General features: G+C 40.4%; 3 protein-coding genes across 5 annotated transcripts in view; all 3 read left to right on the top strand.

Moving 5' to 3' along the window:
- Positions 1-12,742: 12,742 nt before the first annotated feature.
- Positions 12,743-15,996, top strand: RPS16 (ribosomal protein S16). Its single transcript, XM_075209346.1, has 6 exons — positions 12,743-12,819; positions 12,918-12,969; positions 13,947-14,048; positions 14,628-14,724; positions 15,270-15,317; positions 15,806-15,996. The coding sequence occupies exons 1-6, from the start codon at positions 12,809-12,811 to the stop codon at positions 15,949-15,951; spliced, it is 456 nt and encodes a 151-aa protein (XP_075065447.1). The 5' UTR covers positions 12,743-12,808; the 3' UTR covers positions 15,952-15,996.
- Positions 15,997-18,022: 2,026 nt separating this feature from the next.
- Positions 18,023-230,570, top strand: OTOGL (otogelin like). Its single transcript, XM_075205981.1, has 55 exons — positions 18,023-18,244; positions 55,032-55,095; positions 56,206-56,304; positions 58,427-58,581; positions 62,438-62,559; positions 65,623-65,828; positions 71,594-71,718; positions 71,945-72,051; positions 72,681-72,787; positions 81,223-81,348; positions 83,107-83,215; positions 83,306-83,352; positions 85,561-85,706; positions 87,391-87,514; positions 90,613-90,790; positions 91,614-91,738; positions 94,580-94,789; positions 95,730-95,895; positions 96,368-96,442; positions 96,613-96,665; positions 105,291-105,453; positions 105,572-105,679; positions 106,515-106,653; positions 129,985-130,119; positions 130,216-130,362; positions 131,141-131,260; positions 132,494-132,610; positions 134,376-134,532; positions 136,791-136,817; positions 138,705-138,872; positions 142,399-142,677; positions 149,020-149,137; positions 152,099-152,178; positions 161,122-163,361; positions 163,828-164,005; positions 164,420-164,562; positions 165,032-165,055; positions 166,228-166,320; positions 167,264-167,453; positions 170,039-170,253; positions 174,908-175,049; positions 176,752-176,937; positions 185,881-186,093; positions 188,540-188,641; positions 191,689-191,796; positions 193,806-193,907; positions 194,012-194,116; positions 194,864-194,904; positions 196,533-196,596; positions 197,250-197,428; positions 198,470-198,574; positions 199,266-199,385; positions 216,834-216,879; positions 227,283-227,362; positions 229,853-230,570. Exons 1-55 carry the CDS (start codon positions 18,023-18,025, stop codon positions 230,051-230,053), a joined length of 9,201 nt encoding a protein of 3,066 aa, XP_075062082.1. The 3' UTR covers positions 230,054-230,570.
- A 1,342-nt stretch (positions 230,571-231,912) lies between these two features.
- PTPRQ (protein tyrosine phosphatase receptor type Q) overlaps positions 231,913-288,358 on the top strand; it is a 357,175-nt gene continuing 300,729 nt past the window's right edge. For 2 of the 3 annotated variants that reach the window (XM_075209348.1, XM_075209349.1), the window contains exons 1-14: positions 231,913-232,047; positions 237,961-238,030; positions 238,879-239,016; positions 240,687-240,816; positions 268,686-268,940; positions 270,032-270,249; positions 271,186-271,369; positions 275,356-275,640; positions 277,441-277,725; positions 279,412-279,681; positions 280,345-280,608; positions 281,332-281,462; positions 282,709-282,838; positions 287,924-288,074. In XM_075209348.1, the coding sequence (XP_075065449.1) occupies positions 237,983-238,030; positions 238,879-239,016; positions 240,687-240,816; positions 268,686-268,940; positions 270,032-270,249; positions 271,186-271,369; positions 275,356-275,640; positions 277,441-277,725; positions 279,412-279,681; positions 280,345-280,608; positions 281,332-281,462; positions 282,709-282,838; positions 287,924-288,074 (2,489 nt within the window). In that variant the 5' untranslated portion in view covers positions 231,913-232,047; positions 237,961-237,982. The remainder of the gene's footprint in view (positions 232,048-237,960; positions 238,031-238,878; positions 239,017-240,686; positions 240,817-268,685; positions 268,941-270,031; positions 270,250-271,185; positions 271,370-275,355; positions 275,641-277,440; positions 277,726-279,411; positions 279,682-280,344; positions 280,609-281,331; positions 281,463-282,708; positions 282,839-287,923; positions 288,075-288,358) is intronic. The other variant, XM_075209350.1, reaches the window with a different exon arrangement.

A 288,358-nucleotide genomic window follows, 5' to 3' on the forward strand; every position in this document is an offset into this window, starting at 1 on the left:
CCCTCCCAATATCTCCCTCTTGGTTAACAACATAACTCTGTCTCCTATCACCCAAGCCCACTGCCTTGGAGTCACCCTTGACTCTGCCCTCAGCCTTACCCCTCATGTCCAGTCACTCACCAAATCCTGCCAATTCCTTCTCCATAACATCATGAAAATCTGTTCCTTCCTCTCTCAGGAAGCAACCAAAATCCCGGTCCATTCACTCATCATTTCTTGTCTTGACTATTGCAACCTCCTTATCACTGGCATTCCTGTCTTTCACTTTTCTGACCTTCAATCCATACAAAATGCTGCGGCAAAGCTCATCTTCCTCCACTTCTCCCCATTACATCTCTGTCCTTGTTTCAAGCTACATATCAACCTGGCCACTTCGCTCTGCCTCTGACCTCCGCCTCAATTAACCCTTTCATTACCTCCTCCCATACTCCCCTCCAAGACTCCTGCCATTCTTTGAAACTCCCTACCACGCCTCACTTGACTCTCCCCCAACTTTCAGTCCTTCAAACACTCCCTCAAAACTCACCTTTTCAAGCTCACCTATCCTACCTACTCCTGACCATCTTATCCATCACTTCCCCTTTTTACCTGCCATTCCCATTTTCACCCAGTTGCTCCTTCTGTCTCTCACCACCCCTCCACCTAGAATGTAAGCTCCCGAGGGCAAAGGCCTCTCTACCTATTGTCCCATGTCTGTCTACTGTCTGATTTCCTTGTACATCCTGTTCTGTCGTTTGCTGCACTTTCTGTGAATGCCCATAGCATTACTCACACTCCTCTGTGCTACTTATGTGTATTACCTCATCTATTTGTTACTTACTTCTGTAACCACCGCTACGGAATCTGTGGTGCCTTAAAAACAATAACATAATAATAATAATAAATTATTTATTTTTATAACACAGACATCATCAGCACATATCTTGCACCAGGGGTTGAGCGAGCACCTACAACAGATACGCATCCCGACAGGCAGATCTGGGCTATTTTCCCACCTGAATGTTCCGCAATTATATTAACATGCCCTTATTGTACTTCCTTTATGCTTGCCCACTCCTTCCCTCCCCTGTTTAAGATGCTGCTGAGTCTGCATAAGACGCAAGAGTACACTTTTTATGTGCATGCACAGTACGGAAATGTATATGTTACACACAAAAACAAAAAAGTACATCCAGCTCAACATTATAACAATCTGCATAGATCTTGTTGGATCTGCCATTTATCCTTATACTAGTCTGTAGCCTTTTGCCTTCTGTCAGCCAGACTCTGTTTTACTCTTTTCTCAGTATTGGTGTGTCTCAGTATAGTGTACAGTCCATTTACAAAGCCCTACTTAGGGTTGGAAGTATGTTAGTTTGTAGGGCATAAATATAGGCATTTCCATTCTTTGCATGTGTACCAAAATGCTTCCATAATTACATTTGAGAGTATCTTAGACTTACAGATCCGTATGCTTTGGGAGGCGGAGAGGAACGTGAGGTATTAGTTGCTACATTACTATAAGGCGTGTACGACATAATGGCAGTTAGTGATGGCTACACTATAGATCAATTCTGTGTTTTACCTCACACATATTCATATTCTCACAAATATAAAACAGTTAAAAGTTTGCGAATGCATTGGGAAATATGCTTAGTGTCCGGATTCACTAGAATGAGTGGGATCCTTCTGTTTTGCCTGGGATTGATGGTACTTCACCCAGAAGCGCGGAATCTAACAGAGTGGAAGGTTTTCACCAGAAGTTCCCGCAAGGGAATTTGGGCCTGACAGCTTCCACCCTGCAGGTCGAGGCCCTCTAAGGGAGTTTCCAGTGAGTGATGATAGAGAACTTAGTATAGAGAAGAATGTAGGCACTAGATAGCCACAAATGAGTAGGATTACTGAGTGATGCTCAGTGATAGTCCACAGAGAGATAGTAGGTGATCTGAAGGAAGCACACTTGGAGAGATGATAGCGATGATCTGCAGTAGTTATCACTAACGAGTGGAGCAGGTAATAGGTGAGTTGCAGCAATACACTTGGAGAGATGACAGCAATGAACTGCAGGAGTTGCCACTAACGAGTGGAGCAGGTAATAGGTGATTGCAGCAGCAGAGTGCATGAGCTGCTTCCAGGCCAAGAGTCTGGCGACAAGAACCAGCACTGGGAGGTGCTGGGAGGAGCCTTATAAATGAGAGGTAACCAATGGATGAGTGGGACAGGTGAACATAGGTGAGATGATTACCTGCGCATGTGCAGAGCTGATTGCTGGCCTCACAGCCAGGTAAGAAGCAGGGAATGAGGAATGAATGATATTCAGGTTACCGGGTGGCAACCATGGGTGAGCGGCGTGTGACACATTGTGAAAATACCTATAAGATTTATACTAGATGGTACATGGTTCCGGCGAGATTACACTCTATTTACCCCCTTACCTCCGACCTTTGTTGGTGTAACTGTGGTTCAGTGGGAACCTTCTTCCACATTTGGTGGGACTGCCCTATAGTATCTAAATGTTGGGATGTTGTCTTGCTCCTGGTTAGGCATGTTACTTCAATTGATGTGCTTAAAGACCCAATATCTGTGCTCCTGTGTCAACCTATCAAAGGAATCTCCAAACCATCTGATAAACTGATTTGCCATATATATATATATATATATATATATGTATATATATATATATATATATATATAAAACGCAGCTAAGCTTCAGATAGCTAGTGATTGGAAGAAAGCTTTGCAGTCATCTAGGGAAGCTGTTATTAATAGAACCTGGCACACTGTCTCCATGGAGTATGTGACAAGTCTTCTTCACGATACAGTTCCCACTTTCATAAAGTGTGGGGCCCTTGGCCCTTATAATAATAGCAATATGCCTGCCCTCTCTAAGCCCTCTATGTTCATTCTCCTTTCGTCGGTACCTTTTGCCTTTTATATTTTGAGCTTTTTGTCTCCCCACCTTTAGGACTCACCACTTCCCCTACTATCTCTTCCCCTCACCCCCTGCCTACCTGTTTCTTCCTCATTTTATCTAAATATTTTGGATCTATGTGCAGGAATGCACTTCCATATTGAGGATCCCCCCTCACTCCCTTTCCTTTAATTTCCTTTCCCTATCATAACACAAAAAACCCAGCTGTCTTTTCTAATCTTCATATATCCCCAACCTTACATGGTGTCTCTACTGTGCTGGCATGATCTTCAGTGATATTTATGTTCGCTAGGTCTTTAGCTCTTAGCTATTATTTGGATTATGTTACACTGTGAAGGAGGCATTTATTCTTTTGTAGCTTCTGTTATAAATATTTATATGTACGAAATGACCTGTATTGTTATTATCTGCTGTTATAAATAAAAAGTAAAAAAAAAAAAAAGTTATTAATGAAAAATAAAGAGCACCCCAATTGATTTAATATCTCCAAGGAGGAAAAGAAACAGTTCCAAACTGATAAAAGCCCTGTAGAGGGGTAGTTACAGAGGGTTAGTAATAGTAGGAAGTCAAAGGCCCACATTATGCAAGAGAGGAATGTAGGGCTTCGGAGGAGATTCCCACTTTTAGTCGTACCCCAGAAGTGGCACCCGTGGGAAACAAGAGAGAGCAAGGAGAGCTGCAGCTCTGGTATGAGAGTGAACAAGAAGGTTTTAATGATGGTACAACCTTTAGCTGAAAAGCTGCTGGAGAAGTATGCCTGGGGAAGAGAGAGGCATGGATGATTTCCATCCATAGACCTTGGATGGGTGCGAGTGTGTGGTAGCTCTGCCACAAAAAAAACATTTGTATGACAACAGGGAGGTAAGAGAGCCCCTGGATATAGTCCCAAGGAGTGTCAGCACTCAAGTAGAGATACCATGTGCCCCTAAACAGTAGAGAATGCCACGTGTAGCAGTACAGTTGGACCCTGTGTTATGATCTGCCTTGTTTCTTTGTGTGCATTTTTGTTATGATCTGCCCTGTTTCTTTGTGTGCATTTTACCCTGTGTTATGATTTGCCTTGTTACCCTGTGTGCACATTACCATGCAGTATCTGTGATTCTCCAGAGGAGCTGCTGTCCGGCCATTCCTCTATCTGAGGTTAACTAGCACTGCTATTAATTATCCTCACCTGTCTGTGGCCTATATATGCCTGCTTATTCCTGAATCCTTTGCTGGTCATTGATGTTCCTAGCCTGCTCATGTGTCTGTTCCTGGATTACCTGCATGTTTCTGGCTGCTACTACAAACTGGTTTCAGTTAAGTCATCTGCTGCATTTCTTTATTATTTACTGCTTGTTTGCCAAGATCTGGAAATCCATTGTTCCATTCAGCCTGAACTGTTACTGTTTATTTTGCCTTACCTGGATTATACTTTTCTGCAATAAACAGTTTAAAATGTTTATATCACGTGTCTGGCTCCATGGCTGTAATTAAGGAAGTGGTTGTGAACAGAACCCTAACAGAATGACCAGCCAAAAAGCAAACCTGGAGCTCTCATTGCAATTGATTTCATTTGTTTTCTCCCTGCAAACATGTCTGCTCTACAAATGGCTGAACAGCCTCTGCTTCAGTGTCTGCAAACTGACATAATTTTGTTACGCTCTCAGCTGGCTCAATTTTCTGCTATACTTTTGGACCCACTCAGGAGACTATCAGAATCTGTTTCTCTGAAATCCAATACTGTTGATTTGCTTCAGCCAACTCTGTCTACTGCTGAAACTGTGCTGCCAGCACCTCTTAATAGTACTATGACAAATCTGCATTTAACTAACAACTACAGTGTAACAAATGCCCGGTTCACAGGGGGTCCACGCCCCCATCTGACCGAAGCGACGGCGCAGAATAACCAACAAACTGTGTCTCTACTGTGCAAGTAATATACACTTTTTACAAGCCTGTCCTCTCCGCAGACCACGACAACCTACCAAACCATCTTCTGTTACTTCTCCACATTCTGGATTTGTTTACACTTCACCTATTCTGCTCCCTGGAATGAGACCCAATCTGCCAACCCCAGTTACCAGCTCTGAGGCGCCAGCTCCAGCCGCCTGTCCTGGGGCGTCAGCTCCAGCCGCCTGTCCCGAGGTGCCAGCCTCTGCCTCCTGTCCCGAGGTGCCAGCCTCTGCCTCCTGTCCCGAGGTCACTTCATCTGCCTCCAGCTCTGAGGTCACATCATCTGCCTCCAGCTCTGAGGTCACATCATCTGCCTCCAGCTTTGAGCCTGCTGCCACTGTGTCCGGTCCCGAGTCTCCTGCTGTAGCCGTTGCACCCGAGTCTCCTGCCACTGTGCTGCCCGGTCCTGAGTCTCCTGCCACTGTGCTACCCGGTTCAGAGTCTTCAGCCGCTGCCTCCAGTGCCGAGTCTTCAGCCGCTGCCTCCAGTGCCGAGTCTTCAGCCGCTGCCTCCAGTGCCGAGTCTTCAGCCGCTGCCTCCAGTGCCGAGTCTTCAGCCGCTGCCTCCAGTGCCGAGTCTTCAGCCGCTGCCTCCAGTGCCGAGTCACAAGCTGCTGTCGTTGTTCCTGAGCTACAGTCTGCTCCAGAGGGGGCGCTGCCCTTACAGTCTGCTCCAGAGGGGGCGCTGCCCTTACAGTCTGCTCCAGAGGGGGCGCTGCCCTTACAGTCTGCTCCAGAGGGGGCGCTGCCCTTACAGTCTGCTCCAGAGGGGGCGCTGCCCTTACAGTCTGCTCCAGAGGGGGCCCTGTCCCTCCAGTCTGCTCCAGAGGGGGCCCTGTCCCTCCAGTCTGCTCCAGAGAGGGCCCTGTCCCTCCAGTCTGCTCCAGAGAGGGCCCTGTCCCTCCAGTCTGCTCCAGAGAGGGCCCGGCCCCTCCAGTCTGCTCCAGAGAGGGCCCGGTCCCATGCGGGCTCCTCACAGTGCTGTCTGCTCTGCGGCTCCTCACAGTGCTGTCTGCTCTGCGGCTCCCCATAGTGCTGTCCAGTCCGAGTTGTGTGCTCAGTTTGGGCAATCCATCCAATGTGCCCAGCTTGCCGTCGCAGTCGGGGACTCCTGCTCTGACGTCCCAGTCGGGGACTTATGCTCTGCCATCCCAGTGAGGGATTCTCCAGAGACTGCTGCTCAAGTTGAAGACTCCCCAGAGTTTCCTAGTGAGCCAGAATGCCCAGATGCCTCTTCCAAATCATCCGATCCTCCTCCAGTCTTCTTTGATGGGGACATCAAACTGTTTTTGTTGGTTCTTCAGCTGTCCATGAAACAGTTTCAAGACTCTCCAGATTACTTTGCCAACCAATTTAACCAGGTGGGTTCTATAATCATGAGTTTTAGAGGGGAGCCACAGACCTGGGCCTTCTCCCTTCTAAATTCCGATAACCCCATTATCCATAACACCATGGACTTTGTTAACGCTGTGTGCAAGAAGTACTCTCCATCAACATTTGAGTTTCCTGGTCATAGTTCTTCTGTTTCCATTCCAGCCTGTGTTTCTGCACCTAAGCTTATTCACAAGTCATCGATGTCCGTTGCTTCCATTGGTCAGCCTATATCTTCAAAAAATAAAAAGAACAATCACAAACAACAAACCTTGGTTACCGGTTTCATGGGCATTTCACCATCTTCTCATAAAATTAACAGTCCTGTTCCGACTCTAGGCTGGGACCCAGACTCTGAAAGCGAATTTTTGGAGGATACTAGAGTGTTAGTGGACGAACTTGCCAATTCTTCTGCTTCTGAAGAATTGGGTCTTCTCTGTACTCCATTAGAGAAGAGCCCAATTGTGTCTCCAGGGAGATCTTATAAAAAGAAAAAGAAGAGGAGAAAAACCTGAAAGGAGCATGCATGGAGCGTCTGGAATCCGCTCCTTAAAGGGGGGGCTATGTTATGATCTGCCTTGTTTCTTTGTGTGCATTTTTGTTATGATCTGCCCTGTTTCTTTGTGTGCATTTTACCCTGTGTTGTGATTCTCCAGAGGAGCTGCTGTCCGGCCATTCCTCTATCTGGGGTTAACTAGCACTGCTATTAATTATCCTCACCTGTCTGTGGCCTATATATGCCTGCTTATTCCTGAATCCTTTGCTGGTCATTGATGTTCCTAGCCTGCTCATGTGTCTGTTCCTGGATTGCCTGCATGTTTCTGGCTGATACTACAAACTGGTTTCAGTTAAGTCATCTGCTGCATTTCTTTATTATTTACTGCTTGTTTGCCAAGATCTGGAAATCCATTGTTCCATTCAGCCTGAACTGTTACTGTTTATTTTGCCTTACCTGGATTATACTTTTCTGCAATAAACAGTTTAAAACGTTTATATCACGTGTCTGGCTCCATGGCTGTAATTAAGGAAGTGTTTTTGAACAGAACCCTAACACCCTGCAGTCAGGGGAATACTGGGAATTTGTGTGCGACTACATTAAGGTGATGCAGAAATCCTTGACAACTGGGAAGTTTAACTAGAAATTAATCTGGAAGAAGTCCCTTGGCAGATGTTCCCAGCTACCCTGAGAGATGATAGGAGGTCCTCGGATAGTGGGAAAGTACCCTGTACAGCAGTAGTGGAAGTCTCCTTGAAAAGTACCCCATACATTAAGGTGGGGGGAGGGAGGGGGGTCATTGTGTGGCAGCAGTATGGCTGAAAGTTTGAAAAGAGGGTCCCTGAGGTAACGGATGGTTTAAGAAACTCTGTACCATATCTACCATTTGCAAGCAGACATGATTAGCTCCAATGGATGATGTGAAATACCTGTCCCTTGACCATCGCGAGTGTGAATTGCCATAGTTTTTTTTATTGCTACAACTGTGAGTTGGAGAAGTTGAAGTGGTCATACAACCTTAACCTGCAACCGTTATGCTCTTACGTGCTATAGGAGAGCCTGGTGCCCAATTTTTCATTTGCACTGCACCACAATACTGCCCAAGAGTCTGCTCATATGTTATTGTGTTAAACACCGTGTAATTGGGAAGGGGGGGGGGGGCTCTGTTATTGATTGCCTGTACTCACCAGCTAGCCAGGACAGAAAGTAATGGCTGAAATTGCAGCCAGGAAGACCCTTTACATTGATTAATTACTAATATTACTTAATGGCAGGCTGGCCATCCTGAAACATGTAGTGCACCAGGGGCAACATGCTTTCATGTCTTCTTACCCGTAAAAAAACGCTCAGGAGTGTGCAAAGGACTATAGTGCTTTCAGCACTGGGGTGGATACCCCTTGGAAAGGAGTGGGGTGGGAGAGCCACATCTCCCTAGGGAATGCAGTCCAGTATTGAATACTTTGGGTTTTGTTGCCATTATAGCAGGGGCACCAAATGCTGCAAAAGCCTTGTGCTGGTAATAGTGAAATAAATCGGGTCAACCCACACTGTTTGGGCCACCATTTTATGCTACTTCTTGCCTAGGGGGTAGCACTACAGTTGTTTTATCTATTTTGGGGGGCCCACCTTTTTTGCTTTTTGTTTTGGACTTTGTCTGTAAAAGTGTAGTGATGTATGACAATATTGTGAATGGATCCCATATGATGATAATGGCTTTGAGCCCATAAAGTGTGTGGAAAGGAAATGATTACCTTGTGTCACGGCAATAGGGTTTCTGGGATCCTTCTCGGGACCCTTGGGGCTAGCTGTGGCAGGGATGTAGTGGAAACTGGGAGGCCGGATGAGTGTCTTGCTCATAGGAGGAGAAGTGCTGGACTGGACTGCGTACTGGTGGTCTGGAACCTGGTCGTGGGAACAGGGAGGACCTGACCCCACCACCAAAAACTCAATACCGCCAAGAACTCACAGGAATATAGTACCACAACTGGGACTGGGAAGAGTCAGAACTCAGGCAGAGACTATACAGGGGGTGGCAACCTCCTGAACAGAAAAGCCTGAAGCTGGCCTTAGACAACTCAGATCCTCAGGTAGGCCTCAAACTGTAAGTCGGTACCACGAGACACAGAGATTACTCCAGAAAGTGGATGACTCAGAACAACAACCTACTACCCCAGAAAGCCAGTATGAGAGGCAGGAATAGATTGATGAGAGGAGGATCCACATAGAAGGTAACAGCTGGAAACTGTCCATGAGCAGATAGAATGAAGGTGAATCCACATGAGGAATAAATAGCCAAAGTCTTTATTTCAGCAAACAGAGTGATGCTGAATTCCCCCAAAAAAGGTTTATTGGTTAGTAGTCCATATAACAGCAAACAGGATGAACCTTAACTCACTCAGAGTGTAAATTGTTGAAGTCCATGTATTAGCAACAGGATGAGGCTGAATTCACTCAGAGGGTAAATGGTTGAAATCTGTATACAGCAGGCAGAATGAAGCAGCAAACAGGCTGAAGCTAAATTCACACAAAGGATTGATGGTTGAGCTCTGTATACAGCAGACAGGATGAGGCAGCAAAAAAACCAACAACTGTGGTATTCTAGAACTAGGAAAGTGTTGCATTGGCAATTTGCTTGGTGTAGGAGGAGACTCTTATAGTCTGCGAGGGAAGCTAATTGGTAAATGAGATCAGGTGTTCAGACTCAGCAGGATATTTAGCAAATGTCTCACCCAAGATGACAGCCTCCAGTACTGCAGACAGAAGTCACACTTGTCCCATGATAGAATGCTGCCTTCGACCAAAAAGAAGATGTATGGTGATATGGTACCACCGAGTGGTGTAAACAGGACTAAGAAGGTTGATTGTCAATGAACACTTATTAGGCCCATCATGTCAGAAACCTGTGGAGCGGCTAATGTTGCCTAGGTCTAGGGTAAATTACATACCAGATTTTTCGCACTATAAGGCGCACCGGATTATAATGTGCAGTCTCAATTACGGGGTCTTTTTCTGTACTTAACCCATACATAACTTCTATACCGTATTATAAGGGGCATGCTAAAACATACAGTCTACAAAAAAAAAGGTAACAGAAGCAAAACAGTGAGTTTAGTTGAACTTTTTCTAACAATACACTCACATTATTTTTTATTCAATCTTCTCCCACAAATCCATCAAAGTCCTCATCTTCTGTGTCTGAATTGAACAGCTGGGCAATTTCTCCATCGAACATGCCGGGTTCCCTCTCATCATTGTCGGAGTCAGTCTCGTTGTCAGGTGGCTGTTCAGCAATGATGCCGGCTTTTGCGAAAGCTTGGACAACAATTAAAGCAGATACCTTAGCCCAGGCATCCACAATCCATTCACATATGGTGGCGTAACTCGCCCGGCGCTGCCTCCCAGTCTTAGTAAAAGGTGTGTTCGCCGTCTGTCATCCATCGCTCCCACGCCGCTCGCAACTTCACTTTGAACGCTCTGTTTACACCAATGTCCAGAGGTTGGAGTTCTTTTGTTAATCCTCCCGGAATGATGGCAAGCTCCGAATTCATTTGCTTCACTTGGTTTTTCACAGTAGCGGTGAGATGGGCGCACATGGAGTCGCAGATCAACAGGGACGGTGATGCATGGAAAAAACCATCCGGTCTCTTTACATACACCTCTCTCAGCCACTCTCTCATTTTCTCCTTGTCCATCCAGCCCTTTTGATTGGCCTTAACGATGACTCCGGCTGGAAACTTTTCTTTTGGCAGCGTCTTCCTCTTAAAAATGACCATAGGTGGTAGTTGCTGTCCATTACCGTGGCAACCAAGAACAACAGTGAAAGCCGACTGCTCATGCCCCGTGGTGCGTATCAATACAGTGCTGGTCCCCTTTTTCTCCACAGTATGGTTCACGGGGATGTCAAAAGTGAGGGGGACCTCGTCCATGTTGGTGATGTGGTTGGGCTGGATCTTTTTGTCGGTAATCTTGTTACTGCAGTAGGTGCGGAAGATGGCCAGCTTTTCTTTGTAATCCGCTGGCAGTTGCTGCGCCACGGTTGTCCTTGCGCGGATGGAGAGATGACACCTTTTCATAAAACGAAAGCACCAAGACGGACCTCCTTGAAAGTGTTCGATCTCCATGTCTTGTGCTTTCGTTGTTGCCTTCAGTTGAATGGTGATTGTAGAGACGCTTCTCCCGGCTGTTCTTTGTTCAATAATCCATTGCTCAAGTTGGTCTTCTAACTGTGGCCACCTCGCTTTGTTCCCGCGGAAACTCTGTTTCGTCTTCTTAACTTGGCCCAGTTCATTTTCTTGCTTCCTCCACTTCCTAACCATAGATTAATTTATGTTGAATTCTTTCGCAGCTGCTCTATTCCCATTTACAACCGCGTAACTGATGACCTGTAGTTTGAATTGTGCCTCGTAGGCATGTCTCTTCACTGGTGCCATTTTCGGGGGCCCTTAGACAAAACAGCGTACGTAGTGTACGTAATACGTCCCTGTGTCAGCCGGAAATGGTCCGACAGTCAATCAAGTCGCACAACAACATTTTAACAGATTTGGGAACTCGGTGCCTACATAAGGCGCACCGGATTATTAGGCGCACAGCCGATTTGTGAGAAAATTTAAGGTTCTTAGGTGCGCCTTATGGTGTGGAAAATACGGTATGTGAAATTAAGACTTTCTGATAACTACACTTTAATGCTGGCCCCCAAACCTCACAAAATATCCCAAATTTGTACCTTAAGATACTTACATTCTTCAACGGTCTCCTCCTCCCGGCCTCCTCCTAAATTAGCTTTCTGACAAAGTATCAGGTAATGCACAGTTACGCAACACATTGGAACATACAGGAAACAACCTCTTTCATCTGCCAGCAACAAGCTTCACATGCTGCAGACTGCCACGCCCTGTCTTATTTCACTGTCCTGGACATTGTTACTTGGTAATTATATCTTTGTTTTCTCTTATTTACCTGCTATACTTCCACTATTAACTTGACTTATTTTATTGTACTGCTCTACCATAGCATTGCTTTGCCATATTGTTGCCTTGCTGTTGTTTTAACACTTATTGCATTGATGATTACATTGCCATTGGCAATCCTCCCTGGTCATAATCCAGACTTCTATACTAGCTAACCACAGACACATCATGTCCCTACAAATTCTAGGCCATGGCACCATCCTGGATGACGCCCAAATAGGCTTCTGCACAATCTGTACCCTCCAGGATTCTGTACCACCTAGGCCAGTGTTGGCTAACCTATGATACTCCAGGTGTTGTCCCAGCATACCCTTCCAGCAATAAGCTGCTATATATTGGCAAAGCATGCTGGGACTTGTAGTTTCACAACACCTGGAGTGTCACAGGATAGCCAACACTGACCTAGGCCTCTGCACCATAATGGCATTTAGGCATATCTACATCCAGACATCAATACCCATTCTTATTTGTATGTACTTATGTAATTTTATTGTATGTTCCAACCCATATATGGCTCATCAGAAGCCTTGTGGTGCCTTATAAATAAAAGATAATTACAAACAGTATATACAAAATCTAAGTACACAGTTGTATTTATAACAATATATGATTTACATTAAAAAAACAAAACACATATTTGACAATGTTATATTGAATATGTTATATTGGATATTATAACTCAGTTACCTGGTTACTTTTTGTAGGTAAATTAAAAGATTTACACAGTGAAAACGTTACAAAAATCTGAATTTTTGACTAAAAAAACCATGTATTCCAACATATCAAACAAAATTAAAATAATATAAATTTGACTGGTAAACTAAGAAACCTACTCCTGCAAAATGTAATAACCTGACTTAGACATAGTTTAACAAATTACTAAAACATATATAGTTAATTACTATCAAAAGCTATCAAGAGTAATAATGGTTTATAACATCACATACATTTGATTCTACAGCTAATTCGTCACATTTTATTCTATACCACAACCAAGATGTCCTAAGCGGGCACATGCCAGCAGCTCATTCATTACGTGCACGTACATGAAACGTCAGAGCACGTACGGCACGCTAGCCCCTGATGTGTGAGCGTGGAGAACCCGCACTTCCTTTTTTCGCTGTTACCAATGACGGAGAGGTAAGAATGTCGGGCTCTTGGGCCCAAACCCGTAGAATATCCCCTCTGGGCCGTGCCCGCACCCCGGTAACCTGCTTCTCCTAACTCTCTCCCCACAGAACTATGCCAGCCAAGGGGCCTCTGCAGTCCGTGCAGGTTTTTGGGCGCAAGGTGAGTGTTAGCGGCCTCCGTGTGTGGGCACCTCGTGTCCGGGTCTGCAGTGCAGCGTGAGAGCCAGCAGCCCCAGCTCTGCAGTGTTCAGCTGCTTGAGGCCGTCTGCCTGCTCCATAGTGCCGGCGTATGTTGTCCTGGGACGTTCTCCGTTATGGGTGGGAGCGGCCTGGTCCGTGCCGGGCACATCCTCACACAGACACCCATCTGCACATGTGTCCTGCACCCATCTATTAACGCGGACCTAAATATAATTCAGTTTAAGCCTCTTGTAAACTCTTCCTACATTACAGGGGAGCATCTAGCCTGGTATTCTGCCACGTCTCCAATATATTTGTTACAAACTATTGATCCAATAGTCTATTAATTTGGTCACAAATGCCCCTTGTCCTCCACGTTTAAGGTTTCTGTAGTGTCAGAATACAATAACGTGGTCAATCTCCATCACTTGCTCATCTACTTTGTGCTTCATTTTTCAATGAATTTGATCTGTACAATGTTCACAGCAGATACTGGCTGAGTGTCATTGTCAAACATGCTTCTGTAAGAAACGTATTTCATTCATCCTACTTTGGTTTATGGAATGTTTGCCTTACAATTCATGGTTTTTCCTTACTGACTTATTTAAAATATTTTGACAAAACATTGTAACTGTGGAACACTGCTTTATTTTCTTGAGGCCTTTCTCCTATGCTTACACTTGTGATACTTTCAGTGCAGTGGTGCACACATGTCCTGTCACACTGATTGGAATTTAGTGTCTTATTTTGTGTAAATTCTATGTTGCTGAGCCAATAATATGTAGTGGGGCTTGTCCAATATAATTGTTTTTGTTGTTGCTTGATGAATTGCCACACTGCCCATCTCTCCTTTTAACCACATCTTGAATTCTTGTATATTATATGAAAATTGGGCTATTGTGCTTATGTGATGATGCTGCTTCACTTGTTGTTTTACTCTCTGGATCTTCCTTTCAGAAAACAGCGACTGCTGTTGCCCACTGCAAAAGAGGCAATGGGCTCATTAAAGTTAATGGAAGACCACTGGAGATCATCGAACCTGCAACTCTTCAGTACAAAGTAAGATTCTTGTCTGTTACATGAAAGCTTGTGTTACACAATTGTTTAGCTAGTTCTTCAATTATGTTTACCTTGGGCAAATTATTGTTTGAGTTAACTTCTCACACTAGTAAAAATATTGGCAATGTCCTAGCCTTTTAAACTAAATGGTAAGGCTACGTTGGTTCACTAACAAACCCCATATTCTTTGTCATAACTTGTACAGCGGGTGTTAAAAACTGTCTTGTATATGCTTTCCCCCTGTACCTGGCACGATTATGCAAAAAAAAACCTTTTTGATGAAACCTATTAAATGACAAATATCTATTGTAAAAAAAAAAAAATGTAGATTTCCTATTGATTTTGTAAATGGGTTCTCTACAGTCCACCCCCCACTTTGGGGGTCTTTCACCACCTCTAATTCTTGCAGAATAGTTACAGATTGAAGACCGTTCCCATGGGTTTTGCCCTATATTGAAATTGCCTACTTGAGGTGTTTTGTGAAAATACAAGCAAAATGTGTGTGTGATGCACCTTGACATGTTCAGTTATCCTGTTTGAATGCTGTGGTTACTAAAACTTTTATATTCATTCCATTAGCTACTTGAGCCTGTTCTTCTCTTGGGTAAGGAACGATTTGCTGGTGTTGACATCAGAGTTCGTGTGAAGGGTGGTGGACATGTTGCACAAGTCTATGGTAAGAATGACGTTAGTTTACGTAAAACAGAAAACTTCATATATTTGTTCATGAAGGCCACACAAATACAATGGCTTACAATTCTGTCAAAAAATGACAAGTAATCACGGACATGCTAAAAAATAAAATCTTAAAGCTACGTTCCTGCCTAGGGAGGGAGCTATGCTTTATACCTCTGTCATCTCCCTTGGGGCAGCTTTCTGTAAGGGTTTTTTTTCCTGGGCTCCATGGTCAGTTTCAACACTTGCTGAAAATTGAGAATGTGACCTTTTTTGGAAGGGATGTGAGTGGGAGGACTAGTGTGAAAGCCATAGAAGGGACTTGCCGTCTATTGTGTTTCTCATTGTCTGCCACTCAATATATGGCGTTCAGTTTGATAGAATTGTAGTAGAATATGTATTTTATATTTTACTTTCTATAAGGCATTTTCAGAGCAGCTGTAAAGCTGAATTTAATTTGTTGCTGTGTAATAATGTATGAGCTTCTACTGCACTTTTAACAGCAAGCTTCTTGTAAAACTAACTTTTCTCTTAATTTCTTTACAGCCATCCGCCAGGCTATTTCCAAGTCTCTTGTGGCTTACTACCAAAAGTGTAAGTGCTATTTTATTTTGTAGATTTTGCCTGTGCTTCAACTGTTCTACATGAGTACTATTGTTTTATCGTATCTTGGTTACCAATATGCTGTTACATGTATAGGATGACTTTTTGAGTTGGCAGCAGTAACAGTATGGTAAATAAGTAAATGGTATTTGATAGTTTTGCATTGAAAGTGTAGGTATGGTTTATCAGCTAACTTTGACTACTGGGTGGGAGAATTTTTGTGTGGTGCATGGATTGCAATTGGGGAAGCTGATCCATTGTATAATATGAAGCCTTCACTTGCCTGTTAATTGTTAGACAGGGCATTTTAGTCTGCCTATTTGTTTTCCTAGTTACAAGTGGGCAACTTACATGTTGTAAATGTGGAATCTGTAGACCATATCATGTGTACATACAGGCTTCATGGAATTCTATAAAGTGCAACACTGTACTAATGAAAAATAACAATGTTCTAAAAACAGTGCTGCTTTTTATTGTAGATGTTGATGAAGCCTCCAAGAAGGAAATTAAAGACATTCTTATTCAGTACGACAGGACCCTCCTGGTTGCAGATCCTCGTCGTTGCGAGTCCAAGAAGTTTGGTGGACCTGGAGCACGTGCTCGCTACCAGAAGTCTTACCGTTAATCTGTTTATTTACGTCTTTCTGCAATAAACATCTGAAAAAAATTATCTTGCTCATTATTTAAAACTACATATAGCATGGAACAATATTCTCTATAGTGAAGACTAAAGCTGGGTACACACTACAAAAACTAGACCAATTTGTTGTCTCTAACGATTGTATAAACGACTGAAGTCCCGACCAGCCTGCTGATTCAGGTGTACACACTATACCCAATTACCTTCAGATCTCTGCTCTTCTGTCATAACCATCATCTACAAGTGACAGCTGCCCTGGGTGTCGGTGGGTAAATGCTCAAAAAACTTTGTAAGATTCAGATGGCAAGATGTTAATTTCAACACTGCTACATTAGATAAGTGTTTTAGCTGACTGCAGGTCAGACACCAGCTCCGTACTCATAGCTAATACTGATAATCATGCCGGCACCTGTGACTTATGACCAGACTCTGTGTCAAGAGTATAATTTATGTGCTGCAGTTACGTCTCCTAATGCTCTATACACTTTGTGCTCAGATCTCCTGCTCTGAATACGCTGCTGCCCTAGCAGTTAATGTAGTAATTCTGACAGTTCTCACTACCTCCCGGAGCCCGGTTAACCCATTCATTGCTGGCCTAAGTTACCTAAAATTACCTTTGAGGGAGTGAAGATCTTCCAGCAGGAAGGGTTCAGCTGAACAGAACGGCATGTGATGGACACAGTGACAGGCTGCATACATGTTAGGATAGATAAGCGGTGGAAAGGCTGCACAAACACGGTGACAGGCTGCTATCTCTCTCTGGGCAGACAGTGATTGGAACGACAAAAATCAAACAGTACGACCGACCAGATGAAGCGATGATCGGCAGTTTGGAATGACTGCATCATCGGGTAAGTATACACACGCTCAGATATCTGGCCAATCAGTCATATTGTTTGATTGGCCTGATAATCTGCTGAAAACAGTGTAGGGTGTACCCAGCTTTAGATGTACAACTTTATAAATGCAGTCATTTATCTTAATGAAAATCAGTTTGGAGTGCGTTAATACTATTGGTCTATTTTATATTTTATGGGGGGGGGGGGGGGGATGCATTTGACCAGTTTTATTACACATTGTATTGTATTTTAATTTAATTGTATTGTATTTTAAGGTTACCAAATTAAGCCATCTGTCTAAACAAAACATGAGTGGAGTATAAACTTCTCTGAACTCGGTGCATCTCAGATATGTGAACAGAGGTTTGGTGACTAACGTAGAAAATAACTGGTTAATAAGGGATTAATGCACTCCTGAGTATTACTGTAGTTTGCAGATGTGAAAGATTTGAAATTGGTTCATAACCTGTGAAAGAGGTATGTGAAATTCATAGCAATTTTGCAAAAAGGCATGTAGTTGAAGAAATATACCACAATATATTCAGCTAATTCTGTTTGCTTGGATACCTCACATTACCCTGTCTGAACATTTACAGCTAAAGAGCCTTTTTGCTCATTTTATTTACTAGGTATGGTTAAAAGATCTGGTAACATCCATCCAAATGTCTGTTTTTAGTAGACTACATTTCCTGGCCTGGAGATTGTGGTAGTGTAATTTCTTAAACATGGATATTTTTTATTATCTTTTACCATATAAAGTAGCAATGGACAATTGAGTTTTGGTGTACATGTAATGCCAATTGTTTTATCCAGTACTGTGAAGAACTGCATATTTTGACATCAATCCCTGCACCAATAGAGCTTGCATTCTAGGATCCCTATTCCACACGTTTTTTTTGTTGTCAGAAGCCACTTAGCCAACCACTGTTTTTAGATTGTGGTAGGAAACACATGTAAACACTGGGAGAATGTCCTAAGGACAGATGAGACCAAATTAGAGCATTTTGGTAGAAAGTGCAAACAATAAAGAACATCTTCCCTACAGTGAAACATGGAGATTTAGTGATGTTTTTGGTTGCAGTGCTGGACCTGGATAGGTGTCATGGCACCTTGAAATTTGGATTTTACATGGCTAATTTGAAGCTCAATGTTGAAGCCAGTGCCAGAATGCTGGGTTTTCCAGCAAGACAGTGACCACATACTTAAAGTATCTAGGAATGACACAAGAAAAGATGCTAGATTGTTCTGAAGTGGCCATCAATGAGTCCAGTTATAAATTCCATGGAACACTTGTGGAGAGATCTGAAAACAGCAGGAGAAGTCAGCCTTCAAATTTGGGTGAACTGGAGCAGACTGCACAAGGCGAGTGGGCCAGTGGAGAGGTGTGCAGAAAAGAAAGCTCATCCATGACTAAAGGAAACTTGATTGCAATTACTCTGGTAAAAAGGCTGTGCTACTAAATTTTAAGGGGGAGATTCAATTCTGCATGAGATGTCATTGGACTGTACACGGAGATGAAGCTCGCCAGTGTTCTGGCTGGAATCTGCTTATTTTCACACTGGAGGGGCAAGGGAAAAATAAGCAGGCTAGCTTTGTGTGCAGAGTGATGTCTGCGCTACATTTCTGGCAATTGAATCGCCCTGTAAGTCTAGACTGTCAATTTTGTCAATGCAACTTATTTTCTTTTTCTGATTTAAAACGATGTACTGTAGTAAATTCAGAATTAAAAATAAATGTTCTGTAGAACAGTGAGTTATTGTGAGCAAATACTGTTACACCTCAGCCATATTTACAGATTCCTTTTATTGTCACAATGAATTCTAAAGTCCCCTATACAGATAATGTCAGAGGCGAGACTAAAAAAGTTCTTAGATATGTATGTATTCCTCTGGTTCTGTGCTCCATACTAACATGGGTTACTCTGGCTGTAGTTATAAGCTTGAATATGCAAGGTCAAGGAAATGTCAGTTTGTAATTCACCTATTTTAATCACAATTAAACATCACAAAATCTCAATGAAAAAAAAAGTCACTTGCTGAATGACCTTTGTTAAATGTCATTGTAGAAGCACATTGTGCTTTTTGAGATGTTGGCTTAAATGCAATGATTCATCACGTCTGATACTCTATAGCATAGAGATAAAACAATGCAGTGAAGCGCAGGCATTTAACAGTTTCTGTCTAAAGCAAAGTATTGATGGCTTATGAAACTGTCCATTGTAGACTTTATTTTTTTTGTTCCAAAAAAAAATCATTGAGGTATAAACCCCACATTTTATAAAATTCCTGTAAAGAGTGACTACAAAGATGCATCAGAATTGACGGACTACATTGAGACTATGGATACAACACGGCATTATTGTTTATTAAAACGAAATACACATACCTTTTTATACTTTCATAAGATGTATAAAGTCATGTTTACCTAACTTGAAACATTGCAGCTATAGATTGGCTTCCTGGATATTTAAGTGCTTAAAGTGGAGCACAAACAACTCAGTGGTACTACACGCTTTGATTTGCCCTGATGCCCTTAGGTTACTGCTAGAGCAAGATGGTGGCATTTGAAGGAGCAGAGGTTTTCACCAGCTGGTGGTAGCAGTTGGATCGAGAGAAGACATCCCTTGCTAATGATGGAGCGTACACACCAGTGCACCTTGTTTATGGAGCACCACAAACATTAGATTTTATTTTGTGGAGCATAAAGGGTTAGAAGGGAACCATTATCTTGTTGTGCAGAAGGACCTCAAATTTTCTGGTCTCATCCTATACTCTGTCAGTGGAGTAATGCATTTCTAGGAACACTGCCCAGTATAAAAAAATCTTTCAACAAATGTTTCATATGTAAATGAACCAGACCCCATATCACCAAACTCTTATGACTGACTTAAGCTGTAATTTAGGCATACTTGCCTACTGTCCCAGAATTTCCGGGAGGCTCCCGAATTCGGGCAGTCCTCCCGGAAGAGTAGGCAAACCTCCTGGATCCTATAAAATTCTGAAATTCACGGCATTGAATAGCAGGGGGCAGGGCTTAATCACGTCATTAAGCCAGTCCCTCCCTCCCCCCTGATATTTAATACCTTGAATTTCTGTATTTTTAGTGAGGGCGGGGCTATAGTGATGCAATGACATCGTCATGCCCCCTCCTACCCTCTGCCACATGATCTGTACTCCCGGATCTCCTAAAGTACAGATTAAAAAGGTAGGCAAGTATGTATTAGGGCTAAATTGAGCAGGATTTATTGGGAAAAACTGACACTTGAAAGTGGAGGTTGGAGCTTGGTGTGATGTTTAGACATTTGTATTGTAGGTTTACACCACTTGATGTTTTTCTGTCTACCTGTAAAATTAGGTGCACTTTGCATTTGCAGAGGCATCGCCCAACCTAGCAGTAAGTGTGCCCTGGATGATTTGACAGCCCTGGTGTAAAACCAAGGAATTTTGCTATGTGCCTTGCTTGCCTTCAAAGCAGTTTCCTGAATGAGGTCTACTATGTCTATATAATGTTAATATAGTTAATGTTAATATTTGCAGAGCAATTCTAGTATATGGACTGATACCTTAAAAATTAATATCCTACAATCTGGGTTGGTCTTTTCTCCCTTTGAACTATTGGTAGAGACATATCTCAGAATGTTGACAATCCAAAAATTGTTCTTCTGGGGATCACCTCAGTCAGAAGATGAATCAATATTTAAGTTCTATTCATCAGAGAGACATTATTAGTGATCCTGGATGACAGGGTGATTCTAAGACTTTATCCTACATTTTGGCTAAAGTAATATTAAGTTTCCATATATCACAGGATATTGTTGAAGAACTGATTAATTGCTTCAATTTGAAGAGAGTCTACAAAAGATTGGAGGAAAAACAATAGGTTTCCTGGAGCCTTTCACATAGGCATAAAGTGTTTATTTTGCAAAGATGCACATATAAGTTTTATGTGCATTTGTAAATACAATGTAATATAACATGGGTGTTTAAGACCATTGTGGACACTTGTTATGAGCGTTTTGTCGCTATCCAATAACGATTGTTGAATCTCAATTTGTGTTTCCAACGCACAAAGATTTATTCTCAAAAAGTAGCAGAATATATTCAAGGGAAATAATAATAAGTACAACCGTTACTTATCGCAGGCGCTCTGGATCCAGTGAACAGTCATTCAGTCCTGAAGTCTGTGGTCTAGGTGACTTAACTCTGGATGAGGAGCTGCTGCTTATATGCAAACAGAGATACAGTAAAACAATGCAAAAGGTGTGGCTTGCTTCTATTGGTCCAGGCATCAGGAGGGTCCAGGGGGTTGCAGATCATAGGCTAGTTTAAGCTCAGGAATCCAAAGGAGGGGGTCATCTCTCCAGGGGATGAGCTCTGATCTTCCCGCCAAGATTACTCATCATGATAGTCCATAATTCCTTAACATTAATAACTTGGGTATGCACTCTGCGATTCCTTCGCAGAGTGAACCGGACAGTTGCAAATGCAAAGAGGATTAGTATGATACCACACATGACTAGATTCCTTCAACGTGTACCATATGTTTTACTGATATGCCTATAACTTATAATATTACATATAAATACTACTATATTTCGACATAAATGACTATGTGTTGCAACTACTATTAATGTGTACTATTTTACAAGTGTGCGTGTTTGTGCGAATGTATGTAAAAGACGTTGCCACGTGTTGCAGCTGCGTACGCCCTTCCACGCCGTAGCGTGCCCTTTCACGCCGTAGCGTACCGTACGCATCTTTTCAAACAAAGACAACTAAGTTTGCTCAATTTAATTGAAATTACTTTATCCAATATGCTGACTTCGACAGCTCCACCCTTTGATAGTATAATAAACTATCACCTAATTACAGTTTCAAGTTCAGGGTTATACAACACTTCTTCACATACCATGATCTCGGTGTCTTGCACCACCCTTTCAGTCTCTTTCTCAGTGTTACTCCCAGAAGACTTTTCCACACTTCAACACAGTAGAAACACATTTGACACACAAACCAATTGCTAAGATAACACCCAGTATAAGGAGAAGGAGCTTACCTACACTCGCAACCATTTCCTGTACCCACTTCCCCAGAACAGAGAGCCATTTCACAGGGTTCAACCATGAGAACCAACCTGCCACCTTTTCCCCGACCTCATATAACGAAGAATTATGGTTCCTTTGAAATTCCCATTTCAGTTGCAGAATTTCATCCATCTTCCGTCTATAACTTCTTTAGGGTCATCCGTATTATTGGTGATGTACGTGCAACATTTTACACTGAACTGGGTGGCCAGTGTCACACAGTACCCACCAGTAATAGAGGTGAAATAATTTAGTACCAGTCTATGTTGCACCAACTCCTTCTTGTACGCTTGTAGCTCCCTTCCAGTATACCTGAAAGTGTCATCATACATCTCGGTGATATTATCTATTAATTTAGCTAGGTCTTGGATATATTTAAAGTTTAATGTTCCCCGAGCAGTCCTGGTGAGATCTAGAGCAACCATAACTTGAAACCCAGCGGTTTCACTAATCAATTTTGTAGCTATGGGCTCCTCACCAGGAATCATGTTTCTCTTGCCACGGTGTTCATACTGTGTGTGTATGTATGGTGGTGATGTAGTCTTGTGAATACCAACCATTTCTTCATGAGTAATAGTCATGATTTCAGGAACCAGTTTAGCTAAGAAACACAAGTCCTTGGAACTCGGAGTCACCCAGGAATAAGCTTTCCTCCCACAAACAAACTACACATCATCAGGGAGAACATAAGGAACAGTATGTCCATTAATTATATCACACAGAGTTTCGATAAAACTACCCATGCCCAGTGTCTCCATTTGCTCAAGACACGTGTCAGCATGGATGACATTTTTACAAATATCTATAGAGACTTTTCCAATGAATACTTTCTTATGTTTGGTTACATGCCCTAATTTGTGACTTCCGTCAACATTCCTGCTTATTGGTGGCCTCAGTCTCCCTCCAAAATGAGCGTGGCGAGCCATTGTCTGATCTGATAGGTCAGCTTCCCAATTCTCCAGACGCTTTGCATGAGAGATATTTAGACACAGCAAAGATCTGTCTACAGAGTATTGTCGAAGCGTTAGACTAGGGGACCTAGTGTTATTGTACCTCCCCTCTATGGGCCTCCCACCCCTCAATTTGAGTACTTCGGAGATGTTTAATGGGAATGGCACTAGTCCTATGTTATGCTGCCCCTGCGGCACGTGAGAGCACACCCAGCACTCGGTTTGGTTTAGCACCTTACCCACCAGGGAGTGATAATCCTCCAAAGGATGCCCACCCACATTCAGATTACTGGTGGACTGACATCGCTGGATGCACCTCTCTTCAACTAGGGAGTCACAGAACTTGCAGATACAATACTCATCAGACAATAGCCCCTCACACTGTCTCCGAGTTCCCGATCTAGCAGACCTTTTTATAACCCCTGGAAAAAGCTTAATAATGGACTGCTCTGGGTATTCTAATAACTTTTCCTCGATTTCCATTCCATCCGTATCACTGCCAGAACCTTCCTCTGTCCTCCATCCTCCTTCACAAAAATAGAATGTCCTAGAAAAAGTAAAAACAAGGAAAATCCTGGAACAAAAGAAAAACAAAAACCGCCACTCCATAGCTGGAAAGATAGTTCTGATGCAACGTCTCTGGCTCAGGTGTCTTGACTGCGGGCCTTAGGTCTCCCGCAACAGATTTACAAGTGACAGATCTGTGTCGTCGATCTCAGTTTTATCTCGCACTTTCTCCGGGTTATTGACTCTCCTGCAGTGGGTGGAATGGACCTAAGTGTCTCTCTCTGCAACCTTCAGTGATGTGGTACTGGTCAGCAGCACTTGGTACGGGCCTTCCCAACGGTCTGTTAAACAACCTGAACGTAAGAAATTGCGGATCATAACATAGTCCCCAGGTTCAACATCATGACAATTTCATTTCTGGCTTACCAGGTGACAGCATTTTGAGTTTTTGTTGTTGTTGTTTCAGCTGTCTGCTCATTTTTATAAGATATTGCACAGTCACTTCATTATTACACTTTAAGTCGTCTTGCGGACTCACGATCAAATGAGGTTGTCGTCCGAACAGTATCTCAAAGGGGAACAGATTAAGAGGAGGTCTAGGAGTAGTTTGAATGCTATGGAGGACTAGTGGCAAAGCTTCAGGCCATGCCAACCCCGTTTCAACCATTATTTTACCAATCTTGTTCTTTATAGTACCATTTACTTTTTCCACCTTACCACTGGCTTGTGGTCGGTAAGGGGTGTGAAGTCTGCTACTGAATCCCATGAGCTTACACATATTCTGGAAGATATCACCTGTAAAGTGGGTACCCCTATCACTTTCAATGATTCTAGGGATACCGAACCTACACACAAAATCTTGTACAATTTTCTTTGCAGTGAACACAGCAGTATTAGTGGCTGACGGATATGCTTCTACCCAACCGGAAAACACATCAATACACACTAACACATACTTTAGATTCCTGCACGGTGGTAATTGGATATAGTCAATTTGTATTACCTGAAAAGGTCCGTCTGTAGGAGGGATGTGGGATGGCTCAGTTGGAATAGTTTTCCCGACATTTTTCTTCTAATAAGTAAGACATGACATTGCTTTCTTACCAGCCTGAGAGGAAAATCCAGGAGCACACCAGTATGCTCTCACCAGTTTGCACATACCTTCTTTACCCAGGTGAGTCAGGCCATGTGCTGCTTCAGCCACGCTTGGATAGTATGTTCGGGGAGCTACAGGCTTACCTTGTCCATCCCTCCAAAGTCCTGAGGACTCTTGACCACATCCCTTTGCCTTCCAGACCGCCTTTTCCTGCAGGGAACACAAATCTTGCATTTCAATTAATTTCTGCATGTCTAATGTCTGAAAAACCATCATAGTCTCGGTCGATACAGTCATAGGTTGCCCTGCTGCCCATTTAGCAGCTTCGTCTGCCATGTTGTTGCCCAATGACACTGGGTCTTCTTCAAAGGTATGGGCTTTGCACTTTATAACGGCTACCATTCTGGGTAATTGTATCACTGTCAGAAGTCCTTTTATGTGTTGTGAGTGTGACACTGGCTTACCTGCTGTTGTCGTAAAGTTTCTAAGACGCCAGAGGGCCCCAAAATCGTGCACTACCCCGAAGCCGTACCTAGAGTCAGTATATATATTGGCTGATTTACCCTCTGCCAACTCACACGCTCTACTTAGTGCTACTAGTTCCGCCACTTGGGCTGAGTGAGGTGGTCCAAGGGGCTCAGCTTCTACCACATCCTGATCGTCTACCACAGCGTAACCAGTACATAGCTCTCCCGTCTCTGTCTGTCTATGACAACTCCCGTCTGTATAAAACGTAAAATCTACATTTTCTAAGGGGGTGTCACGTATGTCATCTCCCTGATCACCCCTGACTCTCCAACAAAATCTGTTGATTTTATTACAACTGGTAGCATCAGTAAAGTCAATTACCAGCCTTACCAACGTAATTCTTCCCCGTTACTCCCAAGTCACAATCACGGCTTTCCTTGCCGTGTGGTGCAATCGCAACGTTTAAAGCTAATCCGTAAGTGATGCGATTATCCATGGGACACGTCGCGAAAACTCATTCAGTTTCCGCCCCTGGTATACCTGCCTTGTATACCGTACACCAGTTGGGCACCTGCCTTGTCAGACAGCAACTGACACTCTATTCAACAATAGATCAAACCTTAATGTATTTAAAGTCACCAAATCACACGACATACACCTTTTCTGCGCAGAAAATCAAAGTTCCCAACAATAGTAATAATGTCCCAGAGGTTTTAACAAGTAATTATACTATGCATGTATAACAACTATCAAAACGATTGTTTAACCACGTGGCAAATCTACCGGAAGTTTGCATACGCAAAGCAGGAAGTACACATACGCTAAGCAATGTAATACAGTTAAAACGCACAATGACAGTAAAAAGAAACAGATTCTCTTTTGTCCCTAGGTTCAGTTAGCGTACCTTAGATAATGCAAAACGGACATTCGGTTTCACAACACAGAGTAAAATTCAGGTTTTGAACACATTGCGTTCTTACCCGTATATGGCGCGTCTCCACCCTTTGTTGAGGAACTGAAATCCGTTGGTCTTGCGTATTGTCCGGCAACAAAACCTCCGCTGCAAGCCCCTAAATTGTTATGAGCGTTTTGTCGCTATCTAATAATGATTGTAGAATCTCGATTTGTGTTTCCAATGCACAAAGATTTATTCTCAAAAAGTAGCAGAATATATTCAAGCGAAATAATAATAAGTACAGCCGTAACTTATCGCAGGCGCTCTGGATCCTGTGAACAGTCATTCAGTCCTGAAGTCTGTGGTTTAGGTGACTGAACTCTGGATGAGGAGCTGCTGCTTATATGCAAACAGAGATACAGTAAAACAATACAAAAGGTGTGGCTTGCTTCTATTGGTCCAGGCATCAGGAGGGTCCAGGAGGTTGCAGATCATAGGCTAGTTTAAGCTCAGGAATCCAAAGGAGGGGGTCATCTCTCCAGGGGATGAGCTCTGATCTTCCCGCCAAGATTACTCATCATGATAGTCCATAATTCCTTAACATTAATAACTTGCGTATGCACTCTGCGATTCCTTCAAACAAAGACAACTAAGTTTGCTCGATTTTAATTGAAATGACTTTATCCAATATGCTGACTTTGACACACTATATACTAAACATTATAAATTAGGCTCATTAACTAATCAAGAGGTATTGTTCATACTTGCCTGCTCTCCCATAATTTCTGGGAGGCTCATGAATTTAGGGGAATCCTCCCAGAACAGTAGGCATCCTCCTGGAACATTGTGGGGGTGGGATTTAATGATGCTAATTTGTTAATGTGACCATTTCCTAGCAAGGGGTGGGGCCACAGTGATGCACTAGTGTCACCATGGTCCCTAATACACCTGTCACAAGTATGGTATATGGTATTGTTTAGGTGCAACATCCTTTAAACAGGTATCATTCCTAGTGGTGTCAGGTAGATGGTGTGGAATTGTTCTTACAGATAATTAAATTTCCATTAATTCTTCATGACATCACATTTATAGTCCTCCATAATTAAAGAATATTTTGAGAAGATATCTATTATCAGAGTAGTTATTTGAATCTCTACCCTCTGTCTTATGTCTGCACCTTCTCTATCAACTTTGTATGTTCTTGTTCTGTTTTTACGTATTGTTTTTTTTCTGTATGATTTTTTTATACCAACTATACGGCAGTGCACAGTTTTGAGGCACCTTTTTAATATATGATGATGATGATGATTAATTGACTAATGTAACAGGTATGTTGAGAGGCTTTTTAATCTCTTCTGCCCTAAAAGGTAGATGTGGGCAATCTCCTGGTGGTGCTATTATGGAAGATTATGCAAAATATGCAATATCCCCCCCCTCCCCCCACAGACATTCTTATCTAGATGCACAGATCCACCTATAAAAATAGTCAGAAGCCCTGCCAGAGAAACCTAGTTTCCCCTCTCACAACCCTCTCCAAGTACGGCTCACTCAGACATCTGTTTGTCACTGTGGAGCGCTGTGTGTGCTGTGTCTATGTCCTGTCGTTAGAGAGCTGTACTGGTGTCGCACAGGAAAAAGGTGCATGACAAAGCAATATACGAGGGTTTAGGAGAAAAATGTTAAAAATAGTCAAAGCAATACAACAAGCATTCTAAAGTGAAGTGCAATTGAGAACCGGGTATATAGGATATAGGAGGAGAGTACTGAGCACTGTAGTGATAAGACCGCAAAAAGCTGTATAACTGAAATGAGTAATCAGGATGACACGTGAGTCAGAAGCCCTGCTGGAGAAACCTAGTTTTCCCTTTCACAAGCCGCTCCACTGTTTGTGCGTTTTGCACAATAAAGACCATGGCAGAGAGTTAACTATTGGTGCTGCAGGATTCCTTTCATGCCGGCCTATTTATTGAAAAGAGGCGATGGTTTTCTATCTTCGCTTATCGCGGCAATAGAAAAACTATCGTCATACTTTGTTAATAAAATATTGCTGGGGCAGCTGAGGATCACTCAGTAATACTGGCCCAGGATCGGTAAGGTTTAACATATCACTTTTGCAGGACAGTCTCCAGGAATATGTGAATGCGTGATCTGGCTAGCTTTCGCTGGCGAGACCCTGTTAATCTTTTCTCCAGGTGGGTGTCACACTGCTATTTTCAGCAAAAACTGTTTTTCACCAGACTTTTTCTGTTTAATAAATAGGCCTAGTAGGCTTGCACTGCAATATAATAGCTGCTACATACTAAGTAATGTATGCATCTGCTATTTTATCGCTGGAAGACTCCATGAGTGGAGTTCTCCAGCTTTGATACCTCACTCACTTTAGAATGGGAAAGGGGCAGTGAGTGAATTCTATCAGCCCTGTACAGCCATGGAACTAGGGAACATTTTAGGAGATGGGGATTTACATAAAAAGATCTTCATTTTGTGTTCACTCAACCTTTAAATAAAGACTACGCCAAAAAAAAATCCATTATGATTTTTAGTTCCTAGCAGAATTCAGTATTTATTATATACATATAGAACATCTTTGGTCATGGAGCTCTAATGGCAATGGATGAATGATGGAGATCAAACAATAATTATGGTCAGTCTTAGTTTTATCTGACTTTATGAAAACTTACAAATATTGTCTTGAAAAGGCCACATACTTATGATAGTTTTACTTAATATAATGAGAATATTTACAAAAATATCTTTATTTAAAGTTTTATTTCATTTCCATTAAAAGAATACGTTTACGCACCTGGCATATAAAGTTACATTTTATTTGGGTGGTCAAAATGCATTTGTTCAAGAATTTATAAAAGAGACAGGGCAACATTGTCAAAATCTCACAAGTTAGAAGCTGATCTGGGGTGCTTAAGATTTTTGGGAGGTTTAAAGGATAAGAGGCTTAACTGGATGCATTGCTTCCAAGAAAATAGAGTATGCCAGAACGTGTGCTCTACCTAAATCAATACGAGTTGTGTCTTAACTTTAACTACAGGCTAACATCTCTGGGGCTTTCTCTCTCTCAAGATGTAAATGCAGCCATTGTATATGTATAGAGAGTGCTTGTATTTCACTCACTTTTCTTTTCTAACATCCAAGTTTAATATTACATTTTAATTTATTCTTCATTAAAAGAAGAAACAATCATCTATTATTACAGAAAATAAATAAGTCTTCTTTTCTTCTATGCCAAATTGCTGTGGAGAAAAGTAATTACTGTTTATGTTGAATGTCATTGTGCCACTGTGTGTGTGAGTGTCAATAGGCAAAAGAGAAACATTTTAGAAACCAATGGGCTGATTATTGGCATCACAATTACCTAGAGCTTCATCAAGTTCATGGAAAGTTAGATTTTTGCTCTTATTATTTTAACATATACAAAGACACATCAGATCAGCAGAAAATGTCACTTTTGTTGTAGAATTAATTCATTGTAGACCAAACATGGTACACATGACCATAACACTGGTGTTCACCGGGTATCCTCTCTCGCATTCTCAGAACAATGCCAGACAGATTTCGTTGTCACCTAACATAAATGTCCAAATCCAATATGGAAGAAAATTTATAACAGCATAGTGTGTCTGTCTTTAATGTTGCTTTATTGCTGAATAAAATAATCCAAATTGTTGCCTGTTCAGACCAGGCATTATCCATTTCTTTCAATACTTAAATTACTAAAGAAGTCAGTGGGGATTGAACTGTGTCATTTAAGTCAATGGTAAGTGCCAATCGAAATGATTTCAATTGAGATAGTTGTTCAGCTCTAACATTTAAAATATTATTTGTTGATATATTTTTGGCCCAATGTTTGTTTTTTTGTGGGTTTGTGCAAAATTAGTCACAACATTTTTTATTTTCACTTTTTTATATATCCTGTTGAAATCTGATTTTATGTTGTTTTTTAATTATTCATTTCACTTTTAGTGTTGACTGGTCTTTAGTTTTATAAATAGTTATACAAAAGGACGTATTCAGCTAAATAAATCAAAAGTGATCACTTATAAATATGCCACTATATTTGCACAAACAAAATAAAATCCATTTCCCACTGCTTTAACTGAATAACAGGCAAATGCCAACCAAAACCGAAAAAAACCAGACATGGTTTCATGCATTTTAATAGTGATAGACACACTAGTAAAATCAAGAAAAAAAGTGCTTAGGAGACCTAAATAGTAGGGCTATGTTATGTCCTGACTTTCCAAGCACAGTCCTGTTTTTTCATTTGAAATAAATTCACAATGCCTTTTTTTTCCAACCACTAAAGCCCTTGCTGAACCCAAATTAAAAGTATAAGTGGGAATAGATTCCAATAACTTTTACTTTACTTGGCTGCCAATAGGACAAAACCTCAGGTCTTAATAAAGAGTCAGTTTTTCATTTAATAATTGTTGGGTCCAATTCAATGATTTCACATAATGCTAACCCAGAAATTTCCCGCACATTTAACATCCTGTGCTCCCCAAAAAGGCATACTTGGTATGTGCCCTCACACAGTACACATGCCATATCTCAATACATATAATGCTAATACATATTGTGTCGCTCACTTATTTACCAGTTATGTGCCCAAACTATTATACCAGCCTGTGCCAAACATGTATTACTGTACCACCCTGCTCACCCACACATAATATAGTAGCCTGTGTTTGCACACAATATTCTATCCCTGTGACTCCACACATAATGCATGAGCCATGTGTAAACTATTGTGCCAGCCTGGGCCCATAACACAGTACTTCTCCCAGTCTTCCAACCCCCACCACCTCTTCACTACCTTCAACTCCTTCCTCTGCCCTCCCCCTCCTCTCTCACTGTCACTGACTTTGCCTCCATTTTTACTTCAAATGTTGACTCTATCAGAGATGAAATCTCGTCCTGTCACCTCTCTCCTGCCTCCCCTCACCATAACCTGCCCTCTCCCTCAAGGCACCTTCCCCTGTGCTCCTTCGACTACACCCCATGAGATTTGAAGTCCATGCTCTTCTATTGTCTGCCCCCTGAACTTGGCCCCTGGATCTTATCCCCTCTCACCTCCTTCGCTTTCTCTCCCCCTAAAATCTTTTCCCACCTTGCCCACCTCTTTAACTTATCCCTTTCCACTGGCATCTTCTCCTCATCCTTCAAATATGCTCTTGTCTCACTCATTCCAAAAAACAAACAATAAAATCAATCTTGACCCTATCTCTTTCTCCTCCCCTTTGCCTCCAAAATGCTTGAGCAGCTGGTCTACAACCACCTCACCAGCTGCCTCTCTGACAACTCCCTACTCGATCATCTCCAATCTGGCTTCCAATCCGCTTGAACCATTTTGAGGCTACCTTCACACCTTTGGGTTTTGTGGCACTTCGTCCAAGTATGGAATAAACAGATTACCTGAATGTGTGGACCCAAAATATGTATAATGCTTACTTCCCTTAGCATTATGCATATACTTTTTTTTACAATAAATTAATTGAGATTAGAGCCAGGGCTTCATGTAGGGGTTGGAAAGTTTACTCTAACATTTATCACAACCCAACTCTAATCCTCCATCCAAAACAACTCTCTAATTTTTATTTTTTTTATTTTTTACAAAAAGGCGCTAATCCTTAGCATGACTAGTGACAAGTGAAGTGTCCTCTGCTGTTCTATACCATATCTATACCGCTTCTCTTGGACATCTAATAAGTTCCTTTGGATTTCAGTATCATCTCTATGCGGATGATACCCAAATTTATCTATCCTCTCCTGATCTATCAACATCTGTGTTGTCCTGTGTAACTGACTGTCTTTCTGCCATTTCATCTTGGATGTCCTCTCGCCAACTCAAGCTTAATCTGTCTAAAACAGAATTAATAATATTACCATCCACCAACAAGAGCATACCTGACATTTCTATCTCTGTTAATAACATGACCATAAATCCCACCCCACAAGCTCGCTGCCTAGGTGTAATCCTTGACTCACACCTATCCTTTGTTCACCACATTGACTCTATATCTAAATCATGATACATACATCTAAAAAACTTTTCCAGAATTCGCACACATCTCACACAAGACACTGCAAAAACCTTAATTCATGCACTTATCATTTCCTGCATTGACTATTGCAATTCCCTCCTTACTGGTCTTCCCAAAGTCAGACTTGAACCCCTACAATCTATTTTGCACGCAGCGGCAAGATTGATTTTCCTTGCCAATCATTATTCCTCTGCTGCATCACTCTGTATGTCTTTACACTGGTTGCCTGTTTTCTACCGAATCCAATATAAAATACTTTATTAACCTACAAGGCCATCAAAAAAGCTGCATCAACATACATCTTCACTCTTGTCTCAAAATATCTCCCAACTCGGTTACTCCGTTCTGCACAAGATCTGCGTCTCTCATCCACCCTCATTACATCCTCCCATTCCCGGTTACAGGACTTTTTTCGGGCTGCACCCACTCTATGGAATTCTCTCCCTCGCACAATAAGACTATCCTCAGGTCTACAAACTTTCAAGCGTTCTCTGAAAACCCACCTCTTCAGACAAGCTTATAATATTCCTCAACCACCCTGTTAACTTCACTACATTACCCTATTACCACCCGTTACACAATTTCACACAAGACAACTACCCCCTGACCAACATTGTTGTGTGACAGGATCATTTAGCTTATGAGTCCCTTTTACCTTTGCAGCCTGGCTGGACCGAATTGCAAAATGTAGACTTAACCTCATGTATCGAACTCCCATTTTCCCATAGATTGAATGCTTGTGAGTATGGACTTCTCACCTCTTTGTCTGTTTTACCCAGTTTGTTTATTAGTTTACTGTGTTTGTCCCCAATTGTAAAGCGCTACGGAATATGGTGGCGCTATATAAATAAATGATGATGTTGATGATGATGAAGTGTTCACACTAATCCTAGCAACTTTATTAAACATAAAATGTGATTTTATTTGAAAATAATAGGCAGCTTCTCACTGGATTTCACTGTTCGGTGTGTGCTTAGTTGTTGGGAAATGGCTTTGGGTGCATGTGTAAGAAGGCGTTACACTAACAGGCATGGTTTTCATAGAGTATGTCTATTTTGTGCATTGATACTCCACAACACTTTAAATCAGATCCTTTGTGCAAACACATATTTGGTTTGGATTCCCCAGAGTGATGTTCCACAAATGCATACAACTCGGGCATGCCTTAGGGGCACATATGCAATAACAGGGATGCCATCTTCTTGGCACTGAGTCCAAATGTGGGTGTGTCCAAAAGTATAAAATTCTTGGTACACTGAAGTTCATACAGAGGACTTGTGTCCCTGTTCCCTTGTTTGTCCCCAGGTTATGTATGTTCAGATTGGCCATAATAAGACCAATGGATCTATCAGTTCAACAATACATAATAAACTAACTATCATTAGCCAAGGTTAGCATAGTGAGGTCATGGATGGCCTAGAAGGTCCCAGTTTCTACAAATGGCTGCCTGGTTTATTAACCAACGCCAGCCATTTGGTTAAAATGGAACATGAGTGGTTTGTATAATCCAGCAGGAATTGTGCCAGATGTTATAAGCATATATAGCCATAATGGGAGAAACCTTGGTATGATGGAGACTCTCCTTGAATCTCCTGGGCGCCCAGTACAGTGCAATTGTATTGCACTGTACTGACTTGTAATATAATATAACTTTGTCTTTGCAGAAATGACCATTCTGTAAATACCATAAACAGTTGAACTTCTGTGTTTTACATAATTATCGCTGAGTATTAAACATCGTCTCCACTTTATCCCATGCTGGATTGTGTTATCCCGAAACTTACATTTATATTGTGCTTGCACTAAAGCCATTTAATGCAAGGCATTTTAGAATTTGGATACCTAACATAGGTACTAGATTATTTAAATTTTGTTGTTTTTTTGCATTTTTTAATTGCTGCATGTCCCTATATTGTACATATTTTGCTTCATCTTAACAATGAATGATTGCAAAAGTCAATAAAAACCTGATCTAAAAGGAAATCATAAGATTTTATTTTATGTACTTCAGTTACTGCCTTTTAGCTGAATACCTCAGCTTTATGAAATCTAGTTGCTGTAGCCTACAACAATCAGACTTTCTAAAAACTATATAAAGAAAATAATTTAAAAGTCCATATGCACAGCGCTAAATTGTACCCAAAAAGTCTCTAGGAGAATCTGTTCAACATACAATAAAATAACATATGTATAAAAATGTCCAAGTAACACAATAACCATCTATCTTTGATTCATCATATGGAATCCCTTCATTGCTGGATATGCGATATGTGTACATATTGCATATTCAGCAATGAAGGGATTCCATATGATGAATCAAAGATAGATGGTTATTGTGCTACTTGGACATTTTTATACATATGTTATTTTATTGTATGTTGAACAGATTTTCCTAGAGACTTTTTGGGTACAATTTAGCGCTGTGCATCTGGACTTTTAAATTGTTTATCTATACTGGAATAGGTTTGTGTACCCTATTTATCCTAGATATCACGGCAGCTTTTTTGATCATTGAGCGCTGACAGTTTTTTTGCTTTGTATTTTATATAAAGAAAATGTCAGACTGTGATTTAATGACATGAATTCCCCATAGTCAACAATCTAGAATTAATGGAGAAGTGTCAGTAAAGCTTTAAACATTATAAATTAATATTTAGAGATAGAGAGAAGGGTGAAATGTATGTACTAATTGACCAAATGGCTCCCCATTTCAAGAGCAACCATTAAAAACAACACACTGTTGTAAAATGTACATCAGAAATGAAAAATTAGGAAAAAGCTAAATTTCGTAAACAATTCATTCAGTATATCTTCCGTTATTTTTTATGATGCATGTGTAAACTATACATGGAAAATGTATTTAACCAATTTACCACATGACTAAATATATAATTCACTAAATAGCAAAACTATATTATAATATAACAAATAATAATCTATTGACAAGTTAGATATAATTATTGAGCCTTAATATTTAATATTAATTTTATATCTTGTTGAAAAATAAGTTATACCCATTTTGGTGCACAAAGCCACAATAGACATATATATATACACGAAAATTTAGATAAAAATAACATAGTAAATTGTTTTTCTTGCAAAAATGTCCACAAATGTAGCTATGATTGTTCTTTGAAACTCCTTCCAGTGAAAGGATTATGGGGCAGTGGGATGAAAAACATACAAAGCCATCTTAATATGACGCCTTATCTTATGTCATCGCTCACATTTGTTAGAAAAGGATAATTCAGCCTCTAGCAGAGGACAACGTGCCAGTCTGCGCGAGCATGTGCACCTGATACAGACAAGGAGTTATCATGCATCACTAATGAGGAAATCTCAGCCAAAGAAGTTGCTAGCAAATTTTCTAAAGCCCCGAGAGCCACTGAAGATTAGACAGCTATGTTTTGTCCTCTCAGCCTTGAAATGGTAATAACTTGCATCCAATGAACAATCTAAAAAGCCTCCAAAGAAACTTATTTCTAAGATGCCATAATAGTAAAGGTCAGTTATTTGGATACGGTTCTGGATACAAAGTTACACTGAGATGAACATTGTGGGAAATCTCCAATTGATGAAACCTAGGAACATTTTCTTCTTGTATGCATTCCTGTTCTGTGTTGTAGGTAAGTCCAGGCTTGCAAAGCTACTGCTTTGTATGTATCTGTTATGATTTTCATCTCTAATTAATATTATGTTATAGCACAAAAATTAAATGTATGAACTAATAATGCATATTGTGTTTATACTTTTATATAACTATGTGTGTATGGCGTAGTTTAAAATAAAAAAGTTCATGATATTAAGACCACATATGATAAGAAACTGCACTAATGTGGCCAAATGTCTTTTCATATGACTCCTCTCTAGACTTCCAGTGATGCTTCGGAATGATGCTGATGTTGGATTTTTGTGTGTCTTCTAATGTTCTGATTTTGATAGAGTTATAACATAAACATCGTAAATACAGTATAAACATTGTGAATACAGCAATGGTGAAGTAACTTTAAATGTACAGACTAATCAGGGTATAAAATGATTTGTGATCATACTGACTATAACAATGTAGGTTTCACTTTGCTATTTTACTTTGCAGGTTTCCTGTCTTCATCTTCTGGTATAAAACCGAGAACATCCATGTGAGTTTAGATTTCTGGCTATCAGAGCAGATTGTAATGTTGCTGTATTGGTGTTTTTCTAGTTATTGTCATGCCCGTGGCATTACTGTTAACTGTGCGAGTGACCAGCAAGAGCCATATAGTGTAACTGTTCATTACTGTCTTGTGTATTATTATTTATTTATTTTTTTTATTTTTTTAAAAAAAGGTTTTCTAAAGTAATGACTGTAAGGCACATTTTTTGGTTTAATAAAAATATTTGTTTAATAAATCACAGCTACAAGCACCTCTTCCATAGAAAGCAGATATCAATCTATGAACTTGAAATAATTCAGATATAAGGTCTCCAGTATATTTCATACTATATATATATGAGTACAGTTATTTTGCCTCATATATACCTTGTGCTTTATTGCCTTAAAATAAATTTACCCAATTTAAATGGCACCAACCCAAACAAAATCTAGAACCAAAATGCTACAATACTAGTGATAATGCTAGTGCTCTATTTATGTATATTATAGGTTTTGTTCTGTTTTTAACTGTGTTAAATTAATTTACATATTCCTGTTCAAATGTGCAGTTTTGTACAATAGAAATATATATATATTGCAAACACAGTTATATAGTAATAATATTTAAACAACTTACTATTGTGCAGTTACTCTTACATCTCTGTGAAAGTAAATTAAAATAGCATTCTTATTACATGTTTACATGATAAAATATGATGTTACAGAATAGTGGTTTCTGGTGGAATTCAGGGATATAATTTTCTGTGTATTTAAACATAAGATGTTGGAAAAAATAAACTGTTACACTGAGGCATACGGTAGCAAATTCTACCTTAAAAAAAAAAAAAGCCTAACTTTGTGCAAAGCAAAAAATGCAGGGTGCTTTCCAAAGGCAAGCAGTTCATTCTCAGGCGCACGGATCTGTGAAGCTCTAGTCAATTGTGTAAGATGAGATCACGCACATACAAGTTACCTTTTAAATGTTAACCCAAGAAAGGCCTCTTTGATAGGTGATGGAAATCAGAAAAAAAAACCTTTCCCCCAGGAATAGCTTATTCAGGTTGCTCTTGGACCTTTGAAAATACAAGATACTTTTTGTTTTCTTCCAGAAACGGGTTTAATGCAATTCGCCAGAAAAGAGATCTCTTAACAGCAGAGGTAGGTTATACCTTTCGAGAGAAAAACTTGCCTCTGAAATGAGTCTTACTCTGACAATGGAGTCTTTGTCACATGAGAGAAAATGGTAAAAGCGCTGGTAGGATCAATCCCTCTTGTGATACCTACTTTCCTGTGATTCTTTAGCTTCTGTCTGTCTCACTTATCAGGCTTGCCTGAACTCATCTTATTCTCTCACAGGCCCTGCACCATCAGATAGAGGCAGATATTGCTATTTACTTTAAATTACTGTTAAACCTTCTCTCCACAGATCCGACATTGCAGTAAAATGATAGATAGACAGAACATGACACTTGGCTTATTCTCTAATATTTTTTTTCACATTTATCATCCATATATCACATATTATATAGAATAAGTTACTATTGCATGTTAAATACCATATTGCAGGCTTGGCTAACCTGTGGCACTCCAGGTGTTGTGAAACTACAAGTCCCAGCATTCCCTTCCAGCAATAAGCTGCTATATATTGACAAAGCATGCTGGGACTTGTAGTTTCACAACACCTGGAGTGCTATGGGTTAGCCAAGACTGCAGTATTGCTTCTTAAAACTTTAATTGGTGAATCAGGCATTATGTTTACTGATATATTTTTAATTAAGTTAAAGTGTGTTAAGTGTTTTATAATCATGCAAAATATAATAGTTTTTTTTAAACTATGCAGGGGCAAGGGTAGGATATTGGAAGGGGGAATTCTGTGTATTTCTGCCAAGACTATATACAATATACATAGTAAACATTATTTATACAGTCTGCTCTAGAAAAGCCTAGCTGTAATAAGGAGTCAGTGCAAGTACATGTTCAGTGTTAGAGATGCCAGTTTTCATATTTTGCTTAATAAAACTGGTCTAGACATGATATTTTGGGCACCTGTAATCATCGCCTGTGCACTTATTCCAAAATACAAACTCCATGAATTATTATTGTAAAAATAGCATGCAGCACCTTGAATCCATTCACTTTTATGTGTTATCCGCACTAAATAAATTAGTTTAAGTAAACTTCAAATGTGTCTAAATTGGAGCAGTGTGGCACCCTGGGAGTGATGACCGTTAATATAATTAAGTTAGGAGAGGTGATTATGAGCTGTGTTTTGCAGGAGAAAAGTAATGCAAAATAAAATAACTTTGCAAAATGTTCTAAATAATAAGATGACTAAGAGAGGATTAAGCAGAGAGACAAATACAAGATACATAAGCATATGCAGCATAGCCTATTAATATTCTACTTAGCTTCTGTCATTAGTTACCCTATTATCAGTCTTGCTGATAATTTGGAAAATGCAATTGGAAAAATATTTTAAAAATTGCTCAAATTTAAGAAACTCTGATATGAAAAAGTAACATTCAAACATGTATGGAAAAATGTTTACTTACAAAGCTAACTTAATATATTTTAAATTTGACTATTTTTTAAATGGGAAGGAATTATTTTACCTTCCTGTGTACTGTAATGGTGCTATTTTCATACTTGGAGAACTTTCATTGTGCTAGTACCAAATTTGAAAATCCAGCATAAGCATGTGTAAATGGAAATATACAGTATGTAGGTATTTTGTCCATAATTTCATGCTGGAAACAGAAAACTCCCTTCCTATAACTATTTCATTTCAAGACCATTCTACAGAACTTAATTAAAAGAAAATATAAATTATAGTACTTAAGAGGAATACAACACCTATAGTTATTGACAAACAGTTTCTTTTTTAAGTATGTACCTCCTATGTCAGTTCATTTCTAGTGGGCATATATACACTACTGTGCAATAGAAACACTGGGGTTTCCTTGACCAATTGGGAAATGTAATTATTGTAAACTACCCTCAAGTTGCAATGAATAAGTGACATTTAAAATGCATCTATCTTAAGCACAGATATCTAATCAGAGAGAATTCTGGAGAGGCTTTAGATTTTTTTTCCATTGATTAGGCTGGCCAGTAGGGTTAATACAGTTTTATTTCATTCTGTTTCATTTAATTGGTGTAAATTTCCGTATGTTCTTTACAAAGTTTTAACTTTGATCCAGTGTTTGTGATTCTGTTATATAGTATGGTTTGAATAGAATTATCTTTAAGTCTAATAATATTTATTTGTTTGACAGTGAAATAAATATTCCTTAGATAGAACTATTTTTTTTCTTCTTTGCAAAGAATTTTCACAGTTGGAAAAATAATAGTCACGTAATGGTGTGTAGTGTTCTTGTGCTTTGGATTTGGTGTAGTTTTTCGCTTGAATGGGACATACAGTATCCGAGAGATGCCAGTCTCTTCTGCTTTGACTTGTAAATAGATATTCAGCATTCTGCCTCAAAAGTATTTTTATGTTAAAAGAAATATTTTCGATAATTTCTAGTTAAAAAATTAGCATTGCTAAATCTGCCGAATGACAGCCAATCATCATTTAGCAGCAAACTACAATCGCCTATACCACTGTGGAGGCAACATTTATCTTTCTTTGTTTCATTTATACTTATATACTTTATTGCAGTCTGCAGTGTTTAATATACATGTGGCAAAACTAAAACAGGATGCTCATAGATGACACCTGCAAAACAGCTTTTATATTCAGAGAAGTTTGTGTTCCTTTACTTATATACCACTGCTTTATTATTTATTAATGAATTATAGGATAAAATGCGAAAAAATATGCTAGCCTACCCTTATGTTACCCTGCCAGACCAAATTTTGCTGACTCTTGTGGCTAACAAATAAACAACTGACTTAAAATAATGTCCTATTCTATTATTTAGGAACTGGAAACTTTTGAAAGTATAGTTAGAAAGATAAACAGCCATGAACAGTACCAATTACACATTGGCACAATTGCACATAGTATCTCTGTAAAATGGACAATCCCAGTGGGTCACCTAATAGCATCTTTAAGTTGTGTAACTTTCTGGGGCACTTTATAGTAGTTTTTTTCATTTACCTTAATCCTCTGACTGCGGAGCTAAAATGTCCTATAAAATACAGTCCATGCTATAACAGTTACAATTCTTTATGCTTAAGTGGAACTGAGGAGTGAAGGGACAGGCAAGCAATGCAGAGCAGAGGACATGTTCACGTAGCTGCGACAATTAAATATGGATGCTTGCAGGTGCTGAAGGACTGACGCAAATGTTATGATAACTATCAGCAGTACTATGTAATCTCTTCCTATTGGCTGATCAGCTTGACCTCTTCAGCTGATTGCACTGACAATGTTAGCGTTCAGTTTATTTTATTTTAAATGGCAACTGTCTATTTGCATTACTTAATTGACATTAAAGAACAGAAGATCCTCCTTTAATTTTTAAAGGATAATCAAAAAATGTGGTGTTGTAGTAATTATTTTTTATTTTGGTAAATGCGACTTTCGATTTTATTAATAAGATATTATTTTCTTTTCTGTATCTGACAGCACTACTCTATTTGTACACAAAATAATAAAGTATTATAGATCTTTTTACAACATTATTTTGTGTATAAATATGCTTAAGCCAATTCTGAGTGCTACCACATATACGCCTAATGCTTGTGTAGCCTACACTTCCGTCAGGCGTACCTTCACACTGATGTGAATAATACTCTTTTACAGTTGTTCACATTGCAAGATGCCTCCAACTTTACATAATGACCCAAGTACATTTATTCTTGTGTGCATCCTATCCTATATACACCAAAGACACATATGCATCGCCTCTAAATTAGCCTTTGTGTTTTAATAGAAAACTTTACGTTGTTTATTTATTATTACTGTTTTGTTTTACAACACAATGTGGAATTAGCCTGTGGACTAATTGTTATTATATGGTATTTCTCTGAATGTAAGAGTATTGTTAGAAGGACTATTTTCGTGTTATGGAGTTTGTAATAAAAATCAAATAAACAAATCTGTGGGTTGTGTCGGAACTACCATTGGTGCGGCAGGTGCCATGCACTGGGGCCCATGGAGATAATGGGGCCCACTGCATGGCAGATGCAGAGGGGCGGAACTAGCAAGCTGTGGGCCCAAGTTCCCTCCTCCCCGCTTCCATGCATCAGGGCCCACAGCTCGCTAGTTCTGCCTCTATCTGTGGGTTACCACATATGTTATGGTTAATTACATTTCATTAAAACCCAGCAATCAATTAGTAGATGCCACATCCGCTGCTCTTCTTCCTAGATGGTGTAAAACCACCAATGACTCCAAACAGAAATCTGCAATAGCATAGGGATAAGCACAGGCAGGATGCACACCTCAGTATTATACAAAGGGCTCACATCTCAGCTGCTTCATTGTCCTCCAAGGTGAAAAAAGTAAATAACGCAATGTTTCAGTTACAACACTCTTTGTTAGATGCTCTTCAGCACCATTCTTGAGCTGCAAAACAGAATTGGGAATCAGGGCATCTTTATCAACTTTGTGGTGCCACTAGATTCTGCCTGATCTGGGGTCTGCTGCAGTGTAAGCCACTAAGTGACACAAACTGTGTGGCCAACAGAATAGCTAAACAAAAAGAACATATGGGGCATTTTGAGCACCTTTTGGGGGGGAGGGATGACGCCAATAGAATAACTGCAATAAAGCGTTGATTTAAATGCACCGTTCAAAGATTCTGCTTGCTTAGGGGTAAACTACTGTGTATGGGCCTGATGTAGAGTTGGACGCCAATTACATTTACAGCAATTTACATCGGATTCTTAGTCGCACGTATCTTTAGATACATGGGACTCGTAATACTATGCAAGTTGCACACACCTGGTAAGATACACCTCTTTGTTTGCCTTATGGGCCACTGCGCTTAGTACTTAAGTGTATCAGTTGCAGCGGCCCGGGAAGGCAGATAAATCAATTAATAAATGTAAACAAAAAAACGGCATGTCCCCCTCCACCCACTGTTTTCACACAAGAGCTAATAGACTCTACATATACTCTTTGCATAGTGCTTGTAAAGTGTGATGTTACTTCAATTATTGCATGCAAAGCTCTCCATTTTCATTAGAGTCCTCTGTGCATGTAATCATCTGCACTGACAAGGCAAGGCTGCATGTATGTAGTTGTCTCAGGGCATGGTGCAAGTACATTTGAATTAGTGGTATTGTACCATCTCCACTTTTCACCTGTGCGCCGCATTGACGTTTTGCACCACATTTCTAAATGGTTATTATCCCCAATTCGAATCTTTGTGAAGTGCAGATGGTAGACTATATGCGTCCATTAGGTAAGGTAGAATCAGCGAACTCACGCTGAAAACAAGAGCTCAAGTACCGTAATAATGGTACTCAAGTGTGCATCTATGCAGGTTTTCTGCCGAGTTACAGGAACTGGTATCCCCCTAACCTTGCTAACCTCGCATGTAATTAAATCAGGGCCTTTGTCTTCTTGTTACATTATTTATTTATATTTATCCCAGGGGGTAAGAGTTTCAAGCAAGAAAAAGACCTATTGATTTATTAAAGGGCTTTCGACCCCTTAGTGTATGTAAAATCTCCAATGAGGAATCCCTGACAAGCACTGTCTCAAACCCCATTAGCACATGCACTAATAGGGTTTTAAGAATGATAAATAAGACCCATAACATAACAAAAGTTTACTATTTAGGCACAAATATGTGACATTGGGCATGGTTGTTCCTCTGTTCATCCACATCACTTCTGATCAGCAGCCACTAGCACTGTTTCTGCCTACAGCTTCAACTCTAACAGAAGGAAAGGCGTTAACAGGAGAGAAGTGAAAGAGGGGGTGTGTGGTTAGGAGGGCCACATGGCAATAGCGAGTTGCGGATGTTGATGGTAGAAAAGGAGGGGGGACAGATTGGGTGGGGGAACAGAGAGACATACACACATACTGGCTGTCTGTCCTCTGGCTGGCTGGTCAGCTTGGAAGCAGGACAGAGTGAGTGTTCTCCCCCTTCAACACCACATTGTGCCCCCTTCTTCTTCACCAGTAGTAACTATAAATTACTATTGCCCCTTAATAAATGATATATTTATATTGCCCCCTTAATCAATAAACAATGATTGCCCCCATAAATAATACATCTCTGATGCATCCTTTTATATTATGAATAGCCAGATAGCATAAACAGCATGCGGTTTGAGTTATTTCAATTATCAGAAGCAGGTTTAAAATGTGTTGTTTTGCAAATTGCACTTTCAAAATTCACACAGTTTGTATATTTGCCATGTAAAAAAAATCGGGATGGTGGTATTAAAACATGCAGTTTGCGTGCGGTTTGGGCTTTAGTAAATCTCTTTAGTAAAGCTACCAAATTATGTTTGGTTGTGCAAAAACTGCACTAGTCCATTTACTCCCCGATCTCTGCTAGCTCAGAGCTGGGGTATGGTTCATTTGCAGAGTGAGAATAGTCTTACACCATTGAAAATTCTCCCCTTCCTTTCCTTTATATGAAATCAAATCAAATGAAATATCAAATAAAATAACCATTGTCTGCAAATTAAATTTAATTTCTGCACTTCTCTGCAAAACCACTGCGCCTCTTCCATACTTCATTGGGAACACCTTTACTCTGCCCAATTTCTCCCATCTTCATGTGTAAACTGCTAATCCTTCACAAAAATGGACATTTTGTTCTGAAAACCTATGCACCCTGGTGGAAAATTTGATGCAATTGTGCAAATTGATGAGCACAGGCTGCAAAGCTGTATTCTTGCTGTGGATTCACTCTTTTGCCCTTTGTAAATGATCTCTACTAAGTTTGATTAAGAGTTATTTCACAAAAACTGTGCTTATTATTGTTAGTGCTTATATACGAACACAGTTTTGACATTTCCACAAGAATGCCAGTGTGGGTACTTACTTCTAATGTTAAAAAAGGATTATTGATTATGTAATTAATGTGCAAAAAAAGTGCCCCCAACTGCTATTTTATAGGAATTGTCCCTCATATAGATCCAAATTCCCTCTAACTCCCTGCCTTCTAAATCATCCATCTTAGATCCATCTGTATAGATAAACTTCTGCATTGTTTAGCGAAAGTGGCTGTTTGACTCCTAGATGTTTGATACCATTTTATTTTGTTACATTAGTTTAAAAAAAATCTACATTTGTATAAATATTTCTGTTGTCTTTGAGTCTTCTTTGAATTAAAGATGGCATGATGGGCGTGTGGCTTGATATGACATCATGATGGTGCACTTCCTGTTAGCACCAGGTCCAAGCTGACTGGTTACAGTATTTCAGGGCACTTACCTTATTTCCTTTGCTATGGGAGGTCTTGAAGGAAGAACTCCCAGTGTACCCTGAGCAGAAATGGGACCGGGTGAAATTGGACAGTATTTTGAGAAGTGGCCTGAAATGCAGATCCACCATCTGCTTAGATGCCTGATGCTATGAGAGTACTCACATATAGCTCCGACTTTTATGGCTCAGAGAGACTCAGATACTACAGTCTCAAAGTCTGACAGTTTTCAGACACATCTGGGTCTCCTATAATGCAGATAATAATAGCACTTTCACATTTACCCATGATGACTAGACCAACACATATTTGTAGGTCTCCTTCCTAATAAAGCAGCCTGTCTGACACAGGGGAATCCTGTGACTATCAAAGAATGCCTTAGATCTCTGCCTCACAGAACAGAATTTGAAGCGTTTGTCCCCAGAGTAGGAACTGCACAATGCAAAACATATTGAAGAAGTGAAACAAAATGTAAAATTTGTAGGGGAAACATTAACTTAAATTAAGCAGTTCAACTTCACAGTGGCCCAGAGCAGCCTCTCCAAGGCTTACAAAACACAGTGGGGAAGTAAAAACTTATCTTCCTTACCTTACAACTCCAAATAAATGATTTAGAAAATGGAAACAGCCATAATAATGTCTGTATCAGACTATTCCCAGATGCAACAGACCAAGCAGAACTGAAGCCTACAGTAAAGGAAATCTTTAACACCATACTGGGATTACCTGTAATAACATGAATAGAACTGAATGGGGTCACAGTGCACTTAGTCTCAAAAGCACAGATCCTTCCAGACCTTGAGATGTGATATACTGTATCCATTACTATATCTACAAAGAGGAAGTTATGATGAAAGCTTGCGACAAATGTCTATTACGTTTTGGTGGAGCCATTTCCATTTTAATGAAAAAGGATGCCAGTCAGATATCCCATAATTGTTTTCTCTTTTGAATCTCCTCATCACATTAATGTTGCATATTAAATTTCTATGTCTTTGTTGTCACCTATAATCATCCCTCAATGCCTGAAATGACAAAGACCAACCAGATGGGTTCCACTTCTATTACTACCCCCTTTACATGGCTAAGCACTAGCTCCTTTGGCTCCTAAGACATTGGAAGTTCCGAAGTTTGTTCATATTAGAGATGGGCGGGCTCGGTTCCCAGAGAACCGAACCCGTCCGAACTTCACCTATCCGAGTACCGAGCCGATCAGGCGCCAATTAGGAATCGAAATGGAGGCAAAACGTCATTGTGACGTCGTCGGATCTCGGTTCTCGCGATATTTGAAATCCATAAATACCCACCTCCACAGCAAACCATCACCATTTGACAGAGGGAGAGAGAAGGGTTAGGTCGCAGGCAACATTAGAGCAGGGAGAGAGCAATTATTCTAGCAATTGTTATAGCAGGAAGAGAGGATGATAGAGGAAGCATTTTTGTACACATTACCAACTATTTGGGGTGTCCTATTCCCTCCTCCAGAAACTATTTTCTGGCTGCAGAAATAGAAATATACCAGCAGTATAAAGTGCTTTGGGGTGTCCCATATTCCCCAGTGTGAAACAACAATTTTTCTGGTGCTGAAAGTATTAGCTAGCAGCACTACCTATTTAATATTTTGCACTACAAGTGCTTTGGGGTATCCCATATTCCCCAGTGTGAAACAACAATTTTTCTGTTGCTGAAAGAATTATCTAGCAGCACTATCTATTTAATATTTTGCACTACAAGTGCTTTGGGCTCATTTAAATGGATTCAAAGCAGTCCACTCATGAGCAGGATCAGCAAGCAGGTGCTGGCACCAGTCCTGATGGTAGTCTTCCCTGTACATCATCTGGTAAAGCCTATGTAAAAGTACATAGTCTTTTTAAATCAGGGAAAAAAAACACACCCCAATTTTTTTTTTACAGTGTTAAAGCGAAAAAGAACTGTAACTGAGGAAAAGTTACCTGCCGATAATTTTTTTTTTGCCAACATGCCATTCTACACACGCAGTGGCAAAGAAAGAATGAGGCCTTCGCCTTTCTCTGTTAGTGCCAGATCAAAAAATGTTACTGAGCCTTCTTCTTGTACGGTCACTCGTAGCAAGACCAAGTAATTTGGAGTCCAAAAGTGGTGCACAACTACGCGTGAAAGCCGAGCTGCAAGAAAACAGTAAGGCATTAGAGGAAAATATATGCTCAGAATCAGAAATGACACCAATCCCTGTGGAGAGTCCATCCACCAGTGGTATGTGTAATCGTGAGCATTATAAAAGTGTACCCATAAAGAAGGGCCCTTTCAGCTTATCTGCTGATGTGTGCCTGAACAGCCCGAGTGTAGCCGGTGATACACCAATTGAGGATGCCACTTTGTAATTGGAAGAGGATGAGGGGGAGATTTGTGTAGGCGACGAGGGCGCTAATGAGGATGTTGATGAGGATGAGGTTGTTTGTGTAAGTCCTGCACCAGTAGCAGCAGTTCTGGCACGTGACAAGAAAAAGGCCATTGTCATGCCTGGACATAAAACAAAAAAATCCTCTTCTTATGTGTGGAATTATTTCTACCCAAATTCTGACAACAGTTGTATAGCCATTTGTAGTGTATGTCAAGCCACAGTTAGTCAAGGGAGGGACCTTAACCATCTTGGAACCTCATCCATTTTACGCCATTTGACGAGAGTTCATGGCAAGGTGTCGGGAAAAGCTGAAAGTTCTTCCCAAAAAATTACAAGCACTCCATCATCAGCTAGGACCCTTCTGTCACCTACATCCCGACGGCTGAAATCTACACCCACAATACCACCCTCATTAATATCCTCAGTAGCGATCAGAGTTAGCCCTGCATCCCACTTAGTAAGGCTGGATGACTCCTGCACTATAATTGATTCCTCTGAAGAATGTTTAAGCGTTAGTCCCACTGCTGCTGCTGCTGTTGCTGCTGCTGGGGTGCATCTTCCTCCCATAAGAAGGCCAAGATAAAGAGCAGTCCTACATTACAGCAATTAACTGTGAAACAATCATTTGCTAGGGGAAGCAAATATGACAGTAGTCACCCAGTCGCCAAGCGAATCACAGACGCCATGGCTACTATGTTAGTGTTAGATCTGCGTCCAATATCCACAATAAATACAGCTGGTTTTTCACAGTTAATTGAGGTTTTGTGTCCGCGTTACAAAATTCCATCGCAACACTAGATTTCCTTTAAAGCTATTCCGCAACTATACCAAAAAGTGTGTAAAAATGTAGTGATTGCGCTGAAAAATGCCATTCTGCCCACTGCACACTTAACCACAGATATGTGGACAAGTGGAAGTGGGCAAACCTAAGACTATATGACTGTGACAGCCCACTGGGTTGGTCATTCGCCTTTACCAGCAGGAACAGCAGCAGCATGTATACCACTACGTAACATTTGTCACAGGCAGGCCACTCTTTGTATCCCCGGCTTCACTAACAGGCATACAGCTGATAATTTGTTACGAAAACTAAGAGATGTAATTGATACATGGCTTATACCATTTGGACTCTCCCCAGGATATGTAATTTCTGATAACACGAACAATATTGTGCGAGCATTACAGCTGGGTGAATTCCATCACAATCCCTGTTTTGCTCACAAACTAAGCTTGGTGGTGCAGAGCTTTCTAGGAAATAACCGTGAGGTGCAGGAGATGCTTTCGGTGGCCCGTAAAATTTCGGGGCATTTCAGGCATTCTGCCACAGCATGTAGGAGATTGCAGCAGCTCCAAGAACAGTTTAACTTGCCCTGCCACCAACTTAAGCAAGAGGTGTTAACTAGGTGGAATTCCACCCTGTACATGCTTCAGAGGATGGAGGAACAGCGCAAAGCCATCCAAGCGTATTGCACAAGTCATGACATTGGGAAAGGAGGGGGGATGTATTTCACTCTTGCACAGTGGGGAATCCTTTCTGTGCTGTGCAAGGTGCTGAAACCATTTGAAGTTGTGACGTGTGAAGTGAGTGCAGACTCTGCTAGCTTGAGCCAAGTAATTCCCTTAATTCGACTATTGCAAAAGCAGCTTGAGAAACTGAAGGAGGAGATGAAAGAAAGCAATTCCGCAAAGTATGTTGGCCTTGTAGATCAAGTACTTAATTCGTTTCGCAATGATCCTAGAGTAATTAAAATCTTGAACTCGGATCACTACGGTTTGGCCACTGTGCTTGATCCAAGGTTTAAGACCTACATTGAGTCTTTGCTTCAAAATGAATGAGATATGAACTTTTGCAAGGAGCTATTGGTCAGCAAGTTGTCCGCTGAACTGGACCTTGGCTTGATGACGTGTCCTCCTTCAGTTTCTCAAGCAGCTGCTGCTCGTAAAAATTAAACTTTCAAAAGCAAAACATGGATGATGCAGGGGACAGACCACTACAGTTTAACATTTGGGCTAGTTTGAAAGATTTTTCAAAAAAATGTGTGACCTTGCCCATAACTCCATCCAATCCGAGTATTAACATGCAAAGGATGGTGGAGGATTATTTTCAAGAGGTAATTGATATGGAAATGTCAGACAGTCCCTTTCCTTACTGGGAAGAAAAGCAAGCCATTTGGAAACCCATGTACAAAATTGCTTTGCAATACCTAAGCTGCCCAGCCTCCAGTGTGTACTCTGAAAGAGTATTCAGCACAGCCGGAAACCTTGTCAGTGATCGACGTAGGAGGTTACTTCCGAAAAATGTGGAAAAGATGATGTTCATCAAAATTAACTACATCTTCTACGAGTAAGGCCTTTACCATCAAAGACATCCAAGGACTGACAGTTCTCTAATGGCGGATTCAAGCGGAGATGAATTGATAGTCTGTGATGATGATGTACACACTGAGGGTGAGGATGATGCTGAAGATGATGACGACAACATCTTTTTAAAACTTTCTATATAAGTGTAGGGTGTAGTCTACCCCCAAACAGGAAAGGGACTTGGGGCATTTCTATATCACGTACAGTCTTGAAAGGCTGCTGTTTTGTCAATTTCACTATAAGGGTAGGGTGTCATACACAGACAAACACCAATTGTACAGTCTATACTGGCTGAATTTTTTTCTATTTTGCTACAAGTGGACAGGGGATCTGATACAGACAGAAACCAAACTGCCTTTGTCCATTTCTATTTATATTGTACAGTCTATACCGGCTAATTTTTTTCTATTTAACTACAAGTGGAGGGTGTAATATACACCCAAAGACGATGGCTACATTGCCAATAGTCAAAGATGGAGAGGAAGACAACTAGACTTGTCTGTATAATTTGCAGGCAAGTGTTAGAATTAAGGACGGCCTACCAGGGATTAAACTGTATTTTTCTTAATTTACACTACTAGAGCCAAACAGAAAAGATGCTTTGGGCATTTCTATTGACTCACTTATTAAAGAAACAGGTGGAGCACTAAATTAGGTTATTTTAGACTAAATAAATGGTATTTTTTACAAAAATTTCAAAACAAAACCAAACAAAACCAAAACACGCAAGGGAGGTTTTGCCAAACCCAAAACCAAAACCAAAACACGGGGGTCAGTGACCATCTCTAGTTCATATTATCTATTTAGTCTATGCTAGAACTATACTCAAAAACATATGTCATGAGGTAAATAGTGTCTGATGACCTCCCGTGGAGAGTCAGATTCTCCATTAGCATAATGATCATCATTATCAGCTATTTATATAGCCCCACTAATTCCACAGCACTGTACAGAGAGCACACTGACTTCAGTCCCTGCCTCATTGGAGCTTACAGTAAATTTTGATATCAGCCAATTAACCTACTAGTATGTTTTTGGAGTGTGGGAGGAAACCTATGCAAACACAGGGAGAACATACAAACTCCACACAGATAAAGCCATGGTCGGGAATCAAAAGGCAGAAGTGCTAACCACTAAGCCACCTTGCTGCCCAACAATATCATTGACCCTGGTTGCCCTCTGTTTAATTGTAGATGTGGTGCTTTGATTACAGAGGACAGATATTGGGGTCCTCACATCTTTTCCCCATGTCATGTAATACTAAATCAATATGTATCTTTCCTTTTTATAAATATAATTATATAGACTTTGTGCCTGTTTGTGGATAGACTGCCTTCTGAAAGAAGATGTACTCTTATTCCCTGTTCTCAATGCCTACCATTAGTAATTTACATCTCTGGCTGATGGATGTTTCTTACCCTTTCTTTGATGATAAGGAATAAGAGGCTCATCTTGGGCCTAGACAGAGGAAGATAAACAGTTAACAAGTTTACAACATACTGTGCCATTATCTACCTTTAGCCTATATTGAAATGTTCATCTATAATTCACTGCCTACCTGCCTGAAAGCTTCATTAGTGCATGCAACTTCTCTGCTTCAGGAGCAGCTTTTACCCTTTTTAAGATGCCTACTAGAGAGAACTGGAGAGCCTAGATGGCAAAGGACGTAAGACTGACACACCTGGGTGTCAGTGAGCAGTTCTCTGATATCTGTCTTCATCTGACTTTTTGGTTATTTCAAGGTGATGTTGATAAGGGTCTATTGCCATTCCTCTGAAAGTAACTGTGATTATCAGTCAATTGTATGAACAAGATATGCAGGGTCCTTCTGTATGCTGACAGTTCAACACACTAAGGGGCAGGCTGGGCTGGGCTGGGGACATCTGCCCCCCTGGCCACTCCCATAGTGCACTACCTTGGGCTGGGTCACTGGGCCACCTGCATTTTGTCCCATTAAAATAGGCTGCTAAATTGAGTCTTGCCCCCCAGGCTAAAATTTACCAGCCCTCCCCTGCTAAGGGTGGAATTCAATTGGCCGCCTTACTGCTGAAATTAACACGGCCTCCACACTATTACCGATTGTGACAGGATGAACCACCTATGCCACCCTGTCTGGTGTTGCTGGGAACTGGCTGGGTTTACTTTGCCACCTTTCCTGTTCTTTATCCCAATTGCACCCTCACCATAGTAGGAGGGGCTTACAATGCTGGCACCACTGGACTCCTTAACGGCATCCAGAACTGTGTTCCTTCTGAGTAATTGTTGCTGCTAGTGTACCCCCTTGCTGATGCACCTGGGCTGGTACCCCCAACATCTTCCTATAGATTAGGGTTGCTGTGGATGGATCCCCCCTGGACCATCACACTGGCCAGAGCTGCTGGGTAGTGGTCAGAGTGGTGGTTCTGGAAAGCTTTTCCACTTATTTGTGGCATCCTTATTCACATAGTTCAGACGTTTCCTTTCCCTTTATCCAGGCAGGATACAGGTAACGACCTGTTGTGTTTTTCACTCACATTGAATAGACTTAATTAGCCTTAATGAGGACTTCAGACTCCTCAAACAAATACTCAGACATATACCTCAGAAATAAATGCATTTCCTCTAGCAATGTTACAAACAAAATCGTATATCTTAAGAAAAGTGCACACAATATAATAAAAATCAGTACATTGCAATGATACAAACTGGTGCCCTGCACTATTTCTTTTAAATAAATTTTGCCATAACTTATTTATAATTGATCCAGCCACACCGATATTAAGGTAATAGTGCGCGTAATTACCGTTAATACAGTCATTTCAACGCCGGCTTTTTGCTTGCGGCTCCCTGAACTGCGAGCAGAAAGCTGGGTTAAATTTACCGTATTAACGGTAATACACTTACACGTTTTTATTGTGCAAAGCTTTAAAACGTGTGTGTGTGTAGGGGGGGATACAGGAAGCAGCACCCCAAAAAATAGAAACTGGAAAACAATTTACGTAAAAAAATATTTTTAAATATATAGCTCATAGGTTGGCCATTATAAACCCCCTTCTACCCTTTACTGGAGTTAATTCTGAAATTTGTTCTGTTGATTTGAATTCTATTTGAGCAAAGGAAGATTGGAAGAGACTGGCAGTGCAGAATCCTGATCTTCACAATGCAGAGATATTCTGGAAGTGCCGGTAAATCTGGATGACTCTGATAACCGGAGCCCGGCTTGTGTGCCTGCTGCCTGTAGATATGAGCAGTCAGGGACTGGAGTGCCAGAGTGAGAGAGAGGAAGGAGAGGACAGTCGTGCGTGCATACACAGTGCACTATTGGAACAACATTGTTCCATCATTGAACAAGATTTGTAGTTCACTTTAAAAATCTCGTTCAAGGATATAATTGGCTTTGGAACGATAATTGTTCATCGTTGCAGGGTACATACTACTGTAATATCGGGCCAACCAGTCTTTTAGTGTCTGATTGGCCCGATAATCGTCTGAAAACACAGTAATGTGTATCCAGCCTAACTAATGTCCCTTTACCAGATGACCCAAACTTTTACCGATTTTACCATAATAATTTCAAGATAAGCAAATATAAACATTCTTTATTAATTCTTAGTAAATTGTCTGAGAACCTCAATACCCATCCTGGGTCAATGATATTTTTCTAATGGAAGATCTGACTCTCCACTGGAAGTCGTTGGATAATATTCACCACAACCTAGCTACACTGACTTCAGTACAAAGACTTGCTATCATACATCTCTCTTATGATTAACTTGTAACTGCTCTAATTTAGTCAACTGCTGATGCAACTTCTTGAGTTTTTCTACATGAGCTTATATCTCATGTCTAGTCTTTTGAAAGAAAATTAGAGTAAGTATAATGGATAACTCATGTGATTGCAGGCAATTTCCTGACCTCTGACATATTAATAGAATATGTGAAAAATCTTCTGTATCATGTCAAGGTGGATCTGTTGGTTTGTTTGGTGCCTTGCCCTACTCTATTCTCTTTCACCAGCCTTATAGTCTACCTATCATAACCTCTCCTCTTTTTACCTAATGGAACTTGTTTCCCCTGAACCCCCTTACAACCTTCTCCTTCCTCATTACCTGCTCCCTCATCTTCACCTCTTTGAAGTATTCACTCTCCTACCTTAGAAACAAGCCTTTAAAATCATGTAACCATGTGAAACTCACAATGTTACATTATATACTGTATATATGTTTAATGTTTGCACATTGTCATGTACCTGTTTTGCATACTCTCAATCCTGTTCAGCCCAGACTTTTAAGTGGGCATCTGAGACCACCTACCAGTCTTTTAACAAAACAGGGTCCTTACAGTAGGCTCCTTGACCAGCTTCTATTGCAATCCCTTGTAAATCCTTATATGTGCCTTGGAGTCTCCCATTAGACTCTACATCCAGTCCTGTGAACTCTTAATTGTACTCTTGTCAGTTACCTTGTCCTCTAATTGTATTCAGCTCTCAGAAGACAGACCACTGTTTGTCTCCAACTGTCCTCTTCTTTTCTAATGTACTTTACACTGAGCTACAGAGGGTAGGTAGAATTGGCAATTTCAGTGTCTACGCTGCCTACACAACACATAAGGCTTGTTCCTTGGACACAGGGCCTAATTATCCAGTAGGCTGACTAGGGGCAAGGTATTTGGTGGGCACACCATTTTTGGGGGTGATAAATTGGGACAGTGAGAGGTATAAACTGAAATTCATTTTAAAAAATAAGAGAGTAGTTGTTCTCAAGTAAAAAGAAAACATAAAAAAATGTAGTAAAGTTTTAATCTTGACGTATTCCCATGATAAAGGATGAAGACAATGAGTCATCCTTGGGGGCGGGCGCTTGAGGCTAAGCAAGTAGGAGTGGCAAGGAAGGCGACAGGTGAAGGAGTAACAGCCTCCTCTGTTGCTATGCAGTTCTGATTTTTATTTTAGTAAAACAAAATGACTGACAAAGATTGCGATGACCCCTTTAAAAAGCCAAGTGAAGCTGAGTTTCAAAAATATGGGAACAAAAATATTGGGGTGGGACAGGGTGAGGGAGTGGAAGCAGGATTTTAAATTATGGACAAGAACGTTTTGCCTGGTGTGGAATGAGAGGGGACGTTACTAGTGTTTTAGCCTAGGGCGGTCTGAACCCTCAATCAGACCCCGCTTGGACAAGTGCTGTGAGGGAAGTAGAAACATCAAGCACATGATCCTTTCCTTCTTTATTAATTTTATACAATGAGGGTAAATTATGAGTGTAAAGCATGCGCCTTCTTAATTCAAATACTGTTTACAATCTATTTGTGTGTGAACGTGCCTGATGTTAAGCTATGTGTGTAGATTTTGAATATAATACTGGCTGCATCTGCATGTGTGTAAAATTTTGCATCTTCTGATGGGAGGAGCTGGGTGGAGCTGGGTGTTCTTTGTGGACTGCAAAAGTGACATTACATTTTCTGAAAGGGGCAGATAAAGCACATTTAGGGGGAAAAATTGCTGCTGAGTGAAGGACCTGAATTATGTTAATGGAAAAAAACAAAACAGGCTCAATTTATATGTATAACACATTTTTACAAATGTTATAAAAACATTGACATACAAGTGTCACATGAAATAAAGACAGTCCTGACGGTCCTGGTGGTCTCGTGGTTAATTTAAGACCTAAATGAATCTAAACTGATCAGTATTTTAGAAGAAAACTTCAGAAGTTTAAATAAATAATTGGTAAAAGGATGAAGTTTTAAGTAATGTTTTCACTCTTTTCACCATGTACAGAATCATTTTCTGGTAACAGTCCCCTAAACCAGAATGTGGGCATGCACCTCTGTATGTGCTAGGTGAACAGCTAGCATTTGTGCACACAACGAATGTCAACGCAATGCTTTACACGTTCTTTAAATTATTATCTATAAAAATCAGATTTTGGTGAAATTAGCTGTTTAAATATGTATTTATGATTTCATCTCTCAATTACAGGATAATGGAACACTTTTCTCTGGAGCCCGCAGGCTCCTTACTGAATCTAATGTTCCAAGAGCAGGTAAGTCTAGTAAGTTTCTTTCAAACCAATACATTTTGTCTTGTCACTGATTTATAGTGATTAAATTAATTAAATGTCTGCCTCCACTGTATGTAGGTCACAGGAGTTCTTTAAGATCCTTTGCACAATGGCCCTTCCTGAACATTTACAGTTCTAAAGAGATACCTACAAATATTAATAATACTATATTTTTTGCAAAAAACGTGCTTCTTGCCTTACCCTATGTTTTACCATTGCACAACATTAACTAAACACGAAAAATGAAAACATATATGAAATACAATGTGAAAAAATACCTATCCACAAACTTCCCAATATTGAAACCAATCCCAAAGGAGGGACAACCAGCAACCAGGAGAACCAAGTCATTTAATAATAACCACCAACACAGCAAATTAAATGAAGTGGACTCAGATGAATGTATAAAACTAGTGTTTGGATACAGTAATGCTTCTAGCTAAATATTTTTAGCAAAGATTCAGTTTTTAGCTGAATCCAAAATATGAATTCTGTGCATCCCGAAAGTTAACCCTTAATTTAAATTAAGCAAACTAAATATAGTGCACAATTAATTACCACAAGTAAAAGCTAATGACGTTGGGAGTAGTATGGACTCAAAAATACGACGGCATACAGTGAACACTTAACAGATGAGTTCTACAGTAAAAAGATTTGTTTTGGCAACCAATCAAAAGTCGTCCCTGGATTGGACACAACAGTTATGATGAGATTATAGCAGTAATTTCAATTAAAAGCCATAGAGCTGCACTCTTGAATCTCTCCCGTTAGGGAGAGAGTCGAGCAGCGCTGAAGGTTATTGTCAGAGGTCACAGTTATATATGCGAGATAAGACTGTGCTAACTAGAGCTAATGGTGGGAGTCCAGGGGTAGGGATTTACGTACTATTATTGGGAAGGGAAAGGATTTAGTACAGGGATTATTTAAAGTGGAAAAATGTTTAAGGAAATGTATTTACTCCTACCTGCAGTTGGTAGCTAAACTGATTTACAGGTTTGCTCTTTATAATAAAAACTTCTCAGGTTTGTGAATTGTGTTTAAGCATATCTTGGTTTACTGTATACAATAACATGGATTTTACCCTGTTTGTAGATTCCTGCCCGCAAGATTGCCTTAATGGAGCACTTTGTACAGAAGCTGGTTCATGTGATTGTGAGACTTTTCAGGCACAAGGAAACAGATGCCAATATGGTACAGTAATTATTACATCAAGTATATTCAGCCAGTGATCTCTATTCACTTTACTATTTCTACACAGTTTTCAGTGAATAGTATTGAGATGGGAATTTCTAAAATATGGATACAATATGTAAAACGATCTGTCATCCCCAAATAAAACACATATTAGCATCTTTAAGTCAACAAACAAGAATTTGTCTAGATGTCTGAATTATTTTTGTAGTTTAAATAATACTTTGTAATGACCTTTTCTACAGTTGTATGCGTTCTATGCCTTCTATGTTCTGTTTAGAGGTGCAATTGACTAGGTTCGGAGTATTGCCCTATGTAAAACAAATTGCAATACAGTCAGATATGGGGGAAGTATTTCTCACAGAAGACAGATTTCTACAAACTTTTAATGGGTGTCCAAAACAAAACTATAATATTTCTTAATAGCCATAGAGAAAATTTAAGACGTGAAGGAAACTCGCCAATACTCTAGGTCAGAAACTACAGGCAATTTTGGCAAGTTCGAAAAGCTTACTTTTAGCTCCACAGATCATGTAACCAAGAATTAAAAGGTAGTGAGTATCTGGAGAGATATACTATCAATGTATGGTAAGCGGCACTGAAAGGTAAACCTTTAATAAAGCCGTGATGCTTGAAAGACTCTACTTGCAAGAGCCACATGATATTGAGTCCTGAGAGTCTATTAGACAGATATCTGCAGACCTGACTTTCAATGTGGGAAAATACTCTACTTATGTTTGCACCACCTGGGCTGAATACAATTTCTGAAGCTTAAGGCATAATTAAGCAGTATATAGTGTAACCGGGCCAGAGGAACCAGTGTCATCTCCTGGTTTAGATGGTAGTGAACAGCAGCAGAGATGTCACACAAGTCCAGGGTTCTTTGGTACAACTGGCCTCAGACAGTTTTATTAATCAGAAAAGTAAAGAAAATTTCAAAATAAAGACCATGTCTGTCCGGCACTAACTAAACACACAAGAAGACCCTCTCTCCTGTGAAGGACCTTGTGTCCCACACACATACAAAACATAGAGATAATTGCTCACCATTTGCAGAGTCTCTCAGGAGGCATTCATCCTCCTCCCCAGTTCTGAGAGACTGAATGTCCAGCCTAAATGCTTTTTAAACACCCACAAACAGGTGCAGTTGCAAATCAGCCTACACTTAAGCTGTAGGCCCAGAAGACCAGGAATGGGCCTGATGAATGGAGCCCACCTTCTCTTTCCATTCATGACCACAGGGACCTTTACCAGTTTTTCCTACAGCTGAGAAACACATTTTGGGAAGCTTTTCCCACACACATAAACAATCTCCCTATGGTTTTAAAGTACACAAGGCAGAAAGCCTGGGGCATATATAGTATCTATGTGCTATTCAGCAATTTACCAGATCTTCTGCCACAATAGATATACACATATCATTATTAACACATATGTTTGCATATGTATCTCATATATATATATATATATATATATATATATATATATATATAGTTGCATACATTAGGCCTGTTTTATTTTCGTATGTAAGTCTACCTGCATGGCGTATATTGCATGAAATCTGTCTGCATGCGCTGGAATGAGACTTACGCCAATGAACGCAATTGCATGCAAATGACAATTATGACTGCCTACAATTTGAAGGAATGGATGGGGTGGGAAGGGGCAGACGGACGTAGACAATGTACAGTAATGGTATGTTGATTGTGTGCTCACACAGATGTGAACGATTCAAGTTCTGGGTTTCTCTTAACTACGTGTGTTTTTATCTGTATCATTTGCACCAGCTACAGAGCAGGTATAAGTGCCTCATTGATAGTGATACCTGTCACGGCATCGTCCTTGTATTAAAAACTACACATATGCATGTCACTAGATAGCACTGAACACGTGTTTGCAAGTAAGAAACTATAAAAATGCATTTTATGTATAGTATTTGAATACAGGCGTATGTGCATACAAGCTACGTGTATTTTTTTTAAAAAACAAGTTGCGTTTAGGTTACATCCGAAGATGAATCAGGCCCATTAAGAATATTTGTGCTGCAGAAATCAATGTGATTCTTTACTACTGATATATGTGAAACTTGCAGCAATTTAAAAATGATGTCTTTATTTCGCAGTACCAAATACTGGCAAAGGAAGAGATGGGATCTGCAGAACTTGGGGTCAATACAATTTTGAAACATTTGATGGTATCTATTTTTACTTCCCGGGAAACTGCTCTTATATATTTGCCAGAGATTGCAGTATTCCAGTGCCTAAGTATACTATATGGGTAAGTACACATGACCAAGGTTAAGTAACAGAAGAAAAGTAGATAATATTTTACTCTTATGTAAAGATGGGAAAAATTTCCACAGAATATTCTGTAATTAACTGGATAATTTTTAACATTCCACTGGCATAATTTGATTTCAAGTGTTCCCAGTCCTACACCAACAGTACCATATAGAGGAATGAATTGAACTTATTTGTCCTAGCTGCATTCATAGACTATAAATCATGCAGAATGCCAATGTACAAAAAAATCTCTACTTATATGCTGTGTGTCCTTAAATCTAATCATAGAACCTGCAGAAAAGTTTTGTTGTCACAGGGGTCTATTTATGAAGCAGCAAAGAGCTTAAAATCTGACAAAAGTGCCGGAAAAAGGCTCTTTCACAGCTTTGTCCCATTTAACAAGGGTTGAACACCAGAGAAAGCAGAGATTTCTCCAGCCTTAAGCATCTTTCAGCTGTTTAGCACGGTCCCTGTGAAGACACCAGGTTTTCTGGTCAAATTCTACCCACTTCACTCCAGCTGGCCACCCACGGGTGCCTTCCTATGCCAGAGAAGTCTACCCAGTACCTTCTAGGATTCGTATAGTCACTCAGGAAAGTGCAGTTAGAAAGTAAAGCAATACATTTACTGTAATAAAAACAATCACTAGATTATTATGTACACACAGTAAATAAATGCCAGGCAGGTTCACCACATCATCTGTCCCTTACCCCACTAGTTTAAGGAGTTACAGTCACCTGGCTGTCCAGACTTGACGACCCATGGATCTGCCGATGTATTTCACTGGTAGAGAATGACAACTCTAAAACCAGCCACCCTGCAGGTTCCAGTCCCAGAATGAATATCCTCCCCCCCTGGAGTGGCTCCTTATATCTAGGGTCTAATTTCCACAATGTCTACCTCTCCCTGGGTCTATCCTTCTTAACCATTGGTGAGTGCTGTATCAGGGGGTTGTAGGGGGAGTGGAGATGAGCTGTATTTCCACAGAAGGTCCCGTGCTGCAGTGGTATTCTGTAGAGCTGGGGAACAAAAGAAAGGACTATAAAAAATACTTGCTATAATCCACATTTTGTGAGAAACGAGGGACTGTAATGACACTGTATTCAAATACATATACATTAGTATGGAGTTGATCCCCCTCTTGCAGCGATAACAGCTTCCACTCTTCTTGGATGGCTTTCCACAAGATGTTGGAGTGTTGTGGGAATTTGTGCCCATTCATTCTGTACAGCATTTATGAGGTCAGGCACTGATGTTGGATGAGAAGGCCTGGATGGCAATCTCCATTCCAGTTCATCCCAAAGGTGTTCGATGGGGTTGAGGTCAGAGCTCTGTGCAGGCCAGTCAATTTCTCACACACCAAACTCATCAAACCATTTCTTTGTAGTCCTTGCTTTGTGCACTGGGGCACAAAGTTGGAAGCATAGCAATGTCCAAACTGACTTGGTATGCTAAAGCATTAAGATTGCTCTTCACTGGAGATAAGGGTCCTAGCCCAAACCCTGAAAAACAGCCCCATACCATTATTACTCCTCCACAAACTTCACAGTTGGCTTAATACAGTCAGACAGGTAACGTTTTCCTGGCATCCGCCAAACCAGGATTCGCCCATCCGACTGTCAAACATAGAAGCACGATTTGTCACTCCACAGAATATGTTTCCACTGCTCCATATTCTAGTGTTGGTGGGCTTTACACCACTCCATCCGACATTTGGCATTGGTCTTGGTGATGTGAGGCTTGCATGCAGTTGCTCAGCCATGGAAACCCATTTCATTAAGCTTCCGCTGAACAGTTTTTGTGCTTACATTAATGCCAGTGGAAGTTCAGAACTCTTCAGCTATGGAATCAGCAGAGCGTTAGTGACTTTTATGCACCATGTGCCTTAGCAGTCGTTGACCCCGCTCTATGATTTTACTTGGTCTTCTGCTTTGTGGCTGAGTTGCTGTTGTTCCTAAACGCTTCCACTTTCTAATAATATCACTTACAATTGACAGTGGAATATCCAGCAGGGATGAAATTTCACAAACCGTCTTATTGCAAAGGTGATATCCTATCACAGTACCATGCTTGAAGCCACTGAGCTCTTCAGAATGACCCATTTTGTATCACAAATGTTTGCAAATGGAGACTGCATAGCTAGATACTTTATTTTATACACCTCTGGCAATGGGTCTGATTGAAACACCTCAATTAAGTAATTAACAGGTGTGGCCAAATACTTTTGTCCATATAGTGTGTGTGTGTGTGTGTGTGTGTGTGTGTGTGTATATATATATATATATATATATATATATATATATATATATATGTAGACTCTCCACCCATTCCAAAAATAAAATACGCACACACAAGTGTTGGACTTGCCCACCAGGATACCAGGAAAATCACCTGTGGGCCCTGCCCTTTACAGAGAGAGGCAGAGCACAACCAACAAGCCTTCTCCTCTTCCCATTCTTAATTTAAGCTTTGCTTAGTGTCTAACCCTGTATAGGCCAACCCGGTTTTCCTAGTGCATGGAACCCCACCTTACAGCCTTGGGCACTGTATGCTTGAGGTGGCTGGACCCTGCCCCTGGGACCAGCCACTTTGCAGCTTGTGTGCAGATTGTTTCCGTCTACTGTTCACAACCCTCTCTCCCCTGCTGTGTGTCCCAGCCCTTTTTTCTTCCACTGCTGTGTGTCCCTGCCCCTCTCTTCCCTATTGTGTGTCCCCGCCCCGCTCTGTCCATGCTGTGTATCCCTACCCCTGTTTACATGGCTCTGCTCGAAAAGGAAGAACTATGTGCACCTAACTGTAGTGCAGCATTGCTCATGTATATGATGGGGATAGGAAGAGTTCGTGAGCAGCCAAGCACTATCTAAAATTATAGCCACGCCTCCATGCACGATGGTCACACCCACTAGCGGCGTGGCGTGCAAACCCCTCTCTACAAATCATACTTTTGCTCCTGTCCTGCACAGGCTTTCTACATCCCTTCAACTCAAAGTTGTCCAGAGAGTGCTGATAATATTTTTGTATAATGTGTTGGTCTCATCAAATGTGTATAGACATACCCTAGTTTGGTAAGTGTGTATCTATGACTACCAGTTTAAACTGGATAAAAGGGCAGCTGCCACAAACAAACCATCAAAACAAAGAAGTAAGGAAAATGAATATGAAATAAGTTGGAACCGATAAACCCTGAGCAGAACTACAATAGGCTTGTTCTTCCCTAGCTATGTATGGTGGAAACAGCCCTTGTTTAGGTTCTCTCATATCTATACTCATGTATTAACAGTTTTATATTTAACAGAATATAAAGACAAACTATGTGTAATGCTTTTTAGGCGTTAGAGACATATTTACCTTTTTAGTTATTCTATTGCTTTAGGGTTAAGTAAGAGTTAGAACAGTTCCTCTTTATTGATAATTCCTTGTTATTCGGGTATATACCTATTTAACATTTTAAACACACTAATATAATGTTTATATGTAGACAACATGTTTATTTTAATACTCTAGTATTACAGTATTAACTGCTATCTGGTACAAATGTAAACCCTGATTGTGTTTCAGTTTGTATGTCACTATTGGGATGGCCTGGGATTGGCATTGTAAATGATTACACCAATGGTTGCTGAAAAAAAAGTTTTTTCAGTATACATAAAGCTACTGCATTTAAGATAGTTCATAGGAATCTTACCACTGCCATTTAAAGAGAGACACAAATGCCAGAGTTGCAGAATTTTGTACCAGCATTTTATGTACAGGCTTGTATCATGTACAAGAAAAAACAAACACCTGGCTAGTGAAATAAACAATTGCAAAGCTACAGTAAGAAAAACTATTGATTTATGTGTCATATTTAGGTTCACAACAGTCCTAAGTGTGACGGTTCTGTGTATACTTGTCAACGGTCAATCAGTATGTTTTTCTCAAGCCAAGAGGAGATCACAGTTTCTGGTTATGAAGTGAGGAAAGGAGGTGTAAGGTAAGATGACTTCTCATCAAACACCCGTTTTCCTGCTAACTCGTCAGGGCCACTAACTGAACAACCATACCATTGTTTTATAAAAAAATGTATTTCTAAATCAAAACTTCACTCAGAAATCTTGACTATCTGGAAGAAACAGTCCTACTTCTTACACATTTACCACCTTTTCTAAATGGTTCCCCCCTCAATACCCAATGTAATCAGTATATATATATCTTGCTTTTTTGCACGTTTGTAGTTCCACCCATATATAGGTTATTCTGCAGACAAAGATATCATAGGAAAATGAGGACAAAATCACAATGTTATTAACATTACTTTTATGTGATTTTTTACTTGCCTAGTTATCTTATTAATAAAGACTATTATCAAAGACCAAGGGCTAGATTTACTAAGCTGCGGGTTTGAAAAAGTGGAGATGTTGCCTATAGCAACCAATCAGATTCTAGCTTTCATTTATTTAGCACCTTCTACAAAATCACAGCTAGAATATGATTGGTTGCTATAGGCAACATCCCCACTTTTTCAAACCCGCAGGTTAGTAAATCTAGCCCCAAGACTTTATTATAACTTATGACTGAAAATACCATTAGAAGATAAGCATAAATAATTTATATTTTTGTAATTTTAGCCTGAAGCAGCTTATGTTTGTGTAAATTGAGTTTATTCCTAAAATGATGAATTAAATATAGACTTTTTTGTTTAAGAACATGGTGCAAAGAGCAATGATGTTGGTAGAGTAATGAATATTCATATGCTTTTTTTTAAAAACAAAACAATCCGACAGACAACAGAGACTAGAAACTGACAGTTTGCCAAGATATATGTATCTTTAAAGTAAGAAGCAACTTGTTTGGTAAATAAAAATCCAAACCCTTCTTTAACTTCAACATACCTGGAAAATGTCCTGAATTATCTGCTGTATTAGGCCAACAGTGAAAGTCAGAGTCTTAAGAAAAATGGCTGTTAGCAACTCCGTGACATTCACAGTGACCAAGGTCATAATTTCCAATCTTTGGAATCAGGACAGGGGCATGCCCTCTGGGGTGTACTTAGTGCTTCTGCAGTACTAGGCCACCTACAATTCCCTTACCTCCGCCGAAATCACCTTGAATGTCGCATGCACCAATGGCAGGTGTGTGCTGAGCCTGCACTCACTCACCACTCACTCAAAAATGTGTGACAAAGAGATGAAATCTCTCAGCCAACTCCAGAAATGGGAGAAGTTACCACAATGCAAGCATGCAGTTGTATGCAGACTTTTTTTTAAACTGATTAAGACTCTGAAGACAAAGATCACAGATTCAAGGCAAGATTAAGCACAAAGGGTTATATACACAAATATGGTAAAGATTATCATGTCACTTTTGCTCCAGTCACAAGATAAACTAAATTCATAACCATGATGGCCATGGTGGCTCTATGGAAGATGAAATACTGCGATTGAAGCACGTTACACATTGCAAATTACAGAGATCATTCTATGGACTCAAGCAGCTAGAATATCGACCTCTAAGATGAGAAAGCTTTATTTGAAGGAATGGTTCACATGAACCCAAGCTGATATATAATCATTTTACAAGTGTAAATATGAAAACTGGATATACCTGCTTCTCTTTGTAGATTATGTGACATGCAAGGAATCGTAAAGTTAGTTAAAATTCTCAACACTTTGAAACTAAGGACATGGAAGATACAACCTTAAAATCCAGATTCAGAAAGAGGAAAATGGACGCTTTCTACTTAACGATAGTGTTAGAATCAGTACAATGCTCAACCAGTTTGGGATGACAGAAATTAAAGGTACATCAACACTGATGATTACAGCATATTTTACGATGGAAGGAGAAGATGGCCTTCTACCTAACAACGAGAGGTACAGACAAATATTGGGGGCATTATGGTATGTGACAACTACTACGCATCAAGGAATTGCAGCTGGCAATTCTTTCTAGATGTAGGAGCATGCCTCACTAAAGTAATTGGATTGCAGTTAAGACAGTCATACAATATCTTAAACAGACTTAAGACATGAATCTGGAGACATCCACAATGGATGTCATTAAACGCCTGGATTGGGCTGATGACTTCATGGGTCAAAAGTCAGCAAGTGGTTACTTGTTCTAGTTAGAAATAAAGTTAAATCTCCTGTTCCAGAAGATTATTTGGTTGTGCCATCTTTTCAACTTATAGAGGATCTCAGAGAGCCAACAGTTATATATAAAAATAACCAAATGTCTACCAAGCTTGCAACTAGTGAGAAAATCCATGCTAGAACCAAGCTTACTAATGTCAGACGCCACCATCTACATAAATTAGTAGAACATGATGTGATTATGTTCGACAAGATTGCAGCGAATAAAGCCACTACCAAGAACCAAGCTTGAAGAACTCAAAACCAAGATAGAACTAACATGATAAGTAGTTGTCGAGTGTGGGTGTTAGAATAATGGTTTCTCATATGTCTATTTCAACAACTACTGTAGTTTATGTTTTTGTTAAGTTAATAAAATTAAAAATGACAGAAGACAGGAAACTAGAAACTGATAGTTGACTAAAATGTGTGTTGCTGCAATGTGAGAAACAGCTTGTAAGATTTGCTCTATAATAATTTAGATTATAATTATAATGATTATCTGCTGCTAACAGATCAACTGCATCCCATAGCTGGTAGGTTATCGTAAGCTGCCCACTCCATATTATTACTAAGTGAGTGTGGGTGATACATTCGGTGCACCAAGCAAAATACACTTGATACTGCTGATAGCCTTATTAAATGTTGCTCCATATGTACATAATTGATTTTACATTATGATAATTATCCCAAAGCATTGATGATAATGTTTACAATAGTAATTTAATTTTCTACAAAATGTATCTTCAGCTTTTATTGTATACCTTATTCACATCAAATTTGTTCTGTAGCTGTTTTTTAAGTTTTAATTTGTTTTTAATAAGTACCTACTGTTTTAGTGCACCTAAAATATGTCTTTAGAACAGTAGGAGAACATGCATTGGAGTCATGGAATGATTACAGTATTTCCTTACCACCTCTGCCAGGTTGTTGCTGCCACAAACAGTGGAAAATGTATTTATTGAGAGACTGGCTGACTATATTCTAGTGAAGACAACCTTTGGATTCTCTCTTGCCTGGGATGGTGGTTCTGGAATGTACATCAAGCTGACTGAAGATCATAAAAGTAAACCTTGTGGCCTGTGTGGAAATTTTAATGGCAACTGGTCAGATGATTTGATCGTACAGCACAGTAAGTTGTCCAGATTTGTAATAGAGAGGTGGTAAAGTGTTTGTAATGCCTGTTTTAAATGTTCATACTGTGTATATTATCATTTATCATCATCATTTATTTATATAGTGCCAACAAATTCCGTAGCACTTTACAATTGGGAACAAACACAGTAATAAAACAATAATGGGTAATACAGACAGACAGAGAGGTTAGAAGGCCCTGTCCGCCAGCTTACATTCTATAGGTATTTCAAAGCAAACCAAGGTTGTGCTATGGGCTCTAGATCTTCATCCCTTTGGTGATATATTAGGAAGAGTAAACCTGTGAACTAGGAAGAAAATCAAATGTCTGTCAGGATTTCAAAGACTGCAGTCTTCATGGCTCTATCTATGCTTTGAAAGTTGTTGGACAATTACTCATTTGTTGGACAATTACTGAGCATCAGATATATTTGATATGACATGGCATATTTGGTGAACTCAAATCATAAGGGTGATTTACAAAAGTGCAAAATGCTTTTTTTAGGTATAAATATCGAGGGCATATATAGAAGCATATCCACATTCCTTTTTTGAGAACTGTTCCCAAACAATGGGAACAATGACATGAAAATGAGCATGATGAGAAGAGTAAAAGTCTAGATGTTCCTACTACTACTATTTTATAAACACCCCCTTTATTAAGCTAATTTTTACAGTGCCCTGAACCAGCTCCTCCCACTAGAAATTGCCACATTTTCAACCCTTGTAGACAATGCCATCTTGATGCACAAATAAATGCGCTACTTGTAAATGGCAAAAATAAGTTCATGGCATCACAAAACAGCATATGCACTGTGGGGTGCATTTTACATTGACCTGTTACTGAGGTAACAATAATGTGACTAATGGCTTATATCAAGTTTACCTCATTCACACAATGTATAAAACTATAATAACAAGTTTAAAAATCCATAGTGCATGTGCTGTTTTGTGATGTGAGGTATAAGCCATTAGCCACATTATATCATTCTATTCCTTTATGTCCATGTCTGGATGACAATAACAGACGAGAAGCAATTACAAAATAATTTATTCTTTGAATAAAGCATTTTTTTCAATTGCTTATATTGTATAAAGATTTGTTTTATGTTTTTAGTATTTTAATCTACTTTTTGCTATTTCATTTTATTATTATTTTTAACTAGTGTAGGTCATGCATCCGGTTACAGACTGGCCCTGCAAAGCAGTAAGTTAACTCATACTGCTCTGAGGCAGCTGAGTATCACTAAAAAGACTCTGCAGCATTTAATAATAAATTATGGCAACAGGTGATTGTGCAATAGATAATCAGCCCTGCTGCCATATATTAATATGTGTATGCTCTTCCAGCATATATTTGGGATTATTCTAATTTCTGTCCATAGACTTTAACAAAACAACAGAAATACACACATTTGTAATTTATTTAATTAAAAAGGTTATGCTACTGTTTCCTATCAGCTGACTGCTGATAGTAGTACCTGATACTTGTAGTATATATATCCCCATTATGTTACTATTATTATTTAATAGTATTTTTATTTATGTATGTAGTGTAGAACATGCTGTTGCTGCCTTTTTTTACATGCTTTTTTAGTTTAGTTTATTTGCATCAGATCACATAGAACCCATGTAAAACGGCTACAAATTCAAGTGTAGGCAATGTCCCTCCATACATGGAAGTATGATTAATCATAAGTACAAGAACATTAAAGGACCTCCCTATATTTCTTATCTGTGACCATCTGCATTATTTAATTTTAGATTTAGTGCTCTCCCAGAACATACTACCATAGAAGAAGAAAAAGGTTCTGACATGGACGCAGTCTAAGAGATTCAGAAAATTATAAAAAAATATATCAATGTTTATTCTTATTTGATAAATTATTACAAACTGTGTATTCTTTGAAAAATATAATTCAAATGTCATAGAAAGTGTCAAAGTAATACAAGAATAGTCAATGAAAAAGCAAACGTTCTCAATATCTGGAATCAATGCGTGTTTTAATACTGGTGATCTTATTATGTTAAGACTGTTACTCTGTATATTAATATACTAAGATTTTGTCTCTTATTATCTTAGCACAACTTGATATCCCAGTGGGTAACATTCTATACATCAATATTCCATTTATCACAAACTTACTGGCAACTGCCTGTCTGTGATGCAAACCATTTTGAATATTAAATGGAATTTTACATGTTAATATCTTCACTATTATGATAAGTGTATATCCCTTCATGTATCGCAGCAGATTCTTCTACTTAGTAGAGTACACTTATATTATACATACATTCACAGTGGTATTTACAACATTAATTTCATGCATGTGATTTCTTACAATTTGTTCAGCTGTAAATTATTTTAAGAGAATGTGGAATCTGCTACATATTGACCTTTGTGAAATGGCTTTAGAATGGAGCCTCCGTCTTAATTAGAAATATTTTTCTGTTAATAAATTCCTGTGCATTTGAGTAAATTATTATTATTAATATGCCCATATAATCCCTTCTTAATAATTATGACAACAGTATAATAAACATTATGAGTTACAGTACTCCAATTAAACATCAATAATATCACATCACTCCCTGAACCTACATCCCGGTTAAATATCTAAAATATAGCAGTATATATAATGAAAATAAATTACATTTGAGGGAGATAAAAGGGACATAAGCAATTATAATTATTAAAAGGGGATTATACAGATACATTAATAATAATTCACTCAAACCCATAGGAATTAACAGAAACATATTTCTAACTAAGGCAGAGGCTCAATTATAAAGCCACTTTTCAAAAGTACATAATAATGCAATCTCCAAGGACATATATAGCAGATTCCACATTTTGGCAGACACTTTAATAGCTATGCATTATCAGAATTATTAAAATAAATTACAGCAGAAGAAATTAATGTTGTAAATACCACCTTGAATGTATGTATAATATAAGTGTACTCTACTAAGTAGAGGAATCTGCTAAGATACATGAAGGGATATACACATGTTATAATAGTGAAGATATTAACATGTAATATCCATTTAATATTTAAAATAATTAGTATCACAGACAGGCAGTCGTCAGTTAGTTTGTGATGAGTGAAATTTTGATGTGGAGAATATGTTACTCACTGGGATATCGAGTTTTGCTAATATAATAAAAGAAGAGACAAAATCTTAGTAAATAACTGTTTTATTACAGTATACACAGTAACAGTCATAACATAATAAGATCCCCAGTATTAAAACACGCATCGATTCCAGATATTGAGAACTTCTAATGTTATAGCTTTAGCTTTTTTAATTAAATATCTCTATATTTTTTTGACACTTTCTGCTATATTTGATTTATATTTTGCAAAGAATATATAGTTTGGAATATGATAACAAATAAGAATAAACCTTGATATATTTTGCAATATTTTTGTGGACCTCATAGAGTGCTTCAATGTCAGAACCTTTTTTTCTACTTTGGTTACATTCCCTCCACACACAGGAAATAGATTCCTCATACATATAATTTGTAGGGATTAACTACTGTGAATTTTCTATAAAAAAAAAACCTATTTATAATTTCAGTTGATATAGTATTAAAAAATAATTTAAAAGAATCGTTCAGACAAGTGATTAATAAGCATTTAATAGGAACTTTCCTTTGCAGTGGTCCAGACAGAACATGTTCTTATTATTATACATATATTGCTCTTGAATTTGTTGCCTTTTTATATGTTTTTTTAGAGTATCTGATGCAGATCTGCCAAACTAAAAACAACATAAAAAAAAAAAAAAAAAAGAAATAGCATATTCCACACTACATACATGAATAATTATGCTATTAAATAATAGTAATAATAGTAAGAGCGGCATCACATCACCCGACTTGGGAATTAAAAAGTGTAATATTATATAGTGCTTTATACACAGATCATCAAAGTTTTTCAAATACAATAATTGAGAATATTACAAAATTATTTTTCCAACAGGTTTTAGCTCTAATGATCCATTCATTACAGGTTAATTATCATAACACTGGAGAGTTGACATAGAAAGTGTAATTTTAAAAAGTGCAAAACTGTAGTCCCATAGTGCAAATGCTGTATTGGAATGTCATGCACCTATTTTTGCATCAGTACGCCATTTGTTTACAGGAAGGGCATGTATTTGATAACCAAGATTGCAATGTCTATTGGGTGCAACATTTTTCATGTTCTGACCTGGCAGATTGGGAGAGTTCCTTCCCTGTCTTATATTTAAATTAAGTAAAATATATGGTTGAGCAAACTCTTCTTTTGCTCTGTGCATATTCTCAAAACTTATACTACATACTGGGTTGCATATATTTAATTCTCTAGAAATGTTACATGAATTATACTTAATTTTACAAATACTGCAAAGGTGTGTAATGTGCTGAACTGTGCTAAAGTGTTTTTAATATATGTATAAACTTCTGTAAATAATATCTGTATAAATAGTGAATTCTGTATCTCTTCAGTGTTCATTAGGAATGTGCATATTTTTGCATCTTCTACTGTAAGTTATTACAGATAATAGAATTCACCTGAGATAACTGTGACCTGTATACAGCCTCATGCTTTATATGGGCACAGAACTCCTCAATGACTTCTAATATCCATATAATTTACAGTAGAGAGTGCATTATCTCACATATAAAGAGTCAGCGGAAGTGTCAGTCAATTTTGAAGTGCTGTACATAGGGCCGGTGCAAGGTCTCTAGGCGCCATGGGCAAAGTTTCAGCCTAGCGCCCTCCCCCCCATCCTCCAGCGAGGCTCTGACACAAAATTGCTAAATTTTTCTCCCACATAGCTTGCAAATCAAATATATATAGAGTATGACATGGCAAATAGTCATTTTTATACCATAGAAAAAAAGACTACTTGCCACTTCATGCTCTAAAATAGTCATCTTGCTCATGCATAGTGTGCAAATCAAATATAGAGCATGAGGTGGCAAATAAAAATCAACACCCCCTTCCCAATTGGGCTTTGGGTACCCCTTTTAGAAAATAATAATAATAATAATAATAATAATAATAATAATAATAATACCAAAAAAATTGTAGATACTCACTTTTTTTTCTCCTAAAGGCTGGTTAGCAGATTCAGGGGACCTCTTCAATGGCTGCCCACCGCTCCTCGGTTTCTTCATAACAAACGAGAGGGTTGGAATGGAGCGGTGCATGCTGGAAGGGGTGGGAGGCGTCGGGACATAACTTTATACACACTGTCTGTCAGTGACAGAGACTGTTACTGGACCGAGGCGCCAGCCGGACAATGAGAATGTCACATGATCACTGTCAGTCAGTGATCATGTGAGTGCGTTGGGCGGCTCGGGCGCATTGATTTGGAGAAAGAAGAGGACTATGGCAGCCACTACAAAAGAGCAGCAGGCGCACCTCCGCCGCTGCACTTATGACCCAAACCGCTGACTAATTTAGAAAATCTAGTCAGCGGCGCCCTGCAGGTCCCGGCAACTGCCTAAGGTTGCCTAAAGGGAGCGCCGGGCCTGGCTGTATAATGCCCAGTGGTGTGTGTGGGCTGGTATACAATGGTATTCCATACCGCCATTTCTACTACTGCCTTCATTGTAAAACTATCAAATACCATTCGCTTACATTCTCCATACCGCCACTGCTCAACTTCCACTTCGACCACTGATAATACCTATTATGCCAATGTATGTTATTACATGTCCATGTAAATAGAATTTACATATTGTTTATGTTTCCTATACAGCAGGAGAAACTACAGAAGACATTTCTTTGTTTGCAAACAGTTGGTATGTTCAGATCCCAGATGAACCCATTTGTGTAGCCACAGTCTCCGATTATCCAAATCCTTGTTCTCAGGAGTCCATTCATGAGGTATGTGTCGACTGGAACACATTATGGGGATCTACAAAGATACATATATTTAAAGTATAATGTTCTTCCCTTTACTTAGATTTTCGTCAAAGAAATGTGATACAATAATTGTCAAAGTCTTCTAATTACTATTTACTAGTGCATAGCTAGCTATTCATTCCTCTCAGTACATTGTGATAGTCTCAGCAAGTTACATGTTGATCTTGTACGTGTGATTCTTACACAGGCAATGTTTCTCAAGTGTCAAGTGCTGTTACAGTTTCCTTTTCTAAGCTGCCACGAGACAATTGACCCTTATTCTTACATTGCAAGCTGCATGAATGATCTCTGCAAGTAAGTGTACAATATTTACCAGGTTTAAACTGATTAATCTGTCATCTGTCATACGTTCCCCGATGGTCGTAATCCTACAAACTGTCCCACTTTCAGATTCTATAGTAAAAAATGCATTAGAGAGCTAGTATATAAAACTTCATGTTAAAAACACAGGAGAGCAACCCCTGCAGTTTTCTTCATCACAAAATATGTTTCTATAATGTTGAATTTTGCCAGTTAAAAACTATAATTGTCATACTGATTTAAGCTTAGAAGGTGCAACGTAGCAGTAAATTATTGAAAATATAGTTAATTATTTTTGTTGTGTGGTTACATGCCAAGGAGTCCTATGGTTTCTCAAAGCATAAACTATACTGCAACTTAGTTGCTGTTTCCAATCACAACTGCATATAAAACAATATTGTGCCAGCTAGTAAGTAATGATGAAAAACTTTGCACAATTCACTTAAGCAGCAATAAAGTCATTAACCATCTTCTAATTCGCAGGTCTATAGGAATAAAAACCATTGATTTATTGTTACATAGCAGAGGAAACACTGTTCTTAATATTTAGCTGATTCAGCCATGTCAGTCTTTAGTGTGTATCACCTACAGTGATTGACCTAAATGGAAACATGTTTCCCTAGACAAGATGATGATGAATCTTATTGCCGTGCTGTTATGGAGTATGCAAGAGCGTGTTCTCATTCTGGCTTCCCCATAAGAGACTGGCGAGATGACTTCCCTGCATGCAGTATGTATCATTTATGGATATAGTTACAGTGTTTCTTAGCCTTTGTGTTGATACTTCTTCTGGCATGTATTTCACTTCATTGTTTTTAGGAAACCGTAGTATTAAAACCATAATCCTAAACAAATAGGAGTACATATAAACACAGCAAAGCTTGGCCTAGTCTTTTAAATTACATTAAACTAAACTTAACATCTCCTATTTTGAAAACAAGTTTTACAACTATGCAGGTGATAGTGACAACTCACTGTCTTTCATTGACTTTCTTAGTGATATGGCAGTTAAAACTAATTTGCAAATCCACGAGAACAGCTGTTGTAACAAGCAATGAAATGTAGGTTTGTAGTCCCTCATTGACAATAAAAAACATCACCAAGTATGCAAAACATTTCAGGATAAGTAGTACGCAATCTACTTTTCTTATGTATATACCATCACTACTTTAAGATATCGGTGGGAATTCAATTCCCACCGACAGAATGCTGCGCAAAGTCTATTACTGTTAATACGGTCATTTTAGCACAGATTTCTGCTTGCGGCTCAGGGAGCCACGAGCAAAAAGTCGGCGTTGAAATCACCATATGAACAGTAATTATGTGCACTATTACTGTAATATCGGTAATAGTGCGCAGGACGCGTTACTTTTGACAGTAATGCGGCCAATTGATTTCCTCCTATATTGTCTTGGTTTTACATTTTTAATTTACGTATTCATAAATTTGCCTATCCTCATCACCTGTCACCACGGGCGCCAAGAGGGATAGGGGAGTGGGTACAAATTACTCGGGTTCGGGGCCCTACTAGAGCTCTATAGTTGAAAAAGTACTTTTTATTTTTTGCTCGCGGGTCTCCCCCACCCCACTCGCGCGCACTCTCACGAGTGGGAGGGGCTGTGTGCAGAGCCGGACCGGACACACCGGTCACATGATACAGAGTGTGGGTGGGAAGCTGGAAATCTTCCTGTGCTGTGCAGTGGAGAAAAAGGTAAGTAGATGTGATAAGGAGGAAGCATGTGTGACTAAAGGTGTTGGGCAGAGAGGGGACATGTGTGACTAAAGGTGCTTGGCAGAGAGGGGGAATGTGTGACTAAAGGTGCTGGGCAGAGAGGGGACATGTGTGACCATAGCTGCTGGGCAGAGAGGGGGGCATGTGTGTTTAAAGCTGCTGGGCAGTTATGGGGCATATGTGACTAAAGGTGCTGGGCAGAGAGGGGGCATGTGTGACTAAAGGTGCTGGGCAGAGAGGGGGCATGTGTGACTAAAGGTGCTGGGCAGAGAGGGGGCATGTGTGACTAAAGGTGCTGGGCAGAGAAGGGACATGTGTGACTAAAGTTGCTGGGCAAAGAAGGGACATGTGTGACTAAAGGTGCTGGAGAGTGGGCATGTGTGACTAAAGGTGCTGGGCAGAGGGACATGTGTGACTAAAGGTGCTGGGCACAGAGGGGGCATGTGTGACTAAAGGTGCTGGGCACAGAGGGGACATGTGTGACTAAAGGTGCTGGACACAGAGGGGACATGTGTGACTCAAGGTGCTGGGAGAGAGAGGGCAAGTGTGACTCAAGGTGTTGGGCAGAGAGAGGGCATGTGTGACTAAAGCTGCTGGGCAGAGAGCGCCATGTGTGACTAAAGGTGTTGGTCAGAGAGAGGGCATGTGTGACTAAAGCTGATGGGCAGAGAGGAGGCATGTGTGACTCAAGATGCTGGGCAGAGTGGGGTCATGTGTGACTAAAGGTGCTTGGCAGAAAGGGGGCATGTGTGACTCAAGGTGCTGGGCAGAGAGGGAGCATGTGTGACTAAAATTGCTGGGCAGAGAGGAGAGAGGACATATGTGACTAGAGGTGCTGGGCAGAGAGGAGTCATGTGTGATTAAAGGTGCTTGGCAGAGAGGGGGAATGTGTGACTAACGGTGCTGGACACAGAGGGGGCATGTGTGACTAAAGGTGCTGGACACAGAGGGAACATGTGTGACTCAAGGTGCTGGGCAGAGAGGGTGCATGTGTGACTAAAGTTGCTGGGCAGATAGGGGTATGTGAGGCTAAAGGTGCTGGAGAGGGGGCATGTGTGACTAATGGGGTTGGACAGAAAGCCCCATGTGTGACTAAAGGTGCTTGTGACTGGATCACTTATAAATAACTTATGGTATGAATTTATTTAAAGGAAATAGCGCAGGGCGCTTATTTATATAATTGACAATACACTTATTTTTGATATTGTGCATATTTTGATATAGGAAATCGTTATTTCTGAGACCAGGATAGAAAATTAGTTTTTTCTGTTTTAAGCTTTCTAGGGGAAATGCCGTATTTCTGATGTATATATCTGATACAATAAGCCTTTGTTTTGAAAGCCTTTTGTATATCTTGGTGTAAGGAAATGTCTTGTTTGGGGTTTACAACTTTTCCTGGGGAATTCTTTTCTTTGGAGGAAATGTGTATTCTGCAACTGTTGGAAGAAAGGACTCCTGCTAATCTCATGCTAATTAGACCTTTTGATGTGTGAGGGTCATAGAAAGATATAATTAGACTTGCTGTCCACTGTAAGATGCAGGATATCACAGCAAGGTTTTAAGATATCACAGATAAGCGTAAATATTGTTAGCTTTGCAATGCATGTAAATCCATGTTTGTGTAAACACATTGCATCCTGATTCTAAAAATAGCCTGTGTCCAAATAAGTGTGAAAATCACTGTCTTGTGCACTGAAATGTATCATTCTGATGTTCCATCTGACCTGATCACTGATACTTTTAATCAGTGGAACTGTCCTGGTCAGGGCACCTGAGTGAAATAAAACATCACTCTTTGCTTCAAGACCCTGCTTGACATCTTCTTTATTATTACTGTAATCCTGTGACCTGCAGATTAGACCCTAATCCGTTCTCCGTCTGTTTCTGAGGTTGGACCCAGCTCTCCAGTACCACCGCTCTTCCGCTACCCAGCGGCTTTGGCCAGTGTAATAGGCCAGGGGGGATCCATCCACAGCACCCTGATCCAAAGTAAATGGTCAGGGGTACAAGCCCAAGTGTACCAGCATGGGAGTACACTAGCAGTGACAGTTACCCAGAAGGAATGTGGTTCTGGGCAGCATAAAGGAGCCCAGTGGTGGCAGCAGGCTCCTCCTACTGCGGCAAGAGGGGCATATTCGGAGTAACGAAAGGGGACGGTGGCAAAGTTAGCCCAGCTGGTTCCCAGCAACAAAAGACAGGGTGGCATAGGCGGTCCATCCTGTCACAGTGCTGGAGAGAGGGCATGAGTAACTAAATGTGCTGGGCAGAGAGGGGACATGTGTGACTAATGGAGGTGGGCAGAGGGGGCATGTGTGACTAAAGATGCTGGGCAGAGAGGGGGCAAGTGTAACTAAAGGTGCTGGGCAGCGCGGGTGCATGTGTGACTCAAGGTGCTGGACAGAGAAGGGGCATGTGTGACTAAAAGTGCTAAGCAGAGAGAGAGAGCATGTTTGACTAGAGGTGCTGGGCAGAGAGGGGGCATGTGTGACTAGAGGTGCTGGGCAGAGAGGGTCATGTGTGACTAAAGCTGCTGGGCAGAGACGGGGAATATGTGACTAGAGCTGGGGGGCATGTGTGATTAATGCAAGTGGGCAGAGTGGGGCAAGTGTGATAAAAGCATGTGAGCAGAGGGAGCTTGTGTGAGTAAAGCATGTGGGCAGAGGGGGCTTGTGTGAGTAATGCATTTTTCTGTAGGAGGATGGCCTAGTGCTTTTCACTTGCTAGACACGCCCACAATGATGCACAACCACGTCCCCAATGCTATGGCCACACCACCTTTGACGGCGTATAAGCATAAGTTTACATGCTAATCACCAATAGGGGCCCCCATAAAGTTGCTGTACCGGGGGCCAAAATTCCTCTTGGCGGCCCTGCCTGTCACTACTTCACATTCCTACCTTTAGGACCTTGCCCGCACTGCTCTCCATATTTGCAAATCCCTGCCCCACCCAACCAGACTCACCCCCCAACCTCAAATCTTTCAAATGCTCTTCCTTTAAAACTCACGTTTTTACACTTGCCAACCCTAATCAATCCTAAGAAAATTCTCTTCTCACGCTTCACCTGTCCATTCTACTCCTTTCACTCCATCCCTTTTATCTCCATTTGCTATGCCAGCCCATCCTAAACAGCTCCCTCATTTCGCTCCATCTCTTCCTCTCGCTTCCCTCCACCCCTATCATCTCTGTTTTCTTCCATAATCTGCTTGAATGTTGACTGTCACAAGTTTGGCCCTCACTACCTTTTATCTGCTCATCCTCTTTGAAATGTTTTTCTTTGCTGTAGTTGTGTTTTTTTTTATAGTTGCTTTCTCTATTGTCTCTTGTTACGAGCCGCGGCGGCTGCAAGCACACCGCGACTCGCTCCCTTCTGCTCCTGACATCCCGGCCATCCCTATGACAACCGGAACGTCACTTCCATTGTTCGACCGTTGCTAGGACAGCAGTCGAACGCCGAGCTGTCAGTGTTTCATGGCTCGGTGAACACAGGGCAGCCGGGCGCATGCGCCATTAAGCCTGCGGGCTGTTAACGTTAAATTACATTTATTAGGTCACACCTGGGGGGCTCATTGTACCATCTCCTTGCCTCTCCGTGATTGGCTGTCTTGACTATTTAAGGCAGGGAGGGCTTAGCCTCTCTGCCGGTTATAGCGTGGATCCTGTCTGTTGCTGACCTGATCCTATCCTGTTCCTGTCTTGCCCCAGTGTTCCTGTGGATACTCTGCCCGTTTACTATTGGTCCTCCTGTTGTGACCTTATTGCTCTGTTTCTGGATTCTCCTCTTGTGCTGGTGACCCTGACCCTTTGGCATGTTATTTGACTATTCTGCTTTCTTCTGACCCCTGACCTCGGTTTACGAATGACCATCCATTACCATCTATACAGCCTCCTCCGGCACCTGCTGCTGCGGTGTTGTTAATAGTCTTCAACTACATTAAGTGTAAAGTCCTGGTGGCATCTGAGTACCTGTGAGCACATAAAGCTCTACGGGAAAGGCGGCTGCTATAGGCGAAGACCTCTTTCATCAGTTCTGTAAGTTTATTATCAGACCGGCAGCCTAACCCTTGTATGGATTTTTAATGATTCTATTGTTTCTTCTGTCTCTTACTTATCTGTATTTTGTTCTCCTTATTTTTTGTTGATTGTGATTCGCTTCAGACTACATAAATAAAATAAAAAGCTGATGAAATTCAGCTTTATTTGGTTTAAAAAAATAGCTGCCCAATGTCCCACCCTGTGCTTCCCCACGAAGACCATGTCATTCACCCTTCCCAGCTCACAACACCATAACTGCACTGACTAACAAAAAGTATGCACCATAGTGGATTTGTGCCAAAGATATTTAACTAGGGAAACCAAACACTATGGAATTTATCAGAACAAGCTAATACGAGCAAAATAGGATAAGCCAGTCTTATTTTTTGCTGTAATCAGTACATTTTACACTTCAAGGTGATATATCTTCAAATAGAAAACAGGAACTTTACAGAGTGCTTTACCTTTCTAGTAGGAAGCAAATCATCAACAAGAACTGGACTTTTTGGTCCATATACCCCTTTGTAGCTGGAAGGAAGAAGTATTTTTACTCTGGCCACAGGTGCCTTGCATATCAGCACATTAACTGCAGCTACCTTAAACAAGGTGGCTGGCTCCAAAACTCCATAACACAATTCACAAGTAGCTTCAATCTGTAGAGTTGATTGCTTTCTCATCATCCAGTGCCACAAGTCAAGCTTGTCATGACTGGTGTTCAGATTTGTGTATAAACATTTAATATTAATATCTGTACCTTTGCCTGAGATGAACCCTTCTAATCCTTCACCTCCTTCTTGGACAAGGTTGAAAAATTGCTACTCATCCAAAACTGGCTCCAACTGGGATGTTGCCTCTTACAAATGCCTTAGATGCATCCATTTTATGTGCATATCTCTTCCAGAATTTGCAATCCTTTCAGCATAGACTGGGTCTCTTACCCAATATGGAGACAGAATCCAAAACCTTGTGCCAGGTAGCTGAGAGACAACATGGGCCACCTCAACTGGAGTATGGCATGGTATGAATGCCTGTATGCAGAAGTTTAACTGAGGCGACCATTGGCAGTGCAACATTAAAACCCACTGGAGTATCGGCCAACCCAATTACAAATCAGAAGTTACTAGTGATGGTCTATCACTATAATACTTTCTCTTATGAGGGCAGGTCCAGCAGCAATACTAGGACAAGCACTTGTGAAGATAATGGTATTGAAGAGTTTAGTCAAACATACATAGTCACTTCATAGATGTTTCAACATAATAACATGTAACCTGCTTGGGGCCAAACATGAAGGATCATGTGTACAACAACTAATAGTCACAGCTAGCATAAAGTGGTGTCAGAACAGCGATGGAAATGACCCAGGAAATATGGTACAAGATAGCATGATACCTTGGTATACAGGTCACATTTCATGACCTTTATCAACTAAGGTGTTATGCCACAGGGTGGTCTCCTCCGTTGAGGTCAAAACTGGGTGGAATGACCATCTTGAATGACCAACTTCACCATGATTAACGATGAGTAATGGATACCTTTTGTGTCTTTCTCGGAATTGCACTGCTGCAAAATTTCTTCTTTTTCGCTGGACTACCATAGTGAGTCTGGAAAAAGTATCAAGATACAGATCAGTGTATTTCCCATAATAGAGTATTTTGGGCCTTATATTTCAATATTATGAAAATCAAAGGCTTCTGCAAGGTCAGGTGGAAATCCCCTGTGCCCCTTCTAGCACCAGGTATGAGGAAAAGTGGGCCTCTGGATATATCTCTTTGAGGGGCCGATCAGTAAAGATTTAAGAGTAATACTTTTGTGTGCCCTACAGGACAACCGATAACCATACTTAACTGCAGTGTCTCCTACTCTTTTCTTGATATCCTCCTCTCCATCTTCTAGGCTCTTAACATGCTCAACATTGGTTGGGTACGTTATAGTGACGCTCTAAACACTGACAACACATACCCAGACATAAGGACACCAAAGCTATCATCCCCGACAGACTCTTCATACCGACTGCTTGAAAAAGAGACTTAAAAGAATTCCGATCAATAAAGATCCCAGACGGCTACAATGACGTCACTTTGAAGGGCAACACAATTGTTTGTGCTGTTAAGGGGGTAATGTAAAGGAGCGCCGGATGTAAAATGTACAAGACTTTGTAAAGCACATTGTACAGCTCGCACCTCCTTAAATTACCACCTTAACAGCACGAATAATTGTGTCGCCCTTCAAAGTGACGTCATTGTTATGAATATTCCTTTCTGTTATGCTAAGCGTGTTTATTAGATTATATGTATATGTATATTACTGATTATTTTTAATACATTGATTTAATAAATTATATAATAATTTTATTATTGGCACTCCACTATATATTTTTTATTTTTGTTTTTATCTTGATATCTAATAACAGTCACAGTACCTGTTCAGTAGTAAGAGCTGCAGTTAATAATAATTTTTAAGGAAACACAGATTTTTCACTAGCGCCTGTTTTTTTTTTTTACTTTCTTTTTCTATATCCAGATATTGCCTAATAAAAGGGATTTCAGCATTTCTATGGTGAATTTTGCCTGTTAGTGTTGCTAGCTGTTAATTATTGCGGCTATTAATGTACTTGTTTAAAGCAGGTCTGCCATGGGCAGCGTTTGTATGCCCTGAGACCAGACACACTTTGACAATATAGTACCTAAAGTATCTGCATTTGTTAGGTCATCCAAAAAAGGAAAGTTAAATACAAGGTAAATGGGCTCCACACAGGCAGGTCTATTCAACCCAAGCACATGGCCAGTCCCCTGTGATTAAACATATTTGAACTCATCTACCATCTGTATCTACCATTTAAATGAACATTAATATATGATAAGAATCATATCAATATAACAACTTGAATAAATCTATCCTATTATTATATTGTGCAGACTTTTACTACACATAATTAATTTACATATTCAAATTTCACCTTTAGTTTTTATAGGAGATTATAATCAGGTAATTGTAGGTGGTATCCTGAAGCACATGTAAATTGACTGCTATCTTCATGAAAGATACAAATGAGCTTGCTGGATTTTCTATTGAACTTGATGCTATTGCTATTTACTGCAAAATACTTGGAGTGAAAGGCTGTCACAGTACTTACCTGGGATAGGAGGTGGTTGCCTCTCTGCTAGATTTTCCTTTATATGTGCTCTGCTTTGTTTATGGTACTTAGGGGTCTATTTACTAAGCTGTTTTCCCCAGAGAATGCCCATCGCAGCTTTTCTTTTAATTTATCAAAAGGTTAAAGCAGGAGAAATGCCTTGACCTGTAGACTTCTACGGGGACTGCTATTGTTCTGTTAACTATATTTTAAATATAAGATATTATGCAAACACCATTTATGTTAATGTTAATATATTTCAGCTGAAAGATGTGAAGACAATTTTGTACACAGAGACTGTATCAGCTGCTGCCCACCAACTTGTACTTATGAAAAAGAATGCTTAGGCAGCAATTTGCACTGCCTAGATGGATGTTACTGCCCAGATGGTAAGTACCAATATTGCAATGCAAATTATTGTCACACAAAGCATTGCCACTGACACTATTTAATAAAATACACCAACATTTTCTGAAGTTCTGTAGAATGGGAGAGTAAGTAGCCTAAGACCACTACATCACTATCTACAAATAAAGAGAGATACAAAATCTAGAGAAGTACCTGTTTATGTAAACATGGAGCAACAATGGAGGAAATTGCTAAATAAAAAATATAAGAAACTGTTTGCTAGCTTTAGAGACATAATTATAGCTTCAACAAATTGATTGTCTGTCCTTACATATGTATTATCCCATCTAGAGATTGGTCCCTATTTAACAAAAGCAATTAGCATCTTGTAATATTTACAATATGCATATAAAGTTCTCCAATAATTAATATGTTAAAACTGAATGCATCATTGTAATTATAGACTGTATGTTACTGTCAGCTACATCATCTGTTTTGTAAGACTTAAGATTCTATAGGTTTCCATACGTGTTTTCTGAAGTGTCTTTGTTTGGCTGCCTGACAGTATGCAGGGCCGTCTTAACAGCATTATAGGCCTTCGGGCAAAGCAGTGCACTGGGGCCCTACCAACACAACCATTCAACCACTTATGTACAACTAGTATGTGTACATTGCTTTTGTCAAGGTCATGATATGTAATCGCAACAGCATGTACAGATAACAGCTGATACTGAGGTGATTAGTCCACCTAAACGTTTTAATAAAGAGGGTTTGAAGGTTCTGAATAAATCTCTCGGAATAATATACTGAAAAGTTGGCAAGCGTGCACGTATGTTAAGACGGCCCTAACAGTATGATATGTTTAGGAATAACACACTTGATCATTCTCTCTTTTGTATCTTTAGCTCCTGAAACACTTACATTTGTTAATGTGATTGATAACTAAAATAAAATAAATAAATCAAGTTGCATTTTATGTACTGCAACTGTAATTTATGATTAATGATTTATTGAAGACATCTTAAACAAGTGAAATGAGCCATGCTGTCTTCTCTGATTAAAAATTAATCCTTTTTGCTCATATTAACTGGTCATTTTGACTCCACACAAAGTATTTTATGTATGTGTATCTGTATGTTGCCATCTTCTAGAGCAGTGTTTCTCAACTCCAGTCCTCAGGACCCCCTAGCAGTACATGTTTTCCATATCTCCTTGCTGGAGCCTGGAGCACAGGTGTATTCATTACTGACTGAAACAGTTTAGCAGGTGGTATAATTATTTCACTGGTCACCTGGCAATCCTGCACTGTTAGCAGGGGCGCACGCAGGATTGTCAGGGGGAAGTTTCCCCCCCCCCCCCCGACCCAAAAATACCCCCAAAAAACAAAACAAAAAAAACAACGAGAGAGAGCTGCTGCGCATGCGCCCGTGCATGCGCAGCAGCTCTGTTTCGGCAGCGCTGTCCTATACAGCGTCCGCGGCGGTGCTGTATACAATACAGCACCGCCGTGGACGCTTCTTTGACAGCGCCGCGGCTGCTGTATAGGACAGTGCCGCTATGGTGGGCACTAAGTTAGCGCGGGGGGGGGGGGGTTTCTGGAGACTCAGAAACCCCTCCTGCGTGCGCCACTGGTTAGTGGGTCCTGAGGACTGGAGTTGAGAAACACTGTTCTAGAGGCTATACAGATATTCAAAGCTAGAGTTACCATCACAAAAAGCTACATCATGTTGTATTGACTATAGAGATCCACATTAATATGTTTTCAACACATTATGCTTGTTTGTTCTTCACTTTACTAGGTCTTATCCTGGACAATGGTTCCTGTGTTTCTATAACTAGCTGTCCTTGCATTTACCACGGGACTGCTTACTCTGCGGGTGCTAAGATAGAACAGGAATGCAGCATGTGGTAACTAATGTTAACTAGCATACTTTTATACATACATGTAAATTGAATGGGCTTTTGCTAGGATTTCACACCTTTAATTTTACATTACAGTGTTTGTACTGGCGGTATTTGGAATTGCACAGAACATGAATGCCCAGGTATTTTTTTTATATCAATTGTATTTTTTATTACATTAAAACAAATTATAACAAAGGACAAATAGCCATCTAAAGAGAAACAGCAATAATATCTGAACAAATTGCATAATATAAAAATATTAAATATTACGTTAAATGCCCTTATGTGCAGCACACAGCCAACATAAAGCAATCAGGAGTAAAAACTGCGCTAATCTGGGGTAACGCAGACCATTTTGCCACGTTTTTCTTAATCCTAGCTCAAGCTATTATATCAGTTTTCCATCTACAAACATAACTTTGTTTATTAAACAATAGGAATAGACTGAATACAATGTAAAAGTTAAAGATAAAAAATTAGAAAAAAAATATGGGAAATCATATCTTTCTCAATGTGGAAAAGAGGAGTAGGATATTAATATTTAGGTTTAGGAGTTCTTCAAAATGAAAAAGGAACTTCACACATACTGTAACCACAGTTGAACTGCAATTAAAAGTCAGACTCAGAGGAAATAAGAGATTACTTAACAAGGAAATGAACTTGGAAGATTGACTAGATAATGCAGATTAAAGTCTCCACTTACAAAGTGGAAATCTCTGTCCCTCTTACTGAAATACAATATCAGAGAGATAAGGCTGCCTAGTACTTTGTGAGGCTTTGGTAGGACAAAATACCCCCAAGGCCTAGTGTGGGTACACTAACTGCCCCCTCTGGTTCCAGTGGGGGAAGGGGAAGGATACTCGCCCCCAACCGAGTGCAGGGGGCCCTCTCCGCTCCCTCCAATGCCAGTTGAATGGACTTATGAAACCTGGAATGCCACCTACATGGTTGCCCTTATGCCCCATGGAATTGAAGGATGTTACTCATCCTTTTGTTTAACCAATATGTGGCTTTTGTGGAAATACAAGTCCCAGCATGCCTAGCCTTTGCTTGGCAGGGTAGGCTATAACTTGTAGCTTCACAACTGCTATAGCGCAACTGGTGTCTTAAGCCCAGAAAAAAAAGGAAAAAATTAACAATGACTTATATAAAATAAAGTTTTAAAAAATATTCATCACTGTTTGGTACCCCAAAGTACTAACCTAGCCTCATACTAATTGTAGTCTTGTAGTCTTGATCCCACATAGTCCACTGGATATGTTGAAAACCACAGAAAACAAATAAACAAACAAAATGTAATCATGACCCGCTGTAGTCCATATTAAGAAAACAATTAGCAGAAAAAGACAACTTTTCTCCTTCATTGGCACAGGGAAAGTCTCATAGACTCTCCTATGAACTGTGGGGAACAATTCTGGTTTTTAATGTTGTTTTTTTTACTTTTACCTAGGCTAAAGTCACTTGTGGCTCTCCAGTTGTTGTGGGAGTCATGTTCGCTGAAAAAAATGCCTTACATTACAGTCTTTAATGTCTATTACTATTCATCTTAATGTCTAAAGTGCAAACGCTTATATCTATATTTTTTAAGATTGATGATTTAACTACATTGTTATATTTGGGATCATTTTAATTTCTAGATCATATACTAGGCTTATTGTATTTTATATAGAGGATATTGTGGCCAAAATAGTATATTGTAAAGAGATTACAGGATCTGTAACCACATTAAGGAATAAAGCTGCAGACCTAGTAATTAATACTGTATATTCAGGGCCTGTGCTAGCCTCCATGGCGCCCTAGGCATTTGTACAAAATCGGCGCCCCAGGCCCCCCCAAACAATCGGCGCCCCAGCCCCCCCAACAATCGGCGCCCTCCTTCCTCCTCCCCCCTCACCCCGTCTTTCCTTACCTCACCACCGCCGCCTCTCTGCTCCGTCTCCTCCCCTCCACTCACTGACACTAGTGAGTGGAGGGGAGGAGACGGAGCAGAGAGGCGGCGGTGGTGAGCAATAGCCTCTTCCCCCCTCCCCCATGCATCTGAATGCTGTGCGGCGGCCGTGACAGGTATGGTCAGCGGTCGCGGGACAGTTTTATAGTAATTTTCATTCTGGAGGGCGCCCTCCAGAGCCCGGCGCCCTAGGCAAGTGCCTAACCTTGCCTAATGGGAGCGCCGGGCCTGTGTATATTGCTGTCCTATCATGAGACTGACAGTGCTATACGCAATTACTTAAATACTATATTTAAAATTACATTGAAAAATTAAGTTTTCCGTTTGGTTTTGATCATTATAATGCAATGACTAAATAGTTTTTTTTATTGTTACTACAAAAATACATTTTCTTTTGAAGCTGAGTGTTCTGTAGTTGGTGATTCTCACTTCACAACCTTCGATGGACGTTATTTTACTTTCCTGGGCATGTGCCAATACATTCTGGTGAAAGGAACTGGAAAAGATAAATTTACTATCACGTTACAGAAGTCTTCTTGTGAACAGGTAATAACAACTTGTGTAACACCGCAAGATAAGGATTATGAAATTGTCATATAATTAACTAAATTTATTTCGATGCAAAATGTATTTTGTGAGAATTACTTTTTATTTGTGTTTTTATTTTATGTTTAAGTGTTTGCATTTGTGTCTTTACATCTGAATAATTTTGAAATAATTATGTTTGCTGCAGCAGATGGCATAAGTACATTGTGTCTGTGCATCTCACTTATTGCGTTGTTATGTAGTGATGATACAATTACATGATTATTCTGCCATAGCAAGAGTAATAATAACGATTATAATTTTCTTTTGTTTATAAACGCTCTAGCAGACAACGTAGCTAATTCCACAAATTTTGCTTTAATGTGGTTGTGACATATTACAGACATTTCAAGAACGTGATTAAAATATTATACTTTCACAACAAGACTACAGATTCTTGTATTGTTATAGTTTATGGTGCTTATTATTCTAAATACAACATTATTACACACAGTTAAGGAGGGAATGCTTACAAGAGTGGACATTTTAGTGTTGCAACACACACACACACAGTCATGCTTGTTTTTTCGTTAACAACATTTTTGTGGTTTTATTTAGTGATATATTATACCGAAGATATGACAAATCTTCTGTAGTAACTCATCTCCATTCCTTGGATGCCTCGTGTATGGTTGCACAAGAATCAGCTTTGCTTCCAACACAAACAGGTGTCCTAATAGGACACATCAATCTTCTGATTGGCAATGAACTCTCCAACTTACCACTCTGCTGATGTATTAAGCTTCTCGGTAGACAAGGTGTACACTCTACATTGTCTCAGTTGGCAATGACAGAACATACAAATTTTAGAATACAGGCTAACTGAAGAACTGCATTGAAGCCAACAAGGAGCTCTTTGTGTAGAACTAGACAAATGTCCTGGAATATTAGTTTATACAGCAGATGTTTGGTTGTTTAGATCAGACTAAGGCAAGTATAATTTGTAGATAGATATCGATAGACTTTGTCGCCTCTTGAATACACTCAATATATCATCATCACCATTTATTTTTATAGCACCACTAATTCCGCTGCACTGTACAGAGAACTCACTCAAATCAGTCCCTGCCCCATATATAATGTAAAATTTCCTGTCTAAAGCTAGTGGTGTTTACTAATGTATATCCATAACTGTTGGCCTTAAATTTCGTTCTACAATATTTGCTGCATTCCTGCTTAATGTTCCAGAAGTAATGCAGCACTGGGAAAAAATATATGTATGTATGTATTAGAAAAAAGCATTTGGTCTCATGCTGGTTAGTGGAGCATTCATTATCATGTAAATGTATTCTACAACCGGTCTGCCTAAAATAAAGTGGTGCAAGAAAATGGAATAATCCCTTTGTCAATGTCATGTCTTGTAATCTGATCTAGATCCTAAGTAGAAAGTAAATGGCGAACATACTTTGTACAAACAAGTAACAATAGCAACATTATTTTGTTGTCCATTGTCAAAATGCCATGTTCATTTAAATCATGTCAAGTTACAAAATTAGCATAACACAGTAAAGTGACACTTAAGAGAAAGGAAGCTAAATAGATGTTTTTACCTTAATGAACAAAAACAAACTAAAGCAAAAACATATAACATGTTAATTTAAGATTTTATCGAAATTTGTAAAAATTGTTAATTTGTCTTATTTAGAACTCTGACCATGCGTGTATTCAATCAATTACACTTGTGCTTGATGAGGACATGAATAAACAGGTTACTATTCTGAGGAACGGAGATGTCCAGTTTGGTCCTAACCAAGGTGTTATACTAAATGGTAAGCTTTTATTGGAATAACATGCAAGTGACAAAATATTAAAACTTATATCATAATCATAATAATAATGTTAAACTTATATCATAATCATAATAATAATGTTAAGCCAAAGACTGGATAATCACACATCAGATCTTTTATAAAAAAATCCCTGCTTTTATTGTTGCTAGGATTATTATTATTATTATTATTAATTTTTATTTATAAGGCGCCACAAGGCGTCCGCAGTGCCGTACAGAGACAAACAAATTACAATACAATGGGAGGCAGCACAGTACAGTAAACAGTAAGCACAGCAACTCAGTAAGCTCAATGCACAGCTAGAGAGGGCGGGGAAGGGGGAGGTAGGATCCGCAAATGACGGGGCCCAAGAAGGAGGGCGCGGAAGACAGGGAGACCCCCAGGGGGGAGGAGGGAGCGAGAGTGGACATGGAGTGGAGCCTCGAGGAGGAGGGCTAAGTAGCTGGAGAGCAGAGTTAGAAGTGGTGGAAACAGGAGGTGAGATGGCCCTTCTCAGAGGAGCGTACAATCTAAAGGTGAATGAAATATGGGCTATTATTTTTGCATAAACTTCTGAGGTATTTTCCCACTTATTCACTGAGTAGAAGGAAACGTGGGAGTGTTACATTCAAATTTGCCTTTAGGACTTATCTGAAGGAGAAGTTGGAATGGGGTGAGGGCAGGCATGCATAGTAAGGAGAATAATTATTACCATACAGTGGCTTCCTTTCTTCTTTTCTTGCACCGGAATCCCATCACCTCTGAGTTAGCTGAGGTCAGTTTTGCGCTCTGTTTTTGAATATAGTTGTTTTTATGTAACAATTCATATAATCATATGATACCACTCTACTTCAGAAATGGAGCACGAGGGTTCTATCTTTATTAGTAAATAAAGTCCTTGGTACACTGATGTGCAACTTTCAAAAAGGCCGACCATTATCCCTAATTTCAAGAATTAAAAACAGCCCCAAAGTATCTTCTACACCCCCTCATTCATCTCAAAATGCCTCAACATGCTCCAAAATTCTTCCACAGATCCTCAGATCTCACATGCAACTGAGATGTTGGCACAAGCTGCTCAGACCTCGAAACATGCGACTCAGACCTCCCCACATACCAGTCAGACCTCCGCAAATACCACTCAGGCCTCACCAATTGCCCCCACATGCCACCCAGACCTAAACACCTGACCCCCACATGGCCCTCAGACCTACCCACATGCTCCTTATGCCTCCTCACATGCCACCTAGACCTCCCTACATGCCACCTACATACTGCTGAAAGCTCCCCAAATGCCAATCCCATAACCCTCAGACCTCCCCACATGCCATCCACATACCCCTTAGACCTCCACACATGCTACCCACCCTTTCCCAAATACCATTGAAACTCCACCCAGTAGCATATCTAGTGACCTTTAGTAAAAATACTAATGAAGCCTGCAGAGGAGGAGGGAGCAAGTGGTACAGATTGCACTCCCTCCTCCTTCAAGTGGTCAAGATTGATTCTCTGCTTTACAATAATGCAGAGAATAAGGCAGAGCTGAAATCAGAGCTCAGGCGAGGTCTTACCAGTCCATAGTATATGATATAATGTACTTTATATTACTAAAATGATAGAAGCTAATGAACTTCAGATGAATCTTTTACAATATAGTAGCATAAGGCTGTTAAGTGCTTTTATACAGATTATTGATCGATTTTCTTGGTATGTTAAGTTTAAGTTATATGAAATTCTAGTTTTTCACAAAAATGTTTGAAGTATGTAAAAAATACTAGAAGTGTGAATTTGGTAGTCGTATTTATTCCAATTTGAAGCACCATCTAATATAAGTGTTCTCAATAATGGAATTAAGTTTGTAATATACATCTTCCTGCGCTAATTAATTAGGTAACAATTTAACTCTTTTGTGAGTATGCTCATTTGTTTTCGTACCTAATGTCATTACAATATATAGTGAAAGTTCTATCTCTTATGGAAAAAAAAACATTCTGCAGTTTGCTTAGTAAGATTATTAGTTATTTATTCCCAGTGATCCAAAAAAGAGCAAAAGTGCAAAAATTATTCCGGTCTCTATGGTGCAAAATACCTCCAAAGTCGGGCTGTTAAATCATGTATTCTTGTATTAAAGGCAAAAGGTATCAAGGTAATACACAATACACTCAATACATACATTGTAGTTATTGACTGAAACCATTGCATCCTGTAGTATAGAGGTTGCTAGTAGTTACTGGGGGGTCATTTATTATGGAGGGGCCACAGAAAGCAGTGTCTTCCTGTCTAGTGAAGACATGCACCTATTGTTGTCCTTTTTACATGCATACATGTGGTATGTGCCGATCAGTGTGTTCCATGCAAGCTGCAGTAATGCACCTCTTTCTGCACGCAAATGCAAATGCAAGATTTCTGCTTACGGGATGAGATATTCTAACAATAGCCATGTGGTAGAGAGTGTCATTTTTGTTGCAGGTGTCTGCAGAGCCTATTTTGCCTTTATATTTCAGTTTGAAATCACTACTGATGCGGATGTAATTGGGTCTCAGCCATTAATTAAATAAAAAAATGTACAACTGAGACACTTGAATGAAGGCAACCTCTGTGTCTCCCATCTTATGACACAATTAGGAATAAGTAGTACAAAAGTGATAGAGGTGAGGGATTTTAGACTATTAGGTGATGGATAAAGTTTGCTAAGGTATCTGCACAAACAAATATCAGGCAGTTTATTGACAAATGGGTTTATTTTCACGTTTATTTTCCACTTTGCAAGTGATCCTTATAATAAGGTAATCGCTAGCAATATATCTCCTTCCCAGCACTAGATTAAAGGATTAAGCCATATCTGAAATGGGTAACACAGCATTTAGAAGAAGGTTTTTATTCACAACAAAAAAAAAATGTCAATTACACATTTATCCAATAGTGGTTGCATACATACCAACTTTTTAAATCACTTGTGTATTGTATTCTCATAATCAACACTAGGGGGTACATTGTACTGTGAATTTTGCACACATGTAAGAAACATCTAAAGAATTACTTAGAAATGGATGCACACTGCTTCTCATTTTTAAAACAGATATGTGCCCCTTCCACAGGTGTTATTGAGGTTCGCAATTTGTCCTCAATGTTTGTGCAGCTGAAGACTATGTTTGGAATAAGAATTCAGTTTGCTAAAGGAGGTGACAGGCTTTATATTCAAGCCAGCAGTTCCTGGAAGAGGAGAACATTGGGCCTATGTGGAACATTTAATGGGAACCTAAGAGATGACTTTCTGTGAGACTATTTTACATTTTTTCTGCAGTATAAAAATTTGTTTCTAGTGGAAATGTGATATGATAGTATCTTAAGTCTGTAGTGTTTTCTGATGTGCGTTACATTGTACCACAGCTGAAACTGACCCTACTGTAGGTATTAACATTTGCAGACTTTTATCTACATATATAGTATCCCCCACACACTTTATTGTACCCTAGAACTCTTCAATGCTACTTATGATGCCAACACCATAACATGGGTGGTATTAACCATCGCTGTAAAATGGAGAAGGATGCCAATACTATTAGAGATAAAAAGGTTTTCGAATTGCAAGATGAAACAAATATATCCATATCAGATTTAGAATCAAAGACATTATGGCTTATAGTCAAAAACTTGTTGCAAAATTCTCATTTAAGCAGACAATTGACAGAAATGTTACATTCAGTCATCATTCTGAATGTATAATTTTTTTTGTGCACAGCTGTTTTCATTTGGATTGTTTAGCTTCAGTTTGTTTTACCCTTCTACCAGTTAATCCAGTATATCCAGGAGTCATCGGGCAAAAAGTGGGACATATCTTATCCATATATGTTACTTTTACCAACCCTGAAAGGAGTATGCAGAACAGTGATAAGGGCTGATAATATAAATAAGACCAAACACTACTAAGCCATGAGAAATGTGTTGACATACCTAGACACTTTAGGAATTACACCAGCCCCCTAAGCGCCACGTATCCTATTTGCAATCTATACTGTATAGTGAATTGAACAACCATATGGGGCAATACATCAGTAGCATGTATGTGTGTTTCTAACATACTTCCATATTTCATCAGCTCACCCGCAGGTATGATTGAAGGAACTCCCCAGCTTCACGCCAATGCCTGGAAAATATCCTCAGCCTGCTTAACTCCAGTAAACATCCCTGTGGTGGATCCATGTGACACTAATCTTCAAAATGGTAAGCCCACGTTTTTATATCACCTGGAGAACTGTTCTGCAGTGACGATGTTCAGAGAAAGAGTAGATGAGATGGCAGATATTTGTAAAGGTCCATTCATTACAGAATATAGGACAGTAATGGCAAACGTTGGTATTTGGGCAAGGTTGCTAAAAGGCACAGGTCCATCAACTTCAACCTCTTCAAATTCAAATTCTAATTATGTTGATCCAAAAGATGGTACAGCAAAACCCCTAGTGTGACAGGTGCCAATTTAGGCTCACAGGGGAATAAAATCCTCCCTAACCATATAATGTCTTTTACAATATAGCTACAGATACAATTTCTGGTAATAAATGCATCCAATACATTTTGTAAAATATTTTAGTCAATTTGCCATCACCATCTCATGTGGTAAGGAATTCTAGTGCTTAACCACGCTCATAGTAGAGAACCTCTTCCTGTATGTTAATGGTAATATGCAATGTGATCCTCAACTACCAAAACCGCTTCATGGGGTGTTCCCCTCAAGCAGCCCCCATTCAAAGGAACTTAATGTGTTCCACAGTACTCGGTTGTCTCCAGGTCTTTTGCTCATAGTAGTAATACCTGTTTAATCACAATATTGCCAGTAGTGTGGACAGAACATGGAAGGAGGTAGTGAGCAACTGTGATGGTATCAGAATAGTCCAAAGCAAACTGACATCAGGACAGGCAGGGGTTAAGGCAAGTGCAGATCCGTTTAACATGCCAAGGTCAGGAGCAGGTAAATACAGCAAATTCCAATAATAATCCAGGTCAAAAACAGGCAGAATCAGGTCAGGATACATTTGCACACTAGGTCAAGCAGGAATTATCACCAGCACTGGTGTAAAGCAGGAAGGGATTTATTAAGCCAGAGGAACCAATGAGAGATAAACAGGTGGTTTGCTGCACAAGTGCTGCAACACTTATTGTAAGTAACTAGGCAGCCTAGCTAACTGATGCTGTCTAGCAACTGGCTAGAAGCCAGCAAAAGCGGATGGAGGATGCTGGTTGTTGCTGCCCAACTGGAAGAGGATGCTGGTTGCTGTTACTGGGCAACTGGCCTGGCATGCAGCGTCGACCACCGTATCTCATAACACTATGCTCATGGTGAAGCCAACTTTTTTCCATTCTCAATTGAGCTTTTCCTTTGAATGGCCATTGTCCTCTGTACGGTTCATTAGATACATTTTTGTATTGATGTCAGATATATTTATACATATAATTAGGTAATCTCTACTGTGCTAGTGTTTCTAACCTCTAATTCCTAACATTACATTCGTTAGTGAGTTTGACTGCCTCTGAAATTTTTTGAGTACCCTTATGTCTTCTTACAGTGAGGTGACCCAAATTGTACTCCAGGTGTGATCTAACATATATACAATGGCAATAATATCAACCTCCTTTCCTACTGCTACCTGGCATTATGTGCTACTACTCAGCTTTGTCAATTAGTAGTTATTAGTCCTTTTTCATCCCAGTTTTCCCCAGTTGGGAAGAAGTACAGCTACTATCTTGGCTTAGTTTCATAACCTACATTTATCTACAGTAAATGTCACCTACCATTTCATAGCACATTTTTAAATTTTGTCACAATTTTTTCATTGCAAGTTACTGTTCATTTGTAATAACCCTAAATACAGTGAACATGGCATCACTGTGCCCCATGGCAAAATATGGGTGAGGGCTTGGAAATGCCACTCCTCCATCATGAGTGAGGGCATCTTCTGAATATGCACAGTCCAATGTATGCACAGTCAAACCCCTGCTCTGCTGTTTTAAGATGTTTAGTACTTTACTATGAAGCATTATAATTATCTGCATATTCGACCAGTTAATAGCTTAATAGCTGCCAGGGTGTGTTGGGACTTGTAGTGCCACATACTAAAATACTTTTTTTTAAATTCTTTACTTTTTTACATTTATTACCCCACCACCCACCAGTGCTAGGGAATTCAGCTCCATGCTGCAGGCTGAGTTGAGTCCCACTATTACAAGAGGACCCCACGTGGGTTTCTCTGTTATAGCCTGGTATTGGTTGAAGTTTTTCGGGAGGGGGCACTCACTGTTCGTCCACCTGCATTAGTTGTATCCAAACCTGGCTATGTAGTGATGCTGGACTTTTTATTTATTTCATTTTTACACAAGTTGATGATAGCAATGACTAGTATATGTAGTATTAAAGCTTATACATTATATGCAAATTTTAAAGACTTGGGGCCTGATTCATTAAGGATCTTAAATTAAGACGTTTCTAATTTAAGTCTCCTGGACAAAACCATGTTACAATGCAAGGGGTGCAAATTAGTTTTCTGTTTTGCACATAAGTTAAATACTGACTGTTTTTTCATGTATCACATGACACGCGATGAGGCCGTGTCAGCGCACAGGCGGCCGCATTGCGTGTCATGTGATGCGGCCGCCTGTACGCCCCCCCGGGCTGAAATTTGCCAGCCCGCCCCTGCTGAGCTTTACCTTTATCATAGCACAGTCTACTTTGAAACTGATATATCTCCAAATATAGGTTTTTGTATACATAAGATATTTACATTTGTTGAACACAACTAGCTGCTACTCTGATCCTCTACTACAAAATGACACCGCACAATAGTTGGTGATCACCTAGATATTACGACTACATAAATACCATTCCAAACGTATTGAGAGCCTTCAGGAATATTTTAATTTATTTTGAATGTCACACAATTTCAATTTAACAAACTGTGTTTAATAGTTATTTATGAGTTTGGTTATTTTGGCCTACAATTCACTACTAAATACGTGTGTGTAACTAATTGTCCTTCTCTGGGTTCTTTAAAAAATAGTTTTCTTTTACAGTTGGATATGCAACCCATTGTGATATTATCAATCAAGAACTTTTTTCCCCATGCCATTCCTATGTGAGCCCAGGATTGTATTACCAGTTGTGTCGCTTTGATGCATGTAAATGTGGCAGTAATTGTCTGTGCAACGCACTGGCACACTATGCCTATATCTGCAACAAGCATGGTGTCACTGTCAACTTCAGATCTCATGTTTCCTTTTGTGGTGAGTAACGAGACATAATGCTCTGTCATGGATTGTTGTATCCAATATTTTTATTTATAACATTTTCAATATAAAAGATTTTACAGCAATGCCAATATTGTTTACTACTCTAGTTGCCTGTGCCTATTTGGGCCAGGCTTAACTAAATGTAAATTAAATAGGTGTTCAGCATGATGTACTAGTTACTATATCGATAGTAATAATAAAAAAAACCCTACATAATTAGGTACTAAATGAGTTGTGTACTAATATAACTTTATGTTTAAAGGACAACTTAACTCCAAATTTAAAATTCCCATTTATAAATCCATTAATTCACACAGTACAACGTCTGCAGAACAAGTCTGCTAGCCTGCTAGTCACCCTCTGTTGACTGCAGAGGTATGAAAGTGATCATGGTGAATGCAATGCTTCAGTTATTTCATGTATATTATGCAGCTCAATAATATACAGCCTTCGGTACACGTTACTTTTAAATAGTGGTTACAAACCTGTATCAAATAACAAAAGGCAAGTCATTCTCAAACAAACCAAGGACTACTTGGTATCTGTTTTTGATTGTGAGTTGCAAATATATGTCTATTTCTTGTTTTCCCTAGCAAGCACTGTTTTAAAGTTTGCACTTTGCTAGTGCATCCCACCTAAACCCATATGAAGCCATTTCTGGACAAAATTTGTAGTAAATCCATTATTGTAGATAAAAAAAAATAAAAAGGGATAGTGGTGTAAAAAAAATTACATTTCACCATAAATAAAAATTTTGTAAAAAATTTTGTAAAAAAATAAAATTTTAAACAAGTGACCTCAAACAATGTGGCTATATCATTAGTCCAATTCCTTAAATGGTTTAAAGATACAATGTACAAGTGTGTTCTAATTTGTTTCATTTGGCCATTTACATTATTATACAACTTGTACAAAACTGGTTTCTGTTGTATAGGTGTTATATGTCGGTATGGGATGTTGTACTACCAGTGTTCTTCCTACTGTGGCCGGACGTGTTCTTCTCTTTCTTTGGGAGAAGTCTGCTCTGATGAATGCATTGAAGGGTGTAACTGTCCTGATGGGAAGTACTTTGATGAGTCTCTTAGTTTTTGTGTTCCAATGTAAGTATATTTTATGCATAAGCTACAGATAAGTATCAGTTTAACCTTTAACATTGTTTTATAGTTTAATCTTGCCTTTGTCACTGTCATTTATTAAGGTATCATTAGTCCTGAGCAATGTAGGGACTCTCCTATTTTGCTCACCAGGGGTGGTTTAAAGCATCATTAATTACTGGGGTGGAACCAGCAAATACATATTGTTCTTAAATGACCTTATACTATATCAACAACTACTAAAATGACCACGTCTAGAATTAGAACTTAAAGTGTACCGTGTAGATTTTTCTAATGTGCAGTTTACTAACCTCTAATCACATGTAGGTAATTGCTAAGTTTCTGTTACACCTTGGCAGATATGTAGTCATATACTTATGTTTCATAATTAAAAGCCAGATTATTAAAAGGCCCAGGTTATTAAGATGAAACTCCATGACTTATACCATAAAGCTATCATATATTTGTTTTTAACCAGATCAAGCTGTCGTTGTTATTACAAGGGCAGAATCTACCATCCAGGGGAAGTAATGTTAAGACAATCCGGATCTTGGTAAGATGATAATTAAATACAATGTTAATATTTAAGTGAGAAGACACATGATGGACCTATAAGTGTTTAGACTGACAGTGAAATATGTTATTAATAAATATTCTATGTGCTTTGTATAGTGACCCATCATCCTGTTTACAGAAGTAAAGATGTTTTTCTTTTTCTGCTAGCCAGTGTTTGAATGGAACAATGAGGTGTACAGAGACTGCTACAACCATCACAGGTTTGTTACAAGTATTAATCCACTCGTTGAATAGCCTCCCCAATGCTCAGTGACTCAGGGATCTCAACTGAGAAAATGTTACCGAACTGCTTTCAGATTCAAATAAATGCAAAATGTCAAAAGTGTACCATAAAACAAAAAAATCTAAAAAATACAATCACAACAAAAAATAATAACAAACTGTGAAAAATATCTGTTAATACATGATTCTGAAATTAACCTAAAAATTGAATAGTAGAATCCCACATACAATAAACCCATATAAATCACAACATATAAATTAAATAATCACTATAAATCTATTAATCTAATTGTACTAGTAATTCATAATAAAATAACATATTTCAGCATATACCTTTTTTACTATAATCTCTTTAGATATCTAATAGCTATCAAATCAATATATACTGTAAAAACTCCAAAAAGTCAATTCATCTCAGGTAAAAAAAAAACTGTTTCTCATTTATAACTCATCTCCTAAAACTCAGGAACTTAGAAAACATTTATTATTATTATTATTATTATTGTTATTATTATTATTATTATTATTATTATCTTTTGTTTATATCCATCAAAATATCTTGCTCTTTGATATTCTTCAGTTTATGATACAAATGTTTCATAAGGATATATATATATATATCTTTATCCCCATCTCTCTCTCTCTCTCTGTATATACAGTATGTTCTATATATTTAGCTAGTTAATGTTGTAAAATAGCTTATCTCTGAATGCATCAAGAGTTTGTATGGCTAAATGATAAACTCCTATGAAATGTATTTCAAATTTATTTCTAAATATATAAACACACCGGCGTTGCGCGAGTCTGATTTATAATGTGTAGCAGTTTTTATATATTAGCAAATTATTTGGTAAATAGACCAAAAATACTGTTCAGAAAATAAGATTTGTTGCTTCGTCGCATTATTGTAATGTTGTGTTGTGGCGAGCTTTTCTTACAGCAGTCAAACATTTGTTTACAACCCAAAAATTTTGTTTTCAATATTTGTCACTCTGTCGCTTTGTCGCATTGTCACTATGTGGTCTAATAGGTTAATTTTTCAATACTAAATTATTAATATTTGTCATCTTTACCTTGAGAGCTCGTTAGAAACAGCAAGTGTAGGTCGGAGTCATCAAAAAATGCAAAGCAAACTCAGTTATTAAATTTTTTTAGTATTTTTTTAATCTGGTAGAAATTGTATGCACTTATGCCAGTATTCAAGAACAAGTTCATCTCAAGAAAGGTTTCCAGTTGAATACAGGTATAAGCACGCTCTTCCTATACAGCACTTGCAGTATACACACTGCAGCATATGCACATGCATATGTGCAATATAAAGTCCTATCAGAACATGTAGAAAAAAAATTAAATTAACACCTGTTAATAATATAATCATTTATAAAATTAATTGCAAAAAAAAAGTTTTGTTTTCCATTTTTTACATGAAATACATTTATCCGAATGTTATTATTGCCTACTGTACATAAAATACATGTTTATAGTTGCTCTTAATTGCAAACACATCTTCTGGCATGTATACTTGAGCGTCATCACTATCAGTCGTCACTTACACCTGCTACACGGCAGGTGTAAGTGACGGCTAAGTGATACGGCTAAAAATCACATACCTGAGAGATAGCCAGAGCTTGAATCGGACAAATGATTTTGGTACCCCCTTACTATACATTGACTACATGCATAAGCCCCTTCCATCTCCCATTCCACAATTGAAATCATAGGCGGTCAACAGTGTCCTTTGTGTTCAAATATATTTTGCATGCGCTTCTGTTCAGTGGCATATAGTTAGTTTCTGAGCATGTGCAGACCAATTTGCGCAAAATACGGCATGTATTCAGACTTATGTTCCTTAATAAAGCAGGCCCTGTATGTCTGTCTAAGTTCAGATTTTAAACATTTATAATGCTCTGTAGTGTACCATACAGGAGTTGTTTCAATGCCATCTGAAATTCTCTGATGTTAGACAGTTTAATTATATTGGTATACATCACTAGGGCTGCCTGATATTGAGGATATATGTGTTGATGTACAGTTTTCTGTAAAATTGAGTACATTATAAAGTAATTTTGTTGGTTATGGTATATGTAATGCTGTTGCTATCTAGAATGTGAGAAATATAGATACTCTGTTGCTTTGGTTTAAGAGCCCAAGCTAACATGTGCATGCACTTATTGCTATGAATGTAATATTTTTGAGTGCATATGTCATAGGCACACATAGTAGCAGGATCCAAGAGCAGCTTGCATTGATGTCTTATGTCTGTCAGTCTTACGATCTTTTGGATATTTAAGTATTGCTTATTATGGTATTCTAACTTGAATTTAGGCTAAATGTTCTTCAGATGTGTTTTTAAAAAAATATCAGAATCTTTCCAGAAAATCATTGTTGTAGTAATGTTCTGTAAAAGTGAAAAATGCAACCTCCATATTAACTCCAATTTCTGAAGGTTATGTTGAAATAAAAAGAGAACATGGTCTAACCATGGTCTAACTCACTCCAGTCCTATATCCATATTACCCCCTGCCTGACCCACCCCCAAGCTCCAGCCACCCTGCCAATCTGATCCATATCTCTCCACTTCCTTCCACTCCCCCTTTCTCCTATGCCCTCGGAATTCCAGATCCATCTGCAATAAGCTGCCTTCTACCTATGATCTTTTCATCTCCAACTCAACCTCCTTGCCTTCACCGTATTTTGGCTCTCTTCTGCTGACACTGCTTGCCCTGCTGCTCTCTTCCATTGGGTCCTCTATTTCACCCAATCCATCCAATCCACCTGACCAGATGATCATCCAGGAGGTGGAGTGCGCATCCTTCTTTTCTTGGCACTCTACGTTTTCCCACTTCCCTGAAAAGTGCTCTCGTGCTGCTGAACGCCTCTGAAGGAAATCTCGTTCCCTGGCCGTCTTCCTTCGCTTCAAATTTATCTTCTCATCCTATTGCTTCACCCTCTCTCTCGCTAAACAGTGCTTCTTCAAGTTCTTCATTTCTTCTCAGTCCTCTAATCCTCACCGCCTCTTCGCCATGTTCAACTCTCTTCTCTCCCCTCGCTACATCCCAACCGACTCTCCATATCTGCCACCGACTTTGCCCCCCTTTCTCCTTCAAAATGAACCCTCTCTAATATGGCTTCCACCCCTTCCATTACACTGAAACCACCCTGGCCAAAGTTACTAGTGACCTCTCGGCTAAATCCAGGGGTCACTTCATCCTGCTCACCACCCCGCAGCTTTCAACACCATGGGCTACCCCCTCCTGTTGCAGACCCTTCTTTCTCTTGGCCTCTCTGGCTCTGTCCTTGCATGATTCACCTCATACCTTGCCAACCAATCCTTTTCAGTTTCAACTCTGACTCATCCTCACCTCCCTTTGCCCTCCTCGTAGGAGTCCCCAGGACTCTGCTCTTGACCCTTTGCTTTTCATTGTGCATTACCTGCCTGAGTGATCTCATCTCTCATTTTGGTCTCCAGTATGACCTTTACGCCAATGACATTCAACTCTACATCTCTTCTCTTGACCTCCCCCACCCTCCTCTCTTGTGTATCTGACTGTCTTTCCGCCATTTTCTCTTGGATGTCCTCACGTTTTCTTAAAATCAACATAGTCAAAACTGAACTCATTGTTTTCCCTCCTTCTAAATCTGCATCCCACCTTATTCTCTCTATCACTGTTAACAACACCACCATCTCATCTGTTCCCCAACAGTGCTGCATGGGTGTCATCTTCAACTCCTCCCTCTCTTTTGCCCCCACATTAAACCTCTTGCCCAATCCTCTCGCTTTCAACTACATAAGATCGCCCGCATCCTGTCCTTCCTTTCTCAGGGTGCCACCAATACCATTATCCACGCACTCATGATTTCCTGTCTTGATCATTGTAACATTCTCCTCACCGGCCTCCCCCGCTCACAATTTGTCCCCCTTCATTCTGTACTCAATGTGGCTGCAAGACTTATCATCCTTTCATGTCGCTCTTCCTCTGCCTCCCCTCTCTGTCTTGCCTTACACTGGCTCCCTTTCCCCTAAAGAATCTTTTTAAAACTCCTCATCCTCACCTACAAGGCCATCTCCCACTCCACTGCCCCTTATATATCCAATCTCCTCTCCATTCACACTCCCACCTGTTCCCTGCGATCAGCCAATGACCGCCACTTCTCCTCCACTCTGATCACATCATCCCACGCCAGTATTCAAGTTTTCTCACAGGCTGCCTCTCTCCACTGGAACCCTCCCTCCCTTGCTCTATCCAACTGTTCCACAACCTGTGCACCTTCAAACGGGCACTTAAAACTCATCTGTTCCTCAAAGCTATCCACTTAACCTTCTTCATGCTTGTTCTTCTCACCTCCCTCTTCACCTGTTCTTGTATGTGCTCCTCTTGGGCCTGATCCCCTCCACTGACTGCCTCATCTGCCTGCTGTCTGTTTGTCCTCTCTTTAGTATGTAAGTTCTTACAAGCAGGGCCCTCTTCCCTCCTGTCTCAATACTTATTACTTCTGCTCAAGCTACATTGATACTGATCTTGTTTGGAGCCTTTGGAGTCTTAGCAGTACTTGTTTATTGTTCTGTTTACCCTGTAAGGTCTATTGTTTGTAATATGTGCAGTGTTGCGGATACCTTATGGTGCCTTATAAATAAAGGTTAATAATAATAGTAATAATAACCATGTAATGGGGCCATTGGAGACCTCTGTAATTAGCTGTTCATGGTAGTGTTTTTAGAAGAAATAATGCATTCTACTTTAGATGCCTTAGGAATTTGAGTAGAATGAATACACATGGGTTGAGGGCTGTAAGGCATGCCACACATCAATTGAAAATGTTAAAGCTGCTATATAACGTGCAGAAGAGAGCCTTTGAAATGTGTGAATAATGGTGGGAGTAGTCCAAAGGGGGTTCTTGAGTGAAGTTGAAGTCTCTTCCCAGTAAAAGAATCCTTTCACAAACATATTCTAAAATGTTCAGCAATTTAGTAAGCAGAGACATTTGCCTGGTGTTAGTGAGAGAAATGGTGGCAAGTGAAAATACAGTGTTATCTACGTGGCCCTTTAAAAAATATCAGCCCTGGTCCTTGCCAAGGTGAAAGGGATGTTTAGCCATCAAGATAGCCATACTTCTTTATTTGTTAGGAGCTATAGTTAGCAGTGGTGTAAAGGTGGATTGTTAAACTGGGAGTACTACCAGTCTGAAAATAAGTTTCCTGTATGTAAGTACCAAATTTGCTTTCTTTAATAGGTGTAGTGTCTCTGAGTGCTTATGTGGAACATTTAGACCTCTTGTACTAAGAAGAGAAGAGATTTTCAAAGTAAAATTGTTCTTGGTCAAAGATACATTATAAGAAAAGTACCTTGTTAACAAATCAAGCCTGTAGTTTAAGATGTCCATGGGAAGAAGGGGAGAGGGGTCAAAAGGGGTCTGTCTTAGGAGAAATGGTAAGTAGAAGTAAGCAGAGACAGGTCATATCACCAGATGTGGTAGAAAATTTCCACTGCTAGCCCGGTGATAAAAAACAAAAAAACAAACCACGGCGAGTTAGAGAGTACGTCCTATTTGACAGTGAGGACAAAATTCCCAAGCTGAATTGTGTGTAAAACCCTTAACAATAAGACAAATTAGGTCATTTTAACATTTAAACATTTACATAAAAGGATAGGGGAGCAACAGTAGCTGTAATAGTCACTGTAGATGGTCTTTTGTATGGGCCAGGATTGTAAGTAGTGTATAAATTATTTGATACAGAACGTGGCAATCATTTCAAATCAAACATTTCTCATGGGAAAATAGTGTTCCAAGAATTATCATAGGTCAAATCCTGAAATTATTCATAGTCCAAGGGAATCCCATGACAGGGACCCTTCTATATGTAAGTAGATGACCATTGTAAAGTAATCAACCCTAAAAACTTCACAGTTCTAAGGTCAGATGTCTGTTGATAGTAATAAAGAGAAGCACTTCACAAAAGTATCTTTGCATTCCTTACACCTGTCCAGATTCAAGGCCCGCAAAGGGGCAGCGCTTACAAAACCGTTCAGAGTTTTCCGGATGGGAAGTGGACATTTCTGAGCGGGAAAGTGGGCAGAGCTAGGGAAACTTTGATAAATTTAAATTCAAAATATGATAACATCGACCAATGAACAGTGTCCGTAATTAACTTTTAAACTGCTGTGTACGAGACATAGGTTTGACAATTTAGTATACCTAAGCAGATATATTGTCATTCAGAGCATATTAGCTGATCTTGGAGATAAGTAAAGTATCAACAGCAATTATCTTGGCTTCATGAAGTAGAAGGAGTAGGCTCCTAATCTCTGTAATGCATCAAGGCTCTACTTTTCATATGCTCTCTTGAAGCATTCTAATAAACTCTTCCTTTATAAATAATGTGTAAGGATAGTTCCAAACACGAACTACACAACCATAGGGAAAAATTTCAAGTCTGAAGAGGAAAGGAAACAATTATAACCTGCAAGGATGGAAGAACAAGTATTTTCATGCCTGTGCAATACTGAGGAAGGGGTGAGAAGCAGGAGTCACTGCAAACTGGCAGCCAACATACATCTCAGAAACCTTTTTAGCTTAGCTGAGAAATATTAGTGGCAGCGGGATGGTGAGTGAAGACAGACTTGGCTGAGAGTTGTGTCTTGATGTATCTGGGTTCCTGACCTCTCTTTTAATCATCAGGAACATGAGGAGAGAGCTGCCAATTCATTAGCTAGATTTTGTTTAAGTTAAGACAGGATAGAAAAGCTAGGAGGTCAGTAGTAGTGCATAGTTAGTGCAGTATGCCAACATAGTCTGGCCAGTCCATAATGTCATGCTTGAGAGATATCTACAAAACTAAGACTTTGACCTTGACACAATGTTTGAAGGTACTTTTGTTGCGCAAGTCATCATTCTCTATTAGTAGATGACAGTCAATACAGTAAACTTGATATTGGGGCTTCCTAATACAATTATAGCTCTAACTGGATTGGTTGGACAGACCCGCTAATTATAGTGACAACTGCGTTTTTAAAAAAATACACAAGTTGAGATGATAATATATTAATTTTTGTTTACACCTAAATAGCAAATGGCTGTAATGTGAATCAACCTGCCATTTCCAAATAAATTCATGTCATCAATATATCTTCTCCACAAATATATAAATCCTCCAAAAAAATCTCTTAAAAATGGTATTTCAACTAGGTGCTAGGTGCCTGATGACAGTTTCTTAATTATCTTTAATTATTTTATGATGCATTAAGGCTTGCTAGAAGTCAGATACTACTTTTCAGATTTGTGGTCAGTTAGAGAAGACATTTTAGATTTATTTTGGTATAATTTATTAATTGATTTTTTTTTTCATATATAGATATTGTAGTTTTATTCACTGGTGCATTATTCAGTTGATTTTTTGACCTATTTACTTTATTCTCAGTTATGTAATATATTAATATTTTGTCATACATATGTCATTTAGCACATGGTGAGGCGATACAATTATTTTATTTTGTCATTATTCCTCTTTATTTCAGTGGTCATATAGGACTCCCTTATGGCGGCATAATCAGTTTTCCTTCCACCATTATCTGTTCATTTCTTAAAGCACTTAAAACACTTAATAAATCCAGTCATCACATTCCCACCTAGCTTCACATTATCATAAACAATGTTCTTATTTCACTGATACACAACCTAATTTATTATAAGTGAAATATGATAATTTGCTATTGTTTTTTTTTATAACAAAACTCTAATAATATGATTTAGTCATATCACATTTTAGTTGGCTCTATCAACTAAGAATTATTTTATGTATTATTGAATTTATTAAGAATTAAGCATTATCTGTAGTATTATTATGCAAATTAAATGTTGTTGCTTCTGAATGACAGACACACTAACAAATAAATTAATAAATTAACAAATGATGGTGAATGTTAGCTTTTTTTAACTGTAGACTGGAATGTAGACTGAAACCTCCACTTAAATTGAGTAAGGCATCATTACCTGAACGAAATGTAACATTCTATTTAGACTCCAGTAAATAACTTGAATTCAAATGAATTTTCATAACCTGTTTTTATTTAGAATTAATATATTATAAAGACTACATATTTTATTATTGTGTAATGTATAAAACTTTTACTTGTTTCATACTTTTTTTCTGTTAAACATATAAATTGATTTTTTTTTCTATATTATTTATTGTTTTCTTGTGAAATCTATGGGTAAACATATTTGCAATACCAACATTGTTTACCTTACATTTTTACATTTAATTAAAACATTCTAAAATCATTTAGAGTTTTATTTAGAGTTGCACCACACTGTGAAGAAAAAAGCTTATCGCTGTATTTTCCAGCAATTTGATTTAATTTTCAGTCAGTCTGACATCCAGTCATTTGCATCATCTTTGCCCAGAAATCTCTCCTGGACCAAAGATGATGACAAAGGAGTGGAGTAAAGCTGATCATGTAATGCATAATCAAGGTTACAGGCAAACTTTTTTCCCTAGAATTGCAAAGTTGTCCTACCAGTTTAATGTAGTTAAAAACATAAACTATTGTTTGCAAATCAGTTTAAGAGTTATTCACTTCCTATATCATTATTTTACATTGAAGGTGTCACATGCCCAGAAGGAAAAATATACTTCGATTGCAGGAACCCAGTTCTCGGCTTACCGTCTGCTGGGATCAATTGTGAAGTTACATGTGCTAACCTGGCTATGAATTTTACATGTGTCCCATCACCACCATGTGCCAGTGGTTGCATTTGTCCTCCAGGGTAAGTGATAAAGTTGTAGTATTTTATCACAAGATCGTAATGCATTGATATTAGATTTATGTAAGGTATTATATCTTACTCATTGTTTTATATGTGTTATTTTTGTCTTATTTTGTAGCATGGCAGAGCATAAAGGTAAATGTTATGTTCCAGATAGTTGTCCATGTACATGGAAGGACTGGGAATATTTGACTGGAGAGGTGATATCTACACCGTGTTACACATGGTAGGTTGAGTTTACACATGGGATATAATTGTAAAATATGGCAATATTGTCCAGCTTAGTTCTTCCTGCAACCAGCAAGATGGAACACCCTCCATTTTGTAATTGTCTGTTGCAGCATTGTTGCAAATTTCCATACATTAACACATGTGACAGATAATACATGTATTGATACTTGTATGGTGGCTTAGTAGTTAGCACTTCTGCCTCACAGTACTGGGGTCGTGAGTTTGATACCCGACCATGGTCTTATCTGTGAGGAGTTTGTATGTTCTCCCTGTGTTTGCGTGAGTTTCCTCTGGGTGCTCCAGTTTCCTCCCACACTTCAGAAACATACTGCTAAGTTAATTGGCTACTATTAAATTGCCCTTAGTCCCTCGAAGTCTGTGTGTTAGGGTATTTAGATTGTAAGCTCCAATGGGACAGGGACTGATGTGAATGAGTTCTCTGTACAGTGCTGCAGAATTAGTGGCGCTATATAAATAAATGGTGATGATGATGATGATTGTAATGAAACATCTCTCTAAATTGGAAGTATCATGGTTTTTTTTTTCTAAATCCAAACAATCATTAGAAAATACACCAACTGCACCAAAAGCTTCCATTGCCTCTGGGGTAACAGAGTTAAGCTCCGCTTTATTTTGGAGCAGAGTTGCATTATATGTATTACCCCAATATTACATTATTTTGCAATCTTGGAAATTGAGCATTAGCAAATCTCAAAAAGAGTGAATAGGACCAAATTTGAGTTATTCATTCTTGTCTCACACATCACTGCAACTTAATCCAAATCCACTCCTGAATTATAATGTGTTAACCTGTTTCTCTTTTCTTATAGTGTTTGTAAAAGAGGAATATTTAATTGCACCAGTTATCCCTGCCCTTCAGTGTGTACTGTGTATGGTGATCGCCACTATTATACTTTTGATGGTTTGGAATATGATTATGTCAGTGACTGTCAGGCATATTTAGTAAAGGTAAGAATAAAAGATACCATTACATTTTGGTGAGAAGTCATGTTTTCCTTTTATCATTCTTGCTTGTCAAAACAACTATCTGATTGTTTGTTACAACATACAAGTAAGGAACGTCAGTTACTTGCACCTGTATATAAAAGGGCAGCAATGTATAACATGCCAATTTATCCAATAAAAATTGGCATACTGTAACAATTAGATTTCAGTAAAGGTTTTGCATATAAAATGTAGAATTAACGGTGTCTCATGTGGCCTTGTTATGTGGTTGAATAAATGTTAATGTTTGATGTTATCAAATATTGAAACTGAAATGTTTCCAGCAGTGTTTTTCAGTGAGCTCAAATATCTCGGTGGCACTTGGTGCAACGGCGGGAATTCCGACAGCGGTTACAGCGACAGTACAATGTCGATTGCTACATTGCTGCTATTAAGAAGGCAATGCAAGGACCCGGCGGCTCTATAATTTTTTTTAGAAATGTTTGGACATTATACAGCCACTGAGTCTTCGCATTGCCCCCTAAATAGAAGCAAGATAACTGTCTCTATTTTAAATCACGTGAATCTCAGTGCCGACATGTTGTTCTGTCACGCTTTATAGCAGGCTTGCCGGGAATTCTTCTTTGTCACTTTTGCCTTAAGTCTGCATTTGGTAGATGTCACAAGTACAGCAATCAACATTGTACTGTCACTTTAACTGCTGTCGGAATTCCCGTCCTCGGCAACTCGTACCCCACCCTAAATAACTATCCTCATGATCATGTCTTTATGTCTTATAGGCTATATTCAGTTCAGATAATGTCTTGAAACTTTTACACCCGCACTCATGCACTCAAGCATGCATGCAAGCAGACACAGAGTTCTAGTAATCTGTTGAGTTAATTAAGACCAGTAAGTGCCTTGCTCATTGTATTTTACCGTCTTTTGGCAATGTTAGTGCACTGAGACAACTGTATTGCATTGTAGTGTCTGATTTTCCAATTTTGCATTTGATATATGATATATGATGGAAATCATTTTTTCACTGCAGCTGAAGTCAGATGCAAAATGTAAACATGGCATTTTAAGTTTAGTGATCCTTTAAAGGATAAATCCACATTTTGCAGCCTTTTTTTCTTTTTGCAAAAGTGTTTAATGTATCCCCACAATCGCTGTCCTACGTTTCATTCTTGGGTTGATATACCCTCCAGCAGTGTGTATCTAATTGGTGACTGTTAGTGCTGTGTCTCCTTCTCCAAGTGGCCAACTGTATGTTGAATAATAGGAGCATTTTCTGGGACAAACCAGGGAAAAATCAATAAAACATAAGATTGCACTTGGAAATTAGGGTCTGTTGATAACTATGTAGTATTTTGCATGCAAGCTTGCAGTGCATTGTATACTCTTTGCTAAGTTATCCGCAGGCATCACAAAGTGAGATTGAACTCAAATAAAATAAACTTGTTTATTAAATCTGTAATAAATACAAAAAAATATTGAGGCACTAAAATTAGCACTTGAAACAGAAGAATCTATTTAGCAATATTTTACTCTCAATTATTCTATTAATAAATGATGACTGAAACAGAGCAAGAAGCTGAGTCAATTCCAGGGTTCAAGCTAATAGGAAAGCTACGTTTTCCCTTCAAAATAACCATGACGCCATCTTCAAAATCAAATAATGCAGAAAAATGCAGGGTTAATCTTGGTTTTTTTATTAGCTTGTGTTCCTGCCAACATGCAGTCCTGCTACAAGTAATTGAAATGTCAGAACGTCTCAATCATTACTGCTTAATAAAAAAATAATGCTGGTATCGAATAACTCAAACAATGCAATGAAATAAAGGAGACATTTTTCCCACCGTGCGCAATCAGACTTTCATTTTCTTAAGGTAAAAAGTCAGCCGTGGAAGCATAAGTGATTAAGGAAAGAAAGACATAAAGCATTAACAATTCAATAGCGAATTTGCCATTGAAATTTTAACCTGTGATGAGTGAACAGTTCCTTTCAGAACATTTTCAATTTTAATGATTGACATTCTATATGCACTGGCTAAAACCTTAGCTATATACAGTATCGGAAAATAATAGGATTAGCGATAATCCATCAAAACTGAAAAGATGTATTGAATAGAACATTAGATGCTCCTGCTTTTGTACAAGCAGAAAATAGGCATTGTGGATACTCATATGAAAACTGGCTTTCAGTGGTGCAAATCCTTATATTGGTAAGACGTTTAATAAGTGCACTTTTCTAGTCTCTGTGTATCTGAAACATTGAAGTGAGGGCTTATTTTACCTTATATGGAGAGTTAATATGTGCCCATTTTTTATTGTGTATACAGACATTTCTAGTTTACATTAATTAAAGATACTTTATCAGGTTTTTGTTAAAAAGCCTTTTTACATAATACCTTGAGGGGAACAGTTCATAATAAAATAGTGAACACTGTAGACCTCATTTAGAGTCGGACGCAAAGTCCGTTTTAGGCGCATCCAACAAAAAAACACTTCAAGCATATGCAGAAAGCACCAAATCCGCCTGCATCTTCAACACTTGCGCCTAAAACAGACTTTGCGTCCGACTCTAAATGAGGTCCTGTGTGTGCAAATAATTGGAGTCTGCATTCACATTGGCCTATATATTGCATTTTGTTCACTCCAGGGTGACTTTTTCATTTGTCACATCTCCACTACCTTTGTGAGCACTCACGATGGAGATGAATCTGCCTATACTTTTAATAGGGCCATTTTGCTCAGCGAAGAAGCACATCTTTAGCTGCATTGCAAGTAATAAAACAAAAAGTTTGCCAAAAAAGTGACATGTAATAAATACAATTCAATGTGTCCTCACTGACATGATTAAATTAAGTCATAAATGAGGCTTTACCCTAGCAGTAATTTTGGAAATAAATGAAAAGCTTCATTTAATGTAAGTGGTAGCATGTTGGACCGGTTGATGTGCCATTTACACAGTGTGCTTCTTCAGATTTTTCCACCTCTCTGCTCCCTTAGGCACATTTGTAGTTTGTGGAGGTGTTCCAGAAAGTGGAGCGTAGGTGAACACCCTGATGTGCGCTGTGTTCGAACCGCTGAGTGTAAGGTGTCTTGCACAACTTTGTACTAAACATTTGCAATATTTTGCAGTGTGTTTCGTAAATAAGGCCCAGAGTGTTTTGCTTTCTTTCCCCAAAAGGAGTATATAGGGATTGTGATTTTTTTTTTTGCTTTTTATAAAAACTCATGAATAGAGCACGTGGCTCTATATAAGCTTACTACTAGAGTCTCTTTAAAGTTTATAAATTGCTGTAGTAGGAGCTGCTTTATTTTATGCAATGCTGTTCACAGTAACCAGTAGCAGTAAATTCACCATCTACACAATAAATTATAAAAAAAAATACTTGGCTGTCCACTTAACAATAAAATGTATACTATGAATGTATATACTATGCACTATTTGCATGTTATTTGTCTATAAGTCTTCATTGGTAGAGGATATTTCATAGAAAGAGCCATATTTGGTAGCATTTGTACTTGAATTTTACTAAGCAATCACTTCTAAGCAGAGGTGTAACTAGGCATTTGCTGACACCATAGCAACATTTTGTAAGTGCTTCTATGTAGCTCACAAGGGTGAAAGAAAAAGATAGACACACAAGGCTCTGACAGAGGAGGTGCCACTCTAGATTCGGTCCCCAAAGCAGCTGCACCCCCAGGTACTATGGCAGTTATAAATTTTGTACTAAACAAATACTTTCTCTGATTTTATTCAGATTTGTTTCTTTTAAATGTTATTTTCAGATTCAACAAGTGTTTGCATTCAGATGAAAAATGCTTTTATTTACATTCGTCACCCCCCTCCAAGAGGTGGTCTATAGCACAGTCCAAGAGTGTCATAGTAACTGAAATTGTTGGATTGCTTAGCAGCCACTGTTATATTACATATAATTACAGTCAGGCTTCAATGGCAATACCTCTTCATTAACAATATAAAATGAAGAAAGTGAATTGAGACGTGGGCAGATTAACATCACTCCAGTCTTTAAATGAACAATAACTAATCAAGTCTTAGTCAAATAATTCAAAAACAGCTTCTGTTTCACATTCCATTGATAAAGTGTAAAGACAGATGTATCAATCATTAATGGGAATTTGAAATTAAATTATGGCTGATGTTCATGTATCCTACATTTGCACACTAAATAATAGCTGTAAATGAAATCAGTATACACACAGCTTTTTCAACCTGCTGCAGAAATTGTGATATCAAATCTAACCCAGCTATCTAAGCCATGGCCAAGTCTATATTGTCAAGTATCCAGTCTACCATACTTCAGTTATTGTTTGGTAAATGGAAAACAGCATTTCTTTGTTTCTCTACCTAATTTATTCATTAATTTGGTATTATTTTGTTGATTTTGTCTAATTGTAAGTCTGCTAAGCAAACAATATAGCAACTTCTCATTATTTTTTTATAACTATATGCAGATATATTGTTTTGTGTTCAGAAAAAAATATTCCCTCATGATTTATTGTACTTTTATCTAAAATATACTAAAATATATCATACTGTGCATTTAAACAAACATGGTAAATATACTTTTCGGCTTTAATGGTAGCAGAAAATGTGATTCCTGAGTCGTCTGTACAGTTGAACGGCAGCAACACTGTTAGTGAGTCTCTTATTATGCTTCACTTGTATACAGTTCATTATCAATTACTTGACATGGATAAGTAGGTTTGGAAAAGTATTAGAACATATATTTAGATATATAGTATTGCCATATAATTTTGTATTTGGTATCCCATGTTATTTTTAACTATTTAATTCTTTAGTGAACAAACCTCAGAGTATTTTGAGTTCTAAAGTTCATGGGTAAAACCCGGAGAAATACAATCGGCCACAATGGCAACCTGCCTACAGCCTTCTCATCTGTTAGACCTGGTGACGCAGGTGATGAAAACTAGACCTGTGTGGGGTTTGTCATATTGAAACTAGACTTATTGTGTGAGAGACAGGTGCTGCAGTACTTGCTTGGGCTTCAGGCCTTAGGGTTCTGACTATTAAAAGAACTAGAGTGGCTTACAAAGGCTAATTTGTTCATGCCTGGTGAATTGCATTTAGCCATTGATGAAGGATTGTACCTACTTTGAACTGAAACTAATTAGTAATTAAGAAACTGATAGTGTCCCGGTAGCTCTCATGCGCAACTGAGATTGCAGATAATTGTGAGAATCGTTTGATGTTGTAGAGCCAAGAGATATTTCAAATAATTCAGACATGAAAAGAGAATGTGATGAAATAAATGTGCTAAAGATGCAGAGGGGATGTATTATTATTATTATTATTGTTAGTTTTTAAAAAGCACAATAATTATTACAATTCAATAAACATAATATATCTTCTCCTTAATTAAGTATACATATACAGTATGTGCTTCGACATGCCTGAAAACGTTCAGACTGTTTAACATAGTCATGGATGATTTAAGTACATATGTAGCCATTGTTATTGTGACTTTTATTACAAAATGTTTTTATACATGTTGATGTTACACTGATAAGAACAGAGCATTTAAGCTATAGATATTGTGACTTCAATTAAACTAATATCACACTAATGCTGACTGTATGTAAATTGGATGTATACAGATAAACCAGGTTAGTCAGTTTGATGTTTGAGCATATAGGTAAAACAAAAACCAATCAGTGTGTGGAGCCAAAACCAATGGCAAATTGTTTTATTAGGATTTTTGGGTTGATTTTCATAAGGTGTGCAATGACATCTTGTTGACTAATGACTACAGTAAGCATATTTTTGTGGCCATTAGCTGATGCACTACTTTGGCCAGACATTATCCAATCTTTCAGGTAGGCTAGTAACTGGATCTATGCAATGCGTCTCACAATGTATGTGGTAAAACTACACATGGATACAAACACTCGGCAATAAAGCAAGTAGCATTATCTGAAGATGATGATGACCATGTGTGGAAATCTATGTTATAGTGACACAAATTCTATACATATACAGATGAATGTTAAATTTAACTTCATAAAACTCTTTATGGTTTTCAAGTTTTCAATGTTTGTTGCTTGGTATGATATTTGGCTGCAAAATTTGAGAAACCAAGACGTTTGTGAGGAAATTAAATATTTAATTTTAGAGATACTACTCCAAGTTCATGTTCTAAATAGTTCGCACAAAGACCTGGAGGAAAATAGGCATGCCTAAAAAGCGTGAGAAAGGAATATTTGAGGCACAAACCTAGTTAGATGATTTCTGGCCAGCTGTGCCTTAATCAATAGATATGGACTTTATCAACACATATATACTCTACAAGTTAACCCGTGCATGATACTCATGCATTCTAGTCAAATCAAGCTACTTAAGGTGTTAAAAAGGTTTTTGTCATGCATTTGGGGCTAGGCCAGGCCTCCTCAGGGGAAGAGCGTTACTTCCCGACGCAAGCGCCCTTTTTTAACGTGGTTTTGTCCACATGTCACCACCTCATCATTCTTCTCCATCACCTCATCCTTCATCTTTATCGCCACATCTATCCAGATGTCTATCCAGACACAGGGATCTCTCTCAGCGGTCCTGAGTATCACACTCCTCTCGCTCTGTCACCCCTGGAAACCACCAACCACTCCCAACTGTCACCCCTGGCAACCACCAACCACTCCCAACTGTCACTTCTCCTTCAAGAAATATATATATATTTTTTTAAAATCTTTATAAACACTTTTAACAATTAACAAATTAAATTAACAAATTAAAAACATCTTAGTATACCAAATTTCAGCCCTTTCTGAGTTTTTTTCCACACACAATAAGAATTTAGTAGGTCAGTGTATAACTCTGCCCAGCAGGTGGCGCTGCAGCTTGGGTTTTTTTTTCCCCACACACAGACACACGCCACTAGGCTTTTATATTATAGATATAGGAATTTACACTATGAATGCAAAACTATTAAGGGATACTTTTAAAAGATTTACTTAGGAAAATGTGGAAGGCAAAACATTGCAGATAATCCTTTGTGATGACTGGCCTGAGATATAGGCATAAAAAACTGACAGTTTGTGCAAGGACCTCAAGACTTACAACCCACAAGGATGCAACTATGGTACATCAGATAGCACCACTTTCCAGACCCAAAAGGCCGGGATCAAGTCCTGCTAAGCCACCTGCAGTTTTCTTTCTTGCTAGTATTTGTATTAGTCTGCTAATTATCAAAGAATCATATTTCTTGGCCAGCAAGCAGAATTTATTGGCTTTAACGTCATAAGTGATTAACAATGGTTTATGAAACATAGACCCAAGTGTCACAGTAGCAGCAGATCTTGACAGTACTCTGCTCCTCACAAGACAACTTCCAAGCTGTCTTGGCTTGGTAGGATGGAGTGCATAGAAAATACAAATGAAGCGTGGGGCATGACCATTGTCAGCAGATTCACACAAACATTCTTCTAATCCATATCCCTTCCACTTGACAAGGTACTGAAGATTTCCATGAAGTAAATGAGAGTTTAGCATCTTCTCTACTATGTATGGTGGAACTGGGTTACAAGAAGGGGAAGGCAACGCTGTCTTTACTAGGAAAACATGGAACACAAGAAATATCCTACACATAATTGCAGTAATATTTAAGGTGACTCTAGACGGTGGTTTGGCAGTTATGGAGAACAGCCTAATGAACCAGTCTGCTAACCTGTGATATGGACACCCATGGTTGAGATTCTTAGTGGAAATCCAGACTAGTTGTCCTATGTATGATCTAACAGGCTGCTAGTGTTTGTCTGCATGAATCTTATACTTCTTTTGGGACTTCCAAAATTAAAGTGAACCATGTTTGTTCTAGTTTCTTATGAAGCTCAGCTTGCAGCATCCATAAATGTAAGAAGATATGGGTTGGTGAGGCTGAGTATAAGGGCTCTGCTTTATGGATTAATGTAGAGCCTTATTGTATGCAAATTCCACTGTGGGTAACAGGCCAGCTAAGTTGTTCTCTTTAAAATTTACATAAGTCCTGAGGTACTGCTCCAAGCACTGGTTTACCTGCCCAGCACATTGAACTGCATAAGCTGATGATAGTTAGAGGTGGATATGTTGAAAAGTACAGAAAGTCTTCCAGAAACGGGATGTAAATTGAGTACTTCTGTATGACACCATGTTCTATGGACAACCATGAAGTTGATTATCGTGAATTAAAAACAACTCAGCTGTCTGACATGCTGAAGGTAACTTTTTCAAAGGAAAAAAATTGGTCATCTTTGTAAAGGAATCAAGCACAATGAATATGGTATTAAACCCATGTAAAAGGATAGCTCTGTAATGAAGTCCATGGAAATATTTCTACAGGGACCCGAAGGTAGAGGTATAGTTAATGGTTGAAATAGTCCTGCAGGATGCTTGATTTCAGCGCATACTGGTGGATGACTTGAGATTAACAAGGCCAAGAGCAGATTGCCTGCAGTTTTAATGTTGTTGTAAGACCCTTATCTGTGGGGTCTGTGTAGGAATGAACAAGTGAGAATGCCAGGTCAGATCATCTTGTTGTATATGAAGTTCCTAGTTTGGATACAGATCTGGGGAACAAATTCAGCCTTCTTGGTTCTGTAAGGTTTGGTGTGAGGGCTGCTAAAACCTTTCCTGGCAGCGTGCTGAATTCTTTTTGAGTGGTTAGTTTTGGAGAGTTATCATATTGGCAAGATAATGCATCAGCTTTAGTGTTATGTGAGCCAGGCTGGTAGGTCATGATGAAGTTAAAACATGAAAACATAGAGCCCACCTAGTTCAAATTTATCTTTCACATGTTAGATATTCCTGTGGTCCATATCTATTGTGATGGGTGTCTGGACCCCTTTAAAAAAAAAAGCCACCATTATTTGACTGCTAAGCAGATTGCTTGTAAGTCTTTGTCACTTAATGAATAATTTTGCTCAGTGGGTAACAGTCTCTTTGAAAATTAGGTGCAGGGATGCACTGACATCTTTTCTCCCTAGCCCATAATGATCTCTGAGGTGTCCACCTTACTGACAAAAGGACGATTTGGGTCAGGATGTGCCACCATGGGAGCAGTTTGCTTCTCTAGCTGACAAAAAAACTGTTGTGCGGGGGTTTTTCCATGAAAACCTGGTACCCTTGCAGGTTAAGGCCGATATAGGTACAATCATTTTAGAATAATTGCGCATGAATCTCCAGTTAATAATGATAGTGTTTTATAGATAGATACACAATTAGCACTTATGTTATATATACAGTTAGAACTTATATGTTGTGTAAATTAATTCAAAGGCTTATTGCAGCAATGTGGAGACTGTAAGGGTGCAAAATTTTCTCCATCTATTTGGAGGAGCTTTTGTGCCATACGGGGAGTCATTACAGAAATGCATCTCCTATAGAACCCAGAATCAAAAATTAGATTTTGTGCTGCCGGTTAAAATATTTAAATGAGGTTGAAATGGTGGAAACTGAGCATTTGATGGTGGGGTGTACAAGTGCTGTTTATTGTTTGACCACAGAGCCCAATTCTTACACATCCTTGAATGTGGTGGGGATAGGAAGCTAGCACAATTTAAAAGGGAAAGTGCAGTTACAGGTGCAGAAAAAAACAATGTAAAAAAAGAAAAGAAAACATCCAAATGTTACACATGAAACAGTCACAATGTCCATTTACCAACATCACATATTTAAGACATAAATTAGCAATATTTTAGAAGAAAATGCCAACATGTGCATTCACATCTCTGACCCTAATTCTGCAGATGTATTTGCATGGAGGCAAGTATTAAACACGTAAAGTGGACTTGCACCTATTTCTGGGCAAGTTGGTCAAATAGGCACATTTGTGCAGCATTAAATGCACCGTACATCTGCATATTTTGTAGCTACTAGCATTATTACAAAGAAAGGTATAACAAATTAGTTACTGTTCTTGTGAGTGCATGTTGTACTGAGAGACTTAATATCTTCATTTTTGGCAGTCGCTGGTTAGCTGGCACACATTTAAAGCCCCACATACAAAACACAAATACTGCTTAAAGGGCAAAGGGCTCAAACTGGGTTTTCAGTGGAGTACGTTGATTTGTGTTGTGTTCCACTGTACAGTAGACCTTCTTTTTGCAGTTATCAGAGTATCAGAGACAGGCATTTCATACCTGTAATATACAAAAAGTATGGCATATATGGCTTGCACTTTTCTAATTTTCTCTTTCGTTTGACTGTTTGTTTTAAAATGTAATACATTTCACAGTTTTTGAGCAAAATATCTTGAATTGGGGAGATTCCAGGCACATATAATGCTAGCTAGCACTTTGCACTTGTTTCATGCACAGTGGACACAGGCATTTTGTGGGTTAAACTAAAATTGATGCAGCCCATCAATTCACTAGGAACCAGTGACATCACTAAGGAACTTCATGGCTAATATTTACATGAGGCGCTTAGTGAACTGATAGAACACATTAGTCAAGCCCAAAAAACTGCCATGTTAGGCTGGGTGTACAGGTGACCATTGTTCTTTAAGGAAGGGTTTTTTACCCACCTACTCCCAGCCACTTTCTCTTAGCTGTTCGAAGCCCCTCCTGCCATATCTCGGTAGAAACATTATATTCTACAGGGACCCGAAGGTAGAGGTATAGTTAATGGTTGAAATAGTCCATTTTTGAAATAGTAACATTCAAATATAATATACATGTAAATACTTCAGCCCTAGTTCAGCATATTTCTAAAAATCTAAAAATGTTAATAATACCAAAAATAAAAATAAAACAAAACAATAAATGTAATAACATAATGAAAAGTGAGTGTCTATCTGTCTGTCTGTCTATCTATCTATCTATCTATCTATCTATCTATCTATCTATCTATCTATCATTAATGTATTCTGAACTTAGTACAAGTTTGTGATAAAAATACTAATTGGGAATGCACAATATTCAAACATATTGAAAGTTTTCCATTTTTGTTATTTTGTGTCAATATACTACATTACTTTAACAATCAGCAGGAGTGCACTTTGTGCTTGATATCCTTGAGCAGTGTCTTGTAAAATAGAAGAATTGTTCCCCAATCTATTCATGTAGCACAGTAGGTTACGCATGCCAGTCCTAGTAGACTTTGCCAGTCACAATTTGGCACTGAGTAAACATGCTCAATCATTTATCATTAGTACCAAGCCGCTTTCCTACTTTAGCTGGGACTTTCTGCTTCATTGGACTAGAAAACATTGTTGATGAGAGTGCAAGATACTGCCAGAAAACAACTGTATTGCTGCTATGTTTCTTATTCTCATATTTGTCCTGTCAAACATCAGATCTATTCACAGTGAGAGATCATAAATCTTTGAAGTATAAGAGGGCCTGATTCATTAAGGAATGCAAAGACAATCTGAAGAGGCATTTCTAAGTAGGGGTCTAAGTATGCTCCGCCTGTTCAGCACGTGCTGTATGCAGGATATGCACAATGCCTATGTATATATAAAGTCCTTTTAGAATGCACACAAAAAAAATTAAATACATTAACATCTGTTAATAATATCATTTGCATTTATTTATTTTTTACATGAAATACATATATCATAATGGTATTAATGTCTACTATACATAAAATGCATTTTTACAGTTGCTCTTAATAGCAAACACATGTTCTGGCATGCATATGCGACTTCCATCACTATCAATCTGCACTTACACCTGTCCTATAGCTGGTACAAGTGATACAGCTAAAAATCACATACCTGAGAAATGCCCAGAGCTTAAATTGGACGGATGTGCATATGTTTGACCTTGGCACGCCCTTACAGTACATTGCCTACATGCATATGCCCCCTTCCTCCCCATTCCACCCTTGAAATTGTATACTGTCAGAAGCGTCCTTGTATTCGAAGATGAATTATATGCACTTGCATTCATCGGTTTTTCTGAGCATGCTCAGAGTAAATTTACCCTAAAAATATGGCATTTACATTCCTTAATGAGTCAGGCCAAGAGTGATGTCTTTGTGCACACAATATGTATATGGCCAGGGCTATAAGCCCATGTAAGCCTACAAACCAGTGCATTAGAATGTTACAGAGGTAGCTGAAAGCTGAACGTTTATATTTAATTATTGAATTACAATTGTTTCATATTCTGCATCACTCCTCTAGGCCAATCTATGTATTTTAAATGTTTATACTGCATTACTACAATACTGTTTTATAAGTTGGATGCTTTCAGAAATAATGTTAGTTTCATTGATATTGATTTCAGTTACCTCTGATGGTTTCATATTGTTGCCCCGATACAGAAAAATATATCAGAGAAGCTTATTTTTACAGTGTTTTCCACTTTCAGTTTAAAATCTACACTGAGAAGGACTGTTGCCATTAGCAAACAGATACTTGCACATGTTCAAAGAATTATCTAAAGAAAATCAGAGGCATTTTTAATTAGAACAGGATTGCTGAAACGTAATCCAAGGAAATGCCAAATCCGTTAGATAAACAAGGTGAGGCTGAACAAAGAATACAATGGTCAACTTGTTTGACATAATTGTATGCATTTTTCTGAAGAAAAAATCTGGACAACTAAACAATGGAGATAGAAAGCCATTCCATAATTTTAGGTTATGCTATTTCATCTGATAAGAAAAGTCATTTTGTTTTGTTTCTTCAGTTATTTAGATCCCTGCAGTCATTTGTTTTTTGTTTAGTTTTTTCAAGTTGACCCATTATTTAATAATACCTCTTCTCTAATCTTTTAGCTGGTAAAGTGATACGATTTTAAATACTTGTTGAATTGTTATTGGTGCATATCTGAGTATGATGTGTCCCTAGGTTTTATTTTGGCTGTTAGATCACTAGATCATTAAATTCATGTTCAGGCACATTTAAAGAGTGCAAAGTGCTTCTTATATAACCAAACCCCAACGCAGTTAATAAACACTTCATTCACTTTTAAAAATAAGGGGAACATGTCTCTTGTTGTTTTTCCACAAAATGACAATAATGTTTTTATATTGCATAATGGGATGGCCAGTGATCATCATCCCAGTTTCCCTACTAACTATAAATCATTAGGGTCCATGCACATCATGGTTCAAATGCCATTGCCCCTGACAGTGCACAGGTTCAGCTAGCAGTACTTTTCCCATCAATATTCTGTTTACTCTGCATTCCCCTTAGTGGCCTTGTGTGGACCTTACAATAACCATAGGAAGCACTGATGCTCCTTCAAAGTTCTGTTTTGGCTGTATCATATTCCATCCAATGCAAGTTGACCAGAACGTCTTTGTGCATGCACCATTAGGCCAGGGACCTACCGGCCTTTAATAATACATGTGCAAACGCCAGTAACGCCATGTTTCAGACATGCATGTGATTGAAATGCGATGGGCTGTCCTAAAGTTGATGGGAACTGAACACAGGAGAAGAGCAGCAGCAGTGACATAAGGAACATTAGTACTGACATATGTTTACTGCTGGGCAAATGACTACCAATGGTCATGATATTACAGGTGTGCATACTACTGGTCACAAAATATTATTATTATTATTGTTATTGTTATTATTATTATTATCTATTTGTTTATTGACAAGGTACCATGAAATTCCACAGTGACAAATAGTGTTGAATAAACTAAATAAATTAGGTGTCAGGTGTAAATAAGGGGAGTGAGGTTAAGAGAATGGGGTAGTAATCTGGTAAAATAGAAACATTCTTATGTGTCTAGATAGGTTTATGTTTTTTAAATTAGTTTAGTGAACATAAATTATGGGACTGGATAAATACAATATATATAATTTTTTCAATCCATTAAGATAATGGTGCATAAAATGATACAAAGGATATACAAAAAGGGGGTGCATAGCTTATGGAATTGAGATACAAGCAATACGATAAGGAAGTGTACATTAAGCATAATGCACTGTACATACAGTGGTACAATGCACTAAGGTATAGTGCAGGTATAATGTACGGCAAATAGGTAAATGTGGGAGCAGACGAGGGTCAGGAGGTCCCTGCCTGTGTATAATCTCGGAGGGGAAAGGCAATGAACAGAAGACGAGGAAGTACAATTAGAATACAAGTTTTTACAGCAGCAAGCTATAATCATTGTGGGAAGGTGATATAATACTGCCGTGTTATCTGAAGTCTAATGGTCAACAGTGCAACAGTAAGCCAGATTGATGCATAAGCACAAAGCCAAACGTATGCCAGGATAGGTACACATGCAGGTAGTCAGATGTATGCCAGGGTCAGTACACAAGCGGGTAGTCAATATGTAGGCCCAAACAGGATTGAAGATGGATTACTCAGGGACAGTACTAGCTATATTGTATAAGGTCTACTTTAAAGGTCAGTTCAATAACAATAGTAACCTCTGGATGCTGGAGGTGAAATTACCTGAGGCTATTTCAAACAGCAGATATCAGGTTTATATGAGGTAGCCCAAGGCAAAGAGTTGGTGTCACGGGCACTAGGAGTCTTTACCCAGGGATCACCAGGTGATAGGCTTACCAGAGCAGTATAGGTGGTAAAATGGTACTCTGGTAGCAGGGTGATCACGGAACAGGAAATAGCAGATGATGAGATGCTCAGGAAAGTCTATGACTAGCAGCACTGGCAATATGGAGGTAGTAATACACGAGGAACTGTATGGACAAAGGACACGTGAAGGTAGTCAGTGGTCTGCGGTAGCAAGTTGTACCACTGCTATAGTGAGGAGGAATGTCCAACAGAAACGAGGAGGTGATGAGAGTCAGCGGTCTGCGGATAGCAAGTTGTACCGCTGTCTGAGTGAAGGAATGGAATCCAAGTGGAGGTATCCGGGGAGTCAGTGGTCTGCGTTAGCAAGTTGTACCACTGCTATGTGAGAGGATACTGGAACAGGTGAAACTGTAAACAGGAGTCAGTGGTCTGCCACTAGCAAGTTGTACTACTGAATATATATGTGAGGAGGTGCACGGGGAGAGACTGCAACACAATATATACACGGGCACCTTGACGTTGATCCACAGTAATATGCACAATATAAATGTATAAATGACTGAACAACACTGCCAATATAGAAAGTCTCTTGAAGTAATCCGGCATAAGATAACACAGTCAATGATGGCAGTAGAGTCAGCAGATAGTACACTCCAGAGGAGAACCAACACAGTCAATGATGGCAATAGACTCAGCGGATAGTACACTCCAGAGGAGAACCAACACAGTCCAGCAAGGTATGCAATACACAGCACAGTCAATGGGAAGTATGCATACCGTGGTTCAGGAGAAGGCAGTCAGACAGGAGTGCAGAGATACCTGAAGGGCAGGAGGCCAGCAGGATACAAGTCCCTGGATGGGTGAAGCAGGGGTCTAGCAGGTGCAGCGCACAGGTAGGTAGACCAGCAGGGAACACAGGAAGGCGTGGAGAGCGGATCAGCAGTAGATGGATGAGTAGCGCTGAGAAGTAACAGCAGCGGGTCTCTGCGGGAACACGGAGGTAACCAATAGCAACCAGCAGGTGCAGTAACGATGGGACACCGGAGCAGAGTTGAACTGGAACAGATGATCACGGAGAGTAGCGGGTAGCAATAGTGGCAGCAGACTCAAGGAAACACGGTAGAGTAGACAAGGACTGAAGACTGAAGCGCACAGAGGCAGCGGATAGGAATCAGCTAAACAGTCACGATGAAACACAGACGGGTTGCAGGTTGAAGACTGTAGTGCACGGAGGCAGCGGATAGGAATCAGCTAGCAGTCACGATGATGAAACACAGACGAGTTGCAGGTTGAAGACTGTAGTGCACGGAGGCAGCGGATAGGAATCAGCCAAACAGTCACGATGATGAAACACAGACGAGTTGCAGGTTGAAGCCTGTAGTGCACGGAGGCAGCGGATAGGAATCAGCTGGCAGTCACAATCATGAACAGGTGAGTGGATGTGGTTGAAGCCTGTAATGCACGGAGGCAGCGGATAGGCATCAGCTAACAGTCCCAATGATACATGGTAGAGTTGAAGTGATTAGAAGACTGTAGTGCACGGAGGCAGCGGATAGGAATCAGCTCACAGTCACGATGATACAGTAGATGGTAGAAGTGGTATGGGAACCACAGTAGCAGAAGTGGTTTGGAAACCACAGAGGTAGAAGTGGTTTGGAAACCACAGGAATCAGCAGGGCTGAATAAACAAGGAAACACAGGAACACCTTCAGAGACTCATGGGGAATGAGACTCCAAGATCAGGCAACGTGGTGTTGACCACAGGTGCTTAATATAGGGAGGTTGCCTGATCTGCCAATTAAGTTAAAGGAACATACACTGAAGGTTTGGAAAGGGCTGCGCATGCGCAGTCCCTCAGGATAGAGGACGTCCACGGTTCCTAATAGTCCGGGAAGAAGCACTCACAGTCCGGTGAGTGACAGTACCCCCCCCTTTTAAAGGTGGGCACAGAACGCCTGGAACCGGGCTTGTCCGGATTTTTGGAATAAAACTTCTTCAGAAGGGCAGGAGCATTAAGATCTTCAGCTTTGATCCATGAACGCTCTTCAGGACCAAAGCCCTTCCAATGAACGAGGAAACGGAGGACTCCTCGCGAAATTTTTGCATCCAATACCTCAGTAATCTCGAAATCCTCCTCCTGATGAACTTGAACTGGCTGCGGTGCTGAGGGAGGAGTCGAGAAACGATTGATAATAAGAGGTTTGAGTAAGGACACATGGAAGGCATTGGAAATCCGAAGATTCTTAGGAAGAAGAAGTTTAACACATACTGGATTGATAACTTGAATGATCCTATATGGACCAATAAAACGAGGGGCGAATTTCATAGATGGAACCTTCAAACGAATATTTTTGGTAGATAACCAGACACGATCTCCAATTTTTAGTGGTGGAATAGCCCGCCTCTTCTTATCTGCGAAGGACTTATATTTGTTAGATGTCTTCTTTAAACAGGTTTTGACCTGAGACCAGATATTTTTGAAGGTCTGACAAGCAGTCTCCACAGCAGGAACTTGGGTGGGTGGGAGGGCAGGAAATTCCGGAAAAGACGGATGGTGACCGTAAACCACAAAGAATGGAGTTTTGGATGATGACTCATGGTACATGTTGTTATGGGCGAATTCAGCCCAAGGGAGCAATTCTACCCAGTTGTCTTGGTTGGCTGAAGAGAACATCCTAATAAAAGTCTCAAGATCTTGATTGACTCGTTCCGTTTGTCCGTTAGATTGCGGATGGTAAGACGATGAGAGTGCTAATCGTATGCCCAAGGTTTTACAAAGGGCCCGCCAGAATCTGGAAACGAATTGTACTCCTCTATCTGACACAATCTCAGACGGACATCCATGGATGCGGAAGATTTCTTTAATGAAATGTTCAGCCAGAGTAGACGAGGAAGGTAAACCGGACAGAGGGACGAAATGAGCCATCTTCGAAAATCTGTCTACCACTACCCAAATAGTATTGTGATTCTTACTTGGTGGCAAATCAGTAACGAAATCCATACTAATATGGGTCCAAGGCTTGGACGGAATGGGTAGTGGTCGCAGCAACCCTGCTGGAGTTCTGCGGGAGGATTTGAACTGAGAACATAAATCACAGGAAGCAATAAACTCTTTGACGTCTCTCCTCATTGAAGGCCACCAGTAACTACGAGAGAGAATCTCAAAGGTCTTATGTTCACCGGCGTGTCCAGAAAAACGAGAGGCATGGAACCACGAAAGGATTTTCCTCCTCAGAGTAGGAGGCACGAGGGTCTTCCCAAATGGTAGCATTTTGGTGGATGAAGCAGCCAGAGAAATACATTTGGGATCTAGAATAGCATGGTTGGGAACCTCTTCTACATCAGAGGACGTCACAAAAGCTCGAGATAGAGCGTCAGCTTTCTTGTTCTTAGCAGCTGGTTTGAAGGTTATAATTAATTCAAAACGGGAAAAGAAAAGAGACCATCTTGCTTGACGAGGGTTCAAGCATTGAGCAGATTGCAAATATGACAAGTTCTTATGATCCGTGAAGATCGTCACCGGATGGCGAGCTCCTTCCAACAAGTATCTCCATTCCTCTAATGCAGCTTTGATGGCCAGCAACTCCCTGTCCCCGATAGTATAGTTTTTCTCTGCGGGCAGAAGACCCCGAGAGTAGAAGGCACAAGGATGTAATTTTTGTTGCTCCGAGCGTTGGGAGAGAATAGCTCCTAAGCCCACATTAGAGGCATCTACTTCTAGGAAGAAGGGGAGTGTCACATCAGGTTGTCGCAGAATGGGAGCAGACGAAAAGGACTCTTTGAGGATTTGAAAGGCTTGGAGAGCCTCAGATGACCATTGCTTAGCATTAGCCCCTTTCCGAGTTAAGGCCACAATGGGAGATGCAATGGATGAGAAGTCTTGAATGAAGCGTCTATAGTAATTGGCAAAACCTAAAAAACGCTGGATAGCACGAAGAGTAGTTGGCTGAGGCCAATGTAGTACAGCATTTACTTTGTCTGGATCCATCTTCAGGCCAACTCCGGAAACTATATACCCCAAGAATGGAATCTGGGGTAACTCGAATGAACATTTTTCCAATTTACAGAACAACGAGTTTTTCCGTAGTCTGGAGAGGACCTCTGCCACCTGTTGGTGATGAGAAGGCAGGTCCTGTGAGAAGATCAATATGTCGTCCAGGTAGACAACGACACATACATATAATAAGTCCCGAAAGATCTCATTGATGAAACCCTGGAAAACCGCGGGGGCATTACACAGCCCGAAGGGCATTACTAAATATTCGTAATGCCCATCTCTGGTGTTAAACGCGGTCTTCCATTCGTCACCGGAACGGATTCTAATTAAATTGTAGGCACCACGAAGATCCAACTTAGTAAATATCCGAGCTCCCTTGATGCGATCAAATAGCTCAGTGATCAGCGGAATGGGATACCGATTCTTGATAGTAATGGCGTTGAGTCCACGAAAATCTATACAAGGGCGTAATGATCCATCCTTCTTTTTGACGAAGAAGAACCCAGCTCCAGCGGGAGAGGTGGAAGGTCGAATGAACCCACGCTGGAGATTCTCCTGTATGTACTCAGATGTGGCTTGAGTTTCAGGTAACGAGAGAGGATAGACCCGACCCCTGGGAGGAGTCTTGCCAGGTAGAAGGTCGATCGGACAATCCCAAGAACGATGAGGAGGAAGACGTTCAGACTGAGCTTTATCAAACACATCGGCAAATGAAGCATACTGAGGAGGGAGTCCCGGGGAGGAAGATGAGATGGAAGATTGCTGTACTTTAAGAGGAATAACTTGAGAGAGACAACGATGGTGACATTCAGGCCCCCAAGACGTAACTTGAGGGGTGCGCCAGTCAATCTGGGGAGAGTGACATTGAAGCCATGGAAGGCCTAAGACCATCGGACTTGTCGTAACAGGAAGAATTAAAAACGAAATTTCTTCATGGTGTAGTACACCAATCTGAAGGGTTACTGGAGACGTACTCTGGGTGATGAGACCATTGATGAGACGTGATCCATCTATAGCCGTCACAGTAATGGGTGTTTTTAAAGTGATCACTGGTAGGGACCATTGATTCACTAGTGATTTAGAAATGAAATTTCCTGCTGCTCCGGAATCAATCAATGCCTGTGACTCAAAGGATTTGGTAGCAAAGGAAATCGTAACATCGAAAGCGCAGACTTTAGATTTCATAGACAATGGAGAGGACTCCAGGGACCCTAACTTCACCTCTCCAGAACTAGTTAGGGCCTGGCATTTCCCGATTTCTTAGGGCAAGAACTGAGCATATGTGTGGAATCAGCACAATAGATACAGAGTCTATTCTTTACTCTTCGTTTCCTCTCTTCTAAAGATAATTTGGAACGTCCTATCTCCATGGGAATCACAGAAGGTGAAACTGGACGAAATTGAGGGTTTAAACGAAGAGGTGCTTTAGCAGAAGTTGTTTTCTCAGATTCTCTTTCACGAAATCTCATGTCTACACGATGGCAAAGAGAGATCAAATCTTCTAGTGACGAAGGAAGCTCTTGGGTAGTCAGTGCATCTTTAATTTTATCGGAGAGCCCCTGCCAGAAGGCGGCAACTAATGCTTCAGTGTTCCACTGAAGTTCAGAGGCTAAGATCCTAAATTGAATGACATACTGTCCTACTGTATGGGAGCCTTGTCGCAAACGAAGAATGCTGGAAGCAGCGGAGGTCACACGACCTGGTTCATCGAACACACTTCGGAACGTGGAAATGAATTTGGCACTATCTTGTAGAATTGGATCGTTTCTTTCCCACAGAGGGGAGGCCCAAGCCAGGGCTTGTCCAGAAAACAATGAGATAAGATAGGCCACTCTGGAACGATGGGTAGAAAAATTTTGAGGTTGGAGTTCAAAATGGACTGAACATTGGTTAAGGAAACCTCTACAAGTTTTGGGGTCCCCGTCATATTTTGACGGAGTAGGCAGGTGAAGCGTAGGAGCTGTAGACACCTGGGATGGCACTGGGGAAACGGAGGAAAGCACAGGAGCTTCAATACTAGCTGTAACAGTCTGTCCAGATGTTCCTTGGGAGGTTAACGATTGGTAACATTGAAGTAACAGCTGTTGGCGAGCATCCTGTTGCTCCACACGGCTGACCAGATGCTGCAGCATCTCTTTAGCAGTAGGTTCCGTATCTGGGTCTGTCATGGCCTGATCTTACTGTCACGGGCACTAGGAGTCTTTACCCAGGGATCACCAGGTGATAGGCTTACCAGAGCATTATAGGTGGTAAAATGGTACTCTGGTAGCAGGGTGATCACGGAACAGGAAATAGCAGATGATGAGATGCTCAGGAAAGTCTATGACTAGCAGCACTGGCAATATGGAGGTAGTAATACACGAGGAACTGTATGGACAAAGGACACGTGAAGGTAGTCAGTGGTCTGCGGTAGCAAGTTGTACCACTGCTATAGTGAGGAGGAATGTCCAACAGAAACGAGGAGGTGATGAGAGTCAGCGGTCTGCGGATAGCAAGTTGTACCGCTGTCTGAGTGAAGGAATGGAATCCAAGTGGAGGTATCCGGGGAGTCAGTGGTCTGCGTTAGCAAGTTGTACCACTGCTATGTGAGAGGATACTGGAACAGGTGAAACTGTAAACAGGAGTCAGTGGTCTGCCACTAGCAAGTTGTACTACTGAATATATATGTGAGGAGGTGCACGGGGAGAGACTGCAACACAATATATACACGGGCACCTTGACGTTGATCCACAGTAATATGCACAATATAAATGTATAAATGACTGAACAACACTGCCAATATAGAAAGTCTCTTGAAGTAATCCGGCATAAGATAACACAGTCAATGATGGCAGTAGAGTCAGCAGATAGTACACTCCAGAGGAGAACCAACACAGTCAATGATGGCAATAGACTCAGCGGATAGTACACTCCAGAGGAGAACCAACACAGTCCAGCAAGGTATGCAATACACAGCACAGTCAATGGGAAGTATGCATACCGTGGTTCAGGAGAAGGCAGTCAGACAGGAGTGCAGAGATACCTGAAGGGCAGGAGGCCAGCAGGATACAAGTCCCTGGATGGGTGAAGCAGGGGTCTAGCAGGTGCAGCGCACAGGTAGGTAGACCAGCAGGGAACACAGGAAGGCGTGGAGAGCGGATCAGCAGTAGATGGATGAGTAGCGCTGAGAAGTAACAGCAGCGGGTCTCTGCGGGAACACGGAGGTAACCAATAGCAACCAGCAGGTGCAGTAACGATGGGACACCGGAGCAGAGTTGAACTGGAACAGATGATCACGGAGAGTAGCGGGTAGCAATAGTGGCAGCAGACTCAAGGAAACACGGTAGAGTAGACAAGGACTGAAGACTGAAGCGCACAGAGGCAGCGGATAGGAATCAGCTAAACAGTCACGATGAAACACAGACGGGTTGCAGGTTGAAGACTGTAGTGCACGGAGGCAGCGGATAGGAATCAGCTAGCAGTCACGATGATGAAACACAGACGAGTTGCAGGTTGAAGACTGTAGTGCACGGAGGCAGCGGATAGGAATCAGCCAAACAGTCACGATGATGAAACACAGACGAGTTGCAGGTTGAAGCCTGTAGTGCACGGAGGCAGCGGATAGGAATCAGCTGGCAGTCACAATCATGAACAGGTGAGTGGATGTGGTTGAAGCCTGTAATGCACGGAGGCAGCGGATAGGCATCAGCTAACAGTCCCAATGATACATGGTAGAGTTGAAGTGATTAGAAGACTGTAGTGCACGGAGGCAGCGGATAGGAATCAGCTCACAGTCACGATGATACAGTAGATGGTAGAAGTGGTATGGGAACCACAGTAGCAGAAGTGGTTTGGAAACCACAGAGGTAGAAGTGGTTTGGAAACCACAGGAATCAGCAGGGCTGAATAAACAAGGAAACACAGGAACACCTTCAGAGACTCATGGGGAATGAGACTCCAAGATCAGGCAACGTGGTGTTGACCACAGGTGCTTAATATAGGGAGGTTGCCTGATCTGCCAATTAAGTTAAAGGAACATACACTGAAGGTTTGGAAAGGGCTGCGCATGCGCAGTCCCTCAGGATAGAGGACGTCCACGGTTCCTAATAGTCCGGGAAGAAGCACTCACAGTCCGGTGAGTGACAGTTGGGCTTTGAGCGATTGTTTGAAGTTTGCAATTTTAGGTGAGAGTCTGGTCAGGTGGGACAGGGAGTTCTATAAGGGGAAGAAGCCTTGTAGTCTGGAGTGATAGTGATGGGAGAGGAGTTTAGATGAAGGTTGAAAGAGATTGTGAGAGAGTGTAAATGGTGTGTAGGCTGATGATGTTGCAGGGAAAGGAGGAGGGGAGAACTTTGTAGGTGAGTGTAAGGAGTTTGAAGTTAATTCTGGTGGGTATGGGGGAGCCAGGAGTGACAGAGGAGTGAGTCTGATGAGAAGTGGTGAGAAAGGAAGATTAATAAGAAGGCGGAAATAGCTCTGAGCTAAATATTACCTGACCTACCAACATGACTTATTTAACCCATGGTATATTGCTGAAGATCAATTATTTTTTTTAACCCAGGTTAATACAATGGGCATATAAGTGGGGAAAATAGGAGAGTATCCTGTCCTAAATATATTATTTAGCAAGAATGTATTATTGACATCATTAGTATTGCTGGTGGACATAGGTGGCATGATATGCTGCAAATGATTTGCTGTACAGGTAGGCATGGTATAACTGGACAATATTGGGAGTAATGATTACTGTGCTGGACACTGTTGTGCCTATTGCATATTGTGGTACGGTGGCATATTTTAAGAAAACAAGGTTACTAGGATCTAGGAGAAGATTTCTCCATCCAAAAGAGAACAGATGGCCAGTAGTAATTAATAACTCTGATTCTCTTTTTTTTTATTTACAGAGCGCCGATAATTCCAATGTGTCTATTATTGCTCAGAATAAGAAATGCTTTGACAATGACATAGTTTGTTCCAAAAATCTTGTCATTTCTGTGGGTGGTAGTGATATTTATTTTACTGAAACATCAGAAAAACAGGTCAGTATGATGTCCTTTTGATACATGCATTGAATGTGTGGTCATGGCAAATATCCTTTGTTGCTTATACTTCCATATAACATGTTCTTTATTTAGAAGCAGTTTCGAATGCAACATGGCCCATATCGGTATCAGCACTGGAAGGCTGGGTTCTATACAGTTGTGCACTTTCCAGAACTAGACATTACAATACTTTGGGATAAGAGAACGACAATACATGTCAAAGTGGGACCTCGATGGAAAGTAAGTGATTAAATAATAAAGCTGCTTTCAAACACCGCAATAATATTATTAGTATTATTATTACAAGCAGATTTATGTGCTATGGTTTGAGAACAAGGAAACGGTAAATGCAAATAAGCATATGAATATATGTTCTTGAACTATTAAACTCATTTAACACTCAAGACAAAAGTACACAACAGAATTTGATGCAGTAAAGCTCATATGTTTGAATGTTGAATTTATTTTGCCTTAAGGAGATCTTATATCTGACCAATATTTTTAAAACTTCTCTGTTGACTTTAATGGAATTATATATTTTCACATCTTATCAAGACACAAAAAGTAAATAATTTACTTTTCAAGAAGTATATTGGAAAAATGTGTGCTAGGTTGCATATGCAGCTAGTCGCAACAGCAAAGTCACCAATCTTTCCATGTTAGGGCTCCTAAATGCCCTGATATTCCAACTCCTAATGCCTATTTAACCCACATTCACATTCCTGATGCAACTAACTTAACAGAATAAGTGGGAATGGGTTAAGATAACTATTTCATCTTATTTGCGACCCAAGGTGAAGTATGGGTTACATTTTATAGCCTGAGCAAACGTTAAGACATGAATGTCTTACCTGTGTGCTAATTTGTCACTGAGCATTTATTGAAATATAAAAAAATATACCACTGTTTTCCATCTGATGGTGATTCTTGTGAGCTCGTGTGCAGAAATAAATTCTCCCTTTACGTTCAAAAACAGATCCAAAAGTTTAAATAAACAGATTTTGTTTTAATTCCTCAGGGAAAACTGTTAGGTTTGTGTGGAAACTTTGACAAATACACCTCAAATGATCTCACTACATCAAATAACATGGAAGTACGGAATGCTCAGGTGTTTGGAGACAGTTGGACTATTGGCCAGGTAGATGAATTCTTGTATTCATATATTTGTTGTATATCTTATTTGCCACTGTCTATCATTTTTAAGAACTCCGTGTATGCAGATTTGTATACTTTTTTTTCTTTAAATAATGCAGATATTGACCAACTAGTATGAACATCAAGGGCCTAATGTAGAGTCGGACACAAGTCCAACTCATGAGTGTATTAAGCACTTTTAACCAAAGATCTATCTCAGTTTGCATTCAGACTGAGACAGACCTCCCCCTTGCACCTCTCTGCCATTAGAGAGGTGAAATGTGGAAGTTAGTGGGTAAGCCTAGCAATTTAAAGGCGTGTTCACGCACTTTACATGGTATGTCTATTTGAAAGCAGCCGTAGATAGGTCTCTAGTAGACGTATCTTTTGCGAGTGCTTTCTACAGGTGCAACAGACCTTGCTGTATGAAAAAAAGAAATAAAAAAAAATTAAATTTAAAAAAAAAGGCGTGTACCTCCTAAACAGCTTAACCAACCCTAGTGCTAATTTATTCCTTTATCTGTTTTGCAGGTCCACTGTGACTGATATAGCTAAGTGTATCATGCACACCAGCCCATAAGGCAGATAAATAGGTGTGTTTGTGCAATTTGCATAGTATTCTTTGTCATACAGATCTATTGATCCGTGCTACTTGGAATACTGTGTAAATTACGGGATGCAATTTACACTTACGATTTCATTGTAAATTGCACCCAACTCTACATCAGGCCCCAAGTGTATTATAATGTGGTTATGTGTGGTGTTTGGCATGTAGTACTAAGAAACCCATGGTAGTAAAAAAAGCTGCGGTAATCATGACTCCTTTAGGCCAAGGGGTATATTTACTAAACGGCGGGTTTGAAAAAGTGGAGAAGTTGCCCATAGCAACCAATCAGATTATAGCTATCATTTATTTAGTGCATTCTACAAAATGAAAGCTAGAATCTGATTGGTTGCTATAGGCAACATCTCCACTTCTCCAAACCCGCTGTTTAGTAAATCTAGCCCCAAGTCTTGAAGAAACCCCATTCCAGGAAATAAGAACAAAAGCTATGTTCCTATGTATCCCTTTACTTACACTACTTTGTAAAGAATATTCATTTTAATATTGTGAACAATCTAAAAATTATTTAAAAACATATAGACAGGCTAATACATGATTTTATCAAGATCAACTTGAAACAATGACAATAAGTTATTATGGAAATAATAGCCAACAATGTTGTTTTGTATTTAGTGTAAAAGTTCTAATGAGACAGTGAGACCGTGTGAAGTTCATCAGAGCAAATTTCCTTATGCAAAAAAGGAGTGTTCCATTCTCTACAGTGATGTGTTTGCCCCCTGTCGTAATGTGGTGAGTATGAATACGTTCACTATTAATGGTTATTATATTATTAATCATTATACTATTAGTTATTATTATTCTATGGTGAAAATTAAACTGATCACTTAAGAGTATTGTGAGGGATAGTATCACATTTATTGGGAAGTGGTGCTATTGCGTTTGGAAGTACTGCAATGCTGGATAGCCCATGAAGTGGGGGTTTTCCATTTGTCCACGCTAATGATCAGTCAATTATTATAGGGTGCGGTTATGTTGCACATCCAATTGTCAGTGACCAATCAGTCCATATCAGAACATGGGGAAACAACATGGGTAAGGGACTAATAAAGATATTATACCATTTCAAAGCATAGTACCGACTTATATTATAGTGTTCTACCATACTTGCCAACTCTCCCGGAATGTCCGGGAGACTACTGCATTTTGCGTGAGTCTCACGGACTCCTGGGAGAGTGTGTGGAAATCTCCCGGATCTGCCCACTTCACTAGGAAGTGCCCACTTCCTAGTGAAGTGGGCAGAATTAGGTTCTAAATCGCGACATTTGGCTCCGCCCCCCGCTGTCAAATGACGTGTTTGTGTCATTACATCACGGGTCCATCACGCCGACCTCCCCCGGCAGGCTCCCGAAAACCAACTTTCTAAAGTTGGTAAGTATGTGTTATACTTGTCAATTCCTGAATGCAAGCTACTATTCCATTTGAAGCATAAACTAATACTTACTGGAAATAAGTTTATATTTACTGCAGGTAATATGATTGCTAGGCATATGTTTGTAGTAAGACATTATAAATATCTATACTGTATCGTTGCTTAATAATATAGCTGTATAGCTATTATTTACAGCTACAATAGCTGTAATGCCCAGATATGTGCTATGTAATGTGACATTAGTGCAGCACTTTATAGTTCAGAAATATCAATTAATGTATTTACCATAAATGATTGAACTAGCATATCTGGACAGGCTCTGACATATTTCTTTTATTGTACTCTGTCAAGGCCAGAACTACTTGCTTTTTATTTGAGATTTGAAGAGCAGAGTGATATACTATCTGGTTGTGTGCAATTTTCTATTATTTCTAGCCGGGTCACACCTGCACAGATCCCCTGAGACTGGCCCAGCAAGTATTGCTCAGCTTTCCTGGTGACACTTTATTGACAAATGGCAGCGACAACAGATTTTCTATAGAAAATCATCATTATCACCTCTTTTTAATAAATAGGCTTGTTAATAATTCTGCTATGATTATTTTTTACATCATGCAAGAATGCCTGACTCACCATCATTTTCTGCATTTATCACTATCTACTTAAGAGTGGATTCTTGAGCATGCTTATAAGTTTGAAAAGTGAAAATCTGAGTACGGATACAAACTTTTAGTTTATAAGACTTTTTTTTAATTGATTAGATAATAAGCCACATGGCATTGTAAATGCCAGCTTTAAATAACAATAAACAATGATTTGCAATAGTAACACCAAACATACTAAAGCACTGCACAAACGTTGCACCACTATAAGGCAAACACTAGATGGCATTATTATAATTTTATAACTCCTGGTTATTAAATTAACCCCTCTATGGTGAATTTATTCCACATTCTTATACTTTTTGACAATGGTGCAGTGTAAAAAATGATAAAGCTTTACTTATGTTTCTTTTAATATAAATAATAATATTGCAACTTGAAAAACAATACATTATTTAAATGAGCCACACAAGAAGATAAAGAATACAAACTCTGAATTTGACTTTTGTATCATTTGTAACAGATTGATGTGACATCATTTGTTAAGAATTGCCACACAGACACATGCAACTGTAACCTTGGCGGGGATTGTGAATGTCTGTGCACCAGCATAGCGGCGTATGCTCACAAATGCTGTCAGCAAGGTGTAGCTGTCCACTGGAGGTCCCCTAATATGTGCCGTAAGTTGCTCTACGCTTACCAGTTGCAAGAAGACATTTTGTGCAGTGATCCACTATTCTGTAAATGAGTGCCTCATGCCAGACTTCCTCATGCCATAGTTATGATATTAGTTCCCAATTAATAAGCTGTGTTCTCATGAATTTTGTTTCAACCCCCAAAATGACTGCCCCCACTGTTTGTCATTTACGGAGTACACCCAATGCATAAAGCAAAATGTAGTTTGCACTGTTGCATCTGGATGGTCTAGGAGGTCACCTACTCATCTACACTCAGGAGACATCACTGCAGCCTTAGTGTGAAAAGAGTCAGAACATTGCATTGTGCAAATCTGTAAACATAAGATCAAAGTTCAGTCTCCTACCACTTTAAGACATCCCCTTTCAATAAAGTAAAGTGTTTTCTTTTTAACTTAAATAAACTTTGGCTCAACCTCGTTTATGGCTTACAGTTGTCTTAAGGTAGGGCACATTGTGACTGTCTATATTGTGTGTATGTTCAACTTTTTTTTAACATTTATCTGAGTGTGCTGCACCTAGAACTCCACATCTCAGGGAAAGTTCAGCATGAAGGCACAAAATGTGTTCCGTTTAAAAGTATGGTTCGAAGACAGCCAGTCTTAAGTTTTTATTTCATTAGAAGTATCTCACTCTGCAAAATGAAAGCTTGTTCCTGCAGAGCTCCATAAAATAGTGCACCTACTCCGGCCAACTCTTCCCCTCTATCTGTTCAAACTGCAGCCGCCCCGTAAATCTAGCGTCTATCTAGCTCTGTAAGCCTAGGTGCCTTGGAGGAAATTTAGGTGCAATTGTACAAGCCGAGCTCAATGGCTGGTCGAAAGCAGCTTTTGCTTTGTATTTTGCTCTTCATAACTGATCCCCATGTTTAGGCGATAGGTGCTCTTTAAGTGCACTTATCGCCTAATCATTATAAAAATATAATGATTAAAACTCAAACAGGGAATATACAGTACTTTATACGATTTTGACCACTGAAATGATGTTATTTAACTAGGTGTTACAATGGAAGAAATTTGATTCTAAGCCATGTTCAGCTAATAGAAATTAGTGCCCATCAATAATTGATTGAACTGTTGTCTTCTAATAATAGTGATATGAAATATTCTTCAACTTTTTTTCGTACATTTCTCCTAGCCTTAGTGGCTCTAAAGTGTTTGGAGATAAAGATGATGATGTATTTCTTATTCTTTGCTCTATTATCTGATACGTTTCCTTCTGAGTAAAAAGCACTTCAGCAGTTAATGCTTCTCTGCATTCAGAAAGAGTAATATGATTGGAGAATTGCATTGTTTCGCCACTCTAGGCAGGACCTGTTTGGCATTTCCACAAATCTCGGCCAGATACTCACTCCTCTGACACTCATATCAAGTCACGGAATCACTGAATTTTGAATGTATTATATAATAAGTTTCCTTCTTATGTTTCAATTTCCCTTATTACATGCATTAATCTCCTTCTACTGTATGCAGCTTATACAGTACTGATAATAATGCTCATACTTTCTATATAAATGATTATAAAACCAAATGTAGAATTTCAATAGAGCAGGGCAAGAAGATTACTCATTGAGAAGATGGTGTACGTTAAATTATATTTTTTTTTAGTGCATGCACATATGTAGTATACATTTATACAGAGGCAGGCTGGCCCCCGGGGTGCAGGGGGACATCTGCCACCCAGTCCGGTTCCATAGTGGTCTACCTTGGGCTGGGTCAATTCCGGTTCCATAGTGGTCTACCTTGGGCTGGGTCAATTCCGGTCCCATAGTGGTCTACCTTGGGCTGGGTCAATTCCGGTTCCATAGTGGTCTACCTTGGGCTGGGTCACTTCCAGTCCCATAGTGGGCTACCTTGGGCTGGGTCAATTCCGGTTCCATAGTGGTCTACCTTGGGCTGGGTCACTTCCAGTCCCATAGTGGTCTACCTTGGGCTGGGTCAATTCCGGTCCCATAGTGGTCTACCTTGGGCTGGGTCAATTCCGGTTCCATAGTGGTCTACCTTGGGCTGGGTCACTTCCGGTCCCATAGTGGTCTACCTTGGGCTGGGTCAATTCCGGTCCCATAGTGGTCTACCTTGGGCTGGGTCACTGGGCCACCTGCATTTTTTCCCTTTAAAGTGTTCCTAATAGGCTGTTGAGTCAATCCTTCCCCCCTGGGCTAAAATTTGCCAGCAGTCTCCTGCATTTATATTTTATGATAATTATATTCTCTGTTAACATTCACTTTTTCTTATGTTTTTCAGCCTATGACTGTGAATATTACAATCAAGGTAAGTGTTGCTCAAATTACACCCATATTTCAGATATTAAAGTTGCAGTCCATTGAAGAGAACCTGTCATTTCTGTGGTAAAGTCCTTTTTACATGCATAGAGTCAGATGCTGAATTGGACACATTTACATCTAAAAATGCAGGAGCAAAAATCATTCACACAAAAACATGCATTTATGATCTTACGATCTTAAGATCCATGCGAATCAGAACATGCACATAACTGCGTATGAATGCCTAAAGCATGATTATACGCTAGTGCAGTGGTTCCCAAACTTTTGCAGTTCGCTGCACCGTTAGAGTCTCCAGAATTTTTTCAAGGCACCCCTCCAAAATAATTACCAAGCAGTCCCATTTTATAAGTAGCTGGGTCAAAAAATGTAATAAGTACTTAGGTCAGGACAGAAATACTTATTTAGTTGTAGGCAAAAATACACATAAATCCAAGGACAAATAATATTTTTATATATTTTTTTCAATTATATTTCTGTCAAAGAATAATTTACAGCTAACTCACTCTGTGCCCCTGCATCATCTCCACACTCTGTGCCCCCCTGCATCATCTCCACACTCTGTGCCCCCCCTCATCATCTCCACACTCTGTGCCCCCCTGCATCCACACTCTCTGTGCTCCCTGCATGCACACTCCCTGTGCCCCCTCTGCATGCACACTCTCTGTGCTCCCTGCATGCACACTCCCTGTGCCCCCTGCATCCACAAACTCTGCGCCCCCTGCATCCACACACTCTGTGCCCCCTGCATCCACACACTCTGTGCCCCCTGCGTCCACACACTCTGTGCCCTCTGCATCCACACACTCTGTGCCCTCTGCATCCACACACTCTGTGCCCCCTGCATCCATTCACTCTGCGCCCCCTGCATCCACACACTCTGCGCCCCCTGCATCAACATACTCTGTGCCCCTACATCAACACACTTTGCGCCCCTACATCCACACACTCTGTGCCCTCTGCATCCACACACTCTGTGCCCCCTGCATCCATTCAATCTGTGCCCCCTTCATCCACACACTCTGCGCCCCCTGCATCCACACACTCTGCGCCCCCGCATCCTTTTTGCCCTCTCTGCATCCTTGCTGTGCCCCCTCTGTATCCTCGCTGTGCACACCCTTGCTCTGCACTCTCTGCTCCCTCTGCATCTTTGCTCTGCCCCTTCTGCATCCAGCCATGGCCAGGAAGAGAGAAAATAATAAAGGTGTTGACCGCAGGACAGTCCCCTCAACTCTGGACTGTCCCACTGGAATTGGGATCGTTGGGTGGTGTTCAAATGTTAAGTGTATTATCATTCTAAAATTACAACGTTAGTGAGAAATATTGTTATCTGTAATTACTAGTGATGTCAGAAATACCTGACCCAAGTATTTTAGTACATAATACATCTCAATGTTGAAGTGAATTTCAGAGGTTTTATGCTTAATAATAGCTGATTTTATACAGGGGCGGATCTAGATAATTGGTGTACCGGGGGCGATTTAGGGGGGGCGATTTAGGCCCCGGCCACTTTCTGCCTTCTGAGGCTGCCGGCGGCTGCACACTATGTGCAGGTCGGTTCTGCAGTGACAGTGTGCTGCCCGAATGCTCTGATTGTGCTTAAAACACAATCAGAGCAGCCGGGCAGCACACTGTCACTGCAGAACGGACCTGCACATAATGTGCAGCCGTCGGCAGCAAGCCCCTGCTAGGGGGGGCGATTGCCCCGATCGCCCCCCCCCCCCCCCCCCCCCCCCCCTGTATCCGCCACTGATTTTATATAGGACAGCAAATATCAGAAAAACAAATGTTATCATTTTGCATATTTGTGGGCTAATTTGTGTCTTTAATATATAGTCTATGTTCCTATATTGAATTTCCTCTCATTTTCAAACAGGACTTGGAGAAGGTCCCTTTATTCTCTCCAGTTGTGGCAACAGTGAAATTGTATTAGGTGTTAATGTTACCAGCAAATATATATTCCCATTGCCAAGAATGAGTGCACATGGAAATGTTTTGTTTAACTTCATGATAACACCTGGGCTTTTCAGAGATAAAGACCTATGTGAGTATTCCAAATCCAAATATTTAAATAATATTGTCACAAAAAAATGCAGACAATTCTATTAAAACTACCTTCAGTCAATATATGTACTGTTAAATGATCAAGTACAATAATATGGGGTTTTCATTTAAGTTTGGAAGTAAATTCCACAAGTGATTAACACCAAAGCGTGGTCTTATGTAATTCTGTTGTTCTTATAAGAAATCCTTTGTACATGAATGTGTTTAAACATATTTCAACAATTATATCAAGTATTTGCATCATAGATTATATAGAGCCAGTATTTTGTGAGTGAAAGATACATTTTGTGAGTGAAAGATACAGAAATGTCAAGTTTCAAAGTGCCAGAAACGATTGTTTAATGCTGGTATGATGCTAAATATCTAGATACAAATAGACATCTCATGGCAGCCATGATTGCTCTGTTTTGATCTGTAGAATAAACAGTCATTAGAGACCTTGTGTCACTCACCGGACCGTGAGTGCCTCTTCACTGGTGCGTGGCTCTCCAGTATTCCTGCCAGCACCTATCCTGAACCGTGGCCGCCCGCCATCCTAATGGTCTGCGCATGCGCAGTTCCTAAGAACTCTTCTGACCTTTGCTTTTAGTTAATTGGTTGATCAGGCAACGCTCCCTATTTAAAGCACCTGTGTTCATTACCTCGTTGCCTGATCTTGGAGTCTCATTCCCTGTGAGTCTCTGAAGGTGTTCCTGTGTACTTCCCCGTGTCTTCAGCTTCCTGCTGATTCCTGCTCAACTCATTGCCGGTTTCCAGACCGCTTCAAGTCTCCTGTGTTCCACTATGTCTTCAGCTCCCTGCTGATTCCTGCTGGTTTCCAGACCACTACAAGTCTCCCGTGTTCTACTATGTCTTCAGTTCCCTGCTGATTCCTGCTCTAATCATCTGCGGCTTCCAGTCCGCTATTACCTCCAGTGTTCTACTCGTGTTCGCTATCTCCAGTGATTCCTGCATTGCTCATCGTTGTTCTACCCGTGTCAAGTTCTCTGCTTGTGTGCTGACCCGGACCCTGATTACCGCTACCACTCACCTGTGGTTTCTTTACTCGTGCTGGCGTGCAGCTGCTCAGCTGTTCCTGTATCCTCTCGTGGACAGCCTGCTCAACTGAACCACGGTATGCTTACTTTCTATTGACTGTATTCGTTTACTGCATATCCGCTTGGACTGTTCTCCACTTACCCACGGAATCCTCTATCTCCCTGAGACTGTGTTATTACTCCGCATATCTGCTGGGAAGTTTACCTCTTTGTTCAGTCGTGAGATACATATGCTAATTGACCTTCTGCTATTAGCCTGGATTCCAGTAGTGAATTCGTCTCTGTCAAGCAGCGCCTGCCACACCAACATAGACTTGTGCATATTGTTTGGGATCAAGTTCCTAGTGCTCTCAGTGTCTACATTCTATGTTTTCACTCATCAACACTTGTACACCGCCTCACCTATTAAGCAGTGGTACAACTTGCTGTACGCAGACCACTGACTTTCCCGCTACCTACCTGCACCTGGACAAGTCTCTTCACCATAAGCAGTGGTACAACTTGCTATACGCAGACCACTGACTTCCCCGCTACCTACCTAATAAGAAATCTGGTTCCTCATATGCTCTTCATCTGGCTAACCGGTTGTTTGGAGAACAGACATTCAATTTCCTGATGAATTTTTATCTTCTCTCCAAGGTTTATACTATGCTAAACAGTATAACTTGTACAACTGGTACAACTTGCTATACGCAGACCACTGACTTCCCCGCTACCTACCTGCACCTGGACAAGTCTCTTCACCATAAGCAGTGGTACAACTTGCTATACGCAGACCACTGACTTCCCCGCTACCTACCTGCACCTGGACAAGTCTCTTCACCATAAGCAGTGGTACAACTTGCTGTACGCAGACCACTTACTTCCCTGTTACCTTCCTGCACTTCTTCACATCCATCAAGATCCTCGTGTTCATATCTACCTAATCATTAACCAGATTGCTGCTAGTCATTGACTTTTCTATTTGCATCCTCTCACCATCTGCTGAGTCATATGTTCCGCTAGTCACCTTGCTACCAGAGGACCACTGTGTAACCCACACTACTCTGGTAAGATCATCATCTGGTGATATCCTGGGCAAAGACTCCTAGTGCCCGTGACACCTTGGGCCTAATTCACAGTTGAATGCACGCTAGTTTGCGTAGGGTATCTTCCCTGAAAACGCACTGCGCATGCTTACAAAACAAGCAGACACAATTGCGCAGAATTCGTAACCGAACAAATCTGACAGTTACGACCCCCTAAGATCTCCAAGACTTGAGAGGTGGAACAGGGAAGGGAAGAGACTTAAGTAGCCAAGGTACAATAAAGGTGTATTCAAGCAGATGCAGTTTATTCAGAACCTGACGTTTACGTTGTGTACACGGAATCGCGCATGCGTATTACTTGCTAGCAAAGTGAATGTCCGCAATTGTTTATTATTTACTAATTACATTGAAACTATGTTGTCCAAAGATTCTGACATTGTCTGCAACCATAGACTTTGTAATTAGATTATTTTTTTTACACAATGCAGATTTTTTTCCCCTTGATTTTTTTAACTATTAGAAAACCGGTCATTTGTTATATAAGGCATTTCTATTTTTATGTGCATTTAGCTATGACTTAAGTGTAAATTTATAAAAGTGGTGCACTTGCTTCCAACTGTGCCTTCCACATATATGTGTGTCTCTGAACCTAACTTTGAAGCATCCGAAGATACGTTGGGCTCTGAATGCTGGCGGAGATACTCCATTGTTACATACATCCAACTCTGAATCAGGCACTTTATGTTTAATTGCAAGTTTAAAATGATTAATAACAGAAAAAGAAGCATCTTTTTCTTTGTTTCATTAATTTTTCCTCAACTTTATTATATGCTTACTACACAGTAATCCTTAATTAGGAGCATCCGCTGTCCCCGTATAGACCGTTCTGTACGTTTATGTGTTTATTTGATACAAGTATAATTTTGAGACTAAGATTTTATATTTTTATTTTTATTTACATTTTATTGGCCCAGCGCCTAAAGTTTAATCCATTTGGGACTAAGACCATTTTCTAAGTTTAAGATGAGCTAATACCATAGATATCAATGCATCATATTATAAGATGTCCTCTATTGGTAGATTAGCATTGCATTATGTAGTGAAACATTCATATCATTAATTATTCATCCAAGCTGTAAACAAATTAGAAAATAATGAGAGAAATGCCAGTAGTGGTTAAAATCACAAACCTGAATATGTTAAACATAAATATTTGAAGTATCGCTAAGCTACAAAATTATTTTTTTTATTAATGAACCACAACGGTAACACACATAGTTCAGCATTACCCTGACAGCTGTAGAATTATGATGATACTGAAAGCGGGTCAAACTAACAAAGCACTGGGCTTCCCCCAGACCCTAAAAACAGAAAATGATATGATTATCCTGTCTGTAAAGTATCCTTCTAATTATTACAATATTCTTGTCATGTGGAACAGCACTATCACTTGTCTCTTTGGAGTCTGCGGAAAGACCAAATTACTTCCTATCTGTGCAAGAAAATGACAGTGTATGGCTGGAACAATGGGAAGCCGGTTCAATGTTTCGAAGAAGGGCAACTTTTTTTCACCACCAAGGACTCTGGATTCCCGGCTATAGCGCCTTTGAATTGCACAGCAAAAAGGGTTTTTTTATAGTTCTGACTGCAACAGAGGTTAAAGTTTCCAAATACGACAATTCAGAGGAATTTAAACTATCCAGTGGTTTCAAGATTGAAGGTGAGCTGTGATATTAGCAAAATATATATTGATATATATATATTTGTTCAGTAGAGGAACCGGACAACACTAAATTATCAACATAATCAACATATAGCCAGATGCTAGGCTCAAGAAATTGCATATAGGCCATCCCAGAAGACAAACCAGGAAAGCCTGCACTCAGATATATGCTAAAATTTGTATAAGTGGAAGCAAAAACGTATCCCATAATAGTTATCATAGCAAAGCAGTGATGACATTGTTATACAAAGACCTGATGGCCCTTTTGGCAGGCCTGGAAAAAGATGCCCAGAAAGCACCAATAGAGGTGTCTGGTCTATGTTGTACATCATGGTCATCACTGTTTTGCTGCCATTTATACATGATGGAATGAGTTATATATATATATATATATATATATATATATATACAAGTTAACCCGTGCATGATACTCATGCATTCTAGTCAAATCAAGCTACTTAAGGTGTTAAAAAGGTTCTTGTCATGCATTTGGGCCATACCAACCACTCCCCACTGTCACTTCTCCTTCAAGAAATATATATATATATTTTTTTAAATCTTTATAAACACTTTTAACAATTAACAAATTAAATTAACAAATTAAAAACATCTTAGTATACCAAATTCCAGCCCTTTCTGAATTTTTTTTTCCACACACACTAAGAATTTAGTAGGTCAGTGTATAACTCCGCCCAGCAGGTGGCGATGCAGCTTGGTTTTATTTTTTCCACACACACACACACAGACAGACAGACAGACAGACAGACTAACACACGCCACTAGACATTTATATTATAGATATATATATATATATATATATATATATATATATATATATATATACAAGTTAACCCGTGCATGATACTCATGCATTCTAGTCAAATCAAGATACTTAAGGTCTTAAAAAGGTTCTTGTCATGCATTTGGGCCCTGCCCAGGCCTCCTCAGGGGAAGATCGTTACTTCCCGACGCAAGCGCCCATTTTTAATGTGTGTTCATGAGGTAAAATTACCTCAAGAAAATGAGTTTGACCCCTCAACTCGTAAATTTAGCCTTTACTACCCCTCCCACGGGGGGAAGGGGGATGATGGAAGTTAACTGACTTGACTATTCTAATTTTTTTGTCAAATAATGTCAGTATACCAAATTTCAGGTCAATTGGATGAGCCCTTTCTGAGAAAATAGTTTTTTCCACACACACACACACACACACACACACACACACACACACACACACACACACACACACACACACACACACTAACGCACGCCTCTACACATGTGTGTTCATGAGGTAAAATTACCTCACGAAAATGAGTTTGAGCCCTACCAAATTTCAGCCCTTTTTGATTTTTTTTCCCCACACACACTAAGAATTTAGTAGGTCAGTGTATAACTCTGCCCAGCAGGTGGCGCTGCAACTTGTTTTTTTTTTCCACACACACACAGACAGACAGACGCCACTAAGCATTTATATATTAGATGGTATGTACCCTGTATTCATTTTGAAATGAAGAAAAGAAGAGAATGTGCACATGTATTCTTGTTTTTTATTATATTACTGAAGCGACTTTGGTTGCTGCTGTTAGGGTGATATTCAGTGGTTCTCAGTGATATGTAGATATGACATGCATAAACATTCAGGTCCCTTAAACCACCAGACGTGTAATTTCCTACCTGTGTTTAGCTGCAATGTTTTCAGAAAGTAGTTTGCTCTCTCTAATTGCAGGGGCAAACGCAGGATTTCTAGGGGAGGGGGGGGGGGTTTCCATTCCACACTGCCACAGACAATGGCAGCCATCTGTCCTGATTCTGGTGGGGCAGTCCCAACTTTATGTGACTGTCCCGCTTAGTCAGGACTTTATTCCAACTGCAAGGATAGTTGGGATGGATGTCCTGCTACACACTGTACTTGTTATTAAGTGTGAGCTGCTTGTATCGAACTGTAGTGCATGTTGCTTGTCCTTAACGAGCAGTACAGTGTGAAGCAGGACATACATCACAACTATCATTGCAGTCAGGACAAATTCCTGACTGATTGGGCTAGTCACATAAAATCAGGACTGTAGTCACCAGAATCAGAACAGTTGGCAGGCGGTGCTTCACTCTCCTACCAGTTCTTGTAGTTTTCAATACCTGCGGCTCCTGGTCTCTGAAGTTTGGTTGCTTCTTGTCTTGTTCCTGGAATGTTGGAGCCCTGTTTATTAAAAAGGGAAATACATAAAATATGGAAAGTCTAGCAGCGGGTGAGTCCATTTAGGCCTTCCTCCCCCAACTAACCCAGATGTTAAATCAAAAGTACCTTAGTTTAATAATTAGGCCTCCATACCTGAAAAAAGACCAACATTAAATTAATAGCATTCACATCTAATAAGACATATTTCCTCCCTACCAGCCCTGACACTAAATTAATAGCCTCCACATTTAATAAATAGATCTCTTTCCACCTTATCAGCCCCAACATCAAATTAATAGCCTCCACATTTAATAAATAGATCTATTTCCACCCTACCGACCCTGACATTAAATTAATATCACTCACATCTGATAAATATACCTATTTTACCCCCAATTGGCCCCAGCATTAAATAAATAGCATTCAGAATTAATACACAGATCTAATTCCCCCACCATGCCCTGACCTTAAATTAATGGTATTCACATTTATAAATAGACCTATTCCCCCCAAAACAGACCCAATCTTAAATAAATAGTATTCCAATTTAATTATTAAACCTATATCCCCCCAAATTACCATAATATTAAATAATTGGTGTTCACAATTAATAAATACCACTCCTTCTCCCAAAACTCAGTCCCACGTTAAATTAATATGCCCCAAATCACCTTGGCATTAATTAAAAAATGCTATTATACCACCTTAAATTAATAGTAATAACTATGACCCCACTATTAAATTAAATAATACTGAATATGAATTTATTTGCCCCCACCAATAAATTGATATTTCCCACCCACTACTAAATGATTACTACCCACCCTCACCAATAAATTAACAACCAGCCTCTCCCTTATTACAATAAGCGCTCACTTACCTTCTTCCATTTGCCAGACTCTTCTACTTCCTGCAGTATGACATGCCTTCCATCCTGTGAAAGAGGGGGGTATACCGGAGATGGGGAGCAGACATGGGGGGTTTCTGGAGAACTAGAAACCCACCCTGGGTGCGTGCCTGAATTGCCTCCTGACTGCCATATATTATTAGGCGAAAATGACAGAAGGGATGAAAGGCAACCTTTTTTAGTATATTGCTGGTCGTGCTATTACCAAAAGAAGTTTCCAAAATGTTTATACTGTTACTCAAAGATTGACAATGACATTAACATCAATATATTTTTTTTTATACATATGAATGACATTTTATACTATTATAGTTACATTAAGGGTTAGATTGATCAAATCTTCTAAAAAGGAAAAGTGGAGGTGTTGTCCAGATTCTAGATATCATTTTCTAGAATGTACAAGATAACTTCTAGCTATAAATGATAGCTAGAATGTTATCAGTTGCTATGGACAACACCTCCACTTCTCCTTTTTAGAAGGTTTGATAAATCTTACCCTAAATATCAGTGAGTTTGAGCACATGTTTTTACACAGAGGCATCTTCACGTATTTAATGTCTTTAAATAATGTCATATTTGGTAATATGCCTGTTCACAAAACAAAATTAATTGATGTAAAGTATTTGCTTTTATTGTAGCCTTGGTAAAACTATCAAACCACTTTATCCAAACCTCTGTGTTCGATCACACATATCAAAATTGGAGTTTCTCTAGTGATTTGTTTTGTATAATAGATTAGTAGAATAGATACAGTAGATACAGATTTTAAGTCATGCTTAATATGAACTACAGACTTTGTGTATGAAGAGTAAGTTTGAACTCTCATCTTTTTTATTACTATCCCATGAGTATGTGGTTAGGGCAGTGAATTCCAAACTTTTTGCAGTTCAAGGCACCCTTAGGGCCTCCATAATTTTTTCAAGGCACCCCTAAGCCAAAATATTTACCAAGTAGCCCCCCGCCTTGCTTACCACTGGCCCTGGCCGAGACACCCTTGTTAGATCGCCGAGACACCCCAGGGAGCCTAGGCACACCGTTTGGGAATCACTGGGTTAGGGCTTTAAAAGTGTATTTATACTTAGATTTACCTTCCCTTTGTGATTCTGGGTCTCTGCTGCTCATTCTTTTTCTGTACTGTATCTCCAGTCTGGCATTTTGTTCATGTTATTAGGTATAACTGATCAGCATTTCACAAAGACAAGCAAAGCAGCATGCCCACCCCCTAATAATGCTAGTCAGCTTCATTGGGTTATTTGGAGTAGGGTTGATATCTTTTTGTAGAGGGTGCTAGAAAAAATTGTGTGCCCCCACTATTAGCACCAAACTGCAGCACCCAAAAAGCACAGCAATCTTTTCATTTTTTTTATAAACTTTTACTTGATTTAACACCACAAAATGCTACTGAAATGATGAATAATATAATGTTGGGATACTGCTTGTATAATCTAGATATAATAAACAAATGCACAAAGGGTGGTAAAAAGACTACTTTAAATCATCCAAAAAAACCTTCAAAAAATGAGAGCATAAACAAATATCTATTACAAATACATTTTTTATAGCAAATATATTTAGCATCAGCAAGACAGAGATAATAAACAATAATTGATTCATAATTTGGAGCGATATCTAAAACACCAGGTATATTGTCTGCAATAAGACACCAATAGGTAATGTAGAATGATGCAATGATTGAATAAAAAAGATTGCATATATAATATAAATGACACAGATATGCAGTGAAGCTAATCAATATGTAGCCTTACCATTGCAAATATAGAGTAAATACAAGATGTGAAAACTGTATGATGGCTAAGGGCTAAAAATAAGGATAAATACTCAACTCACAAAAGGGGCTAACCAAAAATTTAGACTGCAGTTTTAAATGCAAATTAACAAATGTGACAGCATGGTGGCACAGAGGTTAGCAATTCTTCATCACAGGGCTGGGTTCTTGGGTTAGATTTCCACTATATTTGTGTGGGTTTCCTCCGGGTGATCTGATTTCCTGCCAATATCCATAGACAAACTGATAGGTTAATTGGCTATGACTAAATTGTCCCTATTGGAAAGTGCTTTATAATATGTAGGTGTTATATAAACAACTGTTAATAATAAATAAATAATAGATCCAAATGAAAAAAGCGTACCATCAGAGAGACCAAGGACAGTTGAACCCCAACTTCAATGCCTCTTTTGTAACATCTTTTTGTAATTGCCCTCACAACTATCTACCCACCATGTTTAAATTTTTTTTTATTAAAAAGACTCCACTAAAGAAGGAAAAAAGCATCTTTTGATCCTCATCATGATTTAATATAATTCAAATGCCTACTGCTCTTACCCTCTCCACCACCCAAAATATGAAGCACTTGGTCTTCAACTTAGTCAGGGCCATCTTTTCCATTGGGCACGATGGGCAGCTGCCCGGGGGGCCCACGGGCAAGGGGGCCCCATAGGCACGGCTCTTAATGAGAATAAATAATCATGCAAAAGAAAAAAAACCTGCAAAAAAAGCCTACAATGGTCACTGAGCAAGTACATCTATCTATCTCTATCTCTATATATTTATATCTATATCTGTATCTGTATCTGTATACATCTATATATCTATATCTATATCTAGGGGCCCCGGTGCACTGCTTTGCCCGGGGGCCCATAATGTTGTTAAGATGGCCCTGAACTTAGTGTCTTCAATCTTTATAGAGAAATGATACCAAGTAATACGAATAAATAAGAAACAATGCCACCCTCCTTGACTATATTTGGGAAAAAATTATCCAAACTAAGAGTCTATTTGTCTGCCCTCTGGTGGTCAGGATCCCCAGTTAATCACATATGTGACTGATGGTTTGATGCTGTTTCTATTTCCTACGTATCTAATTGAATTTGCCCCAATTAAGTACACATAAATGGGTGGAAGTTGATTTGAACCATTTCCCATTTATTTGGCTGCATCTTGCAATGAGGAGCACATTTGATTGCCTGTTGTTGTACTCCCCCTCCTCCACTAAAGGTAACCAGCCTAACAATGTCCAACTATTTACTGTATAGCACTTTAGGAGGTCCCGCCTCTAATGTACCACCCGATAGTCATCACATGTTGGCTAGAACAGAGAGCTGGTTATAGACACTGTAAGTGTGAACTTGCTGCCCTGCTACTGACGCATTGTTGTATCTAGTAACAATATCAATTAATATGCTTCTTCTTCCACAAAAATATTTTTTTTATAAACCAAAAAAATGTGTTTTTCAGAGATTGTGGCAGCTGTTCCCTATAGGAGAATGTGTGAATGGAGATATGAGCCATGTGCCAGCCCTTGTGTTAAAACCTGCAGTGATCCCGAAGCCATTTTATGTTCCTTTCTTCCACCGTAAGTTCGTTTCCACAGTATTGTTCCACATATAGATTATTGCTGCTTAACAATTCTGCTTCTTGTTCTGCTGTTTAAAATCTATTTTAAACACTTTGCCAATATCCATGCATGTTTTCTTGAGATCTCTTTGTAGCCTTCTATTGAAATACTCATTGTCCCAATGAATCCAGTATTCGGATCACAATCGTCCTTTCCTCAGTGCCCATTTGCCCAATCATTTTCCCTTATATTTTGAATTCTTCAAAATCTTTGTGGAAACCCAATTAAAATAAACTTTTTACAGAAACATTATGTTTTGTGAAAGGGTTATTTTTAACAATATTATAAAACATTTAGTTAGGTGTACAAATTGTTTAACTATAAAAGTGATGATATACTGTAAACTTTGTGGAGCTTTCTTAAAGTCTGAGGACTGCCAATGGCAGAATGCAGTGGTGAATTTTCATTATTGTATTAAAGCTTCAACTTTGGAGTTCTTAGCTATGTAACATGATAATCCAACTTAGACCATTAACCTTTTAAATCAGGCAATTTCTTTCTTTTTTGTATGAGATATTATAGAAATAATTGTGGCACTTTTGCACAAATTGTTTTTATATTTATACCAAAAGGTAAGATGGGGTGTGTTATATACAAAACATGTTTCTTGTTTTAAATACTATACACTATAGAAATATTTATTACTCTTGCTAGGATCACTAAAACATCAGTTTGGTTAAAGGGAAAAACCAACATCCTCCAACAGATTTATTTTCTAGATTTAGTAAATAGACAGAAGAGGCATTTGCTTATGACACAACAGAAGGGTGGCCTACCATTATACCTTCTACTTATGCCTGGGAGTGGAAGAGCTTTAACAAAATCTCTATCTTGGCCCCTGGTTTCCTAGGAAGACCCCTAATTCAAATAATGGGTCATTTCAATATTTTGACCTAGGTGGTTCTAAAATCTCCTGGGTCACACGTTAGAAATTGGTGAATTTTTTTTTTTAAATTATGCTAGTCCTAATCTGAACTCATAGTCAAAATCACAAATCCCATCCTTAGTCCTAGGCTAGCCCAAGCTCTATGCCTATGCTTAGCCTCAAAAATGCTCTGCTTTGCCACCCAGTTCTAAAAATACAAACATTTCTTATACAGCATAATTTTTGCTATTGAAAATACAAAGTAAATGTGCATTTTGGGTCTGATTCATTAAGGAACGTAAATGCCCATACGTGCCATATTTTTAATAAAATCGCTCTTCACATGTCCATAACCAGAAGACACAGTAAACACAGCAACATCAAATTCACTTTCGAGCGCAGAGGACCCTTACTACAGTCTATGATTTCAAGAGCAGAACAGGAAGGGGGTTAGGCGTATGCTCATAATCAGTGTACAGTAAGGGAGTGCCAAGCTCAAGCACAAGTCCAATTCAAGCTTTGGGCATCTGAAATGTATGTGTTTTTCTATTGTAACACTTGCACCAGCTACAGTTCAGGTGTAAGTGCTGACTAGTGATGAGGGTCACGGAACATGCGCTTGCAATCAGGAGCTACTGTAAAAATGCATTTTATGTACAGTAGACATTAATAACATCCTAATAAATGTATTTTATAGAACAAAAATTAAAACTGATTCATTAAGGCTGATTCATTAAGGATCTTAAGGATCTTAACTTGAGAAACTTCTTATTTCAGTCTCCTGGACAAAACCATGGGCCTGATTCATTAAGGATCTTAACTTGAGAAACTTCTTATTTCAGTCTCCTTCACAAAACCATGTTACAATGCAAGGGGTGCAAATTAGTATTCTGTTTTGCACATAAGTTAAATACTGACTGTTTTTTCATGTAGCACACAAATATCAGCTTTAAATTTCAGTGTACAAATAAGCTATCAAGTATTTGTGTGCTACATGAAAAACAGTCAGTATTTAACTTATGTGCAAAACAAAATCCTAATTTGCACCCCTTGCATTGTAACATGGTTTTGTCCAGGAGACTGAAATAAGAAGTTTCTCAAGTTAAGATCCTTAATGAATCAGGCTCCATGTTACAATGCAAGGGGTGCAAATTAGTATTCTGTTTTGCACATAAGTTAAATACCGCCTATTTTTTCATGTAGCAAACAAATATCAACTTTAAATTTCAGTGTACAAATAAGCTATTAAGTATTTGTGTGATACATGAAAAAACAGACAGTATTTAACTTATGTGCAAAACAGAATACTAATTTGCACCCCTTGCATTGTAACATGGTTTTGCCCAGAAGACTGAAATAAGAAGTTTCTCAAGTTAAGAGCCTTAATGAATCAGGCCCCATATTATTAATGAGTGACATTAATTGAATATTTGTTTGTTTATTTGTGCGTTCTTTTGGAACTTTATATTCCACATATATATTGGACGTATCCTGCAGAATATTGTCTGTTAGAGCAGAGCGTATCTAGACCCGTATTAAACAAGAAATATATCTTTAGATTCGCTCTTAGGTGAATGCGGACATGCGTATCCCTGATTTACGTACGTTTAAAAAAAACAAAACATAAATTGCGAGTCTTATTGGATCAAGTCCTTTATGTTTACTCTCAAATGCATGAGTCTTTGTATTAGGGTAGAGCACAATTTAAAGTTACCCCTTGAGTGTTATAAAAGGGTCTGAAGCCCATTGATATGATTTTGCCCACCGTCCACCAATGTTTTAAAAATGGAACTGATTATATCACCAGCCAATGGCCAACCAGGTATCTAATATTACTGCTTTTCCCAACACTGTTCAAATTAAGCATGAAGTCAATTGTTATTTACAGTCAACATTAATTTAGAGATAAAGGTCTTCAATTTTAAGCAAGTTGTGTAAATATAATTTGATACTGAAATTAATATTTCCATGAACCATACATTAAAATGTTTCATGTTTACAGTCCTTAGTGTTAACTAGTCTTTTTCCAACATTTTTCCTTGCATTATTTGTAGGGTAGAAGGGTGCATTCCATACTGCCCAAACCATATGATTCTTGATGAGATTACACTCAAATGTGTCTATCCAGAGGACTGTAAGTACTTTATTTATTATACTGTTACTAGTACCACTATATCATTTTACTATTATTATTATTATACCACTATTAGTAATATTACTTTAATTTCATTTATATTCAATGAAGGTAGGTTTGTTTGTCATTATATTACTTAAGGCAAATTTAAACATATGAAATACTACCTTGTGCTCTGAAAAATATTTAGCATGGTCGAAGTACGCCGGTATACACTGGTATGCCATCCTATTGCTTTGAATGTAAAACTATGAAATTCCATTCACTTACATTTTCCATATCACCACTTCTACATGTCCATACCACCACTTCTAAATTTCCACTTTGATCATTATACAGTTGCTGTGCAAAAGTTTTCTCCCCTAAGAAGTCAACAGAGTTGTCTGTACTGCAGAATTAAAAAAAAACCTGAAAAAATGTTGCTTGCATAATTATTCAATCCTCACAGAGTACCACTTAGTAGAAACACCTTTTGCTGCAATAACAGCTGGTTGGATGACGCTTGTGGACTGCAATTTTCAATAGGGCCATAGATTGCCTATAGCAACCAATCAGATTGTAGCTGTCATTTTGTAGAATGTACTACATAAATGATAACTAGAATCTGATTGGTTGCTATAGGCAACATCTCCACTTTTTTACCCCCGCAGTTTAGTAAATGTACACCCTAGACTTGACCATTGTAGAACATTCACCTTTTTATTGTTCAACCACGCCAGTGTTGCTTTGGCCTTGTGTTTGGGGATCATTGTCCTGCTGAAAGGTGAACTTTCTTCCAGCTTTAGTATTCTAGGTTGTCTTGCAGTATCTCCCTTGCACCATCCATCCATCCATCCATCCATTTTAACAAGATCTCCAGTCCTGTCTGAGGAAAAGCATCCATACAGATGATTCTGCCATCTCCAGACTTCACTGTTGGGATGGAGTTTGCTGAAGAATGTGCAGTGTTAGGTTTGCCCCACACATAGCATTTTGATTTAGGTCCAAAAAACTAAATTTTTGTCTCATCTGACCAAATAACCTTATACCACATTTTAATTGGGTCACTGATGTTTTTTGGCAAGCTCCTGATATGCTTTGATGTGGTATTTCTTCAGTAATGGCTTCTTTCTAGCCACCCTCCCATACAGGCCAGTTGTATGCAGAGCACTTGATATGGTTGACTGGTGCATCTTCAATCCAGTCTCAGCCACCAGGGCCTGATTAAGGGTTCTGGCCGCCCTAGGCTAATACGGCCGCAGCTCCCCCCCCCCTCCTCCGAATATATAGGTGTATAGGAACACTCCTGAATATGAATGTTCAAGTGTATTCTCCAGCATTCAAATTTAGACAGATTGTGCCATTGTCTCTTACCTGTTCTTGCTCTTCTCTCTTGCAACTTTGTTATCCTCTCGCTGGCTTCTGGAAAGTTGGCGTCCTGTTTTGAAAATGCAAAAATGTATTATAATGCAAACCCTGAATGATTAGGCCCTTTAGTTAAAACAAAACACTCCATTATGGCCAGCTAAAAGTACCCCATTGGACAGGCATATATAAGCAATATCTGAATATTTGTTGTCAATCAAATACAAACCTCTACCAGCCCCATCTCACTAATATTTAGTATTCTAGTGATTGCTGAGACCACCCATGTGACCACCACACAATCATGAGATTCTGCCCCCCAAAGCTGCTCTATTTTTTAAATACCCCCTGCAGCCATTTTCCTTAACCACAACCCCCCCCCCCCACAGCCATTTTCCTTAACCCCTGCTGCAGCCATTTTCTTTACCTCCCACCCTGCATCCATCCCCCTTGCAGCTATTTTCCTTACCTCCACTCTGCTAGCTAGCTATCCCCCCCGTCACATCAAAACTCCCCCAGTCACATATATCAGCCCCCCTCCTCTGCCCTCCTTCATACATATCAACCTTTCTCCCTCCCAATAGATTTTCATGGCAGCCCCCCCCTCCCACCCTATAGATTTGTATGACAGTCCCCCTCTCCCTCCCTATACATATGCATGACAGTCCCCCCTCTCCCTCCCTATAGATATGCAGGGTAGTCCCCCCCCCTCCCTATAGATATGCAGGGTAGTTCCCCCCCTTCCTATAGATATGCAGGGTAGTTCCCCCCATCCCTATAGATATGCAGGGTAGTTCCCCCCCCTCCCTATAGATATGCAGGGCAGTTCTCCCCCTCCCTGTAGATATGCAGGGCAGTTCCCCCCCTCCTTATAGATATGCAGGTCAGTTCCCCCCCTCCCTATAGATATGCAGGGCAGTTCCCCCCCCTCCCTATAGATATGCAGGGCAGTTCCCCCCCCTCCCTATAGATATACAGGGCAGTTCCCCCCCTCCCTATAGATATGCAGGGCAGTTCCCCCCCCTCCCTATAGATATGCAGGGCAGTTCCCCCCTTCACTTACCTGTAGTTGTGCCAGCGTCGCTCCTCTCCTCAGATCAGCAGATAGGAAGTGAAGACGTCCTGCTTCCTGTCTGCTGCACAGCAACAGGCAGCCTGGCGATTGGCTGTGTGTTGCTAACCACAGACCACCAATGCTTTTGATCATCGAGCCCTCCACCCCCCCGCGGCGACCCCCCCTCCCCCAGCCTGAAAAAAAAAATACCCACAGCGCCACGCCCCCCCGGGACCCAGCGCCCCAGGCTGCAGCCTGGTCAGCCTAGTGGTTGATCAGGCCCTGTCAGCCACTGAACTCTGTAGCTCCTTCAAAGTGATAGTTGTCCTCTCTGTGGCTTCCCTCACAAGTCTCCTTCTTGCTCTGACGATTTGGTGGTTTTTAGGGTCAGCTTTGTCTAGGCAGTGCCAGGGTGGTATGATGCAGCTTCCATTTATTCACAACTGATCCAACAGTTGCTCATTGGGATATCCAAGCACTTAGATATTATTTTGTAACTTTTTCCCTGTCTATAACTTTATCTATGACAGTATGACCAATATTGCAAAAGCTGACCTTTTTATGATTAACAGATAGAGGCTAATTGAAAACCAATATCTTGGAGATTCCACAGCACAGGGATTGAATACTTATGTAAACATAATTTTTCAGTTTTACTTTTTTTTAAAATATGCAGACAAATAATGAATTATGCATTTGAAAATTTACTTTTAGAGCCTACTAGTTCATAATAAAAATGCTGTCTGGAAAAATCTATGTGTCATTTGTAATACAGACAAATCTGTTGCCTTTTTAGGAGGTTGATTACTTTTGCAAGCCACTGATTAGCCACAGCATTAAATAACATTGATTATCTCATTACAATGGCACTTGTCAAGGGGTGGGATATATTAGGCAGCAAGTGAACAGCCAGTTCTTGAAGTTGATGTGTTGGAAGTATGAAAATTGGGCAAGTGTAAGGATCTGAGCAACTTTGACAAGAGCCAAATTGTGATGGCTAGACGACTGGGTCACAGCATCTACAACACGGCACTTCTTGTGGTACCTATCAAAAGTGGTCCAAAGAAGGACAACAGATGAACCGGCGACTGGGTCATGGGCGCCCAGGCTCATTGATGCACATAGGGAGCAAAGGCTAGCCCATCTGGTCCAATCCCACAGAAGAGCTACTGTAGCAAAAGTTACTGAAAAAGTTAATGCTGGCTTTTATAGAAAGGTGTCAGAACACACAGTGCATCACAGCTTACTGCTTTTGGGGCTGCGTAGCCGCAGACCGGTCTGTCTGCCTATGCTGATCCCTGTCCACTGCCGAAAGTGCCTACAATGTGCACATGAGCACCAGAACATATCCATGGAGCAAATGAAGATGGTGGCTTGATCCGATGAATCATGTTTTCTTTTATATCATGTGGACAGCCGGGTCTGTGTGCATCGTTTACTTGAGGAAGAGATGATACCAGGATGCACTATGGGAAGAAGGCAACCCGCAGAGGCAATGTGATGCTCTGGGCAATGTTCTACTGGGAAACCTTAGGTCCTGGCATTCATATGGATGTTACTTTGACACATTCCACCTACCTAAACATTGTTGCAGGCCAAGCACATACTTTCATGGCAATAGTATTCCCTGATGGCAGTGGCCTCTGTCAGCTGGATAATTCGCCCTGCCACATTGCCCTAAAAAAATAGTGAAAATGAAGGGAGATGTGCCAGAAGAAGAGACACTGAAGGAACATTCAGAATTGAGTGAACCAAGAGAGCAGCATACAGTGCAGAACAAGGAAATACATGATTGTCAAACAGAATGAAGTCTCCCAAATAATGCTATAACTTTAACAATTCAGTTTGTTTGCTTTTTGTCTTCTTTGTTTTTTAGTTTTATAAATAAGAAGCACAATTACGACAGTGCAGACAACTCAATTTATTGAGGAAATAAAATGTAATGGTAATAGGAAGGTAAAATAGAGTTTCTTCTCAGTCCTCTAATCCCTGCCACCTCTTTGACACGTTCAACCCCCCCCCTTGTCCCGCGCTCCCTCTCTGCTACTGACTTTGTCACCTTTTTCTGCTCCAAAATCGAAGCCATCAGACTCAACATCTCCTCCTCACATGCTTCTGCCACCCTCAAAGCTCCACTTTCCTCCAACAACCAACTCTGGTACTCTTTCCTCTCCCCCATCTACCTGTTGTCACACATTGCACCACTTACACCTACGTTATGGTTACTGTTATGACCTGTTTCCCTCTTTCTGCATTCACTTGCTGGGCTGAAATGAGCAGACACACCTGGTCTGCTCAATACTTCCTGCATTCTCTTGATTGGCTAATTGCTCGTCAGCTCTGTCAATTTAAAGCACCTGTTTCACTACCAAGTTGCCAGATCTTCAGGTCTACTATCCTGCTCAGATGTCCTGTTCTCTGGCTCCTGTTTACTACCTGTTCTCTGAGGTCTCGAGCACATCTATCCGCAGATCATCACAGCCTCTGTGACTACTCCACTATCCTGTGGTAATGCTCTGCAGATTATTGCTACCTGTTCTCAGTCTCCAGCACATCTATTCGCAGATCATCACAGCCTCTGTGTCTACTCCACTATCCTTGTGGTAAACGCTCGGGCTGGTTATTGCTACCATAGCTACCAGCCTCCTGTGTTAATCAGCACACTGCTCTACTGTCTCCTATCTCTCAGCCATCCTGGTGCTGCTCATCCAAAGCATCTTCAGGTATAGTCCTGGTTCACTTTACAGTTTCGCTCATCATCTCCTAGGAGAACCGCGACCTGTGGTCAGGGAGCTGCGAAGACCAAGCACCCTTGCGAGAGCCTATGGCGTCAACCTCCCACTCAGTTAGACTTTGCGCCTTTTAGGAGGAAGTGCCAATTTGAGCAGACTGTACGGGTACTCCTCTGACCATACTGGTTGTGACCACTGTCATCTTGATCCCATCCCCTCACACCTCCTTCACTCTCTTTCTCCCACTGCCTGCTTATAACTAGCACACCTCTTCAACCTGTCCCTCTCCTCCGTCATCATCCCCTCCACATTTAAAAATGTCCTTACCTCTCCCATTCTCAGAAAACCCAATCTCGATCCCACCTCACTTGCTAGCTATCGCCCCATCCCACTTCTCCCCTATTCTGCTAAATTACTTGATCGGTTTGCCTGCAACCGCCTTACCAGACATCTCTTGGACAATTCCATCCTCGGCCCTCTCCAGTCCGGGTTCCGTCCCTCCACTCCACTCCACTGAAACCACCCTGGCCAAAGTTCCTAATGATCTTCTATCAGCTAAATCCAGGGGTCACTTCTCCCTACTCATCCTTCTCGACCTCTCCACGGCCTTCGACACTGTGGACCACCCCCTCCTGTTGCAAACTCTTCTCTTACTTAGCCTCTCTGGCTCTGTCCTTGTCTGGTTCACCTTATACCTTGCTAACCATTCCTTCTCTGTAGCCATGTCTGGTTCTTCATCCACCCCCTCCCCTCTCCCTGTAGGAGTTCCTCAAGGCTCTGTTCTAGGCCCTCTACTCTTTTCGCTCTATACTACCCCCCTTGGTGTTCTCATTTCCTCCTTCGGTCTTCAGTATCATCTTTATGCTGATGACACCCAACTCTACATCTCTTCTTCTGATCTTTCCTCCTCCCTCCTTTCTTGTGTATCTGTCTGCCTCTCTGCCATCACCTTCTGAATGTCCTCACGCTTTCTCAAAATTAACATTTCTAAAACTGAACTCATTGTCTTTCCTCCTCCTAGATTCTCCCTATCACCTTGACCTCTCTATCACTGTTAACAACACCAACATCTTCCCTGTCGCCCAACTCTGTTGCCTGGGGGTCATCCTCGACTCCTCTCTCTCTCTTGCTCCCCACATTCAATCCCTTGCCCAAGCTTGTCGCTTCCAAATACACAACATTGCCCGCATTCAGCCTTTCCTCTTTCAGGATGTCACCAAAACTATCATCCATGCACTTATCATCTCCCATCTTGATTACTCCAATCTTCTCCTTAAAGGTCTCACATCTCTCCCCCCTTCATTCTATACTCAGCGCGGTTGCAAGGCTCATCTTCCTTTCACACCGCTCCTCTTCTGCCTCCCCTCTCTGCCTTACCTTACACTGGCTCCCCTTCCCCTACTGAATCCCTTTCAAACGCCTCACCATCACCTGCAAGGCTCTCTTCCACTCTACTGTCCCCTATATCTCTAACCTGCTCTCCATTCACACTCCCGCATGCTCCCTGAACTCGGCCAATGACCATTGCCTCTCCTACACTCTGATCACCTTATCCCACTCCAGAATCCAAGATTTCTCCAGTATTTCACCCCACTACTGGAATGACCTCCCTCGCTCTATCTGTCTGTCCCCTAACCTGTGCTCCTTCAATCGGGTACTTAAAACTCACCTGTTCCTTAAAGCCTACCAGCCATCCACCTAACCCTTTCTTATTTCTTCTGGGCCCCTCAATTCACTTCTCTCATGCTATATCCCTTTACTGACTCCCATCTGAGCCTGATGTCTGTTTACCCCCCCTTTGGATGTAAGCTCTTATAAGCAGGGCCCTCTTCTCACCTGTCTCTATACCTGTTTTTCTGCTCCATCTTTACTGCAATAACCATGCCTGGAGTTTCTGAAGTCTAGGTATTATTTGTTTATTGTTCAGTACTGTTTCACCCTGTATAATCTACTGTTTGTACTGTGTACAAATAAAGGGATAATAATAATAATAGAGTTCCGAATGTCTGGAATTGTAAGGAGGCCACCTCTCCAAAAAGTGTACTTTGGTTTCAGGACTTTTCTCTACTGGTGAGTATTTTAGGAGTGAAATAAAGTCGCTGTCAGTTACCAGGAACCTCTGTCAGAGAATCCAGCAAAGCAACAAAGTTAGAATGCGATCTCTGCTGTGGGACTAGGAGTGTCTGAAAGGAGGAAATACTGTAACTGACACCTTTCAGGACCTCAAGTCCCTGTTTCAAAGCAAAAAAACACTGTTCATTAATCCTATATGGAATTAGTCAGAGTAAGCAGATGTGTTCACGCTACGTGCTTGGCTGGAGATGATTCTTTGGCTGCTGGATACTGCTTCTGTTGCTGCCACAACAGTGTGCCTATTGCTTCCATCCTTACCATAGCCTTTGTCAGCACTTTTGCTGTAATGAGAGGTTGACTGTATATATCTCCTTTATTACAAACAAATATAGGCATATAGGCTGTCCACTATCTCTACATGACAGAATAGGGTATGACCAGAAGAACAACGTTTACCCATTTTGACCTGGAGCTGGGTGTCATGTGGCCATCAAGATTTTGTTTTATTGCAACACACATCTATCATACTTTAAATATTGCCGTGTAGTATCTGCCATGGTGCCAGTTTCCTCACCACCCTTCCAACCATCACAAACATTCACCCTCCACTCATCGGCAAGACCAACGCAAAAATAAGTGCAGGTCTTGCTCTGTGAGCTTGCAGTTGAGGCAGCTTTGTAAATCAATTATACTTATAGCAAGCTAATAACAATGACTAAACAAGGATCAAAACTTTATTCCTCCTATCCATTGTCCACCTCTCATTCTGTTCCCTCCTGCAGCTCTACTTAGTTTTTGCATCTTCGTTTAGAACAAAGAAACTCCAGAATTTAGCATGTTAATAGTGGTGACATACAGGCAAAAGAGCAAGTTATCAATCACTAAACTGAATTACTATTAGCGAGAGCAGAGTACCTCTACCAGCTCTTCCTCCTACCCTTTGTAACGTCTTCCTTCCCCTTGGCCTAGATGCGAATGGGAACTCCTCACTGCATGACAATAACTGTTGTGAGAACAGTGGGGCATACATGGTCAAAAAGAGTGCCCAGAATTGGGTGTGAGCAGGATCGGCTTGTATTCCACTGTGGGACTCCCTCATCAGCCAGGCACCGTCTATTGCTGAGATCCCCTGTCAATTGCAATAAAAATTGCAATGCATTTGAGGGATTCCATCATTTTAATAGTTACTTACAACCTGTCTCTTAGTTTTTACTTAGGCTGGTGATAGCAACATCTAATAATGCAGCACACTGCACACTACTTTGCTGTCAGAAGTTTATATTGAAATGGAAAGTGTCACTAGGTGATTGTGTTATTTATTAATATATATGACCATGTGATATTTCTGCATTCTGGTTGGTTTCTTTATGACTGAGCTACTGTGACCTCAAAATTGTCTAGGTCCGAAAACCACAAATTTTATATTGAACCTCAAAACGTGGTGAATTGGCTTGCTCTTCCCTAATTAAAATTGTATTAATCAGCTTCTGTTTTGCATTATTTTTTATTCTGAGTCGCATGATAATGCAAGAGCCTACCAATTTATTGGATCTCCTGCTATACTGATTCCTTAGTCACAGCCATATAGTTAAAGTAGCATTATTATTTTATCACTGGATCTACTAAGTTACTTATCTTAAATGCCAATGTTTGTGTAGCATGTATGTGATAACACATCTGCTGATATATAAAGTATATATTTTTTATTGACCATGATATATTTTATTTCCTTTTCCAAAGGTGTCCCAGTGAAATCAACAGTTTTTCCTATAGCAACAAAACCAACAAGCACTACTTCAGCACCAACCATCTCTTCTACAAAAATAAAATATCTAAAAATGACAGATTCAGTTCAGACAGATTTCTCTGATATGCCACCACTTTCTACAACACTTTCTTTTCTTGGATCAACAAACATGACCCATGCAACAGGCATAGGATCATCAATTCCAAGTACTACAGACAAGTATACATCTTCTTTTGAATTACTTACCAGCGATTTTTACAAAACAACTCAAAGTACTTATCTACCTAGTCCTGTACAACAGACAACAACAAGAAGGGTTAGCCCGGGTACAACAGTAGAGTCTTTAACTTCAAAATTGACATATTCAGTTTCACACCTATCACCTCATACTGTAACTTCCTTTGCAACTTTTAAAACCTTACCTCCTAGAGAAGCTGTTGACACCACCAAAACACCGACAAGAATGTTGGGGCAATCTTCACAGGGTCTATTCCAACTGACTACAAAGTCGGTTACTGTATCTCCATATTCATCAATGCCAGAAAGTACTACTCTTTCCTCAGTCACAGATGTTTCAGGATTACCAGTGCTTTTGAATTTAACATCACCCATGGAAACAAGTATGTCTTCTGTTTCACTGACTTCGACAATGGATACCACTCCTTTAATTACATCATCTATGTATGCCTCTTTCACGTCCAGTACCCCTAGCTCTAAGGAATCATCAAGTAGCCAACCTACCCATGCAACTTCTCAGGTGACTCTTGGAAAACAATTAACCAGCATTTTGCCTCATACATCTTTGCTAAATGAATCTGCTTTGCCAACCCTGACAACACATATGAACATTTCTGTTACTCCAAAAACGGCATTAACATCTTCATCTATTCATTTGTCTCCAATAGTTACTCGAGTACTCACTACTTCCATGCCAGCTTCAACATCTGTTTCAGATCTGTCCCAAACAACAGAATCTGTGATACAAACCACAATGAAAGAAGACCACACAATCTTATCAACTTCAGTTACTTCTACCAACGTATCTACCCTTAGTCTATCTGCATCACCATCTACAATAAGCCTTTTAACATCTGCACAAACAACAATAATAACTCCAAACATTACACTCTCCTTACGAAATACCACTTCGTCTACTGATGTAAGGATTACTTTAGGTTATTTAGAGACCACCCTTTCACCCGAGCCAGCAATAACATCCAAAATAATAGACATTACAAGTACCTCCACAAAACACACAACCTGGTCTACTACTAATGCAACACTTATACAGACTCCACCTGTAACTTTGAGTACTAAAAAATTCCCCAAAACCACAGAAACCCCATTGAAGACTTTAACAACTATTAAAGAACACCTGGGTACAAGCATTCCTGTAAGAGAAGTTTCAACTAGTGGTTTAGAAAGCAAATCTACACAACATGTCATTTCTACTAAGTATTCATTTGATACAAGTTCAACTATGAGCCCTTATACAAAACCTGAAGTAACTATGGAGGTTACTAAAACACACTCAACAGAATCCTATACTACATTGTCCAAGGAAGGTTTGTTCACTACTTTGCTTTCGTCTCCTTTTGATACTTCAACACACACTTCTTTCAGTTCAGTGGCCACATCTTCCCCTGTACATGCAGCAGTCACAGATTCAACTACAAGCTATTTAAAAGATTATACAGACTCTGCTTCCAGTATTACTCCTCTGGGGACACCACAAGCACTTACAATGAAGCCCACTACTACAGAAACGTCTTCCACATCTTCAACACTTTTGGCTGTTAATGAGACAACACTGAGAGTTACGACGTTGCATGAAACTAGCAAAAAAGCCTATCTTAATGTTACTCATAGTTTGACGACTATCAAAAAAGAAAAGCCATTAACATTGTCTGTGAAATCTTATACAGAAGAAAGCACCACGGCCTTTACCAAACCAATATACGCATCATTAGTTACTAATAAGACATTTACTGATATGTCCACTTTTCATCCACTGGAAACTTTGGAACCCTTTTCTAATTTTACAAGATCAGCAAAGCCAGGAACCACATTATCCAAACCTGTAACATCTGAGTCATTTGATTCAGTGACACCCTCCACTATTGAGTCTCTGAGTTCAGAAACAACTACTGAGATGCTGTTGAATGTTACCGTATCTTCGGACGATTACTCATTTGGCACAATGGTACATACAAGTAGCTCTACAGAATGCATGGTGAGTGATGTATCTCTCTATTGTCACATCTTTATATATAAAGTTTTAAAATGTATAATTATATATAGCATTAAAGAAAGGCCTGTCAATCCCTCTGTGCTGGCCCTGTATAAAGAACAATTACTGCTTCGGTAAACTGATCTAGTAAGTTCAGCATTTCAGAAATGTAAAACTGTTGAATGTACCCATGAAACATGGTTTTAATTTAGTAACATTCTGTCTGCGTCTTTAGGCAAGGGGTTATTTAATGTCTGTGCCCATTGGACTCTCTTGCTTATTTCTTAAGGGAGATCCATTGTTTTCTTTTTATATGATTGTTCCAGATAGTTTAGAGTTACACAAAGGTTTTCTGTTGTTGTTGTTGATAATTATATCAATGTATTTACATTAAAGGTAAATAAGTATACTTAATATTTACAATGTGATAATCACAAAGTAAACTTTTTTATGTATTGTATTTTTACAGCCAAGGTACATTGAACCTTTGGATCCATGCAGCCAGTATGTTTGTATTAACATGGGCTGGATGTTGTATAATGTATCAAGCAATTGTCACAAAAACGTGGAGAAACCAGACTGTGGCTTTCGTGGAATGCCTGTCCAAGTGAACAGTGACAGCTGCTGCCCGGAATGGGAATGTCCTTGTACGTCTTTTTCATAATTTGTTTTTCTTTTTCATTTATATACCACTGTGACTGTTACCTTACTGTTACCTTACTGTTTTACGCACCAATGAGTTCAAACAGATGGCAGGAGATATAGTATAACTACAAAATCAGACCATTAAAGATAAATAATTGAAAACAGAAGGAAAAAAAAGCAATTGCAGAATTATTTTCTCTCCAAAAATTCACACAGAGTGAATTTTAACCCAACTGTAGAAAAAGGTGCCAATTCTCCATTTTTTCCCCCCGTCCAGCTAAACCTTTTAATTTTTTTACTTACTTTGAAATAGTGTGTCTGTTTTGTTCCTTTTACCACTCTGAAATGCACCTACGTGTATACATGTAATTTACAGTGTGAACCTTTAACTACAATATACAAATGTTCCCTTCTAGGCCAGTGCTCTATGTTGTCAGAGCTGAGTATCATCACGTTTGATGGAAATAACATTGCACTCTATAATGCTGCGCCATACATCTTGGTCAGACTTCCAAAAGAAACTATTGTAGCCCATATTGAAAAATGTCCTCCAAGCCTGGTAAGTAATTTGTGTCCCCCCAAAAAGATTTGTTGTCACAGCCCATATATTACACACCTCTGAAGCATGCAATTTCTATTTTGTTGTAGATAGATACTGGCAGTGACACTACACTGTTGTGTGCCCATGCTGCAATGATAATTTATCACTTAATAATGGACATTGTATTCTCTCTCCTAAGTAGATTGGCATTCTAATTACTATGAGATGCTTTATTTAGGAAACATTATTTTTAAGAATATTCAGACCGTGAACCAACAGCTAATTATACTTAAAAATGTAGGAAACAGTGATTTTAATCATGGTGACTATATATGAAGTTTCAGTGCTACATTTACAATGACATATTGGCTTCAGAGTTAGGAAAACAGTGTACAGTGGCACTGTAACCAATGCTATAAACAGAACAATAGATATTTCTTTGTATAATAATAGTTCACTTAACCCATATTTTTATTTTCATTTCTAGAGTGTGAATTCAATAAGAAAGCTGGTAAGTTATTATTTAACTCACTACACAATACTAAAACATGATATATGTCTATGATATGATCCATATCTCATCCTGTAGGTAACTAAACAGGTAAGTCTCTCATTTCCATGTATTGTGCCAGGGTTTAAAGTTTTAGTGACTGAGAATATTGATTACTCAGTATAGAGTTTTTTCTGTACAAAATGTAATGGTCACTATTTTATACAGTAAAATTACATTATATTTATGTCCCATTGTTGTGTTATATTGAGCGATGTAGTTTGCCTGTAAATTCATTGGTATGACATGCTTACATAATCCACCATAGCAAGTTCCTTGGTGTGACACGCTTACCGGATGCAACATAGTAAGTTCATTGGTGTGATACGCTTACATGACCCCGCATAGTAAGTTCATTGGTGTGACATGCTTACATGATCCAACATAATAAGTTCATTGGTTACATGACCCATCATAGTAAATTCATTGGTGTGACTAGCTTACATAATCCAGCATAGCAAGTTCTTTGGTGTGACACGCTTACCTGATCCAACATAGCAAGTTCTTTGGTGTGACACGCTTATCTGATCCAACATAGTAAGTTCATTGATGTGATACGCTTACATGATGTGGCATAGTAAGTTCATTTGTTGGACACGCTTACATGACCCAGCACAGTAAGTACATTAGTGTGACATGCTTACATTATCCTGCACAGTAAGTACATTGGTGTGACACGCTTACATGACCCAGCACAGTAAGTACATTAGTGTGACATGCTTACATTATCCTGCACAGTAAGTACATTGGTGTGACACGCTTACATGACCCAGCACAGTAAGTACATTAGTGTGACATGCTTACATTATCCTGCACAGTAAGTACATTGGTGTGGCATGCTTGCATGACCTAGCACAGTAAGTACATTAGTGTGACATGCTTACATTATCCAGCACAGTAAGTACATTGGTGTGGCATGCTTACATGATCCAGCACAGTAAGTACATTGGTGTGGCATGCTTACATTATCCAGCACAGTAAGTACATTGGTGTGGCATGCTTACATTATCCAGCACAGTAAGTACATTGGTGTGGCATGCTTACATGATCCTGAACAGCAGCAAAGTGTCTCTGAAAATAATTACACATTCATGTTCTTTTCAGTTTTATGACATGTGTTGCCCTATTTCTAGGTCGCCGCTGGAGGTACATCAGGACTATGTTTTAAGAAACTAAATGTGACAACAGCAAATTTTCAAGTGCTTATAAATCGCTTGGATCGGAGGGTGAGCAGAAATTTTGTAAATCTATTTGGAATCTGGAAAAGATTCAAATGATGCGAGGCATATGATGCACATAGGTGCAGTCCCATAAAAACATATCTTATGCATGTACAGATCCATACATAGAGTCACATGTATTCAGGTATTTCCACAGAAGTCTGTAATTTGAAACTTGTACTCATTTGAATGCACTTGGCACCCCCCCCCCCAAAAAAAAAGCATTGAATTGTATGCTGTGAAAGAAATTTTTGTTCTCATGTTCCCTTTAAAGAGTGATGACATCAAATTGATGATGATGACTATTGTATCTAGTGTGCAGCTGCATCAGTATACAATTAGAGCTTAGTATGTTGATTCACTTTAAACGTATCGTGATGTGGCTGCCATCTAACACACTATGTTGAGCTGTAAGTTGAGTGCAAATAGCCTTCAATGGGGCAATTCATAAAATGATCCTTCAAGGAAAATTGCAGCCCGTTATGGTATAATGTCAGTTAGTGTGTATATCGCTACAGCCCACTAAAGATAATTCCAAATGTAGGAGCTTCTTACATAACAGATCAGCTTCTATAAATATATCTGAAAGAGAATATGATATATTTTAGACAAAGGCCATATTACATTGTACCAAAATGGCCTTTGTCTATTGGCCTAAAAAGAGTGAATTCCTCACTGGAGAATCCTTTGGTAGCTTTAATGATCATTCCAGGCCTGATTTGCACCTTCTTACCCGTAGCACATTAATGAGTATAAGTTAACCATATACTGTACATATACATATATTACCATGTGCCTGTGCTCATTAAGGAACATGAGTGTGTTTATTTAGAAAATCTGTGCACTGAGTTACTTGCCAAACAGTGGAAAACCCTGATATCAGTAATGGAAGAACTAGCTAATGGATTACAATCATCAGCATTTCAGTGTGGTATTTCTCTTGTTTCAGGTAGAAGTGAATTCAGTTCTACAGCCATTACCATTCTCAAAGCAAGGCCTATGTATCCAGGACACAGGCGCAATGTATGTTATAAACACGCCAGCAGGCATCAGCATTAAATGGACCCATGTTACCGGTATTATAGACATACAATATGGCCTGCATTCCAATCTGTCCAGCAAAACAGAAGGGCTTTGTGGTAAGCAGTACCTAGAGGAATCCCAGCATTATTTTAGATACATCAGAGGATGCACAAAGAAACTAAACAAATGAATATGCCTAGATATGTATAAGATTGAAATAACTGTAATTTGCTTGTGATATTCTGATTATAATTGGTTGTACAAACCTGAAACAAGGTCTATAACTTACATGCCGTAGATACTAATGACACATAAACCGCTACATGGGCTAAGTCACACAAGGTCTAGCTAAGCAACATATAAGCCTTTTGTCAGGTAGTTTACTGACATTGTCATTTTATCCAAGTTTTATGTTCAAAACAAAATAGTTATTTATTTCTACACTAGACTTAACTATTAACCTCCGGTGCCGCATCACAAAACTTATCTGGAATGGCGGGGACCCCAAGGGCTGTCAGAAGTGATCTAGTCTGGGGGAGAGGGGGCGCCAACTTTTGCTCCTCTGTCAGACTGGGAGCTAGATTTACTAAAGGGCAGTTTGATGAAACAGACAGCTTTCAGCAGCTTTTAAAACCGCCGGATTTACTAAGAGCCAAACCGCCAGTTAAAAGTCTGAAAACCACCACTTTACAGATCGCCATCTCGATTTTTAACTTGATCAAAATACACTCAGTTAGAATTACTAAGCTGCTGTTTGACAAACCGCCGGGAACACCACCAGAAAAACACAAAAAACAGAGGTAGTTGTGAGATTCGATATTGCTGAAATTGCATGCTGTTTGAGCTATCTGGTCATTCAGAATATAAGAGGAGGCACCATTGACATATAAATTATGGGGTCAATTATTACTTATTGATTAAGGGGTACAATTAATCTATAATTAAGTAATGGGACAAATTAAAATTGTCTTTATATTAAGGAAGCAATATTATTGTATTATATTATGGGGAAATATGTATATATAATTATATTAAGTGGGCAACACTATTCGATTGCGTATGGAGGCTTTAACTATATATGATGCACACATGTGGAACTAAATGGTAGCCTCATAATATAATAATACTATAATATTGTCCTCTTAATGTAATGGAAAAAAAAATATGCCCCCATAAGATAATTATAAAATAATTTTGCCCCTTAATAAATAAATATTGATTGCCCTATAATTTATAAGTCATTGATGGCTCCTCCCATGTTCTGAATGGCAGGATAGCTCAAACAGTGTGTTTGAGCTAACTGGCCAATCAGAAGTAGACATTAAAAAAAACTGTTTTTTTTCTGGCGGTTATGATGGCAGCTTTACCTAAACTGGTGGTTTAACTGTTTTCAATCCGCCACATCGCCAGGTATTTAACATTCCAGCCTCAAGTCACCCCATAGTAAACGCGGTGGTTTGGAGTACTAAACCGCCACTAGCATGATTTTTAGTAAACCTACCCAAGTGCATGTATAACCTCAGCAGCCCACTCCCAGCCCATCATGTCATGGAGAATCAGCTGACAACTTCAATGGTAAAAAGTGCTCAGTTACCAGCCCTCAGTGTCGGAATGCTGTAGAGTCTACAGTGTAGACACAATAACAACATTGAATGAGTGACATTTTGTCACTCATTTAGTGTTTTATGCTTCCCCTAAACCTTGGCATCCTAAATATCTGCCGTATGTCCCCCTTGTGCCTAACATATCGGCACAAGGCAGTGCTGCACATATAAGCTTTCTGTCTCATATATATCATGTTTGTTTGTATAGATGGATTATTATAGAAATAATGTACCATGTTGTCAAAAAACGAACATGATATAATGAACATGACACGCTGAGCATTTTTATTTAGATCATGGTTCTCTCAGGTGTCTTGTAATGTGCTTTATATTTTACATTTGTGGCCTTATAGTACACTTGTATCAATTTGAAAAACAAAGCTAAGTGCTTGTACGAGTTGATCCTCCTGCGTGTGCTACCTTTACTAACACCTATATATTTCATCACAGAACACTTTACAAATGAGGAATGTGACACAAGTAACATCACTGTCCTCCAATTCCAAAATATATTTTATTGTAGTAAGACAATAAAAAAAAGTAATGAAATTGCAACTTACAAAATATTGCTATATATTTACACATATTCATGTCTCTCTCTCTCCCTATATATGTATATATATATATATATATATATATATATATATATATATATATATATATAGTATAAGTGCTGTGTGTGTGTGTATATACACACATATATATTTATATACATACACACATATATATTTATATATATGTACATATACATATACACATATATATGCATACATATATATATATATATATATATATATATATAAAAACACAGGCAGTCCCACACCTTCAACATTAGTACAACAGTAATAATTCTGACATATAGAGATCCGTTGCACTTGAGATTTTACAATGTTTGCCCTGTATTATCCCAGTAATAAATTACAAGCATTATTATTATGGAGTGCCCTGTAGTTTGGTTTATAACTGTCAAGATGTTTTAGGTTATGTGTAGTATCCTACGTTCCGTTAAGCCTTTAGCAGGTTATAAACACAAGAGTGCCATTCCACATATTTAAAACTGCTATATTAGCATAATTTACCTTTACCTCTTGTGCTAGGAATATGCAATGGGGATCCAACCGATGATTTAAAGATGCAAAACAGAACAATAATAACAAACAAAGAAGATATTGAAGCATTTATTAAAAGCTGGGAAATTGAGAAATCAATTGATGTAACCACAAGACGTCCTGTGAGAAACTGTACAGAAGATAACTGTACTTACTGCATGGAGCTACTGAATAGGAAAGTATTTGCGCCCTGTCACAGGAAGGTAAGTACCGCTGTGCACGGAGCTTCCTCTGTATTGTGAATTTACTAACATTATTAATGCCATTTTACTGGCAAAGAGATAGTACAGGCTGGAGAAAGTTACTTAATAATAGAGTTGCCCCATCTAGTGCTGCTTTTCTTAATATAGAAATGTAGGATAAATGATTCCAAAATACAAAAGCCTGCCATACAATAAGGTTTTCTATGAACATGGACAAAGCATGGTTAAGTACTAGAAGGTTGGGGTGGTTTTTGTAGATTCACCTTTTACTTTCTCTGGCTTTGGCTTTCCCTTTCCCTTACAGCCCAATTAGAGCGGTATCCTGGCTATATAAGGGCTCATGTAGAGTGGAATGTATGTCAGATTTATTTCTTAAAATACAATCTTCCATATGTGCACCAAGTAAACAAATGCATACGTCAGTATGCAGATTTTATTGCATCTTACCCTTACCCTTCTTCAAGACTGGGGGCAGAACAAGGGAGGGAAGAAGTGGGTGAGCAAGTGGTTGAGTACAGTAAAGGTGTGTAATTGTGACTGAGGTAGACCTGGAAGCAGATGCATATACACCTGTCAATGAAACACACTGATGATAATGATGATGATCATGATGATGATGGTGGTCAATTGTCCCTCTAGCTTATACTATTGAAATTATTATTATGGCTGCTATATTATATGAAGTCAAAGCCATTTATTTGCATTACTTAATTTATATTTGTATTGTCAGATATTTGTTTTTAATTTAACTTGTGTTTGAATTCAATCTTTTCTTATGAAACATGCGACTTTCATATTTATTAATAACTGTCTAAACACTATTCTGACTTTGGGTATAAGACACTAAATTAAATTATTATATTGTGTACAAATAGGGCAATGTGACCCTGCTGATTTTAGCCAACTTGAGTGCCTACAACAGGTGATAGGCACATGGAGGAAACAGAAAGAGTGATAGCCATCTAGTCTCTCTCTGTTGCAAACCCTTTTTACAGTCTGATATCACTGGTATCAATAAATCCTTTAAGAGGGATCTGCAGGACGCAGAATAAAATATATTCCGACAGAGCCAGAGAGAACATTGTGCCTGTGTAACGAAACTTATCCACATTCCAGCGATGTCTCCTCCATGTCACGGCACTTCCAGGTGGCGGGTCACATGACTTGTCTGTTGGGGCGGGCTTTTTCAAACTTGCCTCTCTATTTAATTTTGGCTCTGACACTTGCACAGTGTCAGTGCAACTTGTTTGCCGTGCTGCTGACCCTCTGATCTGCTGCTCATGTGTTGTTATCTGCTGGATTCCCCTGTGTACCAAATTCTGCCTGTTGACCAAGTGCTGCTGGATATTTTGTGTTTCGAATTCTGCCTGTCTGACCTTGTTTTTCTGAATGTCCTGTGTACCAAACTTGGCTTGCCTTTCCTTGCCTGACTTACTGTGTACCAGATTCTAGCCTGTCTGACGATCTCCAGCCTGTTCCTCCATGCATCAGATCCTGGCCTGTTAGACCATTTTGTTATGGCTACTGTGTTCCTGCTTGTGCTGCACCTCCAAGGTGCTTCTTTCTCCTTTAGACCCTGTTGTTACATCCTAAGGCAGTCCAGTGGGGCCGCAACCTGCAAGTTCTCTGCAGCAAAGCCCATCTTGCCTTGCAGCGGTTCTTGATGAAAACAGGAGAACTCATTAGATGCCGCGCCCTAGGTCTGCTAGTGCTAATTAGGATTGACACAGGTGATAGGCACATGGAGGAAGCAGAAAGAGTGATAGCCATCTAATCTTAGAATTCTTATTCTTAGAATTCTATTATTTAGAAGTAAAACAGCCTGCACCTTTCCTAGCAGATTCATTTCCACTGCACCCTCGTTGTCCTCAGATTCGGTAGGTAGTAGCAATTGCTAAATCTCCATCCAGGGAGCTAGAACATAGTGCCACAATCTTTCCTGAGCATGGGAGTTGGCTACTCAGTATGAAGAACTCCCAGCTTCAGGTACTCCAGACCATTTGAGGTGCATTAAGGGTAAGCAATCAGCATCCTGGATCCACTTTCCTTGAAGAGGTCTCCTCACTCACTGTTCTAGCAGCTTTGTCAGGTCTCCAGTTCCATTACTACTTTTTTAAGGAAGAGATTATAAAAAAGGCCCAGAATATGAAAAAGAGATTTATAAGATTTTTACAGGGCCAATATTCAGTTATACTATGTTTAAAACTTGGAATAGTCGAAACAATCTCTCCCCCACCCCTGGCCAAAGTGATCTCTAAAATTAACTTTAACTTTGAAATGGAAGTTCTAGGTGTCCCATATTCTACGTCAACATCATCCCCGCTGATTAAATCGAGAGCCTGGCATGTCTATGTTACCGATGGGGAAGGAGCCCGTCGCATTCCTTACTCTCGCCCACTAATGATACCGATACTGGTGAATGAGTTTCTGTATGTAGACTATTAGTTGAGTTTATCATATATGGCAAATTGTCAGGTTGATACCGCTCTGATTTTGTATGCTTTCAGGGTTATTGTGTTCCATTCCCATTATGTACCCCTCCCCTTTTTCCTTTCTGTACTCCTTTGAAAAATGTATAAAAACCAATAAAAAAAATTATTTGTTAAAAAAAACAAAAAAAACTTGGAATAGTCCAGCCATTGGACAGTGTCTCCTTCTACTTTCCCCTTACGGACAACCCCTATTTTCTATTTGGGCATCACTCCATACTTTTTGAAAAATGGGGTGATGACTCTAATCTCTTGATCCACCAGCTAGGTTTAACCAGGGATCTCGGCTTCCTAGACAACTTACAACGGAAACAACTGACATTATAACTGCAGAGCTCTATAGATAAGCTGCAAATTTACAAATTATATACTTTTTGGATCAAACCAAGTTTGAGCCTTTGCATCTCACAAAAATATGCAGCTCTCTCGCTTCTAAAAAACAGAAGAAGGGGCTGGGCTTGGGGTGTTCAGGAAACAATGGGTAATATCTTTAAAAATACTTTCACTTCTGAAATTAGCAGCAAATCCCTAGATAGTAATGATAAATTATTTACTTGATGACACAGAACTCCAGTTGAACTACAGAAAATGTTTCCAAATTGTTCCAACCTTTGCTGCAGATGGGATAGGACTATAGGTTCTACCATGCAAATCTGGTGGTATTGCACCCTTATTGCCCTGTACTGGGAAAAGATCATCAATAACCGTGAAACACATGGCTGCATTAAAATACCTAAAGGTGCATTTTATTACAGATTCATGGTGTATTTTGTTACATTGATTTCCTTTCTAATTTTCAAGCACATAGTCAGGATAATTGTCTTATAGTAAAGTGGTAAACCAAAAGTATTATCAATCAAAAACCACCCTTCTTATAGGAGAGTGGTTATCTAAGATGAATTTCACAATGCAGATGGAGAATGTAGGGAATTCAGGATTTCAGAACTATACGGGATCTTTTAGTATCTCAATGATGTTATGGGATACCAAGCCTAATCATTAACTAGCTGATGTGTGAGTGATTTGGTGACGTAACGTGAAAGGCCTGTACGCTGATCCTCCGCTTCCTTCTCCAAGCCTGCTCATAAATACCCAATTTCTTTTTGTTGTTTTTCCAATTGCCTTTCTTTACAATAAGTGGGCAGATCTGAAAGCTAGCTTGGTCCTTAGGCACATTACTTTAGCATATTGCTTCAGACAAAGGTTCTTTGTAGGAATATGAGTGGTCTCAATGTTTATGCTGCTTGCAAAGAAGCATTTGACACATTAATTGAAAGCTCTGCTGCAAACATAGAGCAGCACGGTGGCTTAGTGGTTAGCACCTCTGCCTCACCACACTGTAGTCATGAGTTCGATTCCCGACCATGGCCTTATCTGTGTGGAGTTTGTATGTTCTCCCCGTGTTTGCGTGGGTTTCCTCCGGGTGCTCCGGTTTCCTCTCACTCTCCAAAAACATACTAGCAGCTTAATTGGCTGCTATTAAATTGACCTTAGTCTCTCTCTCTCTCTCTCTCTCTCTCTCTCTCTCTGTGTATGTTAGGGAATTTAGACTGTAATCTTCAATGGGGCAGGGACTGATGTGAATGAGTTCTCTGTACAGTGCTGTGGAATTAGTGCCCTATATAAATAACTGGTGATGATGAACATAGGAATGGGTTCAGTATGTGTTCAATGCCTCTGTTCAAGGCAAAACCAATACAAGGGCTATTTGTCAGTCTGTGTAGGGTTACCAGGTGTTCTCCCCTTTTAATTTAATATGATTGATAGTCTCAGAACTGTAAAGGCCTTGCTAATGTCACTCGTATGTTATGCAACTAAAACATTGTGGGTAGTTTATTTTTTGTTCAGTGATTGCTTTCAACAGTGCACCATCCATTAGGGACAGAATAAAAGAGTAAACTGTAGTAACGTATTGTAGATTACTTAGATTATAAAATTGATATGTGGTTGAATTTATTTATTTTTTGATAAAACAAAATTGTCCTTTAAGTTAGATTTACTTCATGTACACAACCTTTTCCTATTGCTATAAGCTTAATTTATTATTCTTGTTGCCTAATTGTTTAGCTGTGTTTTGTGTTTTTCCTCTCCGTTTTCTTTCATGTGATTTAATATAAAATAAATGACACCTTTAAATTATGGCTCATTTTACATTTAATTTGTAGGTGTCTCCACAAGATTTCTGTGAGAAGATGTGGATCAACAATACATATTTCTTGAATTATGAATGTGATGCTCTTTCGGCATATGTAGCACTGTGCAGCAAGCACAATATCTGCATTAGATGGAGAACCAGAGATTACTGCTGTAAGTTAAGCATTAAGAAATGCTCCAGGTATTGGTTTTTAACAAAGATTTCCTCCCACCAGCTATTAATGAAAAATAAAATAATGCAGGAGACCTATTTACAGAGCTTCTACTCCCCCAGGAGTGCAGCACCTGCTGATTTTGACTTCAGTCTGGCCTGCAGACAGAGTGCGAGTAGGCTGTTTGAATGAACCCCCTGAACTTGTCCAGTCAACCTCTGTAGCACACTTTGACAGCAAATCCCTCTGGAAAAACTGTTTTTCAGGAACTAAAGCATGTGGGATGCCACAGACAGCAAAAGTAGTGTCTCAGTTGGGGAGGCAAGTTGCTTACTATTAAAAAAACCAAAAATAGATCTTCAGATATTTAATGTGCAATCACAGCATTTTAGCCAAAGAAACATAACTCCCTTCCAAAGTAATACAAATATAATTAGTTGTAGGAGACATCAGTCTTCGCACACATTGTAAGGATTGGATATACTGTACATATAAGTTATTGTGCGGAATACAAGATCAAAGGGGTTTAAATTAAACGGGTTCTCTTAATAGACCTATGCACTACTTAAGAATCCCTTCTCTATACTACAGCCATACAGTATGTTAATTTGAATCAGAAAACAAAGGAATCTAAATAAGTGATTAATCTCCTCTAAATAAGTGATCATGTTCTCCTTGTGTTGATTATACTGTACTCTACAAGTAGAGCAACACCATGGTTTCATTACACTCTCTTCTCTAAATAATGTGCTTCTGGATGACTCATTTTCCATGTGATAGATTAGGATACCTTTTAAAGCATCTTGAGTCATTAAGGCAGGCGTACTGAGCGCAACATGTAGCTTTGCTCTGCTCTACTAGACCAGACACTGCAGTATACGTACAATACCTATGTGGAATATAAAATCTCCAAAAATATATATTCAGTTAATGTTAATATTATAATCATTTAATATTATACATGTACATTTTTTCAGAAATGTTTTATTCTTCTTGAAAAACATTTTTAGGGTGTATTTAATGTCTACTGTACATAACAGACATTTTTGCAGTTGCTCCTGATTGCAAACACATGTTATAGTAGGCGTACAATGCTGACATCATTAGAACTCAGGACTTAGACTAGACCTCTAGCTGGTGCAATAGATATGGCAGAAAACCAGAATACTTCTGTATTCGTCCAAGCTTGACTTGGACGTGGCTGCACGGGAACGCCCTTACTGTACATTGCCTACATGCATCCACCCATTGGACCACCCCGTACCCTATTAAATATCATTAGCGCTCAAAGATGACTTGGACATGGCTGCGTTCTGTTGCGTATTGTCTGGTTCTGAGCATGTGCAGAGTGATTTTGCGGATGTTATGCACAAAATTGGCATATACGCTCCTTAATGACTCAGGCCCCTTGAGTTTGTAAGTAATGAGGATGAAGATAATATGTGAGTCATGTGACTTAATCTGTAAAACAAGGTACATTGACAGTATCAGTGGAATTTTGATGATACTTAATGCATTATAGTTGAATTAAGTCCATTCTTGCGCAGCTCCGATTGTAATATGTCCAATCCAGTGTGTATTTCACAAAGCTACTGTTATAATACTTAAAAACTGTTCCATGGTGTTTTCATTTAAGACCCATTTGCAACCTATAGCACCTCGCCTCCCTCAATATATCTAACAATTTCCTTTTATTATGATAGCACTGACATGTCCAGAGGGAAAGGAATACCAGGCCTGTGTGCAACCATGTGCTGCCAAAACATGCTTAAACAAGTGGTACTATGAAGAGTCCCCCTGTTCCTACCTGAGGGAAGATTGTGTGTGCAAAAAGGGAACAATTCTTCACAGGACCGACTCTGAGCTGTGTATCCCTGAAGACAAGTGTGGTATTTATACGTTTATTTTTTTATAATGTCTAATTACATTAAATAAAGTTTAAATGCTTTGAATAGTGCAATGCGCTGAAATCTTGAAATGCTTCTTTTTAGGTGTGAGTAGATACATTGTGTAATAAACAAATATAAACTCATGTGTATAGCTGGGATTGTTTTATTTTGGCATTGATTAAAAAACTCTATTAGAAAGGGATAAATGAAAAAATGTAGGAATTAAGTAAATGTGTAATGCAAATGAAGAGATTAGGTTGTGTAGATTATCTACATTTAAAGTTAATGCAGAGAAACAGGGACTCCAATGTTATGTATAATATAAATTGTTGGGTAAAGATTGTCTAAAGCTGGTCACACAAAGTCATACTTGTGGGAAGACGTATGGGCTGAACAAGCAGGTCTGTTGTCATTTTCTAAACATATGTTAAGCTAAATTGGGCAGATCAGGTTGCTCAGTGAACAAGCCAAACAAATGGATTGTGAGGTCTCTGTCACGGGCACTAGGAGTCTTTACCCAGGGATCACCAGATGGTAGGCTTACCAGAGCAATGTAGATGGTAATAGGGTACTCTGGTAGCTGGGTGATCACGGAACATGAAATGATGACCGATGAGATGCTCAGGAAAGTCTATGACTAGCAACACTGGTAATACTGAGGTAATGATACACAAGGAACTGTATGGACAAGGACACGTGAAGGTAGTCAGTGGTCTGCGATAGCAAGTTGTACCACTGCTATAGTGAGGAGGAATGTCCAACAGAAACAAGGAGGTGATGAGAGTCAGCGGTCTGCGGGTAGCAAGTTGTACCGCTGTCTGAGTGAAGGAATGGAATCCAAGTGGAGGTATCCAGGTAGTCAGTGGTCTGCGGTAGCAAGTTGTACCACTGCTATGTGAGAGGATAATGGAACAGGTAATACCGGAAACAGGGATCAGTGGTCTGACATCAGCAAGTTGTACCACTGCATATATATGTGAGGAGGTGCACGGGGGAAGACAGCAACACAGGATATACACAGGCACCTTATACACGATCCACAGTAATATGCACAATATAGGTATATATATATGTAAATGACTGATCAGGTCTGCAATCTAGAAAGTCTCTTGAAGTAGTCCAGCACAATGATAACACAGTCAAAGATGGCAATAGACTCAGCGGATAGCAGACTCCAGAGAGAACCAAACACAGTCCAGCAAGATATGCAATACACAGCACAGTCAATGAGAAGTATGCATACCGTGGTTCAGCAGTAGCAGTCAGATGGGATTGCAGCGGTACCTGAGCGGCTGGAGGCCGACTGGATAGGAAGTCCCTGGATAGGAGAAGCAGCGGTCTAGCAGGTGCAGCGCACAGGTGAGTAGACCGACAGGGACACGAATCCACAGGAGTCAGCAACACGTGGAACTGGACTCATAGGAAACCCAGGAGAATGGAGATGATCCAGCAGAGGGTAGTAGAAGAGATACAAATCCAATGCTGACAGGAGGGTAGAGGCCAGTGGAACACGTGAAGGCGTGGAGAGTGGATCAGCAGGAGATGGACGATAGCGCTGACCACAGCGGCAGGACTCAGCGGCACACGGAGGTAACCAGTAGCAACCACAGGAACCAACAGCGATGGGAAACAGGAGTGCAGCGCAGGGCAGGAGCTGTAGATCACGAAGGGTAGCAGATGGTAATGAAAAGCGGCAGTCTCGAGGAAGCCACAGCAGAGATGAGATGAGAGTGAAGTGCACGGAGGCAGCGGATAGTAATCAGCTGGCAGTCACGATGTTGAACACAGGCGAGTTGCAAGCAGGAGACTGTAGTGCACAGAGGCAGCGGATAGTAGTCAGCTGGCAGTCACGATGTTGAACACAGGCGAGTTGCAAGCAGGAGACGGTAGTGCACAGAGGCAGCGGATAGCAATCAGCTGGCAGTCACGATGTTGAACACAGGCGAGTTGCAAGCAGGAGACTGTAGTGCACAGAGGCAGCGGATAGAAATCAGCAAACAGACTTGATGAGAAGCAGGTGAGTGAGGTAAAAGCTGGAGTGCACGGAGGCAGCGGATAGCAATGAGTAAACAGTCACATAGATATAAAATAACGTTGAAGTGGTGTGGAAGACTGTAGTGCACGGAGGCAGCGGATAGGAATCAGCAAACAGTCATGATGACACAGTTGATGGTAGAAGTGGTATGGAACCACAGTAGTAGAAGTGGTTTGGAAACCACAGGAATCAGCAGCACTGAATACACAAGTAATACAGGAACACCTTCAGAGACTCATGAGGAATGAGACTCCAAGATCAGGCAATGTGGTAGTGACCACAGGTGCTTAATATAGGGAGGTTGCCTGATCTGCCAATTAAGTTAAAGGGGTATACACTGAAGTATAGAAAAGGGCTGCGCATGCGCAGACCCTCAGGATGGTGGACGGCCACGGTTCCTAAATGTCCGGGAAGAGGCACTCACGGTCCGGTGAGTGACAGTACCCCCCCTTTTAAAGGTGGGCACAGAACGCCTGGAACCGGGCTTGTCCGGATTTTTGGAGTAAAACTTCTTCAAAAGGGCAGGAGCATTAAGATCCTCAGCTTTGATCCAAGAGCGCTCCTCAGGACCAAAGCCCTTCCAATGAACGAGGAAGTGGAGGACTCCTCGCGAAATTTTTGCATCTAGTACCTCGGTAATCTCAAAATCCTCCTCCTGATGGACTTGAACTGGCTGCGGAGCTGAGGGAGGAGTTGAAAAACGGTTGATAATAAGAGGTTTGAGCAAAGATACATGGAAGGCATTAGAAATCCGAAGACTCTTGGGAAGAAGGAGTTTCACACATACTGGATTGATAACTTGAATGATCCTATATGGACCAATAAAACGAGGGGCGAATTTCATGGATGGAACCTTCAAACGAATATTTTTTGTGGATAACCAGACACGATCTCCAATTTTTAGTGGTGGAATAGCCCGCCTCTTCTTATCAGCGAAAGATTTATATTTGACAGATGTCTTCTTTAAACAGGTTCTAACCTGAGACCAGATATTTTTAAAGGTCTGACAAACAGTCTCCACCGCAGGAACTTGGGTGGGCGGGAGGGCAGGAAATTCCGGAAAAGACGGATGGTGACCGTAGACCACAAAGAATGGAGTTTTGGATGATGACTCATGGTACATGTTGTTATGGGCGAACTCAGCCCAAGGGAGTAACTCTACCCAGTTGTCTTGATTGGCTGATGAAAATATCCTTATAAAAGTCTCAAGATCTTGATTGACACGTTCGGTTTGTCCATTGGATTGTGGATGGTAAGAAGATGAGAGTGCTAATCGTATGCCCAAGGTTTTACAAAGGGCTCGCCAGAATCTGGACACGAATTGTACTCCTCTATCAGACACAATCTCAGATGGACATCCATGGATACGGAAGATCTCTTTAATGAAATGTTCAGCCAGGATAGACGAGGAAGGCAAACCAGACAGAGGGATGAAATGAGCCATCTTCGAAAATCTGTCCACTACCACCCAAATAGTGTTATGGTTCTTACTAGGTGGTAAGTCAGTAACGAAATCCATACTAATATGGGTCCATGGTTTGGACGGAATGGGTAGTGGTCGCAGCAACCCTGCTGGGGTTCTGCGGGAGGATTTGAATTGCGAACATAATTCACAGGAAGCAATGAACTCTTTGACGTCTCTCCTCATTGAAGGCCACCAGTAACTTCGAGAGAGGATCTCAAAAGTCTTGTGTTCACCGGCGTGTCCAGAAAAACGAGAGGCATGAAACCACGAAAGGATTTTCCTCCTTAGAGTAGAAGGCACGAGGGTCTTCCCAAATGGTAGCGTTTTGGTGGATGAAGCAGCCAGTGAGATACATTTGGGGTCTAGAATGGTATGGTTGGAAACCTCTTCTATATCAGAGGACGTAGCAAAGGCTCTAGATAAGGCATCAGCTTTTTTGTTCTTGGCAGCTGGTTTGAAGGTAATTATTAATTCAAAACGGGAAAAGAAAAGAGACCATCTTGCTTGACGAGGGTTCAAGCATTGGGCAGACTGGAGATATGACAAGTTCTTATGATCCGTGAAGATCGTCACCGGATGGCGAGCTCCCTCCAACAAGTATCTCCATTCCTCTAATGCGGCTTTGATAGCCAGTAATTCCTTGTCTCCGATGGTATAATTCTTCTCTGCGGGTAGGAGACCCCGAGAATAGAAGGCACAAGGGTGGAATTTTTGCTGTTCCGAGCGTTGGGAGAGAATAGCTCCTAAGCCCACATTAGAGGCATCTACTTCTAGGAAAAAAGGGAGTGTCACATCAGGCTGACGAAGGATTGGAGCCGAAGAGAAGGACTCTTTTAATGTTTGAAAGGCTTGAATAGCCTCAGTAGACCATTGCTTAGGATTAGCCCCTTTACGAGTCAGGGCCACAATAGGAGATGCAATGGAAGAAAAATCTTGAATGAAGCGTCTATAGTAATTGGCAAAACCTAAAAAACGCTGGATGGCACGAAGAGTAGTTGGCTGGGGCCAATGTAGTACAGCATTTACTTTGTCAGGATCCATCTTCAGACCAACTCCGGAAACAATATACCCCAAGAATGGAATCTGGGGTAATTCGAATGAACATTTTTCTAATTTACAGAACAATGAATTTTTCCGTAGCCTGGAGAGGACTTCTGCCACATGTTGGTGGTGAGAAGGCAGGTCCTGTGAAAAAATCAATATGTCGTCCAGGTAGACGACGACACATACATATAATAAGTCCCGAAAAATCTCATTAATGAAGCCCTGAAAAACAGCGGGGGCATTACATAGCCCGAAAGGCATTACCAGATATTCGTAATGCCCGTCTCTGGTGTTAAACGCCGTCTTCCATTCGTCACCGGAACGGATTCTGATTAAATTGTAAGCACCACGAAGATCCAACTTAGTAAAAATACGGGCTCCCTTGATGCGGTCAAATAGCTCAGTGATCAACGGAATGGGATACCGGTTCTTGATAGTAATGGCATTGAGTCCACGAAAATCTATACAAGGGCGTAATGATCCATCCTTCTTTTTGACAAAGAAGAACCCAGCTCCAGCGGGCGAGGTGGAAGGTCGAATGAACCCACGCTGGAGGTTCTCCCGTATATATTCAGATGTAGCTTGAGTTTCAGGTAACGAGAGTGGATAGACCCGGCCTCTGGGAGGAGTCTTGCCAGGAAGAAGATCAATCGGACAATCCCAAGAACGATGAGGAGGAAGACGTTCAGACTGAGCTTTATCAAAAACATCGGTAAATGAAGCATATTGAGGAGGGAGTCCCGGTGAAATAGCTGAAATGGAAGCTTGCTGTACCTTGAGAGGAATGACTTGGGAAAGGCAATGATGGTGACATTCAGGCCCCCAAGACGTGACTTGAGGGGTGCGCCAGTCAATCTGGGGAGAGTGACACTGAAGCCATGGAAGGCCTAGGACAATCGGACTTGTCGTAACAGGAAGAATTAAAAACGATATCTCTTCATGATGCAGAGCACCAATCTGAAGGGTTACTGGAGACGTACTCTGGGTGATGAGACCGTTGATGAAACGTGATCCATCGATAGCCGTCACAGTAATGGGAGTTTTTAAGGTAATCATTGGTAGAGACCATTGATTAACTAACGATTTGGAAATAAAATTTCCTGCTGCTCCGGAGTCAATCAATGCCTGTGACTCAAAGGTCTTGGTAGCAAAGGAAATAGTCACATCAAAAGCGCAGACTTTAGATTTCATAGACGATGGAGAGGACTCCAGGGACCCTAACTTCACCTCTCCAGAACTAGTTAGGGCCTGGCATTTCCCGATCTCTTAGGGCAGGAGCTGAGGACATGAGTGGAATCAGCACAATAGATACAGAGTCTATTCTTAACTCTTCGTTTCCTCTCCTCAGAAGATAACTTGGAACGTCCAATCTCCATGGGAATCACAGCGGGTGACACTGGACGAAATTGAGGGTTAGAGCGAAAAGGTGCTTTAGCAGAAGTCGTTTTCTCAGCCTCTCTTTCACGAAATCTCATATCAACACGATGGCATAGAGAGATCAAATCTTCAAGTGACAAAGGAAGCTCTTGGGTAGTCAGTGCATCTTTAATTTTATCGGAAAGCCCCTGCCAGAAGGCGGCAACTAGGGCTTCAGTGTTCCACTGAAGTTCAGAGGCTAAGATCCTAAATTGAATGACGTACTGGCCTACAGTATGAGATCCTTGTCGCAGACGGAGGATGCTGGAAGCAGCGGAGGTCACACGACCCGGTTCATCGAACACACTTCGGAATGTAGAAATGAATTTGGCACTATCTTGTAATATTGGATCGTTCCTCTCCCACAGAGGGGAGGCCCAAGCCAGGGCTTGTCCTGAAAACAAAGAGATAAGATAGGCCACTCTGGAACGATGGGTAGAAAAATTTTGAGGTTGGAGCTCAAAATGGACTGAACATTGGTTAAGGAAACCCCTACAAGTTTTGGGGTCTCCATCGTACTTTGACGGAGTAGGCAGGTGAAGCGTGGAAGCTATAGACACCTGGGATGGCAATGGGGAAACGGAGGAAAGCACAGGAGCTTCAGTAGTAGCTGTCACAGTCTGTCCAGATGTTCCTTGGGAGGTTAATGACTGATAACACTGAAGTAACAGCTGTTGGCGGGCATCCTGTTGCTCCACACGGCTAACCAGATGTTGCAGCATCTCTTTGGCGGTAGGTTCCACATCTGGGTCTGTCATGGCCTGATCTTACTGTCACGGGCACTAGGAGTCTTTACCCAGGGATCACCAGATGGTAGGCTTACCAGAGCAATGTAGATGGTAATAGGGTACTCTGGTAGCTGGGTGATCACGGAACATGAAATGATGACCGATGAGATGCTCAGGAAAGTCTATGACTAGCAACACTGGTAATACTGAGGTAATGATACACAAGGAACTGTATGGACAAGGACACGTGAAGGTAGTCAGTGGTCTGCGATAGCAAGTTGTACCACTGCTATAGTGAGGAGGAATGTCCAACAGAAACAAGGAGGTGATGAGAGTCAGCGGTCTGCGGGTAGCAAGTTGTACCGCTGTCTGAGTGAAGGAATGGAATCCAAGTGGAGGTATCCAGGTAGTCAGTGGTCTGCGGTAGCAAGTTGTACCACTGCTATGTGAGAGGATAATGGAACAGGTAATACCGGAAACAGGGATCAGTGGTCTGACATCAGCAAGTTGTACCACTGCATATATATGTGAGGAGGTGCACGGGGGAAGACAGCAACACAGGATATACACAGGCACCTTATACACGATCCACAGTAATATGCACAATATAGGTATATATATATGTAAATGACTGATCAGGTCTGCAATCTAGAAAGTCTCTTGAAGTAGTCCAGCACAATGATAACACAGTCAAAGATGGCAATAGACTCAGCGGATAGCAGACTCCAGAGAGAACCAAACACAGTCCAGCAAGATATGCAATACACAGCACAGTCAATGAGAAGTATGCATACCGTGGTTCAGCAGTAGCAGTCAGATGGGATTGCAGCGGTACCTGAGCGGCTGGAGGCCGACTGGATAGGAAGTCCCTGGATAGGAGAAGCAGCGGTCTAGCAGGTGCAGCGCACAGGTGAGTAGACCGACAGGGACACGAATCCACAGGAGTCAGCAACACGTGGAACTGGACTCATAGGAAACCCAGGAGAATGGAGATGATCCAGCAGAGGGTAGTAGAAGAGATACAAATCCAATGCTGACAGGAGGGTAGAGGCCAGTGGAACACGTGAAGGCGTGGAGAGTGGATCAGCAGGAGATGGACGATAGCGCTGACCACAGCGGCAGGACTCAGCGGCACACGGAGGTAACCAGTAGCAACCACAGGAACCAACAGCGATGGGAAACAGGAGTGCAGCGCAGGGCAGGAGCTGTAGATCACGAAGGGTAGCAGATGGTAAAGAAAAGCGGCAGTCTCGAGGAAGCCACAGCAGAGATGAGATGAGAGTGAAGTGCACGGAGGCAGCGGATAGTAATCAGCTGGCAGTCACGATGTTGAACACAGGCGAGTTGCAAGCAGGAGACTGTAGTGCACAGAGGCAGCGGATAGTAGTCAGCTGGCAGTCACGATGTTGAACACAGGCGAGTTGCAAGCAGGAGACGGTAGTGCACAGAGGCAGCGGATAGCAATCAGCTGGCAGTCACGATGTTGAACACAGGCGAGTTGCAAGCAGGAGACTGTAGTGCACAGAGGCAGCGGATAGAAATCAGCAAACAGACTTGATGAGAAGCAGGTGAGTGAGGTAAAAGCTGGAGTGCACGGAGGCAGCGGATAGCAATGAGTAAACAGTCACATAGATATAAAATAACGTTGAAGTGGTGTGGAAGACTGTAGTGCACGGAGGCAGCGGATAGGAATCAGCAAACAGTCATGATGACACAGTTGATGGTAGAAGTGGTATGGAACCACAGTAGTAGAAGTGGTTTGGAAACCACAGGAATCAGCAGCACTGAATACACAAGTAATACAGGAACACCTTCAGAGACTCATGAGGAATGAGACTCCAAGATCAGGCAACGTGGTAGTGACCACAGGTGCTTAATATAGGGAGGTTGCCTGATCTGCCAATTAAGTTAAAGGGGTATACACTGAAGTATAGAAAAGGGCTGCGCATGCGCAGACCCTCAGGATGGTGGACGGCCACGGTTCCTAAATGTCCGGGAAGAGGCACTCACGGTCCGGTGAGTGACAGTCTCTATTACTTCTAGGCTGATGATGTAAACGCCAGGGACAAAGTGGCCGTCACTTGACATAATACTGTTTCCTCACCACTCAGTTCTGTAAAGATGACTGTTTCACCATTAAAGATTGCTGTAATGGAGGTCACAATTGTTACAGGCTGGTTTGATTAGAGAAAAACTCACTTGTGAGAGAAAAACAAGGTTTAGAGTTAATTGTAGCTATTTAATTTGTGTTTTAGCATGCACTGATAATGAAGGACATCCACACTCACCAGGAGAAGTCTGGCATTCATCAGTCAATAAATGCTGTCTGTCGAAATGTCTAGAGAATGGAGCTGTTGTATCTATAGAACCTGAGTGCAGTGAAGAGCCAGTGCCAACTTGTGTGCGGGAGGGTGAGACTCTTATCAGTGTCATTGAGAGAGGAGGATGCTGTCCAAAGAAAGTGTGTGGTATGTAAGTCCATTAACTAAGTGCACTCTGTATTTTATATTAAAAGTATTCATCCAACTCGGCGTGGCTTATACACTATTACAGTACCAAACTCCAACTAAAATTGGACGTTTTCATCTCCTGCATATTTCAGTGGTGCTTGGTAAATATTTAAAGGGGTTCTCTACCTTCAGGTGACTGAAAATTAATTTATTAGCATGTATCTGCAGCTTTTTTTCTAAATATATTTTAATTTTGTTTATCTTTCTTTTGTGCTTTTCAACCATGTTGTTTATTTCTGTTGCTCTAGGATAAAACACAGCTGTTTTTTTTTATCTATGCCTTGGATACATTTGTATCCAGACAGTAGCTTTGATTCATTTCCAGAGGTTATGGAAATAAACTAAAATTTTTAATATACTAACAAACTGTTAATGATCACTTTGAGCCTGTATTATGTTCAAAATGAGTTCTCCTGATTAAACAGAAACTTCCACACAAAGATATAAGTTACAATAAACATAGGAAATTAAAATAATATTGATTATATATATATATATATATATATATATATATATAAAACATATGCTGTTGTCTTAAATTGCATTTTCTATATAGTGATCTAAAAAGATCTTTAAAAGATTTTGTACTATGTGAGAAAACAAAACTAATATTCACAATTTTTAGGAAAATGTTAGGAATGTTAGGAATTATTTGTGATGAATGTATTGGTGACCTAACATCGAATAGAATAGAGGACCATAAACGTCTTACTTATATACACAGCCCTCTCGCTATCTATTTGTATTACTAACCCTACTAGTAAATATACCTAAAGCATACTACTGTACATAACATTACCTAATACTGGGCATTGAGGCCTCTATAAAGATAACTCATTTTTAGAAGCAGGGAATTACAGTAATTCTAAATAATTACTGGTCCGCATAACAAAATTGTGAAAGGGGATTGCTAACATTATACTCATATTTCCCTCAGTGGCTGAAAACCCCAATTACTGCCATCAATCAGATTATAATTATAAATCAACATATAGAAGCACGGGTTGTCTGGGTCCCAATGCCTTGGGCCTTATAGCTGCTGTTGCCATAGGTAAGCAGATGGATAGTAGACCTCTCTAATTGATTTTTAGGACTCTAGGGGCTAGATTTACTAAGCTGCGGGTTTGAAAAAGTGGGGATGTTGCCTATAGCAACCAATCAGATTCTAGCTATCATTTTGTAGAAGGTACTAAATAAATGAAAGCTAGAATCTGATTGGTTGCTATAGGCAACATCCCCTCTTTTTCAAACCCGCAGCTTAGTAAATCTAGCACTATGCCTTAAGCTTAATTACACACTACAGGTTTTTCACCCAATTATCATGCCAATCACATGATAAATGACTGTTAGGTCCGCTATGGCATTAGTGTGTACACTCCCGCGATCATGTTTTTTTATCGTGCCAAAGCACATTCTATCATTTGATTTTTATAAACTTCCTAAAAATCTCTATTAGCGATGGAACAATGTTGGGCAAATTCTGAAGTGTGTATGCACTCTCTACCAGCAGTGTAGGCAGATCTCCATAGACTTTAAAGAGTCATGATCTTTTCAGCAGATTTGAAAGTAAATTGTGTAAGCGTGTACACATATATCAGCATGCTTATCGGGACTTTCAATCGTTGGTAAAATCATTACAGATATCTCATTGGGAGAACTTTTCAATAGTTTGTACCCAACTTTAGGCTTTGTACTCACTGTGTGAAACAAACACATTTTACTTCCAGTGCAGTTAGTTGTGCAAATTACAAGGTAGACAGAGCTTAAATCCTGTGATTTGTAATATATATGTGGTAAATACGTTGTCTGTACTCACTGAAGCATTCACTGTGCGATAGACACAGCTACCTGCACCAGAGTGTATCAGGCTGGTGTCACACGAGAAATTTTTCTTTTGCATTTATTCCTTCAGAAAAAAGCAGCACTTTTTAAGATGTTTTCCGACTGAAATTATTGTGTTGTGCCTAGATGATATCACTTGAGCAGACTTCCCACTCAGACAGCTTTTAAAATACCGTATGCAGGAGAAAAATAGATAAAACAAACAAATGTTCTTTTCATGGGAATGATTAAATAGCTGGCTCAGGTATGATGTACAGAAATGTTATCAGGTCTGCATGAAAAATGTCGTGAAATACTCAATAGTATTTTTCTGCTGCTGTTTTCTTGCAGAGTGAAAACAGTTCATGTAACACCAGCCTTATAAAATGAGCCCAAAGCACACAGCCACATATCAGAAGCCAGTCTCTGTATTTGACATTGATTTGACCTGTCCGTTTATCTAAATTAAGATAAATTATTTTTAAGCAGTATATCTGAGAATATATATGTCTGTAGCAGGAGTGTAATATAACATAGTTGTCATCAGCTGCTGTTTATACTATGCTTCATTATATGTTCACAGAGTGTAATATATCTTCATGTGAAAACGCTGTAACCTGTAACAGTGGTGAGCGATTGGTTGCTGATTATAGCCCGGAGACCTGCTGCCCTCAGTTACACTGTGGTGAGTATATCTATAATGTAGCCAGTCTATCCCATTCGAGCTCCAGTCATTCTAATGCCAATACCGAAGCGTTGAGTAAGCTCTTTCATTTTAGGAATTACAAATGAGATTTGTCTGTATCAGGGCCGGATTAAGGGAATGGAGGCCCCTGGGCTAAGGGGGCCTCCATTCCCCCGTGAGGGCCCCCTCCGTGATCCAAGCCGCCCAACGCCCCCCCGCCGCCCCCGGCACTTACCTCCTTCTCCTCCTTCTCCGGCGCGCTGTACACTCTTTACTGAGGAGATCTCGTGAGAGTGAGACTCACGAGATCTCCTCAGTAAGGAAAATACAGCGCGCCGGGGAAGTACTGCAGTGAAAGTGCCCCGTCCCCGACCGATCGATAATGCTGCTGAGCACTTTCAAGGGCCCCCTGGATGCCCGAGGACCCTGGGCTGTAGCCCAGTTAGCCCTATGGTTAATCCGGCCCTGGTCTGTATAGATGCCAGCTGAACAAGCCCTCATATATCTTTCATTTCTGTTAATACCAGGTATCCTCCACATAATACTTATCGGACACATACTTCTTGAGTATCTTCATATTTATCTACTGTAGGAGGCAGTATTCCTATTGTGCAGAGCTGTCCATTGGGCCAATTTAAACTATTTGTAACTATTTATTTGCAGCCCCAGCTTCTCTGAAAGCTCCATAGACTGTATGGCATAACTTTTTAATGTTTTAATAATATTTAGTCTATGAACACACAGAGAAAAAATGCAGTCCTCTTCATCATCATTTATTTATATAGCGCCACTAATTCCGCAGCACTGTACAGAGAACTCACTCACATCAGTCCCTGCCCCATTGGGGCTTACAGTCTAAATTCCCTAACATACACACACACACACACACACACACACACAGATGGAGACAGACAGACAGGGACAGACAGATTAGGGTCAATTTGTTAGCAGCCAATTAACCTACCAGTGTGTTTTTGGAGTGTGGGAGGAAACCGGAGCACCTGGAGGAAATCTGCACAAACATGGGGAGAACATACAAATTTCTCACAGATAAGGCCATGGTCGGGAAGTGAACTCATGAGCCCAGTGCTGTGAGGCAGAAGTGCTAACCACTACGCCACCGTGCTGCCCATATTCCTCTTCAAGGAAATACATGGACAGCACTGCTCTAGTAGGCACAGACAGTATTGTCTATTGCCTCAGAGGTTGTCTCCCTTATATGGATCTCTTAGTGGTCCTTTTAGTAGATAAGAGCAGGGACATTAATATTTGCAGTGAATTTACAAAGACAACAACAGTCTTGGTGGGTACCCCAAGGTGAATGTGAATATTTTTATGTTTCTGACTAGTTTTCACTCCGCAATTAAGCAGTTGGCCAATATCAATAGTGTTTAATGTTGCCATTCAGTGCTTTTTAGTGATTTTAGATAAAAATAAAATTAAACAGAAATCGATTCTGAGCTACCAAGTTGGGAGTATGACATGGTTCAGCATTTTACATAACAGACACTATTATTATTAATTGAAAAAAAATGCTGCAAATGAAAATATTAATTTCTAAAAAAAACCACAAAAAAGACTTTGAACCAAAGGAGTGCTGGCAAATTTTAGCCCAGGGGGCAAGACTCGACTCAGAAGCCTAATTAGGAACATTTTAAAGGGGGAAAAAAATGCAGGCGGCCCAGAGACCCAGCCCAAGGTAGTCCACTATGGGACCGGCCCGAGGGGGCAGATGTCCCCCTGCCCCCAGCTCAGCCTGCCTCTGCTCCGAACTCAATCACATTAATATAGCCTGGTGTTAGTGAGGAATTGTGCTCTTTATCTCCAGTGCTCCGATGACGCTTAATACCCCTGCTCCTTCCAGATTAAAAACAATTTGTATGGTTCTTTTGCAAAATGTTCATGTGTGTAGTTTGTGATCCTTTTCATCACAAAAAAAATCACATTGATAACAATACTCTTAAGCTACAGTCATGTCCACAGGTTTTGAAAATTACACAAATATTGGTTTTCACGAAGTTTGCTGCTTCAGTGTTTTTAGACCTTTTTGTCAGATGTTGCTATGGTATACTGAAGTAATATTACAAGCATTTCATAAGTGTCAAAGGCTTTTATTGACAAATACATTAAGTTTATGCAAAGAGTCAATATTTGCAGTGTTGACCCTTCTATTTGAAGACCTCTGCAATTTGCCCTGGCATACTGTCAATCAAATTCTGGGCCCCATACTGACTGATGGCTGCCAATTCTTGCTTAATCAATACTTGGAGTTTGTCAGAATTTGTGGGTTTTTGTTTGTCCATCCGCGTCTTGAGGATTGACTCTCAATGGGATTAAGGTCTGGGGAGTTTCCTGGCCATGGACCCAAATTTCAATGTTTTGATCCCTGAGCTTCTTAGTTATCACATTTGCCTTATGGCAAGTTGCTCCATCATGCTGGAAAAGACATTGTTTGTCACCAAACTGTTCTTAGATGGTTGGGGGAAGTTGCTCTTGGAGGATGTTTTGGTACCATTCTTTATTCGAGGGTGTGTTCCTATGCCACGGAGGGGATGTCCCGCCAAATTTGCTAAAATATGAGGACCCAGGACCAAATACTCTATTACAGTCTCCCCCAGTGTTAAAATACAGTATACTCAAACCCTATTCAGGTAAGATAGATGTAGCTTTTTGAAATAAGCTAAATAATAGTAACATTGTTTCTTAGAAATATTGCACATGTAAACCTGCACATACCCTTTCCTATGAGAAAACAACCATCAGGTTGGAATTTTCATCTTGAGACAACATCCATCTGCAATCCTGGTGGGACAAAGGAATATAAACATAAATGTACATTGTGAGTTTTGTTTTATCTGTATAAGTTCTCGTTTTTACATATCTCCATGTATAGGATTCAATTGGACACACTTGTATGTAGCTCCATGCTTACTTCTAATGATACACTGAAGACTCTTGTCTTGTACATTGTTTTAGCAAGTGCTTTTACTTCAAATAAACTAAGGTTCTAATTTTATAAATTAAAATAAATCAATTTTCGTTTACAGTGTGTGACCCGTCTGCTTGCCCAGTATTGTCACGCCCTGATTGCAAAGCAGATCAAATAGCCGTTCAGGTCAAACAGGACGACCCGTGCTGTTTCTCCTATATCTGTGGTAAGATGTGAAGTGTTGTCATTTAGTTTTCATGACTATGCATATCTGATTTGTATTTTTATCATTTTGCTATTGAAGAGAAAATATTAGGATTTTTCTTTTTTTAAGTCGGCAGAACATTCATTATGCCGTATGTTATTCCTTGGGAATGCTGTGGTATTCCATATATTATTTAACACATACCAGATTTCAGAAGAACAATGTCACACAACTCTAAAAGGATAGACAAGAAACGATTATATATTTACTTCTAAATTATTATTATTTTTCAAATTATTATCTATCGATCTACTTGGATGTAAAGATTTATAAAGTTAATGTTAGCACAATTGCATAAACTTTTGATAGTTTTTTAGATATCAATATTTTACATCATAATATATACAGTATAAATTGAACGCACAATTGTAAAATTATCAGCCACCCAGTAATTTAGCACTATAATAGACTGAACTAGGATGTATCTAAAACAACAATAGTCACTCCAACAATATTTTAATTTAAAGGTAGAAGATGTACAAGTACCGTAAGTCATTCTTAGTACTACATTGCTATTTATACAAGATACAGTATAGAATACAATTATCGACATGTCACCAAAAAACAAGTTAACATACTATTTATTCACACTAGATATCACACTTCTGTACAAGTGATCCTCCACACTGACATGTTATTGTTTACAATTCTTTTTAATTGTGGCTAACTTGAAGGTTATTATTTTATTATGTTTTTATGTAAGCCAACAACTACACCTTTAGACACATGTCAAAGTTTCTGATTCTTTCAAAACATCTTATTTAGCAAAAGTAATTTTAGGCGATACTTTATTGAAAATTTAAACAGCTAGATTATAGCTGTTTTTGGGTGTTACATTTCTTATTTACCTATTGGAAGGTGCAGTGATGTCATTGCAGTTAACTGTGGACATTTGTATCCTGGGTTCGATGGCTTTTATTAAAACTGCTGAACACATTCTAAGGGTTAACCTACACAGGAGAGTTTTGCTTACTTGCCAGTTGTCAATCACTAAACACCATCACCCAATTTGCATTGTTGTTTTTTTTATAAACTGAACTACATTTGTAATTTTAAATAGTGCAACCAGCTTCAAGCAAATATTTGTGTCTGATAACTATGAGATGAGCAATTAATCGCTGATTCATGCAATTTTGCCAATTAGCAACAAGAAATGCTAGTTTGATCTGTTTAACGAGATTTCAGTGAGATTAATCTCAGCACATTAATCGCACAAAGTAGCATATTGTTTTCTAAGTGGTTATTAATGATAGAATATGGAGACGCAGACTAGAAATCCTTCTACATAATTCACCTTTAACAAATCAATTGATAGTCTAGTTCTCCTGAGTACAGAGATAGCAAATGTATGACATGTCTATTGGAATAACATATTATATATATTGCACAAATAGCAAAATGTGTAGGACATGGCTAATGCTGGAAAGTATCTGTGCAATTGTTGCAAAATTGTATCATACGGGCTGCAATTTGCCTCATAAGTCTTGACACTAAGTTACAGCACTAAAGTACTACCATAAACATGAGAACCCTTTTCATGTTGGAAATCAGGGACAATTGTGTGCAAATACATTGCAGTATGTTGGGAAAAGGAAATAGCAACGACTATCAAGCTGTTGGAGATGGCCAGATGTACTGGAAAGTCAAACTGTAAATGTGGTACATCGATCTGTTATAATGGATAAGAACAATCTGCTGACGAAAACTAACAAACTTCTGTAATTGTGCCTAACTGTAAAAAATAGTCATTTTCAGTAATCGTTAACATGTATAAAAATGAAAAGAAAAAAAGCAGAGGGAATGTACTATTTCTTTAACAACCTTTCTAGGAAAGCATTTGGCATTTAAAATAATTCCAATTTTGATAATGACAAATTGAAAATGTGTGTTATTTGAAAAATGGTTGTTAGTGTTCGCTAGCGTAGTAATAAGGTGGAAAAATGTAATAATTATTTATTTTACACTTGTAGTTTGTGAATCTTGTACAGAGCCTGTTCCCGTTTGCAGAGATGGAGAAATCCTTACTGTTGATTTGAACACTACAAACTACTGCTGCCCTCACTATATCTGTGGTAAGATTTTTTGGAAAGAACTTAGTAGCATCTTCTTATGTATAGAAAATGTTTTATTTGTCAACCCTGCTGATTTTGTTACATGTTATTTTTCTATTGCTTAGTGTGTAATGGAAATCTTTGCGCTGCGCCACAGCTGAATTGTTTGCCCGAGTCCTATTTGGCTAAAAAGAAAATGGATGGAAGTTGTTGTCCAGAGTGGTACTGTGGTTAGTATAAATATATTTTATGTGTTATCCCATTTCTACATTAGAAGAGTATACAAATATATCACATTTGTTCACATGACAGTTATGTAATACAAGATCAACAGAAAAAATGTGTTTGATAGCACATAAAATAACTACTATTAGAGCACTTAAAACCCACTAAGGGATTATTAATTTTTCCAAAACTGTACAGCGCCTCCCTTTGTTAAATAATCCTTTGGCTGGCTTGTAGCACTGGAGCCATACTTGTATTTCAAGCTGTCTATTAAATGAGGCCACTCCATTGCTGTGGCTCCTGTCCAATCAGGTGCTGCCTTCACTACACACCTCTGTTCCCTATATACTTGAATGACTTGTTCAGTCTCTTTTCTCTGCTCTGAAGCAATGCTGTTCAATTGCTCCGGTAAAGTAATAATAGTAATGGAACCGCCGGCAAAATACACCGGGGGTGGGGAAGTCACTAAAGAGTTGTCTGAAAATGTTGTATGCATTCTTTCCATGATTTTATAAAACTATGTATACAACAAACACTGGAATAGTACCTGAATAGTTCTTGAACATATGTGCAAACTGACTGTTTGTTTCCATTCAACTGTTATCTAATACATCAGTCCCAGTAATGCATCTAATGAAGTACATAAAGGGCAGCACTATCTTATAAGCCTAGCACTACTAAAGCTGTCACCATAGTATATTCTACCCAGTGCATTGGCTGTATCTCTACTAATGGTTTCCCATTTGTTTCAGAATGTAGCTGTGGAAATGTCACCGATCTAGAGTGCCCCTTGGTAAGAATATGTTCTTTAAATTGTGTTCTCTTAAAATGAAGATAAACAGACAAATGTGTTCCTCTGGAAAATCATTAACAATATGTAGGAGTATATGTTATAGAAGTTGTTCATAGGTAAATACAGTATTCTAGTTGCAAAATTACATATATGAAGCACTGTGCATATATACATTGAAATATATGTTCCTTAAAAAATACCTAGGTAAGCTTTTCTCTAAACTATTTGACAACGATGCATTCTTTCAAATGTATGTTATATTGTTACCATTATCATTAAGCCTATATCTTCTAAGCGTGGTTGAATCATTATATGCAGTTGTTGAGTGAGTTACTTAAAAAATCTAGAATGTTGCTTATCAAACTATGTTAAGCCTGATAGATTATATTTATTTAAATAGGAGTAAAAGAATTCTCCGGCTTCTAGCTGCTCGATCAATCTAGGCCGCATTCTAATAAGAGAAAAAGTTTGTATGCTGAGCAGTGTGGTCCGACCACACCATTCTTTCTTCCAATCATGCACTCATGTTTTGCAAAGCCTAATTGTGAGCATATCTTTCACATTAAAGTGGAACTTTCTGATTCATTTGGAATGTATTTTACAAATTACATGCACAGCACTTTCCAGAGACTAACTCGCACTAGACTGACGTAAGCTAATATCTTAGTTGTTACTATAGACTACAACACACTGTTATTTAACAAACCTTTATACAAGTATGTATTTCTATATTATGCCATCTTCACTAGCATGAGTGATCATGCTACACTTACCAATATTGACTATTCAATGGCTTTGACTAGATAAATGGGCTTTTGATATAGAGAAACCAGTAATAAACAACATAATAGTTTGCCTTTGATAACTAAGGCTGGGTACACACTACAGTGTTTTCAGCCGATTATCGTTAGTTATCATTAGTGTGGACACTGCAATGATGAATGATTATCATTCCATAGCACATCATATTGTTTCACTTGCTTTTTAAATCGGACTAAAAATCCAGTTCAACAATGGAACAATGACGTTCCAATTCTGCAGTGTGTATGCACTCACGACTGACAGTGTCCATAGATATCTATGGAGTGTGCAGAGTCACAATCTTTTCAGCCAATGGTAATGATAGATGAAGAGCAGAGATCTGAAGGTAAATCTTGTAAAATGTGTATAGCGTGCACACAGGAATCGGCATGCTGATAGGAATTTTTTTCTTATTCAGTTGATAGTAAAATTGTTAACGATATCGCATCATGAGAAATTTTCTGTAGTGTGTACCCACCCTAAACAAGCAAGTGTCCAGGTTACTGGCTGCTCTGAAAGAATAGACCATTATCATGTATATGTGTTTTAGTGATGTGAGTGCTATGTATGTGACAGTTGTTAGTGCAACGTGTGCATGGGTTTTTGTGCAATGTGTATATGTATTAATGCACTAAGTGCATGTTTGGTGCAGTGAGGCTTGCAGTAAGTGAAAGTATCTGGGGCTGCATTGTGTTTCATGCACCCTAGACCATGTTACTCAGATGAAGGACAGATACTGTCTGTTTGGATAGGCATCTTATAATATATAAAAGTTAACAAGTATTTATATTTGCTATCGCTAAGTAAAATACGGTTTGCTTCAACAGGGAGAGCTTCGAAGGATTGATACAGACCGACACAGCCATTGTGGATGCACTTACTATGTTTGTGGTATATAATCAATTTCCTTTATTTTACGCTTTATAGCAAATAGACACCAACATCTATATAGTATAGTGTAGTATGTGTGTTTGATGCTTGTGGTGACATTGGTCATCACACAGAATCCTAAGTAATTATTCTACTTCCCACCGGAAAGTCTGCCTTCTGTGCCTGTAGTTATTATATTCTGAAATAATTGTTTCCAAAAGAACACTATTCAAAGGCAAGTTGTACAATCTTCACCATTTGTAGTTTATTTAAGTATCACAAGCATGATCAAAATCTACTTTAGTATGTATATGTAATGGCCAGATTCACCCATCATTCCGAATAATTCTGTGTAGTGGTCTTAAAATACTTGAAAACCCAAGGCAGGATAATAACATCAGAGATATAAGGCTTTTTCGCTTTACAACACTTATAAGGCACAAGATGTGTGTTCTACATTCACACACAAATGAACAAAACAGAGAACAGATTCCTATGAATAATGTGTACTTAATCCAGATGGGATAGCTCGTGGAAATGGACCATAAATGCACCTATCTTGTATAAACAATTCCATGAGCGTCTATATCCTTTTTTTTTTAGAATACTTTTTGTTTTCTTAACTGATTAGTTTTGAATGTCTATTTATTTTGTGTCTTTTTTTGTTATTGCAGAAAAGGAAGAAGTATGTGTTTTTCAGGGAATTACTGTACTGCAGCCTGGACAGTCATTAATTGAATATTTGAGTGGTGAGATTTGCTACACTGTAAGATGCTTACATGAAAAAGATCAAACAACTGGATTTCATGCAATGGAGATGTCAACGGTTAACTGTTCCAAACACTGTGAGGCTGTAAGTATTTACACATTGAAAACAATTATGCACAAGCAAAAAAAAATCCTTGTCTGTTTACTTGTTTTCATGCACATATACAGAATATACTGTATGCATATGCAGATATATGCTATAGCGTGTACTGATATATTTAGAGATGGAACATTTTATAATAAACAGCAATAGGAACAGTAATGCCACATGAAAGAGGTCCTTCAGACTGATGCTGGATCAACATGACATGTTTTAGGACTATCATTTCCCTACCTTAGATCATTCATAGGTTGTATTGCAGACAGACAAGTGATATACAAGAGGTCCTATGCATTGATGTTGGTTGGTAAGGACTATTATGTATATAAAAATATATATGGCTAGGAATACACGCTTTTCCTGAAACATGTTGGATGGACATACACAGTGATTTGTTCCATCCAACATAACTAGGAATGACCGCTTTTATATCACCTGCCTGTGTTTATTACCAAGTAAAGGGTGAAAAATCTACAATTATTTGCCATCTTGGACTCAGAAAGCCATTGACGCAATAAGCTACAAAGGTTATCTTGCTGCTGATTATCCACACAGTTATGGACATGAACTATGTTGTGGACTATTTTGCAGATATATTTGCACATTCCTTCATCATCTGTGTATTATCTTTTTATATAATTAAATTATTGGTGATTTTGATCTCCGTCATGGGACTTTTTTTATATGTGAACATTCTTAAGGGTCCCATTTATTTTAATTTTTATTGATTTTATATTTTTATTTTAGCTTAACTCTATGAATTTGACTATTTTATTATCTAATTAAGTTTGTGCAAACTGCGTATTTTTATTGTTGCCTAATACATTTGATATTAGATATTTACACATATTTATGTTTGGTACTATACTTGAATTGATCCCATTTATGCAGTTTTTGGCCTTATAGTTTCTGTTTTTCAATTCTTGTTGACCTAGGATAAGCAGACTCAGTTTGTCTGCCGTAGTGCATGTTTTATTTATCTATCTAAACTCCTTATATTACTTGCTATAATTATTTTTTTCATAGAACCAAGTTTATATTCCATCTTCCAACCATGAAATGTGCTGCGGAACTTGCAAGAATGTGTCATGCACTTTCTATAGCGCTAATGAAACATTCACTCTATATGAGGTAAGACGAATGTTAAATAAAAATGTTTTTGGCATTCAACTTATGGTTATGCATAGTTGCCTACTCTTCCGGAATGTCCGGGAGACTCATGAATTTTTGGGAGTCCTCCTGGACTCCCGAGAGAGCAGGTCAACCTCCCGGATCCTTTGCACTTAGTTAGTTAAGTGGTGGGGACGGGGCTTAGGACATGATTGACGCGTCATCGTGGCCCTGCTCCCTGCTGTAATAGGCCAAAATGGTGATGATGTTTACGGCAGGGGTAAAATGACGCGATTCGCCGAGCCCGGCCCCCATAGGACCACCTGTCCCCCTGATCTTCTGGAAGACAAACTGCCAAGGTTGGCAAGTATGTGGTTATGTTAATGAGCTGAAATTAATATAGATACATTTTAGTCAAATGGGCTGAATAAAACAATGGTACGTATTCCCTACATTTCTACTGGTCAGTTACATTTGTTGCACTTGCATTTTGTCCACCACACGTTCAGATACAAAACAACTAGATGAATGAGTTATTATACACAGCAAATGATGAAGTTTATGAAATTCTGAATACACAGTTTTGTATTATAAATACAAATCAGTGGAGGTGAGTAATATCAATAATGTCTTACAATTTCTTTTTCGCAAGACAACGAAATGTAACCAGTCAAATACGGTCAGTTACAAAGACAATTTTACTTTTTTCCAGGTGGGCACAACATGGATTTCTAACTGCACCAAATATGAGTGTACAAAGACCGCTGTAGGTGCCATGATACTGGGCTCTAGTGTTGTTTGCCCTCCTTTTAATGGCAGTGAATGTCTAAAGGTTTGTGTTGTACTTAAAGACATGCATGGTTTAATATACTGCAATATTAAATATATACATAGAATATTTATTATATTTTCATGTTTTATGTACATAAAGGTATGGCACTTTTAACTCATTGCAATGATTTTTTTTTTCTTTTGCTATAGTAAGAAATTATTTGCAGAGTGATATTATAACTTTTATTATTGCAAATGGAATAGATGTTGTACGTTACATTTGCGCCTTTGCAGAAAAGCAGTTTTCTAGACACTTTTTCACAAATGTAATTTTTCAGATATACAAAAGTATAGTTGTTAACAGTAGTAAGTCAGGAAAACTCACAGCTATGGATCAACACATAGACAATACAAGACAGACAAGGACACAGCAGGGTCAGAGGGCAAGAGAGGGGCACAAGTTCAATAAATAGGCAAAGAGTTCAAGGGCAGGCAGAGATCCAGCATGAAGGTTTAGTAAACATAGCCAAGGTCAAACACACTGAATCCAGCAGCAGACAATATACCAATCTATATAGGTCAAAGATACAGGAACTTGCTTTGGTAAAACACCAGCAAGGCAAATATGACAATGAGTGTATTTATGTAACTCCTGGACAATCAGCTGCAGCGTAGAAATCATGTGAGCAGAAAGTGTTGACTGATCAGCTAGGTAGTGAGCAGCGATGAGTTTTGCAAGAGCTGATAAATCAGCTGCAACATAGTATCCCTGTTAGCAGCTCAGAAAGCAGGGTGAGTATGGTTGCTTAGCAACCTCAAGTGCAGAGAAACACAACTCTGACATTCATGCAAAATCTGGAATGGATTCTGTAGATAACAGAGTGGTAAAAACATAACAATTGTGAACAGATGCAGACTTGCACGGAGCTGTTTGTCAGTAGCTGTATCAATTACAGGTGCCTGCGGGCTGGTGCAAATACATGCTGATGTTGATGATAATTGCTTCTGATTGAATGCAGCATTCCAAATCCTGGGACAAAGCGTGACTTCTGTCTGCTGCACTGGAGGCTGTCATTTTGGTTGTGACATTTTGCTACATCCTGCTATTCTAAACACCTGACTTTGTCCACCAAATAGCTCCCTCTACTGACTATAAAAAGCATATTCTACCCTCAACAAATTGCCAGTGCAACACTTCCTTAATTCCTTGTTCCAGCTTACCACTGTTGCTGCTGCTGTACAGACTTCAGCCATTAACCCTTCATGTGGATTCAGCTTTATTCTGCCTGCTGCTGTATATACTTCAGTCATTAACCCTTCATATGGATTCAGCTTCATTCTGCCTGCTACTGTATAGACTTCGGCCATTAACCCTTTGTGTGGATACAGCTTCATTTTATCTTCTGCTGAACAGATTCCAGCTTTCACCACTTGTGTGGATCCAGCTCTGTTCAGTCTATTCCTCTGACTCATAAATAAAGACAAATAATATAAAGTGCTCGCATAGGTTGCAACCCAAAATTCATATAAATTGGCAGTCCTGTGAGGGGTACACTACAGCAAATGAGTAATAGTGCTGTGAGTACACTGTAATGAAAAAACACTGGTAAATGGGCACAGTCTCTCCGTGTGGAGGTGTTCGGATCCAGTGGGTGAGATGATAAAGCCAAAAGCCGGGGGAGATAATGTCTCTGCCCCCACAGGGAACGGATAAAGTAGCATATAGCCTCCAAAGTCATAATAACTACAAAGTCCTGTTGTAGTCATCCCATATAGAGTGATAACAGCTAATGCTACAGGCCGTCTGCAAACCCCATGTAGGAATGATAACCTGTGAGTGCTGAAATAGATAAGACTTACCCAGTCCTGGGCTCTGTAGGTGTCTTTTCTTCTAGTGGATGTTCGTGCCGAGTAGTTCCTCCCGGCCGAATGAGATGTGAAGGCGGAAGTGACATAAAGCCGCGTCCGCAGCTGGGTATACTCCTATGTTCGCGCATGCGGTGTAGTATAAACAGTTCTTGGTATAGTTCTTGGTAAATGCCATCAAATGCACGCTGTATGTGTTCAAGTAGACAGAATAAATAGTATCCTATATTATTTATCTTTATTTATGTACCAATATAACGGACATGTTTTACACATGTATACCATCATTTGACATCTGGCGCCACAAGGTCCTTTTTCCTTAATATCTCCATTATAGAGGGCTGAAGCCCATCCCTCACCTTTCTTTGAGGCAGCCTACCATTTCTAGACACTTGTGGGAAGCGCAGATCCCAACTCCTTTCTATATTCCTCTGACTCACCTACTGGCTATTTGGGGTAGTAGATTACTGCTCTGAGTCTAATGGAGCCGTCTCTGTGTCTCTGGATACCAGCTTCCAGTTCCAGGCTTTACGCAGGTTCTGAGTTGACCGAGGCCAGTTCCAGGCTTATCCAGTTCAGGAGGTTGTCACCCCTGATAATCCGCTGCCTGAGTTCTGAGCCTTCCCAGTCCCAATGTTGGTACTATAATCTTTTGAATTTCTGGATCCTTGGAGGTACCGAGTCTTTGGCTGTGTGTTCAGTCCCTCTGTTCCTATATTCAGGTTCCATGAACACACGGAAAGACAGGAAACTAACCAAGAGCAAGTGATGAGGTACCTGGTAGAGCTATCCACTTGTATGGAGAGCCTATAGACCACATTGACATGGTCATGAACATAATCCTCATCTGAGAGTACCAGTGCTAATATTGTACCAGTTCTCTCGTCTCGGTTGGTTCTCCCAACGCCAGCCAAATACGATGGAGACCTAAAGAACTGTAGAGGGTTCCTGAACCAATGCAGTATTCACTTTGAGCTGCAGCTTACTAAGACTGCTTATATTATCGCCCCTATATCAGGGCAAGCCTTGTCTGTGCATCTTCCCTCTGGGAGAAGTCAGATCCCATTCTGTCAGACATCAACTGGTTCCTGACCCTCTTCCGGAGAATATTTGACGAACCTTGCAGATCATCTTCTGCCGCTACCAACATCCTGAGGCTGCGGTAGGGCCAATCATCTGTAGGACAATATGTGGTCCAATTCAGAACCCTCTCATCGGAACTCTCTGGGAACAATGACACACTAGTGCCAGCCTTTTGGACTCTCTGATTGCACTAAAACCTGTCTTCAGAAGTTCCTCATCGCAATACCTCCAGCATAGAGATTCCTGTGATTCCTGTGCCCTACTGAGATTTCATGGATGTTTTTAATAAATGGGCTGCAGAGACTCTGCCACCTCACCGGGTCTGGGACTGCCCCATTGACTTGATACCAGGGAAGATTCCACCCCGTGGACAAGTTCACCTTCTCTCTGGCCCCGAGACACAGGCGATGTCTGAATATTTAGAGATTTAGAAAGGGACTTTATTCGTCCATCTTCCTCACCCGCTGGGGCCGGATTTTATTTTTTTGTTAAAAATAAGAGCGGTGGTCTTCACTCCCTGTATAGACTATTAGGGTCTTAACGACATCACGCTCAAAAGCAGATACCCGCTGCCTCTCATCACCGAACTCTTTGATCAGGTAAAGGGAGCTACCATCTTTACCAAACCTGATCTCCGTGGTGCCTATAATTTGATTCGAATTAGACAAGGTGATGAGTGAAAGACAGCCTTTAACACCAGGGATGGGCATTATGAATATCTCATAATGCCCTTCGGGCTCTGTAATCTTTCAGGGCTTCATGAATTAAATTTTCTGTGATATCTTGTACAACACCCTAATAGTTTACCTGGACGACATTCTTATTTTCTCTCCAGATATTATGCCTCATAGAACCCATGTCATCATCATCATCATCATCATCACCATTTATTTATATAGCCCCACTAATTCCACAGCGCTGTACAGAGAACTCACTCACATCAGTCCCTGCCCCATTAGCGCTTACAGTCTAAATTGTAAAGTCGTATAGTAAGCGCTCAATTGCCACTATTGAATTGGAATAACCTAGATGTAGTATAATGCTCTAGTATAATGTAAATGCTTAGTTCTATCAAAGATAGAGTGATGATGGTAATATACTCGCAGAGCAGTGTGACTAATTTTGGACCCAATAGTGAGTGATTGTATAATATCAATTAAAATGTCACATATTTAATAACCTAAAAACATCAAGAAATACATTACAGTGTTTGCAGCTGCAAATAGATACAATAAAAGGAAGGACAATTGTATTGCTAAACAATAACTGACCGTATGATTAATCAAATTAGTATTGACAACCAAGTCCGCATGATGCCAAGACTAAAACAGAATACAATATATTAAAATGTCCAAGAGAAAAACTCAGTGGTAAACGAGAAATGAGTCCATCGTTCCAATATGGTAAAAGTCTTTTATAACCAACCTTGATGTCCTGAAATGACGAAGTATGTACGTCCAGAAATGTACTATTCGGTAAGTATTGGTATTGCAGGCTTTTGAACAATTGAAAGATACAGAACGCAGCAAGCTACTACAATACAAATCTACAGACACTCCCAATACCTCCCTCATAATAACCAAAGATAAAGATCAGCTATACTTTATATCAGACTATTTAAGTGGAGCACAACAATTAAAACATATAATTAAAAAACATTGGCACATCTTACAGAAAGATAATGTAGTAGGACCATTACTTCCAAAACATCCTAAGGTTGTATTCAGAAAAGCTCCAGATTTAAAGCACACCCTTGTCAAGAATTATACCAGAAATAACATTTCTAAAAGTGATTGGCTGAGCACTATGGGCCAAAATCCTGGTCTCTACCACTGTGGAAGATGCAGTAACTGTAAACTTTTAAACTATAGGTCTACCAATACGACTTCTAAATTTCATTCGACACACAACAATACTAGCTTTTCCATCAAGGACTTCATCATGTGTGATACTAAGAACGTGATATATTTATTACAATGCCCATGCTCTAAGCAATATGTGGACCGAACAATCAGACTGCTGAAAATCAGGATAGGGGAACTCCTAAGAAACATTAAAAATGGTTTCGAGAAACATCATCTTTCTCATCATTTTAAACTTAAACACAACTGTGACCCAAAGTGTTTAAGTTTTGTTGGCATAAAACACATACAGATTAATTGGAGAGGAGGAAATGACATTAAAATGATTAACAGAGAGGAATCCAGGATGATTTTCCTCCTTAATACCCTTATACCGCAAGGTCTGAATGCGGAATTTGATCTTTCATAATGATACAACTATAATTTCTGAGTTTTAGTTATCTCCCGCCTTTATCAATGTCTCTGTTGGGTGATTGGCATTGCTGAATCCCTGATCCACTAGTCCCCCATAGGTGATATCTCCATGTTCAATACTATCATAACACCCTGGATATGCGCAACCCCTGCCGATCTTGGAAGCCAAGCGGAGTGTTGCTAGACTAGTACTAGGATGGGAGACTGCTTGGGAATATCTGGTTTAGTAGGAAAACATGTCTGAGAAACATTGTCCCGAATGGGGTGTATGAGTGAACAGTGGACCAGTAGATCAGTCCCTAATTTGATGAGACAAATGTAATTAATATCCTTTTTGTTTTCTGATCCATATATACAATAAACTATTTTCATCATATTACATCCCCCCTCCACCCCTTTTTTTTTTTTGGTTAATTATCTGAAGAATCCAATCACCACAAAGAATTGTTTTCTTAATTAAGAGTAACATCTTGTCTGATGATACTATGATTTATATATGTATGATATGTAAACCACTTACCTATTATAGAGACTTGTTTATATCCAAGAGTCACATTTTGGTTGTTTTTATTGGTATATAATCATGTACATGTATCTATATTAATTCTTGATGGATTATATTATGTCCCTTGTGGGTATGATGCACCTTTATCATTGTCACATACAATCCGTTTCATATATGGATTTATTCACTTCCATTCAAGTGAAACCTGAGTCTCTTAAACGCTGCCTCAAATCTGCTTAAGCACAGTCAACCAATGGACGAGTTTTACTACTAATCATGTGCCTTTACTCTAATTGTGTCAAGATCAACGATTACCACTATATAAGTCTGCACTTTACATCAATAATCATGCTCCCCTGAGGAAATTCGGACACACCCCATTTACGTGACGTCACACCGGAGAGAAGTGTTATGCGTTCCACTGTGGAACGCATATTGTTTGCCTATCGTTCTCCATACGGAATACTCGTGGTTCACCGCCCGTAGCGCTATGAGCGCATCTGAGTATGACGGTCATCTGGAACACCTTTTATCACCAATACTTACCGAATAGTACATTTCTGGACATCAAGGTTGGTTATAAAAGACTTTTACCATATTGGATCGATGGACTCATTTCTCGTTTACCACTGAGTTTTTCTCTTGGACATTTTAATATATTGTATTCTGTTTTAGTCTTGGCATCGTGTGGACTTGGTTGTCAGTACTAATTTGATTAATCATACGGTCAGTTATTGTTTAGCAATTAGAGATGCTCACTGACCCCCGTGTTTTGGTTTTGGTTTTGAATCTGGATTACTGTCGTGTTTTGGTTTTGCCAAACCGTCATTGTGTGTTTTGGTTTTGGTTTTGGTTTTGTTTGGTTTTGTTTTGCTATTTTGTTCAAAAATCAATGTTTTTGGTCATAAAAGAACCATATTTAGTGCTCCACCTGTTTCTTGGATAAGTAATGTAGTTGTAAAGCTAATAAATTATCAAAAAAATTGTTTAATTCCTGGTAGGCCTTCATTAATTCGACACACAAACCAAATTGTCTTCCTCTCCATCTATGCATATTGGCAATGCAGCCATCGTCTTTGGATGTATATTACACTCTACACTTATAGTTAAATATGTAAAGAAATGGACAAAGGCAGTTTGGTTTCTGTCTCTATAGGCCCCCCTCCACTTGTATAAAATACCGAAAAATGCAGCCGTTATAGACTGTACAATATTAATAGAAATGGACAAAGGCAGTTTGGGTTCTGTCTCTATAGGCCCCCCTCCACTTGTATAAAATAACAAAAAATTCAGCTGTTATAGACTGTACAATATTAATTGAAATGGAGAAAGCTAGTTTGGTTTCTGTCTCTTTAGGCCCCCCTCCACTTGTATAAAATAACAAAAAATTCAGCCATTATAGACTGCACAATATTAATAGAAATGGACAAAGCCATTTTGGGGTCACTGTGTGTATGACACCCTTAAGGATAAATTGCCCAAACAGCAGCCTTTCAAGACGGTACGTGATATGGAAATGCCCCAAGTCCCTTTTCTCTTTGGGGGTAGATTGCACCCTACACTTACATAGAAAGTTTTAAAAAGATGTTATCGTCATCATCTTGAGCTTCATCCTCACCCTCATCAGTGTGTATGTCATCATCACAGACTATCAATTCATCGCTGCTTGAATCCGCCATTAGAGAACAGTCAGTGCTTGCATGTTTTGGATGGTGAAGGCCTTCCTCGTGGAAGATGTAGTTCATTTTTATAAACATCATTTTCTCAACATTTTTGGGAAGTAACCTTCTACGGCGATCACTGACTAAGTTCCCTGCTGTGCTGAACACTCGTTCAGAGTACACACTGGAGGGTGGGCAGCTTAAGTATTGCAAAGCAAGTTTGTACATGGGTTTCCAAATTGCCTGCTTTTCTTCCCAGTAAGGAAAGGGACTGTCTGACATTTCCATATCAATTACCTCTTGAAAATAATCCTCCACCATCCTTTGCATGTTAATACTCATATTGGATGGAGTTATGGGCAAGGTCACACATTTTTTAGAAAAATCCTTCAAACCAGCCCAGATGTTAAACTGTTCTGGTCTGCCCTCTGCGTCTTTCCTGCTTCTTTTTTGAAAATTCAATTTTTTACGAGCAGCAGCTGCTTGAGAAACTGAAGGAGGACACGTCGGCAAGCAAAGGCCCAGTTCAGCGGACAACTTGCTGAGCAATAGCTCCTTGCAAAAGTTCACATCTCGTTCATTTTGAAGCAAAGACTCAATGTAGGTCTTAAACCTTGGATCAAGCACAGTGGCCAAAACGTACTGATCCGAGTTCAAAATCTTAATAACTCGAGGATCATTGTGAAGCGAATTAAGTACTTGATCGACATGGCCAACATACTTTGCGGAATTGTTTGCTTTCATCTCCTCCTTCAGTTTCTCAAGCTGCTTTTCCAACAGTCTAATTAAAGGAATGACTTGGCTCAAACTAGCAGAATCTGCACTCACTTCACAACTTCAAATGGTTTCAGCACCTTGCACAGTACTGAAAGGATCCCCCACTGTGCAAGAGTGAAATACCCCCTCCTTTCCCAATGTCATGGCTTGTGCAATATGCTTGGATGGCTTTGCGCTGTTCCTCCATCCTCTGAAGCATGTACAGGGTGGAATTCCACCTAGTTACCACCTCTTGCTTAAGTTGGTGGCAGGGCAAGTTAAACTGCTCTTGGAGCTGCTGCAATCTCCTACATGCTGTGGAAGAATGCCTGAAATGGCCTGAAATCTTACGGGCCACCGAAAGCATCTCCTGCACCTCACAGTTATTTCGTAGGAAGCTCTGCACCACCAAGTTAATGGTGTGAGCAAAACAGGGAATGTGCTGGAAATCAACTAGCTGTAATGCTCGCACTATATTGTTGGCGTTATCAGAAATGACATATCCTGGGGAGAGACCAAGTGGTATAAGCCATGTATCAATCACATCTCTTAGTTTGTGTAACAAATTGTCAGCCATATGCCTGTTAGTGAAGCCGGTGATACAAAGAGTGGCCTCCCTGTGACAAATGTTACGTAGTGGTGTACATGCTGCTGCTGTTCCTGCTGGTGAAAGTGAATGACCAACCCAGTGGGCTGTCACAGTCATATAGTCTTTGGTTTGACCATTTCCACTTGTCCACATATCTGTGGTTAAGTGGACATTGGGCAGAATGGCATTTTTCAGCGCAATCTCTACATTTGTACACACTTTTTGGTATAGTTGTGGAATAGCTTTACGGGAAATATGGTGTCGCGATGGAATTCTGTAACGCCGACACAAAACCTCAATTAACTGTGAAAAACCAGCTGCGTTTATTGTGGATATTGGACGCAGATCTAACACTAACATGGCAGCCATGGCGTCTGTGATTCGCTTGGCGAATGGGTGATTGCTGTCATATTTGCTTCTCCTAGCAAATGATTGTTTCACAGTTAATTGTTGAAATGTAGGACTGCTCTTTTTCTTGGCCTTCCTCTGGGCTGACGATTCACCCCCAGCAGCAGCAACAGCAGCAGCAGTGGGACTAACGCTTTCTTCACAGAGGAATCAATAATAGTGCAGGAGTCCTCCAGCCTTAATAAGTAGGATGCAGGGCTAACTCCGAGCGCTACTGAGGATATTGATGAGGATGGTGTGGTGGGTGTATTTTGTAGCCATCTGGATGTCGGTGAGCGGAGGGTCCTAGCTGATGATGGAGTGCTTGTAATTTTTTTTGGAAGAACTTTCAGCTTTTCTCAACACTTTGCCATGAACTCTCGTCAAATGGCGTAACATAGACGAGGTTCCAAGATGGTTAAGGTCCCTCCCTCGACTGACTGTGGCTTGACATACACTACAAATGGCTATACAGTTGTTGTCTGGATTGGGGTAGAAATAATTCCACACATAAGAAGTGGGATTTTTTGTTTTATGGCCAGGCATGACAATGGCCTTTTTCTTGTCACATGCCAGAACTGCTGCCACTGGTGCAGGACTGACACAAACAACCTCATCCTCATCAACATCCTCATTAGCGCCCTCGTCGCCTACACAAATCTCCCCCTCATCCTCTTCTATTTCCAAAGTGCATCCTCATTTTGTGTATCTTCGGCTACACTCGGGCTGTTCAGGCACACATCAGCAGAACTGCTGAAAGGGTCCCTCTTTATGGGTACACTAACAGAATGCTAACGATTAGACATCCCACTGTTGGATGGACTCTCTACAGGGATTGGTGTCATTTCTGATTCAGAGCAAACATTCTCCTCTAATGCAGGGGTTGGCAACCTTTTTCTATCGGAGTGCCGGCTAAAATCTAGTCAAGCCCAGGCGTGCCAGTTATGTGTGTGTGTATATATATATATATATATATATATATATATATATATACACACACACACATACACATACAGAGCTGCCTAGAGAAATTCATGGCCCCAGTACAGCAACTCCATGGGTCCTCCCTTATAGTTAAGCATAGTTAAAAAAATGTTGTGCCGCCGCAAACACCGCTTTGCGGCGGCACAACATTTTTTTCCTATGCGAGTGGTCATACAATTGGGGGTGTGGCAGTACATCATTGGGGGCATGTCTAGCAAGTGAAAAGCACCAGTCCACCCTCTTACAGAAGAATGCATTACTCACACATGCCCCCTTGCTCAGCAGCTTTGCTCACATATGTCCCCTCTGCCCACATGCTTTAATCACACTTGCCCCCCCTCTGCCCAGCACCTTTAGTGACACATGCCCCTCTCCATCACACCTTCTTCTTACCTTATTCTCCACTGCACAGCATGGGAAGATATCCAGCAGCCCACGGAGTACCATGTGACCACTGCAGTCACATGACCTGGCGTCTGAAGGTACCTGAGCTGAAGGTGATTTAGCCACTACCGATTCTCCTGCACTCAATAATTTTTTTTTTTAAAAAAGTAATTTTAAAATATTTTTTTTTTTTCAAAATTAGGTCTCCAGAGGGGACTCGGGCCACCAAGCAGGCCCAGGCAATTTGTAGCCGCCCCCTCCCCTCTCGGCGGCTATATATATATATATATATATAATTATTTCTCATTTTATGAGGCTAATATCATATTAACAGTAAGGGACCAGCAAAAAAAAATTGTTATGCTGCACAGTAGTGCCCCAGTTCACATCATACCTCATAATTGTGCCCCCAATTCATCTTATGCCACATAGTTGTGCCCCCAATTCATACTTTGCCACAGTTGCCCTTATAAATACATAGTATGTCACAGTTGCCCCCAGAAACACATAATATGCCACAGTTGCCCCCAGAAACACATAAAATGCCACAGTTGCCCCCAGAAACACATAAAATGCCACAGTTGCCCCCAGAAACACATAAAATGCCACAGTTGCCCCCAGAAACACATAGTATGCCACAGTTGCCCCCAGAAACACATAATATGCCACAGTTGCCCCCAGAAACACATAAAATGCCACAGTTACCCCCAGAAACACATAATATGCCACAGTTGCCCCCAGAAACATAGTATGCTACAGTTGCCCCCAGAAACACATAGTATGCCACAGTTGCCCCCAGAAACACATAATATGCCACAGTTGCCCCCAGAAACACATAATATGCCACAGTTGCCCCCAGAAACACATAATATGCCACAGTTGACCCCAGAAACACATAATATGCCACAGTTGCCCCCAGAAACACATAATATGCCACAGTTGCCCCCAGAAACACATAATATGCCACAGTTGCCCCCAGAAACACATAATATGCCACAGTTGCCCCCAGAAACATAGTATGCCACAGTTGCCCCCAGAAACACATAATATGCCACAGTTGCCCCCAGAAACATAGTATGCCACAGTTGCCCCCAGAAACACATAATATGCCACAGTTGCCCCCAATACATTTTATGTCACAGTAATGCTTATGGCCTTAGAATTGCATAAACAAATTTTTTAGGACACTAATAAATTGATAAAAATTATATAATTTTATACTTACCTCTTCTAGCAGTGATCCGGTCCGCAAAAGTGCTTGGAAGGAACTGCGCAGCAGTTCAGCTCTTCTCCGGCTGTCATTTTTAATAAATGACAGCCGGAGAAGTGCTGAGCTGTTGCGCTTGCGCAGCAGTTCAGTGTCGGGGAAGGAATGACAGCCGGAGAAGAGCTGAACTGCTGCGCTTGCTGTCATTTAGAACAGTCGGACAGCCGGCGTGCCAGGACTCAGGGGGCTGCGTGCCACCTCCGGCACGCGTGCCGGGGGTTGCCGACCCCTGCTCTAATGCCTTACTGTTATCTTGCAGCTCGGCTTTGACGCGTAACAGTAGTTGTGCTCCACTTGTAGGCTCGGTAACATTTTTTGAACTGCTACTAATAGAGAAAGTTGAAGGCATCATACTCTCTTTGCCACTGCGTGTGTAGAATGGCATGTCGGCAATTTTTTTTTTATCGGCACTTAACTTTTCCTCAGATACACTTCTTTTCACTTCAACACGGTAAAAAATTTTTTGGTGTCTGTTTTTTTGACTGATTCCAAAAGACTGTGTAGTTTGACATCGCCTTTCCCAGATGACGTACTGGGAACACTACCATCAGGACTGGTGACAGAACCTGGTTGCTGATTCTGCTCATATGTGGACTGCTTTGAATCCATTATGAGCCAAACGCACTTGTAGTGCTACAAATTGTTTTAGATACTGCTGACAAATATTACTTTTGACAGCCAGAAAAATTAATGCAAAAGAATGGGGGACACCCCAAAAGCACTTCGGAGTGCTAAATATTATTTTTCAGACTGCTGACAAATAGGACTTTTGACAGACAGAAATATTAATGCAAAAGAATGGGGGACACCCCAAAAACACTTGTAGTGCCAAATATTGGAAAAAAAAGACTCCTCTATCCTCCTCTCTTCTCTTCTCTATCAATTGTTATCAGAATTGTAATCAAAATTGTTATCAGAATTAGATGAAGAATAAGGTATATTCTCTGTCCCTGCTCTAATCAGCCGGTGACTACACCCTGCTCTGTCAAATGGCGATGGATTGCTGTGGAGGCAGGTATTTATAATTTTCGATTATCCAGAGAACCGAGCCCCGAGAACCGAGCCCCGACATCCGACGACGTTACAATAACGTTTTGCCTCGATTTGGAATCCGAGCGGGCGGGAGAGTACCGAGCCTGCTCGGCTCGGTGCTCGGATAGACAAAGTTCGGGCGGATTCGGTTCTCGGGGAACCGAGCCCGCCCATCTCTATTAGCAATATAATTGTCCTTCCTTTTATTGTATCTTTTTGCAGCTGCAAACACTGTAATGTATTCCTTGATTTTTTTAGGATATTAAATACGTGACATTTTAATTGATATTATACAATAACTCACTATTGGGTCCAAAATTAGTCACACTGCTCTGCGAGTATATTACCATCATCACTCTATCTTTGATAGAATTAAGCATTTACATTATACTAGAGCATTATACTACATCTAGGTTATTCCAATTCAATAGTGGCAATTGAGCGCTTACTATACGACTTTACTATTTGGATTAGGGAAGGGATATCCCTTTTAGTGTAGCTGTTCTTGCCCTATAGAGGAGTAGAGCGCAACTGTTTTTGTTGATTTAACTTACAGTCTAAATTGCCTAACACACACACCGACTAGGGTCAATTTGTTAGTAGCCAATTAACCTACCAGTATGTTTTTGGAGTGTGGGGGGAAACCAGAGCACCCGGAGGAAAACCACGCAAAGACGAGGAGAAGATACAAACTCCTCACAGATAAGGCCATGCTTGGGAATTGAACTCGGGACCCCAGTGCTGTAAGGCAGAAGTGCTAACCACTTAGCCACCCTGCTGCCTATATCAAGGAGGTTCTTCAACATCTCTGTAAGAACAATTTGTACTGTAAGCTGGAAAAATGCACCTTTGAGGTTAACTCCATCCCCTTTTTAGGCTGTATCATTTCTGGAACTGATTTACGCACGGATCCAGACAAGGTGCAAGCCATTATCAATTGGCCTCAGCCTACCACTTTGAGGGCAATACAATATTTCCTAGAGTTTGCTAATTATTACCTGATGTTCATTCGAGACTAATCCACTATAGTAGTCCAACCTTGCTAAGTGGTCTCTAGAAGCATAGACACCCTTTCATCATTTGAAACAAGCATTTGTTTCAGCTCCTATCCTCTCACAACCTAACATTAACAGCCCACTCTATCAGGAGGTTGATGCTTCCTCAGTGTGGGGGCCGTACTTTCCCAGAAATCTCCCGATGAACAGTGACACCCATGTGGTTCTTCTCTAAAACATTTCTCCCAGCTGAGCCAAAGATTTGCTCACTATTAAATTGGCTCTAGAAGAATGGAGATATTTGCTGGAAGGAGCTCGTTATCCTGTGACAGTTTATACAGACCATAAGAACTTGTTGTACCTGAAGACTGCACAGTGTATGAACCCCCGTCAGTCTAGTTGAGCGCTGTTTATCTCTCGGTTCAACATTCATGTTACCCACTGTCCGGGCTCCAAGAACTTTTAAGCAGATGCTCTGTCAAGGTCAATAATAGAGAATGAGGATCCCAATCCTTCTGAACCATGATCTAACATCAGCTCTACAAGCATCTCAGCCACCAATCCTGAGCCAGTCCCTCCTCACGGGAATACTTATGTGGCAGTATCCTTTCATAAAACAGTTCTCCACTGGGGACATTGTTCTACATTTGCAGAACATGCTGGCGTGCGGAAGACACATGCTCTGTTACAAAGGAGTTATTGGTGGCCTACTTTTCTCAAAGATGTAGCACTTTTAGTTGTAGCATGTTCCAAGTGTGCCCACCACACTTGGAACAGGCACACTCCAGCTGGTTTACTATTACCTCTTCCGATTCCGTCCTGTCCATGGACTCACATATCCATGGATTTCCCTTTCTCACCTGCCGAGTTCAAACAACTTTAACACATTTGAGTAGTGGTTGAGAGATTTTCAAAAATGGCACACTTCCTTCCACTCCAAGGTCTTCTATCTGCTCCTATACTTGCCCAACTCTTCATCAAAGAGATTTTTCGCTTACATGGATGCCCTGAGGAAATCGTGTCTGACTGAGGATTTTAATTCATTGCTAAATTCTGGCATTACCTGTGTAAGGCCATCCAAGTTAAACTGAACTTCTCCTCTGCATACCATCCGCAGACCAGTGGTCAGACAGAAAGAGTCAACCAGGATCTGGAAACTTTTATCAGGCTCTATATGTATCTTCCTCTCAAGACGATTGGTCAACTCTGCTTCCCTGGGCAGAGTTTGCTCACAATTCTCACTATCATGAGTCCTCTTCCTCTACTCTATTCTTGATGGTTTATGGACTTCATCCACAAGTCCAGTACTTTCCTCGTTACCGGCAACTTCTGTTTCAGAAGCTTTTCTCAAAGCTTCTGAATCAGCTTTGAGAAAATTTGCAGACAACTGGCTGCAGGTACGTGAAGCCTTACTCAAAGCCTCACCTAATTATAAAATTCAAGCAGATAAAAAACGTAGATCCATTCCAGATCTGATAATAGAAGAAAGAGTTTGGCCTTCTACCTGCAACCTTCAGAGTACCTTCTATGAAGTCCGCTCCTCGCTTCATCTGTCCATTCAAAATCAAGGTAATCAACCCTGTTTTCTATAAGCTTCAATTGTCAGAGTACCTCAAAGTACCAAACACCTTCCACATTTCCCTTTTAAAACCCCTGGTATTGAACAGATTTTACTAGTCTAAATCTGGTTCCCCTCCCATCCAGACTGAACAAGGCAGAGGTATATGAGATAAAGGCCATTCTGGACTCCTGCTTTCGACATAACCACCAACAATATCTAGTTGTTTGGAAGAGCTGTGATCCTGAGGAAGGGTCTTGGATCAAAGTTACCGATGTTCATGCTCCCGCCTTATTCAGAAAATTCCATCAGAGTTTTCTTGCTAAACCTCACCTTAAGTGTCCAGTGACCACTTTTCGAGGGGGGTACTGTCATGATTTGTGGTCTTAGCCCTCAGCCACTCAGCGGTATCATATCATCGTGCACCGCCTTCCTGTCAGAGTGCAGCATTCCAAATCCTGGGACAAATCATTTTAAACCTTTTAAAGGTGATGGATACCACCTGGAAATTGATTAATTAAATGTAATCTATTAATGACTCTGCAGCTGAGAGTTGTACCTCGCAAAGGTATATGGAAGACGATCACATGACGCTCACATCCATACATGTGACATCCTCTTTGGCTAGTTAGGACCTGCTGCTGCCAAACGCCGCAGGAGATTACATTAAATAATGCTATTCAGCTGGATGATAATGGTAGGGGGAAATTGCAGAGCTTCCCAGGTGATTCAATTAAATAAACTTTAAACTGGTGGCTTATAGTGGTAAGGGGAAATTATGATTATGAGAGGGAAAGGGGGTGGTGATGGCAGAAATAGGTAATGTTGAGAGACAACTGAAAGCACAGACTAATGCTTTTAGTTGCATTGTAACCCAATTTTATTTTATTTAATTTGCCTGCTTACATATAACACTTTCACAGAATGAGACCATAGTAGTAAATTATTTCCATTATTATACATTTTTTCTCCCTGTATTTGCACTGGAGGCTTTTAAGCCCATTGTAGCTCAAGATACGATGGATCCTCTCTAACAAAGAACTTACACAGAACACTGTAATAGGGACCTAGGGCCTGATTCATCAAGGCACGTATCTGCAAATTTTGAGCTTATCGTACGCAAAGTCAGTCTGCGCATGACCATAAACGGACCATACGTCAGTAAACGCAGCCGTGTCAGCTCTGTCTTCAAGCACAAAGGACACTTATTACAGAGTACGATTTCAGGGAATGAACGGGATGGGAAAGGGGTATTTTGCCATAGTCAATTTACAGCAAAGGCATGCCAAACTCAAGCACATGCAGCCATGTCCAAATCAAGCTCTGGGCATCGCAAAGTTACTTGTTTTTCTGCCATATCTCTTCCTCCAGCTTCAGGGCTAGTCTAAGCCCAGAGTACTAGTGATGACACGTGTTGTATGCATGCTATAACATGTGTTTGCAAATATGAGCAACAGTAAAAAAATATTTTTTTTTCAGTTCAGTAGACATTAAGGATATCCTAATACATATTTTTAATGGGGGAAGGGGAATTAATTTTTTTTTTTTACTGTTTTATCATTAATGCCTTTATTATTAAGTGGTGACAGGTTTTTTTCAGTGTATTCTTTTGTATTCTTTTATAATCCACATAGGCTTTGGACGTATCGTGCAGTGCCTTGTGTTGTAGAGCACAGCAGAGCTATACCCGAATTCATCAGCGCACATATTTTGAGATCCATTCCTTAATGAAATCGGGAGTGTGCAGAGCTGATTTACATGCGTTTTAAAACAAACACACATTGTGCTCAGTGTGCTTGCCTTGGTGAATCAGGCCCCTAGAATTCTTTTTTGTTTTTTTACATCAATAGTATTTTTAGTACTTTTAAAAATGTAAAGTGTGCAGAAAGTAAGAAGGAGGGGGAAAGGGAAGGATAAAAGAAAAAGAGGGGAAGGGGGATACATAGTGGGGAGGAACATTGCAAACAGAACAATATCTATAGTACATTCAATATGGAAAGTCAAAAACCCTAGATTCCTTTATTAACAGTCAGGCAACGTAACTTCAGTAAGATCTGTCTGCATTGTTTACATTGTATACAAGATTTGTGGGTCTGAAGTTAAAGTTTGGAAGAATGTAAAAGTTGAGCACATTATTTTTTGATTTGTGTTTTCATTTTGTTCTAGAATGGAGGAACTATACAGACCTATAACGATGGCTGCTGCAAGATATGTAAGTGCTCTAAGCTGCACTATATGCTAGTTTCTGCTTTATTTTGGAGAGCTATGGTATATTTAACTCACCTGCTGGGACATAAAAAGGGAAAAAGCATGCAATGGCCACCCCAATCAAGTTGTATTTCTTTAACCACTAGCACTCACAGGCCCTGCTTTTTCATGGCTTACTACATGGTGAATGATTTTAACCTTATCGTTCTGGAGTATAACTTTAATTTACCTGAAATAAACATAATAAAGGAGCAACAATCAATATTTGAATTACAGTAAATGCAATGATAAGCCCAGTGAGTCAACTTTTGTTTTTCAGTACTAAAATCAGCATATCATCATTTTACTTTTGTAAAGTATGCACTAGGAGCAATAATTGTCCCTCATAATACTTATTCAGCTATCTAAGACAAGCAAGAAATTTACTTTCCAGTACATAATTTCACACTTCTGCAAATAGTCAAACCAAGGCTACATAATGCCAATAATATACAACAATAAATACATATTTTTCTTTATATTCACAATTTTGCCATATCCCCAATTGATCACAGTTGTGGTAGTCAATCTGAGCCACCTGTGAAGACCTTTATCTTTGCAGCCTTGGTGTAGGCTCCATATTTGTGGCTTAATTCTATAAGTGAAGTAATGAGAAAATGGTGTTAAATTGTCAATAGTATAGAAACTTATTGAACAACAAATTCAAAATAAGAACTACAATATATTTAACAAAAAACTACATGAACAACAATCCCTTTGTGAATCGTCAGAATAGTGGATGCATTTTGAAAACTGATGCTAAAATAGCACCAAAAGCTAAAAAATGTACAGACTATAGTAATAAACTTGTTTTTTTATATATTTTTTTTATAAACACTATGTTTAAATATTTCTTAAAATCTCTTATTATATAGTTTTGTTAGACGTTTACTTTAACTTTATCACTATTATGCCCTGCTCCACTATTATATAATAACCCACAATATTTGATATTATTTATATATGCTTTAAAGACAGTAAATTAGAAATTGCTTTTCAGGGTTTTGTGTTTTAGCCTTTTGTTATTCGGCCAAACATTCAACACAATTAGTTATTGAAATATGCCCAAAAATGCATTCTGCAGCATGCCAAAGGGTTACATCAAATTTCCCATACTCATCCTTATATAACTTTACTTTATTTAACATATAATAACTATAATAATCAAAAAATGAGTAAAGTAAAGGAATTCTAAAATTCAAGTGAAGCTTAATTTGAGAGTGTACTGAAAATGTTGTAAATGTTTTGCAATTGTAGCAGTTGCAATTGATACAAAAATATTGTTCCTTTAAGCAGGTTGCTGAAAATTGTAGCCTCAGAAAAGCAATGTTATACTTCAGAAAAATCTACTTTAAAAACTAAACACGCGTGTAACATGCTACTTTGACTGCTATTTAAAACAAACACTAAAAGCATGTGCGCTGTGGGTAGGACACCCACCATACATAAGAATGTGGGCTTGCAGCTGTAAGGGTTGTAATGGGCAAGAAACAACAACGCTTGATTAAATGCATGCAGAGTGAGTCCATGTATTTAATTCTTACCTTGCCATAATCACTTTGCAACAACCATTGCAGTTACATCTGATAGCATGGCTCCAGCTGTAAGTCAGGAACTTCTGGTGTGATATTTTGTAGTGAAAAAAAAAAAATAACAAAATGAAAAACTTTTAATTGTATTTGGCATGTGAAGAAGGAAAAAAAAATTAAACACTTGGCAGTGTAAGAATTAATGAACATGTTATTTGTGTCAAAATGTTTAATTTTACAAAAATCTTATATTCCTAACAATTCTGCCAGGTTCTGGAATGGGTGTATTACCCTTTACCATTACCCCCGTAGTTCCTACTGCTAAAATAAATTGTGAACCAGGTACTATTATTATTTCATGCATTTCATTGTACTTTACTGATTGTAATGGCTGATTTATAGAAATATATGAAATTAACTTTTGTGGAGCTAAAGAAAAGCTGATATTAAAGTATCGTGCAAATCCTAAAGGGTTTGGCCAACTTCAGCACCATGAATCATATATATATAGAGTTAAAGGCTTGCACTAAATATAAAGTATAAAATGTCTTGCAAACATTATTAGAAATAGAGCATGCAGTTACAACTCTGCATGCATTTATTCTACCCTAATGATGCATGTTTTATAGAACTAATTCTTAGTAATTATTGTTATACACAATATCAAGAATACATGGGGTGCATAATCTGGACAGTACCATAACAATTAAAGAATGTTGCATGAGTTCCTATTTTGACTTGGGTAGAACGTATGTTACAAATATATAAAACAAATGTTAATTTTTAACTTCTGCCTGCCATTTTGTGACATTGATATACATACTCATCAACATTGTATTAATCTGCCACATTGTGATCTTTTTTACATGGAAATATTTAGATATAAACTATAAATACTTTAAATTCAGGGTTTGGTTTGGCTGGTTTGGTTTTAGCAACATTTGAGTTGGGTTGAATCATTAGGATTCAGCCCATTGAGACTAGCTTATGATTTCCTTTCAGTGTACTGGACAGAGTTTAAGCAGTACCAGTCAACATGCTGTACATGGCTTTCTGGTTGTTCAATACATTATGCTTTGTGTGTTTTTATTACAAACTGGTTCACTCCATATGAGTTTGCCCCCATAGAAAGCATGTTATATAGTACAGTCATGGCCAAAAGTTTTGAGAATGACACTATTATTTTTCACAAAGTCTGCCTCAGTTTTTATGATGGCAATTTGCATAAACCCCAGAATGTCATAAAGAGTGATCAGATGAATTGCAATTAATTTCAAAGTCCCTCTTTGCCATGACAATAAATTTTATCCCAAAAACAACATTTTCACTGCATTTCAGCCCTGCCAAAAAAGAACCAGCTGATATCAGGTCAGTGATTCTCTCGTTAACACAGGTGAGAGTGTTGACAAGGACAAGGCTGGAGATCACTCTGTCATGCTGATTGAGTTAGAATAACATACTGGAAGCTTTAAAAGGAGGGTGGTGCATGAAATCATTGTTCTCCCTTTGTTAACCATGGTTACTTGCAAGGCAACACATGCAGTCATCATTGCTTTGCACAAAAAGGGCTTCACAGGCAAGGATATTGCTGCTAGTAAGATTGCACCTAAATCAACCATTTATCGGATAATCAAGAACTTCAAGGAAAGAGAATGTGAAGAAGGCTTCATGGTGCCCAAGCATGTCCAGCAAGCACCAGGACTGTCTCCTAAAGTTGATCCAGCTGCAGGATCGGGGCACCACCAAAGCAGAGCTTGCTCAGGAATTGCAGCAGGCAGGTGTGAGTGCATCTGCACGCACAGTGAGGCGAAGACTTTTGGAGGATGGCCTGGTGTCAAGTAGGCCAGCAGAAAAGCCACTTCTCTCCCGGAAAAACATCAGGGACAGCCTGATATTCTGCAAAAGGTACAGGGATTGGAATTCTGAGGACTGGGGTAAAGTCATTTTCACTGATGAATCCCCTTTAGGATTGTTTGGGGTATCTGGAAAATCGCTTATACAGAGAAGGAAAGGTGAACGCTACTATCAGTCCTGTGTAATGTCAACTCTAAAGTATCCTGAGACCATTCATGTGTGGATTGCTTCTCAGCCAAGGGAGTGGGCTCACTCACAATTTTGCCTAAGAACCCAGCCATGAATAAAAAATGGTACCAAAACATCCTCCAGGAGCAACTTTTCCCAACCATCCAAGAACAGTTTGGTGAGATACAAAGCCTTTTCCAGCATGATGGAGCAGCACCTTGCCATGAGGCAAAGGTGATAAATAAGTGGCTCTTAATCCCATTGAGAATTTGTGGCCAATCCTCAAGAAACAGGTGGACAAACAAAAACCCACAATTTCTGACAAACTCCAAGCATTGATTAGGCAAGTATGTCATCAGTCAGTATGTGGCCCAGAAGTTGATTTACAACTTGCCAGGGTGAATTGCAGAGGTGTTCAAACAGAAGGGTCAACACTGCAAATATTGACTCTTTGCATAAACTTAATGTAATAGGTCAATAAAAGCCTTTGACACTTATGAAATGCTTGTAATATTACTTCAGTATACCATAGCAACATCTGACAAAAAGGTCTGAAGCAGCAAACTTTTAGAAAACCAATACTTGTGTCATTCTCAAAATTTTTGCCCATGACTGTACACTCTCAGCTGACCACTTGTCTCTGAGTCGAATTACCAGAATACACTATGCTCACTCCGAGGCAGGCTTTCTCCATGCAGCTCTTCTGCTGTGAGACATCAATGAAGGTAACCCTGGACATAGCATATAGTTCAATAGTTGTATTAAATGTTTCCCGGGCAAACAAGATAACAGAGGAAAATTTTGTTAATCAAATAGACAATGCACAAGGCAGAGCAAAGCACTATGTAATAGGCAGGGAAAGGCCATGTAGAAGCTTGTATAGATTCTACCTAATATGCACACTAACTCCTATTTGGTAATCAAGAGTCTTTTATAAAAAGATTCATTATTCAGCAATATACAGTGGCAGAACTACTGCCGCTGCAGGAGGTGTAGCAGCTATGGGATCTGTAGATGACCAGTGCTCAAGCCGCCATACTTCGTGCAACAGCTTGAGTTCTGCGACTGCCTGCACCCACTATAAGGTCAGTGCAAACATGTGAAGCCAAAACAGGGCTATAATGTGCATGTAACAGCTCCTACATATGCTCAAAAGAGCACAGCGGGGGTCGCAGCCTGCATCGTCGGCCCACCCCAGGCTGTATCCTAATATATAGATTTGGAACAATTGGTTTTGAGTATTTGGAGTATACTGTATACATTTTTCTCCTCTTGGTTAGGTCTGTATAACCAGGTCTGCCATAAACTAGGCATAGTCTTTCTATATAGCATGAACTTTTCTGTCTCTCGCAAGTATTTGCCCAGTAACTCACTTATAGTAGATCATCATTATGGATATGTTACTTATATGTGTTATTATTCATCCCGAGCTGCTCCCCTCCACTGGAACGACCTCCCTCGCTCCATCCGTCTCACCCAGTCTGTTCTCCTTCAAACGGGCACTCAAAACTCACCTGTTCCTCAAAGCCTACCAACAATCCACTTAACCCTTACCTTGTTGCACCTTCGCAAACATCCTTCTCTCGTTCTCCCCTCTCTCCACCAGCCACGCCTTTCTCTCCCTTACTTTAATGGCTCCCTCCTGTGCCTGTTTGTCCACCCTCCCTTAGGATGTGAGCTCGTATGAGCAGGGCCCCTCTCCCCTCCTGTCTCCATACCTGTTCTTCTACTCCATCTTCGCTCATATGTCTGCCCGGAGTTCTAAAGTATTGGTACTTTGTGTTTATTGCTCTGTACTATGTCACCCTGTATGGTCTCCTGTTTGTATTATGTACGGCGCTGCGGAAACCTTGTGGCGCCTAACAAATAAATGATAATAATAATAATAATAATAATAATAATAATAATAATTCATGTCTAATCTGTAATAACCCCAGAGACTTTATTGTTTTAGTTACTGTTATGTATGTAAAAAGGTTTCAATGTGATAAGAACTGTTGATATTATACTCTTTACACATTCTGCTAAATACATATCTTCTGGGTTCCCACTGTGTTTTTCATAAAGGCCTTTATATAATTTTCGAGTTGGTTATGTTTGTTACTTTGCTTAAGACACAAAACAGCATTGTGGATACAAGTGTAGCCTTATGTGAAATAACAATAGGTTAACACTGCAATCCAATGAAAAAATGAGGTGTTTTTTTTAACATAAATCACTGTGCCAGGCAATAAGGAAAACATTGGTAATTGCCATTTTTCCTTGGCTTGCTTCTTCAGGCTGCAATTAATGATTTATAATTCTGCACAGTGTCATGTGACTACCATGGCACATGATGTAGTGAGCAGAGAGGCTTTGGAAAGCACAGTGAGTCATGTGAAATTGAAAATCTTCCCCCTCCTCACCCCTCTGCCTTCACATGACATGCAGAGATCCTATATGTGTGTGTGTGTGTGTGTGTGCGTGTGCGTGTGTGTGTGTGTGACAGCTATATCTTCGAAACAAAGCAATCATTTGTAGAAGGACAGCTAAAAAAAAAGGCATGCTTAAAGGTACTTAACTGGTTATTTAAAGATAAACAAATCTATGTGGGATTGCTGGTTTACAGCAGTGTATTTACTAAAACAGGAGAGAATGTACAAAACAATAAATGAAAGTTGTCTGAAGATAGCAGCTTCTTTACCTGGTGTTACATTATCATTTAGTATAGTAGTTTGCCTTTCATTAGCAGTTACATCTTCAACATTATTTCCTTCTCATTTGTCAAGGGTTCCAGGAACTTGTATAATTAAAAAACAATAGACTTAACTATGTTGCATGGGTCAGTAATCTAGGTCTCTTAATATATACTGAGTTCAAACTCCGACCTGTGAATGACCTTCAAGGAGGAGCTGTCCAACCTACGACTACACTAATTAGAAATGGAGAGCAGAAAGTTAGAAAGTACAGTGTCAGTGACTTAATTCTGTTTCTGGAATTTATGAAGAAGGTTTTAAGTAAATGTTACTTTCTGTAAGAAAACATGCTGACAATAGCTGGAACGTAATCTATACCGTGCTAGCACTTTCAAATTTAGGAAACAATATGTTGCTGCAATCAAATGGAATAGAAATGCTCAAGTGCTCACACAATTTATCATTTTACTGTCATGTATTGTACATTTAAAACACCAGGCAAAATATGTCAGCCAAAATATGTCTTTGTTGCCCCAATTTGTGATATATCATGAAACAAAGTAATCGGTTAATTAATAACTGTAGCCCAATTGCCTCATTGGCTGCAAACCTCATATGTAAAGTTTGCACTTTATAGCTCGTTCACATCTTGAAGTGAGCATGCCAAGCACATGCATTCTTCTACATAGGGGTCTATGCATCAAGCAAAACCTTACTTAAAAGATCGGAAATGGTAATTTTATTAACTGCCTAACGGAGGAGATTTCATAGAAATCTCTTCCATTTAGGCTGACACCGTGCAGCATGGCAGTCCTAATAGATTACTATGTGGACTGCGATATTCTGCAATGCATGAAGCTTTGATAAGCTTCGCATTGCACGGACAGGTAACACCATCTCAGGATGGCGATACCTGTCATTTCCTATAGGATTCTGCTGAAGCCTCTCTGTCTTTGCAGAATCTGATACAGTGGAAGTGCGCACAGCACTTCCTCCTGTCACTGGCAGCGCTAATCTGCCGGTAAGCAGGAAAAAAAGACCGCAGGAGAGGGGTCACTTCGCCGGAGCTCCCAGAGTAGCCCTGGCATGGTGCATCTTAGCGGCAGGGCTGTAACTAGGGCTGTGCCACAGGGGCGACCGCCCAGGGCGCAACACTAAAGGGGGGCGCAATTTAGGAATATTTTAGGTTAATTCGGTTAAAATTGAGGGCTAGGGGGGGCCGCATTTGTCTTTCTCGCCCAGGGCGCTAGAATTCTAAGTTAAGGCTCTGCTTAGCGGTACCTAAATATGCATCACTGCGATGTGCAGCAATGCATATTTAGCTGTACCGCATCTTAGTGATGCATAGACCCCACAGTATGACTGTTCAATTAAATTCTGTAGCGCTTTACAATTGGGAACAAACACATCAATTCTGAGTAATACAGACAGTGAGGTAAGAAGGCCAAGCTTACAATCTATTGGACAATGGGAGTTTGATACATGGTTAAGCACTGCATATTGCATATTGGTCCAGCCAGAATGCAAAGGTCCTTAGAGGGCTATATGATCCAGTCACATAGCAATGTTGGTCAAAGGATTCTTGTCTTGTGTTAACTGTGTAAAGGGTGGTAATAAGGTAAACTAGGGAGGTTAAGAGGGTGGTTTAGGAATTTTATAAGCTTTCTTGAAGAGGTGGGTTTTCAGAGAATGCTTGAAGTTTTGAAGACTATAGCAAAGTCTTCTTGTGTGAGGGAGGGAATTTCACAAAGTGGATGCAGCCCGATAAAAGTCCTGTAACCGGGAATGAGAGCAGGTAATGAGAGTGGTTGAGAAATATATATCTTGTGCAGAGTGAAGGTGTCTAGTTGGGAGATATTTTGGGACAAGTGAGGAGATGTATGTAAGGGCAGTTTTATTGATGGCTTTGTATGTTATTAGAAGCATTTTATATTGAATTCAGTGAAAAACAGGCAATCAATGTAGAGATTGACAGAGTGGCTCAACAAAGGACGAACAAACAAAATCAATCTAGCAGCTGTGTGCAAAATAGATTTTAGGGGGGATAGTCTAATGCGGGGAAGACCATTAAGGACGGAATTGGAGTATTCAATGCAGGAGATGGTGAGTGTATGAATTAAAGTTTTTGCAGTGTCTTGTGTGAGATATGTGTGTATTCTGATTTTTTTTTTGTGATGTGTGTAACATGATATAGATATAGAATCGATGCGGGGAACAAAGTATAGTTCTGGGTCAAGGGGCACACCTAGGCAGCGAGCCTGTGGGGTTGGATTTATGGTCATGTTGTCAACAGAAATAGAAATGTCAGGTAGGTAACTTCTGTTGGTGGGTGGGAATATTATTAACTCTGTTTTTGAAATATTGAGTTTGAGTTGGCGAGAGGGCATACAGATGGTGAGAGATCAGGAGTGGATAGAAAAAGTTGGGTATTATCTGCATAGAGATGATACTGTAATCCAAAGGAGCTTATTAGTTTTCCAAGAGAAGTTTTATAAATAAAAGAAGAGCAGAGGACCAAGGACTGAGCCTTGCGGTACTCCAGCTGGTAAAGGAAGCGGAGCAGAGATGGGTCCAGAGAAACGATTGATAGGTAGCCTTCAAGACCTAGGGATTGTAGCATTTGTATGAGAAGAGATTGGTCAACAGTGTCAAATGCAGCAGAGAGATCCAGGAGATTTAGCAGTGATCAAATTGTTGACAACCTTAGTCAATGCAGTCTCTGTGGAACCAATAGGTTGCATGAGAAAAGAAACCATGTGAGGCGAGTGTAGGCAAGTATCTCTAGAAGCTTGGAGGGACATGGGAGCTGAGAGATGAGATGGTAATTTAAAAAAGAGTTTGGGTCAGGATTTTGTTTTTTCAGAATAAGAATAATCACTGCGTGCTTGAATAATGACAGAAAGATTCCAGCAGAGAGAGAGAGAGAGATTACAGATGTTAGAGGTGGGATGAGCACAGGAGACAGGGATCTACTGATTTGTGAGTTTATAGGCTCAAGAGGACAGAAGGTAGAGTAGGAAGATAAGAACATAGTAGATACTTCATCTTCATTTGTGGGATCAAATGAAGATAGGGTGTTAGAGGGTGCTGGGAAGGAATTGACCTGATTGCTTGTCGAGGAAGATGATACCATTTCAAGTTGGATCTTATCAATCTTGTCCTTTTAAGCACTGACAGTAGTTGGAGGGTTTGGGGTGGGTGGGTTGAGAAGAGATTTAAAGAGTTAAAAAGGCGTTTGGGGTTAGAAGCCTGAGCACAGATGAGTTTGAAAGTATGTTTGTTTAGCAGTGTCCATAGCTTTTCGATAGGAGTCATAGATAGCTTGTGAGGAAATAATTATAGGTAAACTAGGACCGTACTGCAATATATATTGTGATGAGGCTGGAGGAGTTCAGCAGCAGAGGTACCTGATGGAATAGGTTGTCCCAGAAAAGACTCTGGGTAAATCACATGATGTACACATCTTGACACCATTGGCCAGATACATCCCGCTGCTACAAGAGAATAGGAGCTGGAGCCGTGGGTGATACTCAGGGGGCATAAAGCAAGGAATAAGTGCAAGGTCCGATGGGTCATAAAGAAGAGAAATGGACTTACTGGGCATAAAGCAGAAATTAGGGTAAAGGCTTGTAGGTCCACATGAGACCCTAGAGCCATCTGTGGTCGATCACAAATAATGTTGTTAGTATCTGCGGACTGTCATTTTAAACGTCTTATTGAAGATGGGAGAGATGAGTTCTTGTGCAACATTATGTTTTAATAGATTGTGCATGTAATTTGATTTCTGTGATTGTAAATGTTAACTAGCATATACATGAATATGCTATATGCAATACAAGCAGGAAATTGTTCTTGTACATTATATCTCCTTCATCTTATCCAAAAACAATTAAAACAAATGGTCCAATAAAAACTATATAAATTATAAATAAACAAATTATACAATTATTACTATTGTGTGCTATTGGTGAAATGTTATGCTTAATGTACATTATTTTTTTTTATTATGTTATACTATTATACTGCTTCTATGTTTATATTATTATATATTACGTTAGAGAAATAAGACCTTCTGTACATGTATTATGTTCTTACTAAGTAATAGCCTAATACCCAACTAAAAGTTTTCTATATTTTTCTAGGCGCAAAGGAAGAAAAAATATGCCAGAAAGTGGCAGTTAGAACCACTATAAGAAAAAGTGACTGCATTAGTCAAAACCCTGTAAGTAGATATTTTATCTTGCATCACTTATTATTTTTAGGATGATAAATATCTAGCACTAGACAGAGTTTACAATGTCTGGCTATTCTGCATTCTGCAAATTAAGCCAGAGGTTCTTTTGCATACTGAATCATGCTATTATTTGCTGATAGTGTTGAATTTCATAGGTCAGTATGATGTAAAAAGTTATCCTACACATGGAAAAACAATGACTTTATTTTGTTTAAATGTAAACATGCTGAAGTTGCACATCAAATTTCAAAGACCTTACTACTTTTTAACCAATTTTCCAAGTAGGTAGAAGAGGCAGTATTTACATTTATTTCAATAGCCCATCTATTTCAGTGAGATCATTTCAATGGAATTTTTTCACATGCTAGGAACCCCATTTAAATGAATGGGACATTGTAATGAATGACCACATTGTGATGGTTTGCGGGGGGGTGGTAAAGTGCCATGCCATGCTTTGACTGCGCTGAAATTGAGCATGCAGTGTTAAAAAAAAACATGTTGTGCTGCAATCACAGCCAGGGCCACCATCAGGGGCGTATGGCCGATACAGCTTTGAGTGGCCTGGACAGAGCCCTCCATCTGTCCGGGCCCCCTGGTCTGTCCGGGCCTCCTGTCGGACTGTCTGTCTTCTTTCGCGATGTGGAGACTCCCAGTCACTGATCGACTGGGAGTGTTACTGCCCGCTGCGCGCTCCCTGCCTATCAGTGTCCGGGAGCCAATGCATCAGGTCAACAGCATGTACATTAATTGAGCATTTATTACAATAGGGGGTGGGTAGAGCATTTACTGTGATATTGGAGGGGGGGGGTGAGCAGAGAATTTATTCTGGTGGTGGAGCAGAGCATTTATTGTGATAGGAGAGTGGGGGTGAAAAGAGTATTTACTGTGATAGGGGAGGGTGGGTGCTGTGCATTTATTGTGATTGGGCAAGGGGGTGAAAAGCATTTATTGTAATAGGGAAGGGGGGTGTGGAGCATTTATTGTGATAGGGGAAGGGGGTGCAGAACATTTATTGTGATAGGGGAAGGGGATGCAGAACATTTATTGTGATAGGGTGGGGGGAGCAGTGCGTTTATTGTGATAAGGGAGAGGGGGTGAGCAGACCATTAATTATTGTGATAGGGGAGGGGGTGCAGAGTATTTATTGTGATAGGGGAAGGGGGGTGTAGAACATTTACTGTGTTAGGGCAGAGGGAGCCGTGTGTTTATTGTGATTGAGGAAGGGAGGAATGTACTGTGCAGAGGGAGGGGGGCATGTACGGCGAAGAGGAAGAGGGTGGCCTGCCAGATTAATTAGTACTGGGCCCCACAGTTTCTGATGGCAGCTAGATGTAATTATTAACACAAATTGGTACTGATGTATATAATAGAATGAGTTTGATTTGATTTTAGATTTTTTTAGATGCAGTTGCTAAATGTTATCTGTCAGGAATAATATTGTATTGTTTTACAAAAGCACATTTTATTTCTTTAATTCCCTTGTTTTCAGGGCCTGATTAAGGGTTCAGGCTGCAATAGGCTAATATGCCCGTAGCGCCTCCTCGCCTTCATCGCCAGCCTAATATATGTTAGGGGTTTTCAAAATTCTGCTCTACTTGGCATTTTAAAAGGGCCACTGCAATCGTCCCTCATTTCGTTTTCCTTACAATCAGAAATGTTTAGCAGAACAGAGGCATGATTGAGTGCTACTGAGCGTGAAGATGTAATGGTGGAGGGGGAGTGGGCTATCATGCCTGCACCTGTCGCCTTCCTTGTCGCTTCTACTCGCTTATCCTCAATTGCCCGCCCTGGAATGACTCATTGTCTTCAGCTTTTACCATGGGAATACGTTGAGATTAAAACATTATTACATTTTTCTTTCATGTTTTCCTTATACATTGGAGAACAACTATTCTCTAATATTTTAAAATGCATTTCAATTTATACTGCTCCCTGCCACAATTTTGCACCCCCAATGTTGCGCACCCCAAAATCCTTGCGCCCTAGGCTGCAGCCTAGTCAGCCAATTGAATTACAATGCCCTGCATGTTGGCAACATTGGTTTCCTTGTGTTCACAAACATATTGTAGATAAAGGTAAAACATGTACATGCCTGTATCTACGGCTAATTCAGCCTGACTGATCTGTAGGGAAGATAGACACATTTTAGCGGCTTGGCATAGAATGAAAGTGAATGGGTAACACTGTTCTCCTATCACACCAAAGCAATCCAACCATCAAAGTGCTGCGTTCTATGCGGCTGTCAAATTGAATATGTTCAGTCTTCCGGTGTTTGGGGCTGTCTCGCAGTTTCTACCTTTGCTTGTTTGAAAAATACAAGCATGCAGGCACTGGAATCAATAAATGTATATATATGTTCCAAAGCTTTCTTCTATAGCATGAATGAAACATATTTTTGCTTAATTTAAATTGTGATTTAAATAGTATTTCTTAATCATAAATATATGACACATTCTAATAATATGTTATATTCAACAGATCACTGTGGCTTCTTGCGATGGAAAGTGCCCGTCAGCTACAATCTTTAATATTAACATTGATAGCCATATAAGATTCTGTAAATGCTGCCGGGAAAATGGAGTACAGAATTTGACTGTGCCACTCTACTGCTCAGGAAATAGGACTGAAGTGATGTATGTCATACAAGAGCCACTGGACTGTTCATGTCAGTGGAATTAAATTGACATTGCTTGGAATACAGCCCAACAGAATGAATCCTCCTTACAACTTTTCCTGCCCTAAAGTACTCTATGCACTGAAAGCACATGCTGTATTTAACCAGTGTCATATTGATCTTGCCATGTTCCTACAATGCTCCCATCGACTGTTCCAAAAAATCTCCACAACACAATGATTTTCAAAAGTTTTTATATGTTAAACTATTTAAATTACACAGTGTAGTTTGTTTCATATCTTCACATGAAAATTGCTTCAAAAGATGAAATAAGATGTTTGGTGAAGCTTAATATTTTTCCAAGATAAACTTTAAAGATAATTTTTGTCTTGCAAAGGTGGATCAGTATATTATATCTTTGCATGTGTGACATTATTCGTATGTATACTTGACTTATGGTGCCTAATGCTAAATTTGTACAATATATCTTTTTATTATCGATCCCATATGTGCCATGATTTGTATATTGTAACAGCTATGAATCTTAATGTGTCATTTAGATATTTTGTCATATTACACCCATAAGTACAGTGATATGTTTATGATTAATGACATGCAATACTCCTAAAAACTATCAAATGTACCATTACAATCATTTTGTTTGTATATAATGTTACTCCAAAAACTTAATGTATTGTAATAAATGTAAAGCTGAAATCAGAAACATGTTGTGGGATATGATATGATTTAACATGCAGTACATGATAAGTAAACAAAATTGTTTCAATATGCAGTGATATTTTCTTTTCTGAATTTGTTTGGATAATACCCTGCTTAAAAATGCACATTTTTTTCTGCAAAGAGAAACAAATTGAATATATATGTATACCACAATAGCAATACAGCAGCAAATATTGGAACAAACGCTGAGAGAGACCTGTTTGATAGATATTACAATTCTAAAAATAGGGGACCAAGTGTCAGCTTTAACTAGCCTCATTTGTGCCTACAAGGATGAACGTTAAATCGCCTCTTTATCTTGCATTTTTTACATTAAATAATCCATATCATATAAATCATATCAGATTTACAGGGTTGCCAATCCTTGAAAATTTTCTTTAATGAAAATTTTATATAGATTTACTGACATTGTAATTTTAAAATGTATCAAGTGAAAATAGCATCTGCAAGGAAGAGGGTTCTAGGGATGTAAAACATTGGGATAATAACCCTATTCAGACTCAAAGGGCTAGATTTATTAAACTGCAGGTTTGAAAAAGTGGAGATGTTGCCTATAGCAACCAATCAGATTCTAGCTTTCATTCATTTAGTGCATTCTACAAAATGACAGCTAGAATCTGATTGGTTGCTATAGGCAACATCTCCACTTTTTCAAACCCGCAGTTTAGTGAATATACCCCAAACTGTCTAAAGAGAAGCCAAAATCTGACTTATATGTTGTTGACTGTCAGAAGATTTACTGATGAATGGCAACCATACAGATTTCACAAAGTATTTTGCGATCGTAGACCTTAAAAATGTAACAAGCCAAATATTTGAACAAGCTTAATTTGCTATAGAACAGCTGTCCTCCTAAAAGTCACTGACAGTGAATGTCATTACAAGTGAGATTTCGCTGGCTTAATTACTTTGTAGTTTGGTTGTTCCCAAACTAATTGTCCCTCCTCATGTCAAGTATAATGTGACTCCCACTCCCAGTCTGACTGCATGTGGGTGAGGCTGCTGTCTGATTGTCGTCATGGAGACCTCCCCTCATTTTAACAAAAGGGAAAGGGCAAGAATGGGCAGAACAGATTGGGGGATAGGAGAAAGAGCTGTCTGTGGGCGTGAAATTATTAAACCAAAAGTGAAGGGAAAAAAAAACAGCATCCAGTTAAAAGAAGGTAAATAGAAGAGGCTTTGCCTAATTAAAAGCAAGCATTGAGGCGGAGCTGAAATACATATGTTGAAAAACTCAGACACTTTGTGCCAGCTTGAGCACAGATAACCTGGCTTGTGATATTGTGATATTGGATGCCCTGGATTGTACAGCGAGGAGGTAACTTCTCTGTGTTACTAGGCAGTTTGTGTCTCAGTCTCAGCTTGTTTCATTTATAATAAGAAATTTTAATCTGGTGGAAAATTAGAACTTCTAGTCTTTGTATCATTTAATGAATTGTGCAAAATTATATATGATTTTATTTCATTATAATCATTTTAATGAACAATTTGCACTGTTTATTAAATAATGCCACCCAGTAAAATTGTTATACGTTCATTTTTCACTAAAATATTTTAGTAACTAAGATGGCAAAACTACATAAAGTTGCATGCAACAGAATACAATATTTCTTAGGACATACAGTACTGTAAGGTGGTGATGAGTGTCTGTTTATGTGGGGAAATGGTTTAATTAGCAGTGATTCAATACACTTTTTGTTTAGTGTCTTATGTCGACCTCCCGGCTCTCACAGAGCTTACAAAATTAATATTCATCATATCAATGTCAAGGAATATTATCGAACGGCATGAATTTAAATATGCTAATGTGACCTTTGATATACACAAATAGGAGTCTCTATACTTGTGTTTTTGCAACTGTATTTTGAGTTGCACGTATCTTAAGATATGTGCAAATTTAAATCTAATGTATAGAATTAATGCAGCCAATGAGATCATCAACTCTAAACTATGGGACAGACAAAGATACATCTGCTAAAAGGTGTATTTTAAAGATACGTGTAACTAAAAATCGGACGCAGTCTCTCCAAACACACATTGGCACGAGTATAAGGTACACTCAATTCAAAATACAGACATGAGTTGTAAGGACAGAGAGAGACAGTCCCACAATTTAAAGATTTGTCCTTGGAACTGACAAATGGTCCCATTTAATTCCACTTGTAAAACACACTTTTCATTATATATTCTTGTTCTCTGGTCTTTCTAAGTTAATATATATTTTAAAGAATAGCATTACATTATCATTTTGTTTAGTGAAAATGTAATAATCAAGATTGTAGAAAATCTGTAATACAGCTGTTGAAAAGGGCTGCTTTATAAATTTTGCTGTATGATTTCGCAAAGCAATTTTAATTGTTGTTACGATTTTGATGCCTTAGTCAGTATTAGCACAGGCTTACCTAGGGCGCGGAGTCTAACGGCCTTCCGGTCTTCACCAAGAACCACCGCAAGGTAGTGTGGACTTTGCTGCCGAAGAACCGCAGGTCGCGGCCCCCAGATTAGCCTACTGACGTAAGGGAGAAAGTTCTAAGTGATGGCAGGTAGACAGGCAATATGACAAAGCGGTGCAAGTACAGGCACTAACCGTTAATTCCAGGTGTTGTAGGTCTGGAGCAGTAACCGGTAGATGCACGGAGCCAATGGGTGCGTAGCAGGATATGGGTCCAGAGAAACGGCCGGGTCGGTACACAGGTGATATCAGGTATACGGTGCCAGAGGGAGATCCAGAGAATAGTTGGTAACACAGCCGGGTCGGTACACAGGAGGTATCAGGTATACGGTGCCAGAGGGAGATCCAGAGAATAGTTGGTAACACAGCCGGGTTGGTACACAGGAGGTATCAGGTAGTACACAGGGAGCAGGTTCACAGGGGTCAAGAACACAGGAACTGTAGCCAGGAACAGGAAACACATTGCTCTGACACAGGCAGCGTGTCAGAGCAGAGTAGATATAGAGATTTGAATTCCCCGCCCAGGTGTCACATGACACGATGCAGGGAGAAACCGGAAGTGCGGGAGCGCCATCGGGAGAAGCGCCGAACAGCAGAGACACAGCTGCCAGACAACGCTGACAGCGCTGCAGAGCGGGGACAAGGTAAGTTCATAACAATTGTACTTTACATTAATGTGGTCTTATAGCACAATATACAGTTTAATGGTTGAGGAGATGAAAAATCAACACTGCAGTAAATATTGGCCTTGACCCTGACATTTGGGCCACAGCATAAAAAATTATGACTTTGTCTATGATGATGTGCTTGGTAGCCCGGGTTTGGTTGAATTTGTGTCTTGTCCGCAAGGGGGTGGGGGCGGGGGGGGGGGGGGCGGGGCAAGAATCAACTCAGCAGCCTATTAGGAACATTTTAAAGGGAAAAATGCAGGTGCCCAGTGACCGACCTGGCGGGCGCTTGTCCCCCTGCCCCCCAGCCCAGCCTGCCCCTGCCTATATGGTGGCTGCATAGTGATCAGTGTTAAAAATTCATTATCAGAACATCTTCTTTTCCAAACAGATGATGGACAAAAATAAGACCTGGCACTAACAAATTACAAGTGTGCAAAAGCACAAAGTATCAAAAAAGACGTTGAAATATAATGGAGTTAATTTAGGTTTATTACAGTTATTTTAAGTCTTTATAAGTGCATTGTGAATAAATTCAGTGTATGCGTAAATTCGGACTGTAGTTGCTTTTAAAACTGAAACTCCTTTTGGGAATATGGAATCTGATTAAACAATAAGAGAGAAGGTGAATCTATGAAAAAAGGCACTTAAATATAATACACATAATATATATTCAAAAGTATGTATTCAAAGCTGCATGGGAATGTCATGTTCTCCTATTGACATACTTGTACGTGGAGATTCCTCAACGGCTATTGGGAAAAGATGGTTAAAACACAGTCATGCCTTTTCTAATAATGGATTTAAAAATAATTTTTTAAAAATCATCATGCACCCATAACTTTAGCTATTTTTGTTCATTTGACATTCTATAAGTGTCCTGTTTCTGGTGATGCTATTCTACAAAGGTCAATATATAATAGTTTCAATCTTTGTGAACTCTGCTAGGCAGAGTTAGAAGCGAAAACATCATCAAATTTGAACAATCATAATTTTGACAGATCTTTTCATTGTCACTGTGTTGTTTAAAATCCATCAAATTACCATATATTTATAGATTATTGTTATATCTCATTGAATATGATCACATTGCAAGAAAATATTGTGTGTGGACACCTAAAGTTAAGACTTTTACATACATAATTCATGTTCAAATGAATGGTAATATGATTGTGTTTAGCAGACAGATCATATTGTCTGCCATAATGCTTTATCATATCTTGGGAGTTGCTGTGTATGATAATTAGCCCTAACATATAGATTATGGCCCTCATTTACAGTTCCACTAATTTGCACACAGACTATACATATGAAAAGACCCACATAAGAATAAGCATGTGTATATGTACTGTAGAGTTGGAGAAATTTTAAGTTGTGTTCAACCCAAAATAGTAAAATTTGAGCCAGGCATACGTTAGATGAACAAGTGTGTATGCTTAAAGCTTGACAGTGTTAGTAGAAAATGCAGAAGTCACATTATCCTATTTATACACCAGCTAATAATGTAATGCATTGTCAGATACACAAGAGAGAATAGTGTCTTGACAGTTATTATATGTTACATTTTCATATAAAATGTATTTAAATACAAAACACCTCTACATCTTCATTTATTCCTTTAGAAATCCAATGGCAAATTTCTTTCCTGCAGTAGTCCAAATGAAAATAACAAATTAATAATGCGAATAGACAGCAGCAATTTTATATAATATAATTGCAATGATAATGAGTTAAATAATGGTGGATTTGTGAGGTCAATACATAATGTGCCAATCAGAAAGGGCTAGATAGTGCTGCTGATGATCATCATCGCATATATTTGCAGTTTAGTTTATCGATAAAGAATGGTTTTAAATGTGTAATTAAGACAAGGGTTTGGAAAAGTGGAGATTTTGTCTATAGCAACCAATCAGATTCTAGTCATCTTTTTTTAGTACATTCTATAAAATGACAGTTAGAATCTGATTGGTTACTATAGGCAACATCTCCACTTTTTCAAACCCACAGTTTAGTAAATATACCCCAAGGAGTCTAGTGGCATAACTAACATGTCATGATGTTACATGGAACATTACACGTCATAGTGCAGCTGCAGAATTTGGGCAATAACAAACCATGACAGCTGAATGATTTTGTGAGGATTCACACACTAACTCCAAATGACAGCTGTCAGATAACTATTCACAATGACAGCTACAAACACTTTTTCTCAGTTCCCTTAATCAGCACTCTGCTCAGAACAGCTATCTAGCTAGTTACCTCTTCTGGACTACTGCACAGCTTGCCCTACTCTGCAATCAGCCCTTTAATTTAAAGGTCAATTCCATCTGAACAATTCATCTCACTTGTTTGTAGCCTTTATAAGTTCTCCCAAACCTTTGCATGAGCAAAGTTTTGTCTTGGATCTCTCTGCTTGTGGTTTGAAGAACACTTGTTTTTTTTTTTCTGTACATCACGATTCTACCTTCTCCAATCCTTCAACCTTGCCTTAGTCCCCCACTATTCTACCTTCTCCAATCTTTCAACCTCAGCTTAGTCCCCAACTATTCTACCTTCTCCAATCCTTCAACCTTGGCTTAGTCCCCCACTATTCTACCTTCTCCAATCCTTCAACCTTGGCTTAGTCCCCCACTATTCTACCTTCTCCAATGCTTCAACCTCGGCTTAGTCCCTCACTATTCTACCTTCTCCAATCCTTCAACCTTGGCTTAGTCCGCAACTATTCTACTTTCTCCAGTCCTTCAACCTCGGCTTCATCCCCCACGATTCTACCTTCTCCAGTCTTTGAACATCGTCCATCACTATTCTACTGTCTACAATCCAATTACTTCAGCTCGTACTTCGCTAATACTCATCTCAAGACAAAGCGGCTTGACCAGATGTGGTTTGTCTATGATAGCCACCCCAGCTAAGTGGTCCTTAACTAGGAGCTGCCAGCACCATGACAGATTTTCGCTGATTGTGGAAGGGGGCAATAGAGGTTTGTGGATGTGGAATTTCACTAAACAGGATGTAGTGTAATGTGTATCTGTCTGATATTGCAGAGTGCATATTGATCTAGCTAGGTTGCAAATGAAAAAAGGGCTTAGTGGGGCTATATGATCCAATCACACAGCAATGTTGGTTTGGGGGTCAGAGAATTGTTTGAGTATAGAAAGAGAATGCATATAAGTTTTGTTTGAGGAGCCATAGTCTTATGTCCTCATTTCTAATGGTGTGGGTAGAAATGTTATTGTGGGGAGGGTGGCAATGTTTCTTAGTGGATATAGGATTATTAATGTAAAGACATGTGGGACATAGTGGAAAGTGTTGGCAATAGTGTTTTTTTATGAGGGTATTAATTAGCACACCACCCTTGAGGGGTGGGGCTTAGCATGGCATCCGTGAGAAATGTGGCTTAGCATGGCATCAGTGGGAAATGTGGCTTAGCATGGCACCAGTGAATGGCATGGCACGGGATACAGCCTCCAACACTATGATACATTCAAAAGACATAACCATAATACACTCTATTGTACTACCATTCCACGTGCTAACGCTAGTTCCAATGAAATTGTCACAAATAACCACCAAATGTATATGTATATACATGTATGTGCAAGTACATTAGTCTGTCTTGCACATTTCCATTTTCCTGCATTGTTCAAAATCTGTACCTTGCTATGTCATCAAGCACTATAGTTTAGGGTCGGGCGAAGAGCTACATTTGTCACAGTGCCTCACCTTGAGCATGGTGAAGCAAGTTCACAATATGTCCATTAACAAATATATTTGAAAAAGATCTTTGTTAATTAGCAACTAAAATTGTAAACTTTATTCTTGATTAAATCAGCACTCCATTAAGTTATCAGTACAGTTGCATGACTATACATGATACAATGAAGCGGAAACACAGCATTCATGTTTTTTCATGTGATAAGATACTGATGTGTTTTCAATAACACAATGTTTGATTTATAGATTATTTATTGGATTTAGAGTTTAGTTTAACTGAGTGCTGTAAGAGTATTGATGTATTGACAGTAATACTGTTTTCATAGCTTTATGCTCTCCCAGTTATGTACTACGGTAAACCAATATTTCCTTTGATATTCTTACTTGTTTTTAATAGGAATACTAAGAAACATTTGGCAATGGACAGCTTGATTCTACATCTGCTGCTTATTAAAAGTATTTTCCAGGTATGAACACAGACATTTGAGAAGCTTTAGATAAACTTGTTTAAAATATTTCTACAACTGACTGCTATGACGGACTGGGGCATGATGGGTCCACTGTAAAAAAAACAATGTTAAGGGCCCATGAAACACTGTGTGCATGGCTGAGGGGGTGTAACTAGCCATCAGGCGAGTGTGGCCAACCACCAGAAGGTGAGGCCGGCCACTAGATGGAGCACTGATTGTTATTACGCTAATTATTGCTATTAATGCATGAACATTGGTATCAATCACTATAGAAAGGAGACTACATATAAATATGATATCAATTAGGTAAGTAAAGAGTAAAATTTGCCAATATACACAGGAGACTACATATTTCATTCACAAGGAGAAATAACAGGGATGTGTTGCAAGTAAGGCATTATACTTTTATGCATAGATCTTGGTTACAGAGGAGGTGGTAGAAAAATTAACCCCTTTTGTGGGGAAAAAGGCTGTGCACCCTAATGTTAAGCACCAAACTCCCCCTTAAATACACCTTCCTTTGTCCAATTGAAATACTTTCATCCTGCAAAATGAAATCTCATTTTTGCATGTGAGTGTAAAAGTAGACACACTCATGGGCCTAATCTTTAATCAACAAGGAACATCCCCACTTGACTGTGCAAACATTTGTAACATTTGTACCCCAAATCCTTTAATCTAGAGGAACATGGATTTTATTTTCTCTGCAGTATGAGATATTTCTGAGAAGCACACCAATAGCATGACCACCCTCACCTCTCTTCGTTAGCCACTGACATGTATTATAAACACATGAACATGAGAAAATCCTTATTATCTTTTCTTCATCTGTCTTTTTTTTTCAGGTTGCACAGAATGTGGAGTGTGGTCAAGGAAACACAGGAACTATTGCACTTTTAGCTGAGTGGAGTCCTTTTCCTGAAGGGAATACACCTGATAGTTATTTCTTAATGTTTCATCCCAATGATAAGATAAGCAAACAGGTAAGTGTGAAGCACCAGTACTTTTATATGCTGGTATTTGTGTACTGAATTCTAATTCTTACAGTTTTAGCAAAGAAAAATCATGACAAAACTAATTAGGTGCATTGACAGTATGCCAGAAATGCAATTTGTGTTCAACTTAACACAAGTCCCTCAGTCGTCATATCTACTCATTAGTTATATCTTTAGGATTTCATCTTTACAACATATCTAAAATAACACGCTAGTCTTACACAATAAAAAATATTGTACGATCCAAAAAGGTGCATTTTATTTTGTATGACTGTGCTGACTTTTTGTGTCCCACATTCTGCTATTTTATGTTTTCTGCTGTGCAAACACTTTCAACATCTTATGGATGGAATGTGCATGTCTGCAAAAGTGAAAACGACACCTCATATTACAGAATGTATTGAGTTTGACCGTCCCCTGTTATAAATTGTAACTGTTTTTTTCTCCTAAAGCATTGTTCTCATGTTATGTCTTAATAGTAACTCATGACAGTAAGGACTTCCTTTATTTCAAGTGTCAAAATGTTGCATTATTATTTACATTGGCTTATATTTCCCCTTAAAATATGCTTACTCGGAGCAAAAGACATACATCTGAAACCATTAGCTAGGGTCCAATTCCTGCCATCTCAGTGCATGGTTATCATGCAGCGCCTCATGTAGAGTTTTACACAATTTATGTCTGAAACAGACAGAAATTGCATCCCAAAAAAATATACACTTTACACAGGTTTGTTGAGCCATATATGGTCTATGGTCGTCACTATCAGTTCGTAACTTACACCAGTGATTGACAATATATGTCTTAGTCGCAGTCTACATAAGTCACATTTGCTCCAACCCTCCCTTATACGGCGACTACTCCCCCTGTTCTGTTCAATTGTAAGCGCCAGATGTGACTCAGTCTACAAATGTAGCTAGTGCTTTGTGGGCATGTGCTGAAGTCATTTTATGCTCAAAATGCTGTATGCGTCCAAATCTTCATGAGCCCCGCAGTCTCCACCTGTGTCTGTTGGAATATTTTATTCTGCCATGCACATTTTTGTTTTTACTTCCATGCTCACAATAGGGTGATAAAGAATTAAAAACGTTTCCTCCTGCAGTTGGTACTGTAGTAACGCCGTTGTACATGTTCATGTATCTTAAACCAGGTACAACGGTGCTTGGACAGGTGAATCATGTCATAAAGCAGGAGTAAATAGCCTTTGAGCTGCACCACATTTGAAAACCAAACAGAGCTCACCATTCCTGCTTCAGTGACGCAGATACAGTATATAGCAGTATCTGGATTTTTATTTTATTTTTTAAACTTCAGGTCCACTTCAATTTGGAACATAGACATTGTAATGTAAAGTATTACGGAACAGTGATGATTTAATTTGGTTTCAATTATTATACATTTATTCTAGCTAAATTTGTATAAGCAAATACAATTTGCATTGGTCCCTGTTTGAACTATATTACGTTCCTGGAATGCGATCACACTATTTACATATAAAACATTTCTTATTCACTATTTGTCATAGGTAAGTTATTCCTTTCTCAGACACAAACACAAAGAGAAATACACAATCCTTTAGTTGTAGAGATAATTTCCACATCCACAAATACGTACGCTAATCTTTTCTCTTGTTTCTTTTTCCATATAATGTGCTGAAGGCATCTGCTGTTCAACAAGTTGTTCATCCATATGCATCATTGAATGTCCTTGAGGAAGAGCATACTTACAATGTCACCATTACGTCCAGGAAAGAAGGCAATGTTTTAAGTGTTAGATCTTTTTTAACAAGTAAGTATACACACAGTGACAGATGTCATAACATAAAACTTGTTGTTTTCTTTATTTAATACACTTCACATCCTTTAATCAGAATTGTGCCATGTAGTGCTTTCTTGCCATTAGATAGATGGTGAAAGAAGAATATGTCTTTTCCCACATAGAGTGAGCAGTGTAGCGGTAGATGGAAACAATGACTTGGAAAAGGTTGTTGCAGTTCTCTCTCTCTCTCTCTCTCTCTCTCTCTCTCTCTCACTCTATCTCTGTTTCTCTCTCTCCTCTCCCTCTCCCCCTCTTTTTCTCTCCCTTACACTCTCTCTTTTTTTCTCTCTCTCTCTCTCCCTCCCTCTCTCTCTATCTCTCTCTCTCTCCTCTCTCTCTCTCTCTCTCTTCTCTCTCCCCCTCTTTTTCTCTCCCTTACACTCTCTCTTTTTTTTTTCTCTCTCTCTCTCCCTCCCTCTCTCTCTATCTCTCTCTCTCTCCTCTCTCTCTTCTCTCTCCCCCTCTTTTTCTCTCCCTTACGTTCTCTCTTCTTTCTCTCTCCCCCTCTCTCTCTCTCTTTCTTTAAGATGAATGTAAGGGTGATTTGGTCTCTTCAAACATAATTAGCTATACAACTTGACATTCCGCTGTTTTTGGATGAGGAAATAACTTGCTAGACTACAAGGAGTTTCTGGACCAGAAGCAGCACCAGCCACAGCACAGTATATTGAAGGCATAAAAGATAAGGTCTCTCTATTAGGGTGGAGTATGTGCCAGGGGCGGATCTAGGAAATTGTTGCAACGGGGCGATTTATGGGGGGCGATTTAGGCCCCGCCCCTTCCTGACTTCTGAGGCTGCCGGCTCTGATTGTGTTTAAAACACAATCAGAGCAGTCGGGCAGCACACTGTCCCTTCCTGTCACTGCCGAACGGACCTGCACATAGTGTGCAGCTGTCGGCAGCAAGCCCCTGTTAGGAGGGGGGGGGGTGATTGGGACAATCGCCCTCCCTAGCAGGGGCTTGCCTGGAGCCTGGATCTGCCACTGGTATGTGCCATAGTCACAGGTCACAATAATAGATTTGTAGATCTACAAACCTCTAGAATACCAGAACATCAAAACAATTGAGAAACAAGATAATTGGAACTGGATTTGTCTCAAGAACATAGACATCTCTCAGTGAATCCTACAACTGGCACAATGTAAGACCCCTGTGCCAGGACCCTGTACTATTGTAGTGTCACACTAGCACTATTAATGCCGCATTTTTCATCCAGGAAAATACAGAGTTAAGAAGCTAGTTTAGAAACTTACAGATTTTTGTCAGAAGCAAAGGTTTTCCTGTCACACTAGAGACTAGGGGGTATATTTACTAAACTGCGGGTTTGAAAAAGTTGAGATGTTGCATATAGAAACCAATCAGATTCTAGATTTCATTTATTTAGTGCATTCTACAAAATGACAGCTAGAATCTGATTGGTTGCTATAGACAACACCTCCACTTTTTAAAACCCGCAGTTTAATAAATATACCCCTAGAGCTCTTTTGGGCTCATCAGTACGGAGACTGCTGCATGGTGACATGTGATAGACTACTAAGGGCACATTTAGATAAGTGGATTAATGGCAATTTTAATCTTTTATTCCTTTTTTCATATTTCAGGTGATTACCATGCCGCCAGGTATGCTACTCAGCTTGGCAGCACTTAATAAAAAAGCACTCCGTACAAAGTGGGAGAAAATTATGTGGCCCTTTATGTATTTTTGTCTGTGTTTGCATTGTTAACTACTGCCAATATGAACAGCACACATGTCTGTATGGGGATCAGTGGTCTCCATTCATAGAGCTTTTATTCAGAGCCTTCCTCACGCCAGTGTTCCACTGGCTACCATGGGTTGTAGAAGGGCGCATGGAGCTGTCACTTAAATAGTTAACAACTAAGTTTTCTACTGACTCCTCCCCTCTGCAATCCCACAGACCTCAGTTTTATTTAAGTGCCCAAGGAGTTGGGATGCGTTTAGTACTGCTCAGCAGTACTTCCTGCTTAGGTTTAGATTTTATTAATTTTATTAGATTATTGCATACTTACACACTTTCTAGCGTTGGTGTCCGGGAGCCTCCCTGGGGAAGGTGGGCCTGCGGGGGATGGGGCTCCAAAATCGTTTCAGTTTGGACAAGCCCCCGTGATGTAATGATGCAAAACGCGTCATTTTACAGCCGGGGGCGGGGCCAAATGCTGCGATTCCCGGAGAATCGCTGTATTTTGGCCCTAATTCTGCCCACTTCACTAGGAAGTGGATAGATGCGGGCGATTGCCACACTCTCCCGGGAGTCCGGAAGACTCACCCGAAATGCAGGAGTCTCCCGAACATTCCGGGAGAGTTGTTAAGTATGGATTATTGGTATGAGTGTAGGTGAGGATGGATGTATTTAACATTCTTTTCTTCACAGGTTTCAAAATGGAGCAATGCTCCGTTTTCCTTTTAAAAAAACAAAAAGGAGAAGAATATTTATAAAAGAAATAGCGCACAGTTCAGTGTGGTGTTTATTGATCAAGCGCAGTGACAGCGCTAAGCGACTGTCACTGCACTGTCCCGACGGATCCGGCGCTGCCACAGACAGAGCACTCCATCCGAGGACCGGACATACTGGGAGATACCAAGTCCCCTGCTGAGGCGGAGGGGGGACTTGGATCTCATAGAGCCCTAGGAAGATTTCCAAATGGGCATTGATACAGGAGCACAACGCAGTGCGGCTGCCTGAGCTGATAGAGGCTTCCTATGGGCGTTTGAACCATCAGACAGCGGGGAGTGAGTGAGGGATTTTCCGGCTGTCAGTGGTATGCCCCGGAACTGGAGATATTCGCACCTTTTCTTGTGATCGCAGTCGGACTTCAGAGGCACCTCAGAGAGTTCTACTGCTGTTGGCTTCTCCTCACAATTCCTCCATGTGTCAGCTAAGTACCCCATAGGGGATATATATTTAAAAAAAAAAAAAAAGAAAACACCAGTGCTGGTAGTGTAAAGGAGACCCCCCCCCCTGCTGATTGGTACACTCCAAAGGTGGGAAAATTCAGCTAGAGTTTACCTCAGAGGACTCCTGACTGAAATAATTGAGAATCCATCTGCTGCTGCTTCTCTTCATTGACAATTGCACTAAGTACCCCAGTTGTTTGTGATATAAGTCAGCATATATATATATATATATTTGTTTATGTGTATATATACGTGTTTACAAAAGGCATATAGGGTTATAACTAGACTCTATCTGCACTTAGGTGTTTTTATACAATAACTTCCACTTTTACATCATTATTACCACAGATATTTATATTATCGAGTCAGAACTAGTAGGTATGTTACTGTATTTTTCTCTGTGAAAGTTGCCTAATCTGTATTTCTTTAAAAAAATAAAAACATATATATATATATATTGTCTGATAAGAACAAGAATTATTGTGCAGAGTTTTATACCCGTTCACAATACCTGTCAAATTATCTGTGGAGTAAAGAGACCAGGGGGCCGTTTGTGCTCAGTGTGACACTGTCCTCAAGTACCCCACTGGGGAATAACTAGTTAATGAGGCTCCTTGTGGTAATAGAGAGAAAACTGTAATATATATCTACCTACAGTTTAGAGTTTTATTATAGAAGGATCTAAAGTTAATGGAGACAGTATTTTACATGAGTGTTCAGTCAATGATTGTGAGACATAATTTTATTATTCAGAGTTTAATTTCCATATTGTTTTGAGGCATTAGCCAGGGTCAAAACAAACGTGATTATACTATCTATTATCTCTGTGGTCTGATTGTTTATGGCCTGTCTGTTTCTTTTTAAATAATAACATATAAAAACTGAGGAGGAGCATCTTATTTTCCTATAGGACTGCTCCCCCTTGACAAATTGGTCTGTTCCTTTAAGCCAATTCACGGAACTGGACAGTAGACAGTTGAAGAAACTCCTGAGCAGTTTTACTTCACAAGCACTGATCAGCAGTATATACTGTGTGTGACTGACAGGCTGCTCTCTATCAGCAGTATATACTGTGTGTGACTGACAGGCTGCTCTCTATCAGCAGTATATACTGTGTGTGACTGACAGGCTGCTCTCTATCAGTAGTATATACTGTGTGTGACTGACAGGCTGCTCTCTATCAGCAGTATATACTGTGTGTGACTCTCAGGCTGCTCTGTATCAGCAGTACATACTGTGTGTGACTGACAGGCTGCTCTCTATCAGCAGTATATACTGTGTGTGACTCTCAGGCTGCTCTGTATCAGCAGTACATACTGTGTGTGACTGACAGGCTGCTCTCTATCAGCAGTATATACTGTGTGTGACTGACAGGCTGCTCTGTATCAGCAGTATATACTGTGTGTGACTGACAGGCTGCTCTCTATCAGCAGTATATACTGTGTGTGACTGACAGGCTGCTCTCTATCAGCAGTATATACTGTGTGTGACTGACAGGCTGCTCTCTATCAGCAGTATATACTGTGTGTGACTGACAGGCTGCTCTGTATCAGCAGTATATACTGTGTGTGACTGACAGGCTGCTCTCTATCAGCAGTATATACTGTGTGTGACTCTCAGGCTGCTCTTTGTCTGTGGGTACTACAGGTATCACTGCCACTGACCAGCAGTATTCTGTTTGTAACTGACAGGCTGCTCTCTATCAGCAGTAGACTGTGTCTGTCTGATAGGTTGCTCTCTATCTGCGGGTACTCTGCCCTAGACATGGTTCTGGAGGGATGAGTACCTTACATCAGTTTTGCCTTACACATATCTGTACAAATAGATTTCTGTAGAATATTTACTAATTCCTTCACAATGTTATCAACTTATTGTTGAGATTCTTCTATTGTGAGTATCATTCTGTTGTATATATATATATATATATATATATATTAGAGATGAGCGCACTCGGATTTATGAAATCCGAGCCCACCCGAACGTTGCCGATCCGAGTCGGATCCGAGACAGATCCGGGTATTGGCGCCAAATTCAAATCTGAAACCGAGGCTCTGACTCATAATCCCGTTGTCGGATCTCGCGATACTCGGATCCTATAAATTCCCCGCTAGTCGCCGCCATCTTCACTCGGGCATTGATCAGGGTAGAGGGAGGGTGTGTTAGGTGGTCCTCTGTCCTGCTATATCTCGTGCTGTTCAGTTCAGTGCTGTGCTGTGCTGTGTTGTGCTGTGCTGTGCTGTGCTCAGTCCAGTGGTGCTGTGTCCTGTGCTCTGTCCTTCTGAGGTCAATGGTGCTGCTGGGTCCTGTGCTCTGTCCTGTTCAGTCCAGTGGTGCTGTGTCCTGTGCTCTGTGCTTCTAAGGGCATAGTTATTTCCCCAATATTCCCCTGTGTTTAAAAAAATAAAAAAAAGTTATTTAAAAAAATACCAAAAACGAATTTAATTTTTTTTTTAATTACCACAAAATTTGCACAACCAATCCTGCAGTATAAGCCCATTGGTACTGCAATATTACCAAGTTCACACATTCAGCAGTAAAAGTCCAGTGGTACTGCAATATTACCAAGTTCACACATTCTGCAGTATCTTGTGCTACATATAATGGAGACCAAAAATTTGGAGGATAAAGTAGGGAAAGATCAAGACCCACTTCCTCCTAATGCTGAAGCTGCTGCCACTAGTCATGACATAGACGATGAAATGCCATCAACGTCGTCTTCCAAGCCCAATGCCCAATCTCGTAGTACCGGGCATGTAAAATCCAAAAAGCCCAAGTTAAGAAAAAGTAGCAAAAAGAGAAACTTAAAATCATCTGAGGAGAAACGTAAAGTTGCCAATATGCCATTTACGACACGGAGTGGCAAGGAACGGCTTAGGCCCTGGCCCGTGTTCTTGACTAGTGGTTCAGCTTCACCCACGTATCTTATCCCTCCTCCTCCTCCCCCCCCTCCAAAAAATTGAAGAGAGTTATGCTGTCAGCAACAAAACAGCAAACAACTCTGCCTTCTAAAGATAAATTATCACAAATCCTCAAGGCGAGTCCAAGGGTGTTGGTGGTTGTCAAGCCTGGCCTTCCCATCACTGTACGGGAAGAGGTGGCTCGGGAGGAGCCTATTGATGATGTAGCTGGCGCTGTGGTGGAACTTGATGATGAGGATGGTGATGTGGTTATTGTAAATGAGGCACCAGGGGGGGAAACAGCTGATGTCCATGGGATGAAAAAGCCCATCGTCATGCCTGGTCAGAAGACCAAAAAATGCACCTCTTCGGTCTGGAGTTATTTTTATCCAAATCCAGACAACCAATGTATGGCCATATGTAGCTTATGTTAAGCTCAAATAAGCAGGGGTAAGGATCTTGCCCACCTAGGAACATCCTCCCTTATACGTCACCTGAATAACCTTCATAGTTCAGTGGTTAGTTCAGGAACTGGGGCTAGGACCCTCATCGGTACAGGGACACCTAAATCCCGTGGTCCAGTTGGATACACACCAGCAACACCCTCCTCGTCAACTTCCTCCACAATCTCCATCAGATTCAGTCCTGCAGCCCAAGTCAGCAGCCAGACTGAGTCCTCCTCAATACGGGATTCATCCGAGGAATCCTGCAGCGGTACGCCTACTACTGCCACTGCTGCTGTTGCTGCTGTTAGTTGGTCATCTTCCCAGAGGGGAAGTCGTAAGACCGCTAAGCCTTTCACAAAACAATTGACCGTCTAACAGTCGTTTGCCATGACCACAAAATACGATAGTAGTCACCCTATTGCAAAGCGTATAACTGCGGCTGTAACTGCAATGTTGGTGTTAGACGTGCGCCCGGTGTTCGCCATCAGTGGAGTGGGATTTAGAGGGTTGATGGAGGTATTGTGTCCCCGGTACCAAATCCCGTCGAGATTCCACTTCACTAGGCAGGCGATACCAAAAATGTACAGAGAAGTACGATCAAGTGTCCTCAGTGCTCTAAAAAATGCGGTTGTACCCACTGTCCACTTAACCACGGACATGTGGACAAGTGGTTCTGGGCAAACGAAGGACTATATGACTGTGACAGCCACTGGGTAGATGCATCCCCTTCCGCAGCAACAGCAACAGCTGCATCAGTAGCAGCATCTACAAAATGGCTGCTCGTGCAAAGGCAGGCAACATTGTGTATTACAGGCTTTAATAAGAGGCACAACGCTGACAACATATTAGAGAAACTGAGGGAAATTATCTCCCAGTGGCTTACCCCACTTAGACTCTCATGGGGATTTGTGGTGTCAGACAATGCCAGTAACATTGTGCGGGCATTAAATATGGGCAATTTCCAGCACGTCCCATGTTTTGCCCACACCATTAATTTGGTGATGCAGCATTACCTCAAGAGTGACAGGGGTGTGCAGGAGATGCTTGCGGTGGCGCGCAAAATTGCTGGACACTTTCGGCATTCAGCCAGTGCCTACCGCAGACTAGAGGCACATCAAAAAAGCATGAACCTGCCCTGCCATCACCTCAAACAAGAAGTTGTGACGCGCTGGAACTCCACCCTCTATATGCTGCAGAGGATGGAGGAGCAGCAAAAGGCCATTCAGGCCTACACAGCCACCTACGACATAGGCAAAGGAGTGGGGATGCTCCTCAGTTAAGCGCAGTGGAGACTGATTTCCGTGTTGTGCAAGGTTCTGCAGCCATTTGAACTTGCCACACGAGAAGTCAGTTCCGACACTGCTAGCTTGAGTCAGGTCATTCCCCTGATCAGGCTGTTGCAGAAGCAGCTGGAGAAAGTGAGGGAGGAGCTGGTAAGCCATTGTGATTACACCAAGCATGTAGCTCTTGTGGATGTAGCCCTTCGTACGCTTTGCCAGGATCCGAGGGTGGTCACTCTTTTAAAGTCAGAGGAATACATTCTGGCCACCGTGCTCGATCCTCGGTTTAAAGCGTATGTTGTGTCTCTGTTTCCGGCGGACACAAGTCTACAGCGGTGCAAAGACCTGCTGGTCAGGAGATTGTCCTCTGAAGAGGACCGTGACATGCCAACAGCTCCACCCTCATTTTCTTCCACATCTATGGCTGCGAGGAAAAAGCTCAGTTTTCCCAAAAGAGGCGCTGGCGGGGATGCTGATAACATCTGGTCCGGACTGAAGGACCTGCCAACCATTGCAGACATGTCTACTCTCGCTGCATTGGATGCTGTCACAATAGAAAAAATTGTGGATGATTACTTTGCTGACACCATCCAAGTAGACATGTCAGACAGTCCATATTGTTACTGGCAGGAAAAAAAGGCAGTTTGGAAGCCCCTGTACAAACTGGCTCTATTTTACCTGAGTTGTCCCCCCTCCAGTGTGTACTCGGAAAGAGTTTTTAGTGCAGCGGGGAACCTGGTCAGTGAGCGGCGAAGGAGGTTGCTTCCTCACAACGTTGAAAAAATGATGTTTATAAAAATGAATAATCAATTCCTCAATGAAGTACAGCATTGCCCTCCAGATACTACAGAGGGACTTGTGGTTGTGGAGTCCAGCGGGGACGAATTGATAATGTGTGATGAGGAGGAAGTACACACTGTAGGGGGAGAGGAATCAGAGGTTGAGGATGAGGACGACATCTTGCCTCAGTAGAGCCTGTTTAGTCTGTACAGGGAGAGATGAATAGCTTTTTTGGTGTGGGGGCCCAAACAAACCAATCATTTCAGCCAAAGTTGTTTGGTAGGCCCTGTCGCTGAAATGATTGGTTTGTTAAAGTGTGCATGTCCTATTTCAACAACATAAGGGTGGGTGTGAGGGCCCAAGGACAATTCCATCTTGGAACTTTTTTTTTTGCATTATATGACCAATCAACAGTCGTTTGCCATGTTCAAAAAGTAAAACCAAATTTAAACAAATTCAAGAAATTAAACCAAAAGTAAAATGCCCTGTCATAATTTAAAACAAGAGGTATTGACGTGCTCTAAAACTACTGTATTGTTGTTTATATTTTATAAACACTACACTTGAAAGCTTGAGTCTTTCAATGAAAAAGTAACTGTCCATTGCATGAATATTTGCAACAGGGACAATTTTAGGGTTAAGAAAGTCAACTAATAACACTTCGACGCTGTCTGTCTTTATAAACACTACACTTGGAAGTTGGAGGAGGTATTGTGGTCCCGGCACCAAATTTACTACCGGGGCCACTCCACTGTGCAGTCCATATTTAGGTGTATCAGATATTAAACAACGGTGACAGTTGATGCCCAATTTTTTAATTATATTGTTGGCGCTGTAAAAAATTGTGTTCCGGGCACACCACACTACGCAGTCCATACCCTTTTTTGGTGGAATTCTGACCCGTGGAGGGTTTTTTAATTATATTGTGGCCTCGGTACAAAATTGTGTACCGGGGCCACCACACTACGCAGTCAAGATAGATAGATGCGTATCATAGATAAAGTACATTCAGTGGTGTGGGGCAAATTGAAAAATATTCAAAATGCACTGACATTATCAAAAACAAGAGGTTTTCACACGCTGAAACTCCAACATGTATATGATGGAGAGGATGGAGGAGCAGCCGTATGTGCAGTGTAATGCAGACCTGTTGAAGGTTTTTTATATATTTTATTGTGGTGCCCAGTGCCCACTACTCTACGCAGTCCAGATACTATTTTTGGGTGTAATGCAGACCTGTTGAAGGTTTTCTATATATTATATTGTGGTGGCCAGTGGCCAGTCCTCTACGCAGTCCAGATACTATTTTTGGGTGTAATTCAGACCTGTTGAAGGTTTTCTATATATTTTTTATTGTGGTGCCCAGTGCCCACTACTCTACGCAGTCCAGATACTATTTTTGGGTGCAATTCTGACCTGTTGAAGGTTTTCTATATATTATATTGTGGTGGCCAGTGGCCAGTCCTCTATGCAGTCCAGATACTATTTTTGGGTGTAATGCAGACCTGTTGAAGGTTTTCTATATATTTTTTATTGTGGTGCCCAGTGCCCACTACTCTACGCAGTCCAGATACTATTTTTGGGTGTAATTCTGACCTGTTGAAGGTTTTCTATATATTATATTGTGGTGGCCAGTGGCCAGTCCTCTATGCAGTCCAGATACTATTTTTGGGTGTAATGCAGACCTGTTGAAGGTTTTCTATATATTATATTGTGGTGGCCAGTGGCCAGTCCTCTACACAGTCCAAATACTATTTTTGGGTGTAATTCAGACCTGTTGAAGGTTTTCTATATATTTTTTATTGTGGTGCTTAGTGCCCACTACTCTACGCAGTCCAGATACTATTTTTGGGTGTAATTCTGACCTGTTGAAGGTTTTCTATATATAATATTGTGGTGGCCAGTGGCCAGTCCTCTATGCAGTCCAGATACTATTTTTGGGTGTAATGCAGACCTGTTGAAGGTTTTCTATATATTATATTGTGGTGGCCAGTGGCCAGTCCTCTACGCAGTCCAGATACTATTTTTGGGTGTAATTCAGACCAGTTGATGGGTTTTTAATTGTATTGTGGGGAACACTCCTCTACGCAGTCCAGAAAGATACCTCGTTGCAACGTTTTGTACTAAAAAAAAAAAATTATTGTGAGGTGTTAGGTGTTCAGAATAGCCTTTAAATTAGTGGAAATTATTGTTATTGAATGTTATTGAGGTTAATAATAGCGTAGGAGTGAAAATAAGCCCAAAAACTTGATTTTTACGAATCCAAAACCTTAAATCCGAACCAAAACGTTTCGGCAGGTGTTTTGCAAAACAAATCCGAACCCAAAACATCGAGAAAATCCAGATCCAAAACACAAAACACGAGACCTCAAAAGTCGCCGGTGCACATCCCTAATATATATATATATATATATATTGACACAGGAGTGTGTTGGGTAGTATGAGTAGCCAAGCAACCGCAGGTAAATGTACTTTACTGCCGGTGAATGCCCCTAAATCACTAACTACGTGTTTTGGGTCTTTTTGGAAATCCTTTGTTGTGAACACGTGCTATTAAGTTCAGCCTGCCAATAGAGGTAGTCTCCTTGTAATTCAAGGACAGTTGCAAACGGGTAGAGATGCTTACTCTAGAAGATGTCCGAATCCCAAGATCTTAAAAAAAAATAAAAAAAAATACTAATCCATATGACGGGACATTCCTCTACTCGCGACTGCTGAGGCGGTCGTGCACCTAAGATATTTGGAACTTGGGGATCATGTCCAGAGTGGCAGAAACACCGGGGACTTTATTCAAACCTGTTCTTGGTGCCCAAACAGGATGGTTCATTTCGAACATTTCTAAACCTCAAGGGGCTAAACCAACATCTACGAGTAGAAAAGTTTCGGATGGAATCAGTCCTTTACAGTAGGAAGCTCCTATTATCAATTCAGGGCTTTCCCCTTTGACTTTTCACAGCCCAGAGAGTTTTCACAAAGATTATGGTGGTAATGGCAGAACGTTTACGTGCCTTGGGAGAGAACATTATTCTGCATTTGGACTATTTTCTCCTCAAAGACTTATCAGGTCCTTTTCTCTATTAGCATCTGACCCTGTCTATTCGAATTCTGGAGCAACACGGTTGGATAATCAATTATTCCAGATCCCAGTTGATGCCCTCACAAAGGATGAGGTTTCTAGGATTAATAATGGACACCACTTTTCAGAAGATCTTTTTCCAGAACCTTCTCTACAGATCCCTACAACTCTCTGTACGGTTAATCCTGAGTCACCCTGGTCCTTCCATGCGCTTGGGCATGGGGATTCTAAGGTTGATGGTATCTATGTTCCAAAACCTTCCCATACAGTTGTTTCCACCCTCGCACGTACCGGTGGAATCTACTAAGACATTGGTCGTGTCCCCCTTTTTCATCTGGTGACCCAACGAATCAGACTCTCCAGGGAGACTTGTCAACCTCTGAAATGGTGGCTAGTTCAAGAGCTTCTGATGATGGGCCGATCTTTTGTCCTGTGGTCTTGGATTCTTCTGACCACAGATGCCAGTCTGAAGGGCTGTTGAGCTGTTGTTCTCCAGATTCGTCTCCAAGGTCTTTGGAAAGGCAGGGAGGCGCTTCAGCCCATAGATATTCTTGAGCTAAGAGCCATGCTGTTAGCCCTCCAGGGAGCTCAGTCTCTCCTTCAAGGAAAACCAGTCCACCTCCAATCCTTCAATGTCACTGCAGTGGCATATGTAAATTGTCAAGGAGGAACAAGAAGTGCAGAAGTTATGCAGGTAGCGGAACAGGTCTTCTTGTGGGTGGAGAAATTTGTTCCAGCAATTTTGGCAGTGTTTATTCCCGGAGTGAATAACTAGAATGAATTATCTCAGCAGGGATGCAATCCTTCTGGGAGAATGGGAACTGCATCCTCAGGTGTTTCAGGAGTTAGTTTGGAAATGGGCCTGCCAGATCTGGATCACTAAGTTCCAAGATTCTGCGCAAGAACCAGAGTTTCTCTGGCTGTGGAGGTAATGTCCATGAGGTTGGACTCCTGTTTAGGATATCACTTTCCACAAATTCTGATGATTCCTCGGGTCCTAAGACGAGTACTGTTGGAAAGTTTTCCGATCATTCTGGTGGCACCGAATTGGCTTGGTTGTGTCTGATTCGCCAACATCTTACTTCTAGTGGAAGGGTCAGGCTGGGCTTTTCCACTCAGGCCCCATCTTTTCAGTCAAGAACCATTTACACCATCCGCACTTGCCTCGGCTGGCTTTAATGGTGTGGCTGTTGAAGCCAACCTCTGACGGTCGAGGAGGTTCTCTTTCAGGGTAGTGGAGACCCTCATAAAGGCTTGGAAGCCGGTATCAGCTAAGATCTATCACAAGGTGTGGAGGATCTATATACTGTAGGGAAGAAGTGTCAGAACCCTACCTTTTTCAGATTAGCAGTTTTCTGGTCTTTCTTCAGGATGGGTTAGAGATGGGACTAAGACTGAGTTCTTTGAAGGTTCAGGTCTCTGCGCTTTCTATTTTCTTTCAGCGCCAGTTAGCTTTCCTCCCTGACGTTTGTACTTTCCTTCAAGGGGTTATTCATGTTCAGTTCCCAACGTTCCTCCGTTGGCCCTGGGGGATTTGAACTTCATTATTGAGGTTCTTCAGCGGCCTCCATTCGAACCCCTGGAGTCGGCTGATCTGCGTTTCTTGACGTGGAAGGTGGTGTTTTTGCTGGCCATTGCATCTACCAACGTGTGTCGGAGCTTGGAGCCTTGTCCCGTAGGGGTCTTTATCTGGTGTTCCATGAGAATAGGATGGTTGATAAGACTGTACCTACTGTCTTGCCTAGGGTGGTTCCTGTTTTTTTTTAAATTATGACATAGTGGTTCCGGCCTTTAGAGAAAGGATTGCTCCTTCTGGGCCTTGTTCCTCTGTTAGTCTGGACGTGGTCCGGGCTTTACGGGTTTATGTGGACAGGACTTCTGCTGGTTGCAGGACCTACTCTCTTTTTGTTCTTTAAGAATTTCATAGGAGAGGTTGGCCGTCCACCAAGCAGACCATTGCTCGTTGGATCAGATCTATGATTAAGCTTGCTTATGTGTAGAAATCTACCTGTGCGGTAGGGGCTTCCTGGGCTGCTTGCCAGAGCAGCAGTGTAGGGTGGCAACCTGGTCCTCAGTTCATACCTTTAAGAGGTTTTGCCAGTTCAACATTTTTGCGTCTGCGAACGACAGTTTCGGACGCAGTATTTTGCAGGCTAGTAGACAAGAGAATTCCCTCCCTTAGGGGCTATTTTAGAAGGTCCCCATGGTAGCAGTGTCCCCCAGAGTGGATGAAGGAGAAAAGAAGATTTTTGTACTTACGTTAAATCTCTTTCTCCGATAACATCTGGGGGACACTACGTTGCCTCTCTTTTGTTGTTCTACAGTTAGTTGTGTTGTTGAGCCCTTTTCTTTGGACTTTAGTATTACTGAGGTCTGTGGGATTGCAGAGGAGAAGAGTCAGCAGCAAACTTAGTTGTTAACTATTTAAGTGACAACTCCATGCGCCCTCATACAACCCATGGTAGCAGTGTCCCCCAGATGGAATCGGAGAAAGAGATTTAACGTAAGTACAAAAATCTTCTTTTCTTAGAACAACTGTCCAGTGGGGATGGGTGGGTGGTAATTGAAAACAGTAAATGTTCTAAACACCTCTGTCTCTCTATGTTGCCACTGTTTAGAGGCTGGTGGGCACATACGCTGCAATTACCACCCTCAAGCCTACTAGGCCCTCTGTTTTTTTCACTGTATTGTAAACAGCAGGTAGCAGCATTATTACTGATTACTGTATTTTGTTATGCTAACCCTACAGTAGGTTGTGTGAGCTAAACATAATGTGAGACCTAGCTGTAGTGCAAGATGTACAAATGTAGAGTCAGAAAAGTATTTACTTGATGTTTGTTTGTTTTTGTTTTTTTTTAATATTTATTATAGGCCACTACATTATACTTAAAGCACCACTAAGCCCACATTTTCACATTTGAACCATGGAGGTAAAACAGATTTACATCAATCTGAAATTCCACTACAGCTTTTTTGAAAAGGAAAATATTACCTCTACCCTCCACTATCTATATCTATCAACTGTCCCTGATTTCAAAGGACAAATCCACTGTCCTCCAACATATTTAGCACATGTCCTAATGGGATCTGAATGGATCAAAAATCTTAGTTACTGTGACATCACTGGCTTTGCCCTCTGGTCAGCCAATCCTAATTGTGAATTTCTGCAAAGCAAATCTGCAAACCTGGTTGTTACTGTTAGCTTGTTTAGCTAACACTCCCTCTTAGCAAAGCAGTAAAATAGAACATATGGAGTTGTCTCATGTTTATTATTCAGCTCAATAATACACAGATTTAATATATTTATTATGTTTAAATAGTTACTTTATCTATGTCCCAAGAGGGCAAAAACAAAGTACAACATGAATTGTAAACTGGGATAGAAAGAGCAGGCTCAATTGGGGCGTTTAAAAAGTATAAACAGGTGGAAGAATTACGGAACAATAAACCAATGAAAACCTTAGAGAGTTTCAAGGAATTGTGGCAATGTATATGGTAGCGAAAGAGGGGGTAAAATTGGAAAGAAGTTGGGGGAGAGGAGAGTTGAGACTGAGCCCGGGACCCCAGTGATCGAAGGGCATTAAGCAGCTATCAGCCTAGACAGCACTGATCATAGAAAGAGGGCCGAAATAGTGTGGTCAGGTGGGGGTTATGGGCAGTGGGACCATTGTAAATTAACCAATTTCACCAAATTTGGAAGAATTTATGGGTTTTCCTATTGAAGAAATTTTCTCCATGGAAGCTAAATACCGGATTTTGTTAAGAACTTGCTGTCTAAAGGGAGGGTCCGGATTTTTCCAATGTTTCGCGACCAGATATCTGGCCACGTTGAGAATCTGAACAGAGAGTTTCTCCAATTACTTGTCCAGAACCTCAATAGGAGAGCCAAGGAGAAAGGACCATGGGCATTTTGAGACATGGATGGTGGTAACATCACTGATCAAAGTGACCACATCATCCCAAAAAGAGGCTATTCCTGAGAAAGACTTCCAGATGTGGAGGAAGGACCCCTGTACCCCACAGCCCCTTCAACACTATTCCGAAGTGGATCCATAGATTTTCTTCAACAGGGTAGGAACCAGGTACCAGTAGTAATAGATTTTGTAGGCATTTTTCTTAACAAGGGATGACCTGGAAGTCTTAGAGACCCTTTCTCTAATTATTGCCCATATATACTCATCTGGCAGATTGCCATGGTCAGCCTCCCACTGGAGTTCGTGGATAGGGCTGTCAGGTTGCTTGGAGGAGGTGAGAAGTTCATATAAAATGGAAATCATTCCCCTTTGCAACAGTGAGTTCACACCTAAAGACTCCAGTGGAGTGAGGGGTCTTGTTACATCGACTTGGGGAGGGAATCAACATAGTGTTGGTAATGGTAGATAACTCAAATTTCTCTTGCAGAAACGGCAGTGAAATACAAAACTTCCCTCACCATCCTGATACCCTTCTCCTGCCATACCTTGAATCAAGAAAGGCATTGCCCTTAGGCGAAAGAGAGAAGTTATAGGGGAATTAGTGGAGGTGGTCTTAAAATGAATCCTGCCATAGTACCATATCTGACAGGTGAAAAGAGCAACTGGGTGAGACCTATTGCCCATTGATATTCCCAATGCTGAACCCAAGTGTGTGGCAGCAGGAGGACTCCAAATCAATACATCTAGGGCCCTGGCTTTTTGTAAACCATGCCACCGCCTGGGTCAGGTGAGTACCAGTGTAGTACAAATGGATGTCTGGAAAGTCCTTCCCACCGCTAACCATCGCCCTTCACAGAGTGGAAAAACTAGTGCATGGGGGTTTATGCTCCATACAAACTGAAAAAAACAGCTGTGTAGTTGAATTAGGATGGACCTGGGCACCTGCACCGAGAGAGTTTGGAAGGTATAAAGCAGGCGGGGCAGGATATTAATTTTAAGGGCGATTATCCTACCCAACCAGGAGATAATTCGTATTTGCCACCTGAGCAGCTCTATCTTGTTTGCTTTGATCATGGTGGGGAAGTTTTCTGCATATAATGAATCATATTGGGAAGTAATAATGACTCATAGGTATCCTAGATTAGAGAATCACCATGAGAAGCTAAAATTACTTTTAAGGAGACCCAGGACTAGGGGTGAGTGAGGGAGTCAGTGTTGGAAAGGGTTATCTTATAACCTAATAGAGATTCATAAGCAGTAAGGATGGCAAACATGTTCCGTAATGAGTTTGGGGGGAAGTTAATGTAAGGAGGATGTCATCTGCAAATAAGCTAAATTTTATATCAACTGTGACACCTCTGATATCCAGAGAGGAGCGAATTTTGACCGCCAGGGGCTTGATCAGGCAAAAATCAGGGGGGAAAGAGGACACCCCTGATGAGTGCCATTAGTGATCGGTATTGGGGAAGAGAGCCCCCCATTTGCCAAAACTTTAGCAGAAGGGTAAGAATATAAAGCCTGAAAGGTGCCATTGAACCCAAATTTCCAAAGAGTTTCCAGCATGAAGGTCCAGCTAACTGCATCCAGAGAAAGCACTATAGTTGGGACTTAGTAGAGTTGATACAGTGAATGAGGCTGTTATTCTGGTGTTATCACATGCTTGACGGCCCAGTATGAAACCCACGTGTGGATCTGTCCTTGTGGATCAGGTGGGGCAACTGTCAGGAGCCGTGGCGGCTATGGGCACCGCCGCGACTCACTTCCTTCCCCGACGAGCCGTCTCCATGACGACCGGGATGTCATTTCCTGTTACTCGGGCCCGACCGTTGTCAAGGCAACGGCAGGACGCTGAGTGTATGAAGCAGTGCGCCCCGGCAAGTGATGCAGCCGGGCGCATGCGCTAAATGTTCTAGCCTGCGGGCTAATTGATCAAGTCTCGTCTATTAGCCCCACTCTGTCAATCATTTCAGGGCTAAGCCCTGATTGGCCCATGTCAGTATAGAAGGCAGGGAGGGCTTAGCCTCCCTGCCGGTTAGAGCGTCTGTGTTGTGCACTAGTGCTGACCTGCTCTCAGTTTCTGTTGGATAGCTGTTGTGACCTTTTTACCTGCTTATTGGATTTTGATTTCTTGCCTGTGTCCCTGATCTTTTGGCCTGTACCTCGGATTCTGCTGACCTGCTCGTGACCCTGACCCTTTGGCGTGTTTCTGACTATTCTCTCTGCAAGTGACCCCTCACCTCGGCTTGTTCTCTGGATACGCTGTCTGCCATAGCTCTCTATTCCTGGGTTCTCCGCAGCCGGTACACATCTCACGACCCTCCGTTTGTCTGCAGCAAAGTTTGTCCCAACCACTAGAGGCAACAGTGACACCAGACTTTCGGAGCAGCCTCCGGGTTTTGTTGTACTGGCTGCAGGGGTTCCTAACAGCAACACAGCATTAAGGCGATCAGCAAGAGCTTTTGCATAGGTCTTGGCGTTTGTGTACAAAAGCAAAATGGGCCTTTAATGGGCACAATCCGATGGATTTTTGCCCTCCTTCAGAATGACAATTATATGGGACTCAAGGGCTTCCTTGGAGAAGGAGCCTCCCTTTAACACGCTGTTAAACAAGTCAACAAGATAAGGTGAACGAATCTTACAATATGTCTTGTGAGGATACCACCCTTAGCTGAGATGGCAGTTACCCTCTGTGGAATACAACTCACTCGGGTAGACCAGAATATATACAAAATAAGCCTTTATTATGATAGCACAACACCACAAGATGTTCACAAGTTACAGGGTAAATGGTAGCATGTATCCTCCAGCAGCCTCTTGCAGTCAGCACTCCAACGTAATAATCTAAGTCTCTTTCAGTGTCTTATCCACCTGCAATATTCCCACTACCGATTAGCAAAACAGTTACTGTGTCGCTCAGCTTGGGATACTGGCTCACACAGACCCTGTCCCGGTAGGGTTTCCTCCAGCGGCACCACGATGCCTGGCCCAGGGGGGCTAGGGGCTGCTGGGAGATGGGCTGAGAGATCCAGGGGGGGTAGGGGCTGCTGGGAGATGGGTTGAGAGATCCAGGGGGATAGGGGCTGCTGGGAGATGGGCTGAGAAATCCTGGGGGGGGTAGGGGCTGCTGGGAGATGGGCTGAGAGATCCAGGGGGGGGGTAGGGGCTGCTGGAAGATGGGCTGAGAGATCATGGGGGGGTAGGGGCTGCTGGGAGATGGGCTGAGAGATCCAGGGGGGGTAGGGGCTGCTGGGAGATGGGCTGAGAGATCCAGGGGGGTAGGGGCTGCTGGGAGATGGGCTGAGAGATCCAGGGGGGGTAGGGGCTGCTGGGAGAGGGGCTGAGCGATCCAGGGGGGGTAGGGGCTGCTGGGAGAGGGGGTGAGAGACCCAGGGGGGTAGGGGCTGATGGGAAAGGGGGTGAGAGAGAAAGGGTGGTAGGGGCTTCTGGGAGAGGGGGTGAGAGAGCCAGGGTGGTAGGGACTGCTGGGAAAGGGGGTGAGAGACCCAGGGTGGTAGGGGCTGCTGGGAGGGGGGTGAGAGAGAAAGGGTGGTAGGGGCTGCTGGGAGAGAGGGTGAGAGAGCCAGGGTGGTAGGGACTGCTGGGAGAGGGGGTGAAAGAGCCAGGGTGGTAGGGGCTGCTGGGAGAAAGGGTGAGAGACCCAGGAGGGTAGGGGCTGCTGGTAGAGCCAAAGGGGAAGGGGGTGCTGGGAGAGGGGGTGAGAGAGCCAGGGGGTAGGGGCTGATAGGAGAGGGGGTGAGTGAGCCAAAGGGGAAGGGGGTGCTGGGAGAGGGGGTGAGAGAGCCAGGGGGTAGGGGCTGCTGGGAGAGGGGGTGAGAGAGCCAGGGTGGTAGGGGGTGCTGGGAGAGGGGTGAGAGAGCCAGGGGAGTAGGTGGTGCAGGGGGTTAAGTGAGAGGGACAAAGGAGATGGGCTGAGAGATCCAGGGGGGGTAGGGGCTGCTGGGAGATGGGCTGAAAGATCCAGGGGGGTAGGGGCTGCTAGGAGATGGGCTAAGAGATCCAGGGGGGGTAGGGGCTGCTGGGAGATGGGCTGAGAGATCCAGGGGGGGTAGGGGCTGCTGGGAGATGGGCTGAGAGATCCAGGGGGGGTAGGGGCTGCTGGGAGATGGGCTGAAAGATCCAGGGGGGGTAGGGGCTGCTGGGAGATGGGCTGAGAGATCCAGGGGGTAGGGGCTGCTGGGAGATGGGCTGAGAGATCCTGGGGGGGGTAGGGGCTGCTGGGAGATGGGCTGAGAGATCCAGGGGGGGTAGGGGCTGCTGGAAGATGGGCTGAGAGATCCAGGGGGGGTAGGGGCTGCTGGGAGATGGGCTGAGAGATACAGGGGGGTAGGGGCTGCTGGGAGATGGGCTGAGAGATCCAGGGGGGGTAGGGGCTGCTGGGAGATGGGCTGAGAGATCCAGGGGGGTAGGGGCTGCTGGGAGATGGGCTGAGAGATCCAGGGGGGGTAGGGGCTGCTGGGAGATGGGCTGAGAGATCCAGGGGGGTACGGGCTGCTGGGAGATGGGCTGAGAGATCCAGGGGGGGTAGGGGCTGCTGGGAGAGGGGCTGAGCGATCCAGGGGGGGTAGGGGCTGCTGGGAGAGGGGGTGAGAGACCCAGGGGGGTAGGGGCTGATGGGAAAGGGGGTGAGAGACCCAGGGTGGTAGGGGCTGCTGGGAGGGGGTGAGAGAGAAAGGGTGGTAGGGGCTGCTGGGAGAGGGGGTGAGAGAGCCAGGGTGGTAGGGACTGCTGGGAGAGGGGGTGAAAGAGCCAGGGTGGTAGGGGCTGCTGGGAGAAAGGGTGAGAGACCCAGGAGGGTAGGGGCTGCTGGGAGAGCCAAAGGGGAAGGGGGTGCTGGGAGAGGGGGTGAGAGAGCCAGGGGGTAGGGGCTGATGGGAGAGGGGGTGAGAGAGCCAAAGGGGAAGGGGGTGCTGGGAGAGGGGGTGAGAGAGCGAGGGGGTAGGGGCTGCTGGGAGAGGGGGTGAGAGAGCCAGGGTGGTAGGGGGTGCTGGGAGAGGGGTGAGAGAGCCAGGGGAGTAGGTGGTGCAGGGGGTTAAGTGAGAGGGACAAAGGAGATGGGCTGAGAGATCCAGGGGGGTAGGGGCAGCTGGGAGATGGGCTGAAAGATCCAGGGGGGTAGGGGCTGCTAGGAGATGGGCTGAGAGATCCAGGGGGGGTAGGGGCTGCTGGGAGATGGGCTGAGAGATCCAGGGGGGGTAGGGGCTGCTGGGAGATGGGCTGAGAGATCCAGGGGGGGTAGGGGCTGCTAGGAGATGGGCTGAAAGATCCAAGGGGGGGTAGGGGCTGCTGGGAGATGGGCTGAGAGATCCAGGGGGGTAGGGGCTGCTGGGAGATGGGCTGAGAGAACCTGGGGGGTAGGGGCTGCTGGGAGATGGGCTGAGAGATCCAGGGGGGGTAGGGGCTGCTGGAAGATGGGCTGAGAGATCCAGGGGGGGTAGGGGCTGCTGGGAGATGGGCTGAGAGATCCAGGGGGGGTAGGGGCTGCTGGGAGATGGGCTGAGAGATCCAGGGGGGGTAGGGGCTGCTGGGAGATGGGCTGAGAGATCCAGGGGGGTAGGGGCTGCTGGGAGATGGGCTGAGAGATCCAGGGGGGGTAGGGGCTGCTGGGAGATGGGCTGAGAGATCCAGGGGGGTAGGGGCTGCTGGGAGATGGGCTGAGAGATCCAGGGGGGGTAGGGGCTGCTGGGAGAGGGGCTGAGCAATCCAGGGGGGGTAGGGGCTGCTGGGAAAGGGGGTGAGAGACCCAGGGTGGTAGGGGCTGCTGGGAGGGGGGTGAGAGAGAAAGGGTGGTAGGGGCTGCTGGGATAGGGGGTGAGAGAGCCAGGGTGGTAGGGACTGCTGGGAGAGGGGGTGAAAGAGCCAGGGTGGTAGGGGCTGCTGGGAGAAAGGGTGAGAGACCCAGGAGGGTAGGGGCTGCTGGGAGAGGCAAAGGGGAAGGGGGTGCTGGGAGAGGGTTGAGAGAGCCAGGGGGTAGGGGCTGATGGGAGAGGGGGTGTGAGAGCCAAAGGGGAAGGGGGTGCTGGGAGAGGGGTGAGAGAGCCAGGGGGTAGGGGCTGCTGGGAGAGGGGGTGAGAGAGCCAGGGTGGTAGGGGGTGCTGGGAGAGGGGTGAGAGAGCCAGGGGAGTAGGTGGTGCAGGGGGTTAAGTGAGAGGGACAAAGGAGATGGGCTGAGAGATCCAGGGGGGGTAGGGGCTGCTGGGAGATGGGCTGAAAGATCCAGGGGGGTAGGGGCTGCTGGGAGATGGGCTGAGAGATTCAGGGGGGGTAGGGGCTGCTGGGAGATGGGCTGAGAGATCCAGGGGGGGTAGGGGCTGCTGGGAGATGGGCTGAGAGATCCAGGGGGGGTAGGGGCTGCTGGGAGATGGGCTGAGAGATCCAGGGGGGGTAGGGGCTGCTGGGAGATGGGCTGAGAGATCCAGGGGGGTAGGGGCTGCTGGGAGATGGGCTGAGAGATCCTGGGGCGGTAGGGGCTGCTGGGAGATGGGCTGAGAGATCCAGGGGGGGTAGGGGCTGCTGGAAGATGGGCTGAGAGATCCAGGGGGTAGGGGCTGCTGGGAGATGGGCTGAGAGATCCAGGGGGGGTAGGGGCTGCTGGGAGATGGGCTGAGAGATCCAGGGGGGTAGGGGCTGCTGGGAGATGGGCTGAGAGATCCAGTGGGGTAGGGGCTGCTGGGAGATGGGCTGAGAGATCCAGGGGGGGGTAGGGGCTTCTGGGAGAGGGGCTGAGAGATCCAGGGGGGGTAGGGGCTGCTGGGAGAGGGGGTGAGAGACCCAGGGGGGTAGTGGCTGCTGGGAAAGGGGGTGAGAGACCCAGGTTGGTAGGGGCTGCTGGGAGGGGGGTGAGAGAGAAAGGGTGGTAGGGGCTGCTGGGAGAGGGGGGGGAGAGAGTCAGGGTGGTAGGGACTGCTGGGACAGGGGGGGAAAAAGCGAGGGTGGTAGGGGCTGCTGGGAGAAAGGGTGAGAGACCCATGGGGGTAGGGGCTGCTGGGAGTGCCAAAGGAGAAGGGGCTGCTGGGAGAGGGGGTGAGAGAGCCAAAGGGGAAGGGGGTGCTGGGAGAGGGGGTGAGAGAGCCAGGGGGTAGGGGCTGCTGGGAGAGGGGGTGAGAGAGCCAGGGTGGTAGGGGTTGCTGGGAGAGGGGTTTGAGAGCCAGGGGAGAAGGTGGTGCAGGGGGTTAAGTGAGAGGGACAAAGGAGAAGATGGTGCAGGGGCATAGGTAAAAGAAAGTGTAAAGGGAGAGACATCTTAAGAATGTGAATGTCAGGGATGCAACTATCAAAAAACAACACTAGTAGTTAAGAATGGAAATGCACAGAGAGGACAAGTGTTAAAAATAAATAAAAAATCAAGCCTTCATACTCCATTCACTTATATTTTCCATACCCCCACTTCTAAATTTCCGCTTCGACCACTGCCCTCTGTTCCTGCTCCCGACTGCCTGTGTGAGTTGGCAGCTGCGGATCCCTCCTTGCCCAGCGCGCCCAGTAGGAGAACAGAACTCAGAATACCATAATCAGGTAAGTTCATATATTTTCTCGTGGCAATGTGTTTTTAACCATCCTTTCATGAACTGGGGGCACTACTGTGTATCCAATGACGTTTAAAACACTATGTATTGTTCATTATTGCGCTGGAATATTTCTTGCATATCTATCTGTACAGAGATTTTTAATTAGGAGGAAAAAACATTGCTTGTCATAAATTTTATCTGTGATTGTGTCAATATATCTTTTTGTTTGCATTGTAAATGGTGTATTACGCTGCTCCTAGGATTCACACTCTCAGTATCTGAAATGCTGTACCAATTTTTATTTGAGAATGAGTTTTTGTCTGGGCACTACTAATGATTTGGGGGCACTACTATGGCATAATGTTATTTGGGGAAACTATTGTGGCATAATATGGCCTTGGGGCACTACGATGTGGCATAATATGAACTGGGCGCACTACGGTGTGGCATAATATGAACTTTTGCCAAAGGCAAGTCTTTCATTGTTGAATATGATGGGAGCCCAAAGAAGTTGCTGTATCGTGGCCCAAAATTCCTCTTGTCAGCCCTGCCTGTGAGTTAAGGGGGTAGATGTCTCCAGGTAAATAATCTAAATATTTCCTATCTGTTTTCCATCAAACTGATGGATCACAACCAATTATCTCTCACCCACCTCCAATATCGCCCTTAATTTATATACTGTGTTATTTAAAATGAATATAAAAGATGCATATCCAGTTACTAGAAAAAGTTAGTAAAAAAAATATTTTATTTTCTCTGACATTTTGCTGTAGATGGAAATACTTTTAATGCAGCCGTGTGGGTTCAAATGATCATTCAATAGTTATGTTTTTTTTAGATATATGTTAGAGTTTTATTTCATGTGCAATGATTCATGAAAATTCTGCCATTACTATTTAATTGAGGGAAAAGGGTACCTGTTACCTATATGTGTGTAAGTACTCTGTTGTTGCTATTTTGTGGGAGATTTGAAAAAAGCAAAACAATGGTTTCCTACAGTGTCACCTGTATAATTGGTGGTATTGCTGTAGTATGGGGTGGCGTGGTGGCGGCAATGCTGTAGTGTGTTTGGGGCTTAGTATTGTTAATAAGTAGGAGAGGGTATTGCTGTAATGTGGGGGTGATGCTGGTTGCTGTAATGTGTGGGTGATGCTGGTTGCTGTAATGTGGGGGGTGATGCCGGTTGCTGTATTGTGGGGGGTGATGCCGGTTGCTGTAATGTGGGGGGTGATGCTGGTTGCTGTAATGTGGGGGTGATGCCGGTTGCTGTAATGTGGGGGGTGATGCCGGTTGCTGTATTGTGGGGGGTGATGCTGGTTGCTGTAATGTGGGGGGTGATGCCGGTTGCTGTAATGTGGGGGGTGATGCCGGTTGCTGTAATGTGGGGGTGATGCCGGTTGCTGTAATGTGGGGGGTGATGCCGGTTGCTGTAATGTGGGGGTGATGCCGGTTGCTATAATGTGGGGGTGATGCCGGTTGCTGTAATGTGGGGGTGATGCCGGTTGCTGTAATGTGGGGGGTGATGCCGGTTGCTGTAATGTGGGGGTGATGCCGGTTGCTATAATGTGGGGGTGATGCTGGTTGCTGTAATGTGGGGGTGATGCTGGTTGCTGTAATGTGGGGGGTGATGCCGGTTGCTGTAATGTGGGGGGTGATGCCGGTTGCTGTAATGTGGGGGTGATGCTGGTTGCTGTAATGTGGGGGTGATGCTGGTTGCTGTAATGTGGGGGGTGATGCCGGTTGCTGTAATGTGGGGGGTGATGCCGGTTGCTGTAATGTGGGGGTGATGCTGGTTGCTGTAATGTGGGGGTGATGCCGGTTGCTGTAATGTGGGGGTGATGCCGGATGCTGTAATGTGGGGGGTGATGCTGGTTGCTGTAATGTGAGGGGTGATGCTGGTTGCTGTAATGTGGGGGGTGATGCTGGTTGCTGTAATGTGGGGGGTGATGCTGGTTGCTGTAATGTGGGGGTGATGCTGGTTGCTGTAATGTGGGGGTGATGCTGGTTGCTGTAATGTGGGGGTGATGCTGGATACTGTAATGTGGGGGTGATGCTGGATGCTGTAATGTGGGGGGTGATGCCAGATGCTGTAATGTGGGGGGTGATGCCGGATGCTGTAATGTGGGGGGTGATGCCGGATGCTGTAATGTTGGGGGTGATGCTGGTTGCTGTAATGTGGGGGGTGATGCTGGTTGCTGTAATGTGGGTGGTGATGCTGGTTGCTGTAATGTGAGGGGTGATGCTGGTTGCTGTAATGTGGGGGGTGATGCTGGTTGCTGTAATGTGGGGGGTGATGCTGGTTGCTGTAATGTGGGGGTGATGCTGGTTGCTGTAATGTGGGGGTGATGCTGGTTGCTGTAATGTGGGGGTGATGCTGGATACTGTAATGTGGGGGTGATGCTGGATGCTGTAATGTGGGGGGTGATGCCAGATGCTGTAATGTGGGGGGTGATGCCGGATGCTGTAATGTTGGGGGTGATGCTGGTTGCTGTAATGTGGGGGGTGATGCTGGTTGCTGTAATGTGGGGGGTGATGCCGGTTGCTATAATGTGGGGGTGATGCTGGTTGCTGTAATGTGGGGGTGATGCCGGTTGCTATAATGTGGGGGTGATGCTGGTTGCTGTAATGTGGGGGTGATGCTGGTTGCTGTAATGTGGGGGGTGATGCCGGTTGCTGTAATGTGGGGGGTGATGCCGGTTGCTGTAATGTGGGGGTGATGCTGGTTGCTGTAATGTGGGGGTGATGCTGGTTGCTGTAATGTGGGGTTGATGCTGGTTGCTGTAATGTGGGGGTGATGCTGGTTGCTGTAATGTGGGAGGTGATGACGGTTGCTGTAATGTGGGGGGTGATGCTGGTTGCTGTAATGTGGGGGGTGATGCTGGTTGCTGTAATGTGGGTGGTGATGCTGGTTGCTGTAATGTGGGGGTGATGCTGGATGCTGTAATGTGGGGGGTGATGCTGGTTGCTGTAATGTGGGTGGTGATGCTGGTTGCTGTAATGTGGGGGTGATGCTGGTTGCTGTAATGTGGGGGGGTGATGCCGGTTGCTGTAATGTGGGGGGTGATGCTGGTTGCTGTAATGTGGGGGGTGATGCTGGATGCTGTAATGTGGGGGGTGATGCTGGATGCTGTAATGTGGGGGGTGATGCTGGTTGCTGTAATGTGGGGGTGATGCTGGTTGCTGTAATGTGGGGGGTGATGCTGGACGCTGTAATGTGGGGGTGATGCTGGTTGCTGTAATGTGGGGGGTGATGCTGGCTGCTGTAATGTGGGGGTGATGCCGGTTGCTGTAATGTGGGCGGTGATGCCGGTTGCTGTAATGTGGGGGTGATTGATGTAATATGAGTGTGTGTGGTGGGTTATTTATTGCTGTAATTTGGGCACTAATAATGTATTGTCATGGTATTTATTGGTGTAAATGGGATGCTAACAATGTAATGTTGAGGGTCATTAGGAGAAATAATTCTCCCCCCCCCCCACACACACTCATACTACATCATGTTGTACTGCACCAGCAATGCGCACTGCGCCAGCATCAGTGTGCAACAATATAGTGCATGGAGCCCGCAGCAGGTGGGCCTGTGTGCTTTAAATGCCAGGGCTGATTTTTACTTCCAGTCCGGCCCTGATGGGGTTACAATATAACATCAGGGAATGACACTGCACGCTTACATGAAACAACAAGATTTTTGACATATTGTATCAGCAGTGTTACACCATCTGAATCTGTGATGCATTTTGATACAATAACATTTTTTATTTATACATATAGATACATTTCCCAATGTTATTTCAGCCAATATATTACTGTGGAGGCACATTGCATATCATTTAGAAGTTCTAACCTCATTACCTCTCAGATTACCTGTTGACCTAGCTAATTAACATGGACTGCCAGCTAGTTAACAAAGACATTGTTCTGATTACAAACTAAATTTAAGCTGCACCTCATATCAATGGACATTTGAGACAAATGGTAATTACATTAGCTAACACAAGCACAATGATTGCTGCTGTCCTGTTATTTTCACACAGTAGAAAGAATGGCAATATTCTTTATATTTATACTACATACAATATTGCAGGTAATAGCAAGGGCAAAATGTACCTAATAACATGAAAGGGGGAGGTGTAGACGTGATGAGGGGGCGGGGCTCCAAAATCGCAGCAGTTTCGACTCGCCCCCGTGACGTAATGACATTTTACAGCAGGAGCGGGGCCAAACACAGCGATTCCTGGTGAATCGTGGCGTTTTGGATCTAATTCTGCCTGTTTCACTAGGAAGTGGGCAGATTCAGGATTTGCCACACTCTCCCGGGAGTCCGTGAGACCTCGCAAAATGCGGGAGTCTCCCGGACATTCCGGGAGAGTTGGCAAGTTTGAATAATACACCGATGATCTGGTGTATATACTTAGACTGGGCCAAGGATTAAAAAGTACATTAAACTGTGAGAAATGGGTGATGAATACAAATTCTCAGTCCAGTAGCACACCGTTTCCTTACATGTCTTATAATACGTAACCATAAGGGCCCGGTGCCTTGTACGATTTCAGGTTTTTGATGACACCAGAGATTTCCTGAACTGTAAATTTCACCTCTGATTAATCAAGTTCGGCCAGCAGGAGTCTGGGTAAGCAGCACTGGGATAGAAAGTGTCTGGAGGTCTCTGCTGAAGATACTGAGGGATCATTAGCCTTTCAAATGTAATTTTTCATGATAGTGTACTTTTAAGTTGTTTCCTAATCTGAGTTACCCAAGGAGAGTGCCAATGAGTCAGCAAGTGATCAATAATTTGCTATCTGCTGAGTAGAATATGGTATATCTGTTTATTTTTACGGTCAGGTATTAGAAAATACATTTTGGTTTTTTTTGCTTGTATTTAGTGTCTTAAGCCAATCATTATTTGCCGTTTTGCAGAGGCAAATGATCTGGTTAGTATGCATAAACTGTTTATTTATAGTACGCTAAATTCTAAACTAACTGATGTACATTTTTTCCCCACATAGACAGAATAAATGTATCTGATCTGCTGATTGTTGTAACAAGTACTTCAGTATCTTTCAACTGGAGCAAGGTCAATGGTGACTTTTCTGTTTCTGTTTTGTTGAACAACATTACTGAACATATGTTGATGCAAGAAGATTTTTATGAATGGAACGGTTTGACACCTGGAAGTCTTTACAACTTTGAGTTTATTTTAAAGCAACATTATCTGGGCCTTATAAATGTGTCTCAGACAATTGATATTCCAGTTAAAACAGGTATGACATTTTCATTTCTTACTTGCTAAAAAAAAATGTAGCACATACCTATCATTTGCCATACACGTGAACCTCCACTGAACATCCATTTGATTAGCTATTTTCCCCCATTGTTTTCTTTTTCAGTAATTACATTAGAGTCTAATGTGTATATGGGTCTAATGATTAGACCCATATACACAAGTAGGGTAATGCTACACAGACAACTTATGTGCCCAGCGTATATCTGCTCCTTCTGGCTGCACATTTCAGGCAGTGTAAATGCCGACTTCCCGTAATTCTACTTTGTTTACACTATATGACGCTGCTGGTTGTAACACCAGGGCACAGAACAAATTGCACACACCTAATGCCAGACATAAATGTTTAGCATGAACCCCAAACACAAAACATGGATGCATGTAAACGTGAGCTGTGTATAGCAATGCTCCCTAGAGGATAAGTGAGGGAGATGTTACTGATGTTTGTTTTGTTTTAAAATGAATGGCTTACTAGTCCTATTTTATCTATCCTTTGTCTAATGAGAATGTTAAGAGATACAATTCTAATAATCCAATATGATAATATTACTATAATAAAAAACACTTCATAATAATACTGCTGTTGGTTGGCTTTATTTAGCTTTATAATTGTGTTATTAGATCTGCTTACAGAGAGCCCCAGAGTACCATTGTTTTTACCCCTGTTGCAAGACACTCCCGTCAATTGTATTCATATCTAATAATATTCTCACACACAACACTAACACAACATCTTGGGGACATGTGTTAGTGGTGGAGAGAGAAAATAAATAAATGGGTCTTATGGATTCCCCTTCAATAAACCCAAATAAGCAAAGAGGTTTTTCGGTGCTTTTAACTGATTATATTAGGAACACTTACACAAGGTAGGTTGCCCCCCCTTATCAAGAATTATGATTGCTAGTGACAATGAGATCTGACTGAATCACAAGTGCAATCACTAAAATGAAAATGGTCTCATGTTTTATTGCTGTTTAATTGTTTATTTCTTCTTAGAAGTTCATATGAAAATAATTGCCCTTACCATGTACTCATACAGTCCTGATAACAATAACATTATGTATATTACAGGGCACTGTTCTAAGGGATGGCTTGCATATAAAAACAGTTGCTATAAACTGAGTTTGGATAGCAGGCCTTGGAATACTGCTGAGCACATCTGTCAGTCACTGCACACAGGGGCACATCTTGTAAATGTCCACACAAAAGATGAACATTTGTTTATATCATCTGTCCTGCGAATGCAGAATGAATTAATCTTGCTGTGGAGTGGGCTCTCTGATCAGATGGTTGGTGAAATTAATAAGTCTGAAAGTAAATTTATTTTTTTTAGATCTTTTTATATTTGGCTGATTTTCCTGGTGTAACTTTAGCTGTAAATGAATTGCAATACATACGAAGACTAATAGTAGGGCTAAGAAGATTGTGACATTCCGAATATAAGTCTCCATGTTAGAATAAATGACCAGAGAATCACTCTTCTTTTATTCATGTTGCCAAGTTCAGACTTCCTAGTCAGTACAACTCGCCTGCTTTACATAAGGAATACACGGTAATAGAAGTGTATACCATTTCAATTCAAATACAGTACTTCTATTTTGGATCTCTTTGCGGCAGGTTATGTTACACATTTGTTTGCATAGCAGTATGTGTAAGGTTAATGATCCACATGAATGTAGTAAAATCTTCTGTTCAGGCTCTGTCTGTTCTATGAAGAATGCTCTTGAGCATAGTAAGCTATACAGACATAATACAACATGGGTATGGATGAACCCTAACTTTGTTCTAGAGAGGAAAGTGGACCAGACATTTCTAGGGGTATATTTACTAAACTGCGGGTTTGAAAAGTGGAGATGTTGCCTATAGCAACCAATCAGATTCTCGCCGTCATTTTGAAGAATGTACTAAATAAATGACAGCTAGAATGTGATTGGTAGCTATAGGCAAAATCTCCACTTTTTCAAAACCTCTATGAATGTGGTAACAATTAGCGGATCCTCTATGATATGGTTAAAAATATATAAATGTACCCTAAAGCAGCAGAACAAATAATAATAACAGTGAATCAATCAACCTTTAAAAGAAAAAAAAGGTGACGTTCTCTTATAAACCTGGATTTTACCAATTTTGGCAACCCCAAAAATGTACATTTACTTTTCAGTATGATCATGTTGTGATTAAAATAATTTACAATGTGTGTTTTATTGTTTGTTTGATCTTTGCAGGTTGAAGGGGAATTATTGTGGACAGATGGATCTTCCTACAATTTACACGAATTGCCACTGTTGTCAAATTTACCTAAAAATGAAACGGACTGCTATGTTTTGCAACAAAACGCAACAGGTCCAAATTACTTTTACACAGCGTTTTTTTGCCACATGGATTTACCATACCTCTGTGAATATGAGTGTGAGTAACCTCTGCATAATTCTTTATTTTTACTAATTAAAAAGTTGAGTTGGGAATATGAAAGCAGCAGTTCTATTCTTTACGTTGATGGCTGGTACTAAATAGCATGCAGTATATGTAGTATATAGTTTCTAGCAATGATAAAAACTATAAATATGTTTTATTAAATTTCCTTATTTTATCTAATGAGATCAATGGCAATTTTTTGTTTTAATTGAAGTAGGAATCCATTTATTTTTAAAATAATTATATCCTATACTCTGTGTGCCTGTGATCTGTCTATACTACATTTTGGGGATCTCACATGTAGCATCATATAAAGCAAGAATATATTTTAGAAATATTTTACCTGCAATTATTTGGAGATCTATCTACACTAGGATGCAATATGACATACTGTTACTTTGAGCCATCACAACTAAGTATCTTCACTAGTGAACTTGTGAACAATTAGCATCTACATTGAGCATTGTAACAGCTGTAGCAGGGAAGCCCATAAATACAGTACTACAGTGTAGTATTATATCCATCACAATAAGCCTGTTATTAAAACACTAGAAGAAGAAATGTCCAATAGTATGGCAGTAGTAGTATAATTGCCCAGTAATATGTACTCTGCAGCTCTGTCCAGTAACATGCCAGCAGTAACACTAATGTCAATGAATATGTTTCCTGCAATGCGTAATAAGATATCAGCATTAACATTAATACCTATTGCCGAGCTACCGATAATAGTAATAATAGTAATACCCTGTAATATGCCAATAGCCAGGATTGGAACAGTGCCCCTTACACGGCTCGGATCACCGGGGGGGGGGGGAGGGGTGGCTCGGATCACGGGGGGCCCTCACGGGGGAATGGAGGCCCCCTTAGCCCAGGGGCCTCCATTCCCTTAATCCAGCCCTGGTGAGGGGCCACTGTGTGCATGTATTATGTGTGTGTGAGGGGCCACTGTGTGTGTGTATTATGTGTGTGAGGGGCCACTGTGTGTGTGAGGGGCCACTGTGTGTGTAAGGGGCCACCATGTGTGTGAAGGGGGGGCCCAGACCGATATCTTGCCTAGGGCCCCATGAGGTGTAAATCCGGCTCTGAGTGCAGGTAGTGGGGGTATGGCGGCTACAGGGCCCTCCTCACCATTGTGCCCCCTGCAAAAGCAATAGTTCCACCATTGCTAACAGTAGTATTAGTGCCCACTTATATTCAGCAATGCCCAGTGACATGCCAAGCTGTACTACTACCCAATACTATGTACAACAATAACAGGTATTCCCAGTAATGTAGCAGTCAGTAGTTACCTATTCTCACCCAGCCACTTGTGTTAGCAGGGTAAAGTGTGGCCCTAGTGATACTTCATGTCTCAAGTCACTTGGAGTTATGTAAGTGTTGATTGGCTTTCACCGTCATGCCAAGTAATATGAGACTATTGCCAAGCGGGAACACTACTACAGACCTTTGATCGTCCTGCAAATAATAGTGTACATGAGCTCCCTCATACAGCAGGTATAGAGAGAGAATAAATATGAATAAAATATATCATAAAAAAATATTTTTATGTTCATTTTAAACAACACACATCATGATCATCATTTATTTATATAGCGCCAATAATTCCGCAGCGCTGTACAGAGAACTCATTCACATCAGTCCCTGCCCCATTGGAGCTTACAGTCTAAATCCCCTAATATAGACACCCACTCACATAGACAGACAGAAAGAGAGAGGGACTAGGGTCAATTTTTTTTTTTTTTGATAGCAGCCAATTAACCTACTAGTATATTTTTGGAGTGTGGGAGGAAACCGACGCAAACACGGGGAGAACATACAAACTCCACACAGATAAAGCTATGGTCGGGAATTGAACTCATGACCCCAGCACTGTGAGGCAGACGTGCTAACCACTAGGCCACTGTGGTGCATGTGGAGAATAAGAGAGATGCACAGGAGGGCTGCATGAAACTCGCAGGTCACCAGGTCACTAGATCTTACTCCAACACATGTAGCATAACATATAGATTACGTATGTACACCAATGCAAAACAACTAGTACATGAAATGCAGTAACCAACACAAGTATTGTATAACAGTACCCTATGTTAAGTGCCATGTAAATCAGAAGTTTACAGTGCTAAGAAGTTTCGTTTCAGGGGCAGGTATCAAATGTCACTTTTAAACTACACTACAAGTTCCCAAATTAGTTATTGTAGCTTTACTTAAAGTTATATGGTGTAAGACAGCAGCATTGTACAGGAAGTAGGGTCTTCACTATTCATGTACAACTATTGATCCATAGTTTTCACAGCTTGCAGATAATGGAATACAGGTGGTCATACCTGTCACACTGTTCCTCAGAGTGACTGTGCTGTTTAGATCATACTATGGAATCTGTTGCCATCTATAGGAGACTATTTAACATGATTTGCAATTTTGCCACGTTAAGTCTTTCATCGCAGTGATGACAGATGACTTAATGGAGCAATTTACTATTAAACTCTTGTCAGGACGGCGCATCCGACAGGAGGCTGTCCTGATGATGACTCTGTAATAATGACATTTCTGGAGTCTTTATTGTGCATGCGAATCCTAGGATTCCGTTAATTAATGCTTCTCTGCATTAATTAACGGAACCCTAGGATTCCGTTAAGGAAGGCTGCCAGAGAGGGATCCGAAGATCCCTCTCCTGTGGTGATCTTCCCATAGGATTGAATGGCTAACCCCATCTTCAGATGGCGTTAGCCATAGGCAGCAAGCTCCAAAAAGCTAAGCTTTTCAGAGCTTGATAATTTTGACCAGACCACAGTCCCCAATAAGTATAATGGGGGCCGCGGTACTTTGTCTAATGCACGAGATATCTCTGATATCTTCTGTGTTAGGCTTTTGTCACGTTGCTGACATACATAAAAATACCAAGCAGTTTCCTCATGGTTTAACTCTTGATAAATAAGCCACATAGTCTCTTGTGCTTTTCTCTCTGGGATTTGCTGGTAAAGTAGGGGAAAGACTGATCTGTGACATGAAGGGGTTCTGTGATAGCATAAATGACTGCTTAGAGTACATTAGAAGAGTGAAACTGAGCTAAAAGAAATAATTACAGTCATTGAAAGATAAAATGGTCAAACTGGCCAACTAAAGAAACAGAAGCACAATACTGAAAGGAAAATTTCAGGAGAGGATAAGTGGGTGGGCACAACAAATATAAAAATAGAGGAAATCTGAAGAAATAAAGTGAGGCCACACTTATTTTAACAGTGCCAATGTAGAGATAAATTAAAACCAGAGAGGCGCTAAATAAGGGAGCAGAGGCATGCAAACACTTGGAAAGATCACTCACAGTAAATATATTCATGTCATGAATTCATTTCTGTTGGGACTATTACTCAGCATCTGTTTTTAACACTTATTCCATGAATGGAAAGTTAATTATCTATTGTCATCTATACATGCTGAGTTATCCTGTGATAATTTATATGAGAATTATATTAGCGTGTCTCCTAGCAAGTAATGCTACAAAGCTTTTAGTTGACATATTGTGTCATCTTGCAAGAACAGTGTCCTTTGGGAATGCTGCTTACATAATAATTGTATTCAATAAATCTCAATAAGCTCCTAGTCATCTAGGAAGCGTGTAATTGATTTATAGTAAAATATGTGGGCATTCTAACAATATCTGCTTTACTCCAACACTATAAAGAATTAACACCATCTACCAAATGCTATGACTAAAGTATTAAGACTGCATGAGCTACAGGTTAAAGGACAGCAACATCTGGTTACCATTGCTATACTTGCCTTAGATAGTGCTGATTGCCTTAACGTCTCAGCTTCTAGTCCTACTGCCCCTGAAAAACAAAATCATAGGGAGGAATACATTAAATAGTTTTATAATAACAACTATTATTCATCTTCTGTAGAGCGCACACTGGTTAATTCCTTTTCTATCCGGTCTTGATATTCTATTTTCAGTTACTTGTGTCCTTTTACTTTTGCAGTACACGCTGTTCCTGACAACTTTACATATTTTCTGGAAGATGTTACAGAAAGTGAAGCAATATTTAGGTGGAGCCATATTCCTGACTGGTCTCAGACAGGGTATTTTCTTTTCATTAATTATTATTCCAATAGCACAGATGAGCGTTTCGATAAAGTGACACCAAATTCTATGCACAAGTCCATTCAAAAGCTGAGCCCTGGACACGAGTATCATTTTATTTGGTGCATGAAGGATGAGAAAGGGTCACAGTTTAATTTAAGCCCAGTGATTTCACTAAAGACAAGTAAGTTAACATATACTATGTAATAATAAATATGTAAAATGTATTAAACTGACAACAATTAAAGCTACTGACTAATGAAGGAAGGAATGATGTATCATTGTGTCTCCTGTGATTCAAACACAGTGCATCTCGTTATTAGAGTCTTGCTGTATAGTGATGCACTGGTCACTCACAAGACATAAATGATTTAGCCAGCACATAGAATGTTAGCATTCAAGTCTAGACTGCTCTTTCTCTCTCACATACCTAGAGTGCAAGCACGTGATGTTTATGTAATAATGTTCTGCAGCCTACAATGTATTCATCTGTGTGCTATACTGGGCATAAATGGATTGAAAAAACATGGAAAAGAAGGAATCTTACTTTTGGACAGTAGTCAGACCTGCAGACCTAACATAAGGATGACAGTGCTTTAAATGTTATTTTAAAGCAGGAGAGTGTTTTCACTGGTTAATCTGTGCAAATGGTTATTGATTTCAAGGCAGCTGTCTATTCTGCTTATCCCAGGCCTGAGTCAACCTCGGGCATCCTGGCATTCTTGTTTTGCACCAAAGGCATGTAGCTTGCAAGATACTGTATGTGTAAGGCTAATCCCAGTCGGAAGCTGCAATTTTGCAGATGACTGGGCTGATGGCATCATTCAGCAACCAAGTGTTGCTGTACTGCATCCTATGTAAGGTCACACATTTAGTAACCATGTGCCCTTGTACATGCTGGAGCTCTATAAAGAAGCATGCTAGCTCATTGTTTTATTGGCTCCATTACTATTATAGTTGTGGAGGCTCATTCTATATACACTATATATTATAATATAATCTTTGTTTTGCTATACAAGGTGTACTTTATACATACATTAGTCAAGACCGGAACTAGGACTGTGCGAGAGGGGCAGCCGCCCAGGGCACAAAACTGAAGGGGGGCGCTGGGACATGAATATTTAAAGTTAAATGGGTTACAGTTGAGGGCTAGGGGGGCCATCAATTTTCCCTATTGCCCCGGTTGTTACACTTATACAATAAACTGATCAGTACGATTTACAGAAGCAACAGTTTTAACACTTTAACAAAAATTGAAGATAGTTTAAATGTACAAACTGAAATGGCTAGACCAAAAAAACAACAAATTGTTCAAATCACTACATTTAAAGCAACTAATTTACTGACCAACAAGGACCCATCTTACTTCCACAAAACATTCACTCATAGACTGGGTCTTTCCATCCTGCCTACAGTGAATACACTGCTCTTCTATTCTATCTGTACCTGACATTTTTAGTGATCATGTCAGAGTGTATTGTGTACATAAAAGCAAATTTCTAAAATCAAATCCTCAAACATTTTTTACTTTGGATATTTCATTGATAACCAACTGTCCCTGGTATTAATTCAACTTCATACTTGACATTGCTTTTGCATTCAGAGTCAGCGTGTGGGGCTCACTCTCCTGGGTTCATTAAGTTTTTATTGACCTATACCACTTCAGAGTTGATTTGGGAACAGATGGAAGCTTATTACAGGTACATGCACTAGGCGTACCCTCGTTATAATGCCAGCTTTAGACTTGCTAGTAGGTGAGTGTGGTATTTTAAGGGGGGTTACTGTAATATGTTTTGTGGACGTGATCATCTTTTAAACATCTCTGTTCTCATTATAAAATATTTTGTAGCGATTTCTGAAGTGAAAATTCAAGTGTTAAGGCAAAATTTGCATAGATTTGGAACATCTTTATTGCTTTTTTTCAGCAACAAGTAATATTATTTCCAGTTGTGACATTTTATGTTTTCTTGTTGTCTATTACCAGGACCTTTGCGTCCTCGGGCTCTGAAGGCTGTAAATATATCCTCAACAAGCATAGTTTTGCAATGGGATGCACCAACAGGCCCATTTAGTATATATTTCTGTGGCTATCAGTTGACGTTATGGGACGTGGAAGAAGACACTTATTTGACTTTTTTTGAAGCAAAGAACAAAACCTCAACCACTCTTACAAAACTTAAACCATATCATAAGTACCGCGTTTCTATACAGACTATAGCAGATACTGGTAAACTAAGTACAGTGAAAAAGAGCTTGTTATTAACAACAGGTACAGTATGCATATATATTTGTACTATACATAAGGCATACACTTCAGGTGTATGTCATTAAGTAGCAGGATAAAGACTACAGCAACTCTTTTTTTTATGTTGTGAAAAATTTGTCTGTGATACAAAATAATTGTCTTTCAAATTCCAAAAAATATTTGCAATTATGTCAGGTTTTGAAGCATTATGTAAATATTCACTTTTCTTTTAAATAAATCGTACTTTCAAAGTGCATAGTAATTATTTCATAAAGCCATAAAAATGCTGTGCTCTGGCCACAAACTTACATGGACACTTTGTACACTCACATACACTATATGGACAGAAGTATTTGGCCACACCATTGCCAGAGGTGTATAAAATCAAGCACCTAGCCATACAGTCTCCAAATGGGTCGTTCTGCATGGTATTGTGATAGGATGCTACCTTTGCAATAAGACGGTTTGTGAAATTTCATCCCTGCTGGATATTCCACGGTCAACTGTAAGTGATATTATTAGAAAGTGCAAATGTTTATAAACTACAGCAACTCAGTCATGAAGCAGAAGACGATGTAAAATCACAGAGTGGGGTCAACGACTGCTAAGTCTGAGTCTGAGTTTGGCAGATGCCTGGAGAACGTAACCTGGCAGACTGCATTATGCCAACTGAGAAGTTTAGTGGAGGGAGGATAATGGTATGGGGCTGTTTTTCAAGGTTTGGGCTAAGCCCCTCATCTCCAGTAGAGGGCAATTTTAATGCTTTAGCTTACCAAGTAATTTTGGACAGTGCTATGCTTCCAACTTTGTGTCAACAGTTTGGGGAAGGCCCTTTCCTATTTCAACATGACTGTGCCCCAGTGCACAAAGCAAGGACTACAAAGACATGGTTTGATGAGTTCAGTGTGGAAAAATGTAACTGGCCTGCACAGAGTTCTGACTTCAACCCCATTGAACACCTTTGGGATGAACTGGAACAGAGATTGCGAGCCAGGCCTTCTCGTCCAACATCAGTGCCTGATCTCATAAATGCTCTACATAATTAATGGGCAGAAATTCCCACAGAAACACTCCAACATCTTGTGGAAAGTCTTCCAAGAAGAGTGGAAGCTGTTATCACTGCAAAAGGGGGACTCCATATTAAAGTATATGTATTTGAATACAATGGGCCTCATTCATTAATGATCTTATCTGCCGATTTTTGCTTATCTTAAGCAAATCACTCTGTGCATGCTCAGAAAAGGGAGATCAGAAGCAAAATCCACTGCATGAGTGAAGAATTTCTTAAGTTAAGATGAAAAACCATCTTAACTGCACTCTTATCTCCCCGTTTCTTCTTAAAATAAGCATCTTAACTTTTGCACTAGATAAGATCACTAATGAATCAGGCCCAATGTCATTACAGTCCATGTTGGTGTAATGGTCAAGCATCTGAATACTTTGTCCCTATAGTGTATATTTACCTCTATAAATTGAAAGGAACACAAAGCACCTGTGTGATAGTGGCATTCTGTCTCGTGTAGAAATACATTTAATATAAAGTTTATTTTATGCTTAAGTTTATTTTATGCTTATAGTTTTTATATTGTCAATATATATAGTCAGAATATCTCAAACTACTAGATGTTCTTGTTGGTTGGTAAGCTTGTCAATTTCTCTTTATTATTTTGAATAAAACTGAATAATTAACTGCTATTACTTTTCCCCTAGAGATTAGTCCACTGCAAAGTGTCATGATTGAGCCAAATGCTCTACAAGAAGATAATGTTGTCCTCCATTGGGAACCTCCTCAAGAAACCGATGAAGTCTACATTCAAGTTAAATCTCTTGCAGATGGTTCAGAGGCTGTTTCATATTTTGTCAATTACACTAATAGATTTCTAATTGGATCATTAGTTCCTGGGATGACTTATGAAATAGGACTTTCTGCAGTGATTAATGGAAATAAGAGTGAAATGAAAATCGTACAACAAACACTACGTATGTACATTTAGGCTCTTTTTGAAGAGAAGGGCAAGGGGTTATTAGTACAAATCTCATTGTTAAAGGTCAATATCTATCCTGATTTAATGACATGGAGAAAACACATCAGAAAAGCACCACATTGCATATTAATATCAATATTTACTAAAGTTCGATTTGTAGAAATATTTAAAAAATTAAAAAAAATATTTAAAAAATTAAAAGTCCATTTTCTTATGAAGAAAATCTATAGGCAAATAAACCTAAAAATCGCCACTAATAAATATAGAACAAATGGAATTATGAAAGGCTAATTTAGTAAAATGATTTTGGAAATTGCCCAAAACATTTTCTCTGATTTAAGATGAATTCAGAAATTGTTAAATGTCAATAATATTATCTGTACAATAAATTATAGTACCATTGTGTAACATTGCATCTCTTACTAGCAATTTGTCATTATTATTGGTATTTATCTTCATTTAGACTCATGTACAATTGCGTGACTTACTGCTATAAGAAACACTGCTAGAGCCTATTATCACATATTAATATTCTTCTAACGAAAATGTGTTCATTTACTTATTAAAACTAGTGTTGATTTTATAGATCAAGTGCTTAATTGTGAAAACCTAGTTTGCGTGTAATGTATTTTTATACAGTTTTCTTTTACCTTTATAGGGCCTAAACCAGTTCCCATAGCGGTCCCATTTGAGCAGAACACACATAGTGTAATTCTGTTTCTCCAGATGCCAGGTGCAGGAGTGTTTGATGGCATTTTTATAACAAGTGCAAATAATAACAGAACCATGTCTTTTCCACATGTGACTCATGGCAAATATGCAATTGATCAGCTCATTCCAGGAACAGAGTATCAGTTTAGTGTTTACACAAGAAGCAAGGACATGCTAAGCACTCCATATGAAATGCCCCCTGTCAAAACATGTAAGTAAAGCTAGAAAACCAGGACACCCATCTGACATGAAGTATTTTCAGTTCATAAAAGCCTTCCTTCTGTGTTAAATGTAGTATAATATCCATAAGAATGGCCAATGCATGTTAAATGCAACAAATTAAATTAATTATTGTAAACCTCCATGTATGACATATGTTATCACATGTGATAAAGTGCTAAATGTATGTTTGAAACAGTCCTTCCATGTGAGTTTTATGTATATGTGCCAGTGTGTATATGGTTGTTGTCAAACCATATAAAAAGATATTATGCTAAAAAGTATAATTCTGGAGATAACAGCAAAGTCTTTGAAGATATTAACTAGTTATTTTCTCCTGGGAACTGAAATTTAAATGTTATTACTGTCTATGGAAATAATTTGGGTTCCAACAAAACTGTCTATTTCTAATTGAATTTCCCAGATATTTATAATCATTAGTGATGTAAAAAATACATAGGTATATGCTGAGATATACAACAAAGTTTGGTAGAAATGGTCTCTTGCATTATAGTCATTTTTATCTAGAGCCTAATTCTACCACTTACAAAGTACTGGAAGAACCTGCACTTCTTACATTAACTGGATTGATCAATGTAGAGATCAGTATTACTACTAATTACCTAAATAAAATCTATGTTTTAACATGATATTTAAATTATGTCACCATCTTTGTTTTCAAAACGGATACTTCCAATGATTTTCTTTAACCTAGGTTTGGCAAATCCATCTAATGTTCGTGAAGGTGAGGTTACTGAAACTTCTATACAAGTCCTATGGGACAGAGCTGAAGGAGACTTTCAACAGTATGAAATTATTTGTAGAAACTGCTCAGAGACATTTATGGTAAGTGATAAATAAATGATCAGTCTGGATTTCACAGTCGCATAATACTAGATTTACTTATGATCCCAGTTCACTAATCAAAGGATCTCTGGTAGTCTTTTAAATAAAACACAATAAACCAATGACCTGTAATACATATATAATTAGGAATGCTTAGATGGAGGATTTAGGAAACGTTCCCTTTTATTTTTAGTTTTCAACAAGGCTGTTGTGGAATATTGAAAACTCAGAAAATATATTTCACCTTTTATGTAAACATTGCAATTTTGAGATTCAGTTGTCCAGGTTCATGAACAGGTACAGATCTGAAATTGTTCATTCTCACCTAAGATCAGACTATGTGGTCTATTTATGACAGTGCGATCTGCCATAAACCTGGAGAAAACAGCTGTTTTCTCCGGAGAATGGCCATTGAACAGTATTAATCTACTTTTGTGGGTTACTGCAGTTCCCATATAAATCTAAGGGGACTGCAATGTTAATAATTTAATAAGCATTGCTTTTTTCTGCAAATGTCATCTCACCTGTCTCTATGGGGTCCATTGAAGCAGGATTGGCTTCTCATGATCCCCCACTGGATCAATTCCTTCCTATGCACATGAGTGTAATTTAGCCTGACATATGCAGTTCAGATTCTGCATTCGCTTAGACACTTTGTGTATGAGGGGGTTCTTCACCATGGGTCCCTGAGTATCCCTGGCATACAATAATAAATAGACTTACCATGTAGTCTGTCACCGCTCTGCAAAGTAATCAAAATCAATTTATTTCGATTAAGCTCACAGTTTTTTTCTGATTTTGTGCGTAGTATTTTCAAAATAAATTGTTATTCCCTGTACTGGCTGGCAAAATGGTAAGAGTCCTCATACCACTGCCAGTCAGTATCACTGGGGAGCTCAGCATTGCACCTGGGCAACCTTTTATTGTTAAATTGGGTGATAAATTGATAGAAAATCTTCCATATCACCCAATATTAATAAATAAACCTCAACAATTGCAAGATAATGTTTCCTTAAGCCAGCCAATCCTTTCACTTTGTGTGAACGCTTGGTTGCCAACACAGGTAATTGTAATATAATAAAATGGTAATTTTGTGGAGATAAATCAAAGATTGTAATGTGTTATTTAGGATATTTTTTCAAAAGACCTAAACAAACCTTAACCAAATTTTTTTTGGGGGGGGGATTTATTTTATTTACCAAATGTTGTATACATTTTTAATTTGTTATATTATTGCCTATTTTAGGTTAAAAAAGTCACACAAGAGAAAGCAGTGTTCATACAGTTAACACCTGGCACAATTTTTGCTTTCTCTATTTGTACTGAGAAAGCATTATTTAGAGATAGTGTGCCTGTTTTCATAGAAATTCAAACAAGTAAGTATTGGTGTAAACAAATGAAAACTAATGCGCACTTAAGATGCTATTTAGTCATGTGTGTAATGTATGTCCATATGCTGTTTATGCCTTGTGCCTCTACACATACAATCTATTGTACTGCAAATGAATGTTAAAGTATGAGAAATATGTTGTATCGTACTCAAAATTTTTATGCACAGCATTAACATTTTTCAAAGAAATGGTTAAAACAAGTCCATAAGAAACCATTCATCCTATTTTTATTTTTTTTGTAAACATTTTATTTATTTCAGAATTTAACAATCCAACAATATAACAGCAGCCAAATAATACAGGTCATGAAAAAGAAAACTGACTGGAAAAACAAAGAATAAAGGGCTAAATTAGAAGATGAAAAAGTCTTAAAACTTCAGTGGATAGTCATCCAGGATTATTATAAACTTGAGGGGTGGGTGGAAAAATGGGGAAGGAAAGAATAAGGGGAAAGGGGTAGAGGGGGGGGGGTCATGTCCAGGGAGAAACATTAAAAAAATGCACAGCTATGTGAAATAATATGGTTAATTATGGGGCCATGGGCAATTGAATATTATTATGAGTCACCCAAGGTTCCTAGATCTTGGTGAATTACGTTACCAAGTTATGAATGACAGAGGTCATATATTTCCATTCATTCGATTTTTAATTCGCTTTTCAGATTTTAGAGACTACATATTGCAAAATCACAAATTTACAATGCATATGCTTTATTTTGATGTGACATCCCTACTTTTGTGCAGTTATTATTATTATTATTATTATTATTTATTTATAAGGCGCCACAAGGTTTCCGCAGCGCCGAACACAGTACAAACAATGGACAGTACAGGGAATAACAGTACAGAACAATAAACGAGTAATACCGAGACTTCAGATGCTCCAGGAAAATCAAGAATATTGAGGTTGGAGCAGAAGAGAAGGTAGAGAGACAGGAGGGAGAAGGGCCCTGCTCATTAGAGCTTACATCCTAAAGGGAGGGCAACAGACAGTCGGCACAGAGGGAGTCAGAGGAGGGGAGCAAGCACACCCTTTTCAAAGGAGGATCCAGGAGATGAGAGCGGGCATGGAAAGAGGGTTAAGTGGAGGGCTGGTAAGCCTTGAGGAAGAGATGAGTTTTGAGTGCCCGTTTGAAGGAGCACAAGTTAGGGGATAGACGGATGGAGCGAGGGAGGTCATTCCAGTGCAAGGGGGCAGCTCGGGAGAAGTCTTGAATTCTGGAGTGGGATGAGGTTATTGCACTCGGTTTTATGGTGAAAAATAATGGATTTGTGGGCCAAGACTGTGGCATCTTCTCAACTTTTCACATTGCACTGGCTGATGGAAGAAGTTGAGAAGTTGCAACTATTGTACTCGCCTGCAAAAGCCAAATTTACTGTGGGGGATAAGAGTTAAATTATATATTGAGGTGGAGAAGGTGCATTTACAAGGGTGTTCCCTGTTTTGTAGCTGGCAGACGGTCTTTTGTCCCCACAAAAAAACTTGATCAGGCCCCATCCCAATAATGTCATCCATGCACTCATCCATGCACTCATCATCTTCCGCCTTGATTATTGTAACCTCCTCCTCACTGGCCTCCCCCACTCCCGTCTCTCCCCCCTCCGCTCTATACTCAATGCGGCCGCAAGACTCATCTTCCTCTCACGCCGCTCCTCCTCTGCCTCCCCTCTCTGCCTTGCCTTACACTGGCACCCCTTCCCCTACAGAATCCTTTTCAAACTCCCCACCACCACTTACAAGGCTCTCTCCAACTCTACTGCCCCTTATATCTCTAACCTCTTCTCCATTCACACTCCTGCCCGCGCCCTGCGCTCGGCCAACGACCGCCGCCTCTCCTCCACCCTTATCACCTCTTCCCACTCCAGAATCCAAGACTATTCTCGTGCAGCCCCCCCTTCTCTGGAACGACATCCCTCATTCCCAGGGCCATCTTTTCCATTGGGCACGATGGGCAGCTGCCCGGTGGCCCCACGGGCAAGGGGGCCCCATAGGCACGGCTCTTAATGAGAATAAATAATCCTGCAAAAGAAAAAAACCTGCAAAAAAAACTTCAAGGGTCACTGAGCAAGTATATCTATCTATCTCTATCTCTATATATCTATATCTATATCTGTATCTGTATACATCTATTTATCTATATCTATATCTATATCTAGGGGTCCCGGTGCACTGCTTTGCCCCGGGGCCCATAATGTTGTTAAGATGGCCCTGCTCGTTCCATCCGTGTCCCTCCTACTTTGTGCTCCTTCAAACGTGCACTCAAAACTCACCTCTTCCTCAAAGCCTACCAACCATCCACTTAACCCCCATCTGCTCTCTTTAGCTCGTCCTCCCTTCTCTCCTCTTGCCTCAACTGGTTCCTCTTGTGCCTGGTCTGTTTACCCTCCCTTAGGATGTAAGCTCGTATGAGCAGGGCCCCCTCCCCTCCTGTCTCCATACCTGTTCTTCCGCTCCATCTTTACTGCATATGACTGGCCGGAGTTTCTGAACCATTGGTACTTTTTGTTCATTGTTCTGTATGGTTTCACCCTGTATAGTCTACTGTTAGTGCTGTGTGCGGCGCTGCGGATATCTTGTGGCGCCTAACAAATAAATGATAATAATAATAATAATAATAATAATAATAATAATAATAATGTACTTTCAATGAATCCTTGCGCATCTTCCAGTTTCACATCTAAGGGAAAGCACATTTCTATGAGCTAAACCATGTGAAATTTTAAGATAAAAGGTACAATTTTAAATGGATGAATTGGGTCTACCTAAAATGGAAGTAGGATGAACTTCTTTGTGATGTTCTTACTGTTTTCACAATGTATATTTTCATGTTTAGTCACAAAGGTAAACACAGATGCATTTTACGGGGAGTGTTTCCTAAGATGGTAAAGTAGGTGAGCAACCTAAATGCACTGGGTGGACAAGTAGTTGCACACATACACATAAAGAAGCATTGCATGTCTGCACATTTTGTGATTCATAAATGATGCTTATCTTTACATAATTCCCTGCATTTGAGACCCTGAAATTAAGAGCATGAGTGTGGTCATGTTCTGATAGGGTCATAGCCATATCACTGGGGCAGTGCCTTGCGCTGTGTAGCACTAAGGGGGCTCCTCAGCGACCTCATCTCCAAATACCCATAGAACGCAGATTCAGGTGTGTGCTGCAGTCCAATTGTAATTGGAAGATACGTCCCAATTTCCCACCCATGGGACAAACATGTCCACAAGCAGGACTACGGGACATAGTCCTAAAATCTGAAATTGTGATAGTTGTGTGGTATGTCTTCATGAGTATTTATAGAGGGCTATGAAAACTTATCGGCTTCTCTGCAATCATATTTTTCCACCAAAAGGCACCGGAAAGTGGGAGTTAGTTTGCTCTTTTACATTATGGTTGATGCACTGGAAAATCACTGCTGCAATATTGATACAGATCCTACATAGCAGACATACATATCAGGAGGCTGTCCTGCTCTTTTCTTTGTACACCTCTTCACTGGGCAAAATTATCAGTTCATTTGGCCTCCAGTAGCACCACTATGCCGATGACACTCAAATCTACCTCTCCTGACCTCTCCCCTTCCCTCCTCTCCAAGGTGTCCTGCTGTCTCTCTGCCATCTCCTCCTGGATGTCCCATTGGTTCCTTAAATTGAACATGGCCAAATCTGAACTAGTCTTTACTCCCTCAAGAGCCCCCAGTCTCCCATCCTCTCCATCACTATTGGTAATAGCAACATCTCTCTTTCCCAGGTTCGATGACTGGGAGTCCTCCTCGACTCTTTCCACTCCTTCGCCCCCCACATCTAATCCCTCATCCTATTCTACCACTTTCACTTAACCAATATAGCTCATATCAGACCCTTCCTCTCCATTGACGCCACCAAAACTCTCATCCACACTCTCATCCACATTCCCCGCCTTGATTATTGCAAGCTTCTCCCTACTGGCCTTCACTGCTCTTATCTCGCTCCTCTTCAGTTCATACTCAATGATGCAGCGAGGCTAACCTTCCTCTCTTGCCGAACTACATCTGCCTCTCTTATCGGTCAAGCACTTCACTGGCTTCCCCTCTGCTACAGAATCCTCTTCAAACTCCTCACCCTCACCTAAAAAGCCATCTACAACTCCACTGCTCCTTATGTCTACAACCTCATCTCCATTCCCACTCTCGCAACCTTCAGACAACTAACCACCTGCGCCTCGCCTCCCATCTGGTTATCACGTTTCACTCCCAGATTCAAGATTTCTCCTGTGATGACCCTTTCTCTGGAATGATCTCCCTTGCTCTGTCAGGATATCTCCCAGCCTGCATAATTTCAAATGCTCGCTTAAAACCCACCTGTTCAGGAAAGCCTACACTGCCCAGTCTGCTCCTTCCCTCTAGATTGCAAGCTTTTGTGAGCAGGGCCCTCTTATCCTTGTGTCCTCCTACTTCTGCTACCTTTGGCACCCCTATATCATTTGTACAGATTGTCACAAGGCCTCTGCTCTTGGTCTCATCTTTTCCACACCTTGCATGATTTGATCCTCTTAGCTGCGCTCACACTCCTGGACACAGGTTCAGATTGTTTTATGGTTTAATGTTAAAATGAAGATAACTGCTCAGTCCCTAACCCAGTGGTGTTTACAATCTCATTTCCTCATCAGATAAACACAAACACATACCACGGTCAGTTTAATCAGAAGACTATTAATTAACTAGCTTGTCTGGTTGCTATAGGTTACAGCAATGCTTGTAAATAATCCCCAATAATTTTAGGCTATGATCTGTCATTTTGCAAATGTGAATACACGTTTATCTTCTCATTACATTAGCATAGTCCCAACTACTGATATCACCTTTCCCAAACAAAATTGTGTCACTGTATTTCCAATAACCACAAATAAAATCACATGAAAATATTACTTTCTGGGTTGTCAAATCATTTGCTTCAAGCTCCACTTAGGCTGTGGCAGGTATTGACATAGTCAGTGACTAGTTCTGTTATATTTTTGTCTTCACCCAAAGGTGCAGATATTATCATGCAATCATTACTTATAAACAAGTATTTATTTCTCTATTTCAAGTTCCAAATTCTATTGAATATTTAAACTACACAACGGATACTCAGTCTATAAGTGTCACTTGGCAACTGATGTTCAGCAAACCTGATGGATATATCATTGTCTTAACTTCTAACAGCACCAACAGAACGAATGTGCTGCCACAGAGTAAAAGGTATTTTCAGTTTATATGTGCTTTGCTTTCACTGATTCTGTTCATAGATGATACATGCTGTGCGATGAAAATATATGAGCCCTGTATACTTTATTTGGTATATATTTGGAAAGACATATGGCTCAAGCTAGCAATATACTGTATGTACAGTGTGGTGGCAAAAAATACCTTAAAATTTTTTTTTTAGCACCAAAGTAATAACATGGCAAAACACTTATCCATAGAACATGTGCTTCTCATGAATTGCGCTTTTACCAGTGCAATTTATTGTGTTTTAACTGCAG

This window comes from Mixophyes fleayi, chromosome 4 (assembly GCF_038048845.1).
Source record: "Mixophyes fleayi isolate aMixFle1 chromosome 4, aMixFle1.hap1, whole genome shotgun sequence".
In the NCBI taxonomy this organism is placed as follows: Eukaryota; Metazoa; Chordata; class Amphibia; order Anura; family Limnodynastidae; genus Mixophyes; species Mixophyes fleayi.

Bases quoted from the DNA above. Each gene is read 5' to 3' on its own strand.
- RPS16 (XM_075209346.1), top strand. The intron at 14,725-15,269 runs GTAAGAATGACG...ATTTCTTTACAG, and splicing joins ACATGTTGCACAAGTCTATG to CCATCCGCCAGGCTATTTCC. The intron at 15,318-15,805 runs GTAAGTGCTATT...TTTTTATTGTAG, and splicing joins TGTGGCTTACTACCAAAAGT to ATGTTGATGAAGCCTCCAAG.
- OTOGL (XM_075205981.1), top strand. From the start codon at position 18,023: ATGACACAAGAAAAGATGCTAGATTGTTCTGAAGTGGCCATCAATGAG. The intron at 95,896-96,367 runs GTAAGTATATTT...GTTTTTAACCAG, and splicing joins CTTAGTTTTTGTGTTCCAAT to ATCAAGCTGTCGTTGTTATT. The intron at 96,443-96,612 runs GTAAGATGATAA...TTTTTCTGCTAG, and splicing joins TTAAGACAATCCGGATCTTG to CCAGTGTTTGAATGGAACAA.